Below are 207749 nucleotides of genomic sequence, written 5' to 3'. Positions count from 1 at the left end.
TATAAAGTACCCGGAATATTATCTTACTTTGTGTGATGGTCAGTTTGGAATGATTGCAATATTCTTATAGATTTATGAATTAAGTATATCTTTGGGGTGGGGAGGGGGGGAGTGGTTGAAGTTAATGGAATCACATCAATTTCAACAAGTTTATTTCAAAATCAGAGTTAGCTTCATTTTTTTTGTCAGGTTTTTCTTGACATTGGGCCAGGGACCCAGGTTCGATTCCTGGCTTGGGTCACTGTCTGTGTAGAGTCTGCATGTCCTCCCCGTGTCTGCGTGGGTTTCCTCCAGGTGCTCCGGTTTCCTCCCACAGTCCGAAAGACATGCTGGTTAGGTGCATTGGCCAAGGTAAAAAAAAATTCTCCCTCAGACACCGGAGTGTGGCGACTCGGGAATTTTCACAGTACCTTCATTGCAGTGTTAATGTAAGCCTACTTGTGACACTAATAAATAAACTTCAAACTGAGTTCCAATGTAACTTTCAGATTTACACCACAAATGATCTTTATGTGCAACAGAAAGTGTAACACGAGTGTGCAACTTGTGGATGTTTAAGATATAGGTGGCACAGTAGTTAGCACTGCTGTTTTACAGCGCCCTGAGGAAACCTACGATTCCCGGCTTGGGTCACCATCTGTGTGGAGTCTGCACGTTCTCCTCGTGTCTGCATGGGTTTCCTCCGGATGCTCCGGTTTCCTCTCACAGTCCAAAAGACATGCTGGTTAGATGCATTGACCCGAGCAGGCGCCTGAGTGTGGCGACTTGGGGAATTTCACAGTAACTTCATTGCAGTGTTAACGTAAGCCTTACTTGTGACTACTAAATAAACTTTTTTTTAAAAAGGAGAGGGTGAAAACTGGAGAGCAGGGGGAGCACAAGCTGTGAAAGCTGAGGGATATCTGTCTATGTGTGTGTGTGAGTGAGTGTGTGTGAGTCTGCCTATGCTCCGCCAGCGACCTCCCACTTCCCGGCGCCGCTACAAATGGGAATGAGGTTCTGGCTGCCTTTTTCCGCCTCTGGAAGTCTGCCTACAGCAGCAGCAATAGAGGAAAGCGGCCAGAAGAGGAGGTGAACAGAGAGATTCAGCCAGACACCCCATCAGTCGTGCAGGCGGAGTTCCCATCAGCAGCAGTGGCAGCGAGAAGCAGTTACTGCTGTATCGACAGCGGGACAAGAGGAACATCAGAGCCAAACAAAAATAACCCCCCTCCCTCCTCCTCTCCCTCCCTGCCCCCATCCCCTCTTACCCCCCCACAGCCCACCCACTGCCACTGGCCCGCAGGGAGGACCAACATGTGGCAGCCAGCAAGCGAGAGACTGCAGGTAAGAGAGTCTGGCTGCACAGGGTCAGCCCAAGCTTATTCCACAGCCTGTCTGTAACATCACGTACGCTTCTATGGCAATTATTCTCTCTGAGCAGCACAGGATTCAGACACTTTACTGAAGGGAAAGGGAGATGGAGAGAGACGGACCTGTCTGACCTGTAAAAAAAATAACAAAAAAGAAATGCTACATTTCCAGATACCAGTATCTAAAACAAATTGTTATATATTTTTTCTGCTGGATTCCCTGACTCGTGCGTGAGTAAATCGCAGTTGTATGGAAATTAACCTGATGTGAGCCTCTGTGCAGCGGTAACAATAACGAAATGTGGGAGATCACAGCGTTGGGGTTGTGAAAGGGAGAAAGGGGTTTGGGGAGCTGGAATGTCAACACGATTCCAGTGTTGTTTAGCAAGGAATAGGGAGAGGGGGGAAATCAGTCCCCCTCCTTGTCTGGTTGTGACCAGGGGAAAGTGTCTCTCCTCTCCACGGTGATTGATCAGCAGAGATGGGCAGCTCTGATGTGATGGAATTTGCTCAGTGAACCGAGGGCGATGAAAGGCAGTCCCAGACTCTCGCCGCCTTCCAGCCCCACACCCTCCCATGTTGAGTTGTGATCAATGTGACCCAGATGGTTAGCAAGGGACTTTTATCAGTCACGCTGAGATACAACCCACAGAGACTGGGGAATCACCAAGGTAACCGCGCACAGAGGCTCAATTTTTGCTCCAGTTTCATGGACTAGAAGCCAACAGTCAAAGTGGGTCCCAAATGATCTTCAGAGAAATAAACAGCAGGGTCATTCCATTCGTCTGATTACTGCCGGAATTTGTTGTCAATATATAGATGATTATTTCCTGAATTGGGGAAGGGTGAGGGTTGACTTCACAGGCTTGGGCTAGCGAGGCAAGATGATTAAACACTGTCCTCAGAGGATTCAGTCTGAGGAAAGGACATACTGGTGTCGGGGTGAGCGAGGAGAAAGCAAGTCTGCGAGGAAGGAAACTAGAGTGAGGGGACTTGGATATTTACAGGACATATGCAGATTCATTCTCATGTTCAAATGATGAAGTTAAACTGTCCTCAATGACACATTATTGGAATGTTTAACCATGCTGTACAAAGCAGGATCATCCACCAAGGATTGACTGTGAGCCCCTTCCTCTTTCCTGATTGTCATGGATGTTCCGATTGAGCAAGTGTGACAGGAGGTGCCCTGGTCAATAATGTTTACTGGGGACAGTGAGCTAAGTGGTGGGGCTGACGAGGGCATGACCGAGTATCTCTGGAGAAAAGCACAAGCAGGCTTTTTCCGCTGAGGCTAGGGGAGAAAAAAACCAGACGGCATGGGTTAAGGGTGAAAGGAGAAAAGTTTAAAGGGAATATTAGGGGGGGCTTCTTCACGCAGAGAGTGGTGGGAGTGTGGAATAAGCTGCCGGATAAAGTGGTAAATGCTTTTAACATTTAAGAAAACCTTGGACGGGTTCATGGATGAGAGGGGTGTGGAGGGATATGGTCCAAGTGCAGGTCAGTGGGACTAGGCATAAAATGGTTTGACACAGACAAGAAGGGCCAAAAGGCCTGTTTCTGAGCTGTAATTTTCTATGGTTCTATGGTTCTAAGAGAGGGGTATGAAGATCAGTGAACCAAAGACCCAATTCATGGACCGTCAGTTTGAGCCTAGGGCAGAGGGTCAGAGTTAAGATGTAAAGTTTCTGGGTTTTGATTTGATTTATTATTGTCACGTGTATTAGTATACAGTGAAAAGTATTGTTTTTTGCACGGTATACAGACAAAACATGCCGTTCACAGAGAAGGAAAGTGGAGAGTGCAAAATGTAGTGTTACAGTCATAGCTGGGGTGTAGAGAAAGATCAACTTAATCCAAGATAGGTCCATTCAACAGTCTGATGGCAGCAGGGAAGAAGTTGTTCTTGAATCGGTTGATACGTGACCTCAGAGCTTTGTATCTTTTTCCCGACGGAAAAAGGTGGAAAAGAGAATGTCGAGGGTGGGGTCCTTGATTATGCTGGCTGCTTTGCCGAGGCAGTGGGGAGTGTAGACTGTCAGTGGGTGGGAGGCTGGTTTGCGTGATGGACTGGGCTTCGTTCATGACCCTTTGTAGCTTCTTATTGTCTTGAGCAGAGCAGGAGCCATACCAAGCTGTGATACAACCAGAAAGAATGCTTTCTATGGTGCATCTGTAAAGGTTGGTGTTAGTCGTAGCTGACGTGCCAAATGTTTTTAGTCGTCAGAGGAAGTAGAGAGGTTGGTGGGCTTTTTTAACTATAGTGTCCACATGGGGGGACCAGGACAGGTTGTTGGTGATCTGGACACCTAAAAACTTGAAGCTCTCAGAGAAAGTGAATAGTTTCAGGTACGCTGGTATCAGTGGGGATGGAAGATGGAAATTAAGCAGCGGATTATCTCTGGTTGGAGTATTTGGAAGAAGTGCAGTGAGTTTTATGCTGAAACTGAAAGAAGGATCACATGCTTTGAAATTGTGCTGAGTAAACCAAGGTCTAGGTCGTTAATCTATATCAGCAAATGCAAGGGGCACTGACCCCTGGAAACTTGCTCTTCCTCATGTGTATTAATGACCTAGACCTCAGTCATTACAGGGCATAATTTCAAAGTTTGCGAAAGATACGAAACATGGAAGTACTGTGGACTGTGAGGAAGACAAGTTGGCAGAATGGACTGACTGGTGGCAGATGAAGTTCAATGCAGAGAAATGTGAAGAGATTCACTTTGGCCGGAAGAACATGGAAAGTCAGTATCAAATAAAGGGTACAATTCTGAAGGGGGTGAAGGAGCAGCACTTGTGGAGGGAGAAACAGAGATTCCCGCATCTTGCCCACCATGGGAATCGTAGCGGGCGGGGCAGAAAATTCGACAGACCGTTTAAAGGTCTATTGAGCTGGGGTAGGAATTTCAGTTTTGGGGCCCGGACGGCCGGAGAATCCTGCCCAAGATTTCAGCTCGATGACCTTTCCTTAGGACTGCGAAAAGTTAGAAATGTTACCGGTTTTAAGCAAGTAAAAGGCCTGGGGGATGAGGGGTAGGGGTGGGGTGGGGGGGTTAGGGGGAGGGGGGGGTGGTGTTAATCCACACCAGCAGCTCTTATCAAAGTTACACAAGATGCCCTCTGTGACTGCGACAAAGGTCAACTACCCCGTCTCGCCCTTCCTGATCGTTCTACAACCTTTGACATGGTTGGCACACCAACCTCATCCAATGCTCCTCATTGTTGTCCCATTGAGGTGGGTCTGCTCTCGAATTGGTTCCATTCTTGTCAAGAATGATTAAAGCCAGAGCATCGCTTTCAATGGCTTCTCTTCCTGTTCTGTATGGTTACCCCTGGTGCCTCCAAGGATCTAACCTTGGTTCCCTCCTGTTCCTCATCACTATGCTGTCCCACAGTGCCATCATGTTAAAGTAAAGCTCAGCTCTGCCTCACCACTAACTTCACTCAACTTCCCTCCTGCTGCTAAATGATCAGACTGCTTATCGACACTAGTACCGGATGAGCCAAAATGTCCTCCAATTAAATACTGGTGGGTGAAGCCATTGGTTTTGATCCCTGTTACAAACTCTGTTTTTAGCTACTGACTTCACCCTCCTCCCTGGAACTGGCTGAGATTAAATCAGATTGTCTGTAACCTTGCAGTCATATTTGACCCCAAAGGGAACTGCCAAAGATATTTCTGCACAATTACTAAAGCTGCCTATATTCACCTCCATAACACCACCTGACTTCACCCTTGCCTCAGCTCATCTGCCACTGAAACTCTCTTTCAAGTCTTTGTCACCTTTCAACTTCACAATTCCAAAGCACAATGTGGCTGATATCCCACCTTGTATAAATATGAGGTCATCCAAAACTCTTCTGCCCATATCCTTACCCACACCAAATTCCTTTCATCTATTTCCCCGATGCCCACATTGGCTCTTGGTCAGAGAAAGTCTCAAAGTTTAAAATTCTTGTCCATGTTTTCAAATTCTTCCATGATCTCACTCCTCTATCATCTGTAATGTCCTCCAACTCCACAATTATCTGCACTCAACAAATTCTGGCCTCTTGAGCATCCTCGATTTTAACTGCCCCACCATTGGTAGCTGTGCCTTCAGTTGCGTGGACCCAATCACTGGAATTCCCTCCCTACCGCTTTCCACCTCTCTACCTCACTTTCCTCCTAAAGACACTCCTTAAAACCTTCCTTTTGACCAATCTCAGGGTTTATTTTAATGATTCCTTGAATCACCTTGTGCTGCTTTTTTATGTTAAGCAGACTGCCTAAATATAGTTTACGTTTATTTATTAGTGTCACAAGTAGGCTTACATTAACACTGCAATGAAGTTACTGTAAAAATCCCCTAGTCGCCACACTCCGACGTCGGTTTGGGTACACCGAGGGAGAATTTAGCATGGCCAATGCACCTAACCAGTACATCTTTTGGACTGTGGGTGGAAACCGGAGCACCCAGAGGAAACCCACGCAGACATGGAGAGAATATTTTTGTTCTTTGCCGGGGAAGGTAGTGGAAGCAAATACGATAGTGACTTTTAAGGAGCGTCTTGACAAATACATGAATAGGATGGGAATAGAGTGATATGGTCCCCGGAAGGGTAGGGGATTTTAGTTCAGACGGGCAGCGTGGTCGGTCCAGGCTTGGAGGACCGAAGAGCCTGTTCCCCGTGCTGTAATTTTCTTTGTTCTTTATTCTAACGTGCAGACTCCACACAGACAGTGACCCAAGCTGGGAATCGAACCCGGGTCCCTGGTGCTGTGAGGCAGCATTGCTAACCACTGTGCCGCCATTTATAAGTTGTTGTTGTCAGTGTTCTTAATGATTTGATAAGGTTTTACATCAGTGTAAGTCGTTTTATTCCCTGTGCTGTAGCATTTGTGCAAGATGGAGCTATTTGGCATGAACCAGTTCAGACTTGTTCCTGTGCTGTACATTCTGTGTAATCCTATCTAAAGGAGACTTTAAGGAGACTAAGAGGGTAAGTTAGAGGACAAGATGATCTGAACGTTCGTTGTTCTTCTCTCAGGGAGAAAAATGATCTTTTTTATGAGACCTTTCTTCACTGGCAAGAATTGGGATATGTAAATTCTCCCCATGTAGAGAATCGGCCGATGAATGGTTGACGTGATAAGTGCCATTGATGTAAATCTTGATTTTTATTTAATTGTCAAATTGAGTCCAACACGTGTTTACAATCTGCCTGAACTGCACAATTGAAAAACATGAGCAGTGACCCAGGGAGGGTGGTTCAGAAATTTGCTTTGAATTCTGGCTGTCCTTTGTGTATGCTTTTGGTCATCAGTTAATGATGTTCAAATATTATAGGATTGCATAATAGCAGACGTCACAGGTCAATCTGGTCAGTCATGTTTCAAGTACAAAGGGCTATATTAACAGATGAAGCATGTGAAAAGGAAATAGGCAAATGCAAGAGAAACTCAGTTCTGTCCACTCACACAACTGAATTAAAGTTTAAAGTTGATTTATTACAAGCAGGCTTACATTAACACTGCAATGAAGTTACTGTGAAAATCCTCTAGTCGCCACACTCCGGCGCCTGTTCGGGTACACTGAGGGAGAATTTAGCATGGTCAATGCGTCTAACCAGCATGTGAGTGGCACGGTGGTTAGCACTGCTGCCTCACAGTGTCAGGGACCCGGGTTCAATTCCCGGATTGGATCACTGTCTGTGTGGAGTCTGCATGTTCTCCCCATGTCTGCGTGGGTTTCCTCCAGATGCTCCAGTTCCCTCCGCCAGTCCAAAGATGTGCGAGTTAGGTGCGTTGACCATGCTACATTGACCCTAGTGTCAGGGGATTAGCAGGGTAAATACATGGGGTTACAGGCATAGGGCCTGGGATTGTTGTCGGTGCAGGCTCGATGAACTGAATGGCCTCCTTCTGCAATGTGGTGATTCTATGAATTCTATGATATGCAAATTAAGAAGATCAAAAGAAAACAGGATTGCAGGAGGAATGCAAAGGTTTACTTAAATCACGGTAAGCATTTGGAATAGCATGGCTGGTAGGGAGAATTTTCCCATCCTGCCCGCCATGGGAATTGTAGCAGGCGGGAGACGGACCATGCAAAAATCCGTTGACCTCAGGCGGGATGTTCCAGTTTTGGGGCGAGCATGACTGGAAAATCACACCCAACGTGTTTAAAGAAAGAGTTTTTGAAAGAGAAAGCCAGGTTCTTGTCAATGGCACAGTGGCACGGTGGCACAGTGGTCAGGACTGCTGCCTCACAGCGCCAGGGACCTGGGTTTGATTCCCAGCTTGATTGACTGTGTGGAGTTTGCACATTCTCCCCGTGTCTGCGTGGGTTTCCTCTGCATGTTCTGGTTTCCTCCCACAGTCCAAAGGTGTGCAGGTTAGGTGGATGGGCCATTCTAAAATTGCCCCTTATTGTCAGGGGGACTTGCTAGAGTAAATGCATGGGGTTTCATAGAAACCCTACAGTACAGAAAGAGGCCATTCGGCCCATCGAGTCTGCACCAACCACAATCCCACCCAGGCCCTACCCCCATATCCCTACATATTTTACCCGCTAATCCCTCTAATCTACGCATCCCAGGACACTAAGGGGCAATTTTTTTTTTAGCATGGCCAATCAACCTAACCCGCACATCTTTGGACTGTGGGAGGAAACCGGAGCACCTGGAGGAAACCCACGCAGACACAAGGAGAATGTGCAAACTCCACACAGACAGTGATCGAAGCCAGGAATCGAACCCAGGTCCCTGGAGCTGTGAAGCAGCAGTGCTAACCACTGTGCTACCGTGCCGTGGGTTATGGGGATATGGCTTGGGTGGATTTGTTTTTGGTGCAGATCTGATGGGCCGAATGGCCTCCTTCTGCACTGTAGGATTCTATGAAGTTGATGAAATGGGATTCAGGGTTATTACCAAGGGAATGCCGTAGATGGCTGGGCAGAATGGATTGAAGCGTTGTTCCTATCTGAAACTGACTTGAATTCTCCTTCGTGAGAAATTTGCCCCTTTTGAGGGACGCAGTGACACTACAACTTGCAGCAAGCTCACTCAAGCTGAAATCCAGAAGTTGCAATGTGCCTGTGACAACAATAGAGAACATGACAAGAAAACATTCTGCCGTAAGTCTGGCAACATTCATGTTCCCAAAGTATATCACTAGACTCTGCAACGAGATTGTTTGTAGGGAACATAACAAAAGTATGTTGCAAGAAGCATCATGTTTTGGAAAGGCCAAATCTTAATGAGGAGGGGTCATTTTTATTTTGGTCAGCTGCTTGTCCTAACACTCACAGAAACCTATTATCGTGACAAGACTCTAAATCAAGATACTGAGAAATACCTACTTGTGGAATTTCTGTTTGCCTGATAGGTAGTCACCACACTCACAACAGTACAGGATCTCTGCAGCAAATCTCCTTCTTCCCCCAAACCCACCCGAGATGGATTCACGTCAAATTGAAAATCTAGTCCATGTGTATCTGTTTATAGAAACGTCAAACCAAACATTAAATGACAGGAATGTGTTAGTACTTATTGTTTATCCTGCATACTGGTTAAAAGAAATTAAAGGAACACACATTCCAGACTTCCATGTAATTCCAGTCACTACCAGTCAAGTATACTAATCATGACCTGATGACAAAAAGGCTGGAAGCAATCTCTCCAAAATACTTAAACATTGGAGATGGCAAGCATATTAATAGTTATTTGACCCATGGAGTTCTCCCTGTGCTCTGAGCTACCCTTCAAAATTAATTCTTCCTTTCGTCTTGGGAAGTGTTTTCTTTTCTTTAGGTATTCCCGTACCAAATTTCCTTGTCTTTTCTGGCAATATACATTCAGGACACGAGTCCCATCTTCTCAGGTGGAATTTTCCCGTCCTGCCCACCACGGGAATCGTAGCGGGCAAGGGGGGTGAGCAGACTATAAAAGGTCCATTGATCTCAAGCGGAATTTTCCGGCTTGAGACGAGTACGACGGAAAATCCTAGTGTCAGAGGTTTTTCAAAATAGTTTTATGGTTGTAAAATATTTTGGAATGTCCGGTAAGTGCGAAAGCAACTTCTTTTGATTGTCGTACAAAACATTAGTAAGGCCACACTTGGAATACTGTGTACAGTTCTGGTCACCTTATTATAGAAAGGATATTATTAAGCTAGAAAGAGTGCAGAAAAGATTTATTAGGATGCTATAATGACTTGATGGGTTGAGTTATAAGGAGAGGCTGGATAGACTGGGACTTTTTTTCCCTAGAGCATAGGAGGCTTAGGCGTCATCTTATAGAGGTCTATAAAATAATGAGGGGCATAAGTAAGGTAGATAGTCAATATCTTTTCCCAAAGGTAGGGGAGTCTAAAACTAGAGGGCAAAGGTTCAAGGTGAGAGGGGAGAGATACAAAAGGATCCAGAGGGTCAATTTTTTCACTCAGAGGGTGGTGAGTGTCTGGTACGAGCTGCCAGAGGTAGTAGTAGAGGCGGGTACAATTTTGTCTTTTAAAAAGCACTTAGACGGCTACATGAGTAAGATGGGTATAGAGGGATATGGGCCAAATGCGGGCAATTGGGACTAGCTTAGTGGTAAAAACTGGGCAGCATGGACAAGTTGGACTGACAGGCCTGTTTCCATGCTGTAAACCTCAATGATTTTATGATTATATGAGAGCAAGCTAAGGGGAAAGACTAGTGGTAATGTCACTGGGCTAGTAATCCAGGGGCCCAGGCGAATGTTCTGGGTGAGTAGGTTCAAAACCCACCATGGCAGCTGGTGGAATTTAAATTCAATTAATTCAACTTTAAAAAATGTGGGATTGGAATCTGGTCACAGTAGTGGTGCCAAGAAACTATCATTGATTGTTGTAATAACCCATCTGACTAACAAAGGGAAGGGATCTGCTGTTGTTATCTTGTCTGGCCTACATGTGGCTCTAAACCTACATCAATGTGGTTGACTCCTGTCTGCCCTCTGAAAAGGCCTGGCAAGCTACTTAGAGTTTTATCAAACTGGTACAGAGAAGTCGTAAAGGAATTAAACAATCTGGCATCAATTTAGCACCCGATACAATTGCAGCTCACCCAACCCCATCGACCCTGCACAGTTCTCCTTACTAACATCTGGGGGTTTGTGACAAAATTGGGAGAGCTGTCCGACAGACTAAGCAAGCAACAGCCTGACATAGTCATACTCACAGAATCATGAAAGGACATATCTGCCAGACTATGCCTAGAGCAGGGGGTGAGAGAACCAACAACATGGAAAACCTAATGGACCTTGTCCTCACTAACCTACCTGTTGCAGAGCGGCGCGGTGGCACAGTGGTTAGCACTGCTGCCTCACAGTGCCAAGGACCTGGGTTCGATTCCTGGCTTGGGTCACTGTCTGTGTGGAGTTTGCACAAGTAGCTTGAGTGAGTGGATTGAGTGAGCGGATTGTGCGCTGAGGATGGAATGGGAACCCGAGGCAGGGTGAGTTTGAGAGGTTACTGAAGAGGACGAGTGTGAGTGTCGTCCATTGAAATGGATATTTGAGAAGGTGGAAGAAATGTGAGGAGCTGCAAGGTGTGTCGGTGGAGGAGCGCTGAGCAGGGGGATGCGAGGGAGGTCAGTGAGTGATGGATGCCACCAGAAAGTGGTAAAACATTCATCTTTCTAGACTTAATGTAATCATTACATTTATTCCAGCAGTGAATTCTGGTCCTGGGCTCTCACTCCTGCTGCTACAGCCTTCGCTACTTTTAGCCATGCTTGCTTCTTTTAGTTGCCTGTCCTGTTCCTCTCAGCCACAGGGGATCTCTATCAGGCTGGTCCAGAGTAAGGAGACAGAGGGCTGGCTGGGGGAACGGGGGTGGGCTGCCTTCCCCAGCCTTCCTTCCAATCTCTTGCTTTCTGATTGCTTCAGCAGCAACCTTTCCGGCAATCATTCGGACCCCTGCCGAGATGCCTTCAAATAGAGAGCCTCCATTCACAGAGTGTGGGTTGCACTCTTTAGTTGGCTGGGAAAGCTGCAGACAGCTTGATAATCCTGTGGCTGAGTTAAAAAGCCATGGCAAAGCCTGCTTCAATTAGCAATAGGGTCCTGACCCATTACCAACCTCCCCACTGCGCCCAGCTCAGTTCTAGTAAGATTCCGCCCTAAATTGCCAGCAACAGAAAACCCTTAACGTACAGAAAGCCCTTTTAATGAAAGGTTTTCACCCCACGATATGGCCCCAAGGTGGTTATTTTTTAATCTTCTTTCCTTCAGTGATATTGATAGTCAAAGAAATCCCCATGAAGTCCAGAGAACATCCAACCCTTCTTAAGGAAGTGAAATAGATACACTGGGAGTCCTTTCCTGTTCATAAGAAAGTGAAATCGACATACTGAGAGGGTAAAGAGTGTATATCCTTTTCATTAGGAAGTGAAATAGACATGCCTGGTATGATATCAAATGAAGGGATTCCTCTATAGAATGCTCCCCTGACATGGCAATGAGTGTAATTGATCCGTATCCAGACCATTGCGGAGAGCTGTGCGGATTTATTTTTACAACAAGCTCAAAGACCACTACTGATTGGCCTGGCCTGTACCAATTCATACTCTGATCAAAGAAGGTCATGAATCACCAAAAGACCCTGGTGAGCTCAGCTGCTTCACATCCTTATCAGTGGGAAAAGTGTCTTCACGGAAGAGGCCTCCATCCATTGATGTTCCAGGAAATAACAAGATCATTTCTGGAATAATTACAGGGAGCATGTGGAGAAACCCTAGGCTGCAAATACTTTCATGGAGAATCCCATAGTAAACGATTGCCTTCCTTTAACCTGCGGCAATACGTTTAAATTTATTTATTCGTGTCACAAGTAGGCTTACACTGCAATTAAGTTAATGTGAGAATCCCCTAGTCGCTGCACTCCGGCGCCTGTTTGGCTACACTGAGGGAGAATTTAGTATGGCCAATGCACCTAACCAGAATGCCTCACAGATTGTGGGAGGAAACTGGAGCACCCGGAGGAAACCCACACAGACACGGGGAGAATGTGCAGACTCCGCACAGTGACCCAAGCCGGGAATCGAATCCAGGTCCCTGGCACTGTGAGGCAGCAGTGCTAACCAATGTGCCTCACCTATGAATGGCTTTCAGGTACTGTGATATTCCTCAGAGCAAAGCTGTGAACAGAAAATTGTGAACTTGCTAGGTGATACAATTCCAAACTGTGCACATAATAGGAGTAGTTTCATGAATGCATATTTAATAATAATCTACTCACTGGTTATTCTTTTAACTGGATATTAACTACATTTTAGTAGATAGCAAACTTTTTTCTTTTGTGTAGCACAGCCTTTACATACATTTCTATATGGAAAGTTCCCAATGCACAACATTCTTAACCATGCCTGAATTTTTTACATGATAGACTGTAACAAAATTCATTACAGGGATGCACTCAGAAGAGATGTTGCAACTCACGTTAAAAACAAGAAAAAAAGGGAGCAATCACTATAATGAGAGACGATAAAGTGGTTGAAGGAAATTCAGAAACCTTTTATTTATTATGGGATGTCAGTATTCCTTAATGCAAAATGTTTTTCCAAACTGTGAAACTATCCCAGGGCCATAGAATAACACTTTCTAGGTCTAAAGTTTAAAGATCAGTATCACAAGTAAGCTTACATTCACACTGCAATGAAGTTACTGTGAAAATCCCAAGTCGCCACATTCCAGCGCCTGTTCGGGTACACTGAGGGAGAATTTAGCATGGCCACTGCACCTAACCTGCACATCTTTGGACTATGGGAGGAAACCTGAGCACCCGGAGGAAACCCACACAGACACGGGGAGAACGTGCAAACTCCATACAGACAGTGGCCCAAGCCAGGAATTGAACCCGGGTCCCTGGCGCTGTGAGGCAACAGTGCTAACCACTGTGCCACCATGCCGCCTCCTTCACCTGTTTACAAATGGCCTCTATATTGGGCTCTTCAAAAGGTTCATTGGTGGTTCCAGCACTTTATGAATCTTCCACTCGCCTATCTGAAATATTGGCAAATGAAAGGCAATTAACCCTTGATTTCTGCATACTAGAATCTTAGATAACTGTGACATGTACTTCAGAGATCGCTATCAGAGGTCTGCCATCTTTGTGAGGGGCATGTTCAGCTGGCTGACCTTGTAAGGGATGCACAGCACCATATCTGTGAGAGGCACTCGGTGTGACTTTTGGAAAGCACATGGAAATTGCTTTTACAACAAAAAAAATCTATGCTAAAGTTTATATATTAGTGTCACAAATAGGCTTACATTAACACTGCAATGAAGTTACTGTGAAAATCCCCTAGTTGCCACACTCCAGCACCTGTTCAGGTACACTGAGGGAGAATTTAGCATGGCCAATACACCTAACCAGTACGTCTTTCGGACTGTGGGAGGAAACCGGAGCACCCGGAGGAAACACACGCAGAAATGGGGAAAATGTGCAGACTCCACACAGACAGTGACCCAAGCCAGGAATCGAACCCGGGTCTCTGCATTGTGAGGCAGCAGTCCTAACCACTATGCCATCGTGCCACCCTTATAGTCAGAGACAGCTTAACAAAAGTAAACAAACGAACTGCATTAATCAGGGCTCACCGATCACAATCAATATCATCTTCTATATAAATCCCCCCAGAAGTACAGAATACATTTGCCAGTTTGTATGCATCGGAGGCTCGCATTCCAGCCGATCCCTTGCTATTGGCATTGTGCTTTGATCAATCAATTGTGTAATGACCGCCACTGTATTTGTTTAATGGTAGTCGGACTAAGCAAACAGAAGAGTTTGATGGAAGGCTTTCAAAAGTTTGAAGGTGGTGTTCGTTTTGAGCTATTGGAGGACAAGTAGGGAAAAGGGTGCTTCATTTCCTCCATTAGGATAAGACTTTTAACATCAGTTATTTTTCACATTTTGACTCCCCACTTCTATAAAAATCCCGATGCGGCACTTACTAACCTTTCAAAGTTGTTTAACTGTCCATTACCCAGGAAGGAATGAGATATCACCGATGAAGCAGTCAGCCAAATGTTAAGATAAAATGAACATCTATTACTGAACAGTAATCCACAAAAAAAAGCCTTTGATAGAAAAAACAAATGATTTTTTTGAATGTGCCTCCTTTCAGTAAATTGAAGTACTGTAGTTTGAACTTCACTGAGGTTATACAATCTTTGTCTTCCCTTCATAAACTATGCCTTTTCCATTTAAAAGAAAAAAATATGAACTAATTTTATTTATTAGTGTCACAAGTAGGGTTACATTAACACTGCAATGAAGTTACTGTGGAAATCCCCTAGTCAGCGCTCCAGCACCTGTTCGGGTAGAATCATAGAATCCCTACATTGCAGAAAGAGATCATTTGGCCCATCAAGTCTGCACTGACAACAATCCCATCCAGGCCCTATCCCTGTAATCCCATATATTTACCCTGCTAATCCCCCTAATACTAATGGTCAATTTAACATGACCAATCAACCTAACCCACACATCTTTGGAGTGTGGGAGGAAACCAGAGCACCCAGAGGAAACCCACGCAGACACGGGGAGAACGTGCAAACTCCACACAGACAGTCACCCGAGGCTGGAATTGAACCCGGGTCCCTGGCGCTGTGAGGCAGCAGTGCTAACCACTGTGCCACCATGCTGTCCTGATAAATCTGCTTTACCTGATTAGGAATCAAACCTGGGCCGCAGCGGTGAGAGTGCCGAATCCTAATTCAGTAGACCACCAGGGAAGTAGACCACCAGGGAACTAATATATAGCATCCTAACAGAGCTCATCAAAATGTTGCAACGGATAAAACAGCATGAATTAACTTGAAATGAGTAACTATAGACAAACACAGCAGCCACTTTGCACATAGAACATTCTCAACCAGTAATGAGATGACACAAAAATAGAAAATGCTGGAAAATCTCCGCAGGTCTGACAGCATCTGTGGAGAGAGAATAGAGCCAACATTTCGAGTCAGCCAGTCAGCATCCTGACTCGAACCTTTGGCTCTATTTTCTCTCCACAGATGCTGTCAGATCTGCTGAGAGTTTTCAGTTTTGATGTCAGATTCCAGCATCTGCAGTATTTTGCGTTTATCTCAGTAATGGGGAGAATTGTCAGTTTTATAAAATTTCTTAGTGACAAATGTGAGCCAGGAGACCAGGAGAAATCTCTCCTGAAAGTAGTGAGATCTCCAAGTTGCGCCTTAAGAAACAAACAGAGCCTTGGTTTGACCTCACGTCTTAGAGAAAGCCCCTCCAAAAATGCAGCACTCCTTCAGTACTGTGCTGGACTATCAGTTTTAGATCATGTGCTCAAGTTCCCAAAACAAGCTTTGACTCAGACCAGAGTATTACCAACTCTGCCACACTGACACTCATTTAATTCTGAAATCCTTTGAAGGGATTGAAATTTAAACTGGGCTGCTGCGAAATTGGTCACTCATTATACACTCTTTCAGATCTTTCCATTTAATTTAGCAGACAGCAAAATTATGCAGGTTATATAACAGTTAGTCAGCTCACTGCCACCCATTTAGCACCTTCTTCAACATTGAACTTCATCCCATGGAAGTCTGTTAGATAAATAATCAAATTGTTACAGTCAATAGAATGGAGTTTGGATAGCTAATCAAACCATTGATTAGTTTAAGGTGAACCTACTGCTCATCTGGCCACGTAGTCTCACCTCAGAGCTCTGCCAGCCAATCAAATGGCCAGCAGCTCCCGGTCCCAGCAGCGCCGCCGGGAATGGTGGCCACCACTGGTCCTGCATTCAGTCTCTGACCACAAGGCGACATGGAGACAGTGAAAGGTATGTGTGTGGAGGGATGTCGCTCGGGCCAGGCTAGAAGGTCAGGCAAGGGATGGTGGAATGCTAGGGTAAGCAGGCCAAGGAGTGGGGGAACTAGGAGTGGGGGGTAACCTATGGGGGGGCCCTCCGATGATCCCAGCAGCCTTTGCTTCCCCCCCCCCCTCCCCCACCACCTCGCTGCCTGCAAACCCACAGCCAGGGGGAAAATGTAACCCTTTCAAACAAAAAAGGTAATACTCATTCACATCCCAGGTGCTGGACCGGGATATACACAGTGACCATGTTCAGAGCCCCAGTTTTACAATGACTGGGAAGTCAGGTTCCATTTTCATTTTTGCATTGCATTCTAGATTTTTGTAACTGTTTTGGGGTGTGTGTTGTCCACGATTCCATTCATCTGCAAGATGAGTCACTGATCCACGATGCCCAGATGGATTACAGGCTGTTTCCGTTTGGGGGAAATTGGATTCTGTAATTCCACCCAGTTTTGGAATCACTGATTCAAATTAGAAAAGCCCATAATAAAAATAGAATGTAACTAATTAGACCAACTGAAACCAGAGAGTCTTATTATGAGTGAATAGAATAATGGACTACCAGTCTGTGAGCTTGCACGTGATCAATCCTGTGTTACAATGTTTGTACATTACTAACAGTTAAGCAACTCAAGTAATGGCACCCATCCCATACACATATTGACTAAAACTCTACCTTCCGGGGCAGGCGAGGTTCCAGAACGGAAATCTCCTTTGGCCTCGGGTGGGATTTTACAATCTCGCTCGAGCAAGGCCGTAAAATGCCACCCACATTGTATCCCAGGCTACCAATAGACATCTTATTTTGCCTCATGTGTTAGTCCTGGAGCAATGTAATACGCTTGTTGGGAGGTTGTGAACCAAACTGCCCTACCCTTCATCCTGTGTCTTAGTTTAGTTCTTTGGTTCCTCTCTAACTCATTTTTTTTTTAATGAGATGCATCACCTGATCCACTGACCCAATTCAAACTCGTCACCTGATCACCTGGTTTCCCATCCTGACTCACACGTGAGCTGACATTGTACATTGTTCCCTGACCTCGGGCATTGGCTCCCTCCCCTTCAACCCTGAGCTGATCTTCCCAAATCTCATGTGCCTTCTTCCATTCCTGTAAAGTAACCTGTCCCCACCATTCCCTCAGCACATCTATTAGCAGAACCTTCACCCATACCTTTGTAACCTCCAAACTCAGCTATATCAAGGCTCTTCTGGCCATTCTCCCGTCCTGCATTCTCTGTAAAGATCCAATCTTCCAAACCTCAACCGTCTGCATGCTACCAGCTCGTACTGACTCATCACTCTCCTGCCCTTGCTGACTTACATTGGCCCCCTATCCTCCAACACCACTAATTTTAAATCAAAACTCTTTATTTAAATCTACCTTTGATCTCAGGCTTCCCTATCATCATCACCAATCTTACAACTTCTGTTCTCAGAACATTCTGTTCGACCAAGTCGGGCTTCTTGGGAATCCCACCCTCCAATTTCCCTATCACTGGTGGCAATTTAGCATGGCTAATCCACCTAACCTGCACATCTTTGGACTGTGGGAGTCATATCCTGAGGAGAGCAGTTCATGATGGGCTTTAACTGCCAAATTGGAAGACTTCGTCGTCAACCTTAACCTCTGAAAGGCTGTTATGGCATTTGGTGCTGGAGGACCCATTATTCCCCATAACAGCAAACAGACCAACTCATGAGGTGCGTGTGGACATAGTTTTTTGGGTTTATTAGTGTCGCAACTGGGCTTACATTAACACTGCAGTGAAGTTACTGTGAAAATCCCCTAGTCGCCACATTCCACTGCCTGTTCAGTTACACCGAGGGAGAATTCAGCATGGCCAATGCACCTAACCAGCACGTCTTTCGGACTGTGGGAGGAAACCGGAGCATCCTCACGCGGACACTGGGAGGACGTGCAAACTCCGCATAGACAGTGACCCAAGGCTGGAATTGAACCCGGGTCCCTGGCACTGTGAGGCAGCAGTGCTAACCACTGCGCCACCATGCCGCTCCTCTAAGTACCATGAGACATTTTTCTCTCTGTTAAAGGTGCAGTTTTTAATATTCCGAAAGGTTTCCTTGGATCTGTTATATGCATTTTTTTAATTGATGGAAGGAATTATATCTGAAATCCAATTTTGTGACTAATTACACTTTGCAATGCAAAATTAAATTAGTATTTTACATTAAAGGACATGGTTTACCTAGTTTGCTGATTAGCACAGTTAAATAATGTGAGAACAATCACAATATGTAAAAACTCAAGCAAAACCAAGCGTCACAATGGCACAGTGGTTAGCACTGCTGCCTCACAGTGCCAGGAACCCAGGTTCGATTCCTGGCTTGGGTCAGTGTCTGTGTGGAGTTTGCACTTTCTCCCCGTGTCTGCGTGGGTTTCCTCCAGGTGCTCCGGTTTCCGCCCATAGTCCAAAGATGTGCGGGTTAGGTGCATTGGCCATGATAAATTGTCCATAAGTGTCAGGGGTATTAGCAGGGTAAATATATTGGAGTTACAGGGATAGGGCCTGGGTGGGATTGATGTCAGTGCAGGCTTGATGGGCCGAATAGCCTCCTTCTGCTCTTTAGGGATTCTATGACTTAAAGTAAAATGCAGTTCCGCGAGAGCAACAGTACCATGGATGTTGGGACACCCATTAGCCCAGAGGTGGACAGAAATCAAATTCCAAGTCATGTCAAATCTTCTGCAAGTTTCCACCCATGTCCCAGATGGGACATGCTGAGTACAAAATGATCCAATGGCACTAATTGGCTTTAAATTGGCAGTTAGATCACAAGGTTGGTTGTAAGAGGAAATGGGAAAATGACAACAATTCACCAGGGGCTGTTCTTCAGAGGTTGTCATTAAGCCTCAAACAGAACATATTATTCTATGTTCAATTTGTGCATGACATGTTTTTCAAGCAGTAGAATTTACTTAACCCCGGTTCTGTTTCCAACATCAACATGTTTGGCTTGTATTTGAGAATGTGCAGAGGAGAAAAAAAAAAGTTCTTTTTGTAAAAGCTTTGATACCTCTTGCAACAAAATAAAAACCTGGAGGCACTCACCTTCAAATACTTAAGTGTTTACGTTAATGTTGTGTAATCGGTTGATTGTCAAAAAAGTGGTGGTTCTGGAATGCGGCGAAACTGGCAGGTTAGAGGAAGTGGAACTGCTGGCTCAGGTTTCTTTAAATTGTCCAGCAATATTGCTCAATTAACCAACACTTGATGCGGCAAAACTTTAAATATACCACAACAGCTGATTAGATGAATTGCGGCAAGTAAGATTTTAACAGTGGTAATAAATAGATTTCTGGCATTGATGAATTTGTTAAATCTTTCAGCAGTTGAGTGTAAAGGGATCTTGCATTTGCACTCTCTCTTCTGCTTCAGAGTGTAAATGATCTGAATTCAGACCTCAGAACGCAATGTTATTGTCCTTGGGGGATCTATTCAGTGGGGTCAGGTCCTGGTGCAGTGCGGACGAACCTACCCTAAGACCTCCACACAAACATTGCAACACCAATAAGTGGATAAGGTTCATATTTTGAAATGCAAACTTTTATAGTGCTGCTTTCAAATATTTTTTTCTCGGATTTTACCAAAGCTTTAATCAATGAAGCAATTAGTAGCGTAAGAAGCAATTGTTTTCATGGATTATATTTCAAACACAACAGCAGACAACCACAGCAGCTCTCTGTTTAATTAGAATAGAGATACATAGCTTCAGTATTATCAGACTTCAGGGTGGCACGGTGGCACAGTGGTTAGCACTGCTGCCTCACAGTGCCAGGGACCAATTCCGGCCTCGGATCACTGTCTTGTGGAGTTTGCGTGTTCTCTCTGTGTCTGCATGGATTTCCTCCAGGTGCTCTGGTTTTCTCCCACAGTCCAAAGATGTGTGGGTTAAGTGGATTGACCATACTAAATTGTCCCTTAGTGACTCAAGATGTGTAAGATAGGGAGATTAGTGGGATTAATACATGGGGTTATGGGGATAGAACCTGGGTAAGATTCTCTTTCAGAGTTAGTGCAGACGCAATGGGTCAAATGGCCTCTTTGATTTGATTTATTACTGTCACATGTATTAGTATGCAGTGAAAAGTATCATTCCTTGCACGCTGTACAGACAAAGCATACCGTTCATAGATAAGGAAAGGAGAGAGTGCAGAATGTGGTGTTGCAGTCATAGCTAGGGTGTAGAGAGAGATCAACTTAATGTGAGGTAGGTCCTTTCAAAAGTCTGATTGCAGCAAGGAAGTTCTTCTGCACTGTAGTGATTCTATGAACTGTAAAATTTTGGTAGTACACAAAGCTGTAGTCTGATAGTTTGTGCAGCCAGCTTTCTTTGATGACCAAGGATTGCAAATACGTCACCCCACCCCATGCCTCATTTTGGGCTAATATTAATAAAACTCCATCCGCCTATGAGAGATTGGATAAATACTCACTATAAATTGGCCAGAGATTAGACACAAAGCACTATTAGTGTCTTAAAGCATTATTTACATAATCAATACTGTCCTGCCAGGGAGTGGATACATGGTGCATAGAGTTGCCAAGTGTTGTACATCTCTGAGCTTCCAGCGATTGAGATGCCGCTAGGTGTCAGGCATTAGATGAAGGTTCCAAAGTGTTGTTAAGAGATTGGGTGCGGAGTGTCTCTGTTTCCTGGCATTGGGATGCCATTGCACCAAGAAGGGTGTGATTTGGAAGGTGGTGCCCCAAAGCTGCCAGACATCAGATTCTGGTTCAATACGCACTTCAAGCGCAGGATGATGATGTAACTTTACTAAAAGGAACAATAATGCAAGCTAATTTTTAAAAAAACTCAATGCAGCATCCTTGTTGAATTTGGATAAACTGCAGATTACAATATGTTTATTAAATGCAGCACAACGTATTATACTTTATTCAAATATTTTTCAATGTTTGCTAAAATGTGCCAGGCTTTGAAAAACATTACAGCAGCTGTGTAAATAAACTTTTTGCGAGGAAAAACATCTGGGGAAAGATGGCGTAATGATGTAGGCCATTGCCTGGAGCGTTCACTTGAGGTCCATGGAATGAGGTAAATCAGCTGTCATTGCGGACTATTGGCAGCTCATCAAGACTATTCGGATGGAAATATACTGATGCACGCTGTCAAGTAGAGTTTCTGTATGAGGCGGCACGGTGGCACAGTGGTTAGCACTGCTGCCTCACAGCGCCAGGGATCTTGGGTTAAATTTCCGGCTTGGGTCACTGTCTGTGTGGAGTTTGCACATTCTCCCCGTGTCTGCATGGGTTTCCTCCGGGTGCTCCGGTTTCCTCCCACAGTCCAAAAGATGTGCGTGTTAGGTTGATTGGCCATGCTAAATTGCCCCTTAGGGCAGGATCTTCTGGCTGCGCTCGCCCCGAGACTGGAAAATCCTGCGGGAGGTCAACGGACCTTCCCATGGTCCGCCCTCGCCCGCTCCAATTCCATTGACGGGTGGAATGGGAAAATTTGCCCATTAGTGTCAGGGGTAAGTGAGGTTATGGGGATAGGGCCTGGGTAGGATTGTTGTTGGCGCAAGTCCGAAGGGCCAAATGGCCTCCTTCTGCACTGTGGGAATTCTATGATTCTAGGTAGAAATTGTGGCCAAGATTGTGGTCTAGCTTCAAGAAGCGATTTTCTTTTGCCCAAATTTCTGCTCAAACTCATTTGCACATTGGTTTTATTGGGGCACAGGAGTCGGTTTCTTACTAAGTTTAAACAAAATTCAAAAGATTTCAAAATGCGCCTGAAGTAAAGCTTAATTTTAGGATGTGCTTAGAAGATGGACATAATGAGCAGCCTCTGGCAGCGGTGATTAATTTGATTGGGAGGAGGGTGCAGCGTGGCCAAATCTGTCGACGGGAACAGCTTTTAGCTTGTCATTTTTGCAACTAAGGCAAAAGGGCCGGAATTCTCCCATCCCACCCGCCACTGGAATTCTAGTGGGTGGGTGGGCGGGGGGGCGGACCATGTAAAAGCCCATTGAAGTCGGCCGGGAATCTCCGGTTTTCAGGCGAGCGTGGCCGGAGAATCCCACCCAAGATCTCAGAAAGTGCCCTGGACGTAATTCCTGCTTGAAATTTTGTAAACTTTGACATTGTTTTGCCTGATTTTGGATAAATTGCACTGAGAAAACAAGAGAACCGAGTGATAACTCCAGGCGTGTGGGCTTAGAATTTGAAAGGAGAGTTGGGTGGGGGCGGTGGGGGGAGGACAACTTGAACTTTTAGCAGTGGAATGGAAAATGGATGATAGTGAATTAACTCTCGCCAGATTTTCTTTTCCACATTGAATAAGGAGCTGAGACACTTCAGGGTCGCCTGGGTGTCCCTGGACCCCCCGCGGAGCAGCACTCACCATCATTGCCGCCCTGCTCCTACCTTTCCTTGCTCATCAACGCTGCTCCATATTTCTGATTGGATATTCCCAGTCTGGCTTCTTCAGAAAGGCGGAGTATGCAATCTCACAGAGAACTCCATCGCAGTTAAAGTTTAAAGTTTATTTATTAGAGTCACAAGTAGGCTTACATTAACACTGCAGTGTAGTTACAGTGATAATCCCCTAGTCGCCACACTCTGGTGTGAGAGAGAATTTAGCATGGCCATTGCACCTAACCAGCACGTCTTTCGGACTGTGGGAGGAAACCGGAGCACCCGGAGGAAACCCACGCAGACAAGGGGAGAACGTGCAAACTCCACACCGACCCAAGCCGGGAATCGAACCCAGGTCCCTGGCGCTGTGAGGTAGCAGTGCTAACCATTGTGTCATCGTGCAGTGGAATAGTGACAGGCGAAGATTGGACACACACCCTTTCGACTGGACTAGCTGCTGTATGATAAGTTTAAGTATCCAATGTGAATGTTAGTGAGTAAATGGGCAAAGTGGTAGGATGCTTGTGGTAAGTGACTAAGTGGGTAGAGTGGGTGAGGTAAGTGGATTAGCAGATAGGGTGCTAGGTTGGAAAACAGATAAGGTGGCAGGTGAATAGGATGGTAGATGGGCAGGGTGGGAAGTGGGTAAGGTGATAGGTAGAATGGGAGTTAAGTGGATAGGGAGTTAGGTGAGTAGATAGTTGGGATGACAGGTGTATAGGTTGATAGGTGAGTAGGGAGGCAAGTGGGTAGGGTGGCAGGTGGGATGGGTTCAGGTGTCAGGTTGGTGAGGTGGATAGGTGGATCTAGGAGTAGTCGGATCGGGTCGGGAGACTGTTCAGATTGTGGCGGGGGTGTAGTTGGGTCAGATTGAAGGGTTTATCGGGGTCTTGGGAGGTCAGTGTGAGTGATTGGGGGTCAGCTCTGTGCTTGCACAAGAGTTAGACTAGGATTTCCTTTGTCTAACATTTCCTGGTAGACAGGTAAATACCCAGGTAAGTATGTCAGAGCTGAGTTTGAGTCAGAGACATTTTCGGAGGGTCCGACGAAACGGGATAATTGCCCATCGGAAGTTCCCAGGCAATTCCCACCGAGGTCAGCACATTCCAACTTCTGCAGAGTCCAGCTGTGCATCTCTGATGACAGTAAGGAGTCTAACTACACCAGGTTAAAGTCCAACAGGTTTATTTGGTAGCAAACACCACTAGCTTTCGGAGCGCTGCTCCTTCGTCAGATGGAGTGGAAATAAACCTGTTGGACCTGGTGTTGTTAGACTCCTTACTGTGTTTACCCCAGTCCAACGCCGGCATTTCCACATCATCTCTGATGACCCAGGGATCGGAAGATCTGAATCTGTACGTTTCCAGCTGTGACCAGCTAGAATAAAGGAACTAAAAGTCTTCTTTGTAAGTCACTTCTCCATTAACTCAGTTTTCTGAATAACTGTGATTTTTTTGGTGTGGCTTTTGACAGCTTTACTCCAACGCAAAGACTAGCTCAACATCTGTAACAGTGGCTCATTTCATTCCTTTTTAAGACTTCTGTGCTGAAATTTATTTGTTTTAAAGATTTTTTTTGTTGAAAAAGTAGTTCACTTCAGAGATATCTAAAATAAAACCTCTTCTCCTCCCTGCTGGGCTCCTCCTGGGCTTTATGAATAATACTCTTAGAACATTCCGTTACCAATGGTGACACAGATGTGGAAATATTGATTTACTTCAGGCATTCAAAAGGGAAGTGAACTAATTCCTAATTGAATAAGGAGTGGAAAAATATGGAACTTTTTCGATTGCCAATTTATCCCCCCCCGCCCGCCCAACCCCTTCCTCATCTGCTGAAGGTACCAAAACCTTCCTTGGGTACCATTCAACAGTCGCCAGGCAGCCTCCACGTGGCCATGCTAAATTGACCCTTAGTGTCGCCGGATGCGTAGGTTAGAGAGATTAGCGGGGTAAACGTGTAAGGTTGTGGGGATAGGGCCTGGGGTGGGATTGTTGTTGGTGCAGACTCGATGGACTGAATGGCCTCCTTCTGCACTGTAGGATTCTATGATTTCTATGAATTCTGCTCCTATATCTTATATAGGTTATTCAAACCCAGGGGGCATCACATGCAATGCTATCCTCACTCAACGCCCACAAGCACACACTTAGTTGTGGGATGCTGGTGCAGGGTTAGTAGTCAGAAATAAATTTCATTTTCACTTCCCCAATCCAAATCTTGGGGAATGCTAACTCAGCCTTTCTACACATTGACTATACCAGCTCGTGTGTGGATCAGAATGATGCCAACAGCATGGGGTTTGATTCCGATTCTAGCTGGAACCTTTCTCCTTGCCCTTCCCCGCAGTAAATTCATGGCATAGGTTGTGCTTCTGTGACCTTTAAATCAAGGATGCTCCCTGGAAGAATGGTAGTCATAGAACCATAGAATCCTACAGTGCAGAAGGAGGCCATTCAGCCCATCGAGTCTGCACCAACCACAATCTCACCGAGGCCCTATCCCCATAACCCCTTGCATTTACCCTAGCTAGTCCCCCTGACACTAAGGGGCAATTTAGCATGGCCAATCGACCTAACCCACGCATCTTTAGACTGTGGGAGGAAACCGGAGCACCCGGAGGAAACCACGCAGACACGGGAGAATGTGCAAACTCCACACAGACAGTTACTCAAGCTAGAAAATAGAACATAGAACATTACAGCACAGTACAGGCCCTTCGGCCCTCGATGTTGCGCCGACCAGTGAAACCAATCTAAAGCCCCTCTAATATACACTATTCCAATATCATCCATATGTTTATCCGATAACAATTTGAATGCTCTTAATGTTGACGAGTCCACTACTGCTGCAGGCAGGGCATTCCACGCCATTACTACTCTCTGAGTAAAGAACCTACCTCTAACATCTGTCCTATATCTCTCACCCCTCAATTTAAAGCCATGTCCCCTTGTGTTAGCCATCACCATCCGAGGAAAAAGGCTCTCACTATCCACCCTATCTAATCCTCTGATCATCTTGTATGCCTCTATTAAGTCACCTCTTAACCTTCTTCTCTCTAACGAAAACAACCTCAAGTCCCTCAGCCTTTCCTCATATGATCTTCCCACCATACCAGGCAACATCCTGGTAAATCTCCTCTGCACCCTTTCCAACGCTTCCACATCTTTCCTATAATGCGGCGACCAGAACTGTACGCAGTACTCCAAGTGCGGCCGCAGCAGAGTTTTGTACAGTTGCAGCATGACCTCCTGGCTCCGAAACTCAATCCCTCTACCAATAAAAGCTAACACACCGTATGCCTTCTTAACAACCCTATCAACCTGTGTGCCAACTTTCAGGGATCTATGCACATGGACACCCAGATCCCTCTGTTCATCCACACTACCAAGTATCTTACCATTAGCCCAGTACTCTGTATTCCTGTTACTCCTTCCAAAGTGAATCACCTCACATTTTTCCGCATTAAACTCCATTTGCCACCTCTCAGCCCAGCTCTGCAGCTTATCTATGTCCCTCTGTAACCTGCCAATTCCCTCCGCACTGTCCACAACTCCACCGACTTTAGTGTCATCCGCAAATTTACTAATCCATCCTTCTACACCCTCATCCAGGTCATTTATAAAAATGACAAACAGCAGTGGCCCCAAAGCAGATCGTTGCGGTACCCGGGTACCTGGCGCTGTGAGACAGCTGTCTAGCACTGTGCTAACCAAATCCTTAATTCCCTGCAGGAAATGTTCACTTCCCCAATCTAAATTGTAATTTCCTCAATCTCTTCCCTTCAAGCAGTTTTCACTTCCCTAATTCAGGTTCCAAGGGCTGATTCCAGAGTCACCAAGATTACCCCAGATGATGTCAGGCATCTCAACACAGGTTGGGAAGTGGAAGTGAAACTTCCTCGGTTGTAATGTTATAACCGCAACAGAAAACGCTGGAAAGCCTCAGCAGTTCTGACAGCATCTGTGGAGAGAGAATGGAACTAACGCTTGGAAGACTTGAAACATTGGCTCTATTCTCTCTCCACAGATGCTGTCAGACCTGCCGAGATTTCCCAGCATTTTCTGTTTTCATTTTCAGATTCCAGCGTGCGCAGCAATTTGCTTTTATTCTGCTAAACCGTGAATTGTTTGAACCAAAAGATTGATTGGTGAGGCAGAGGGATTGGACTTTGAGTTCAGAGAGGATTAAGATAATACTTGGATAGATTAAATGTTTCACACATTCTTATGCCTTTAAATGCACGCAAAAAATATCTAAAAATGTCGGTATAATTCTTGAAAATAAATGCCAGCACAATATATGTAAGATGCTGACAGCGAAAAAATTCCATTTAAAATTTAGTGCTCAAAACTCCCAACTTTAATAGCAACTTTTTCAGTGGTTTAGGTCATACTAAATTCACTAAGATGTTCAAGTTGTAAATCACTGATTGGATAACCCAGTGAGAACATTAGGACCTACGGAAATTTGATAATACATTTTTTAAATTCATTTACAAGATGTGGGTGTTGCTGGCTGGCCAGCATTTCATAGAATCATAGAATCCTTACAGTACAGAAGGAGGCTATTCAGCCCATCGAGTCTGTACCAACCACAATCCCACCCAGGCCCTATCACCACAACCCCACGCATTTACTCTGCTAATCCCCCTGACACTAGGGTCAATCTAGAATGGCCAATCAACCTAACCCACACATCTTTGGAGTGTGGGAGAAAACTGGAGCACCCGGAGGAAACCTACGCAGACACGGGGAGAACGTGCAAACTCCGCACAGACAGTGACCCAAGCTGGGAATTGAACCAAGGTTGCTGGCGCTGTGAGGCAGCAGTGCTAACCACTGTGCCACCGGGTCGCCATTTATTGCCCATCCCTAGTTGCCCTTGAAAAGGTGGTATTGAGCTGCCTTCCTGACCACAGAGTGGCTTGCTGGCCATTTCAGAGGGCAGTTGAGAGTCAACCACATTGCTGTGACGCTGGAGTCACATGTAGGCCAGGCCAAGCAAGGATGACAGATTTCCTTCCCTAAAGGACATTAGTGAACCAGATGGGTTTTTCCGGTAATCGACAATGGTTTCATGGTCATCAGTAGATTCTTAATTCCAGATATTTTTTATTGAATTCAAATTCCACCAACTGCCATGGCAGGATTCAAACCCGGGTCCCCATTAGCTGAGTTTCTGGATTAATAATACCATTAGACCATCACCTCACCTGTAACGGAAGCGTTGTAGTCAGAGTATCAAACCTATAAATATTGTAATGTTAATAAGGAATCGATTGCAGATCAGAATGAAATCATTTGAAGGTATACCACGTCCGTCAAAAATGTTTGTTAAACCTCCTGCCTTGTTCTGAAGCAAATGTGATGTTGTTGCATCAAAGTGTATTGTTGCATCATTCACCCAGTACGTTATCGTGGTGAAATTAAGTAGTTACTGATAATTTTGACAAGGTTTTTCTAAATGAGTGGCTGGACCGAATTATTATAAGCTGGTTTATTTTCTAGCAAGTTGGGGGGAAAATCAACAACTTTGGGGTGGCACGGTGGCACATCTGCTGGCACTGCTGCCTCACAGTGCCAGGGACCCAGGTTCGATTCCCGGCTTGGGTCACTGTCTATGTGGAGTTTGCACGTTCTCCCCGTGTCTGCGTGGGTTTCCTCCGGGTGCTCTGGTTTCCTCCCACAGTCCAAAGATGTGCGGGTTAGGTTGATTGGCCATGCTAAATTGCCCCTTAATGTCAGGGGGATTAGGAGGGTAAATATGTGGGGTTATGGAGATAGGACAGGACCTGGGTGCGATTGTTGTCGGTGCAGGCTCAATGGGCCAAATGGCCTCCTTCTGCGCTGTAGATTTTATGATTCTATGATTCTATTTGTAACTATACACATATTGTACTCTACAAACTATTACTTGCCTTATATATATAATTGTAAGATGAAGACTTTTAATGAGTAGACTTCAAACGCCAAAGAATTACTGTAATAGCTGGTCTCTAACAATAGTATCATGACACAGTATAGTTTCTTTGAAAGCTGTCTCAGATTATGTAGCCCTGTGTTCAACTTTAGGACATGCACATCTGGATCCAACATGTTTATCTATGATAAGCAAAATACTGCGGATGCTGGAATCTGAAACATGAGTAAAGGACGCTGGAAAAACTCAGCAGGTCTGCCAGCATCTATTAGGAGAGAAAGCAGACTTCACGTTTTAGTCCTTTGGCCCTTCATCAGAACTGAAGGGAGGGAGAGTGTGTTGGAGCTCGATTCTGCAGCATGCAGTAGCAGAAAAGCTCAGCCAGCGCCATGGGACCTCCTGGGTTTCTTCGGAACATAGAAATATACAAGAGAAGGACTGCAATTCATCTAAGCAGTCCCAGCATTCACAAAAACCATACTCCTTCCTATCTGTTAGGCCTCAATTACTTTCTCTGTCAACTAGCGATTCCATTCCCTCTTGAATTTGCTGACTCTATTCAAATACTTTGCCTCATTGGGCCTGACGCGCCCAGGACAGATTTTTATGGCCTCGCTCGTCCCAAAACCGTAAAATCCCGCCCGAGGTCAACGGGCCTTTCCATGTTCCGCCCCTTGCCCACTCCGATTCCTGTGGTGGGCGGGACGTTAAAATTCCAGCCCCTAAGTGTGAAGTAGTTACTTGTAAGCTATTCACTTTCCCTCTCCTGAGTTTGAATCCGTACCCCCTCATTATACAGGCGTTATCATGTCAAAAATATTATTCAGGTTCAACTTTGTTGATTATTGAATTCCGCAATACTTTCCCAGACTTTCCTTCCTCCGATGCAAACGTTTAATTCAGGCTGTATTTTGGATGAATGTGGAAATGTTTCTGTTTGAAACTGTAATGATGAAAGCTGTTATATTTTTTGAAGTAAATTATCTTTGATTTTCTTACACCATCGCTTTGATCTTGCAGGAGATAACATTGATTCATCTGCTTGGAATAAGATGAAACTAATTTGGGAGGACAGAAGGTGTGGTTGGCCTTGGTAGGCATGAGATGGTTCTGTGGTGGTGTTGCTACTGAACTAGTGGTCAAAAAACTCAGGGTAATTTTCTGGGGATCTAGGTTCAAATCCCGCCAAGACAGATGGTGAAATTTGAATCCAATAGAAATCTGGAATTAGAAGTATATTTCTTAATTCGCTTGTGGGACACGGGCATCGCTGGCTGGCCAGCACTTATTGCCCATCCCTTTTTGCCTTTGGAGACCATAAGACCATAAGACATAGGAGCGGAAGTAAGGCCATTCGGCCCATCGAGTCCACTCCACCATTCAATCATGGTTGATTTCAACTCAACTCAACACTTGAGAGTCAACCACATTGCTGTGGCTCTGGGGTCACACATAGGCCAGTGCAGGCAAGGACAGCAGATTTCCTTTCCTAAAGGACATTAATGAACCAGATGGGTTTTTCCTGACAATCAGCAACGGTTTCACAGTCGTCAGTAGATTCTTAATTCCAGATATTTTTTATTGAATTCAAATTCCACCATCTGCCGTGGCAGCGTTCAAACCCGGATCCCCAGAACATTAGCTGAGTTTCTGGATTAATAGTCTAGCAACAATACCACTAGGCCGTCACCTCTGGGTTAAGAATCCCCAAAGGCAGTTAAGTGTCCACCACATCATCGTGGACTGGAGTCACAGGTAGGCCAGACCAACAGGCATTAGTGAAACAAATGGGTTTTTATGGTTGTCAGCAATGGTTTCATGGTCATTACCTTTCTTCAAAGAAAGCAGGACAGTTTTAGATGGAAGATAATAAAAACATCAGCAATAATAATGCGCATTTATACAACACCTTTATCATAGTGAAATATCCAAAGGCATTTTAATGCTTTCTTGATCTCACGTTAAAGTAAAGTTTATTTATTAGTCACAAGTAGGCTTACATTAACACTGCAATGAAGTTACTGTGAAATTTCCCTCGTCATCACAATTTGGTGCCTGTTCAGCTCAATGCACCGAACCAACACGTCCTTCGGACTGTGGGAGAAAACCAGAGCACCCGGAGGAAACCCACACAGACACAGGGAGAACGTGCAAACTCTGCACAGACAGTGACCCAAGCCAAGAATCGAACTCAGGTCCCTGGAGCTGTGAGGCTGCAGTGCTAACCACTGTGTCACCGTGCCGCCCATCGTTAGATTTCAGTAAAAATCAAACCTCACGCTCCTCTGAGATCACACAAGTACTGAGCACTGCATTTGGGAGTTGGTATCAGTATGTTTTATTTTCCTGGTAAGTTTAATGTTGACAGGCCCACATTTTCTAATCATTGGAGAGCACATTTTGTTTTGTGTGTCGTCTCAAAGAAAAATAATTACGGCGAATTGGCACCATGATTTTTTTTAAAAACCTTACACCCAGGGATAAATTCTTACTGTTCCAAAGCTAGCAAATTGGCCTAAGTTTGAAAAGTTTAAATCATTATCTAATGGTAAATTAATGTTTGCTTCTATTTTACGTATTTCTGGTTTTATTACTTATTCAGTTCAAGAGCTCCTCTTCAGTTTTCAAGATAAATGCTGTGACCACATTCCCTACAGCCAGCAGACTAAAGACTCTCACAGTAAAAGCTGGTATTGTTCATATCATTATTGAAGTCCATGGATTAGTGCCAGAAATGTGAATGTCTGGAAGCCTCCAGCCTCTTTCAACACAATATTTGGAGTGCTCTCCGCAGAACCCTTCTACAGCAGCTACCTCCAGAGAGGTTCATGTTAATTTTTACACGCTTCACTATGGCGTTTCATTAAATTCTGGGCATTGGAGGTGATTGAAGAAAAATATCAGGAGGGATATTAGGAAGTTGCTCCGTCATGCTAGAACAGCCAGTTCAGTTTTGAGACTCCCAGAGAGCGTAGGTTTACACTTTTTCCTATTTGTAGCAAAGCTGTAAACATGAGTATCGGGAAACAGTCTGTGCTGCTAAGGTTACTCTCAATGGCAGAAGGAGGAGGAGATTGTCTGAGTTTCATTCTGCCCCTTTTTTTTAGCCACTAATTTGCATGAATGCAGATGGGGGAGTTTGTGCCCACTTCAGAAGAAATTCCAGGTGTTTGATTTGATTTGATTTATTATTGTCACACGTATTGGGATACAGTGAAAAGTATTGTTGCTTGCGCGCTACACAGACAAAGCAGTCCAAAGATGTGCGGGTTGGATTGATAGACTGTGCTAAATTGCCCCTTAGTGTCAGGGGGACTAGCTAGTGTAAATGCATGGGGTTATGGGGATAGGGCCTGGGTGGGATTGTTGTCGGTGCAGACCCAATGGGCCGATTGGCCTCCTTCTCCACTGGAGGGATTCTATGATTCATAGAGTGCATAGGGGAAAAGGAAAGGAGAGGGGGTGCAGAATGTAGTGTTACAGTCATAGTTCGGGTGTAGAGAAAGATCAAGTTAATGCAAGGTAGGCCCACTCAATTGTCTGATGACAACAGGGAAGGAGCTGTCCTTGAGTTGGTTGGTTCATGTTCTCAGACCTTTGTATCTTTTTCCTGATGGAAGACTTCATTGCAGTGTTAATGTAAGCCCACTTGTGACTGATGGAAGAAGGTGGACGAAGAGATTTAAAGAGAACATTATTGAAAAGTTTAAAGGAGATAGAGTTAAGTTTTAAAAGCACAGAACGAGAGTGAGAGAAAGAATTAGAGGGTACGCTGGGGACAGCTCGCAAGACGTCGCCACGCTCCGGCGCCACCTTTCGTTTGACTCTCCGAGAAATGGTGCCACCATTTCCCAGGAAAGGCACTTTCACAGGTTCACTGAGAGGAGAGAAGAGACATGTGATTGGTGACAAAGTGGAGCAAATGTACCCCACCTGCCTGCTGCAGCAATCACATAGCATTTAGCATAGCACAGACCAACTCGAGCAAGGTTACGGGCAGTATTTTCTGTATGCATAGCTCCACAGTTCAGGAATTAACACCTTTGAACAAATCCAGTGAAGCCATCTCTCTTTCAAGGATTTGTTAGCATATGTACAGTTTACGTTTATTTATTAATGTCACAAGTGGGCTTACATTAACACTGCAATGAAGCCACTGTGAAAATACCCTAGTCGCCACACTCCAGTGGCTGTTCGGGTACACTGAGGGAGAATTTAGCATGGCCAGTGCACCTAACTAGCTGGTCTTTCAAACTGTGGGAGGAAACCCACACAGACACAGGAAGAACATGCAGACTCTGCACAGACAGTGACCCACGTCAGGAATTGAACCTGGGTTCGTGGCACTGTGAGGCAACAGTGCTAACCACTGTGCCACAAGAGAAAATGCTGGAAAATCTCAGCAGGTCTGGCACCATCTGTAAGGAGAGAAAAGAGCTGAGATTTTGAGTCCAGATGACCCTTTGTCAAAGCTGTGCCATCATGTTGCCTTATGGTGAAATTTGAATTCAATAAACAAAAATCTGAAATTAAAAGTCTAATGATTGTTGTACAAACACATTTGCTTCACTAATGTCCTTTAGGGAAAGAAATCTGCCATCCTTACCTGGTCTGGCCTACATGTGACTCTTGATCTACAGCAATGTGGTTGACTTTTAAATGCCCTCTGAAATGGCCTAGCAAGCCACTCAGTTCAAGGCCAGTTATGAATAGGCAATAAATGCTGGCCCAGCCAGCGATGCCCACAGCCCCATGAATGAATAGAAAAAATTCCCTTACAGGACAGGTGTGACATTATTTCCAAACCAACCAATATACATCAGCGGGAATTTTACCATTCTGCCCGCCACGGGAATCGGAGTGGGCAGGAGGCGGACAATGGAAAGGTCCATAGACCTCAGGCGGGATTTTACGGTTTCGGGACGAGCGATGCCGTAAAATCCCGCCCAATGTCTCTAAGTGAGATTCTCAAGCTAAAGATAGTTTTGTGCCTGGATCATCCATAAGGTGGCTTGGCATTTTCTAACTTCATTTCACACAGGATCTGAGTTTACAGGTAGAGATTTTCATCCCATCCACTTGAGAAAGGTTTGAATCCAGCTTTCAGAAATGAAAGAGGATTAAAGTAAAGTTTATTTATTAGTGTCACAAGTAGGCTTACATTAACACTGCAGTGAAGTTACTGTGAAAATCCCCTAGTCGCCATACTCCAGCGCCTGTCCTGAGGGAGAATTTAGCATGGCCAATCCACCCAACCAGCACATTTTTCGGATTCCTTAACATCTACATTACTCAATTCCTTCCATTTGCAATATTTAGCTGGATAAGTTTCCTCACTGATTCTTCTCCGAGTGATGAGAACTCCTCCAATAAGTCTCAGAACCCATGGGGCGGCACGGTAGCACAGTGGTTAGCACTGTTGCTTCACAGCTCCAGGGACCTGGGTTCGATTCCCAGCTTGGGTCACTGTCTGTGTGGAGTTTGCACATTCTCCTCGTGTCTGCGTGGGTTTCCTCCGGGTGCTCCTGTTTCCTCCCACAATCCAAAAATGTGCGGGTTAGGTTGATTGGCCATGCTGAATTGCCCCTTAGTGTCCTGAGATGCATAGGTTAGAGGGATTAGTGGGTAAATATGTAGGGATATGGGGTAGGGCCTGGGTGGGATTGTGGTCGGTGCAGACTCGATGGGCCTAATGGCCTCTTTCTGTGCTGTAGGTTTTCTATGATTTCTTCGATGACCCGGGTTCGATTCCTGGCTTGGGTCACTGTCTGTGTGGAGCTTGCATGTTCTCCCCATGTCTGCATGGGTTTCCTTCATGTGCTCCGGTTTCCTCTCACAGTCCAAAGGATTTGCTGGTTAGGTGCATTGGCCATGCTAAATTTTCCCTCAGTGTACCTGAACAGGCACCGGAGTGTGGCGACTCAGGGATTTTTACAGTAACTTCATTGCTGTGTTAATGTAAGCCTACTTGTGACACTAATAAATAAACTTAAACTGAAAAAAGGAACTGACCCATGGAGACCTGATGACTTGAACGATTGCTAAGTGTGGGACTTGTATTGGATGCTTTGAAAGTTTCTCTGTTGTCCATCAGCATTGGGTTAAATGGATTTCAAGAATCACGTTTCATTAGCTTTTAAAGTAAAAACAAAATGATCAATATTTGAAACAATTCATTGCATTTGGGAAAATGGCTGGGGGAAGTTTTACCTATGGCTGTCATTTATTCAGCCAATGAAAATGAAGGTTGGTAAAGATTTAAAACAAATTGCCAGTTTGCAATCATCTTTTTTACACTGTCATCCAAAATGAAAATGTATTGGAACAAACCCACATCCAGGCAACATGTATTTCTGTGTGAAACGGACCAAGACCTAATTTTTTGCATTATATAACAGCCGCAATACATAGATGGACAGCACTATAAATAAATACACATTTTCCAAGGCTGATAATCCATGGAACTTTTGCTTTGGAAGGTGTGTTTTATATTACCCGATTTGATTTGATTTGATTTATTATTGTCACCTGTACTGGCATACAGAGAAAAGTATTGGCCACGATCTTGTCTTTTCGCCCCGCCGGCTGATGAGTGGGGCGAAGCGGTAAGGCCGAGAGAGCCGAGAAATCTCCTCTCGCGATCTTACCGTCACCGGATGTCCAGCAAGATCAGCCTCATGCCCTTGAGGCTGATTGTAATATTTAAATTATATTTAAAATAGAATGTATTGCATTGCATCCACCGCACGTGCAATGGTGTCCTCTGCTGCTGTCTGCCGGCTCTTGGTGAGCTTAGGCCCTGCCCTCTCCCCCTGCTAGTGGAAAACAGATTTGGCTTCATTTTTTTGACAGAGTGAGGTAAGATTTCATTTTCAAATCGCCCAAAACAAAGTGCGATTCTCTCCCATTTTCACACTTGTTTGGCACTTAGAATTCTTTTGGTTAGATCACCTCCATTGTTTCTTGCGCGCTATACAGGCAAAATATATCATTCATAAAGTACATAGGGGAAAAGGAAAAGGACAGGGTGCAGAATATAGTGTTGCAGTTACAGGTAGGGTGAAGAAGAGAAAGATCAGCTTAGTATATGATAAGGCCATTCAAAAGTCTGATGGCAGCAGGGAAGAAGCTGTTCTTGAGTCGATTGGTACGTGTCCTCAGACTTCTGTATCTTTTTCCCGACTGAAGAAGGTGGAGGAGAGAATGTCTGGGGTGCGAGGAGTCCTTGATTATGCTGGCTGCTTTTCCGAGGCAGCGGGAAGTGTAGACGGAGTTAATGGATGGGAGGCTGGTTTGTGTGATGGGCTGGGCTACGTTCACAACTCTTTGTAGTTTCTTGTGGTCTTGGTCAGAGCAGGAGCCATACCAAGCTGTGATACATCTGGATAGGAAGCTTTCTATGGTGCATCGGTAAAAATTAGTAAGAGTCGTAGTGGACTTGCCAAATTTCCTTCGCCTTCTGAGAAAGTGAGGAGTTGGTGAGTTTTCTTAACTATAGTGTCGGCGTGGATGGCCTTTGTACGTTTGTGTTGATCTCTAAAATCAATGGGTTTTGTAGATGTGGCAACATGTCGTCAGACCATTATCTGAGATTGATTCAAAACTCTGCATCAAGCTCGGGAGTTATCTGCATTATTCTGGACTTGATATTACAGAAAGTTCCGACACTGATAGATTAAACATCTTCCTTGTAAGTTATGAGAATTGTGCCTTGGGAATCTCCAATTTCCTGGAAAAACCCAGCGGTAAAACAGAAACCTGGTTGATCAGCCTTGCTGATCATGGAAACTAATTGACCTCAGTCAGTGGAAACCTATCACATTGCCATTGCAATTTGAGACTCACGATTCTCCTTTCACACTGGGAGATATTGGTAGCATATGAACCGAATACCTTTTGTCTGCTACTGATAGGGCTGCAGTAAATAGGAGCAGGGATTGAAGATTGTCTCTGAATAAGTAGCAGATGTCCATAGAGAAACTACTGTGCACACTGCTCCTCAGTGAAAGCCAGCCTGTGGCCTGTCCTTGGCTTAAAGATCTTTACAACATGATTGATCCAATGCCTAAATATTCCCCCACCCTCACTGAGCGTTATTTCTGACACGTAACAGTTATAAACACTCCACTCGCACCTGATATCTATTAACGCATTCAAACGCAATAGGGAATGTCCAAAGAGTACACTTAATCCTATTTTAGTCAGAACCAAACTTCTCTCCTTTAATCTTCATAGAATCCCTACAGTGCAGAAGGAGACCATTCGGACCATCGAGTCTGCACCAATCACAATTCCACCCAGGCCCTATCCCCGTAACCCCTCATATTTACCCTGCTAATCCCCCTGATACTTGGGTCAATTTAGCATGGCCAATCAACCAAACCCGCACATCTTTGTACTTTTCTTTTGTTAATTTTGATACTTTCTATTCTCCTCATGCTTCAGGTTGTTCATTCTGAACAGTGTTTCAGTGAAGAAAATGCATAGCAGACACTTTGCTGAACTGTACTCTCAAATATTTCCATCTGGTGCAATGATGTGGCAGTGTTTCCATAAAGGTGTCTGACTTTCAAGCTGCATGGTTATATTTGGAAAATCTGAGCTGAAAGCACTTGCCAGAAACAGTCCCATTCTCGTCCATGAATCACTCGTGATTGTGCCATTGTATGAGTCATATCCTGAGGAGAGCAATTCATGATGGGCTTTAACTGCCAAATTGGAAGCCTTTGTTGTCAGCCTTAACCTCTGAAAGGCTGTTATGGCATTTGGTGCTGGAGGACCCATTATTCCCCATAACAGCAAACAGACCAACTCATGAGGTGCATGTGGACATAGTTTTTTAGTTTATTTATTAGTGTTACAAGTAGGCTTACCTTAACACTGCAATGAAGTTACTGTGAAAATCCCCTCATCGCCGCACTCCGGCCCCTGTTTGGGTACACTGAGGGGGAGAATTTGACATGGCCAATGCACCTAACCAGCATGTCTTTCGGTCTGTGCCACCGTGCCGCCCTGTCAGCCCAGTCAGAGAGCAATATTCATTCTCATAGAATCATAGAAATTCTACAGTACAGAAGGAAGCCATTAGGCCCATCAAGTCTGCACTGACAACAATCCCATCCCAGGCCCTATCCCCACAACCCCACACATTTACCCCGCTAATCCCTCTTACCTACATATCCCGGGACACTAGGGGTTAATTTAGCATGGCCGATCAACCTTACCCACACATATTTGGGCTGTGGGAGGGAACTGGAGCACCTGGAGGAAACCCACCAGACACGGGGAGAATGTCCAAACTCCACACTGACTGTGATCTGAAACTGGGGAATTGCCAAACTTGGCAACCGAGTTGACACATCGTCCCAGTTGACAGAGAAGCAAAATAACTCTAATTAATATAACTACTTAATCATCTTTACTCTCCTTACCCAGCTGATTTTGAGATTAAGGTTAAATAAATTGATTCAACCTTAAACCCCCATGGGTGGAATTTGACAGCCCTGTCGTAGCGGGGCCATAAAAAGGGGCGAGCTTTTCAAAAGTCCATTGACTGCGCGGGACCGAAAAATACCCATCTGGTTCACTATGTAATAGATGTGTGTGATTTCAAATGTGGCAATCATCGAATTCCTACAGTGGCCATTCGGCCCATCGGGTCTGTACTGACTCTCTGACAGAGTACCTTCCCCAGGTCCTCTCCCCCACCCCATCCCTGTAACCCTGCACATTAAGGAGTCTAACAACACCAGGTTAAAGTCCAACAGGTTTATTTGGTAGCAAACGCCACTAGCTTTACTGTGTTTACCCCAGTCCAACGCCGGCATCTCCACATCACCCTGCACATTCCCATGGTTAATCCATCAAACCTACACATCTTGGGGCACTGAGGGGCAATTTAGCATGTCCAATCCACCTAACCCACACATCATTGGAGAGTGGGAGGAAACCATGCACCCGGAGGAAACCCAAGCAGACACGGGGAGGATGTGCAAACTCCACACAGACAGTGACCCAAGGCTGGAATTGAACCCAAGTGCTTGGCGCTTGAGGCAGCAGTGCTAACCACTGTGCCACCATGTCATCACAATGCTTTTACCCAGCAACCATGCATCATCCACAAACTGTCTCTACTTTCATGCTGTAAGCAAATTTCAATGTTATGTGCCCAATCCTTAAATCCAGACCATCTATATGAGAGCAAACATCAGCTCAACACTGACCCCTCAATGACACCATTTCCAACCTTTCTCATGTCTCTGCTACACCCATTAACCCCATCTTATTTGTCTGCATAACTCTGATCCAAATCTAACAGGGTGTATTTGAAAACCATTAGGGACCAGCATTCACTGAGTTACTTGCAACAAAGCCAGGTTTTTGAAATGCTCTTGGCTCCCTGAAGCACCTCCCAGTTAGTCAACCTGCATTCTCCATCAGTTATTCACTAAACAATAAATTCCCCTCTACCCTGTCATATCCCTCTTCACTTATTAATGCTCCTAAGTTTGCTCATTTTGCTCTGAATGTTTGTTTTTGCATTCATAGAATCATAGAACCCCTACAGTGCAGAAGGAGGCCATTTGGCCCATCGAGTCTGCACCGACAACATCCCATCCAGATCCTGTCCTATCCCCGTAACCCCACATATTTACCCTCCCAATCCCCCTGACATTAAGGAGCAATTTATCATGGCCAATCAACCTAACCTGTACATATTTGGACTGCAGGAGGAAACTGGAGCACCTGGAGGAAACCCACGCAGACACGGGGGGAACATGCCGACTCTGCACAGACAGTGACTCGATGCAGGAATTGAATCCAGGTCCCTGGCACTGTGAGGCAGCAGTGCTAACCACTGCGCCACCGTGCCACTCTCACTCAATCTTAACCTCATTTTCTGGAATATTTGCCGGAATTTTACCACCCCACCTGCCAGGGAAATCGGAGCGGGTAAGGGGCGGAACACGGAAAGATCTGTTGACCTGGGGCAGGATTTTACGGTTTTGGGGTGAGCGAGGCCATAAAATCCCACCCATTGACTTTCATCCTTTTGTCTTCTTTCCCCATTTTTTGATATTTCTCGCCTATTTTTCTTTCCATTCTTCATAGATTCTAATATAGTCTCCCTTCTAGGAGAAACAGTTCTGCAAATTACATCAGCAAACCCTTTCTAAGGCTCTGTTTAGTGTGTTTTCTATTCCTAATCTCAAACCTAGACACATTCTGTGATTCCCCACAGAAATAACATCCTCTGCCCCATAACCCCTGTGTTTGTTGTCTGACTGAAGTGTGGAGGATGATATTTGGTGTTCTTGTTTATGATGCTCTCTCAGTTTTGTCCCTTGTAGCTCCTGTTTTGCTGAAATGTTGGAACCATGCATAACAGGTCTGCTTGGAACTGTGACTTTACTGTGTTGCCGAATAAGCATCTATTTACAGTTTGGATCTGCAGGAGATTCATTTCAAACATTTTACACAAGCCCCCCTTTCTTCATACCAGCACAGCAAACAGGAAGAGTTGCAGAGCTGAATTTTCCTGGCCCCGTGGAGACGTGGTTGGAGCCGGGGGTGGTTGCAGGAAAATAGCGGGGAGCCACATTGGGACAGCCGCCCAATGCATTCCCGCCTCTGGAGTTCATTACTGGTTTGAGAAACAGGTTGGCTGCCTGCTACATGGTGGCAGGCAATTGATTAGTCCAACGAAGGCTCACTTAGGGGCCATTTATTGAAGGTGCTGGTGTTTTCTCTTCCATCACTTCTCCTCTGGAGAGATTTTCTCACCTCCCCAAAGACCCTACTAGCTTCCAGCCCCTTTATTTGTTGCTCTAGGAGAACCAAAGGTCACTCAACATTGAAGCACTCTTGCACTCACCTGCCCACCTTAGCACTGGCCACTTCTCCCAGTGGTACTGCTGGCTTGACATTGCTACAGGCCCTCTAAATGGCGACCAGCCTTGAATACCCACTCACTGTTCTTAATGTTTATTTATTTAGTAGTGTCTCAAGTAGGCTTACATTAACACTGCAATTAAGTTACTGTGAAAATTCCCTGGTCGCCACACTCTGGCGCCTGTTTAGGTACACGGAGGGAGAATTGAGCATGGCCAATGCACATCTTTCGGACTGTGGGAGGAAACCGGAGCACCCAGAGGAAACCCATGCAGATACTGGGAGAATGTGCAGACTCCTCACAGACAATGACCCAAGCAAAGAATTGAACCCAGGTCCCTGACGCTGTGAGGCAGCAGTGCTAACCACTGTGCCACCATATAGAAGACAAAGAAAAGAAATAAAAAATAGAGTGGTGCGTGTGGGAGCAGTAAATTAGGAGGACCCTCCTGGAAAGTTGGAACAGCGGGCATGCCTACAATATAGGTGGGCATCAGCACCCCAAATTGTGCCAGACATCAGAGTCTCATGCTCCCAGGAAAATCAAGTTGGTAATGTGTAGGTGAGACTGATTTCCTTTACAATCTCAATGGGAGAGAGACCTCCAATCCACCTACATACATGCTGGGTGCAGATCATATATTACCGGAGGAAGGAGTCAGAGGAATAGAAGGAATGTGATACTGGCTTGCCAAACTGTTTACCGTAAGATAACAGTAACTGGTTGAATCTAAATCCAAGAAATTACTGGTACTTTGTGAATCATTTATATCAAATAGAATACAGATGCGGATTTAAATGTCAAGCAAAATCTTACCCGCAGAAATGAATACAAGATGCTCACAATCTTTTCAGAAACAATAGATTTGCCTGATGTCTTATCTGGAAGGATAATTGAAGAAATGTTTGAAAGCACTTCCTATTCGGGTTGACAGTGATAACGTCACTGGATTAGTAATTCAGTGGCCCAGACTCAATTTTGGGATTATGGGTTCAAGTCCCATGATTTTTAAAATAAATTCTGGACTATAAGGCTAGTCTCAGCAATGGTAACCCTGACAATTATTATTAACTGTCTATCTGGCTGCTCATTAAAAAGGGGAAAAAAACCTGCGTTCCTCGCCTGGTCTGGCTTTTGTGAGATTCCAGACTCAAAGCAATTGATTAAGTCTTGAGAATGAAGCCCAGTCTATCACGCAAATCAGCCTTCCATCCATTGACTCCGTCTACACTTCCCGCTGCCCCGGAAAAGCAGCCAGCACAATCAAGGGCTCCGTACACTCCAGACGTACTCTCTTCCACCTTCCATAGAGAAAAAGATACAAATGTCTGAGAACACATACCAACCGACTCAAGAACAGCTTCTTCCCTGCTGCCATCAGATTTCTGAATGGTCCTATCATATATTAAGCTGATCTTTCTTTTCACTCTAACTGCAACTGCAACACTATATTCTGGACCCCCTCCTTTCCTTCTTAGAAACCCTACAGCACAGAAAGAGGCCATTCGGACCATCGAGTCTGCACCGACCACAATCCCACCCAGGCCCTACCCCCATATCCCTACATATTTACCCACTAATCCCTCTAACCTACGCATCCCTGGACACTAAGGGCAATTTTAGCATGGCCAATCAACCTAACCCGCACATCTTTGGAGTGTGGGAGGAAACCGGAGCACCCGGAGGAAACCCACGCAGACACGAGGAGAATGTGCAAACTCCACACAGACAGTGACCCAAGCCAGGAATCGAACCCAGGTCCCTGGAGCTGTGAAGCAGCAGTGCTAACCACTGTGCTACCGTGCCTCCCCTATGTACTCTATGAACAGTATGTTTTGTCTGTATAGTGCACAAGAAACAATACTTTTCACTGTATCCGAATACATGTGACAATAATAAATCAAATCAAGCAAGCCACTCAGTATAAGGGTGATAAGGGATGAACAACAAATGCTGGCCTTGCCAGTAATGAACACATCGCATGATAAAATAAAGAAACAAATTGTCTTGCACATTTCAAGAACATATAAACAGCCAGCACAAAATATTTCGGCTGTTTTTGATGATGTTAACCGGGGATGAATGTTCGCCAGGATTAGTGTTGGCCCAGTGGTATCAGTAACAGGCCAATGAATCCAGATCCTTTCCACAGTAATGCAGCACAAGAATCTGAATGCAGTTTTAATGGACGGACCTCGAGCTTACATGGCATTGAGTGGAGTCAGTTCTGAAGACTGCTACGCTGTGGAGACTGGGCTGTTAAAAAATACAGCCATTGATTAATAGAAAATGTCAAAATGTTGACACACACTTGTTACTGATGCAAAATCTGTTCAGTAATAGTTAATCTTACAAAATGAGTCTAAGTGTAGAAATGAATAAAGGAGAAATGGGCCCAACGCAGCTCATAAATAACTGTTCAAAGATTCATTAATTAGCTCCAGGTGTGCTCTCGCCATCAAAAAGCTTAATCAGAACCATTCCTTCCCTTTGTTACTTGTAAGCTCTTCAGTACGTTCCTATCGCTTCCATCCCATCAGCTTTAAGCTGCATTTCGGACCCTGCTCCTTTGAAGAGCCTGCTGTGAATGAACCCCCTGGGGCGCGACAGGGCTAATGTGGGCTGCTGCCACTGCGGGCTCTGCACCCCCACGCCTGCAATCACACTGCTCCTCTCAGAGCTTCCTTCCCATCAGCAGGGTCAGCCTCCGGGCCACCCGGTGTTGAGCCAGGCCGGAACAGATGACCTTCAATGGGATATCCTTCAGGGCCACATGATCCACTGTTGACGTGGTAATGAGACCCGGCCTTCAGAATGATTTTGGCAGTTGGGATTCTACATGTTTAAGGAACCTAACGCATGTTTCAGGCAGGTGTCCTTGAGTAAAAACCACCTGAGCAAATATTGGCCTCCAGTGCACTTCCTGTATTGATTGGGTACAACAGGTTAAAACACAAAATTTGGAAGCATTATTCCCAGCTTGCTGGTGCTAAACAGACGGCTAGTTCCCTAGATACAGGACTGGTAGCCAGATCATTGGAAAGTGGCAAATGTAACACCCGAGTTGAAGAAAGAGTAACTGCAGGCTGGTCAGTCTAAGATCAGAGGTGGGTAAGTTTTTAAAAAGTAAAGTTTATTTATTAGTCAGAAGTAAGGCTTACAATAACACTGCAACGAAGTTACTATGAAATTCTCCTAGTCGTCACAGTCCGGCGCCTGTTTGGGCCAATGCACCGAACCAGTATGTCTTTCAGAATGTGGGACGAAACCGGAGAACCTGGAGGAAGCCCACGCAGACACAGGGAGAATGTGCAGACTCCATACAGACAGTGACCCAAGCTGGGAATCGAACCCTTAGCATTCATGTTGAGAGGGCTAGAATAGAAGAGCAGGGATGTACTTCTGAGTCTGTATAAGGCTCTGGTCAGACCCCATTTGGAGTATTGTGAGCAGTTTTGGGCCCCATATCTAAGGAAGGATGTGCTGGACTGGGAAAGGGTCCAGAGGAGGTTCACAAGAATGATCCCTGGAATGAAGAGCTTGTCATATGAGGAACGGTTGAGGACTCTAGGTCTGTACTCATTGGAGTTTAGAAGGATGAGGGGGGATCTTATTGAAACTTACAGGATACTACGAGGCCTGGATAGAGTGGACGTGGAGAGCATGTTTCCACTAGTAGGAAAAACTAGAACCAGAGGGCACAAGCTCAGGCTAAAGGGACGATCCTTTAAAACAGAGATGAGGAGGAATTTCTTCAGCCAGAGAGTGGTGAATCTGTGGAACTCTTTGCCGCAGAAGGCTAGGTCATTGAGTGTCTTTAAGACAGAGATAGATTGGTTCTTGATTAATAGGGGGATCAGGGGTTATGAGGAAAAGGCAGGAGAATGGTGATGAGAAAAATATCAACCATGATTGAAAAGGGTGGAGCAGACTCGATGGGCCGAGTGGCCTAATTCTGCTCCTATGTCTTATGGTCTAACCCGGGTCCCTGGTGCTGTGAAGCAGCAGTGCTAACCACTGTGCTACCGTGCCACCCCTATTAACAATATACTTATTATTATTACTATTATTATTACTTATTAATAACAATAATTAGGGAAAAAAATCAACAGGCATTGGAGAGGTTTACGTTAATTAAAGAGAGCCAGCACAATTTAAAAAAGGCCAGATCATTTTGACTAATTTAACTGAATTGTTTGATGAACTAACAGAGAAGGGATTGCAGTGATTTGATGTGATTTATTATTCTCACGTATTCGGGATACAGTGAAAAGTATTGTTTCTTGTGCGGTGTACAAAGCATACTGCTCATAGAGTACATAGGGGAGAAGGGAAGGAGAGAGTGCAGAATGTTGTGTTACAGTCATAGCTAGGGTGCAGAGAAAGATCAACTTAATGCGAGATAGGTCCATTCAAAAGTCTGACAGCGGCAGGGAAGAAGCTGTTCTTGCGTCCTCAGATTTTTGTACCTTTTTCCTGACGGAAGGTGGGAGAGAGTATGTCGTTGTCTATGTGAATTTTAAAAAAGTGTTTTACAGAGTACCAAGTAAAAAGTCTGGTTAACAAAATTGAGGCTCATGGGATAGGAGAGTGAGTATCGGTGGATATCCATCCTTAATCCTCTCTGCCTCTCTACCTTGCTTTCTTCCTTTAGGACGCTCCTTAAGACCAACCTCTGACCAAATGTTCAGACACCTTGCCAAATATCACCGTATGTGATTCCATGTCACGTTTTGTTTTGTGGCACTCCTATTAAACGCCTTGAAATGCTTTATTACCTTAAAGGAGCTGGATAAATGCAAGCTGTGCTTCATAACGTAAAGTGCATTCTGTTTCGATCCATCTATTCTCACAATTTAATCAGCAGCCCATTCATTTCAACCAACTAAAGGCATTGATTTGTCTTATTTATCAGGAAAATTAGGATTGTCGTCAATATTGAAACCTGCCACGTCATTTTTAGCTCCAGTCCGGGGCAGAATAAAGCTCTCCCACTCTCTAATTTTCCAGAAATGTGCCTCAACCATAAAACCTCAGAGTCGCTCCCCTCCCCCAACCTTTACCACTGTGTCATCTCAATTTAACACATCAACCACTGCTGACAGTCTCTAAGTGAGATTGATAGGTTATTGCAATGGTAATGAACAGTGGGAAATTATGAGTTATGGTCATAGCAACAAGGCTAAGAGTGTTTCAGTTTAATTAACAGGGAACCCTTACAACCAGTCAGTCTGGGCTGGTTTCGAACTTACGTCCCAGTAGGTCGGAGGATAATATTCTGAACCGGTTTGGCACTAAGAGCCCCCAGGTTTTATTAGGTGCTTTGTGATGACATTTTTCTGGTTCACACTTGCCGGTACAAGCCGAGTTCATAGCCATGTTTGCATGAAGGAAAATCTGAGTTAGTTTTAGTTATTTTATGTTTTTGGGAAGGGAGGGATTTGTTTATTCTTTTTATCTTGTGAAGACATCTTGAAAGATCTTGAGAAGAACTTGTCAGCAATTAAAATTCCTTGGACAGCTGGTGAACATTTCTAATGCGGACACTGAGGGATTGGTGTGGCGTTAGTCCTCTGCCTTTGTGCTGGGTGGCTGCTTTAAGAATATTTCCACTTGCGAAAGGCACAGGAAATTCATGATATATTAGTCTCCTAACAAGCTTTTTGATTCCACTTAGAGAATGGATTAAGAGTCGGACTGCATCGTGGTCCCATATGTTTTTATAACATTCCGTTTTCAGACTTCACAGATTCAGCATTGTCCGGTACAAATTACTTCAAAGAATACCAAAGAAATGTAATACTCGAGAATTAAAATCCAATGGAGTTTATAGTTATTTGAGATATAGTAGAAACCTGCAGGGCAAGATAAAATCTTTAGAATTTACAAGTGTCCATATATCTCTTCACTGCACACTAATCCAAACTCTCAACAAACGTTTTTAAGGCCTTTCAGGATGTTATGCTTCAGTTATACAAGGCATTGGTGACAGCATACCTTGAAGACTAAGCAGTTTTGATCTCCGTATTTAAGGAAGAATGTAACTGCATTGGAGGCGATTCAGAGGAGGTTTACTAGTTTGATACTTGGAATGAGTGGATTGTCTTTTGAGAAAAAGTTGGGCAGACTGGGCTTGTTTCCACTGGAGTTTAGAAGAGTAAGGGGTGACTTGATTGAAGTCTATAAGATCCTGAACGGTCTTGACAAGGTGGACTTGGAAAGGATGGTTCCTCTTGGTGGATGAGGCCAGAGCTAGGTGGCACTGTTTTAAAATTACAAGTCACCCTTTTAGGACAAAAATTAGGAGATTTTTTTTCTCTCAGAGGGTTGTGCAACTTTGGAACTCTCTGCCTCAGAAGATGGTGGAAGTTGGATCACTGCAGATTTTTAAGGCAGATGTTGATGCATTCTTGTTTAGCAAGGGAATCAAAGGTTATCGGGGGTAGATGGGAATGTGGAACTTGAAACACAAACAGATCAGCCATGATCTTATTGAATGGTAAAGCAGGTTTGATGTTCACCAGATTGGTTCCGGGGATGAAAGGGTTGACATATGAAGAGAGATTAAACAGTTTGGGCTTATAGAAGCATAGAAACATAGATGATAGGAGGAGGAGGAGGCCATTTGGCTCTTTGAGCCTGCTCCACCATTCATCACTCAATAGCCTAATCCTACTTTCTCCCCATAACCTTTGATCCCATTCGCCCCAAGTGCCATATCCAGCCGCTTCTTGGATACATTCGATGTCTTGGCAACAACTACTTCCTGTGGTAATGAATTCCACAGGCTCACCATTCTTTGGGTGAAGAAATGTCTCCTCATCTACGTCCTAAATGGTCTACCCCGAATCCTCAGACTGTGACCCCTGGTCCTGGACACCCCCACCATTGGGAACATCCTCCCTGCATCTACCCTGTCTAGTCCCGTTAGAATTTTATAAGTCTCTATGAGACCTCCCCTCATTCGTCTGAATTCCAGTGAAAACAATCCTAACCTAGTCAATCTCTCCTCATACATCAGTCCCGCCATCCCCGGAATCAGCCTGGTAAACCTTCGCTGCAGTCCCTAGAGATTTGTCAAGCGTGTTTTCCCCTTCATAAATCCATGTTGACTCTGTCTGATCCTGCCTTTCAAAATGCTCTGCTATAAAGTCCTTGATAATGGATTTGAGAATTTTCTCCACTACTGATGTTAGGCTAACTGGTCTATAATTTCCTGTTTTCTCTCTACTTCCCTTTTTGAATATTGGTGTGACATTAGCTACCCTCCAATCTGCAGGGACTGTTCCAGAGTCTATAGAATCCTGGAAGATGACCATCCACTATTTCTCGAGCCACTTCCTTAAGTACTCTGGGATGTAGATTATCAGGCCCTGGGGATTTATCCACTTTCAATCCCATCAATTTTCCCAGCACCATTTCTCTACTGATATTGACCTCCCTCAGTTCTTCCCTCTCACTAAATCTTGCATTCTCCAACATTTCTGGTATCTGATTTATGTCCTTGTTATACTAGTTTAGAAAGATGAGAGGGGATCTGATCGAGGTATATAAAATATTAAAAGGGATTGATAAAGTAAATGTGGACCAAATGTTTCCTCTTATGGGGCAATCTCAAAAAGGAGGTCGCAGGTATAGGTTGAGAGGCGGTAGATTTAAAACGGATGAGGAGGAACTACTTCTCGCAGAGGGTGGTGAATTTGTGGAACTCACTGCCCCACAGCGCGGTGGAGTCTGAATCGTTGAATGGTTTCAAGAAGGAGATAGATATATTTCTAATAAAATAAAAAGGGATAAGGGGATATGGGGAGCAGGGGCGGTGGATTTGAGACCAGGGAGAGATCAGTCATGATCTGATTGAATGGCAGAGCACACTCGAAGGGCTGAAGTTGCTTATTTCTGCTCCTAATTCCGATGTTCCTATGAGGGGCTGAATGGCCTAATTCTGCTCCAATTTCATTTGTCCAAGGTTTTGAAGCTGCTTTGCTTCATAGTGCTAGGATACAACTGGAAGAACTGCACTTCCTCAAGATGTACTTTCTAATGGGTGCCACTGAAGGAGGATTACCTATCACAATCAGATAATTGCCACCTAAGGACTGGGGGGGGAAGCTATCCACACACTCAGTTCATCATTGTGCACACTCACTAAGAAACTGTAGTTGTGGAGCCATTCAAAAGATGGTCCTTCTCAAAGTGGGGTAGGATGAAAGTATAAGTTTTACTCGCACAGCCAGTGCCCACTTCATTCTTATACTTCTATTGTTTGCTGTCCAGATGCTCCATCCAAATGTTCACTGAACAAACCCTTACACAAGACTTTTCCCGTTGCGCAAGGCTTTCAGTGGGATCTCATTCCTTATTGTTAGTAACAAAAACAAGTTTTTTGGAAGTATTTTACTGGCCCTCATTCCATGCGTAGTGAAGCACCATAGGTTCAAGGGCAAAGGTTCAGAGGCTCTCAATTATCTGCCAATTTCCATTATTCTCCGCATTTTGAAGGATCATCTTTTATATGTTGCTTATATTCTGACGTGCAAAGAGACCTGAGGCACTTGATCTGTTCATTGCTTTCCGGTAGTAGTTAAGAAGAATCAATTATAAAGCTGGAGTCATCATGATCTCCTTTGAGAGGGAACCCCGATGTTATTTAAGTGGTTAGCGCAAACTCACTCGTCTCCCACATTTGATTCATTCTTTTGCATTCCAGCACTTTCAGACCATGCTGAAGACAAAACTGAATGTCCTGACACTTCGGAAGGAGCCTCTACCAACCGTCATCTTTCACGAACCAGAGGCGATTGAATTGTCCCCCACAGCTCCTCTGAAGAATGGCCAGCCTTACACAGAACGCAAGGTTTGTTTTGACCGTTGGAAGATAAGACAGCTGCTTGATGAGATTTGGTCTTATTATTTTGTGGATAACAATGTGCTGTGTATTACTGACAACCTTTCATTGGCTGGGGCAAGAGTATGCTTGTTTTTACTTCCTCACCTCAGTGTAACATTTGCTGTCTGGACAGATTGCCAGTATTGATCACAGACAACTAATAGTTTAATAGTTTATTTATTAGTGTCATAAGTAGGCTTTCATTAATACTGCAATGAAGTTACTGGATGGCACGGTAGCACAGTGGTTAGCATTGCTGCCTCACAGCACGAGGGACCTGGGTTCAGTTCCGGCCTCGGTCACTGTGCGGAGCCTGCACATTCTCCCTATGTCTGCATGGGTTTCCTCCAGGTGCCCTGATTTCCTCCCACAGCCTGAAAGGCATGATAATTAGGTGCATTGGCCATGCCAAATTCTCCCTCAGTGTGCACGAAGAGGCACCAGAGTGCAGCAACTAGAGGATTTTCACAGTAACTTAATTGCAGTGTTAATGTAAGCCTACTTGTGACTAATAAATAAACTTTAAAACTCCGGCGTCTGTTCAGGTACACTGAGGGAGAATGCAGCATGACCAATGCACCTAGCTAGCATATCTTTTGGACTGTGGGAGGAAATCAGAGCACCCAGAGGAAACCCACGCAGACACGGGGAGAACCTGCAGACTCCGCACAGACAGTGACCCAAGCTGGGAATCGAACCCGGGTCCCTGGCGCTGTGAGGCAGCAGTGCTATCCACTGTGGAGTGAATGATGTCTTTCACTGAAGAGAGGATTGGACTCTAGGTTCACAGATGTGTCTGGGGATTGTCTCAATCTTGCTCACAAAGGATTAGGATCAATGTCCAAAATTCTGCTAACAACTGCCTCACACGTTGTTTTTATGTGTTTTCAAGCAGCAACCTTTGGTTACGGTGGGCTGAAACTTATGCCAGAGGAGTTCCCTGGTGTAATAGTCAGGGGTCACTTCAACCAATTGAATTGAAGAATCCTCAGCGAGCCAGGCAGAGTCCAAATGAGGAAGTGAAACTGGAATATTTATATTGATATAAGATCATGCATTGTCAGCAAAATAAAGCAAGGGAATTAAAAAAACGGAATTATGAGCGAGATAAAAAAGAAAACATTTTTAAAATGTTTACTTTTTTGAATCTCCAACAATAGGTAGAATTTGAAGGAATGAGGCTCCACACTTGTAAAAGTATTTTTTCAGTGCCAGCAAAACCTGGGAATAATTCAGATTCTCCACGCTGTTAAAAAAAATTGCTTACACCTATATGTTCAAATGCTAATTTTTTTTGATGTGTTTGGTGGGTAAGTAATTACTAAACAAGTTCCACAACTTCACACCCTCCATGTGTGTGAACACTGAGTCCCTGAGTGAAATAAGTGGAGGAGCTGGGGAAATCAGACAGCACTTTGCGGATTTTGGTGTTTAACTGTGCATGCGCGGAAGACAGAACCTTCTGTCTGATTTACACCATAACGATGGGGCACTCAGATTGTCTTGCTATTATCATCGGTACAAACTCTGCAAAAGGGAAAGTTAGAAAGTTGGTGGGATTCAGAAAACATATTGCAAGCCATCTGAACGTTAAGGAAACCAAAACACAGATTGCGCGTAACAAAAACAGAAAATGCTGGGAAATCTCAGCAGGTCTGACAGCATCTGTGGAGAGAGAATAGAGCCAATGTTTCAAGTCTAGAATACCCTTCATCAGAGCTGAGAGCAAAGAGAATCTTCAGAGATTTATACTTTGAGGGTGGGGGTTTGGAATGGGACAAAGGGAATACAGAAGGCTGAGAAGGTACTAACAGTGTCCATTAAGTGATCAGAATGCGAGAATGGCAGAACAGAACTACAGATTGTTGAAGGACTGCCTGAGGAATGTGGCAGTGGCCCTGAAATGGGGGGAGGGGGTGGGGGACAAGAAGGAGAGCTGGAATGGAGAAGTGGAAAAATGGGAGTGAGAAAAAAGGATGATAAAGTGGATGAATGAAATGAAACAAAATGAAATAAAATAAATGGGAATGGGATGAAGGTGGAAGAGAGAGTTCATGCTCTGAAGTTGTTGAACTCAATGTTCAGTCCGGAAGGCTGTAAAGTGCCCAATCGGAAGATGAGGTGCTGTCCCTCCAGTTTGCGTTGGGGTTCACTAGAACATCACGAAAGGCCAAGAACGGACATGTGGACAGGAGAGCAGTGTGGTGTGTTGAAAGGGCAAGCGACTAGAAGGTCTGGGTCCTGCTTGCAGACGGACTGAAGGTGTTCAGCAAAGCGCTCACCCAGTCCGCGTTTAGTCTATCCAATGTAGAGTAGACCGCATTGGGAGCAGCGAATGCAATACACCAGACTGAAGGAGATGCATGTGAAACACTGCTTGATTGCACATGCTTCATACAGAATGCATCACCTTGTGCAAGCTGGATCATTAGTACACATTAGTAAGAACCACAAGGCAAACACTGGGGCATACAGTGAAGCAAGCAGACTCATTTGAATTGACAGATTGTCTTGTAGCTGGTAACTGTGATAAATTTAAGAGCTTTCTGAAGAGTTCAGCATTAATGAGGGTGGTTACTGCAAATAATTCCATGGAGGTTACCGGTCACTTATTTTAAAAATGAAGAGACTTGCATTTATATAGTGCCTTTCACTATCACTTTCAGGCCATCCCATCAGACTTTGGAGTTTTTTTTTTGAGTATACTCATCATGATGTTGGAAAACACCAGCCAATCTGCACACAATCTAATCAGTCAATTTCATGAGCATTCATGAACATAAATAGCATAACTTCTGAGAATAAGATCGACAGGTTAAAAACAAGCATTCACCTGATTTTGTAAGTCATAGAGTCATACAATCAGAAAAGGCCATTTGGCCTATCAAATCTGCACTAATATCACTTTCCAGCTCATAGCCTTGAATATTATGACATTTCAAGTGCTCATCCACCTACCTTTCAAAGGTTGTGAGGTTTCCCGCCTCTACTACCCTCCCAGGCACTACATTCCAAATCCCCAGCACCCTCTGGGTGAAATAATTTTTCCTCAAATCCCCTCTAAACCTTCTGCTCCTCACCTCAAAATTACATCTCCTCCTTATTAACCCTTCAACTAAGGGGAAACAGCTGCTTCCTATCCACCCTGTCCGTACCCCTCAGTCTTATACATCTCAACCCGGTTCCCCCCTCTACTCTAAGGAAAACAACCTGAGCCTATCCAGCCTCTCTTCATAGCTCAAATGCTCCATCCCAGGCAACATCCTGGTGAACCTCCTCTGTACCCCCTCCAGTGCAACCACATCCTTCCTATAGTGAGGCAACCAGAACTACACACAATACTCCAGCAGTGGCCTAACCAAAGTTTTATACAGCTCCAACATGACCTTCCAGCTCTTATAATCTATGCCACGACTGGTAAAGTCAAGTGTCCCGTATGCCTTCTTAACTATCCTATTAACCTGTCCTGACACCTTCAGGGATCTGTGGACAAGCATCCCAAGGTACTTCTGTTCCCATGAACTTCCTTGTGTTCTGCCATTCGTTGAGTACTCCCTTGTCTTGTTATTCCTTCCGAAGTGCATCACCCCACTGATCTGCCCATCTGACCAACCCGTCTAGACCCAGAGTGGTAAACCAGTGGAATTCACCATCACAGAAAGCAGTTGAGGCCAAAACATTGTATGTTTTCAAGAAGGAGTTAGATATAACTCATAGGGCAGAGGGGATCAAAAGATATGGGGGGATGGCATAATCATGCTATTGAGTTGGATGATCAGCCATGATCATTCTGAATGACGGAAGTGGCTCAAAGGGCCAAATGACCTCCTCCTGCTCCTATTTTCTATGTTTCTATGGCTATATCTTCCTGCAACCTAAGACCTTCTTCCTCACTAGTAACCAACCTGCCAATCTTCATGACATCCGCAAACTTATTTATGATCCCTCCTACATTCTGATCTATGGCATTTATATATATCATGAACACTAAGGGATCTAGCATTGATCCTGTGATAGGCTTCTGGAGAACGGCCTCCAGGTACACAGACAGCCTTCTGCCACCACCACCTATCTCCTAACCACTAAGCCAGCTTTGGATACTCAAGATCCCATATGCTTTCACCTTCTTTATCAGTCTCCCATGTGGGACCTTGTCAAAGGCTTTGCTGAAATCCATATAAACTACATCAATTGCACTATCCTCATCTGCACACCCAGTAACCACCTCGAAAAATTCAATCAAATTCATTAGGCATGGCCTCCCTCTGACAAAGCCATGCTGACTATCCCTGATCAAACCTTGCCTGAAGATTAACTCTCTCCTTCAGAATTTTCTCCAATAGTTTCCCTATCACTAATGTGAGGCTCACTGGTCTATAATTCCCTTATTTATCTCTACCACCCTTCTTGAAAAGTGGAACCACATTAGCTGCCCTCCAATCCTCTGGCATCTCCCCTGTAAGAAGTCTCACAACACCAGGTTAAAGTCCAACAGGTTTATTTGGTAGCAAACGCCACTAGCTTTCGGAGCCCTGCGCCTTCGTCACCTGACGAAGGAGCAGCGCTCCGAAAGCTAGTGGCATTTGCTATCAAATAAACCTGTTGGACTTTAACCTGGTGTTGTGAGACTTCTTACTGTGTTTACCCCAGTCCAATGCCAGCATCTCCACATCATGACCTCTCCTGTGGCCAGAGAGGAATTAAAAATTTGGGTCAAAGTTCCTGTAATTTCCTCTCTTGCCTCTCATATCTGGACCTGGGGATTTGTCATTTGCTTTCTGTTAGGTCAGAGCATCACTGGATAATGAAGCAAAGGCAGACAAATGGAGTTGAGATACTGATCAGAATTGTCGGGACAGGGCTTGAGTGTTTGAATGGCTTACCCTCCCCTGGTCCTATCTTTGTATTTTTTTTTGGTATGGTGCTTCCGCTGTCCTCAAAAGGGCTTGTTTAGATTGGACGGCATTTTGTAGTTCATGCAAATATTTTAGGTTGGAACTGTTAACAGAGTTATGCTCCACGTCTGACAAGACAGAGTCAGCAAAATGCCAACCGGGGTCATCCACTGGAGAAGTGAACAAAGGCTTATTTGCAATTGCTTTCTCTGTTGGGTAAGGGTCAAGGGGGTTTACTTTTCACATCAGCAGCAGCCAATACTTTGGGCTGGTCAATAGCACAGTGTGTTTTTTCTGTAGGAAGTTGCCTGTCTGAAATGGTTGCATTGAAACAAAAAAAGGGAAGAATATAAAATACATTAAAAACACGTTTAAAGAATTAATTTTAAAATCCTAGAATTCATCACCTCAGAAAGTACCCATACTTCCAACCATGACCATATTTGAAATGACATTACAAATTTAATGTACTGGAAACATCATCCTGTTATTAATTACAACTTTTCCTTTATCCTTCATATTTCCACCTACCTTACCCCGAAAGTAATTAGTACATCTATTCTCAACTAGATAGGCTATACGGTCCGCAAATGTTAACAATGTCACCTCTTGCTCAACCCACCAGGCAGTTCATTCACATGGTATGAGAAGGGGTTAATCTCAGTTTATTGCTAATGCATCACTGGGCTGCAGGAGTCACTCTTGTTTTCTTTGACAAAGGGTCATCTGGACTCGAAACGTCAGCTCTTTTCTCTCCTTACAGATGCTGCCAGACCTGCTGAGATTTACCAGCGTTTTCTCTTTTGAGCTTTCTTTGGGTTCTTGTTTTCTGTAGTTAGTGGCTATGTTAATGGAATATTTTACGTTCATAAAATTATTGATTTTTGGAGCTTAGACGGCACAATTGTTAGCACTGCTACCCCTCACACCTCCAGGAACCTGGGTTCGATTCCCATCTCAGGTGTCTGTCCGTGTGGACTTTGCACATTCTCCCCGTGTCTGCGTGGGTTTCCTCCGGGTGCTCCAGTTTCCTCCCACACTCCAAAGACGTGCAGACTATGTGGATTGGCCATGTCAAATTCTCCCTCAGTGTGAGTGTGTGCCCTGTGATGGACTGGTATCCTGTCCTGGGTGTATCCTGCCTAGTGCCCAGTGTGTGTCAGGATTGGCTCTTACTCCCCCTGACCCTGAATTGGAGTGAGTGGGAAAGGGAAGTGAAGATATTTAGAGCATGTAACGAATATTTAATGACACAATATGAAACTATAGCTCTGGAAACTGGCTGGAGCTCCTCAGATATGTCTTTCCTTGTCCACAACAAAGGAATCCCACCCAGCGTGGTTGACAGGGCCGTCCTCTGTGCCCGATCCATTTCATGTTCTCACCCATTCCCCTCCCAGGACCATGAAAGAGTTCCCCTTGTCCTCACATTCCACTCCACCAGCCTCCATAGTCAATGGATCATCCTCTGCCATTTTCACCAGCTCCAGCATGATGTTTACCACCAAACACATCTTTCCCTGCCCTCTCCTTTCAGCATCCTTCAGGAACTATTCCCCCTGCGACACCCTAGTTCATGCCTCAGTCACCCCTAACATGCCCACTTTTCCTTATGCCACATTTCCATGCAAGTGCAGGAGATGCAACACTCGTAAGCTGTTCATGTTGTGGTCAGCTCTGGGGAGACCAAACAGAGACAGGGTGACCGCTTTGCAGAACACCTCCAGTCAGTGCACCAGCGTGACCCTGAGCTTCCTGTCACTTGTCATTTCAGTACTCCATCTCACTCCCACTCTGACCTTCCTGTCCTCGCTCTGCTAAGTTGCTCCAGTGAAATGGCACAGTGGCACAGTGGTTAGCACTGCTGCCTCACAGTGCCAGGGACCTGGGTTCGATTCCTGGCTTGGGTCACCGTCCGCGTGGAGTCTGCACATTCTCCACGTGTCTGCGTGGGTTTCCTCCGGGTGTTCTGGTTTCCTCCCACAGTCGGAAAGACGTGCTGGTTAGTTGCGTTGGCCATGCTAAATTCTCTCTCAGTGTACCCGAACAGGCTCCGGAGTGTGGCAACTAGGGGATTTTCACAGTAACTTCATTGCAGTGTTAATGTAAGCCTACTTGTGACACTAATGAATAAATAAAATAAACTCAGTGCAAGCTTGAGGAACCGCACTTCATCTTTCGACTCGGCACTTTGCAGACTTCTAGGTTCAACATTGCGTTCAACAGCTATAGACACAGCTCTCAATAAGTCAGTACATTGGGCCGAATGGCCTGCTTCTGAGCTGTAAGTTGCATCGATATTTCAACAGTGGGATTGGGTTTTAAATCTCCATGAAAGAGCTAGCACAGGTACCTTCAGCTGAATGACCTTCTGCTGTGCTATTTGATTCTGTGATTCACAACAATATCCTCTCACGTGGTTCTGTGTGATTTCCATTCCTGTGGACACCACATTGTTAGTAACGATAAACCAAGTGAAATGTGTGGGGGACAAAATCATGTCTTGTGGCTTGGGGCTTTCTCAACCTTAATAAACGTTACTCATGAAGCCTTACCACAATTATTCCAAGCCTGCACACAACAAGTACATTTCCTTTTGAGAATCCTGGCAATCCTTCACTGAAAATCCGACACGGGATGAACAGCTGCTTCTATTTTGGTCAGAAAGGGGAATTTTCCAATGGCACTCCCTGGTGGCTATTCAGATTCTCATGATACTGCTTCCCGAGCTGCCACTAGCTTCCAATGATTGCTACAATTGATCTCACTGCCAATTAACAAAACAATGCGATTTCCTCCCCCCCCTCCTCCGGGGTGTGTTTTCCAGAGGCAGATGTAGCTCACCCTTGGCTGGTGACAGGATCTTCGGGTTCCACCGATGGCTACGGTGCTTTGCGTTATTCGCTGGGCATGCCGTAGGGAATGTTAGGAATGGGTTAACAGACCTTCCATTGAAGTCCTAATTTGATGTCAATTATTCAGTAGAAGTCACTGATATATAAAGGGGCTACGGATGGTACTGGGTGTTGATGGAAAATTGTATGTGGAGTTGGATCAAATAAATAAAGGTGGTTTATGAAGTCGCAGAACTCGTGTCTCCTTTACTGAACCGCAACCAAGAGGCTCAAACAAGAGAACCTGCAATGGGGGTCACCACCGGCGGCAGGAAGGGCCGGAAAATTCAGCCCTCTCCATGAGCATATAGAAATTAGAAGCAGCAGTGAGCCAATTGGCCCTTCGAGCCTGCTCCGCCATTCATATTGCTCATGGCTGATCAACAAATTCAATATCTTAATATCTTGACCGCTTTGACAAAGGGTCATCCGGACTCGAAACGTCAGCTCTTTTCTCTCCTTATACAGATGTTGTCAGACCTGTTGAGATTTTCCAGCATTTTCTCTTTTGGTTTCAGGTTCCAGCATCCGCAGTAATTTGCTTTTATCTTGATTCCCCTCCCCTTGCCCCCGTATCCCTAGATCCCTTTAGCCCCAAGAGCTATATCTAATTTCCACTTGAAATCAGACACCATTTTGGCCACGACTACATTCTGTGGTACTGAATTCCACACATTCACCACCCTCTGGGTGAAGAAATTTCTCGTTTTGATTTGATTTGATTTGATTTATTATTGTCACGTGTATTGGGATATATTGAAAAGTATTGTTTCTTGCGCGCTATACAAACAAAGCATACCGTTCATAGAGAAGGGAAGGAGAGAGTACAGATTGTAGTGTTACAGTCATAGCTAGGGTGTAGAAAAAGATCAACTTAGCTCAGGGTGAGTCCATTCAAAAGTCTGATGGCAGCAGGGAAGAAGCTGTTCTTGAGTCAGTTAGTACACGACCTCAGACTTTTGTATCTTTTTTCCGACGGAAGAAGGTGGAAGAGAGAATGTCTGGGGTGCGTGGGGTCCTTAATTATGCTGCATGCTTTTCCGAGGCAGCGGGAAGTGTAGACAGAGTCAGTGGATGGGAGGCTGGTTTGCGTGATGGATTGGGCTACATTCACGACCTTTTGTGGTTTCTTGCGATCTTAGACAGAGCAGGAGCCATACCAAGCTGTGATACAACCGGAAAGAATGCTTTTCTATGGTGCATCTGTAAAAGTTGGTGAGAGTCGTAACGGACATGCCAAATTTCCTCACCTCAGTTCAAACTATAACCCCTAGTTCTGGACTCCCCCCACCATTGGAAACATTCTTTCTGAATCCACTCTGTCTAACCCTGTTTGAATTGTATAAGTTTCTATGAAGTCCCCTCTCGCTCTTATAAACTCCAATGAATAGAATCCGAACTGACTTAGTCTGTCCTCATATGACCGAGCTGCCATCCCTGCATGTTGATTGTCTCCATATATCACTGCTAGCTTTCCCACAGGCGCTGGAAACCTCCTCACAAAATGATGATCTGGGCTGTTGGCTAATGACACAGGGCGAGCAAATAGTTCAAGGAGCCGTGCTAAAATGGAAAGGAAGCAAAACCTGAGAAAATGTCAACATCCCCCCCACCCCCCCCCCCCCCCCCCCCCACCCCCACAGTTGCTGAAACAAAGCAGCAGAAACAAACATTTGGGAACATTTTCCTGGTGCTCGTTTTCTGCTGTTGCTCAGGCCAATTTTTACGCTCTGCTGTTCCTGAAGAAAAATATCGAGCCTGTCTCACCGAACAAAATGTTGGCAAATAGTTAAAAGCCCCGCATTGTTTTAAAAACCTCTGCCCATGACAACAGCCATTCATTCTAAGCTTACCTTCCATGTTATAGTTAAGCAGTTTGTCTAATAAATGATGTATGATGTGATTAAAACAGCAGCTTTATGGTTTAATTGATAGCATATTAGAAATGAACCGGGAGCCTGGTGAATAAGAAAATTCCATACTGGAAGCAGTTTAAGCGCTGTAATCCCTCTTGCTTAGCCTTTTGCCGTTCTGGAATTTTAAACCTATTTTAATTAATTATCTTGGTATAAATATTGTGTTTGAGAATTTGTTCTTGGGCCTACAGTCAGTGAGGTTGTCAGTGCCAGAAGAGGTCCTCTGCTATTTGATATAGCCAGGCTACATACAGATCTTTCTTGAGCACTAGTTGCACTGCGTCTGTTTTTTTCCCCCATTGGAGGACAACTTGTTATCGTCCTAGGGTTACCAACCCTCCCGGATCGGTCTGGAGTCTCCAGAATTTGAAGACCTGTCTCCAGGACTCTGCTGCATGCAAGCCTGGAGAAAAGTCAGAGGGACATTAAGAAAGATTATTGCTTTAATTTTCTTTGAACGTTTCTGTTCACAAGGTATAAAAATATTGAGAATGTGATGAAGGGGCTATTTGGCTGCCGGTCAAACATCATCCAGTTGGGTAATGAGTCCTTTTTCTTTCCAATTGGCATAAGAAGGCAGTACACAGGAACAGGAGTAGGCCATTCAGCTCCTCGAGCCCTCTCCGCCATTCAATAAGATCATGGCTGATCTGTGGCCTAATTCCATGTACTTGCCCTAGGTCTATATTCCTTAATACCTCTGCTCGACAGAAATTTGTCTATCTCAGACTTAAACCGAACAATTGAACCAGCCGCCACCGCCATTTGAGGAAGAGAGTTCAAAACCTCCACCACTCTCTGCACGGAAAAGTGTTTTTAGAATCATTAGAATCATAGATTCCCCTCAGTGCAGAAGGAGACCATTCAGCCCACTGAGTCTGCACCCTCTCTCCAACAGAGCATCCCACCCAGGCCCTATCCCCGTAACCCCACGTATTTACCCCACTAATCCCCCTAACCTACACATATCGGAACACTAAGAGGCAATTTAGCCTGACTAAACCACCTAACCTGCACATCTTTGGACTGCGGGAGGAAACCGGAGCACCCGGAGGAAACCCACGCAGACATGGGGAGAATGTGAAAACTCCACGCAGACAGTGACCTGAGGCCGGAATTGAATCCGAGTGTGGCTTGGCCCTAAATTTTAGATTGTGGCCCCCGATTCTAGAGCCTTGGGATGGATGTATTGGCCAATGAATGGCTGGAATGTGGGAGTAAGTCACGTGATGAAACCTTTCAGGACTACATGTAGTCACAGTCAGCAAACATATATCACCCATTTGGTTCTATCAGTCAATACAACTTCAGTTGTCTGATCTGTGAAGATGTTAGGGTAAACATTTATCCGGGTCTGTTTTCAGGTCAAGCTCATTTGTGTTCTGATTCATATTTTTCCAATAAAAAAAACATGTCACTGCTCCCTCCCATCTCCCTATAGCAGCTCCTCAATTAGGATCAGTTAACTGATCAATGTATATTCATGAGCAGAACAGCCAAACACACCAACAGTGATTCCAGGGGTGTTGGAACCATTCGTCCTGATGTTGGTTCCACTTCCCCACACAAAAGTCCAGCACTCCCTCCAAGTCAGTTGCCCCAGTAATATCATCCGCCTTCGTGAACTAAGATGCTGTTTTGTGAAGTTCAGAAATGAGCAGTGAAAGTAAAACCTCACTCTTTGTAATTGGTTTCTCTGTAGCTATCGAATGATGAGATTCAATCTTTATATGTGAAGTCGTGCTGCGTAATTACCTGATTGGATCTGTATAATTAGTGCTAATGAACATAGAGAGCAAAGCATTTAATCGCCAGCATCTCCACACTCCATTTACTCCTTTGAACCTCTCTGAACAGAATTTCCTGCAAATTTGTTGCCGTTTCTCAAATTCCTTTGAGATTTTCAGGTCCTTCATAGAAGGGTTTGCTAAGGTTTGCCTATGAAAGGAACTTAACTTAAAAATATACCACAGCAATGGAGCTTGATTTTAAAGTAAAATAACTCTCTTTATGTTTACATGACATTTATTTTTTTAAATGTAGGCAGTGAATGCTTGCAGACAGTGTGTAACTAATCCAAGTGGTTTCCTTTCAATGTTCGTTGTAGTACATTCATCTGTCAGGGTCCATTTGTTAACATTTCTCATATTGACATGTCTTTCCTCCAGTTCCTTTCCCCTTAATCATAAGGTCATAAGAAGTCGGAGTAGGCCATTCGGCCCATTGAGAAGGCATGGTGGCACAATGGTTAGCACTGCTACCTCACAGCGCTAGGGACCCGGGTTCGATTCCCGGCTTGGGTCACTGTCTGTGTGGAGTTTGCACGTTCTCCCTGTGTCTGCGTGAGTTTCCTTCGGCTGCACTGGTTTCCTCCTACAGTCCAAAAATGTGCAGGTTAGGTGGATTGGCCATGCTAAATTCTCTCTCAGTGTACCTGAACAGGCGCCGGAGTGTGGTGACTAGGGGATTTTCGCAGTAACTTCATTTCAGTGTGAATGTAAGCCTACTTGTGACTAATAAATAAACTTTAAAAAAAAGACTGCCGGGCCATTCAAGAAGACTTTGGGTGGGATTTTCCGGTTTTGTGTTTTAGTGACTACAGCTCCCACAATGCATGTACATTCTGTCTTACACATGCACGTAAAAATATTTTATTTGCAATTGCTTTTAATTAAATAAAAAAAGGGGTGGAATTCTGCTATCTGGCGACTACATCCCATGGTGGGTGCAGGAACGTGGAGTGTTTCCCACTGCGGAGGCCGGTGGGACAACATGCCAAATTTTCTGGCCTCCATCTCAATTATGCAACCAGATGTTTTGCTCCGTATTCCATGGTGGGGCAGTCCTGATGGCGCGTAGTCTGCTGTCCTATCCAGACGCCATTTGAAAAGGTGCCCAACATCACTGACACACTATTGAAGAAAGGAGGTGGACCTCCTGAAGACTAATCTCTGGGAGCACTCTGAGACTGGAAGGTGGACCTCCTGATATAGAAGATGGACCTCCAGGAACATTCTGAGCCTGGAAGACGGACCTCCTTCGGGGCACTGATTCTGAACAGTACACCTGTAGATGCTCCCCCACCCACTGCTGTGGTGTTCTAGGGTCCAGAGTTGCTGACATATCCTGAATTCCAGAGGCAGCCCCAGGTATTGTTCAAGTGAATCCTGACGTCTGCATGTCACATTGTTCCAGACATGTTTCACACCGGTGTGTAGAATCAGGCGTAAGTGGTCAGGCCTTCATCTGTATTCCATTAGCAGGATAACTTTTATGCTGGGCTTCAGTGGGTCTCTTGATCCATCATGGCAGACACCAGTGGAAAATCCCACAAGAAATACACGCTGGAGTGAAACCGGGTTTTTTTTGCCTCCTGCTAAATTCTACCCCCCCCGCCCCCCCACTCCGCTTGCCATCGGAGCTTGGGAAAATGCCGTGAAAGGTTTTAGATGATTTGGAATGCTACGGTTATGTTATTTTAAAGATTACCATTGGATTTTGTGGTTGCATTGCCATTGAGGATGTTGATGACAGCATGAGGGGTTTGTGTGGTTGGAAATATTCCCTGGGGCTAAAAAGAGGTAGCAACTAACTGGAAAATTAATCGAAGAGTTTTGGAATTGGACAGATGGTGCGAGGAGAAGCTATTTAGGACAAATGGTCTTGGCTGCATTATAATTCCGAAGCAGTTATTTCAGCTTTATATCACATTTAATTGTCTCTGCAGAATGGCAGCAAATTAAATGCCAATAGAGCTAAGCATTGCTGTAAATTAATGCTGGTTCTTGTGGTAATAAGGTCACGCTCAGATAAATTCTTAGCTGTATAACCAAAATAAAATCGGTGCACTTATATTAAGTCACTACTTAGATCAGAATTTCTATTAACAGTTGATGAAGACAACCAACTATTAACAACAACCGTAATCCATTAGTCAGCAATTCCACAGAAATGAGTGCGTGCATAATGCAAAAGAGTTATTTTATTCCAAGGATGTTAAGATTTCTAAATTATATAACTGATCAGTTCAGTAAGATAATGAATTGACTATTTCAAAGTGTTGTGTCTAAGCAACAAGGTCGTTTTGAAGCGTTCTATGCTCGTTTCAGAATTCTCTATTTCATGTTTTGACTTTGGAAATGGGAATCAAAGAAAACATTTTGATTTGGTTTATTATTGTCACATGTATTGGGATGTGAGAAATATTGTTTCTTGCACATTGTACAAACAAAGCATACCGTTCATAGAGAAGGAAAGGAGAGTGTACAGAATGTAGTGTTACAGTCATTGCCAGGGTGTAGAGAAACATCAACTTAATGCAAGGTAGGTCCACTCAAAAGTCTGATGGCAGCAGGGAAGAAACTGTTCTTGAGTCTGTTTGAAATGGTTTGATCCAATGGGTATTAGGAAGTCAACTGATGGATTGGAACTTAATAAAATGAAGACAAATGTGGAAGTGGTGAAGATGATGGGAATTGTGAGCACTGGGGCATTACAATTCTATGCAAGAGAGTGACAGATTGAAGAGTCACTCAATCCATTCTGTGCAATGGAAGTGAGTTAATCAATTGGAATTGAGATTAAAAAGACAAGGTAGATTCAGAGAGAATGTTCCCAATGATGGAGGAGTCCAGAACTAGAAGTCATAGTTTGAGGATAAGGGGTAAACCATTTAACACTGAGGTGAGGAGAAATTTCTTCATCAGAGGGTGGTGAATGTGTGGAATTCACTACCACAGAAAGTAGTTGAGGCCAAAACATTGTGTGATTTCAAGAAGAAATTAGATGTAGCTCTGGGGGCTAAAAGATTCAAAGAATATGGGGGGAAGGCAGGATCAGGATATTGAATTTGATGATCAACCATACTTATAATGAATGGCGGAGCAGGCTCGAAGGGCCGAATGGCCTACTCGCACTTTTTTCAATGTTTCTATGAATAGGAAACGAGTTATTCAATATGAATGGGTTGGATGTATGTTTGTTGAAAGTTGACAGAATGAACACTTGTGAACACGTATGGAAATGATAAACATGTAATTTCCCTGGTGTCCTAAAGGGGTATATTTTTTATAATGCATTCAACACATTATCTATCGATTTCAGCAGGTTTAGTCAGGATCATAGCTCCAATACTCGTCATAGGATGCACACAAGTTAACATTTCATTATATTATTGCTGCTCTTAATATTAATGACCCAAGCTGTATTTATTGGACAATAGTTTTTTATATATTCGTTCATAGGATGTAGGTGTTGACTGCTAATCCCCAGTCACTCTTGAGAAGCTGACTGTGAGCTGCCTCTTGAACTGTTGCAGTCCAAGTGGTATAGGTACACCCACAGTGCTGTTATGAAGGGAGTTCCAGTGACAGTGAAGGAATAATGATATAGTTCCAAGTTGGGATGATGTTTGGCTTAGAGGGGATTTGCAGATGGTGGCATTCCCCTGCATTTGCTGCCCTTGTCCTTCTATAAGGTGGAGGTCATGTGCTTGGAAAGTGCTGTCGAAGGAGCCTTGGTGAGTTGCTGCAGTGCATCTTTACATGGTACACACTGCTGCCACTGTGTGCCAATGATGGAGAGAGTGAATGTTGATGGTGGAGGATGGGATGCCACTCAAGTGGGCTGCTTTGTCCTGGGTGGTGTCGAGTTTCTTGAGAGTTGCTGGAGCTTGCACTAATCTGGGCACATGGAGAGTATTCCTTCACACTCCTGACATGTGCTGTGTAAATGGTGGACAGGCTTTGGGGAGTCAAGAGATGAGTCACTCACTGCAGAATTCCCAGCTTCTGACCTACTCTTGTAGTCACAGTATTTATATGTATAGTTCAGTTTAGTTTCTGGCCAATGGTACAAAGAACAAAGAACAGTACAGCACAGGAAACAGGCCCTTCGGCCCTCCAAGCCTGTGCCGCTCCTTGGTCCAACTAGACCAATCGTTTGTATCCCTCCATTCCCAGGCTGCTCATGTGACTATCCAGGTAAGTCTTAAACGATGTCAGCGTGCCTGCCTCCACCACCCTACTTGGCAGCGCATTCCAGGCCCCCACCACCCTCTGTGTAAAAAACGTCCCTCTGATGTCTGAGTTATACTTCGCCCCTCTCAGCTTGAGCCCGTGACCCCTCGTGATCGTCACCTCCGACCTGGGAAAAAGCTTCCCACTGTTCACCCTATCTATACCCTTCATAATCTTGTATACCTCTATTAGATCTCCCCTCATTCTCCGTCTTTCCAAGGAGAACAACCCCAGTCTACCCAATCTCTCCTCATAGCTAAGACCCTCCATACCAGGCAACATCCTGGTAAACCTTCTCTGCACTCTCTCCAATGCCTCCACGTCCTTCTGGTAGTGCGGCGACCAGAACTGGACGCAGTACTCCAAATGTGGCCTAACCAGCGTTCTATACAGCTGCATCATCAGACTCCAGCTTTTATACTCTATACCCCGTCCTATAAAGGCAAGCATACCATATGCCTTCTTCACCACCTTCTCCACCTGTGTTGCCACCTTCAAGGATTTGTGGACTTGCACACCTAGGTCCCTCTGTGTTTCTATACTCCTGATGACTCTGCCATTTATTGTATAACTCCTCCCTACATTATTTCTTCCAAAATGCATCACTTCGCATTTATCCGGATTAAATTCCATCTGCCACCTCTCCGCCCAATTTTCCAGCCTATCTATATCCTGCTGTATTGCCCGACAATGCTCTTCACTATCCGCAATTCCAGCCATCTTCGTGTCATCCGCAAACTTGCTGATTACACCAGTTACACCTTCTTCCAAATCATTTATATATATCACAAATAGCAGAGGTCCTAGTACAGAGCCCTGCGGAACACCACTGGTCACAGACCTCCAGCCGGAAAAAGACCCTTCGACCACTACCCTCTGTCTCCTATGGCCAAGCCAGTTCTCCACCCATCTAGCCACTTCTCCTTGTATCCCATGAGCCTTAACCTTCTTAACCAACCTGCCATGTGGGACTTTGTCAAATGCCTTACTGAAATCCATATAGACGACATCCACGGCCCTTCCTTCATCAACCGTTTTTGTCACTTCCTCAAAAAACTCCACCAAATTTGTAAGGCACGACCTCCCTCTCACAAAACCATGCTGTCTGTCACTATCTGGTAACCCCCAGGATGTTGATAGTGGGAGAATTCAGTGATGGTAATGCCATTGATTGTCATGGGAAGATGGTTAGATTCTCTTTGGTTGGAAATGGTCATTGCCTGGCACTTGTGTAGCATGAATGTTACTTGCCACTTATCCACTCAAGCCTAAATATTGTCCAGGTCTTGGCTATATATGGACTCCTCATTATCTGAGGAGTCGCGAATGGAGTTGAACATTAGGGTGGCACAGTGGTTAGCCCTTCTGCCTCACAGCTCTAAGGACCCAAGTTCAATTTTGGCCTTGGGTGACTGTCTGTGTGGAGTTTGCACGTTCTCCCCATGTCTGCCTGGGTTTCCTCCGGGTGCTCTGGGTAAGATACGCTGTCAGAGGGTCGGTACAGACTCGATGGGCCAAATGGCCTCTTCTGCACTGTAGGGATTCTATGAACATTGTGGCATTGTCAACAAACATCCCCACTTCTGACCTTCTGATGGAAGGAAGGTTATTGATGAAGCAGCTGAAGATGGTTGTGTGTAGGACACTACCCTGCGGAACTGGCAGTGATGTCCTGAAGTTGAGATGATAATTTTAACCGGATGCTAAGAATGGATGTTATCAATTTAATTGTACCTTTCTGTGACTGTTTGGTGAAGTGATTGGTGAATTTTCTAAGGGGGAATAAAATAAAATTCAGTGGGAGGGTCGGGGGGTAGGCAAGAGGTCAGAAACAGGAGGTGCACCAGTGCCCATGATTTCTCTCCCAGGCCCAGGTCATAATTGCTGAAGAAGATAATGTTGCCTCGTTCGCAGGTGAACTACTCAATATTACCAGCAAAACTATCCCATTTACAGACATGGCCCATACTGATACTGAGAATGGGAATATGGATAGGATCTTACTGCTAGTTAGCTAGGCTGTTGTAATTGGTCAGGAGATGTTAACATTCTTGCTGCTGATTGGTTGACTGTAGAATGGCTAGTCATGTTTTTCTTAGGTAAGAATAGCCAGATATTACTGATGAGAATGTCGCTGTCTTGAGGAATAGTGGGTGTTAGTAGATCTCCATAGGCCTCCCTGATGCATCTTGGATACCAGTGTGTAATGTATGAGATAAATTTAGATTTGGACTATATGGTGGTTATTAAGTGGAGCATGTTTGACAATCGTTGGCTTGTCCCATTCACTGTGTTAGGTTTGATGTTCCTTGAGTCTAGTATGTGGGCTAAGGCCTATTTCCCAATGTAGCCCCCTAAATCTTTCTGGCCTTCCGATCCAAAGCTTCTAAATGTTTCAAACTTTATAAGGTCATGATAGCTGGTCATAAATGTTGAGAAACACTTAAAACAAATCACCAGAGAATCAAAGTATTTTTCCTGCGCCATACCATCTGAGCTCCTAAAACCATAATTCACTTTCTATCAGCTACTGCTTGTTAGCTTATCTTAAATACATGCCTCTTCCAACTGTCACAGAGGAGCTTTTCATATGTTTCCGCTCGTCTAGACATATAGATGATATGTTTTTAGGAGATTCACTCCCACTGTAACTGTGAGTTCGCTTGCCCAATGTCTGATAAATTGCCCTTCAACGTCCATTTTCTCGTGACTGCAATGACTTTGAAACCATTCTGTCTCATTCATAATTTGCTGCCACCATACACCTAGTTGCTTTTGAAATTCAATCTATGTAGGTAGCACGAGGGCAGTAAAGTTTATAATATCTCCTGGCTGCTTCAGTTCAGACTATTTCCTGTCTTATGTACACATTTTGGATTGAATTCAGCTGTACTGTGTCTACCCCAATCTCTCAAGTCCCTACGCATGTAGCTACTGACTCCTGCTAATGTCTACATGAATGATTATTATCAACAACCTCAAAAACATCAGCAACCTCTTTGAAAGAGCTACTGATTGCATTTTTATGTTTGTAATGTTGGGGCGCCCTCTTTATCCACTGCACTTCTTGTGGTAATGATGCTTCATAGTAATTGTCTGTGCAAGAGAGTGGCTTGCTATACCACTTCAGGGTGTTACAAGCCAACTATGCGATGAGAGCTAGAGTTACGTGTTGGCCAGCTCAGAACAACTTAACAGATTTATTGAATTTAATTTCATAAACTTGGCAATGGCAAGATTTGAGCTCACAACTCCCTGGTTACTAGTCCAGCACCATAACTCACACTCTGTGATTGCATTTGGCATGGGACTATTTCGACAATCATCAGCAAATTGCAATGTGATTTGCCGTCTATACATATCATTTTGTTGGATGCCATCTACTGAAATCCACATCTGCTTAAGCAGCATGGTTAGTTTTACCTCTGTCGCTGGATTCCAACATCACAACTGCCATTGTTCATCTAGTCATGAACAAGCAAGAACCTTCAACATCAGCATGACTACAGGGTTCCACCAACATTTAATTTCCTTATCCTCTTCATTACACTCCTCTACCTTGCTGCTAGTTCAGACTGAAGCTAAAAGTACATGGTTCCATTTGATTTAAAGCTGAGATTCAAATCCCACAATCAAAACAATAACAAGATTTCTGTTTCTTCATTCTTTCATTGGATGTGTGCAACATAGGCAAGGCCAGCACTTGTTGCTCATTCCTAATTGCCCCTGAACTGGGTGGCTTGCTAGGCCATTTCAGAGGGCAGTTCAGAGTCAACCACATTGCCGTGGCTCTGGAGTCACATGTAGGCCAGACCAGGTAAGGATGGCAGATTTCCTTCCCTAAAGGATATTAGTGAATCAGATTTTCTTTTTAATGCAACATTGATAGATCCATGGTCATCATTATTGAAATTAGTTTTACATTCCAGATTTATTCATTGAATTTAAATTCCACCGGCTGCCATGGTGAGAATCGAGCCTGGAATTCTGAATTACTAGTCCTGTGACATTACCACCACACCTCCATCTCCCCATTGCCTCTGGCTATTTTGGGTCATTTTCCAAACCTCTTCCTCACTATTTTATTTTCATACCTTTGGTGCCTCTAGTCTCAGCTACTTAGATGCTTTTCTTGCCGGCCTTCCAAATCCTACCATATATGATTGCAAATTATCCAAAGCTTCTTCACACTCAGCCTATCCGGACCTAAATCCTGCTTCCCCACCATCACTGTCCTCAGCACTTCCTTTGGCTCCAAGACATTGAATTCATAACATAAATGTTGATCTATGGGCCTTACCTTCTCCTCATTATTCCTGTAAACTACTCCAGCTCTTTGGGTCGGAGCACTCACTGACCTCCAACTTTATCTTCAACTGCAGAACCTTCCTCTGTCTGGGATGTTCTTTCATTACATCTCTCCGTTCATTCAAAAGCATCCTCAGAATCTACCTCTTTGGCCATTCCTCCATAATCGCTGCTCGGAATTTGCTTCACTTCTGTAGAATGTTTTGGACTATTTCATTGTGTTAAATCAATCTATATAAATACAAGTTTTAGTTGCCTGATCGAATTTTGAAACAGCGCAGTCAACTGTTACCATGCCACAAGTACTATTGTGTCAAAGTTCATAGAATGGACTGACATTTAAAAGAAAGACCAGCATTTAAATAGCATCTTTTGTGTCCTCAGGAAACCCAAAGTTCTTCACATCCAAATAATTTCTTTTGATGTCTACTCACTGTTACTTTGTAGACAAACGTGACTGCCAGTTCTATAAACAGTAATGAGATAAACTGCTGTTTTAGCACTTTGGGCCACAAAAGGAGAACTAACTCTCTGCTATGCTTTGAAATTGTGCCGTGGCTTCTTTCACCAGGTAGAAAGAATCTCAGTTTAACCAGTGGTCCCAAAGATAACACCTCCAACAATGGAGCATTTTCTTATTATTACACTGAAGTGTCAGCCTAGATTCAGTGTTCAGGTCCAGAAGTGAGGCTTGAATCTCTCTGGCATGGAAATAAGAAGGTGCCTGCTGTTGTTACTTTCATTTTGTGGATAATTTCATTGGTATTAGTCTCAAAGAAAACGTCATCATGTTTAGTTCTTTACATTAAGGGAAGAAACAGGAAAAAAAGTCTTGCATTTATATAGCACCTTTCACAGCTTCAGACACCCAATGGCACTGTACAACCAAGGAGGTATTTTGAAATGTAGCCACTGGTGTATCATAAGGTACAAACAACAAAGCATCCCAGAAGTGATTAGCACTGCTGCCTCACAGCACCAGGGACCCGGGTTCAATTCTGGCCTTGGGTCACTGCCTGTGTGGAGTTTGCACATTCTCCCCGTGTCTTTTGATTTTTTTATTCGTTTGTGGGCCATGGGCGTCACTGGCTGGCCAGCATCTATTGTCCATCCCTCGTTGCCCTTGAAGGGCAGTTGAGAGTAAACCACATTGCTGTGGCTCTGAAGTCACATATAGGCCAGACCACGTAAGGATGGCAGATTTCCTTCCCTAAAGGACATTAGTGAACCAGATGAGTTTTTCCGACAATCGATGGTGGTTTCATGGTCATCAGTAGATTCTTAATTCCAGATTTTTTAAAATTGAATTCAAATTCCACTATCTGCCATGATGGAATTTGAACCCAAGTTCCCAGAACATTAGTCGAGTTTCTGGATTAATAGTCTGGCGATAATACCACTAGACCATCACCTACCCTTATGCATGGGTTTCCTCTGGGTGCTCCAGTTTCCTCCCATACTCCAAAGATGTGTGGGTTAGGTGGATTGGCCATGCTAAATTGTCACTTAGAGTCAAGGGATTAGTGGGATAAATATATGGAGTTAGGGGGATAGGACCTGGGTGGGACTGTTGTCAGTGCAGACTCGATAGGCCAAATGGCCTTCTGCACTGTAGATTCTATGATAAAATAAGTCAACAAGGAAATTTAATGATAAGGACACTTAATACCTAACAAATTGCAGGTTATCGGAACCCTTCCTATAAGCAACAGAAGAATCTGAAGTCTTTATTCATCACCATTCCCCACTACTCCTTCCCCACAGCCTTTAATGCAAAATACTTCAGGGGAAATGAGCACAATTTGGATTTGGTTTGTTTGAGTGTAAGTCAAGCTTTAGTGTGGTCTTGGCAGCCATCTCCCTAATATACTGCCAACACACAGATGAACCATTAATGTTAAGACTCAGCTCATCAAGTCAACCTTGAAGTTCTTCCAGTGTTTAATTAACAGTTTACCATATCTAAATATCAGCCCAAATGTTGTTGTTATGCTCCACCAAACTCAGTTGCGGGCTTGATAAGATCGGAATAAGTCACTGACCTCAGGCTGATCAAAGCCGCAGTTATTCCATTTAAACTGCGAGCGCCCTGTTTTTGCAGCAGGGTGACTGGGGCACGGCAGAGTTGTGAATCGCAGCATGCTGTGGTATTGGAGTAATGTCACCACCACTCTGCAAGCTGCTCTGGGAAAGACTCCAAGTGGTTATTAAAACAGAATCCTCACATCCTGCAACAGAGGTCCAGTATGTTCAAATATTTCTAGAACAGTTACGAATTTGAAAATAAAAATGATCTCATTCAAGAGATGACTCCAGACTGTCCTTTAACAGTTTGGTAAATAGCGTGAATTTAATTAACTTTAAACAGACAGATTTCTCTCTGTCAGGTCTCACTGCCGCATGAAAACTTCTGTTATTTCTGGCATGTTTTGATACTTGAGGTCTTTGGTACGATTGAAGTACACCCCACATCCAGACAGCCCAGAGACAGGAATGTCAAGCATTTAAATTAACCTTCCAAAATTATTAATGAAAAGGTTTTCAATTCAACAAGCATTCTTTTATTAAACTTGTAATATTCTTGTCTGAACCACAAAGACCAGAAAGTTTCTGGCTTTGAACCCCAATCCGTGGTTGGTGAGTTCATCTCAGCTGGGGCAGTATTAGGGTTGCTACAATTGTAGTCAGGATTCAAATATTCTCTCACTTTTCCTTTCCTGGTCATTAGCCAGTGGCCCTTCCTGACCATGGCACGCGCATGAGCATCAGGTCTAAACAACAACAAGTTTGGTTGTGATGCCTCTCCCTCTGGCTTCCTGCAGGAAGTGGCCGTCACTCAGGAGTCACTACACCCCTGAGAAGAAAGAGTTCAGCCCAAATTTGAAGTAAATTAAAGGTTTTGCGATGCAACACACTGAGGAGCTTTTTTGCCAGGATACTGAAGAGACTTTCATCCAATCAGCTTGGGCTGAATTTAAGTCTCTGGCTAAATTAATCCATATTTCACCCTCCAAGGTGGTGCCGGAGTGTGGCAAGCTGTGCCCAGCATACCCTCTAATTCTATCTTTTACTCTCGTTCTATGCTTTTAAAACTCTATTCTAACTTTTAAAACTCTGTAACTGACTATAACACTATGATGCGCGATTAATTCACTCGGGAGGCTGGATCGAACCCGGGAAATAAAGGCTTTTATTAGTAACAAGAATGGAGCATACTGCTTAACAATACAATCCCAGACTAAAGGGTCACCAGGCAGTGCAGTGACCTTTATACTCCTACAGGTAGGCGGAGCCAACCGGAGTGTACCACAGAACAATACCAGCAGGTGAAACACCCCAACCCTAACCCCAACAGTAACAAGAGTAACATATGTACAAGTACCCATAGTGAAAACCATCTATGGTTCAGTACCCATAGTGGTAACCATCTGTGGTTCACCACACACTACATTCTGCACCCTCTCCTTTCCTTCTCTATGTACGGTATGCTTTGTCTGTAAAGCACGCTAAAAACAATACTTTTCACTGTATACTAATAAACGTGACAATAATAAATCAAATCAACTCAAATCAAAAAATGTGGGCGTCAAATCTGCTCAGTTATTCCAGTTGATTTCCATTGTCACTTCAATGGGACTCTGGAATATCGGCTGCAAAATGTAGCAGATCCCGGATTTACATCGGAGCTCCTCTGGCTTCCTAAGGAGCAGAACCTCTCACCATCTCAAACAAAATTGTTGATGTGCAGGGTGGTTAGGCAGACTGGGGCTTTGCACATCCTACATCAGGAGTTCCCGTATCCAAGGCCTTCCAGGGACCTTACATGAGTATGGAGTTCAGTAAACCAAACGAGAAGAGATTTGCTAGCTTCCTCAACAAAAACACAAAATCGCAGCAGGTCTGACAGCATCTGCGGAGAGAAAATAGTGCCAATGTTTCGAGTCTGGATGATCCTTCGTCAGAGACACAGCTGTCAATGGATCATCCAGGCTTGAGACATTAGCTCTGTTCTTTCTCCACAGATGCTGTCAGACCTGCTGAGATTTTCCAGCATTTTCTGTTTTTGTTTCAAGATCCCAGCATCTGCAGTATTTTGCTTTCAACATGCTAGCTTCCTGGTGTGGGGTCCACAATACAAAAGGATCACCTTCCATTTAGCCTGTGCATTAAGTCCATGGCTAAATTAATCCATATTTCACCCTTTAGAAATGTGGGTGTCAAAATTGCTCCGTCGTTCCAGTTGCCTTCCATTCTCACTTCAGTGGGACTTTGGAATATCGGCTGAAAAACGTAGCAGATCCCAGATTTACGATGGAGTTTCTTGCAGCTTTCCAAGGATTATCCTCTCACCCGCACCCACATTCGCCTCATTCCCCGATCATAAGAATATCTTGAGATACGCCAACATCCTTCTCCTTTAGGGCCTTGTCAGGCCCTTCCTTAACAGAGGGTAACATACTCAACAAAGTGAGCTAGAGGTCCAGATTAACAAATCATTAAAAGTAACAACACTGGTTAACAGGGCTATGAAAATGCAAATATAGCACTGGCGTTAATTTTTAACAAGCATAGAATTGAAAAACGGAAAAGCTAGTTTAAACTTATAAAACTTTGGCTAGACTGCAGTTGGAGTACCTGCGCTCAGTTCTGGTCTCCATGTCCACCAAAGGATGTAGAGGCACGACAGCGAGTGCGCAGAGGAGATTTACCAGGATGTTGCCTGGTATGGTGGGAAAATCGTATGAGGAAAGGCTGAGGGGCTTGAGGTTGTTTTCGTTAGAGAGAAGAAGGTTAAGAGGTGACTTAATAGAGGCATACAAGATGATCAGAGGATTAGATAGGGTGGATAGTGAGAGCCTTTTTCCTCGGATGGTGTTGGATAGCACGAGGGGACATAGCTTTAAATTGAGGGGTGAGAGATATAGGACAGATGTTAGAGGTAGGTTCTTTACTCAGAGAGTAGTAAGGGCGTGGAATGCCCTGCCTGCAGCAGTAGTGGACTCGTCAACATTAAGAGCATTCAAATGGTTATTGGATAAACATATGGATGATATTGGAATAGTGGAGATTAGAGGGGCTTTAGATTGGTTCCACTGGTCGGCGCAACATCGAGGGCCGAAGGGCCTGTACTGCGCTGTAATGTTCTATGTTCTGACGGAATTTTACCGTCATGCCTGGGGCAGGTGCGGCTCGCAGAACAGAATTCTCCGTTGGCCTCAGGCGCGATTTTACGAGTCTCGCCCAAGCGAGGTCGTAAAATACTGGTCGTAAAATACTATCAGGAAATTAACAGGCTGAGGAGGATGGGGCTCTTTTTACAAGAAAAGGGAAGATTGAGGGATGATTGGGGGCTTTAACATGATGAAGAGGTTTGATAGGGTAGACATTAGTGAAGATGTTTCCTGTTTGTGGTGTATCTAGGAGTAATAAATCCAAAAAGGAATTCAGGAGAAACCTCTTTACAGAGGGTAACTTGTTACCTGATGGAGTAATTGAGATGACTGGGGCAGTTGCATTTAAGGGAAAGCGAAGTATAAGAAACAGAAGGAGATGCTGATAAGGTTAGATTTGATTTGATTTATTATTGTCACACGTATTGGGATACAGTGAAAAGTATTGTTTCTCGCGTGCTATACAGACAAAATATACCATTCATAGAGTACATAGGGGAGAAGGAAAGGAGAGGGTGCAGAATATAGTATTACAGTTACAGATAAGGTGAAGGGAAAGGTCAGCTCAATATAGGTAGGCCCATTCAAAAGTCTGATGGCAACAGGAAAGAAGCTGTTCTTGAGTCAGTTGGTACGTGTTTTCAGACTTCTGTATCTTTTTCCCAACGAACAAAGGTGGAAGAGAGTATGGCCAGGGTGCATGGGGTCCTATATGGGTGACACAGTGGCACAGTGGTTAGCGCTGCTGCCTCAACACCAGGGACCCGGGTTTGATTCCCGGCTTGGGTCACTGTCTGTGCAGAGTCTGCACGCTCTCCCCATGTTTCCTCCAGATGCTCTGGTTTCTTCCCACAGTCCGAAAGACGTGTTGGTTGGGTGAATTGGCCATGCTAAATTCTCTCTCAATGTACCCGAACAAGCGCCGGAGTGTGGTGACTAGGGGATTTTCACTGTAACTTCATTGTAGTGTTAATGTAGGCCTACTTGTGACTAATAAATAAACTTTACTTTTACTTGATTATGCTGTCTGCCTTCCCAAGGCAGTGGGAACTTAGACGGAATCAATGGATGGGAGACTGGTTTGTGTGATGGACTGGACTTCGTTCGCAACCCTTTGTACTTTCTTGCGGTCTCGATCAGAGCAGGAGCCAAGCTGAAGCAAAGTGGGAGGAGGCTTGTATGGAGCATGAACATAGCTATAGACCAATACGGCTGAATGGCTTGCACTGTGTTGTAAATTCTATGTTTATGTAACTGAGAGAGAGAGAGAAGGCAGGCAGTTATCGATTGCTTTGTAAGCTGGTCGCTTAATGCACAGTAAGAAGTTTAACAACACCAGGTTACAACAGCATCCCAGGATACACTGGAACAACAACATAAGCATGACATGGATCTTACTACTTACAGAACCCTCATAGAACTGAGGAATCAAAGTATTCAGCCAACAAGGTTTGACTGTGTTCTCGCCTTCCAATATCATTGTCACCCCCAGGTTAATGTGTCTGTTGATGGTAGCCTATTCCCTGCAATAGTGTCAGTTAAATATTCCGTGTTCGTCACATCTGTTTAAATTATAACATAATTTAGTGGAAAGAGAGGAAAGAATTTGGCAACATTGTACATAACTCAAGATTTTGTGGTTTTCTAAACCAAATTTAGCAAAGGTTCAGTTATTTTTTTGTGTGTGTGTTGGCGGGGGAGGGGGGGTAGAGTTTTATACCTATCCAGGGGAGCAGGGTGTGGGGGGTAGGGGGCGAGAGATTTATATCTATCCAGACAATGGACAGTGGGGGGGGCGGGGGGGAGAAGATTTTTCTTGCTTTTTGCATTCAGCACAATGTACTCCAAAGTCAGGTTCGGTCCAGAGTTAGATTTTCCCTATTTTTCCCCAGAGATCTGTGTTAACTAAAGGGAGTATTTTTACTTTCCACACAGTAAGCTTTATGAATGAGTCGCCAAATTAGAAGTAAATTGAAGGCTCAGTGATGCAACACACTGGGCAGCTTTTCCACTAGGATACCAAAGAGACTTTCAATCAGTCAGCTGGGGCTGAATTTAATCCATGGCTAAATTAATCCATTATTCCACCCTTTAAAAATGCGGGTGTCAAAACTGCTCCGTCATTCCAGTTGACTTCCATTGTCGCTTCATTGGGACTCTGGAATATCGGCTGCAAAACATAGCAGATCCCAGATTTCCGCTGGGGTTCCTGTGGTTTTCTAAGGAGTTGTTGCTGAGCAGGGTGGTTAGGCAGGCTGGGGCTTCAGACACCCTAAATCAAGAGTTCCCATATCTAAGGCCTTGCAGGGACCTTATATATGACAATCAGTAAGCTTAGTGAGAAGAAACATGTTCGCTTCCTGATGTGGGATCCACAGTACAAAAGGAGCACCTTCCATTTAGTCCTGTGCCATTCCTTTCTGATTCTTTCATGGGGTGCGCACATCGCTGTCAAGGCCAACATTTAAATCATAGAATCATAGAATCTCCACAGTGCAGAAGGAGGCCATTCAGCCCATCAAGTCTGCACCAACCACAATCCCACCCAGGCCCTATGCCCGTAACCCCACATATTTACCCTGCTAATCTCCCTGACACTAGGGTCAGGTTAGCACGGCCAATCAACCTAACCCATCTTTGGACTGTGGGAGGAAGCCCACGCAGACACGGGGAGAATGTGCAAACTCCACACAGACAGTGACCCAAGGCCAGAATTGAACTCAGGTCCCTTTTACTATGAGGAAGCAGTGCTAACCACTGTGCCACCATGCTGCCCAATTTGTTGCTTACTCCTAATTGTGCTTGAGAAGGCAGTGAGCCACTACCTTGAACCGTTGCAGTCTGTGTGGTGTAGTTACACTTACTGTGCTGTTAGGAAGGAAGTTCCAGAGGTTTGACCCAGCAACAAAAAATGAATGGTAATATAGCCCCAAGTCAGGATAGTGTGTGTCTTGGAGACAAACTTGCAGCTGGTGGTGTTCCCAAGTGTCTATTGCCCTTCTGGAGATAGAGATTGTGCGTTCAAAAGATGCTGTTGAAGGAGCTTTGACGAGTTGCTGTGGTGCGTCTTGTATAAGGTGCATGCACATTCTTGCAAGTGTGTGTTGGTGGAAGGGGTGAATGTTTAATTTAATGGAGTGGATGCCACACAAATGGCCTCGAGCTCCTTGAATGTTGGTAGAGCCACATTTATCTCTTCAAATAGGGATTATTCCATCACACTCCTAACATGTGCCTATAGATGGTGGACAGGCTTTGGGAGTCAGGAGGTGAGTTACTCAGCGCAGAATCCCCAGCCTATGGCCTGCTCTTGTAGCCACACTAATTATATAGCTGGTCCAGTTCAGTTTCTGGTCAATGGTAACCTCCAGAAAGTTGGTGGTGGAGGACTCAATGAGGGCAATGCCATTGAATGTCAAGGGGCGATGTCGAGACTCTCTCTTGTTGGAGAAGGTCATTGCCTGACACTTGTTTGGTGTGAATGTTACCCTGTCACATATCAGACCAAACCTTATATTATTCAGGACTTGCTGCATATGGACACCCCTACTCAGTATCTGAGGAGTTGCAAATGGCAGCACACACCGTGCAATCATCAGCAAACATCTTGATCTTATGAAGGTCATTAATGAAGCAGCTGAAGACGGTTACAGCGAGAACAATAACCTGAGGGATTCCTGAAACAATGCCTTGGGACTAAGGCCTCCAACAACCAGATTCCTTTGTGTCAGGTATGACTCCAACTCATGGAGACTTTCCCCCGATTCCTGTTGACTTTGATTTTGCTGGGGTTCCTTGATGCCACACTCGGTCAGGTGCTGCCTTGGGCAGTCACTCCCATCTTACTTCTGGAGTTTAGCCCTTTTACCCCTGTTTGGATGAGGTTCGTCACACTGCAATCAGTGGCAGAGCTCAGTGACAGATGCAATCCTTGCCTAACTTCTGGGATTGTGCAATACTTCCTTAAGCAATTCAGGCCTTGTCAGGAAATATGGGAGGGACTGTCTGGCTCCGTCGACCGCTGGGATCATTCCACAGAAAGTAAATGGGCTTTTGGTCTATGGAGAAACTTGATGTCTGTGTCAATATGCATGATCTTCTTGGAAATCCTCTCCACTTTGAGCTGGCGGTTTGCGGTGTCGATGGTAGTCATGATGTGGAGATGCCGGCATTGGACTGGGGTGCCACCCCAGTTCAACGCCGGCATCTGCACCTTTTGGTCTATAACCTCTACAAAAGGCAATAATTCAGTGAGGTTTGCACTTTTCTTATCTTTGCTTGCATTTGCTTCAAGCTTCACATTAATTATGTGAATCTGCACCTTCGATATTTATGCCACTTAACTAAAATCCCCAAGCTGAGGTAGATTTCTGCAGTAGCTCTCCAGGCTGGTGAATACGAACATATGAATTATTTACATCAGTCCTTTTTCTTTAATGCTCTTCCTTCTCCCCAACCACCTAAATAAACCATCGTCAACCTACAGATGGGGGTCCCTTGCTGATGTACAATGTTCATCGGTTAGTATCATTAATATGTGAGTGTTGAAACTGTTATCAGTATTGGTCAAGTGTACCATAGACAGAAAATCTTACACCTTAAACAAAACAACTGCACTGGGAACAACTCTAGAAAATGATTTCTGAAATTTGACAGAAGTCTACATTTAAATCATTTTAATCAACTTCCCCCACCTGGAGTGTCCTATAAACAAAGAACAAAAGGAAATAACTCTCAAAGGAATAGATTATATCCTTTTAGCATGGGCAAAGACCTCATCATAGAACCATAGAATCCCTACAATGCCGAAGGAGGCCATTTGGGCCATCGAGCCTGCAATCTCGCTGCTACCTCACAATGCCAGGGACCCGGGTTCGATTCTGGCCTCAGGTGATTGTTTGTGCGGAATCTGCATGTTGTCCCTGTGTCTGTGTGGGTTTCCTCCGGGTGCTCCGGTTTCCTCCCACAGTCCAAAGATGTGTGGGTTAGGTTGATTGACCACACTAAATTGACCCTAGTGTCAGGGGGAATAAGCAGGGTAAATGTGTGGGGTTACAGGAGTAGGGTCTGGGTGGGATTGTGATCAGTGCAGACTCGATGGGCAGAATGGCCTCCTTCTGTACTGTAGGGATTTTATGATTCTATGATCCTACCCAGGCTCTATCCCTGCAAACCCACGCATTTACCCTCCTAATCTCCCTGACACTAAGGGGCAATTCAGCATGACCAATCAATCTAGCCCGCACATCTTTGGACTGTGGGAGGAAACCGGAGCACCCGGAGGAAACCCACGCAGACACAGGGACAACATGCCGACTCCACACAGACAGTCACCCAAGGCCGGAATTGAACCCGGGTCCCTGGCGCTGTGAGGCTGCAGTGCTAACCACTGTGCCACCGTGCCGCATCAGTTCGAGAAAAGCCACTGAATATCAAAGGTAAAACAAGAAGGCAATGGAAGAAATGAAGCTTGAATAACCAGAGGGCAGAGAATAAGTAAAGAATAATACAAGATTAACAGCAAATAAGAATAGACAGTGAGGAAATAAGCGCTTGTCTGTAGGGTAGCGCCCCCATTCTACCTAGATTAATCAAAAAGTGGAGTTTTCCAATGCAAATCAACACCTTCACATTACATTCCACATCTACAGTCATCTCCCTCACAGCCTGTAAAACAGCCACATAATGGATGCTGTCAGATGGCGATGAGGTCATGTAGCAGGAATTCTAGGGTAAATTCTAACCATGTGTTATAGATGGCTACAGATCATTGATTGCAGTAAGGGATCACTCCATATTTCCCCCGTGAAAGATTACATGCGTGTTACACATCAATAGTCATGTTTGGCGATCATGGAGACAGAAAGTCTTATTTTGTTCAGTCACAGTATTGTATGTTATTTTACTGTGTCTGTGATCACCACATCTGCGCTGAAAAATTTACAAATGACACTAAAATACTGCAGCGCACTAACCTCTGAATGAAATGGCCAAGGCATCCACAGAGACTAATGCTTATTCTATTTTGAGTCCAGAGTCACATTGTATTAGATTTGAATCAATTGTGTTTTACTAAGTTTGCTGCATGTGCAGAAGTTTAGCAATTGCAAGTTAATAGCAGATGCACGAGCTTTGTCAGCATGTAGTGCACATGTGCAAGATTTAGACACATGAATCATACAGTACCAGAAATTAAGTGTATTGTCAGCTGGCACTGATGCAGAAATGTACCATTCTATAAATACTTTTTTAGCCATAATTGTTCAGTATCAGGATAAGCAAATGGGAAGGATTACTATGTTCTTGCTGAGTAAGCCACATCTGCAGGAGTTGAAGTGGAAACACATAACTAGAGCAAGTGATGTATTAGAGTGGGCCACTCCATTACAAATCTGTAAATTGGTAATGAGATTTACTGCCTGAGCATCACAATTTTGCATCAGATTCCCTAAGGCAGTGAAATTTCTCGGCAGATATGAGTGATAGCGAATTACCTGCCTCTCCCAAACCACTTGTATCAGGCCTGTTCCAGGCAGTCTTAAGTGCAAGTGAACACCCTACATGAGTCAACGTGTAAGGGTTAGAACATGATAGACATGTTTATTGTATGCAATATTTAATCAGTAGTCACTATATATGATGATGGATTGAAATATGTAGTTATCTCACCACACTGCCAATTGTAGAAATCATAGAATCATAGAATCCCTACAGCGCAGAAGGACGCCATTCGGCCCATCGAATCTGCACCAACACTCCGACAGAACATTCCTCCCAGGGATTACCATTTCCCCTAACCCCACATATTTACCCTGCTAATCCCCCTAATTTACACACCTTGGGACACTAAGGGACAATTTAGTATGGCCAATCCACCTAATCTGCACATCTTTGGACTGTGGGAGGAAACCGGAGCACCCGGAGGAAACCGATACAGACACGGGGAGAATGTGCAAACTCCACACAGGTAGTGACCCAAGGCTGGAATCGAACCTGGGTCCCTGGCGCTGTGAGGCAGCAGTGATAACCACTGTGCCACCATGCCGCCATAATCTTAAAACAAAATTAAATTTAGCTGTATCTTTTGTATTTTTCCATCTGTTGGAGAGAGTTCTGAATCATCTATATAATGCGAACTTCATAATTGAAACTTGTACTTTTCTGAAGTCTGTCCAACATCCACCAACCAGCATGAACTGCTGTAAGGAAATTAACTGTTCCCCAGTGGTTATAGTGGAGAGATTTATAAACAGGATATTAATGACTATATTAGAAACTAAGACTAATGCTTCCCACAAGCCTTCTTCCCTTTCTTCCTCGTCTAAACCTCTCTATTCCCTCTTCCCTTACATGTCAAACCCAACAGGATAATATGAAGTTGTCATGCTCGATACACTGCTGAAATTTCCATCTGTGCTTCCTGGGTGAGGTTTGCTTCTTGAAGGGCTCATCAGAAAATGTATCTGGAAAAGAATCATAGCATCCCTACAGTGCAGAAGGAGGCCATTCGGCCCATTGCATCTGCACTGACTCTCTGCCAGAGCATCCCACCCAGGCTCCATTCCCATAACCCCATGTCTGTACCCCACTAATGCCCCTAAACTACACATCTTGGGACACTAAGGGGCAATTTAGCATGGCCAAACCACCTAAATCACACATTTTTGGACTGTGAGAGGAAACCAGAGCACCCAGAGGAAGCCCACGCTGACATGGGGGAAATGACAGTCACCCAAGGCCAGAATTGAACCCGCGTCCCTGGCGCGGTGAGGCAGCAGTGCTAACCACTGTGCCAATGTGCCAGCCCAAATAGGTAAACAGCGTTGTTCCAGTAGATTAAGTTTACATCTTAACGATCTGGTCACACTATTGGTGTGTGGGAATTACTCTATTATCCATATATGGGAGTTACTCCAAGGCCAGAATTCTCCGGCCTCGCACACCCCGCTACCACTACCAGTGAGAACGGAGAATTTGGCACTCAGCCAAATCTCTGTTCACAGCAGCGGGATCGGAGAATCCCAGTCATGGGCTAGGTCGGAGAATTCTGGCCCGTATATAAATTCCTGGTCCTGGGAGGGCCTGCCACTTCCCAGTGAAGTGCCTGCCCAAAAAGGGGCAATGTGGGGCTCTCGCCAACTCTCCAGCCAGTGGGAGAGACATTGGTTGCCTCTATTAAATACTGCCCAGTGTGTGAGTGCTAGTCCCAACAGAACCATGTGGGAATGGTTCCATATGTAACCATGTAGGAGATTCTCTATATTCAACAGCCGGGAATTACTTATATGTTCCTGTGTAAGAGCAGCTTTATGCTCGAGGTGTAGAAGTTACAGATAGAGCTACGTGGGAGTTATTCCACCTGTAATCAGGTGGACTTTGCTGTATATTTAACAGTTGGAGTTGCTCCATACTCAGTACATGGCAGATATTCCATGTGTAACTGTGATATGTTTGATTATTCAGCAAAGCAAGGAGAATGGTTTGCAAGTGCATTTCCTGTTTATTCTGCAAATCGAAGGGAGCGTATTGTGTAACTTTGTGGGCTTTTTGTTTGTTTATCAGAGCAGGAGACATACCACATTTAAATGGGTGAGTTTGTATATGCAGTTGAGAATAGGTTACTCATGGAACCATTTGCAATTCCTGTATACTCAACCAAGCGAATGTTTTTAAAGATATGTGATTCATATTGGAGGCGTTTTTTCCCTGGAGTTGCACCGTGCCAAATGGCAGAATTAATCTTTGAGGTCTCTTTGTACATGCAGATACGGTAGTTACTTGTAGCAATCCACCCTGTTCAGTTTTCCAGAAAGCTCCCTTAGTGACTATTGGTAAAAATTCCATCAGGAAGCTCAAGCTGGGAAAGAAATCTACATCTATTGAGAAAGATTGACATTTGTTTCATGTCCCGCTGTTAGTTATCAAGCTGTAAAATTAAGGATCATTATGAACACTGAAGACTTCCACAGAAGATTTATGTTGTCCACGCAGCCAGGGACCCAGGTTCAATTCCCAGCTTGGGTCATTGTCTGTGTGGAGTCTGCATGTTCCCCCTATGTCTGTGTGGGTTTCCTCTGGATGCTCCGGTTTCCTCCCACAGTCCAAATATGTGTGGGTTAGGTGTTCGGCCGTGCTAAGTTGCCACTTAGTGTCGGGGGATTAGTTAGGGTAAAAATGCATGGGGTTACGGGGATAGGTCCTGGATGGGATTGTGGTAGGTGCAGACTCGATGGCCCAAATGGCCTCCTTCTGCACTGTAGGGATTCTATGATTCAGTGGATAGTTGAATTGAAATAACCACCAAGTTTTTGTCACACTTTTGTTTTATGAAAACTCTCAGAAAACCACCTGCCACAAGATTTGTTGCACCCTGTGGCAACCAATCACCATTGGCCAGAAAAGGTAAAATTAAATTTGAAGATTCTTTACCTTCATGGGCAGCATGGTGGCACAGTGGTTGGCACTGCTGCCTCACAGCGCCAGGGACCCGGGTTCAATTCCAGCCTCGGGTCACTGTCTATGTGGAGTCTGCACGATCTCCCCATGTAACGAGTGGGGTGCCACAGGGATCGGTGCTGGGACCCCAGCTATTCACAATATGTATTAATGATTTGGATGAGGGAACAAAATGTAACATCTCAAAGTTTGCAGATGATACCAAGTTGGGTGGGAGGGTGAATTGTGACAAGGATTCAGCGATCCTTCAGCATGATCTGGACAGGTTGGGTAAATGGGCAAATCAATGGCTGATGCAGTATAATTTGGATAAATGCGAGGTTATTCACTTTGGAAGCAAAAACAAGAGGGCAGATTACTACCTGAATGGCTGTAAATTGGGAGAGAGGAGTGTGCAGCGGGACCTGGGAGCGAGACAGGTGTCCTGTGCATCAGTCACTGAAGGTAAGCATGCAGGTGCAGCAGGCGGTAAAGAAGGCAAATGGCATGTTGGCCTTCATTGCGAGAGGTTTTGAATACAGGAACAGGGATGTGTTGTTGCAATAATGATGTGGAGATGCCGGCGTTGGACTGGGGTAAACACAGTAAGAAGTTTAACAACACCAGGTTAAAGTCCAACAGGTTTATTTGGTAGCAAAAGCCACACAAGCTTTCGAGGCTCTAAGCCCCTTCTTCAGGTGAGTGGGAATTCTGTTCACAAACAGAATTTATAAAGACACAGACTCAATTTACATGAATAATGGTTGGAATGCGAATACTTACAACTAATCCAGTCTTTAAGAAACAAAACAATAGGAGTGGAGAGAGCATCAAGACAGGCTAAAAAGATGTGTATTGTCTCCAGACAAGACAGCCAGTGAAACTCTGCAGGTCCACGCAACTGTGGGAGTTACAAATATTGTGACATGAACCCAATATTCCGGTTGAGGCCGTCCTTGTGTGTGCGGAACTTGGCTATCAGTTTCTGCTCAGCGACTCTGCGCTGTCGTGTGTCGCGAAGGCCGCCTTGGAGAACGCTTACCCGAATATCGACAATCACCAGGCAAGACTGTTCTCTTCCTGTTGGGGAGCACTTCAGCGGTCACGGGCATTCGGCCTCTGATATTCGGGTAAGCGTTCTCCAAGGCGGCCTTCGCGACACACGACAGCGCAGAGTCGCTGAGCAGAAACTGATAGCCAAGTTCCGCACACACAAGGACGCCCTCAACCGGAATATTGGGTTCATGTCACAATATTTGTAACTCCCACAGTTGCGTGGACCTGCAGAGTTTCACTGGCTGTCTTGTCTGGAGACAATACACATCTTTTTAGCCTGTCTTGATGCTCTCTCCACTCCCATTGTTTTGTTTCTTAAAGACTGGATTAGTTGTAAGTATTCGCATTCCAACCATTATTCATGTAAATTGAGTCTGTGTCTTTATAAATTCTGTTTGTGAACAGAATTCCCACTCACCTGAAGAAGGGGCTTAGAGCCTCGAAAGCTTGTGTGGCTTTTGCTACCAAATAAACCTGTTGGACTTTAACCTGGTGTTGTTAAACTTCTTACTGTTGTTGCAATAATACAGTGCCTTGGTGAGGCCACACCGAGAATATTGTGTGCAATTTTGGTCTCCTTTTCTGAGGAAGGATGTTCTTGCTCTCGAGGGGGTGCAGCGAAGGCTTACCAGGCTGATTCCGGGGATGACGGGACTGATGTATGAGGAGAGATTGACTAGGTTAGGATTGTTTTCGCTGGAGTTCAGATGAATGAGGGGGGATCTCATAGAGACTTATAAACTTCTAACAGGACTGGACAGGGTAGATGCAGGGAGGATGTTCCCAATGGTGGGGGAGTCAAGGAGCAGAGGTCACAGTCTGAGGATTCGGGATAGACCATTTAGGACAGAGTTGAGGAGACATTTCTTCACCCAAAGAGTGGTGAGCCTGTGGAATTCATTACCACAGGAAGTAGTTGATGCCAAAACACTTAATGTATTCAAGAGGCAGCTAGATGAAGCACTTGGGGCGAATGGGATCAAAGGTTATGGGGAGAAAGCTGGGTTAGGCTATTGAGTTGAACGATCAGCCATGATTGTGATGAATGGTGGAGCAGGCTGGAAGGGCCAAATTGCCTCCTCCTACTCCTATGTTCAATGTTTCTATGTGACTGCATTGGTTTCCTCCGGGTGCTCCGGTTTCCTCCCATGGTCCAAAAATGTACTAGCTAGGTGGATTGGCCATGCTAAATTGTTCCTTAGTGTCAAGGAGACTAGCTAGAGTAAATGCATGGGGTTATGGAAAGGCCCTGGGTGGGATTGTGGTCAGTACAGACTTGATGGGGCAAATGGCTTCCTTCTGCACTGCATGATTCTATGATTCCTTCGGGTGCTCCTGTTTTTTCCCACACTCCAAAGATGTGCTTTGGTTGATTGGTCATGCTAAATTGTTCCCTAGTGTCAGAGAGAGTAGCAGGGTAAATATGTGGGCCTGGGTGGGATTCTACGATTCTATGGTAGAAAGTTAAATAGAAAAACACCGACCACAGCCTGTTCAAGAACTCACGGGTTCAGAAATGAATTCTGATTTATGTACACTAGGTTTCTCTATCACTTAGCACTCAGAAAAATTGGGTTTTTATTATTTGACCTGCACAGGAAAGATGAGTTTTGTGGTGATATTTTTTCATTTATTATTGCCATGGATAATAAGCAGAATCAGACAGCAATTTTTGGTAAAGAAGAGATACCTCGTGAATTGCAAATCACCAAGTATTCCTGGCCATTCTGTATTACTCTGTTGTTAGCTTTGCGAACATGGCATCTTACACTTAACCTCCATTTGTCTCCAGGAAGGTGCTACATTTGTACGTTAGTTGTCAATTAAACTTGCCACAGAAAGTTAAGAGTTAAGCCTTTAGCAATTAAGCATTTAAGAATGTAACACATTTTTATGATGCGATAATTAAAAGTAAGGTAAAAGTTAAGTTTATTTATTAGTGTCACAAGTAGGCTTACATTAACACTGCAATGAAGTTACTGTGAAAATCCCCGAGTCGCCACACTCCGGTGCTTGTTCGGGTACACTGAGGGAGAATTTAGCATGGCCAATGCACCTAACCAGCATGTCTTTCCGACTGTGGGAGGAAACCGGAGCACCCAGAGGAAACCCATGCAGACATGGGGAGAACATGCAAACTCCACACAGACAGTCACCCAAGCCAGGAATCGAACCCGGGTCCCTGGCACTCTGAGGTAGCAGTGCTAACCACTTTCCTAATGACTGCCAATAAACTCTTGTCCAATCCCCAGCATTGAATCTATCCCTTTCCAAACTTCTATAACAAGCATGGTGCCTCACTAACAATGCCTGATGGTACTATGGATCTTCCTGGCTCCGGTATCAGCTGCCAGTGCAGAGTTGACCTGATTCTAGTCTTCATTGCATTCTGTCAACTTGGAGTTAATTCAACACTGAGGCTCATAGCTGCATCAAACTGATCTTCACAATGAAAGAAACTAATTATTTTAGCTCACTTGTGCTAATTAAATCAATGTGCCAAGAGACAATTGAATATTTATGAAGCAGGCAACTCTGCTATAGCAGCCTCATATTAAACACAATTACCCTCAAAGTAAGCTCTTCAAAAATTGGCATATGTGTAAAATTCACTTGGCAATATTTTAACATAGGTGCCATCTTTGTTTAAAATAGCAAATGTATTTCATACAACGACATTAACTGTCTACTTATATACAAAGAGTTAAATTGCAAAGCAAACAGGATTCCCCACTTATGAAGGTACGCAAATTTCTTTTTTCATTTGACCTTTCCCTGTCCTTTTCTCTCCATCCCTTTCACGTCTGCGGCACGGTGACACAGTGGTTAGCACTGCTGCCTCACAGTGCCAGGGATCAATACCTTGCTTGGGTCACTGTCTGTGTCGAGTCTGTACATTCTCCCCATGTCTGTGTGGGGCTACTCCGGTTTCCTCCCCCAGTCCAAAGGACGTGCTGGTTTGGTGGCCGTGCTAAATTCTCCCTCAGTGTACCCGAACAGGGCACCGGAGTGTGGCGACTGGGGGATTTTCACAGTAACTTCATTGCAGTGTTAATGTAAGCCTACCTATGACACTAATAAATAAACTTTAAACATCTTCTGATTCCAAGTTGGCAGGGCAAGTGAATGCAACTTTCAGTCAGCCCTGAGGAGACAAATGAGAACAGCCAAATGCAGGGTCTCTATCTGATTTTGCCTGAGGGCCTGGTCTTTACTTAGCATCTCCGTCACCACCTCCTGCCCACACCCCCGCCACCTGCAATGGCAGAGGTTCCAACTGTTTGGGATTTGAGCGTACATCCCACCTCGTGCTGACCTGTGTCACCACATCGCCATGATTTGATATTAAAGCTAACGGAAAAGGTTTTAGAAATTTCCTAATTCCAGCTGGAGAATGTGGAGCCATTAAAACTAGGCACAGGTGAAACTATAATGGGCAAAAAGAAAATGGCAGACTCATTCAATTAAGGCTTTGGACCCATTTACACAGTGGAGAAAAAATGCCAGCGGGGAAAGGAAACCTTCAAAATAAATCAAGGGGAGAAACTTGCCAGATTTAATAATCAAAAGGTTAATGCAACATTGGCCTGGATCTCAAGGATGTTGAAATACAAAAGTCTGGAAAAGGTGCTTTCTGCTGCACAGAGTCTTGGTCAAATCCCATCTGGAATATCGCATTCAGTTTTGGACACCGAACCTCAGGAAAGATGTATCGGTCTTGGAAGAGTTGCAACCCAAATTCCCCGGAATTATACCAGAGCCTAAAGGATTAACTTATGAGGACAGGTTGCATACTTTACAGGTGCACAGTGGTTCGCACTGCTGCCTCACAGCGCCAGGGATTCAGGTTCGATTCCCGGCATGGGTCATTGTCTGTGAGGAGTCTGCCCGTGTCTGCGTGGGTTTCCTGCGGGTGCTCTGGTTTCCTCTCACAGTCCAAAAGACATGCTAGTTGGGTATGTTGGCCGTGCTAAATTCTCCCTCAGTGTACCCGAACAGGCACCAGAGTGTGGCATCTCGGGGATTTTCGCTGTAACCTTATTGCAGTGTTAATGCAGTGTTAACAAGCCTACTTGTGACAATAATAGATAAATAAACTTTACATTCAATTTGTAATCCCAAGGGCCCAGAAGGTTGAGGGCTGATGTAAGTCAGGTGATTAAATGAGAAAGGAATTCAACGGGGTGGACGCAAAGGGCAGGATTTCCCCAACCCACCCACTGTAGACACTGAAATTCCCGTCCAAAGCCAACGGACCCTTTTGCTGGTCCATCAATTTTTCTGTGTTGCCCGTGATGATTCCCACAATAGGCGGGACTGGAACGTTTCGACCAAAGAAACTATCTCCTATCGTGAGCAGAATCCAGGACAAGGGATCAATCTTAAAGTTACAGCCAGGTCATTTAGGGGTGAGATCAGGAAGTGCAAAAGGGAGTGAAATCTAAAACTCACTTGGCCGTGGTTGTGAACATTGGACCCATTAAAAGTTTCAACCCTGAGGTCCATACAGTTTTGTTAGGCAGGGATATGAGGCACGGGAGAGTAATTGGGAATTGTAGTACAGATCAGCCATGGTAGAACTGCCTCAGGGGGGAGCCCTCAATGGTTTGCTCCTGTTTCAAAAATGTATCATTTATTTTAGTTGTAATGTGAGACCACACGGATTGGATGTTGGATGTCAAGTGGAGGCTGGGTCATAGAATTTATTCAAGGCAGAGTTAGATTTTTGGGAATTTATTCAAGGCAGAGTTAGATTTTTGGGAATTTATTCAAGGCAGAGTTAGATTTTTGGGAATTTATTCAAGGCAGAGTTAGATTTTTGGCAGACAAGGTAGTTGTGCGTCATGGAGGGGGGAGGGTGGGCAGACATGAAAGTGGAATTGAGACTACAACTAGATCAGCCATGAATGGCAGAACGGGCTTGAAGGGCTAAATGGCCAACTCCTGCTCCTAGGTCCTATGTGCCTATGGTGTATGACAGAGCTAAGGATGGTACCCGGAGTTACATCGAGATTAAAAGGTAGGTACCACCATCGTCAGGGAGCAGAGGTGTGTCCTGAAAGCTGAACCTGATGAATAGGAAGGTGCTGTAATGGGAATATGATACGACTGGTGCTCTTGAAGGATGAGATCAGCCGGCTGAAGGGTCTTCTTCATCAATACCTCATAACCTGGAGAAGCCAAAGCTGGGAGGTGTTAAATATTTCGGGATAGAATGTGTGAAATATTTTGATTAAATTAACTGAGAGAGTTTGAAATTCCCTTCGGGATAATTGACTCACATGCAGCTTATGCTTGGGGAAACCATGCCAGTTCACTGGAGCTTATTTAAGAGCCGCTTTGCTCAATGTGAATGAAGTATTTTCCATGTAGAAAGCACTGTCAGTCCAGTGACTACACTTTAGAATATTCAAACTCTCTGCACACAGAGGCTCTCCTGTTTCCGTGGAGTTATCCCTCAATGTTACTGCTGGTTGTTTTACTTTAATTTGGCTAAAATTCTTGCTGAATTGTATTGGTATTTAAACAAAGTGCTGAAAGGTTGTGAAATATTAAGTAAACACAAAAATTAAGATAATGGAGCTGGCCACTACTCCGCTTATCTGGTAAGAGTTTGCCAATCTTTGTATAAACATTGCTTGTGCTGAATGGAATATGAACACTAAAGGCAATAAAGTGGCCAGTGTTACAATTCCGGTTGATGTTGTAACTAGATGGGAAAATCCCAGAATGGAACCCTGGCTCAAAAGACTAACCTTTTACTTTTTGATATAAAACATGGAGGAACAGAGCCACAGGACCACTAAGTAGTTTTAACAAAAGTAAAACCATTTATTAAACATGAAAAATTGAATTAGTATACACTACTCCTTTACTCTCTTATCTTAACAAATATACAGATTTTAAGGTTAACACGGATTATAATGCACATCTTTAGTTGCAATGGTCTCAGTAACATAAGGTCCCTTTGAGCACACAGATTGGCTGTGGTCAAATACACACTGATCCTAAGTTAGCCTCTGTGGATGGATTTCTCTTCAGAATCCCCCCAGTTGATTGTCACATGGGAGTTTCCAAACTCCACTCCCAAAAACACACTTTAAAATCCTCTCGCATAATAATTATTTTCCTTTGTGGTTTGCATTCCAAAATCCAGTCCAGGTTTTTCAACTGATAATTTAAAACAAAGCTTTCACTCCATTTTAATAGCGAATCCAGTTCAGGATTTTATATCACCCCCTTTAGGATATCTTGGTCTTGACTGTGGTACAAACTTTTCACAATCATTATAACCCTCAATTCCCAGACTGTATTAAAACGGCATCGAATTTTTGATTTACCTCTGAAGTCTGTTTCCCCACTCTAAATCTGGTTACTGCAATTGTCTCAGTTCTTTTCAGAACTGAGACAATTGGTTAGACCCCACTTGGAGTACTGCGCGCAGTTCTGGTCACCTCATTACAGGAAAGATGTTGAAGCCATTGAAAGGGTGCAGAGGAGATTTACAAGGATGTTGCCTGGATTGGGGGGCATGCCTTATGAGGATAGGTTGAGGGAGCTTGGTCTCTTCTCCCTGGAGAGACGAAGGATGAGAGGTGACCTGATAGAGGTTTACAAGATGTTGAGAGGTCTGGATAGGGTAGACTCTCAGAGGCTATTTCCAAGGGCTGAAATGGTTGCTACGAGAGGACACAGGTTTAAGGTGCTGGGGGGTAGGTACAGAGGAGATGTCAGGGGTAAGTTTTTCACTCAGAGGGTGGTGGGTGAGTGGAATCGGCTGACGTCGGTGGTGGTGGAGGCAAACTCGTTGGGGTCTTTTAAGAGACTTCTGGATGAGTACATGGGATTTAATGGGATTGAGGGCTATAGATAGGCCTAGAGGTGGGGATGTGATCGGCGCAACTTGTGGGCCGAAGGGCCTGTTTGTGCTGTGGCGTTCTATGTTCTATGTAACTCTGAGTCTTCCTTGATTTCTTCTGAACAATACCTTGGTCTCTGTTCCCTTAACTTCAGTCGTCTTAAGACATTCTTTCTGTCTCAATTTCCTGGTAATTGGTTGTTTAGGAACCCTGCCTCTTTGCAGTTCCCACCCTGTCCAGTCTTTCTTCTGGTTGTAAGTAACCTTTCTGTTCAGGATGGATGTAAATCTCCCCCTCACCCAGCTCCCCATAAAGTCTCACAATTCTTAGTGCTAGTGAAAAATAGCAACTGATTAAATTAGGTACAAAGAAGGAAGTAAGCTATGGTTGAGATTCTGTGCCCACGTTTACCACTTACACCAATGGTGGCGTAGGCGCAAAATCCCATGAGTCAGAAAACGAGAATCTTGCTGACAGGAATCTCATTTTTTTAAATGTCATCATATTGAAGGACTTCCCTGCTGTGCGTATACTATTCCCCACACTGGGGTCTCCGTCCTTGCCAGTGCAACATCATGTCAATGGGGATTACAACAGGTTTTTAAAAACAGGAGCCAGAGGCCTACAGGTAAGTAGAGCCCCCCATCTCCCCTCAGGGGGAGAGGGACATTCCTGGGCAGTACCCTGGCAATGGCCCCTGGGACTTCACTCTGGTACTGAAAGAGCCGCAGAGCTTCATTGGAGGGTTTTCCCTTTATCCATGGGAGCTTCCGATGTCTGTGCGGAGGTTGCCCTTGTGCGTGTTGAGGGGGTCAATTTCTCTGTGCATGTGTGGGGGTTATCTTTGTTTTTTATGGGAAAACCCTGGATTCGCAATGTTGCCCCGCCCTGCTAGCATGATTCTTTTTGCATCGAATGCCGGATGTGCAACCGGCAAGCTGAGCACAGCTTTCTCATCTCAGCCAGAATTTGGTGAAAAAATGGGAAGATTCCACCTTTAGTTTATTCTTTCACAAGATTTGAGCATCACTGAAGGGCCAGCACCTATTGCCCATATCTAATTTCCCTTCAGAAGGCAGTAATGAGCTGCTTTCTTGAACTGTTGCATCCCATGTATTGTAGGTACACCCACAGTGCTGTTAGGAAGGAAATTCCAGGATTTGCACTCTGCAGCAGTGAAGGAATGGCAATATAATTCCTAGTCAGGGTGGTGTGTGGCTTGGAAGGGAACTTTCAAGTGGTGATGTTCCCATTCATCTGCTGCCCTTGTCTTTCCAGTTGATGGAGGTCGTGAGTTAGGAAGGTGCGGTCGAAGGAGCATTGGTGAGTTGCTGCAGTGCATCTTGTAGAGGTTACACACTGTTGCCACTGTGTGTCAGTGATAGAGGGAGTGAATGAATGTTGAAGGTGTTGGATATGGTGCCAGTCAAATGGGCTGCGTTGTCTTGGATGATGCTGAGCTTCTTGAGTGTTGTTGGAGTTGCGCTCCAAATAAAAATATTTTTTATTTAATTACAGATTATATTATATATATATACATATATATACACACACTAATCATAACTCACATCAAGAAAATGATATGTTGCTTGAATAGGTCAGACAGTCTTTTCTCTGGGGCTTTTGGAGTTGTTCTGCATCCATGTGATGTAATTAGCATTGGAGTTGTCATTGTCCACCAGAACTGCTAATAAAAACTTAAAACCCTGTTTGTTCCAGAAAGTGGGTTTGGCTGAAAGTTGCCTGTAGGTTGGAGAGACGGGAGCCAGGAGGAATCCCCATTTGGATTATCTCTCTCAGCTTCTCCACTCTTTGTCCTCAATTCTGCTTAAAACATGCAAAGTTAAAGTTAACGTTTATTTATTAGTCACAAGCAGGCTTACATTAACACTGCAATGAAGTTACTGTGAAAATCCCCTAGTCGCCACACTCCAGCACCTGTCCAAGTACACTGAGGGAGAATTTAGCATGGCCAATCCACCTAACCAGCACGTCTTTCGGACTGTGGGAGGAAACCGGAGGAAACCCACACAGACTTGGGGAGAACGTGCAGACTCTGCCCAGATGGTCACCCAAGGCCAGGAATCGAATTTGGATCCCTGATGCTGTGAGGCAGCAGTGCTAACCACAGTGCAAAGGGTTGGCTTGTCAATATGGCCTTCCTTCACTAAGGAGCAGGGATGTGTTGTTGCAATTACACAGTGCCTTGGTGAGGCCACACCTAGAATATTGTGCACAGTCTTGGTCTCCTTTTCTGAGGAAGGATGTTCTTGCTCTCGAGGGAGTGCAGCGAAGGTTTACCAGGCTGATTCCGGGGATGGCAGGACTGATGCGTGAGGAGAAATTGGCTAGGTTAGGATTGTTTTCACTGGAGTTCAGACAAATGAGGGGTGATCTCATAGTGACTTATACAATTCTAACAGGACTAGACAGGGTAGATGCAGGGAGGATATTCCCGATGGTGGGGAAGTCCAGAACCAGGGGTCACAGTCTGAGGATTCAGGGTAGGCCATTTAGGACAGAGATGAGGAGACATTTCTTTACCCAAAGAGTGGTGAGCCTGTGGAATTCATTACCATAGGAAGTAGATTGATGCCAAAACATTGAATGTATTCAAGAAGCAGCTAGATATAGCATTTGGGATGAATGGGATCAAAGGTTATGGGGAGAAAGCTGGATTAAGCTACTGAGTTGGACAATCAGCCATGATCGTGATGAATGGCGGAGCAGGCTCGAAGGGCCGAATGACCTCCTCCTGTTCCCATCTTCTATGTAACTGTCAGAGGGGATCCCAAATAAGGTCATTATCACAATATTCTAAGGGTAACTTGATTAGCTCATGTCGGGAAAGCTATATTAGCCAAGGTCCTGTCATCCAAGTGTTTAGTCTTAATGGTCCATCTCCAACCATTGAACACCTCAGGAGATTGTCTTAATGTTTTCTTAATGGAACAGGAGATGTGAGTCCTTCACATTCCCCAGGAGGTAATTGTCTTTGATAGGTTTTGCAGACAATCTATCGCTATTCCAATTGGATTCAAATGTGCAATGTATGGTAATGCAAATTGGGGTGGCCATCTGGGGTTGTAATCTCAAATCACTTCTAGCCTGTATTTTAAAAAAGTCTGTTTTTAAAAGTTCAATTCAGATTTCCAGCTAGTGAATTAAAAATCATTATTTGTCATAAAGAATGCCTTCATGACACTCGTCAGGCACAAAGCAGAGTCCATCCTTTATTAACATCAATTTTTAAATTTAAATGTATTTATTAGTCACAAGTAGACTTACATTAACACTGCAGTGATGTTACTGTGAAAATCCCCCTAGTCGCCACACTCCGGCGCCTGTTCGGGTACACTGAGGGAGAATTTAGCATGGACAATGCACCTAACCAGCATGTCTTTCGGCCTGTGGGAGGAAACCGGAGCACCCGGAGGTAACCCACACAGACACGGGGAGAACGTGAAGACTCCACACAGACAGTGACCCAAGCCGGGAATCGAACCCGTGTCCCTGACACTGTGAGGCAGCAGTGCTAACCACTGTGCCACTGTGCTGCCCATGTACCACCGCACAGGGAAGACATCAATGCTGCTGAAAACCTGAAGTAAAGATTCAAAGTGCTAAAAATGCGCAATAGGATAGTTAGTGAGGAAAAGATAGGTTCGTGTTCAGGTAGGTTCTTTCAGCAGAGCTTCACTTGAAATATTCCATCCAGAATCTTAAACCAACCTCCTGTTGTAAATACTGAATAAACTGCTACGCAGTTCCATCATTTTCTGTTTTCCTTTTTGCATTGCTCTGACAATATGCCTTATTTCAACTCTCAGAAGAGACTGTGCGTCCAATCTCCAAAATTATCACTTCTAATCTATCATGACTTCAGTCTCTGCAGCCAAAATGAGACTCCAAAAAATGTAATATCTGCAAAGCAGTTTGGTCTCGTTGTCTGCTGTCTGTTGGGAACAGAGTGCTTGACACTGACCAGCTGTTAAAGAGAGTTATCATTTCGCAACTTTTTCCTTCCCAGTCTAGGTTCAAGTCTTAAGGACTGAAAGAACAGCATTGCAATACATTGCATAATCCAACTCCCTCAAGAATTTCGAAATGAACACTGGCCTTTTAAGAATGGAGACTGGTCAGCCTTTTTCTGTCTAGTTGTAAACTTCACGAGGCGCACTGAACTGTGGGAGTATTGGCTGTTTTTGATAAAAAAATATGAATTTTCTTTTGACCAATTTCATATTCATTGAAGTGAGGAATGTCAGCCGCCCTCAGGAGAACAGTGCCTACCAAACCAGCGTGACCTTCTCCATTTCCACTGGGAGACATCCTTTGGGACCTTGAGTGGATCTGACAATTTAATTCCAATTTGCCCTGAACAATGCTCACTATGCCATGTGGATTCATGCCTACTTGGAACTGGAGAGTGTCAGTCCAAACACATTTTGAGATCATTACAGTTAGTACAGAACAAAAAGTTTTGTTACATCAGCTGAGGCTAACTTTGAACACAAGTCGCGTTCTGCAGGTTAAAAGGTGGCACTGTATGCCTGGCGATGTAATCCACCACCACAAATTATCCACACCGACCTTCCCCCTCTCTTTCTCCGCAAAATTGAGCATTTGGTGCCATTTGTAGTCAAAACGATGCCTAATTTTGTGCGGACTGTAAACTAAGAGGAACCGGAGTAAACATGACGTCATTTAGATCTGGATTTAGACCTATGAGCCAGATGAGACGCAGGTTTCAATCTTAATTCTGACAAACAGCTAACAAATTATCCTTGTTTAAAGAGAAAGGGTGGATTTTCTCAGGGAAGATTCACTTTTGGGATGTGACTTCCAACTGCCGCCTTGAACCTGTTGTGAACGTGATTCATTGTCCAAACTGAGCTCAAATTCTTCACGCAGTGTGAGCTGCCTGTGGGGTCTGCCCCACATAGCGAGAACCTTTGGCTGCAGGAGAGACATTTGTTGACACAGTTGTTGACGTTTCAACAGCTCACCAAGTCTCAGGCAAAGCAAACCTCCAGCTCTTTATCAGAAAATCATGATAACTACAAAGACATGAGGGAGGAGCTGGCCAAGAGTCTTTGAGAGTTATTCGGGAAGCACAACAGAAATCCATCCCAAGGAGGAGGAAACATGCTAAGGGGAGGACGAGGCATCCATGGCTGACGAGGGAAGTCAAGGACAGCATAAAAGCAAAAGAAAAAGCATACAAAGTGGCAAGGATTAGTGGGAAGCCAGAGGATTGGGAAGCCTTTAAAAGCAAGCAGAGGACAACTAAAAAAGCGATAAAGGGGAGAAGATGAAATATGAGTGTAAGCTAGCGAGTAATATAAAAGAAGATAGGAAGAGTTAGAAACATAGAAAAACTACAGCACAATACAGGCACTTCAGCCCACAAAGTTGTGCCGAACATGTCCCTACCTTAGCGATTACTAGGCTTACCTATAACCCTCTATCTTACTAAGTTCCATGTACTTATCTAAAAGTCTCTTAAAAGACCCTATCGAATCCGCCTCCACCACCGTTGCTGGCAGCCCATTCCACGCACCCACCACCCACCTGAGTGAAAAACTTACCCCTGACATCTCCTCTGTACCTACTCCCCAGCACCTTAAACCTGTGTCCTCTTGTGGCAACCATTTCAGCCCTAGAAAAAAGCCTCTGACTGTCCACTCGATCAATACCTCTCAACATCTTATACACCTCTATCAGGTCACCCCTCATCCTTCGTCTCTCCAAGGAGAAAAGGCCGAGCTCACTCAACCTATCCTCATAATGCATGCTCCTCAACCCAGGCAACATCCTTGTAAATCTCCTCTGCACCCTTTCTAGTGCTTCCACGTCCTTCCTGTAATGAGGCGACCAGAACTGAGCACAGTACTCCCAAGTGGGGTCTGACCAGGGTCCCATATAGCTGCAACATTATCTCACGACTCCTAAACTCAATTCCTCGATTGATGAAGGCCAGTACACCATACGCCTTCTTAACCACAGCCTCAACCTACACAGCTGCTTTGAGCGTCCTATGAACTCGGATCCCAAGATCCTTCTGATCTTCCACACTGCCAAGAGTCCTACCATTAATATTATATTCCGCCATCCTATTTGACCTGCCAAAATGAACCACCTCACACTTATCTGGGTTGAACTCCATCTGCCACTTCTCCGCCCAGTCTTGCATCCTATCAATGTCTCGTTGCAACTTCTGACATCCCTCCACACTATCCACAACACCTCCAACCTTTGTGTCATCAGCAAACTTACCAACCCATCCCTCCACTTTTCATCCAGGTCATTTATAAAAATCACAAAGAGTAAGGGTCCCAGAACAGATCTCTGGGGCACTCCACTGGTGACCGACCTCCATGCAGAATATAACCCATCTATAACCACTCTTTGCCTTCTGTGGGCAAGCCAGTTCTGGATCCACAAAGCAATGTCCCCTTGGATCCCATGCTCCCTCACTTTCTCAATAAGCCTTGCATGGGGCACCTTATCAAATGCCTTGCTGAAGCCCATATATACTACATCTACTGCTCTTCCTTCATCAATGTGTTTAGTCACATCCTCAAAAAATTCAATCAGGCTCGTAAAGCATGATCTGCCTTTGACAAAGCCATGCTGACCATTCTTAATCATATTATACCTCTCCAAATGTTCATAAATCCTGCCTCTCAGGATCTTCTCCATCAACTTACCAACCACTGAGGTTAGACTCACTGGTCTATAATTTCCAGGGCTATCTCTACTCCCTTTCTTGAATAAAGGAACAACATCCGCAATCCTCTGGAACCTCTCCCGTCTCCATTGATGATGCAAAGATCATCACCAGAGGCTCAGCAATCTCCTCCATCGCCTCCCACAGTAGCCTGGGGTACATCTCATCCGGTCCCGGCGACTTATCTAACTTGATGCTTTTCAAAAGCTCCAACACACCCTCTTTCTTAATATCTACATGTTCAAGCTTTTCAGTCCGCTGCAAGTCTGCACTACAACCACCAAGATCCTTTTCCATAGTGAATACTGAAGTAAAGTATTCATTAAATACCCCTGCTATTTCTTCCGGTTCCATACAAACTTTCCCACCGTCACACTTGATAGGTCCTATTCTTTCACGTCTTATCCTCTTGCTCTTCACATACTTGTAGAATGCCTTGGGGTTTTCCTTAATCCTGCCTGCCAAGGCCTTCTCATGACCCCTTCTGGCTCTCCTAATTTCCTTCTTAAGATCTTTCCTATTAGCCGTATACTCTTCTAGATCTTTAACATTACCTAGCGCCCTGAACCTTTTGTAAGCTTTTCTTCTTGACTAGATTCATTACAGCCTTTGTATACCACGGTTCCTGTAACCTACCATAACTTCCCTGTCTCATTGGAACGTTGCTATGCAGAACTCCAGACAAATATTCCCTGAAAATTTGCCACATTTCTTCCGTACATTTCCCTGAGACAACCTCTTTCCAATTTAAGCCTCCAATTTTCTGCCTGATAGCCTCATAATTCCCCTTACACCAATTACACTTTTCTAACTTGTCTGATCCTATCTCTCTCCACTGCTATTGTAAAGGAGATTGAATTATGATCACCATCTCCAAAATGCTCTCCCACTGAGAGATCTGACACCTGACCAGGTTCATTTCCCAATACCAAATCAAGTACAGCCTCTCCTCTTGTAGGCTTATCTACATACTGTGTCAAGAAACCCTCCTGAACACACCTAACAAACTCCTCCCCATCTACACCCCTTACTCTAGGGAGATTCCAATCAATATTTGGGAAATTTGGGAAAGTTTTTTTCAATATATAGAAGGTAAGAAAGTGGACCATTGGAAAATGAGGCTGGAGAAGTAATAATAGGAAACAAAGAAATGGCAGAGGAACTGAATAGTTACTTTGCATCAGTCTTCATTGTGGAAGACAGCAGTGGGATGCCAAAGCTCCAGGAGAGTCAGGGGGCACAGGTGAATAATGGCCATCACTAAGGAGAAGGTTCTGGGAAAACTGAAAGGTCTGAAGGTGGATAAATCACCTGGACCAGATAAACTACACCCCAGGGTTCTAAAAGAGATAGCTGAGGAAATTGTGGAGGCATTGGTGGTGATCTTTCAGGAATCACTGAAGGCAGGAAGGGTACCAGAGGACTGGAAAGTAGTTAATGTAACACCGCTGTTTAAGAAGGGAGGGAGGCAGCAGACGGGAAATTATAGGCCGGTTAGCCTGACTTCGGTCATTGGCAAGATTTTAGAGTCCATTACTAAAGATGAGATTACAGAGTTCTTGGAAGTGCATGATAAAGTAGGACTGAGTCAGCACGGCTTCGTCAAGGGGAGGTGATGTCTGACAAATCTGTTAGAATTCTTTAAGGAGGTACCAAGGAAATTAGATTAGGAGAACCTGTGGACATGATTTATTTAGATTTCCAAAAGACCTTTGACAAGGTGCCACATAGGAGACTTAAATAAGTTAAGAGCCCATGGTGTTAAGGGTAAGATCCTGGCATGGATAGAGGATTGGCTGACTGGCAGAAGGCAGAGAATGGGGATAAAGGGGTCTTTTTCAGGGTGGCAGCCGGTGACTAGTGGTGTGTCTCGGGGTCAGTGCTGGGACCACAACTTTTCACAATATATATTAACGATTTGGAGGAAGGAACTGAAGGCACTGTTGCTAAGTTTGCAGATGACACAAAGATATGTAAAGGGACAGGTAGTATTGAGGAAGCAGGGGGGCTGCAGAAGGACTTGGACAGGTTAGGAGAGTGGGCAAAGAAGTGGCAGATGGAATACAATGTGGAAAAGTGTGAGGTTATGCACTTTGGAAACTGGAATGGAGGCATAGACTATTTTCTAAATGGGAAAATACTTAGGAAATCAGAAACACAAAGGGACTTGGGAGTCATTGTTCAAGATTCTCTTAAGGTTAACAAGCAGGTTCAGTCAGCAGTTAGGAAGGCAAATGCAATGTTAGCATTCATGTCAAGAGGACTAGAATACAAGAACAGGAATGTACTTCTGAGGCTGTATAAGGCTCTGGTCAGACCCCATTTGGAGTATTGTGAGCAGTTTTGGGCCCCATATCTAAGGAAGGATGTGCTGTCTTGAAAAGGGTCCAGAGGAGGCTCACAAGAATGATCCCTGGAATGAAGAGCTTGTCGTAAGAGGAACGGTTGCAGACTCTGGATCTGTACTCGTTGGAGTTTAGAAGGATGAGTGGGGATCTTATTGAAACTTACAGGATACTGCGAGGCCTGGACGGAATGGATGTGGAGAGGATGTTTCCACTAGTCGGAAAACCTAGAACCAGAGGGCACAACCTCAGGCTAAAGGGACGATCCTTTAAAACAGAGATGAGGAGGAATTTCTTCAGCCAGAGAGTGGTGAATCTGTGGAACTCTTTGCCGCAGAAGGCTGTGGAGGCCGGGTCATTGAGTGTCTTTAAGACAGAGATAGATAGGTTCTTGATTAATAAGGGGATCAGGGGTTATGGGGAAAAGGCAGGAGAATGGGGATGAGAAAAATATCAGCCGTGATTGAATGGTGGAGCAGACTCGATGGGCCGAGTGGCCTAATTCTGCTCCGATGTCTTATGGTCTTATAGCATTCCCTGAGACATCAGTGATTCTCAATATGGCCATGCGATGCTAACCTGCTGCCCTCACCTCACTTTAGGAGATAAACCCGCTCTCTCTTCTAGCAGATTTCCTGCTGCACCCCCTCGGGTGATATGCTGTCATCCCCCCACCCCCGACAGCTCCTGGTGGTGGCAGCACTTGAAGCAGAATACTGGCAACTGGCAAACCCGTCCGTTTTCCCGGCTTCACACCCAAACCATCATTTATGAAGAGTGAGGCAGTCAGACATGGTGCAGCTGAGTCCGCTGCTGTCGGTGGGAGAATGAAAACTTGCCGTAGGTTTACCAGATCTCTGAGAGGGGAGAGACGGCCATTTTCTGTCATTGGACGGCCCGAAGCTGAGTGGAAAACCAGTCCAGACCTCACCACTAGGCTGCCCTTTAATCTCCTTCCTTATTTCCAATTGTTGCCTTCCTTTCCTGAGCCTATTCACATTGATGCACTTCTGATAGTTTGCCCACGTGCCCATTCCTAAAGTGTGGGAGTGGGCTGTGAGTTTCCACAGGCTTTTTAACTCTGGAGGCCATCACAGTTAAGCCAAATCCTGCTCCCCAACGCCCCACCAACTCTACCCACCACCACTCTCCCCCTCCCCCATCCCTAACAGAGCAGCACGGTGGCACAGTGGTTTGCACTGCTGCCTCACAGCACCAGGGACCTGGGTTCGATTCCCGGCTTGGGTCACTGTCTGTGTGGAGTTTGCATGTTCTCCCCATGTCTGCGTGAGTTTCCTCCAGGTACTCCGATTTCCTCCCACAGTTAAAGGAGTGCGGATTAAGTTGATTGGCCATGCTAAATTGACCCCAGTGTCAGGGGATTAGCAGGGTAAATATGTGGGGTTACGAGAATAGGGCCTGGGTGGGATTGTGGTCGGTGCAGACTCAATGGGCCAAATGGCCTCCCTCTGCACTGTAGGGTTTCTATGATTCTAACCTCAACACCCATGGACGCTCGTCCTAGTAAGAGTTACAGGGTAGCAACCAGGAGTGATTGCTGTCTAGACCAGTGACAACTGTAAACGGTCTCAACATCTGGCATCTTTTTGAGGGCTGGGACATGATTGAAGAAGCAAGAGTTGGAAGCTGGGTTAAAAGTTGAGCTCAGCTCAATGGGATGAGAGTCCCTAATGACTGTCAGCGTCAACTTGAGATGGGTTCTTGATCAGCCTCAATCTATTCCTTATTGATTGTCAACAACATCAAACTGGGCAGACGTTAGGTTGTCGCTTTCAGTTCAGGTTGAACAGTCCGTCAGTTGGATTGCTTTGAACTGAGCCTAAGGCCCAGAATTTTGCTCCTAGACAGATGTGTACAGATGAGAAAATTCCCGGCTCTGCAAAGCCAACCATTAAAAACGGCCGCCCACATTTGGGATTTTCATTCCGGGCGCAGGCTGGATCAGACATCGAGTTCGCCAATCCTGAGAATGAGTGTGGAGGCTGACGGGTGCAGAGGTGAGGCTGGACAGAAGGTCTGCCTCTGTGCTCCAGCACTTTGTTTAAGTCATGTTAAAAAATATTAAAACAAAAAATAGCCCTCACCCCCCCCCCCCAATACACTCCCCATGCCGCAGTCATACCAACCTGAGCCACCTCATGCCCCCACCCATGTGCCATGGCACCTCATAGCCCTTATGTCGCCCATATCCCCAATGCCTTTTAGAGTTCCAACCCTTGCCCCACCTATCCTATTTGCTTTTACCCCTCTGTGCCAGCTCAGCAGGAACTTTCCGATGGCGGGATCTTATGGTTCCCACTGATGATCCACCCCTGCCGCAGGTTTCCTCGCGATGTAGGGTGGAGTCAATGGGGGCTTCCATTGACAGTGGTGGGATCAGACGATACTGCTGCCAGCCAACAGTGCACCGCCTCCTACCATGAGAAACATGCTGTGGGGAAGCCAAAGAATCTCGCCCAGTATCTTTTGAAAGTTCTTTAGCAACTCCTTGAAAGATTGATAGCTTTTTGACTGCTTGACAGTTGGCTGGCAGCTTGACATTTCCTTGACAGCTTGACAATCCTTTGACAGCTCCTTGACAGCTGTGACAGTTCCAATCCTGGCCAACCAAAATCCCACTCCAGAGGAAGCAGCTGGTGATGTAAGCAGCCAGCTGACTTCCTAAACCGCGTAAGCACCAACCTTGACCTGATTCCAGTCCCACTCCCACTGAAATGGGAAATGTTCAGGAATGGGACTCAGAACTTCTGGCCATTTTGGGATTTTTGCCACAACAGAGAGTCTTTCCGTTCTGGTGAAAATCCAGGCAAAGTGTCCAAAGTGGAAACATGTTCCGTTCCCCAGAACCACGTCCATTACTAAAACGCAACAAAAAATATTAGTCTGAAAGTCAGAGCCTTATCATCATTGCCCCTTTCAAAAAAATAATCCAAAGAAGTTGATGAGTTCACAGAACATTGTTTCAACAAATTCTCCTGATATCTGCATGTTTCAAAGGGGCAATGTCTGATGCTGCTTTTTATTTGTTTTCACTGTTCCCTGAGCCACTGGACAATTATTACCTGCTGATAAAATACCAGATCATTCTGACTGCAAAATAACCTTTTTTTTTCTGTTAAACCGGTAACATTGGGGAAAATTGTCCTTCAAATTTCCCGATTTCCCGATCGGGGGCCCCATTTTACCATTTTGATTCTAAGTGCTGAGTCTGGGTGTAATTCAGATCCGACTTGGAAACCTGTTCCCAGGCGCCCCCATACGCACTCAGCTTGAAAACGAAATCACGGGTGTGAATCACGCTGTGGGCGGGGCTTAGCGTGCCCAAGCGCTGCAACTCCGATCGGAGCTTTGAACTGCGCATGCGCAGTGAAAATAAAATTGAAAAACGGGCCCCTGTCACATCACTGCCGGGCTTCAAAAAGCAGATAAAGCGGACCGGGAGCAAAAAGCAGGAGCGATGGTCCCCACCCCCAACAACATTTTCAGGCCTTGGTAAAGTGGGCATCTGCGCAGACGTGGGCGCGGATCACGCTAATCACCTCATGCCAAACTTTACCAAGTTTTCACGCCCGAAAACATGCGTGACACAATGGTAAAATCGGGCCCATTGGCTCGCAAATATTTTCACTTTTCTCAATTGCTTGGTATTTTTTCATGTGCAGTGTGTGTGTGTTATCTGTGGTGCACGTCCAATTATGTGTTTGTGTGGTATGTATGTGGTCTGTGTTATGTGTGATGAGTCTGTGTCTGTGTGTATGTGGTGTGAGTGTGTGTGCGCGTGCTGTGTGTGTGCGTGTACTGTGTGGATGTGGCGTGAGTGTGTGTGCTATGTGTATGTGGTGTGAGTCTGTGTGTCTGCACGCGTGTGCTGTATGCGTGTGCACGTGGTGTGAGTGCTCTGTGTGTGTGTGTGTGTGCGTGTCTCTGTGTGTGTGTATGTGGTGTGAGTGTGCTGTGTGTGCTGTGTGTGTGGTGCCAACTGTAAGTGCACCAACTCCAGGTAATCACCTTTCCACCTTTTAAACAAACATTTTACAGAAATCATCAGATACGAAACGAAACCAAATGGTTGTGACTGGGAAGGAAACCCCAGTGAGCAGCAGGACGCACCGTGAAATGCAAATCCATGATCATGGCTGATCATCCGGGGGTGTTTCTTTTTAATCAGAATTTTTTTTATTTTTTCATGGGGGCTTTGCTGGCTAGGCCACCATTTATTACCCATCCCTAATTGCCCTTGACGGTGCTGAGACTCCATGTTCTTTCAGTTTTGATTTCAACAGAATCTACAATACAGCAATAGAGCATTCAACCCAACTGGCTTCAGCCAGTGTTTATTCTCCACCTGTGATCCTCTACTGTCCTTCATCTAACCCAATCACCATAACCTTCTTTTCTTCCTCATGGACTGACCTAGCTTCCCTTTGATGCAATGTACTCTCCATCTTAATTATTGCATCTGGTAGCAAATTCTACGTTCTAACCACATTGGAGTAAAAATGTTTTTCCTGAATCCTTTATTGGATTTTCTCAAGACTGTTCACCGCCTCTCGTTTCAGACTCCACATGAAGGGGAAACATCTTTTCTATCTTTACCCTGTCAAACCCTTCCATAATTTTAAAAAGCTCTATTAAATCATCCCTCAGCCTTCTCTGGTCTGGAGAGAACTGCACCAGCCCATTCCTGATTATTATTATAAAAGCATTTAATTATGCTTCATACATCAATTCCATCAATTCTAATTTTACAGATGTTGGTGCCAGGCTGGCTCCAAGTTGGTCCGAGTGTGCTCTGCCAGACCATAAACTACAACCACAACTCAGTCCTTGACTGCACTTGCGTGCCATTGGTAATCCTTTCACATGCCATTTTTTTTTTAATTCATTGGATGTGGGCGTCACTGGCTGGACCAGCATTTCTTGCCCATCCCTAATCGCCCTTGAACTGAGTGACTTGCTCGGCCATTTCAAAGGGCAGTTCAGAGTCAACCACATTTCTGTGGGTCTGGAGTCATATGCAGGGATGGCAGATTTCCTTCCCTGAAGGGCATTGGTGAACCAGATGGGTTTTTACCACAATCGACAATAGTTTCATGGTTATCATTAATTCCAGATTTTTTTTTTATTGAATTCCAATTTCACTATTTGCCGTGGTGAGATTCAGAGCATTGCCCTCGGTCTCTGGATTACTAGTCCAGTGACAATACCACTACGCCACCACCTCCCCTTATGCATGCGGGTAGTGTACTCCAGGCGGCTTGGGTAAAATGACAAAGAAAGGAACAGAGTCTATGGAAGTGTAGCCAGCGGTGATATTAAAAAGCAGTGATATGTGTTCTAATGCTATTGAAGAATAATGCTCATCTTTGGGCAATCTGTCAGACCAACAACATTGTAAAAATCACTCTTTGCAATTTTGACTGGGGCTGGCTTTATTTAAGTGCAAGTTTTGCTTCTGATGGACCAAGTTTCACATTCCAATCTGACATGATCTATATGTTATGTCTCACTCGCTTGTTTTTAGACCCAAGTATTCATAAAGGCGTGTGATATTAAAGCTAAACCCCCGGATGAATTCCGGAGATTACAGTCCTGTCAATAGTTCACGTAGCTTTGTCCCTGCATCGTCTCCGTGCACTTTCTGAGGCAGCAAGGAAATGAGCACAATTGCCTCAAATGTGTTTAGCCACACACTGATTCCAAACATATGTCCATGTTTATTCAGTTAGCAATCCAGTTTTTCAGCACATGCTCATGATTCCTTTGGTTGACTAGTGTACAGCTGTAGCTTGTCCCTAAATGTCTATAAATGGGTTGAAACCATTCATTCATTGATAGCATCTCCAGCTACTAATTCCATCCTGCGATTTAGATAATGGCATATTACAATGTCTGGATATTTCGCTTGAAGGCCCTGAGCTACTTTCCTATGAAAGGTTATATGAGCATTGTCACTGGCAATCCAGCTAAATTACTCTGCAAAGTGCAGCAGAAAAACCCATGACTATCAAGACTATATCAGAATCAGGGCAGGCGCGGCTTGCAGAACAGTATTCTCCGTTGGCCTCGGGCGGGATTTTACGAGCCTCGCCCGAGTGAGGTCATAAAATCATTAGAAGATAGGAGGAGGCCATTTGACCCTTTGAGCCTGCTCCACCATTCATCATATACATGGCTGATCATCCAACTCAATAGCCTAATCCTCCTTTCTCCCCATAAGCTTTGATCCCATTCGCCCCAAGTGCTATATCTAGCCGCCTCTTGAATTCAATAGAAGATTGCCATTCTATCAAATGCTGGCCTATGTTGTTTCTGATTTCTGATTGGGATTTTCCAATAGATCCACCAACATATGATGAACTGTATTTGCTTTCTCAGTATTATATCCAGCCGCTAGGTTTGTGCGTTAAAATGCTTACCAGTATTCGGTGAGTCTGTTACTGCGCTGCGAATTCCAGGATTTGTTTCTCGTCCTCACCCATAAGTGACCAAATTTATGGATTTCAGTTTTACAATTCTGAATTCACGATTGTACTCTGAAACTCATCTCTAATCCAGGACAATTAGTGGAGACTTGGCTTCACCTTTCACTAGTCTCCAGCTGACACCAGTGGTGGGATTTTCCGGCCACGCTCACCCCAAGGCTGGAATTATTATTCGTTCATAGGATGTGGGGCTCACTGGCTGGGTTAGCGTTTATTGCCCATCCAGAAGGCAATTAAGAGTCAACCACATTGCTGAGAATCTGGAGTCACATGTAGGCCAGACCAGGTAAGGATGGCAGATTTCCTTCCCTAAAGGACATTAGTGAACCAGATGGGTTTTTATGACAATCGACAACGGTTCTATGGTTATCAGTAGACTTTTAATTCCAGATTTGTATTGAATTCAAATTTCACCATCTGCTATGGTGAGATTTGAACCGGGGTCCCCTGAGCATTATCCTGGTTCTCTAGATTAATAATACGACAAAACCACTACTCCACTGCCTCCCCTCCTTTTGATTTATCTATGATATTTTTTGGCACTTTCATGTACGTGTGATGATAAAGTACTCCTTTAATATTAATAATTATTATTAATAATTAATAGTAATATATATTAATATTTATTTAAAATTAATGGCTTTATTCATTTCCAAACCAGGGAGTTTATTTGGAGTTGGATCACTTGTCTATAATCCAGTGATCCAGGCACTATCTTCCTAGATGTTCCAGTGTTCCTGCACTTTTCACACTGCTGCTGCCCTGCGAAATGTAATGGATTCTTCTAGAATGGATTCCAATACAAGAGGTTTCCAAAACGTAACTTTACTTACACAACATGTTTTTTTGCCAGCTTTCTGACTTCCAGCCTCCCATCCTGTGACACTGTCTACACTTCCCGCTGCCTCGGAGAAGCAGCCAGCATAATTAAGGACCCCACGCACCCCGGACATTCTCTCTTCCACCTTCTTCAGTCGGGAAAAAGATACAAAAGTCTGAGGTCACGTACCAACCGACTCAAGAACAGCTTCTACCCTGCTGCCATCAGACTTTTGAATGGACCTACCTTGCATTAAGTTGATGTTTCTCTACACCCTAGCTATGACTGTCACACTACATTCTGCACTCTCATTTCCTTCTCTATGAACTGTCTGTATAGCGCACAAGAAACAATACTTTTCACTGTATGCTAATACATGTGACGATAATAAATCAAATTGAATCAAAATCTTGAAAACTTTGCACCCACAACCACCCAAACCAAGTTCAGCAAATGTAAAGTGGATCAGCGCTCCCCCTTTAGGTTTTTATTTGCATTATACACACACAGCATAGTAACCAACCCTGCAAACTGTAGCCAAGTGATCCTGGACCACTAATACACCATCATATAAAATACACTCATATCAATTTAGTGTTATGTCACACTTTTATATTTATCAAGTCCATTTGTTTTCTAGCGTTAATATCACCAACTAAATTTTGACTAATTTGTACAAGTCTTAATTTTATCCTTTCATCAACCAAGAAGGTATCTGGTGAATTGAAATTCTTCATCTTTCACACATGTAGATTTTAAACTTTATTTCAAAATCTCCAGATCTGTTTTTTATTCATTTGTGGGACACGGGCATACTGGCTGGCCAGCACTTATTCCTCCTCCCTAGTTACCCTTGAACTTAGTGGCTTGCTAGGCCATTTCAGAGGACAGTTGAAAGTCAACCATATTGCTATAGCCCTGGAGTCACAGGTAGGCCAGATCGGGTAAGGACGGCAGATTTCCTTCCCTAAAGGGCATTAGTGAACCAGATGGGTTTTTCCGACAATGGTTTCATGGTCATCAGTAGATTCTTAATTCCAGATATTCCATCTGCCATGGCAGGATTTGAACCCGGGTCCCCAGAACATTAGCTGAGTTTCTGGATTAATAGTCTAGCGATAATACCACTAGGCTATTGCCTCCCCCCTTAATCATCTCGGTCCTTCAGAAAGACAGGTTGATAAATCTTCACCCAGCAGAACTTAATCATTGTCCGGGAAATCACATTGCATTTTGTACTTGAATTGAGTGGTTTGGTTGTCATCTTTCTTATTGTATTGAGTTAAGCTGGGAAACGGGAGATTTTTTCCAAGCAAGGGAGGGGAAATGCAAGTCGTTGTGTCAAATCCCTAAAAGTAATGTCAGGTCAGTGTCATCCCACCTCCTCTGGGCTTCACCCAGCCGTGTTCAGAGGCAACTGAGGGACATCCAGCTCTTTGAATTTAAACAATTAAACTAAATTAGATAAACTGAGGGACAAAGCACGAAGGGCAACCCCCTTGAAATAACTCCTCAGAGGCCGGTGTCCCTTCACCAGATTCCCTTTATTTACAAACTCAATTCCACTCCTATGAGTGCTTCTGGTACAAAGTCAGAATCCAGAGTGCCAATAGTCTTGACACTCCTCAATATATACACAAGTGAGACTCCATGATTGGGCAGTCAATCATTACCAATCTTTTTATTGGCAGTCAATCATTACCTCAATAGGGAGCTCATACTCCAAGAGGCCAACCTCATGGGCCTCGTTGAGGTCAAAACAGCCTTAAATGGAACTTCCCAAAACAAAAACAAATCATAAATGAGACTAAAACAGTAAACCAAATGAGGCACCTCCATGCTGCTCTCAGGTAAGTAATTTACTGATAGGTAATTAAGTTGTGCTTGGACAAGTATTCTGGCTTTACCAGCTAGCACACCTATTTTCATCAGGGTCAGACAAGTGAGTGTACAGTCGGTGGAGCATCTTCAGTGAAGCTAACAGGCAAGGAAACCTTCGAACAATGAAACTGAAGTGTTCCGGCCATGGCTAATTGAGAGGCTGTTGCTCACTGCACTCTTTCTTAGGGAGTGCTTGGCAAGGTCATTGACAACTTCTCAGAAGTGATTTAACTTGTCTTGCAGTTCACTCACCTTCAGCTGCACTCCTCTGCTGTCAGGCTTCACCCTGGCAGAGGGTGCAGCTTTTGCACCTCGATCCTGCACCTTTGATAAGAAACAAGAGGAGTAGCAACAACATATAAAGGTACACTGGCGTTAGAGACAGCCCAGAGGAAGTTCACTAGATTGATCTGGGTATGGAGGGCTATTCTTATTAGGAGAGGTTGAGTAGATTGGGCTGATACTCATTGGAGTTTAGAAGAATGAGGCAACCTTACTGAGACAGGTCAGATTCTCAGGGGGTTTGATAGGGTAGATGCTGAGAGGTTGTTTCCCCATGTGGGAGAGTCTAGAACCAGAGGGCATAATCTCAGAGTGAGTGATCGCCCATTTGATTTGATTTGATTTGATTTATTATTGTCACATATATTATCATACAGTGAAAAGTATTGTTTCTTGCGCGCTATACAGACAAAACATACCGTTCATAGAGAAGGAAATGAGAGAGTGCAGAATGTTGTGAGAAAGATCAACTTAATACAAGTTAAGTCCATTCAAAAGTCTGACAGCAGCAGGGAAGAAGCTGTTCTTAAGTTGGTTGGTATGTGACCTCAGACTTTTGTATCTTTTTCCCGAAAGAAGAAGGTGGAAGAGAGAATGTCCGGGGTGCGTAGGGTCCTTAATTATGCTGGCTGCTTTGCCGAGGCAGCGGGAAGTGTAGACAGAGTCAATGGATGGGAGGCTGGTTTGCGTGATGGATTGACGGAGATGAGGAGGAATTTCTTCTCTCAGAGGATAGTGAATCTGTGGAACTCTTTACTGCACAGAACTGTAAAGGCTGGGTCGTTAAGTATGTTCAAGGCTGAAATAGACATTTGAATTTAAAAAATCTGCCCATGGGCTGCCCATGCCAAACTTTTCATGGCAAAGGAAGTGTATTATCAGGTCAATGGGCTTGAAAATAAGCCTAATTGACTAACCCTTGATTTAACATTTAAATACTATGCCCGCATAATATGGAGGTGAGCTTGGGGGTGGGTGGGATGGTGGTGGAATTGGCACCTGCTCTATTCTCCATGCCTCCTGCACCCTTACATGGGCATGCAAGATTCAACCCTATGTGTTGAAAATACTTCCCCTTGCTTTCAGAAAATTGTGGACATTTCAGCAGAATTAAAGGAACCAAAAAAAGGTAGAGACAAAAATGGAAAATGCTGGAAAATCTCAGCAAGTCTGACAGCATCTGTGGAGAGGGAATAGAGCCAATGTTTCGAGTCTGGATGACCCTCTGTCAGAGCTTGTTTCAGCTTCCAGCATCCGCAGTATTGTGCTTTTGTTTTAAAGGTGGTCACAGAGTTCATGATTCCCTCATGAATGGAGAATCCATATGTGTTACCTTCACACTGGAACACATACGTTTACATTTTCCTTGTATGACTTCGTGAAACATTGCCGTAAAGGAGGGCTTTAATGGTCTAGACTGGTATGGAATGTGAATGAGTATGGAATGTACTATTAAAATATGTAATAATCACATGGCCAATTTTTGTTGCAGCAATAAATCTAAAACAACAAAATTGCCTTCATAGTAAAGCACAATTTAAGATATTCTATTAAAAAAGGAATGTGCCAAAGTATTTTTATAGGGAAATCATGGGATCAATGGCAGTGAGCACAGCAAGAAACGATGAATACAATCAGGGCTCAAAAATCCCATATTTTTCCCACATTTACTTCATAGCCAGAAAACAAAATGTATTCCAGAAGTAGGTTTTACACAGCTAGTAATTCTCAGCACATGTACAGAAACATATGGAAGCGTTTAGAGGATGAAACATGGGAGAGCCAGAGACAAGGCCAGAAACTGCTGAAATGTCACAAGAGTCAAGGCTCCACTCTCTATTGTTTATTGTCAGGGGACAAAATGAAAATGTGGAGTGTCATTATCAGCATCTTTTTAAAGATAGCATGAGGATCAGTCTTTTCTTAAAAAGTCAGGCCATTGTAGAAAATTATGAATTGCTGCATAATTTTGGATATTGTGCTTATTGGTTGTTTTAAATACTTTTGTTGAGACAATGGGATGTCCAAGATACAACCTGAGGAAGTAGCTTTGAAATTTCTGTACTCAACGGTTGTCAGGAGAAAAAAAACTTGCATTAGATTAAAGCTGGAACACATTAGCACTGCTGCCTCGCAGTGCCAGGGACCCGGGTTCGACTCTAGCCTTGGGTGACTGTGTGGAGTTTGCACCTGCGTGGGTTTCCTCTGTATAAGTATTAGTGGGTCCATTGCTGGGACTGCACCCAGTCCCAACACTGATGGTTAATGGAGCTGATGTGAAGGTTAAGTCGAGGGAGAGTCTTGTCGGGGCCAGGCTGGAGAGGGCCCGGGGTGGGGGGAGGGGGTGTTTCCTCCCACCAAGGGTAAATTCCCGGTGGTGTGGGAGGAGGCCCTTACATTGCCATTAATTGGTCACTCAAGGGCCTCAATTGGCCGAGGGCGGGCAGGCCACACGGTGCCTCAAGGGAGGGTGGGTAGTTGTCAGGAATGACACTGTGGTATGGCTCACAATTATACGGCCACTCCACCCCTCGCTCCTCCCTCCAGAGGGGACATTAAATCCCCACCTCTGTTGCTGTCATGACTTTAATCATTTAAACAGCGGGGCTCTAAAAGCAAATAGACAAAAATACACATTTCTAATATTTTATCTTGTGCAGCATTTTATCAAGCGCAGTTATATTATTTCTGACATTAATAGCCCTGTACTGCTGATTCTCAATGAGTAAAATCAATAACATCCATTCTGCTTAACGACAAACAGCAAAGTGCCCTGCTGAATGTGACCACACGGACCAGCAAGTATTGATGGATATTAAAATTGCACAGACGCCTGTCCAAATCAATTTCACAGTGCTTGACACCCTGATATTGTCACCCAGAGATAGATTTCTGTAAAGTCCGGGAGACTCCATAGACCTTTAAAGTTGGTGGCTGGCACCCGATTCTGGGATTCCCGGCAAACTCAGTTCTCACAGGGAGGGATTAGGGAGCAGCTGGCACAGGCTGGTCGCCCAGATTCTGCACTCCCAATCTGGCCAACTCCATGGTGGCACAGTGGTTACCACAGTTTTGATTCTGGCCTCGGGTGACTGTCTGCCTGGAGTTTGCACATTCTCCCCGTATCTGTGTGGGTTTCCTCCGGGTGCTCCCGTTTCCTCCCGCAGTCATAGTGTCCCATGATGTGCAGGCTAGGCAGATTAGCCATGGGAAATGTGCGGAGTTACAGGGATGGGGGGTGGGGGGGAAGGGGGAGTGGGAGGTGTGGTTAGTCCTGGGTAAGGTGTTCTTTCGGAGAAAGAAACTATGCTCCTTCATCCAACCCTCAGGGCTGCTCATACTCTCCATGCCAACCTATGTTTCTGCACCTACCTCACATTGCCCTCCATACCCCCAATCCAGACTATGCCCTTTCACTGACCCCTCATATTCTCCATGCCAACTTATGTTTCTGCACCCAAGCCCCCATTGCCTTTGATACCCCCAATCCAGGCTATGCCCTTTCACCTACCCCTCATACTGGCCATGCCAACATATGCTCCTCAAACCATCCATGGCCAACAATGTCTTTCTACCCACCCCTCCATGGCCACTGATACACTCTATGTCAATCTATGTCTCTTCAGGGTCCCTCATACTTTCCATGCTAACCGATGCCCCTCCACCCACATCTCATGGCCCCTCATAGCCTCCATTTCAACCAATGGCACTTACATGGTTTTGGGGGGTTGGGGGCATCTCATTATACATTCTTGGCTGAGAGGTCAGACATCCATTAGCCAGATAAAACAGCTGTGCCTCTGGGAAAACATTGCTCAATTGACAGCTGTCTCCGTGATCTATTCTGTCAATTGCACAGTGATTATTTACACAAAATAAAGAGATGTAAGGAGCTTGTAGTTTCTGATAATGACACGTTAAATGTCTGGATGATTGACACTTTTCTAGGACTCCAGAAAAAGCAGCCTTTTAATTCAAAAGTTGTGAATTAATTACTCATTTTAAAGTTTTTCCAAGTACACTGTTGTTACCATAGGGTTTATTAGTTCTGTACAGAGTGCATACTGGGTGAATGGGCATGGACATACCGTAAGTAAGTATGAGGGGTCATGGGGGGTGTGTGGAGGGCATTGGTTGGCATGGAATGGATATGGGGAATATGGGGGTGGGGGGGGGTGAAGATTTGAGGGTTGCCTTTTGTTTTGTTATTACAACTGGGACAAAGCTCCAGAGCACCAAGGCAGCCAGGCTCAGCATCCAACAGCCCCTGTGACTGGCTCCAAACTCTTTCCAGGCACAGAGTTCAATTCCAGTTTTCATCTGTCCACAGTATTGACATGGCTAGTCCAGTTCAGTTGCTGGTCAACAGTATCCCCCAAGGATGTTGATAGTGGGAGATGCAGTGACAGTTATCCCATTGTGTGCCAAGGTTCTCTCTTGTTAGAGATGGGCATTGCCCAGCAGGAATGCTACTTTGCCACTTGTCAGACCAAGCCTAGGCATTGCCCAGGTCTTGTTGCATTTGGACATGGACTGCTTCAGTATCTGAGGAGCCACAACTGGTGCTTGACATTGTGCAGTCAACAGCAAACTTCCCCACTTCTGAACTAATCATGGAAAGGAGGTCATGGATGAAGCAGCTGAGGATGGTTGGGCCTAGGACACTGCTGACGAGCTCCTGCAGTGATCTCCTGGAGCTGAAAACTGACCTCTAACCACCACAGCAATCTTCCTTTGTGTTAGAATCATAGAATCCTATAGTGCAGAAGGAGACCATTCTGCCCATCGAGTCTGCACCGACCGCAATCCCACCCAGCCCCTATCCCCACAACCCCATGTATTTACCCTAGCTAATCCCCCTGACACTAACGGGCAATTTTGCATGGTCAATCCACCTAACCCACACATCTTTGGACTGTGGGAGGAAACCGGAGCACCCGGAGGAAACCCATGCAGACATGGGGAGAATGTGCATACTCCACACAGACAATGACCCAAGCCGGGAATCGAACCCAGGCCCCTGCCACTGTGAGGCAGCAGTGGTAACCAGTGATAACCACTGTGTTACCGTGCCGGCCTGTCAGTATGACTCCAACCAGCAGAGAGTTTTTTCCTGATTCCCATTGACTCCAATTTTAGCCCAGCTCCTTGGTGTCACACTCAGTCAGATGTAGCCTTGCTTTCAAAGGTAGTCACTGTCACCTCACCTCTGAAGTTTAGTTCTTTTGTCCATGTTTGAACCAAGACTGTAATAGGGTCAGGAGCTGAGTGACCCTGGCGGAACCCAAACTGTGCATCAGTGAACAGCTTATTGCTGAGCAAGTGCTGCTTGATTGTATTGCTGGTAGCCCCTTCCATCATCTTACTGATGATCGAGGATAGACTAATGGTACGATAATTTGCTGGGTTGAATTTTCTGTACAGTTCATACCTGGGCAATTTTCCACATTTCCGGGTAGACGCCAATGCTGTAGCTGTACTGGAATAGCTTGGCTACGGGCACATCAGGTTCTGGAGCACAAGTCTTCAGTACTGTTGCTGGAATATTGTCAGGGCCCATAGCCTTTGCAGATATGCAGATCTATAAAAAGCTGCAGCAGTTGGAGATGATGCAGAACATTGAAGGGTGGCATGTCATAAAAAGGTGCAATCTTAGAGTCATGGCTGCAGTTCAAATAAGCGTTATGCCAGATTTTGAGTATACCTTTCTCCATTAAGACTAGATCAAGTGGATGCAGCTTGTTTATAATTAAATGGTAATGGCACAGTAAAGTTCTCATTACCTCAGAGTGGAAGGTTATTTTGCTGGTACTATCATAATGCATACATGGGGAGACAGTGGCGTGATGGTATTCTCACTGGGCTGGTAATCCAGATACCCAGACTAATGTTCAGGGCACCCAGGTTCAAATCCCACCATGGCATTTGAATTCAATAAAAATACCTGGATTTAAGAATCTAATGATGACCATGAAAACATTGCCAGATATTCACTAATGTCGTTAGGGAAGGAAATCTGCCGTCCTTACCCTGTCTGGCCGACATGTGATTCCAGAGCCACAGCAATGTGGTTGACTCCTAACTGCCCTCTGAAATGGCTGAGTGAGCCACTGAGTTCAAGGGCAATTTGAGATGGGCAATAAATGCCGGCCCAGCCAGCGACGTCCACATCCCATGAATTAATTTTTTTAAATAAAGCACAATGCAATTTTGGCCCCTGTTACAACATTAAAGGAGGAATAAAAAGAAAATTCTCTTTTTTTTAAAAAAATGAATTAGAATTATTTAGTTGACAGAATTGTTGGAATATTGGATAAGATTGATGTCCTATCACGATAGATTATTTCTATACACTAAAGATTAGCAGATTATGTTAAATTCTTAGACTAAAATGATAAACCTACATTTTGCATGCTCTATAAAAGTGAATTGGAATTTAATGATTTTTCTCCTGACTTGGCCTGATTTATTGACATCTACAAGCCCTAGCAATGATTATATCTGAAACTTGTTCAGAGAAGGAAGTATTTGAAGTGCAAAAATACAGGAGCTGCTGTTAATGGCTGGTTGGTTTCATGGAGGTTGCAAATGTTTCTGATGCACATGTTTGAACCACTCCTGTGATCCTAAAATTGCAAAAATGTCAAACATGTACATTTTGAAGAAAAAAAATAACATGTTTGGATCTCCAGTGTCTGAACGTAATGAAAGACCTGGAAGATTAATCTATTTGGTCTGGTGTGTTGACTTAAAGTTCAGAAAAAAGACAACAGGCATCTATGTATGTCAGAACTGTCCTTAAGGACCGAGTGCAGTTGAATGCAAGTACAGCAACCAGAGATATTTGTATTTGCTGGCCAAGTGTTTTTCATTTTGAGACAAATAGCTCTACCATCTGTAAGACATTACTAAAATTGCAATTTTATTCTTTATGCTTTTAAAAATGCAGTGTTGATTCCTCCTGCGATGGCTCTGTGGGTATGTGTGCCATGTGATGTGGCACTAGAACCTCTTGAGCTATAAATGTTCTCACAAATTTGAGTCTTTGGTGTGTGCTGAGTTTGTTGATTTTACCCAAGCACCATTGGGAGCATTACGGTTGACCTCAATTCTCCCAGGAGAGAGAGGAAAATCAGCCGGATTGATGACTCTTTAGTGTCAACTCCTGCAAGTGCATGTGTGTAAGTCCAAAAGCATCTAATTTAAGTTGGAAAGGCTGCAAAGGAGTTTCAGGGTTTGATCCTGCCACATTAGACCATGATTATTAATAAAGTTAGATCCATTACAGGAAGACTAATAGATCATTGAATCCCTACAGTGCCGAAGAAGGCCATTCGGCCCATCAAGTCTGCACCGATCACAATCCCACCCAGGTCCTATCCTCATAACCCCATACATTTACCCCAGCCAGTCCCCCTGACACTAAGGGGCAATTCAGCATGTCCAATTCACCTAACCTGCACATCTTTGGATGGTGGGAGGAAACTGGAGCACCCGGAGGAAACCCATGCAGACACAGGAGAATGCGCAAACTCCTCACAGACAATGACCCAAGCTGGGAATTGAACCTGGGTCCCTGGCGCTGTGAGCAGTGCCACCCACCAATGTCCTTAGACATTCTGAGCATCCCCTGGCACACAGCCAAAATTCCCTTGTCGTTTTACAGACGCCCATATTTATGGCTTCCTGTTAGAGGACCATAAGAAATAGGAGCAGGAGTAGGCCAGTCGGCCTACTCCCCCATTCCTAGCATGTAGGTGTATCCCGGTTACACAAAATACCAAGCATCTTTGTCCTCCACCTGATGCCAGATCCTATGCAAGGTTGGCTAATCTGAGGTGATTATGCACTTTATTTGGTCGCATCTGGTTAGTTTGATGGGATCAGCGGGCAAGGTTTCTCACCGACAGCTCACCACGACAAAAACTGGCCCTCATGAAGATTCTGTAAAAAGCATAATGCACGGTCTGCAAGACCAAAATCTGTCTGTAACAAATGTCAGGGCTTGCAAAGCTATGAAAAACAGAATTGCTCCTGCATTTTAAATGGAAATCTCCTCTTTCGATTTAAATCCTCGTATCGAAGACTAGAAAGCAACAGTGAGAGAAAGAGAGAGAAAATAAATAGGGAAAATGTAAATATTGAGAAAGGCAAAGAAAAAGCTGGGAAGAATAACAAGCAAACGGTATTTCTTTTCTTGAATTGCGAGGGTTGCTTTCCAGTAAAGCAAGTTGACTTCGATCTCTGTATCTTGCACTTATATAGTGTTTTAATGCACTTAAATGTCCCAAGGTGCTTCACGGAGTATTATCAGCCAGAATCTGACTCTTGTTTCAGTGGAACATGGGGACATATTTACTCTTCAGGACACCATCATTCTGACCCCCAATGTTCAGGTAAGTTAAGGGCGGCATGGTGGCACAGTGGTTAGCACTGTTGCCTCACAGCGCCAGTGATCCGGGTTCGATTCCCTGCTTGGGTCGCTGTCTGTGTGGAGTTTGCACATTCTCCCCGTGTCTGCATGTGTTTACTCCAATTTCCTCCCACAGTCCAAAAGACGTGCTGGTTAGGTGCATTGGCCATGCTAAATTCACCATTAGTGTACCCGAACAGGCGCCAGAGTGTGGCGACTAGGGGATTAACTTCACTGATTGATTTGATTTATTATTGTCACATGTATTAACATACAGTGAAAAGTATTGTTTCTTGCACGCTATGCAGACAAAACATACTGTTCATAGAGAAGGAAATGAGAGAGTGCAGGATGTAGTGTTACAGTCATAGCTGGAGTGTAGAGAAAGATCAACTTAATGGTCTTTTCACTGCACTGTTAATGTAAGGCTACTTGTGACACTAATAAATAAATTTTAAGATTGGCGCACTCAGAGATTACAGGGCAGATTTTTACCTTTAATGGGAGTTAGACGGGTGGCGAGGCACATCATCGCAACATGATCGCCACTATTTTGATTGTTGGCCTTCATTTGCATCCAGCTTGCGAGCTGGCAATATGCTTCGAGTGCTGATAAACAACTCTGCACTTAAAGATGACTCAGGAAATCCACACAGCCATCCACAGAAAACAGGCTTGAACCAAGGGCCTAAAGTGAAGAGTTGGAGCTTGGAGGAGATGGTGACAGATTATTGAAGGAAGGAAGAGGAAAATCTGGAGCAGAGAAAGGAATTATACTCTGCTGCTCAAAAAGTGCCATTTAAAAAATTATTCTCAGAGCTCTTTCCACCAATCTTTTTAAGGGATGCTGGTTCTTGCCATTTCCAGCTGTGTATAATGGGTTTTTCTAGCAGTCTGCATGTGTCGTGTTTAACTGCGTCAGAATGGAAATAAGATCATAACAGCCCAATTTGCATTCAAAATCATGAGAATCCCATGTTTCCGACAGGTTTGGCTGGCAAGGCAGCGGCACGGTGGCACAGTGGTTGGCACTGCTGCCTCATAACACCAGGGACCCAGGTTCAATTCCGGCCTTGGGTGCCTGTCTGTGTGGAGTTTGCACGTTCACCCCATATCTGCGTGGGTTTCCTTCGGGTGCTCCGGTTTCCTCCCACAGTCCAAAGATGTGCAGGTTAGGTGCATTGACCATGCTAAATTCTCCCTCAGCGTCAGGGGGATTAGCAGGGTAAATACGTGGGGTTACGAGGATAGGGCTTGGGTGGGATTGTGGTCGATGCAGGCTCGGTGGGCCCTAATGGCCTCCTTCTGCACTGTAGGGATTCTATAAATAAATTCTATAAAATTAAGGCTTGCTGGAAAATGACAATGGGTAAGCCTCAAACGGGATGTCAGTCGTCCTTTTATTTTGGTCTCATTGCCACCCCATTCCTGCTTCAAAAACAGAGTGGTAAAGTGATCAAAAATTGCAGCCCACATTTTAACAGTAATAATGCGTTGATTGTACCTTGCTGACTTCTGGTAAATCGTTTTCCCCAAGGTCGCATTTGACGTTGCTGTAAGTCGTGAACATTTTGTGGTTGGTTTAGGGTAATTGCTGTGGAACAGCTCAATATATGAATTACTGTCGCTGAGAATGTTATGTCCATGTTCCCATTGAGCCGATCCTCACTGCACTGTACCTGGTCATTCTAGTGATTGCATTCTATTCTTCTCTCATTCACAGGTGAGGTACTTGGGAAAAGTGGTCATGAGGGGAACACAGTTCACATCAGGTTGCACAGAAAAGTCCGTTATTGAGCTGTGGGAGAAGCAGACACTGGATTATGAGGATATATCATCAGCCAATGCCATTTTAGAGATACGCCCTTTCCAAGTCCGTCTGCACCATTTGGATGCAAAAGGAGAGGCAACAATCCAAATGGATACATTCCAGGTGGCGCGCATTGCCTACTGCACCGCGGATCACAATGTCAGCACTGACATCTTTGCGTGGCTATACAGGGAGATCAATGACGATTTGTCCTACCAGATCGATTGCCATGCGGTGGAATGCGGGAGCAAGCTTGAAGCCAAAAAACTAGCACACGCCATGATGGAGGCCTTCAAGAAGACCTTCAGCAGCATGAAGAGTGACGGGAGAATCCACAACAGCAGCTCCTCCGAGGAAGCGGAGTCGGCAGCGTCAGACGATGGTTGAAAGGGGGCATTGGATTAGTTAAGAATCAACATTGAAGTCTGGCCTATTGATGAGATTGTCTGGCCAATGGAGAGAAACGAATTAAGGGAACTAATTGAGGATGAAATGCCAATGAACCCTTGGTTGGTTAGCTTGCCAAATTAGCCAAGTGACACCATATATTAAGTTTTTTTTTAAAAAAGATTACACATTATTAAAATAGTTGCATTAAGATCTAAAACGACTGCTATGCTGTCACTGTGAGTGCAAAGCTCTCTGACCCCCAAAAGGGGGTTAGTAAGGTCCACTGACGGCAACTCTTCATAATTCACCTGATGAAATTCATGAAACTAATGGAACAGTTAACTTCCTCACCGCAGCCAAGAATTAAACTGATGTTTAACTTCAAAAGGAACATCACACAAACAAAACAGTTAAGGAAAAGGGAATGGAAAAAATTGCAATCAGATTGAATAAAAAACCAAACTGGCAAGATTTGTACATCAAAATAATTAAAAAAAGAAATGCATGGATCTATCTTCATAGATTTCTACCAACATATAAGCTACAATATATGTAAAGATATATTCCATTTTTATAAAATATATTTCAAAATGTAAGTATTAAAAATGTAATGTTTAAATCTTTAAAACAAATCGGTACGTGTGTATTATCAACTGTGAAAACCATATGGAAGTATTTGATTGTAAATGTGGAGGCTTGCCACATGTTCACTTCTAATCAGAAGTTGTTGTTTTTTTAAAAGCAGTGGAATAAATGTGATGATGAAAATCCACAGCCAGCTCAAACAAGGAAGTCTGTTTACAAGCATTCCAAAATTGTATTGTTAATTTTATATATTTTTTAAGGAAAATACAGACTGTTCCCAAATGTTTCAGTGCAGCTGTTTTGTTATACTCTTGCTTCTCATTGCTCACTGCAGGCCGCTCACTTCAGTTTAGTTCAGCAGGAAAGGTTGTACAGATCAGACGTTGTTTATACCACAAATGGAAAGTTAGCAGAAGGTTGCTGTTCTCAAGCTCCAACACTTCCTTAGTTTTAAACATTTTTACCTAAATACTGGCTTTCAGATCTTTGTATGTACACAAAAACCCTTTAAAGAAGATGTCAGCTCAGGAGCTAAGTTAGAAACATAGAAAATATGAGCAGGAGGAGGCCATTCAGCCCTACGAGCCTGCTCCGCCATTCATTATGATCATGGCTGATCATCCAACCGGTTCCTGCCTTCCCCCCACATTCTTTGTCACCCCTCATTCCCACCTTCTTGTGTTCTTACACAGAGCACCCCATTATTTTATTCTTCCGTCAATAAGTATGACGATTTAATTCCTGAGAGAGTTGTGATTAGGAGTAAAATCCAGTTGATGTAGAAAGTTGCTTCGCGTTCGATTATTCCACCCTTACCTTCCCGCCAACTGTTGGCGAAAACAAAACTGACCTCCAAAGCGAGCTAGAAATTCCCATTCTCCACGGAATGGATGCGACAAGGCTAGGTATTGGATGCATGGAAGAAATGGAGAGTTAGCGACAGAAAGTTAAGACTGCACTGGGATAATGAGCCATCACCTTAATGAGTGCAAAATGGACAACCAGCAGAATGGCTTCCAACCAACTGAACATTTGTGTACATGTCAATTGTCCTTTTAGAAAAATAATGTTAATAGCATCACTCTGCCATCAAAGCATGTTAACCAAGATTATTTTAGTGTGTGATTGTTTTTAAAAGTATGTTACCTGCACTTGTAAAGTTACACAATAAATTGTTACATGGTGCGGATTGGGTAGAAGGTCATTATTTTTATAGCTAGTAATGTAAGCCATCCTGTCAATAAACTTGTAACAGGCCATAATCTGCAACCCGGTGCGGGGGCAGCAGCCATGTTTTCCTCACCACAGGTTACATTTATTCCATCACCCTCACTGAGCAAATCGGAAACGTGGGAGAAATTTCAATTTGTTTTTGTATAAATATTTGGACTGACCGTGAAACCCTGGGGTCGGTTTCAACCTGGGGTGAGATTCTAAGGGCCGTGGAAGGTTATCCAGTTCTCCGCAGCGTGAGGCCTGGGAAATTTCCCAAACTGAATTTAAATCTCCCAGCATTGGTTCCTGCTTGGCGTGAGAGAATGGCATGCAGGCAAAGCGTGGGGTATGTGGGTGATGATACAGAATTTCGCCACTATCCGGCAAACATGTACTTCGCACCCTTGATAAGCCAGACGAAGCTTGTGGAATTTTAAACCGGCCTTTTATTCAAGCTGTGGCAAGGAGGCCTGCCTTCCACAAAGTGGCATACAGACTTAATGAATGGTACATGGCATGCACAATTATACCTTTGCTTATCTTACAAGTAATTTGCATATACCAATCACAAGTACACATTTGTCCTGAAGTCATTGATATCCAATTACAACTAATAGTTCTGATTACTTCATTTATATCAGGTGAATATAGTTAACCAGTTACAGCCTCTTTGTGCTTGTCTAATTATAATGATTAATTACTAATAAGGTACACCTACATGGCTACACCATTCAAACATCCACACCTACTGTTCTGGCTATCACCTTGTGGCTATCAGAGTTCTCACTCTCCTGTCCCTTGGTCAGCTTGTTTGTGCTAGCCACCTGTAAGTGTGGGACAGTGATTACCACTGCTGCCTCACAGCACTAGGGACTTGGGTTCAATTCTGTCCTCGAGTGACTGTCTGTGTGGAGTTTGCACATTCTCCCCGTGTCTGCATGGGTTTCCTCCGGTTTCCTCCAACACTCCAAAGATGTGCGGGTTAGGTAGATTGGCCATGCTAAATTACCCCTTAATGTCAGGGTAAATGCATGGCGGGATGGGGATAGGGCTTGGGTGGGATTGTTGTCAGTGCAGGCTCGATGGGCCGAATGGCCTGCTTCTGCAGGGATTCTGTAGGGATTCTATGATCCAAAAGAGTAACAGATACTGCAGGAACCAAAATTGAGTTGTCAATGAATTGACACTAAATTTAATACATAATGTGATTATCTATATAATCATACCTACATTATTATTATCTATATAATGGGGTGGCATGGCGGCACAGTGGTTAGCACTGCTGCCTCACTGCACCAGGGAGCCAGGTTCGATTCCTGGCTTGGGTCACTTTCTGTGTGGAGTCTGAATGTTCTCTCCGTATCTGCGTGGGTTTCCTTCGGGTGCTCCAGTTTCTCCCACAGTCCGGTTGGTTGGCCATGATAAATTGCCACTTGGTGTTGGGCCACCAGCAGGGTAAATACTTGGGGCTACAGGGATAGGGACTGGGTGGGATTGCAGACTCGATGGGATGAATGGCCTCCTTCTGCATTATAGGGATTCTATGATTCTATATTAGTACTGAAGAGGAAACTTAGTTACTATTGAAGAGAATATTACTAATGATAGTGATTCTACCCCTTAAGTAAGGCTGGAGCAGACACAGATAGTAAAACACAAAATCTTTACTTCAGATTGGAGCAGGAGGCGGTTTGCAAATGAGAGTGTCACTGACTTCAATAACATGGTGAAGACATCCAGATTGATGTTGGGGGATAGTTCTGTAGATGAAAGTCTGCAGAAGAGTTTGGACCAGGCATCCATAATCACAATGACCACCTTCACATTTATGAGTTCAATGCAGGTTCCTCAATCACAGTGCGGCAAGAGTGAATTAGGGACTCTGCATTAATAAGGGTTGAGGTTTCAGTAATCACACATTATTTTAATGAAGCAATACTCAATTGAAATAGTGCACACAAGAATCTCAAGCCCCTTGCTCCTTATGGGTTGTCTGCAATGTCAGGAAGAAACTCATCACTGCGGGAAAAGAGACCTAAAACTGCCCAGATAATTCTCAAAATGGTGGCTTGGAACTTTTCCTAATCTCCCACAACAACTTGAGCGCAGGAGGATTGGCAAAAGTCTCTGAGAAAGGATGAAGGATTGGGAGATCCCACACAGAAATTCTACCCTGATGTTTGCACCAATTCTGCTGAAATCTCCGGTAACAAGAGAGATCAGCCATGGCTGCCATCAGGAAAAGATATCTCACAGTTAGTATCTGCTTCCAATTAGTGGGTGCAGCGAGGTAAACCCAGGCCTGTCAAGGTTAAATGGAGGGTTATGTCAAGATAAGAAGTGCTCAGAGTAACCGATAACAAAACGATCCTAATCTTGTACTGTTTCATGTCATGGTTTAAACCTGTGTGTGACCTCATTCTTATTCGACTTGTTTTACCACATGTATTTAAAGCTAAGCAAAATAAAGTGTTTGCAGCAAGCAGGTCTGGATGAGGTGATGGCCTAGTGGTATTATCACTAGGCTATTAATCCAGAAGCTCAGCTAACATTCTGGGGACACGGGTTCAAATCCTGCCACGGTGGGTGATGGAATTTGAATTTAATTTAAAAATATCTGGAATTAAGAGTCGACTGATGACCATGAAACTATTGTTGATTGTCGGAAAAACCCATCTGGTTCACTAATGTCCTTTAGGGAAGGAAATCTGCTGTCCCTATGTGGTCTGGCCTACATGTGACTCCAGAGCCACAGCAATGGACTCTTAACTGCCCTGTGAACAAGGGCAACTAAGGAGTCACTTTAGAACAGAGATGAGGAGAAATTTCTTCAGCCAGAGAGTGGTGGGTCTGTGGAATTCATTGCCACAGAGGGCTGTGGAGGCCGAGACGTTGAGCGTCTTCAAGACAGAAATTGATAAATTCTTGATTTCTCGAGGAATTAAGGGCTATGGGGAGAGAGCGGGTAAATGGAGTTGAAATCAACCATGATTGAATGGTGGAGTGGACTCGATGGGCCGAATGGCCTTACTTCCGCTCCTATGTCTTATGGTCTTATGGTCTTATGGACCATTGTGACCATTCCCACTGTTGCTCAGCATCCTTCTACACTCTCTCATTTCCTTCTCTACGAACGGTATGCTTTGTATAGCGCACAAGGAACAATACTTTTCACTGTATACTAATACATGCGACAATAATAAATCAAATCAAATCAAATCATCCTCCGTTCAAACCCCAGGAGTGTGGAGTTTGCACATTCTCCCCGTGTCTGCGTGGGTTTTCTCCGGGTGATCCGGTTTCCTCCCACACTCCAAAGATGCGGGTTAGGTTGATTGACCATGCTAAATTGACCCTAATGTGAGGGAGATTAGCAGGGTAAATTTGTGGGGTGCGGGAATAGGACCTGGTTGGGATTGTGGTCGGTGCAGACCCAATGGGCCGAATGGGCTCCTTCTGCACTGTAGGGATTCTATGATTCCATGACCGCACTGTCGGCAGACTGACCCCACCCTCCAGCACCACCGCTCTCCTATTGTCTGTGCCTAGAAAGCCCCCTCCTCGAGCCAACCGCAGGGCTCCCAGACCCAACAGGAAAGGCCCTTCCCACTATCCCACATCTCTGCACCCTCGCTGCCTTCTTTCCTGCCCCAGCAGCTTCTTCCTTCCCCAGACAGCCGCACCACCTGCCTCCCCTCTTCTCTACCCTTCCACCCTACCCTCTTCTATCCTCCACCTGCCTCCCATGTCCAGCCTTCACGCCACCCATCTACCCACCATCCACCATTTCATGGCCCAACCCCCCTGCACCCTTGCCTCCCCATGTCCAGCCTCTGTGCAGTTTGCCCTACCAACACGTGGTATGAGTCAAGTTGGAAGCAATCCCAAGAAGGCCAAAGCATTGCCAAAGCCATGGAAGAGATGAAGCTCACCAGATGCAAGCCACTTACATACAGTGGTAAAAGTGAGCATTATAGACTTTAACCTTTAGTGTCCCAAGAACAGAATTCCTAAAGTTCATCCTACCAGCGGGAAACAGGTTTTTGGCCTCACGTGAGATTAAGTCCCCTCCCCCCCCCTCCCTCCTTCCCCTCCCTGCACCCCACTGCCAAGCGTCCCACTGCCGGAGGAACTGGAAGATTCCACGCATCATTATCCTCCACACAAACCTCCTCTCACTGTGTTTACTTCGCCTCTGCGAGAATATTGGCAAATGGAAGGTTTTTGACAAAGAGCCGACAGGTTTTCAGCGAATCTCTTAGCCCAAGGTAGATAAATAACTCAGTGGGCTATGTGTACGTAGAAGTTCCATTCCTGAGGAAACAAGGAAAGTTCATATTCTCAAGAAACCTGAAGTGCTGAATATGACGCTGGCAGGTGGAGATTCACCATCCAGATATCCCAAAGGTGAATCTGAACGTTCAAGAGGAGTACAATCACCATCTTTCTGCACTGTAGATGAAGCAGTACAAATAGAAATATTTGCTACATATTTGCTAAAACAGCAAGTTTATCAGCAATAGTCTGATCTAATCTGCTTTGTAATGTTTAAGAACGTAAGAAATAGGAGCAGGAGTTGGCCATTCAGCCCCTCGAGCCTACTCCACCAATAAGATCGTGCCTGGTCTGATCTGGCCTTAATTCCACCCTCCTGCCTGTCCCCCGTAACTCTTGACTCCCTTGTAAATCAAATATATGTCGAACTCAATAACTTCGCCTTCACTGCTCGCTGTGGAAGAGAATTCCAAATATTAAAAAGCTCTGAGAGAAGAAATTCCCTCTCTTCTTTGTCTAAAATGAGAGACTCCTTATTTTGAAACCATGCTCCCTAGTTCTGGATTCCCCCATGAGGGGGGACATCCTTTCAGCATTCACCCCGTCAAGACCCTCAGAATCTTATGGCCGGGCATTTGCTGTCCCGCCCACCACGGAAATCGGAGCAGGCGAGGGATGGACCATGGAAAGGTCCATGGACCTCAGGTGGGATTTTCCGGTTTCGGCGCAAGCGAGGCAAGGAAAACCCGCCCTACATGTATCAATAAGATCACCTTTCATTCTTCTAAACTCCAATGACTCTAGGTGCAACCTGCCTTTTCCTCCTCACCTCATGAATCAGCCTAGTGAACCTGCTCTGAACTGTCTCCATTGCAAGTATGTCCCTCTTTTAAATGAGGTGGGAATGAACGGGCTCCCCTTTTCTCAACCTCGTGTGTTGGTTGTGACAAAAGATTCTTTAAAATTCTCTCTCCAATGGGTATATTTTTCCAGTCCAAATGTATTTATTTTTTATAAGGAGCTGATTTCAACAGACAGCAGGCTTTCTTGCGTCAATTAAAGAATAAGTTTATTAGTCACTAAAACCCCCAAGGAAAAATAATAAAGATGTGACAACACACACATTCCAGTAGACTTTGGAGCTGTCCTTGTTGCTCTTACAGTCTAGCAGAGACACTTGTTGGTTTGTCCCCAGCGGGAGAGATGACCTGGTTTCTCTCCAAGTTTAGCCAAAGAGGTTGTCCTGTTTCTTCCAGTTTGCTGTCTGTCTCTGCTAAAACGCTCTTGCCTCCAGCAGGAGACATAGGGAGCAAGGGAGGTCCTTCTTACTTCTTCGTTCTTCTGCTTTTCCAGCTTTTGAAGCACTGGTCTTCAGGCAGTTTTAACCCATTTTACCAGCGTATACCCGGGCGGGGGGGAGGGGGTAGGCATGTCCCGCATTAACAATCATTCTGCTTTCATCTCAGAAACACTTTTGATACATTCTGATATATAAATCAACAGGAAATGTTAATTTCCGATTGTATCACAGCTTGGTATGGCTCCTGCTCTGTCCAAGACCATAAGAAAGTACAAAGGGTTGTGAATGTAGCCCAGTCCATCACACAAACCAGCCTCCCATCCATTGACTCCGTCTACACTTCCCGCTGCTTTGGAAAAACATAATTAAGGACCCCATGCACCCCGGACATTCTCTCTCTCACCTCCTTCTGTCAGGAAAAAGATACAAATGTCTGAGGACACGCACCAACCGACTCAAGAACAGCTTCTTCCCTGCCGCCATCAGACTTTTGAATGGACCTACTTCGCATTAAGTTGATCTTTCTCTACACTCTAGCTATGATTGTAACACTGCATTCTGCACTCTCTCCTTCCCTTCTCTATGTACTGTATGCTTTGTCTGTATAGCGCGCAAGAAACAATACTTTTCACTGTATACCAATACATGTGACAATAATAAATCAACTCAAGTCTTTATACTACAAGAGGGTGCAGGTTAGAAGTGAGAGGTGATAAATTTAGGGGAGACATTGCGGTGAATGTTTTTCACACAGAGGGTGGTGGGTGCCTGGAACGCACTGCCAGTGAAGGTGGTGGAAGCAGGCACATTAGCAACATTCAGGGTGTATCTTGATAGGCACATGAGCAGAAGGCGAATAGAAGGATAGAAACCACATATCAGCACAGGCTTGGTGGGCCAAAGGGCCTGTTCCTGTTCCTTGTTCCTTGTTCAAGACAGAGACATTGGGCAGAATCTATTGTCCAGTCTATAGTCTATAGTCTCCCCAAATATAGGAGATTAAAGCCCAATGATTTGCATTTTCCATATCTTTCTTTCAAGTGTCTCTGTTTGAAGTGGCCCTTGACACCTCTTCAGGTGTGAAAGTCCTTGTCCTCCCAGGAAGGTCTGCCAATACAATTCACATTGGAATTTTCCAGAAGGCATCCTTTAAAGTAACAGCTATCGCGTCTTCTTAAAAAAAACACAGGTCCTCTCTAATCAGTTCAACATGTCCAAAGTTAATTTTAGGTTTCGGGTCATCCTCACTGTGGTATTGTGTCAGCTGTCATGACAAAGATGACCAAAGCAGTACACAGTACTCCAGATGTGTTCTTACCAATGTGCTGTATGATTCTAGTAAGATTTCCCTACTTTCATACTTTATCCCCCTTGCAATAAAAGTCAGCATTCTGTTTGCCTTAGTTACTTGTACCTGTGTGCTGACTTGTTTTCAGATTCGTGTGTAAGGACACCAAGGTTCACTCTGTACTGCAGCATTCTGCAATCTCTCTCCATTTAATTACTATTGCAACGTTCTATTCTTCCTGCCAAAGTGGACAACCTCACATTTTCCCATGCATTTATTAGTGTCACAAGTAGGCTTACATTAACACTGCAATGAAGTTACCGTGAAAATCCCTAGTCACCACACTCCGGCGCTTGTTCAGGTACACTGAGGGAGAATTTAGCACGGCCAATGCACCATATTATACTTCATCTGCCAAATATTTGTACACTCTGTCTAAACATTAATATTATTTGACTCAGTTGGTGTGGGACAATCAAGGAAGCTAAATTCAGACATCTAATACTTCCGTACAAAGAGACAAAAAGCTTCCAAATGGGACTTTGATGAGGAGTTAAGGTGAAGGGTTTAAGCATCATCCGGTATGCTTTAGTTAATGTTATTTACGAGGCTTAGTTTCCCCATTCCAACAGCTTATCTCCTACATGCAACATTAGCTTAATGAGATCCAAAGTGAACATTTTATTTCACTGCGTTTTAAGCTCAATGTCTCAGTGTTCCCTTTCTGGGATGATGATTTTGTAAGTACCTCTTTCTTTGTTTCCCAGTTTGCAAGAGAAAGGAAGGAACCATTCTGATTATTAAATCCCCTGTTGCTGGTTCAAGAACAGGTTGATGTACTGCCAATGATTTTATCAGCACTCTGAAGACATTTTGCAACTCAATCTTCAAAGGAAAGATTTTTCTCGCAGCTGTTGTCCTGCTCAATGGGTTAACATTGGAAAACCCTAAGCACGCACACAGCCGCAGATTTGTATGTAGAGAATTTCTTGTTTGCAAAAAGCCCCTCTACAAAAATGTACTATTTTTTTGTAGCAAAATTGTTTTCTTTATTTCCAAATAAACACTTCCTCAGATTGCACTCTGTGGGTCCTATTTTACCATTTTGATTCTAAGTGCTGGGCGGACTTGAAACTGGGAGTGTTTCAAATCCAACTTTTAGATCCGTTCTGAGGCACCCCCATACGCACTCTGCCTGAAAAAATAGCAGCGCTTCCGAATCACTCTGCAGAAAGCTGTGGGCGGGGCTTAACGCGTCCGAAACCCTGCAGCTCCGATCGGAGTCTCCAACTGCGCATGCGCAGGAAAAAAAATAGAAAATGCTCCCCCGCCACTTTACTCCTGAGCCGTATAATGCCTCCCCCTAGCCCCACAGACATTTCCCCACCCCACAACATAATTGACCCCCTTATTCCCCCATCACCCCCCATACCCAGACCGATCGCTGCCCCCTGCCCCCCTTACCCCCCTCCAATCACACGCAGAGTGGCAGTGGACCCCCTCTTCCCCCTTTCCCACTGATCGCACGCAGAGTGGCAGCAGACCCCCTTACCCTCCACCGATCAAACACAGAGTGGCAGCGGACCCACCCTCCCCCCCACCGATTACACGCAGAGTGGCAGCGGACCCCCCATTCCCCCCACCGATCACACGCAGAGTGGCAGCGGACCCCCCCCTTCCTCCCATTGATTACACGCAGAGTGGCAGCGGACCCCCCTTTTCTCCACCGATCACATGCAGAGTGGCAGCAGACCCCCCCCTCCACCCCCACCAATCACACATAGAGTGGCAGCGGATTCCCCCCTTTCTCCCCCCCACCAATTACACGCAGAATGGCAGCGGACTCCCCCTCCACCCACACCGATCACATGCATGCAAATGCATTTAAATTGACGTCGCGCCGGTTTCAGGCGCGCTCCCAACGGTGGCCATTTTCAGCCCTTGGTAAAGGGGGAACAAGGGCGGAGGCAGACGCGGATTGCACTCCTCGCCTCAAGCCCGACTTTACCAAGTTTTCGCACCCAAAAACAGGCGCAATTTGATTGTAAAATCGGGCCCCGTGTTTCTAAAATATGGTTTGCAGCAAAAGTCTAGTGAAGAGCACAGATGGAATTAATTAACTTTCCGCAGGTCTGGCGTTCGTCTTTTCTGCTTTATCCACAGTAAGTTTGATTTCAGCTGAGAGGTGACTGATTGCTAGTTTGGAGTACCTGCTACTTGCAGAGGTTGCTAGTACTACAAGTTCCAGGAAAAGCACTAGAACAAAATGAAAAAACAAATACTCCTCTTGTTTTTGTCTGAACCATGTGTTTTCTCTCTTTGTGTACGTGCTAACTCTAATGTGTAACGCTGTTAAATGTAACTTCAGCAAGTCAATGAGTTTAATGCCTTTTCCATGGGCTTGCATAAAATAAAAAGGCATTAGTATCAAACTCCTACTGCTGATCATTAAGTGTGCAGGTTAAAATTATTCATGGAATAACATGAATATTAATGTTCATATTCAACACACTGCTTCAAGCAACATGAATCTTAACTTTACAGTTCCAGGTAATATTGATCAGAATACCTAAATAAAAATGTATGCCTATTTCAAACTCTTCAATAATCATAATATCTTGGATCTGAAGCAACCTTTAGTGTTAGTATGATTTGAAGTCAAATGTAGGATGTTTTTATTAATAGACAGGCTTAACATGCTTTTCAATATTGATGCAGGTGACTCTTCTAAGAATCGCTTGTCATTCTCTGGTGCAGAACCTTAACAGCAGCCTCAGTGAGAAAGTTGAAGTACATTGTCGAATATTTTTGCCGTCAGTCATCTTCATTCTCTTCTGCAAATCCCTACCTGCTTTATTTCCCAAGATAGGGCACTAATTCAGCTGCCATTTTCTCCAGGATGCCTTGCAATGAAGTATAACAATGGATGTTAGCCGCATCGGGCCCGTAGATGACACTGCTATCCTGGCCATTTTTTATTATTCATTTGTGGGACATGGGCGCCACTGGCTGGCCAGCATTTATTGCCCATCCCTAGTTCCCTTTGAGAAGGTGGTGGTGAGCTGCCTTCTTGAATTATTGCAGTCCATGTGCTGTGGGTTGACCCACAATGCCGTTAGGGAGGGAATTCCAGGATTTTGACCCAGTGACTGCGAAGGAACGGCGATATATTTCCAAGTCAGGATGGTGAGTGGCTTGGAGGGGCACCTGCAGGTGGTGGCGTTCCCATGTATCTGCTGCCCTTGTCTTTCTAGATGGAAGTGGTCGTGGGTTTGGAAGTTGCTGTCTAAGGATCTTTAGTGAATTGCTGCAATGCATCTTGTGGACAGTACACACTGCTGCTATTCAGTGTCAGTGGTGGAAGGATTGAATGTTTGTAGATGTGGTGCCAATCAAGTGAACTGCTTTGTCCTGGATGGTGTCAAGCTTCTTGAGTGTTGTTGGAGCTGCACCCATCCAGGCAAGTGGGGAGTATTCCATCACACTCCCGACTTGTGTCTTGCAGCTGGTGGATAGGCTCTGGGGAGTCAGGAGGTGAGTTAGTCGCCGCAGTATTCCTAGCTTCTGACTTGCTCTTATATGTATTTATGTGGTGAGTCCAGTACATGCATTTAGCCATGCAGTTTAACATGACTAAATTAGGATAACAATTTTTTGCTAAAATAAAATGTCCTTACCTTTCTTTACCTTTTATTACCCTTTCCTTACCTTTTCTCCCTGTTTTCTTCCCCTTTCCCCCCTTTTCTCAATTTTACCACTCTCACCTCCCCCCCCCATCTTCCCCCCTCCCCCCACATTTTCATCTGTCACAGTTTATCCTCTGATTTCAGCTTCTCTACCGTCTGGCCATCACACCTTCTATTCTCTCTGTGGACTGCCATTAGCGGCCTTTCCCCTTGTTTCTGTGGCTAAGACTCATCTTTCATTCTTTCACCCTCGAGTATAAATATCTCCCACTTTCTATGCCTTTTAGCTTTGACAAAGGGTCGTCTGGGCTCGAAACGTCAGCTTATTTCTCTCCTTACAGATGCTGCCAGACCTGCTGAGATTTTCCAGCATTTTCTCTTTCGGTAACAATTTCTTGCCCAGTGTTTCAGCTGGTGGATCAGTTTTCGTCCATTGACAGTTATGATGCATCGCAGTCAATCGATCTGGAGTGAGTGACACCATCACATCTCGAAGGTTACTCATCACTGTAGCCAAAGTCCAACTTTAAATATCAGTAATATGGTGGCATGAAGTTTCAACTGCCACAGGAGCTGATGAAATCCAGATATCATGATAGGTTCTTCTGTCCACTTCGACGGTAGCATATTTGCAAATTAAGATCAGGAAGAAATTGGGCCAGAACCTATTCCAGTGCTCATATGTGTAACTGCTCTGTTTATCACAGATTATCTGTACACTCAAAGCCAACCCTTCAAAGACCCATCCAGCTACGTTTGCCAATTGCATGGCACATCTCAGAATTACTCAGTTATAACGACCTACGGGTCCTTCCCAATCTTTGGAACTGATGTAGATCTTGTTGCAGGAAATCGCTGTAAAGAAAAATGCCAGAGGATTTTTTTTTTGAAACCTAAAGGATTATTTAATGGTTGTGGTATTATGGATACAGAATCATATTGTTTTCAGCTGTTTTTCAATGAAGACGCAAGAGATTGAAAGTTAGGTTAATTTCCCATAAATGTTGCTTCATTTGGTCCTTATGTTATTTAATAGAAGTAGGACCATTTTAACACTTAACCCTGCCTGAAGATATTAAAAACTGAACAAGACTGTTTGATTTATAACTGTAATGGACACATTATTATGTTGTTTCTACGTGATCAATGATAAAAAGGATTTAAGGGGAAGAGCCCTGCAATAACTTCTGCAAGCAATTAGCAATGGGCAGAAAAATACAATTGTTAATCATCATAAGGGGAGTGATACTTAGCTTCGGAATTGCAGCATTAAGCATGACCAGCTTATCATGAGCATAACTCAGCTCAGAATTAATATTACTGCAGATGTTGGACATTTGAAACACAAACAGACCACTCAGCAGGTCAGGCAGTAAGGGGAGACAGTTCAGGCTTGCACCCATCACCAGAACAGGTCAGACAAAGGGAGCAAGCCTGCAATTTTAACTTGTCTGTTCTTCCTAAGAATACTGCCTGGCCTGTTGAGTGTTTTGAGCATCTTTGGTTTTGCCTCAAAAAGCTGTGCCACAACTTAATAAACCACGCCAGTGATCCATGCGTTCGCAGGATTACAGTATATGTTTGGCTAAGTCTCCCCTTTTCAGCTTAGACAGTGAACAAGAGTTAGCTCTTCCTCCTTAAACTTATATCTTGAATTATGTTAATTGAAAATATTGGGGAGGCGATGGCCTAGTGGTATTATCGCTAGACTATTAATCCAGAAACTCAGCTAATGTTCTGGGGATCCGGGTTCAAATCCCACCCATGGCAGATGGTGGAATTTGAATTCAATTAAAAAAATCTGGAATTAAGAATCTACTGACGACCATTTGTTGATTGTCGGAGAAACACATCTGGTTCACTAATGTCGTTAGGGAAGGAAATCTGCCATCCTTGCCTGGCCTACATGTGACTCCAGAGTCACAGCAATGTGGTTAATTCGCAATTACAACAAGGGGGCAAGTTTTAAAAGAGATGTACGAGGCAGATTTTTTACACAGAGAGTGGTGGGTGCCTGGAACTCGTTGCCGGGGGAGGTAGTGCAAGCGGATACAGTAGTGACTTTTAAGGGGCGTCTTGACAAGTACATGAATGAGATGGGAATAGAGGGATATGGTCCCCGGAAGTGTAGGGGGTTTTAGTTAAGTCGGGTAGCATGGTTGATGCAGGCTTGGAGGGCCAAAGGGCCTGTTCCTGTGCTGTAATTTTCTTTGTTCTTTGTTCTAGGGATGGGCAATAAATGCTGGCCAGTCAGTGGCGTCCATGACCCATGAATGAATTTTAAAAATATAGGGCTAGAAATTTGTTTACCCCAATTTCCAGGCATTGGTGGAGGGGGGGGGGGGACATACCTGCATCTCGTCGGATCGTGATGGAAAAAATGCAAACTTGTGTACTCACAGCATCAGGATGACGGTGTTCGGTGGTGCTCTCTGCTTCTTAGCATTGTCTGGTAGCGCTGCATACTGCAGGAGATCCCAGCAATGCAGTTTGACAATCATGGGGCACAGGCTCTTCTCAAAAGTAGCTAGGCAGCCTCTTAATAGGAAGGTACACAAAAAGATTGTTGGAATGGAACAAAGGAATTGCGGAGAGGTATTCAAGATTCTAAGGAGTGCAGATACGGCGGCGGGGGGGTGGGGGGGGTGGAGATCAAAGGAGGGAATCAAAGGCCTTGTGGAGGGGGCCAATGGCATGGGGGAGGAGGGAATCAAAGTTGTGGGAAGGAAATTGTGGTGGCAGTGAATGGGGTGGAGGGGGGGATGGGTGGGGGCAATGGGGGGAGTGGAATAGAAGACCTGGCAGGAGAATCAGAAACCAGGAAGGGTGGGAGTTTGAGGCTTGGCGAGGGGATGGAGGTATGACGGAATGAGGGACACAGGGAGGTCAAAGGTCTGATGGAGAAAGCTGGGCTTTCCCAGTTGTGGGGCTTGCCCAGGCAGGAACACTGTCTCCTGCAGGTAGTTGTAAAAACTCATACCTTCTGGATCCGTCATCTCCTGGATCCCTCACCTGGTTTTGTTAGCAGGATTTCCAGGCGTCCATTATTATGGTTAAATAAGACAATCAATAGACTCAAAACCTCATTATAATATTTAAAGGGCGAACCCATCTCCTTTTAGTGAGTTTCTGCTTGCTCATCATGTCATCTCTGCGAAGCCAGAAGTAGGTGGGTTAAAGGCAACTTAGTGTCAGGATTGATATTTTTAAGACTTTAACCACTTACCCTGAGGGCAGCATGATGGCACAGTGGTTAGCACTATTGCCTCACAGCACCAGGGAACCAAGCTCGAATCCCGGCTTGGGTCACTGCCTGTGCGGAGTCTGCACATTCTCCCTGTGTCTGCGTGGGTTTCCTCCAGGTGCTCCGATTTCCTCCCACAGTCCGAAAGTGCTGGTCAGGTGCATTGGCCATCCTTAATACTCCCTCAGTGTACCCAAACAGGCGCCAGAGTGTGGCGACTGGGGGATTTTCACAGTAAGTTCATTGGAGTGTTAATGTAAGCCTACTTGTGACTAATAATAAATAAACTTTAAACTGCAAATTCGTTTGTAGTTAAGATTCTCTGTACAACATAAAAATGTACAGACAAAACAAAAAGCTATTATAACCAATTTTCAACGTCTCAAAATGGCCATCGATCTTAATATTTTCCTTCCCCTTGTTTTTATTGCCCATGCTGTAGGGCCATATTAACAATTACCCAAAATGACTTTCAAGCTACAATTATGCCACAACATTATTGTCCCTGTGCCAAAATTCAGAATCAGGGCTCAAACTAATTCCAGAAGCAAACAAAATGACTCAGTATTTCTCATCCATTTGAGTGTATGGATTTATTGACAACACCTTAACTCTTCCCGGAGTGGGAATGGAGGGATACAAAAGAATGGTCTAGTTTGGACCAGGGAGCGGCGCGGGCTTGGAGGGCCGAAGGGCCTGTTCCTGTGCTGTATTGTTCTTTGTTCTTTGTTCTTCTTCATAGGCAATCTTTTGGGATCGCGGATAATTGATTCTGTTCCAGATCGTTGGGTTCTGAGGTGGCTGATAAATTCCATTGCAAAGTGCAGACTCTGCCGCATGTGAGGCAGGTGGTGCTTGAAGAGTTGGATTGAGGGTTGTTTGGAGATTTGTGCACTCTCTCCAACACCCTGACTTCACCCATTGTGTGCTCCTGATGAAGTTCATTGTGTTCACTGGCTTTCTGAAAGAACCTTCCCCATTTTGGTCGGTCACAAGCTGGGACCTCCCTGGAGTTAGTGGGGATGTTTGACTGCTTGAGGGAGGCTTTGAGGACATCCCAAGAGTAATTCCGCTGTGCCCTTGGAAGTCTCCTGCTGAGACTGAGTTCCAAGTAGAGCAACTGCTTCAATTGGAAGTCTCATGTCAGGTATACAAACGACATAGATATCGATATAGCTCTTTCTATAGATATAACTCTTAGGGCTAAAGGGATCAAGGGATTTGAGGGGAAGGCGGGATATTGAATTTGATGCTCAGCCATGATCAAAGTGAATGATGGAGCAGGCTCAAAGGGCCGAATGGCCTACTCCTGCTTCTATTTTCTATGTTTCTATGTTTTCTATGACATGTTCCGCCCAGCGGAGCCATTTTTGATTGATTAATACCTCAATTAGTGGGGAGGTGATGGCCTAGTGGTATTATCGCTAGACGATTAATCCAGAAACTCAGCTAATGTTCTGGGGACATGGGTTTGAATCCTGCCATGGCAGATGATGGAATTTGAATTCAATAAAAAATATCTGGAATTAAGAATCTACTGATGCCTATGAAACCATTGTCGATTGTCAGAAAAAAATCCATCTGGTTCACAAATGTCCTTTAGGGAAGGAAATCTGCCATCCTCACTTGGTCTGGCCTACATGTGACTCCAGACCCACAACAATGTGGTTGACTCTCAACTGCCCTCGGGCAACTAGGGATGGGCAACAAATGCTGGCCAGCCAGCGGCGCCCATATCCCACGAATGAATTAAAAACGAATGCTGGGAATGTTGGCTTGGACGCTGCTGTTGGACAGTCTTTATTGCCACAAGATTTGGAGGATTTTGCAAAGGCCTCGTTGCTGGTATTTCTCAAATGCTTAAGGTGTCTGCTGTAGGTTGTCCAAGTTTCCATAGCATATAGGGGTGCGGGAATCGCTGCTGCCTAGTAAACCATGACGTTAGTTTCAGATTTGAGGCCCTGATCCTCAAATACTCTTTTCCTCAGCTGGTTGAAGGCTAGCTGGAACACTGGTGGTGATGATGAATTTGGTCATCCATGTCGTGCCTTTGTTGAGAAGAAGCTCCAAAGATACCGAAAATGGTCCACATTTTTCAGGATCTCATCATTGTCCTTTATCAGTAGGGGAGATGTTATGCTGTGCTGAGCCTTAACCACAGGTAAGGCATCAGACAATGTCTCAGACAAGAGTCCTTAGAACTGGATTGGAGTCACTCTGTGAGATGGAATTTGTAAGCTGTCGCAGGAGCTGGTGTGTGGAGTTATTTTAACTTTAGTGCATCTATTCTTTATCACACAACACTGGATTTCAATACACATTTAACACATTTTATTTTTTGTGAATGTTGGTTCCAAAGATGTTCAGGTCTGTACTTACATTAACAAATCAGTCAATAGTTCATAAAAATGCTTCTCTAAACTAAATCAGAAAACCAACAGCTCATGAAAAAGGTCACATCAATACAACTGAATGTCAAGATGAAGTGAAGTGTTTGTAAAGCGTCTTTGATAAAATCAGAATGAAGGGTGGAGAAGGCTGAACTACTCCACAATACAAATTCAGTCAAATGTTCGACAAGGATAAAGTTTATCTAAAAATGGTATTAGTTGTGTACTGCATCTTCTCAAAGCAAATCTCTTGGCCAAATACTAGCCCACATATTACATTCTAATTCCGAGTAATTGTGCAACATCCCAAATATCTCCATCACATCAACTGCCAAAGCAATCTTTGCACAACATATCCTCAAGGGGATCGACACCATTCCGGAGAAGACAGCCCACTTGATCGGCACCCAATCCGCCATCTTAAACATTCACCCCCTCCACACTGATAGGAAGTGGGAGCAGTGTGTACTGTATAGAAGATGCACTGCAACAACCCACCAAGGCTCCTTATACAGCACTTTCCAAACCCACCACCTAGAAGGATAAGGACAGCAGATGCATGGCAACACCACTACCTGCAAGTTCCCCTCCAAGCCACTCACCATCCTGGAGTTATTCACCATTCCTTCACTGTCACTGGGTCAAAATCTAGGAACTCCCTCCCTAACAGCCCTGTGGGTGTACCTATGCTACACAGAACGTAGCAGTTCAAGAAGGTGGCTCACCACCAATTTCTCAATGTCAATTAAGGATGGGCAATAAATGCTGGTCTTACCAATGACACTCACACCCAATTAAAGAATTAAAAAGAAATTTAATAATCTTACTCCAGCTGAGGAGGAATAGGAGGGGAACCCCGGCGGTCCTGCAGAATCTGGTTGAAGTTCGTGAATGATGTCCAGTCCATCGCGCAAACCAGCCTCCCATCCATTGACTCTGTCTACACTTCCCACTGCCTCGGAAAAGCAGCCAGCATAATCAAGGACCCCATGCACCCACACATATTCTCTTCCACCTTCTTCCATCAGGTAAAAGATATAAAAGTCTAAGATCATGTGCCAACCAATTCAAGAACAGCTTCTTCCCTGCTGCCATCAGACTTTTGAATGGACTTACCATATATTACGCTGATGTTTCTCTACATCCCAGCTATGACTGTAACATTATATCTTGCACCCTCTCCTTTCCTAATAAGAACATAAGAACATAAGAAATAGGAGCAGGAGTAGGCCATCTAGCCCCACCATTCAATAAGATCATGGCTGATCTCATAGTGGTTTAGCTCCACTTACCCGCCCGCTCACCATAATCCTTAATTCCCTTATTGATCAGAAATCTATCTACCTGTGACTGAAACATATTTAACGAGGTAGCCTCCACTGCTTCAATGGGCAGAGAATTCCAGAGATTCACTACCCTCTGAGAGAAGAAGTTCCTCCTCAACTCTGTCCTAAACTGACTCCACCTTATTTTGAGGCTGTGTCCTCTAGTTCTTGTTTCCTTTCTAAGTTGAAAGAATCTCTCTGCCTCTACCCTGTCTAGCCCCTTCATTATCTTATATGTCTCTATAAGATCTCCCTTCAGCCTTCTAAACTCCAACGAGTACAGGCCCAATCTACTCAATCTCTCCTCATAAGCTAACCCCCTCATCTCCGGTATCAACCTGGTGAACCTTCTCTGTACTCCCTCCAAGGCCAATACATCCTTCCACAAAGAAGGGGACCAAAATTGCACACCTCCCCTATGTAATTTATGAACAGTATGCTTCGTCTCTAAAGCGTGCAAGAAACGATACTTTTCACTGTATCCCAATATATGTGACAACAATAAATCAAACCAAATCAAAATGATGGGTCGGTGTATCAAACTCGTGGAAGAGTAGTGATTTGAAGGGGTATGAACTGGTGCTGCTTAACAGTCTCAGTAAAAAGAATCATGTTGGCGTTTGTTCAAAACATTCGAAGTATATGGAGAGAGGAGGAGTGTTGAGAAGCCAGTTCAAAAACAACATTCATAATCTAATAAAATACAGACACAACTTTCAGAAGGAGAGTGCTGCTCTTTCAAACATTAACCACAACTGATCTCAATTAAATTTTGTTCCCCCCCTTTATAAATGTTGGCGATTTATTGAAAATATTTGACTTTTTTGGACTTGCATTTTAATCAGCAAACAGGTTTGGGTCACATTTGGCCCAGTTCAGTTTTCTGTGGCCAAGTCACTGTCTTGGTGATGAACTAGTCCTTGCGGAAGTCAGCTTTCCCATTTGGTCAACATCTGGATCTCATCGGGAACACATGATAGATATTTTCCGAGCAAAACGCAACAATGAAATATTTAAAATACTTCAACAATCTGGCGGCCAGGTTGTATTTTCTAATGGTAGCACAATTGAAAGTGAAAGATTCCTTTCCCCATTATACACACATGTGCATTCTTGCATACATGCACATACACACGCACACACACATATACATAGACACACACATATATACATGCATACACATATATACATAGACACATGCACATATACACACACACAGACACACGCACACATACACAGACACACACATAGATACATACACATATACAAACACACATGCACAGACACACACATATACACAGACACACACACACACAGACACACACATATACACAGACACACACATATACACAGACACACACACACACAGACACACACATATACACAGACACACACAAATATACATGCACACACACAGGCACATACATATACACAGACAAACACACAGACACATGGACATATACACACACAGACACACACATGCTCATATACACACACTCATACACAGACGCACACACATATACAGACACACACACACAGCCACATACTCATATAGACACACTCATACACAGACGCACACACATACACAGCACATACATGTGCATACACGTATATACATGCACACAGACACACACACATATACACAGATACATGCACATACATGCACACATACAGACACATACACAGAGACACAGACACACACATATATACACGAACAGACGCATACACACAGACACACACACACATATACACACACATGCACACACACAGACATATATCTATCAAGGTTCTCGATGTTTAAGATACATTTTTCTTTATTCGTGTTTTAACTGCTGTCACAATTATGACATGTTAAAAAGTAAAATACTGAAGCTGCCGAAAATCTGAAACAAAAACAGAAAATGCTGGAAAAACTCAGCAGGTCTGGCAGCATCTGTGGAGAGAGAAACAGAGTTAACGTTTCAGGCCATGATCTTTCATTAGAACGACGACATGTTAATCCTTGGTGTTGAATAAAGTTGAGCATCCATCCAGTCTTACTTGTTTAAAACTTCATGACCTAGAAATCAGGGCCGGAATTCTTTCATCCCACCCCCCACTGGAATTCTAGCAGGCGGGATGTGGAAAACGTGAAACGCCATTGACGGTCGGGCGGGAATTTCCGGTTTTTAGACCAGCATGGCCGGAGAATTCCGCCCAGATCGCCATTCACCATTTTGAAGTGTTGAGCTGTCTGCCAAGTATGCAACACGGTGGGTCGGAAGCAAAGGCATTTCCAATTGCAAGTACGCTGCCCGCCAGATTGAATGGATGATGACAGTAGAAGGAATTAAAGCAATAAATACCCTAATTAGGTTATAGCCCTCGCTTCTCTTAGGATCCCGTTCCAATCTAGATTGCCTGGATCACCGTGTTCTCCACCCACCTAAAAACCGTGACACTAAGTGGATTCTGTTTGAAATGATGGGGCAGGAATTGAGGTTAAGTTGTTGCTTTGTCACTTTAGGCTCGGGGTTGATGTCCTGGCTGATTTTTGCTGTGCTCTATCATTTGGGCAAGTTTACTTTGTCTGCTGACGAGCAGGATTTGCTGATGCTGCTGTGTTCCGGGATGCCTCATGAATAGTCTGACTGCACTCATGGATGGTCTCATGGGGGTTCTCTCCGAGCTGAAGCAGAACAAGAGAGCAGAGAGCTGTCATCGCAGCAGCTGGAGGGGAAGGGCACTGACAGGAGGCCGGCTGATATTCAGGGAATGGACCTTCTACGTGAACTTAGGAACCACATGTCTCAGATGCCTCTGCTTCCCAAAGGAGGCCATGCCACATGCTGAACACACAACTGGATCTTCACACCACACTCTGGGATGGCACAGTGGTTAGCACTGCTGCCTCACAGCGCCAGGGACCTGGGTTCAATTCCAGCCTTGGGTCACTATCTGTGTGGAGTTTGCACATTCTCCCCGTGTCTACGTGGGTTTCCTCCGGGTGCTCTGGTTTCCTCCCAAAGATGTGCATTGGAATGGCCATGCTCAACTGCCCCTTAATATTCAAAGACGCATAAGTTAGGTGGATTGGGCATAGTCGATGCAGGATTATGGGGATAGGGCAGAGGGGAGTTTGGAGAGTTGGCGCAGACTCAATGGGCTGAATGGCCTCATTCTACACTGGAGGGATTCTATTCTATGGTGTCAGGCTCACTGTAGCCCTTATATTTAATGCTGCAGGCTTTTCACAGGAAGCAGCGGGTGACATCAGTAATATCTCGCAGACAGACTGTACTGGTGCTGAGGCCACACTGTCAGGGGGATAGTAAAGAGGCAGTCCTGGGCTATATGGGCCATGTTAGAGGGCTCTGCATGTCATGCATGTCTTGGTCCGGGTCTTTGGCAGGGGGAGGCATCTCTGGGCAGTGACGGTTGTGCACAGTATGGAGTTTTATCTTGGAGTTTAGAGTCCTAGTATAGTGAAGCGGATAGGCAGCCACAGTCAGGGGAGGTGTCTGCGTCCTGCGAGTTGGTAGCTGAAAAGTCATGGGGTAGGAAGTGGAGGGCTGGGCAATGGATGGTCTCATGAGGACAGTCCCAGAAAGTCAGGGTGCTTGCAGCCTCGAGACGGAGAGCGGTCAGGTTGACATATGGCACGGAAACATCAACAATTAAAAGGTTCAAGGGAGAAGAGGAACATCCAGGTGGATAATGATGAATTCAAGAGTAACAGGAGGAAGCTTGATATTGATAGGAGGGAGGGAAATTCAGAGACAATGAGTATGGAGGGGGATGGAAGGATTAGTGGGTGACAGGGGAATTTAGAAGCTTCTAAATGGAGACCAGCAGCACCATTTTAAAGAGTTCGAACTTCTCAACGAGTGCATCAAGATGTGGGTGCTCAGCGCTGGGGGACGGGACAGTTGAATTTCACACAGCGTTCCAACCCCACCTCATCTCCAGCAGAGAGAGGCTGGGTATACCTTTAAATGTAAGTTCCAGCTGATTAGATTCTAACCCACTTTGCCGCTCAGCCCTCATGCAGGTCAGTTTTAAGTTGACAAACGATTGTGAGGAAATGCAGTGCCGCGAGTTATAAAAATAAACAATCCTTAAAACTGTCTGGAATATAAAATAAGAATGAGTCTTTCTCAATAGGTGAACCGAAGTATTTATTTGACTTCACTGGCAGCAGAACACAGATCTATAATGACCGTACCATATGGAGATATTTAGTTTTCAAATGAGGCCCTGCGCTTAAGTCTCTTGCCAATTGCTGGACCTGTGCGTTGTTTTTTAATGATTTATTTGTTGTGTGTGCCTTGGTCATTCCATTGCAGCTGCATATATGCTGCTGACACATGCATTTTCATTATTTGGAGTGAAGATTTCCACTGAAGAACGCTGTTTATAAGTGTAGCATACCGTGCAGTCTGGTGTTTTGCCATCCTTACGCGGTGAATTTCCAGTTATCGTCGTTCCGTTGGAAGCCCAATGGGGATCAAGGGGAAAAAACAGAATGTCAATCACTCACCAGCTGCACTCACTCCTCCAACGAATGACTGCTTACAGACAGAGGCTTCAGCACAGACTGCTGGCCCAGCATCCCCGCCACACGCCTCTCAACCAACAGCAATCAGGTATTACCAGGAGAGGCAATGGCCTAGTGGTATTATCACTAATAATCCAGAAACTCGGCTAACGTTCTGGGGACCCAGGTTCGAATCCCCCCACGGCAACTGGTGGAATTTGAATTCAATAAAAAATATCTGGAATTAAGACTGCTGATGACCATTGTCGGAAAAATCCTTCTGGTTCCTTTAGGGAAAGAAATCTGCCGCCATTACCTGGTCTGGCCTACATGTTGACTCTTAACCACCCTCAGGCAACTAGGGATGGGCAATAAATGCTGGCCAGGCAGCGATGTCCACAAATTGATATTTTTTTTAAAAGACGTGGATGCAGTGCAGAGGCATTATCACCAGGCTATTAATCCAGAAACTCAGCTAATGTTCTGGGGACCTGGATTTGAATCCCGCCACGGCAGCTGGTGGAATTTGACTTCAATAAAAAATATCTGGAATTAGATATCACACAAGGGGTCAAGGTCCGTGAATGAGTTTTCAAATGTTATATCCTTAAAAATAACGTCACCCAGAGTCTGTTCAAATTCACCATACCCCAATCACTCACTTCCCGACAGACTCTATCAGCCATGACTCATACCTAACATTCCTAGCCCATGTCCCATTAATTAATTTTTAAAAATATCGTCCACCACAAACGCGACCACTCACTTGGCTGAGAGATGTTTGGGGGAAGAATCATTTAAGACTCATTTATAAAAAAATATTCTTATTTTATTCCCTCATTTTTAACTCTGTTATCAAGGTTTACACATGATCGTGAGGAAAAATCCAAAGAGGAACATCTCCTTTGCTACTGGTTAATAATTAGGATAATAACTAATTCAAAGCAATGATGATGTAATTGAATGTATTGATATAAATCAAGGTGATACCAGTCAGAGTGACATGCTGGAGTGGAACTTTGTGCATTTTAACACAAGGTTCTAGATCAACAGTTCATGTAGTTTCAAATAATGCTCTAGATCAGTGGGATAACATGCAATCATTTTTATTTACTCAACAGAGTGGTTATGCTTTGGGTGAATCACATAGCAAACAATACTGAATACTGTTCTAGAGCATCAAGGGAAAGGAATAAGACCTGATAATGGGCACAGGGATAGCAATGTGGATTTATCCCACACCCTTTCCTTACAATACTGGTTGCCTGCCCACTTACATAATAGCTGCATACAGTCAAGCAATAAACATGCCGCTGACTGGCTGCACAGCTCAAGCAGGAGACCAACATTTGAGCAAAGCCAGCACCATTTAAAGCAAGACTTCACCTCTTAAAGGGGAGTTGTATTCTAGCTGTAGTAGCTGCTGCAAGTGGCTGGGGAAGAGTGCCTGAACTGCAAGAAGACTGGATATGTCTCGACCGCAAGCTCCAAAGCTCTTGGAGGCCTTGGCTCCTGTGCTAGACAGGAGAGAGGTCCTCTCCCCTAAGGTGGGGGGTGTTGGTGGTGGTGGTTGTTGTGGGTTGGGGAGGGTGGGATGGCAGGGGGTGGGGGGGGAAGATGGCAGGGGGTGGGGGGGGATGTTGGTGCAGGAGTCCCTTCAGTCAGACACTGAAATGGCAGTGGGGGTAGATAGCCATATTCACTGTCACTGCATGTAGTCTAGCCCTCAGGGGAGGCGATGGCCTTGTGGTATTATCGCCAGATTATTAATCCAGGAACTCAGCTAATGTTCTGGGGGCCCGGGTTCGAATCCCGCCACGGCAGATGGTAGAGTTTGAATTCAATAAAAATATCTGGAATTAAGAATTGACTTGAAGACCATGAAGCCATTGTCGATTGTCGGAAAACCCATTTGATTCACTAATGGGGCGGCACGGTGGCATAGTGGTTAGCACTGCTACCTCACAGCACCAGGGACCCGGGTTCGATTCCAGCCTCAGGTCACTACCAGTGTGGAGTCTGCACGTTCTCCCCATGTCTGCATGGGTTTCTTCCGGGTACTCCGGTTTCCTCCCACAATCTGAAAGACGTGCTGGTTAGGTGCCATGCTAAATTCTTCCTCAGTGTACTTGGACAGGTGCTGGAGTGTGGCGACCAGGGGATTTTCATAGTAACTTCATTGCAGTGTTAATGTAAGCCTACTTGTGACAATAATAAATACATTTAGAATATAGAAATGTAGAAATCAATGTCCTTCAAGCAGGGAAATCTGCCATCCTCACCTATCTGGCCTACATGTGCCTGGCCTCCAGAGCTACAGCAATGCCGTTGACTCCCAACTGTCCTCTGGAATGGCCTAGCAAGCCATTCATTTTAAGGGCAACTAGAGATGGGCAATAAATGCTGGCCAGCCAGCGACGCCCATGTGCCACAAAATGCATATTCTTTTTAAAAAGACGTGGATGCAGTGCAGTAAAATGTTTGATGACCTCACACAAGGGGTCACGCTCCATGAACGAGTCTTCAAAAGTTACATCCTTAAAAATGAACCACTAGCATCACTGTACCCCAATCATTCACTTCCCAACAGGCTGTATCAACCATGACTCATACCTAACATTCCTAGCTCCACTTCACCCTCACAGCACTACTGTCATACTCACACCCTCATCTCACAGCTTGCACATACTGCCAGTTACTAAACCATGACAGTCACATTACCGAAACACCTTGCGCTCGCAATTACTAACACACTTCCCTCTCTCCTACAGGACAAGGTGGGTGCATAACAGCCAAGATCAACACATAACCAATGGGGGACAAGCATGGCTACATGCACTCATTCAGTGGAGGAGACAGAGCTGTGAATCATTGGAGCAGCAGTCACTGACACCATTAACTCAATAGAAGATGACTGTATATTCCTATAGAGGCCTACAGTGCAGAAGGAGGCCATTCGGCCCATCAAGTCTGCACTGACCACAATCCCACCCAGGCCCTATCCCCATAACCCCATGCATTTACCCTAGCTAGTCCACTTGACACTAAGGGGCAATTTAGCATGGCCAATCCACCTAACCCTTTGGACTGTGGGAGGAAACCGGAGCACCCGGAGGAAACCCACACAGACATGGGGAGAATGTGCAAACTCCACACAGACAGTGACCAAAGCCAGGAATCGAACCTGGGTCCCTGGCACTGTGAGGCATCAGTGCTAACCACTGTGCCAGCATGGTGCCCCTATTTAATCCATCTTCCCACATTCCATTTCTCCCTTCAACCCACAAACTCTCCGATATTGCTGTTCACCATTCTGCTACACACACTTTTTCTTTCTTTACTTGTCCCATTACCTCTCCCTTTGGTTCTGCACTACCAACTCTCCTGGTCTTTAATCCTTGCTGACGTCTGCCTCTTTTTTCCACTCTCCCCTTTCCATGTGTGTAAAACCCTGTTGCATTTCTAACTTTTCCCAGTTCCAATGAAAGATTGTTGATCGGAAACCTTGACTGGAAATTTCCCATTCTTCCAGCCGTGGAAATCGTAGAGGGCGGGACAGAAAATTCGGCAGACCATTGACCTCGGGAGAGAATGGCGGGGGGTGGGGCTGGGGTGGGGGGGTGGGGTGGGGGGGTGCGGAATTTCCAGTCTTCGGGCACGCGGGGCCGGAAAATCCCACCTTTCGAATCAGATTCTCTCTCCGCAGATGCTGCCTGGCCTGCTGAATATTTCCAGCCATTTCTGTTTTTATCTCTTGATGTCCAGCAGCTGCAGGGTTTTCCGAGTGTTTTATGAGGCCAGGTTCAGGGAGCTGCACAATATCACATCGATCAAGAACACAACGTCAAGTTCCAGCAGAATTTTGTTCCAAAGCAGTGTGTTGAGCTGCCTGGAACACAATGTGTCTGGAACATTGTGTTGTATGATGGATGACACTTCGAGAACATACAGTGATGAAAGAATGTACAAAGAAAGAGATTAAAAAGGAGGAACTAAGGAGCGAATGTTCAGCCATTGTGGTTGAACTGGAAAAAATCCATAAAGGGTTATGATGTTCAGTCCCTCTTCTTCACAGCAACACTGAGGAGTGAATTTATGTCAATTTGTATCTGTTCCAAAGAACAACGAAGGAATCATTTCTCTCTGAGAGTCAGTATTTTGAATACAAATTTTCTGTCAGATTACAAAAAACACATTTTACATTAATTCATAGAATCCTACAGTACAGAAGGAGGCCATTCAGCCCATCAAGCCTGCGCTGACCACAATCCCACCCAGACCCTATCCCCATAACCCCATTTATTTACCCTGCTAGTCCCCCTGACGCTAAGGAGCAATTTAGCATGGCCAGTCCACCCAACCCGTATTTATCTTTGAGGACTATTTGTCACTATTCGTTTATACACTGGGCAGGATTTTCTGGTCGCTCCTGCCCTGGGACTGGAAATTTCTGCTCAGGGTCAATGGGCCATCGTGTTGTCCATCCTGCATCGATTCCCGCATAGATTCCTCTTGCGTCTCCTGCCAACACACAAGATGGCCACAGACACTCGCCTGAGCACATTTCTTTTATTCATTTGTGGGACATGGGCGTCGCTGGCCGACCAACATTTGTTGCCCATCCCTCGCTGCCCGAGGGCAGTTGAGAGTCAACCACATTGCTGTGGCTCTGGAGTCACATGTAGGCCAGATTAGGTAAGGACGGCAGATTTCCTTCCCTAAAGGACATTAGTGAACCAGATGGGTTCACTAATGTTCGACAATGGTTTCATGGTCATCAGTAGATTCTTAATTCCCGATACTTTTTGTTGAACACAAATTCAAATTGCACCATCTGCCGTGGCAGGATTCGAACCTGGCCCCCCAGAACATTAGCTGAGATTCTGGATTAATACTCCAGCGATAATACCACTAGGCCATTGCCTCCCCTCAGTACTTGTCCTCTCATGTACAGAAAACCATTGATGTTATTAGCCGGACACTTTGGCTAAAAACATTGGAAAATAAAACCACACATTTCCTTGGTTATTGTTAACAAAACTATCCACGTTACAGATTGTGAACGAGAAAATAGTGGATTTGACTTTACATTAAAAAGAACAGAGACAGTGCAGATAATAGCAAAATGTTTCAAGTCTTGATGAGTGGGCTGCCAGGGCTTGTTTGTGATAGAACTGAAAACATGCCTTTGGTAATGCTATAGGAAATTACCAAGGTGAAAATATGTATTTTGTGCTGAATAAAATATCCCGTTCTGATTCCAAAATCCATTCCCTAGGATTGTTAATTGAGTTTTGCTCTTCAGTTGCAGGTCCCTCTTAGGGTTGCCAAAACTTTGAAGTTTGCTTTAAAAAAATGAAAGACCAAACGGAAAAGATGAATGTCACATTGAGACCGGAGGAATAAGTAGAGTTCTGATCTCCACCACTCACAGTAAGGTCACAGAGTGAAGAGTGACAACTCCAGACACACACACAAACCACCTTGACAGAAAACGCAGCCTTGTTATTAACATTAATACAGCCAAAAGATCTTTTCCAATGCTTATCTCCTGCAGGAAGCCATTCTTTTCAAATGTTTTTTATGACTTTGCTTGAACTAGTGATTATAGGATGTCTTCCATTTGATTTGATTTGATTTGATTTATTATTGTCACATGTATTGAGATAGAGTGTAACGTATTGTTTCTTGTGTGCTATACAGACAAAGCATACCGTTCAGAGTACATAGGGGAGAAGGAAAGGAGAGAGTGCAGAATATAGGGTTACAGTCACAGCTAGGGTCTATAGATCAACTTAATACAAGGTAGGTCCATTCAAAAGTCTGAAGGCAGCAGGAAGGGGTTGTTCTTGAGTCTGTAGGTACGTGATCTCAGAGTTTCGTATCTTTTTCCTGATGAAAGATTTCCTGATTTCCTGAAGAGAGTGGGTGGGATTTTCCGGCCTCCCTCGTCCTGAAACCATAAAATCCGAGGTTAACGGATCTTTCCATGGTCCGCCCCTCACCCGCTCCGATTCCTGTGGCGGGCAGGACGGTAAAATTCCAGCCAGTATGTCCAGGGTGCGTGGGGTCTCTGATTATGCTGACTGCTTTCCCAAAACAGCGGGAAGTGTAGACAGAGTCAATGGACGAGAGGCGGGTTTGAGTGATGGACTGGGCTTCGTTCACAACCCTTTGTAGTTTCTTCCATTCTTGGTCAGAGCAGGAGCCATACCAAGCTGTGATACATCCAGAAAGGATGCTTTCTATGGTGCATCTGTAGAAGTTGGGTGAGAGTTGTAGTGGACATGCTGAATTTCCTTAGCCTTCTGAGAAAGTAAAGGCATTGGTGAGCTTTCTTAACTATAGCTTCGACATGGAGGGACCAGGACAGGTTGTTGGTGATCTGAACACCTAGAAACTTGAAGCTCTTGATATAATTATGATGTCAGTAACACATGGCAACCGAAGAAACATTTGTCATTGTTGCATATCTCAATAAGTCCCTGATAGACACTCACTTCAAGTGGAGCCAGTACTCCAATTTTCCCCATTATCCTGAGCCAGATCCCATCAATTTAATAAGTGTAACATTGCCAATATTGTGAAGTTCCTATTCCATCAATACCAGAAATCACATTCAGATTAATCTTTATTAGCGTCAGCAGTGAACAAGTTTGCTATCATTTTTTTTAATTACGTATTTCTCCTCAACTCCCTGGAATGTGCTGACTAAGGATGAATTGAATGGAACTGGGTGAAACTAGCCTCGAACTTATGAAAGCTTGGAATAAATACCAGTCCAGATTGATAGAATGGGATATTGCCTACCTGATGTAAAGTTTCTTTGTGAAAGGAGTTCCCAGTGGTCACGGGTCTATGGCATAAAACTGTCTCTAGTGTAGCACAAATTGGCAACCCCGCTCAGAGTGAAGGCAGGATGGCTGCTGCAGGAAATGACATTCTGCTACATTCTGGTACTCATCTGGGTATGGGACTGGGGTACATTGTTGGAGCAAAGTACAGAGAACCTTCCTCTGCAACTGGCTGTATTATACCGGACCTGGGAGCTCTTAGCACTGACTGAGGTACAGAAAACGGAAATGATTCCATTCCGCTAGCATTCACACCCTTCGCCTTTTTAGATTTAGTTCCTGTGGGGGAAGCATTGGCGTGGCGGTATTATCGCTGCATTGATAAACCAGAGACCCAGAGTAATGCTCTGGGGACCCAGGTTCAAATCCCATCATGGTAGATGGTTGAATTCAATAAAAGCTTATAAAATTAAAGGCCAGTATTCTCCCAAAAGAATTTTAAGTCCCCAATTTGTGTGAAAATGGGACTAACTCCTGTCAGTTTTTTTTTAGTGGGAATTCTAAATGATTCTCTGACGCTCTGTGCACCACAGAGTGCTCTGGCGTGATTCACTCTGGAAATTAGTGGGTGGGGCCTATTCCCGTCCGAGTGGCCGGCAGCATAGTGCTGAGTGGGCCATTGCACATGGGCCAATCTGTCAGCACCGAGATCAGCGCATGCGCAGTGGCCTTGCATTGTCAGCCTCCAGATCGCTGGGCAGCCCCACAACCCCCCATCGCTGGCCTTGTAAACCCCCAATGATTGCCCTCCTCAAATAGGCCCTGCCCCCCCCCCCCAAACAGGCCCCCCTCTGGCCCCACCCAATGTCCAGTGGGCAGTGTCAAGGTGCCCCTTGGGCAGTGCAGTTTGCCCCTTGGGCAGTGCCAGGGTGCCAGGATGACACTGCCAGGTTGCCACTGCCCAAGAGGCACTCCCACCTTACCCCTGACCTCTTGGGGGGGACTCAATGGCCTTTGTTCCCTCCAGAAGGGTCAGCCACCTGTCCTGGTGGGGGTGGAGAAGATGTTAGCAGGCCCAGAGACGTCAGTCCCGATAATGATATGGAAAGGAAGATTTCCGTATTGTAATCAGCTCCGTGCTGATTTCCAGTGCAGGGTTGATGACACTGGAAATCTCCAGCTGGGAGACGCACGCAGGCTGTGGCGCCCAGTGGGAAGCTCACGAAACGACTCCTGCTGATGTTTGCCACGGGCCTACCGCTAGGGCAGCGCAGCCGACTGGGAGAATCACCCCCAAAATGTCATTCCTGATGTAAATGAAGCACTCTGGAACACTCCCCCATCACCCCCACCCCCCCAGTGCTCACCCATTGTGGGAAATCCCAAGCATATTATTGGATACTGTGCGCGCTCTTTCCTGGGGCACCAGGGAACAGACATAACCATGGAAGAGAGACAGGTAGTCAGGCCAAATGACCACCTGTCCATCTGCTGCCTAGACCTGTTCATGGAAGTTTCCCCCTCTACCTTTTCTTAAAACCCAATAATGATTAACCTATTACCAGTTAAATGTTCCATTTGAAAGGGCCCTTTTAACAAAAAAAAACTTTAAAGAAAACCTATCAAACTAAAATGACATTTCTGGAGGTGATGATGAACTCTACTGGCTCCCCTTCCCCTCCAACACCCCACCTGGTGCCCACCAATTGCTGAAAGCATTAAGTATCCCTGTGAATACCTTGTAGGTCTCTCTTTATACTCTTTCTAATAGAACAAAAATTTCAGTAAGTTAAGGGCGGCATGGTGGCACAGTGTTAGCACTGCCACCTCACAGCGCCAGGGACGCAGGTTCAATTCCGGCTTTAGGTCGCTGCCTGTGTGGAGTTTGTACATTCTCCCTGTGTCTGCGTGGGTTTCCTCCGGGTGCTCCGGTTTCCTCCCACAGTCCAGGTTAGGTGGATTGGCCGTGCTAAATTAACCTTTAATGCCCAAAAGGTGTGTACATTAGATGGATTGGCCATGGTAAATGTGTGGGATTACAGGGAAAGGGGAGGACCTGGGTGGGGTGCTCTTTCGGAGTCGGTGCAGATGCGATTGCCCGGATGGCATCATTCTGCACTGTAAGGATTCAGTGATAAGGATTCTGTGGTTTAAAACAAAAATGACAGGGGCGACACTCCTGGTGGAACAAAGTCTTTCTTTATACATGCTCAAGGTACTTAATCAGAAGTCCATGCCTGCATATCCTTAATAATACAGTTAACTTACAATTAACATCATGTTTAATCTCCATGTCTATGTTTCCCACCTCAGCTGAGAATACCCAAGTGAAAGTTGAAGTTTTCTCAGACAAGAGGAGTGACAGGGTTGATTTGATTTATTATTGTCATATGTATTGGGATACAGTGAGAAATATTGTTTTTTGCGCACTATACAGACAAAACATACTGTTCATAGAGTACATAAGGCAGAAGGAAAGAAGAAGGTGCAAAATATAGTGTTAGGGCCTGATTTTACCATTGCGTTGCGCCCGTTTTCGGGCACGTAAACGTGGTAAAGTCGGGCGTGAGGTGAATAGCGCGATCCGCGCCCGCGTCCACGCAGATTCCCACTTTACCAAGGCCCGAAAATGGCCGCGATCAGAACCGCGCCCAAAACAGGCGTGACATCAATTTAAATGCATTTTTGTGTATTTAAATTGACTTAATGAGCTGGACGCCCAATCTTACCGGCACCTCCCCCTCTACCATCACGTTCGCCCGTCCAGGTTCGGCACGAAACAGGCATGCTCGGCAAAGGTCTGTTTTGGGCGCTCCAGCTTCTGAAGAGGTAAGTTCAGAGCTTCCAACGGCTCTCTGACTCAGATCGGCGGTGGGAGAGGAGGGAGGGAGGTGGGTCAGATCATTCTCTGGTGGGGGGGGGGAGGAGATGGGCCAGATGGTTCTCTGGTGGGGGCAGGGGGGGTGGAGGAAGAGGTGGGCCAGATGGTTCTCTGGTGGGGTGGGGGGAGACCAGATGGTTCTCTGGTGGGGGAGGGCTGGAGGGGGGGGGAGGGGGGGAGGGCCCGATCATTCTGTGGTGGGGAGAGGGGGGTGGGGAGGAGGAGGGCCAGATCGTTCTCTGGTGGGAGGGGGAGGGAGGCCAGGTGGTTGTCTGGTGGGGGAGGAGGAGGCCAGATGGAGTTTTTCACTGCACATGCGCAGATGAAGGCTCCGATCGGAGCAGCAGGGTTTCGGGCGCGATAAGCCCCGCCCACAGCGCGATTCAGACTCGCGATTTATTTTCTGGTTAAGTGCGTATGGGGGTGCCTGGGAACAGGTTTACAAGTCAGATCTGAATTACACCCAGATTCGGCACTTAGAATCAAAATAGTAAAGTCGCCCCATTAGAGTCACAGGTAGGATGTAGAGAAAGATCAACTTAATATATGGTAGGTACATTCAAAAGTCTGATGGCAGCAGGAAAGAAGCTGTTCTTGAGTCGGTTAGTACATGATCTCAGACTTTTGTATTGTTTTCCCCACAAAAGAAGATGAAAGAGAGAATGTCCGGGGTGCGTGGGGTCTCTTGATGATGCTGGCTGCTTTTCTGAGGCAGCGGGAAATGTAGACAGAGTCAGTGGATGGGAAACTGGTTTCAATGATGGACTGAGATTCGTTCACGAACCTTAGTAGTTTCTTGCGGTCTTGGGCAGAGCAGGAGCCATACCGAGCTGTGATACATCCGGAAAGAATGCTTTCTCTGGGGGTGCATCTGTAAAAGTTGGTTAATGGATGAGGGTGGGTGTTGGAGTGGAGGGGGGGGGGTGGAGAAACGGGAGGTGTGGAGAGTAATCCCAGGGCTATTCTCACATACCTACTGGTGTGCAGTTCAGAGCAGCATGACCGGAGGTCTGGGATCAGGCTGTCTATCCAGCCTTTTCAATGCAGTTGGTCGAGTGCCTGGGAAATCAAGCAAAAAAAGTGAAGGAATTTACCTTCAAGTTTGAAATACGTTTAAGGAGTTGGACACATCCTGACCAAGATATGCACAAAATAAAAATCTTCTCCCTCATCCCCCAAACACCCGCTCCAACTATTTGTACTGTTTATGGTTATGCAAAGATAAAAATGTTTTTTTCAAAACAGTATTAATTAATTTCTACTGCAACATTCTCGATGTATTCAATTCAGTTTCCTTCAATCCTGCAAGCCCCTCTCAGCCTCTCTTTTTACAGCCCATATGGAAACAGTTGAGTTCTGGCAACATCCCTTTTAACGAAAACATCCAAAGTTACATTGAACTGCATCCAAAACTCGAGGCATGTGAAAAGGCAATATTATGTACATTGGATTTCTCATACTCCTGACATGGCACCAATTACAATATTTTTTTTAAATGGCACCAATTAGAAGCAATCTTTTCTTGCCAACTTCACAAGAAATGGTGCCGCAAAGAGAATAACAAGCGGTTCCAACAAACATTGCACATTTCTCCTCCAGCTCAACAACTCTGCCAAGACAGAGAGGGAGTCAATTTGGACAGCAACATGTAGAGAGCTGAAGCCTGCATCATATGGGTTAACCTGAAGAGTAAGGCAGAGAACTGAAGGAAAGGCATAAACTGTTGTGGCTCGGTTGAATGAGAGTCTGGTATTGTACCGTGTGACCACACTGTGACACATTCCAGAATGATCACTTTATTAGCATGTTGTACAATCTTCTCTTTATAGACAGTGCCATCTCTTTGGACACTAATACAAAAGTGAGCTTTTATCAAAGAGGAACCCATGCCACTGTGCATACACCGGATGATGCCAGGTGCCAGAAAGATGTGAATGGAAGAAAGATATAACTATAAACCCACTTTAAAAAACCTTATTGATGATAGGCAGCGTAATTGGCTTTGCACATTGACAGGAAGCCCATTTGCTAACTAAAACAGACCATTTTATTCCAATTCTCTTCCCGCACCTAGTGGTGCACTAAGGCAGACTTTGGTCTGCTTCCATCGCAAGTAATTCCTGGAACAGGTCGCTGATCTGTCACCAGGGACTTATAGCTTGAGGGACGCCATTCCACATCAAGCGTGGCTGATCAGGAGTCTCGTACTGCCAGCCATTGGCGTGTTTGGAAGGATTTGCAGGTTGACACTCAATCTGTTTGACAGCGTGATGAACGCACCTTCCTTGGCCATCAAATCCTGGGGTGGGACTTGAACCCTGTGTTTCTGGCTTGTGGCATTTGCTACCAAATAAACCTGTTGGACTTTAACCTGGTGTTGTGAGACTTCTTACTGTGCTTACCCCAGTCCAACGCCGGCATCTCCACATCATTTCTGGCTCAGAGGCAGGGACACTACCCACTGCGCCACTAGACCGCTTGCAAACTATTTTATGGCTTGGTGTTAATTCAGTGGCCATCTATTTTGATAAATGCTCCAAGCCTCGGTCCAGGGAATAAACATTTTAAACACACGTTAACAAGTGATAATGCTTTATTAACTGTTTGCCAATCTGTATTTAATGCTGACTAAGCAAGCACACTTGGTATTTATATTAATCTTCTCTCATTTGCAGGCCATGTTAAAGCAATGCAGGCAGATGGCAGCATTCCAGTGATGAGCAGAGCAGGAGGTCTTGACCGGAGGAAGAGCCTTTTAATGAGGTCTCTGACTGCTATCATGCCAAGTCTGTGAATGGAGGAAGTGGAACTGGACCAGTGCCACGGCACTGGAGGTTTGCGACTCTAAGAGATTAACTTTCTGGTCCAGTTACCACCAAATAGCACGGTGGCACAGTGGTTAGCACTGCTGCCTCACAGCGCCAGGGACCGGGGTTCGATTCCCGGCTGGGGTCACTGTCCATGCGGGGTTTGCACATTCTCCCCGTGTCTGCATGGGTTTCCTCCGGGTGCTCCGGTTTCCTCCCACAGTCCGAAAGACCTTAACTGGTTAAGTGCATTGGCCATGCTAAATTCTCCCTCAGTGTACCCGAACGGGCGCCAGAGTGTGGCAACCGGGGAATTTCACAGTAACTTCATTGCAGTGTTAATGTAAGTCTTATTTGTGACTAATAAGTACTTCAACTTAAAAATACATAGTGTGGGCTGTGAACCTTGCATCATTCTGGACCTCAGCAAGAAACATTGGGGGTGACTTTCCAGCCTCACCGCACCTGGCACTGATCCCGAAAAATAGTGCGCAGGTTCCGCACCCGACGCCAAACGGTTTGCAATCGTTCCCGCCCCTTTCTACTGGCACAAATCGGGCTGCACCCAGAAAGGGCGGGAGGTCACACGGCGTGAATCACTACTGGTCTCCACTCGCAGAGACCTGGCGGGGTGGCAACGCCAGGGGGCTTGGAGGCCATTGAAGCCCCCCCGGGGTGGCTGGGGACATGGCCGGGCAGTGCCCATTGGGGAGTGCCCACCTGGCACACCGACAGTGCCCACCTCATCACTCTCCCAAAAGGTGACTGAGTGTGAGACGATCGAGAGCGCGTCTGATTGACCGGCGCTGATCATTCTTCTATTCCTGCCGTTATGACACTTAAAGAACAAAGAACAAAGAACAGTACAGCACAGGAAACAGGCCCTTCGGCCCTCCAAGCCTGTGCCGCTCCTTGGTCCAACTAGACCAATCGTTTGTATCCCTCCATTCCCAGGCTGCTCATGTGACTATCCAGGTAAGTCTTAAACGATGTCAGCGTGCCTGCCTCCACCACCCTACTTGGCAGCGCATTCCAGGCCCCCACCACCCTCTGTGTAAAAAACGTCCCTCTGATATCTGAGTTATACTTCGCCCCTCTCAGCTTGAGCCCGTGACCCCTCGTGATCGTCACCTCCGACCTGGGAAAAAGCTTCCCACTGTTCACCCTATCTATACCCTTCATAATCTTGTACACCTCTTTTAGATCTCCCCTCATTCTCCGTCTTTCCAAGGAGAACAACCCCAGTCTACCCAATCTCTCCTCATAGCTAAGACCCTCCATACCAGGCAACATCCTGGTAAACCTTCTCTGCACTCTCTCTAACGCCTCCACGTCCTTCTGGTAGTGCGGCGACCAGAACTGGACGCAGTACTCCAAATGTGGCCTAACCAGCGTTCTATACAGCTGCATCATCAGACTCCAGCTTTTATACTCTATACCCCGTCCTATAAAGGCAAGCATACCATATGCCTTCTTCACCACCTTCTCCACCTGTGTTGCCACCTTCAAGGATTTGTGGACTTGCACACCTAGGTCCCTCTGTGTTTCTATACTTCTGATGACTCTGCCATTTATTGTATAACTCCCCCCTACATTATTTCTTCCAAAATGCATCACTTCGCATTTATCCGGATTAAACTCCATCTGCCACCTCTCCGCCCAATTTTCCAGCCGATCGATATCCTGCTGTATTGCCCGACAATGCCCTTAGGCCGGGATTATCTGCCTTTTCATGTCCTGCTGCCGCTGCAAGCGAATTTGGCACTCCGCAGACCAGAGAATCCCGCCGGCATGAACGGACGGAAAATTCCGGCCTTACTTTTTTGGGCGGGGGGGGGGGGAATTCCGCCCAGGGTGTCATGAGGCCCCATCTCAACAGAGCAGCAGAACTGGTGACTGCCTGAGGGGAATGGCCAATGTATTCACCACAGTCCATTTCCACAATACTGGTTATTTCCAGCTGACAGAAAAATCACTCCAATTATCAACATTGTCGTGTACTGCTACCGTGCCTGAACAGCAGATTCCCTCTCCTGCCATAACTCCTCGTACATCAACCGGAGCACACAGCAGCAGCCAGAGAAATCATGTGGCAGCATCTGAGGACAAACTGCACGTTTGGAGGCAGGATCCGTTTGAGAGAGGGCAAGAGAATGCATCATCTCCTAGGTAAAATTCACTTCAAAAGCAGGAGAATTAGTGAGCCTGCCATGGCCTGTCAGAAACCTCGCTCCACCCCCTAAATCATCGCTAGAAGCTGCTTTGCGTTGTAAATTTCAAACAAGAAAATGTAATCTCCATAAAAAATGGATATGGCCGTGAGTATGATATTTTAGATATATCGATTGTGGTGTATGTGGTGAACTACATGTATGTGCCTGGACACGCCCACGCTGCACCTGGCCCGAGACTCCTCCCTTTCCACCTGAGACCCCTCCCTTTCCACCCAGAGTGGGGTATAAAGGTGATGGTCCCTCCTCCTCACCTCAGTCTAGACCAGGTCAGTTACAAGGGTGTGCTCCTGTTCTCTGTGAATAAAAGCCTATTAGTTTCCCTCACTCACTGGAGTCTTCGTGTTGTAATTGATAGTGCATCAGTGTATATTACTGTTCTATACAGGTTCGATATTAGGTGTATTTGTGAGTATAATATTTTAGATATATCGATTGTGGTGTATATTACTGTTCTATACGGGGTCGATATTAGATGTATTTGTGTGTATAATATTTTAGACATTAATTTTAAGTTTATTAGTGCATTTAATCACTGAGAGAAAGTGGGGATCCATCTATCAATCCACAAAGAATTCTCAGTCTGCTCTTTAGAGCCAGTTACAAAATGCAGCACTACTATCTTCTGATAGTAAAACACTACTACACCTTCAAAGATCAATGATTAATGGCATCTGTTAACAATACATTAACATACAAACATATCAATATACAAATTAGGAGCAGGAGTAGGCCACTCGGCCCCTCGAACCTGTTGCACCATTCAATAAGATCATGGCTGATCTGACTGTAACCTCACATACCCGCCCACCCCCAGTAACCTTTCACCCTCTTGTTAATCAAGAATCTATCTCGCTCAGCCTTTGAAACATTCAAAGTCTCTGTTTCCACCGCCTTTTGAGGAAGAGAGTTCCAAAGACTCATGACACTCTCATAAAATCATAGAATCCTTGCAGTGCAGAAGGAAGCCATTCGGCCCATCGAGCCTGCACCGACAACAATCCCACCCAAACCCTATCCCTGTAACCCCATGTATTTACCCTGCTAAAAAATCCCCCTGACACTAAGGGGCAATTTATCATGACCAAGCTACTTAACTCACACATCTTTGGACTGTGGGAGGAAACCGGAGCACCCGGAAGAAACCCACGCAGACACGGGGAGAATGTGCCTTCCTTCCTTCGGGAAAAAGATACAAAATCTGAGGTCACGTACCAACCGACTCAAGAATAGCTTCTTCCCTGCTGCTGTCAGGCTTTTGAATGGACTTAACTTGCATTAGGTTGATCTTTCTCTACATTCTAGCTATGACTGTAACACTACATTCTGCACTCTCTCGTTTCCTTCTCTATGAACAGTATGTTTTGTCTGTATAGCGCGCAAGAAACAATACTTTCCACTGTATGTTAATACATGTGACAATAATTAATCAAATATCATCAAATTCCACATAGAATCAAACTCAGGTCCCTGGCACTATGGGGCAACAGTGCTAACCTCTGTGCTACCCCCCTAGAGGGCATTAGTGAACCAGATGGGTTTTTCTGACTTACGGCAATGGTTTCATGGTCATCAGTAGATTCTTAATTCCAGATTTTTTTAAAGATTGAATTCAAACTCCACCATCTGCCATGGCAGGATTCGAATCCGGGTCCCCAGAACACCAGCTGAGTTTCTGGATTAATAGTCTAGCAATAATACCACTCGACCATCGCCTCCTGCAATTTCTCTGAGAGAAAACATTTCTCCTCATCTCTGTCTTAAACGAGCGACCTCTTATTTTTAAACAGTGACCCCTAGTTCTAGATTGTCCGACAAGAGAAAACATCCTCTCCACATCCACCCTGTCAATACCACTCAGGATCTTAAAGAATGTCCCCAATGAGTGCATGCAGCACTTCTGGATAAGGAATGTAACCAGTATCGTGGAAGTGGACTGTGGTGAATACGTTGGCCATTTTTACGTCCCCTCAGGCAGCCTCACAATGTTCTGCTGCTCTGTTGAGATGGGGCCTCACGACACCCTGAGCGGAATTTTCCCCCAAAAGAAATTAGAGGGAAATTGCACGTTAGGCGATGATACCACTGGGCCATCGCCTCCTACATTCCTTATCGTTAGACTATTAATCCAGAAACTCACCTGATGTTCTGGGGACCCAGGTTCGAATCCCGCCACGGCAGATGGTGGAATTTGAATTCAATTTTAAAAATCTGAAATTAAGAATCTACTGATGACCATGAAACCATTGTTGATTGTCGTAAAAACCCATCTGGTTCACTAATGTCCTTTAGGGAAGGAAATCTGCCATCCTTACCCGTTCTGGCCGACATGTTTAAGAGAGCCGTAGATAGATTCATGGACGATAAGAAATTGGTTTAGGTTGGAGGGTCACTTTTTTTTTTGTTTGTAACTGGTCGGTGCAACATCGTGGGCCGAAGGGCCTGTTCTGCGCTGTAATGTTCTATGTTCTATGTTCTATGTGACTCCAGTGTCACAGCAATGTGGCTGACTCTCAACTGCAAAGAGGAATGGGCAATAAATGGTGGCCAGCCAGCGACGCCCATGTCCCATGAATGAATAAAAATAATCAAACTGCATTGCAATTAAATCTGCCCTCACCTCCTGTCAGAATAAAACTCTAAGATTGAAGTTATGCCTCACAAGTACTTTTGAATATGATGCAGTCATGTAAATCCAACCTGTGCGTAAACCCCCAGCAAAAACATCGAATAATTTTAACAAATTATCCTTTCCTATTACAGACAGCATTATTCGATATCAGGTCTTCACGGGGTTAAAAAAACCTTTTTAAAAATTGTGGTCACAGTAAAAATTGTAACACTAAATATCTGCTCTGTTCTGCCAGCTTAACGCCTTCATAAGAGCCACATAATCCAATGGGTTAGTCAAGTCTGTGTTAAAAGAAGCAGTGATACTCCCTCTAACAAGGCAAGTGACCCAAAGATGGATGGAACCTGGATGAGGACCTCATGTGGTTGGGGGTTCCAGTTTCCCTGACTCCACTTTCTGTATCATACTGGAAAATGAGATGAGAGTGCCGACCCTTCAAGGCTGGAAGCATGTGCAACTGGGGTAGTCTAGGTTAAGCATGCATTCAGGTTACCCTCAGGATTTGTGAGGTTAAGCATGCATTCAGGTTACCCTCAGGGTTTGTGAGGTTAAGCATGCATTCAGGTTACCCTCAGGATTTGTGAGGTTAAGCATGCATTCAGGTTACCCTCAGGGTTTGTGAGTTTTAAAACAATATTTGTGAATGGGTCTTCTAATTAGGATATATCTGAGGTCTGGCACTGGGCAATGCCCACAGCATTGGTAGACAGATGTCAGGCTTCCCAGTGGTGTGGGATAGGTAGACATTAGGAAGGTGCCCACAGGTGGCACTTGTACCCACCTTCCGATCCGCATTGGGGATGTGGCTCGCACTGCTGCCTCACAGTGCAATGAAGTTACTGTGAAAATCCCCTAGTCGCCACACTCCGGAGCCTGTTCCCATTACACTGAGGGAGAATTTAGTATGGCCAATGCACCTAACCAGCCTTTCAGACTGTGGGAGGAAACCGGAGCACCCGGAGACAGTGACCCAAGCTGGGAATGGAACCCGGGTCCCTGGTGCTGTGAGGCAGCAGCTGTGCCACTGTGCCAACATGCATAGTTTATTTGCATGTCCCAGTCCTCCCCAATGTCAAACTGTCATAATCTGTCAGTAGGCACACAAATCCAACCTTTCATTATTTTATACACCTATTACAGTAACCATGTCAACATTGTCCCTTCAATTGTTGTATGCTGTCTGTTCAGTGGGTCACACAAAGAGGTTCTGAGTCTTGTTTGGTTCAATGTGAACTGTTTATTGATATTACATAACTTGGTTCATATATACACAGGGTATGGTCCACGCTCTGAGCTAACTTCATGCTTGCTTCTACACAGGTCTCTGGGTTTCGCCGGATCTTCATCCCCCGCCGCCATTCCCGTGGGCGGAGAGAGTGGGTTCAAGATCCCGCCCAAGGGGTTTGCAGAGGGATACAGACAGATTAAGTGAGTGGCAAAAACTTGGCAGATGGAATATAATGTAGGAAAACGTGAAGTTATGCACTTTGGTAAGTAGTTATTTAAATGGAGAGAGACTGCAGAAAGCTGCAGCACGGAGGGATTTGGGGGTCCTCGTGCATCAATCACAAAAAGCTAGCTTGCAAGTTCAGCCGGTAATTGGACAGGCAAATGGAATGTTCACCTTTATTTCAAAGGGAATGGAGTAAAAAATAGGAAAATCTTGTCAAAACTATACAAGAAACTAATCAGACCACACCTGGAATACTGTGAAGTTTTGGTCCCCTTATCTAAGAAAAAATATTCTGGCATTTCAGGCAGTCTAGTTATGACTGATTAATTGTGATCTAATTTGAGAAACTACAAGTAGAATCATAGAATCCCATTCGGCCCATCAAACCTGCACCGACAACACTCCCACCCAGACCCTATCCCCATAACCCCACATATTTACCCTGCGAATTCCCCTGACACTAAGGGGCAATTTAGTATCGTCAATCAACCTGAGAATATTCACTAGGTTGATCTTGGGTGTGGAGAGGTTTTCTTATGAGGAAAGTTTAAGTAGGTTGTGCTGTACTCACTGGAGCCTTCTTGACACATATAGGATTCGAGGGGGGTGGGGGGGGGGGGGGGAGGCTTTACAGAGTTGATGTTGAGAGGTTGTTTCCCTATGTGGGAGAGTCCAGGACCACAGGGCATAATCTCAGAGGAAGGGGTGGCCCATTTAAGACAGAGATGATGAGGACTTTTTTTTCTGAGACAGTAGTGAATCTGTGGAATTCTTTACCACAGAGGGTTGTAGAGGCTGGGCCATTAGTTATATTCAAGGCTGAGATAGATAAATGTTTAATCAGTAAAGGAATGAAGGGTTATGTGGATAGGGCGGAAAAGTGGAATTCAGGATTATATCAGATCGGTCATGATCTCATTGAATGGTGGAGCAGACTCGATGGGCCGAATGGCCTACTTCTGTTCCTACTTATGGTCTTATGTGACTACTTTGTATATAATGTCCTTTTGAATGAATGACTTTGGGACGTTTTATTATGAAGTTACTAGACAAGTATAAACTGTTGCCTCTACACTTGTTTAAATCATTACTTGTAGTAAATCATTAATTATTTGTTTCCAGTTTAGTAGAAAGATGAATATTCCACTGTCCTCCGCTTGGTGTCGCGGTGCCCCCTGCCGGCCAGGAGGTGGAATTGCGGTGTCGCTGCACCCCCTGCCGGCTGGGAAGTAGAGTTGCAGTGTCGCTGCGCCCTCTACCGGCCAGGAGGTGGAGTTGCAGTGTCGTTGAGCCCTCTACCGGCCAGGAGGTGGAGTTGCCGTGTCGCTGCGCCCTCTGCCGGCCAGGAGGTGGCGTTGCAGTGTCGCTGCGCCCTCTGCCGACCAGGAGGAGGGGTTGCAGTGTCGCTGCGCCCGGTGCCGGCTGAGAGGTGGAATTGCGATGTCGCGCCCTCCCCCTGCCGGCCGGGAGGTGAAGTTGCAGTGACGCTGTCGGCCTGGAAGTGGAATTGTGGTGTCGCTACGCCCTCTGCCGGCCGGGAGGAGGAGTTGCAGTGTCGCTGTTCCCACTGCCGGCTGGGTGCTAGGATTTTGAGTTAGCGGCCGGGACGAGGAGTTACAGTGTCGCTCCGCCCTCTGCCAGCCTGGAGGTCTCGCTGCGCCCTCTGGCGGCCAGGAGGTGGAGTTGCAGAGTCGCTGTGCCCCCCCCCCCGCCAACCCAGCAGGAGGAGTTGCGGTGTCGCTGCACCCCCTGCCGGCTGGGAGATGGAGTTGCAGAGTCGTTACGCCCGCTGCCGGCCGAGGTGAAATTGCGATGTCGCGCCCTCCCCCTGCCGGCCGGGAGGTGAAGTTGCAGTGACGCTACCGCCCCGCCTGCCAGGAGGTGGAATTGTGGTGTCGTTGCGCATCTGCCGGCCGGGAGATGGGGTTGCAATCTTGCTGCGCCCCCTGCCGGCCGGGAGGAGAGGTTGTGGTGTCGCGGTGCCCTCTGCTGGCCGGGAGGAGGAGTTGCGGCGTCGCTGCGCTCCCGGCCGGGAGGAGGAGTTGCAGCGTTGCTGCGCTCCCTGCCGGCCGGGAGGTGGGGTTGCAGTGTCGCTGCGCCCTCTGCCGGCCAGGAGGAGGAGTTGCAGTATCGCTGCGCCCTCTGCCGGACGGGAGGTGGAGTTGCCGTGTCGCTGCGCCCTCTGCCGGCCGGGAGGAGGAGTTTCAGAGTCGCTGCGCCCTCTGCCGGCCGGGAGGAGGAGTTGCCGTGTCGCTGCGCCCTCTGCCGGCCGGGAGGAAGAGTTGCGGTGTCGCTGCGCCCTCTGCCGGCCGGGAGGATGAGTTGCAGTGTCGCTGCGCCCTCTGCCGGCCGGGAGGTGGAGCTGCCGTGTCGCTGCGCCCTCTGCCGGCCGGGAGGAGAAGTTGCAGCGTCGCTGCGCCCTCTGCCGGCCGGGAGGAGGAGTTGCAGAGTCGCTGATGGCGGACGAGGAGTTGGAAGATTCGGCTTGTGTTCACAATGTGGTGGGAGCGGGCGGCCGATCCGGAGACAAGATGTTCACCCTGAAGAAGTGGAACGCCGTGGCCATGTGGAGCTGGGATGTGGAGTGCGATACCTGCGCCATCTGCCGGGTGCAGGTGATGGGTGAGCGGAGCGGGGCCTCGATGCTCGTGTAGTGCGGCAGCCGCCTGGGAGGGAGGGGAAGCCGGGGCTCGCTCGGAGCCGCCCCCCGGTGTGCGGGAGAAATGGGGCCGGCGGCCGGGAGTCAAACCCGAACCAGGAGAAAATGCTGCATAAAAACAGAGGGGATGTCGGAAATATTAACTCCGCTTCACAGCTCCAGGGACCCGGGTTCGATTCCTGGCTTGGGTGGAGTTTGCACATTCTCCCCGTGTCTGCGTGGGTTTCCTCCGGGTGCTCCGGTTTCCTCCCACAGTCCAAAGATGTGCGGGTTAGGTTGATTGGCCAGGTTAAAAATTGCCCCTTAGAGTCCTGAGATGTGTAGGTTAGAGGGATTAGTGGGTAAATATATGGGGGTAGGGCCTGGGTGGGATTGTGGTCGGTGCAGACTCGATGGGCCGAATGGCCTCCTGCACTGTAGGGTTTCTATGATTTCTCCACGGACTCTGCTTCAACTGCTCAGATCTTGCAGCACTTTCTGTTTTTATTTCAGATTTCCCCAGGAATTTCCCTTTGATCACAGGAGGGAAATATCTTGTGGTAAATATCCCCCCGGACAACACCCAAACCAGCCGGGCACAGCCCGGGGTGGAGGGCAAGGCGGTGGCGAGATCCAGCAAAGGCGGTACTGAGCTCCGGCAAAGGCAGCGCCCAGCCCCGGCAAAGGCGGTGCTGATCTCTGGCAAAGGTGGCACCGAGCTCCGGCAAAGGTGGTGCTGATCTCTGGCAAAGGCGGTGCCCAGCCCCGGCAAAGGCGGCACCCAGCCCCGGCAAAGGTGGCACCGAGCTCCAGTAAAGGTGGTGCCCAGATCATAGAATCATTATAGAAACCCTACAGTGCAGAAGGAGGCCACTCGACCCATCGAGTCTGCACCGACCACAATCCCACCCAGGCCCCACCCCCACACATCTACCCACTAATCCCTCTAACCTACGCATCCCAGGACTCTAAGGGGCAATTTTAAACCTGGCCAATCAACCTAACCCGCACATCTTTGGACTGTGGGAGGAAACCGGAGCACCCGGAGGAAACCCACGCAGACACGAGGAGAATGTGCAAACTCCACACAGACAGTGACCCGAGCCGGGAATCGAACCCGGGATCCTGGAGCTGTGAAGCAGCAGTGCTAACCACTGTGCTACCGTGCCGCCTCCGGCACAACACCCAGGACATCACCTAGCCAGACGTTTGCCGCCTGCATCGCTGCGCAGTGTCCAGCGGATCTCCAGCCGGATCCACGAGGAGATCCACAGAGACCCGAATGCGTCTGGAAAACCTCATCAAGGACTCGGTGACTGACACCGGACACACCAAGCCTAAAACGCCGACAGCTGTGGGTGTGGTACACACCCTGGAGCCCCCAGGTCGGAGCCTGTATGGCTTCAGTGGTTCAGGACTGTTTCAAGAAAGATTGCGACACAACTACGAACATTTGAGTCAGGAGCAGGAGTAGGCCATCTGGCCCCTCGAGCCTGCTCCGCCATTCAATAATATCATGGTTGATCTTTTCACGGACTCAGCTCCACTTACCCGCCCGCTCACCATAACCCTTAATTCCTTTACTGTTCAAAAATCTATCTTTGCCTTAACAACATTCAACGAGGTAGCTTCAACTGCTTTCAAAAGAGGAAATGCTGGAAAATCTCAGCAGGTCTGGCAGCATCTCTAAGGAGAGAAAAGAGCCGATGTTTTGAGTCCAGATGTTCCTTTGTCAAAGCTAAAAGGCATAGAAAGTGGGAGATATTTATTCTGTGGGGTGAGGAAATGAAAGATGAATCATAGCCACAGAAACCAAGGGGAAAGGCTGCTAATGGCAGTCCATAGAGAGAATAGAAGGTGTGAATGGCCAAACGGTAGAGAAGCTGAAATCAGAGGGTAAAGTGTGACAGATGAAGATGTGGGGGAGGGGAGAATGGGTGGGAAAGAGATAAAATTTAGAAAAGGTAAGGAAAGGGGGGGTGAAATAGGGGGAAAGAGTGGGGGGGAATGTAGAAAGATGATAACGAAATAAAAGGTAGAGAACAGTAAAAAATTAAGTAAAATGAAATCAAAGGGGTCAAGATGGTTCTCTTTTGGTTTCAGATTCCAGCATCCGCAGTAATTTGCTTTTATTTTAGCCTCAACTGCTTCACTGGGCAGGAAATTCCACAGATTCACACCTTTGAGTGAAGAAGTTCCTCCTCAACTCAGTCCTAAATCTGCTCCGCCTTATTTTGAGGCCATGCCCCCTAGTTCTAGTTTCACCCGCCAGTGGAAACAACCTCTCTGCTTCTATCTTCTCTATTCCCTTCATAACCTTGTATATTTCTATAAGACCTCCCCTCTCTCTCCTAAATTCCAATGAGTATAGCCCCAGTCTACTCAGTCTTTCCTCATAAACCAACCCTCTCAACTCCGGAATCAATCTAGTGAATCTCCTCTGCACCCCCCTCCAGTCATGATGTGGAGATGCTGGCGTTGGACTGGGGTAAACACAGTAAGAAGTTTAACAACACCAGGTTAAAGTCCAACAGGTTTATTTGGTAGCAAAAGCCACACAAGCTTTCGGAGCCTTAAGCTCCTCCTTCAGGTGAGTGGGAATTCTGTTCACAAACAGGGCATATAAAGACACAAACTCAATTTACAGAATAATGGTTGGAATGCGAATCCTTACAGCTAATCAAGTCTTAAAGGTACAAACAATGTGAGTGAGAGAGCATTAAGACAGGTTAAAGAGATCTGTATTGTCTCCAGACAGGACAGCCAGTGAGATTCTGCAGGTCCAGGCAGGCTGTGGGAGTTACAGATAGTGTGACATGAACCCAATATCCCGGTTGAGGCCGTCCTCATGTGTGCGGAACTTGGCTATCAGTTTCTGCTCAGCGACTCTGCGCCATCGTGTGTCGTGAAGGCCGCCTTGGAGAACGCTTACCCGAATATCAGAGGCCCCCTTCCAGTGCCAGTATACCCTTTCTCAAGTAAGGAAATAATAATTCAATCATCATGGGGATTTGGATATCAGTTGCTGCCTCTGCCCTGCGATACCAACTGGCCACAGCAGGCACCATGCCCGTAAGCGTACACCAAGGCCGCTCAACGTACACCAAGCCCTTCGGTGTACACCAAGGCCGTCAGTGTACATGAAGCCCTTCGGTGCACACCAAGCCTGTAAGCATACAACAAGCCCATCAGTGTACAATAAGCCTTTCAGTGTACACCAAACTCAGTGGACACTGTCTGCTTGTTCTCCAAGACCATCCTACCATGGACAGTTCACGATGGAGCGAGCAGCAATTTGAGGGAGGTTAGGCCTGGGGACTGAGGGGGTGGTGGGGGTGATGATTGCAAGAAAGGAAGCTGGAGGTTGCACCACAGTTGAAGAAACCTCTGGTCAGAGTTCAGCTGAAGCAGTTGTGTCCTAGTTTTTGACACCACAGTCAGGATAGATATCATTAGTCTTGGAATGAGTGCCAATTGGATTTAGGAGAAGACACCCAGGGATTAGCCAAGGATACCCTTTCTCTTTGTGTGGCCTGATGTTAAATGTCAGACAGCACGGAGCCAATCAAAAGAAGAACATGGAGCCGTAAGATGACAGGTTGGACGGGTTGGGTGAATGGGCTAATCAATGGCTGATGCAGTATAATTTGGATAAGTGTGAGGTTATTCACTTTGGAAGCAAAAACAAGAAGGCAGATTACTACCTGAATAGCTGTAAATTGGGAGAGGGGAGTGTGCAGCGGAACCTGGGTGTCCTTGTGCACCAGTCGCTGAAGGTAAGCATGCAGGTGCAGCAGGCAGTAAAGAAGGCAGATGGTATGTTGGCCTTCATTGCGAGAGGTTTTGAATACAGGAGCAGGGATGTGTTGTTGCAATTATACAGGGCCTCGGTGAGGCCACACCTAGAGTATTGTGTGCAGTTTTGGTCTCCTTTTCTGAGGAAGGATGTTCTTGCTTTCGAGGGAGTGCAGCGAAGGTTTACCAGGCTGATTCTGGGGATGACTGGTATCTGAGGAGAGATTGACTAGGTTAGGATTGTCGCTGGAGTTCAGACAAATGAGGGGGGGGGGATCTCATGGAGACTTATAAAATTCTAACAGGCCGAGACAGGGTAGATGCAGGGAGGATGTTCCCGATGGTGGGGGAGTCCAGAACCAGGGGTCACAGTCTGAGGATTCAGGGTAGACCATTTAGGACAGGGATGAGGAGACATTTCTTCACCCAAAGAGTGGTGAGCCTGTGGAATTCATTACCACAGGAAGTAGTTGATGCCAAAACATTGAATGTATTCAAGAGGCGGCTAGATATAGCACTTGGGGTGAATGGGATCAAAGTTTATGGGGAGAAAGCTGGATTAGGCTATTGAGTTGGACGATCAGCCATGATTTGTGATGAATGGTGGAGCAGGTTCAAAGAACCAAATGACCTATTCCTATCTTCTATGACAAAATGTTAGATAGGAGCTGAAATCTTCATACAGCCTCACTTGGAGTACTGGGCACTACACCACAGGAAACTGTTGAGACAATAGAGAGGATGTGGTGTATATTATCTGATGCTGCCCTATTAAAACTAAATACACAAAGCACAGTCTAGAACATGGCCTAATCTCTACCATCCCCCGCCCAGCCACCCACCCACCAAGTGTTACCGTCCACTGAAACCGAGCCCTGGGTCTCTTCCACCCAATCTCATCCCTACTCCTCTGGTCACAATGGCATAAGTGTGAGGTTATTCCCCAGTCACTCCCCAGTCACAATGGCACAAACGTCCTCACTTTGTCCCTCTGGCAGAACGATTCAGCGTGGGAGACAAAGAAAGAACAACCCCATTGCATCAAAGATGCACCACAGATTCTCCTCCGCAAAAGCATTCTTTCTTGCTGTATCACAGCTTGGTACCGCTCCTGCTCTGCCCAAGACCGCAAGGAACTACAAAAGATCGTGAATGTAGCCCAATCCATCACGCAAACCAGCCTCCCATCCATTGACTCTGTCTACACTTCCCGTGAGCGGTATGCTTTGTATAGCACGCAAGAAACAATACTTTTCACTGTATGTTAATACATGTGACAATAAATCATTTCAAAAGGAGAATATCTAGGTTTCTATAGAGTTTCACGGTGAAATGTTGATCGAACTCCTACAGCATTGTCAGAATGATTGTTTTGCTCTTTGTTTAGACGCCTGTCTCCGGTGCCAAGCTGAAAATAAACAAGAGGATTGTGTTGGTGAGTTTTCGTGACAAGCTGTCCCGTCGTATTCTGTCCATTTTGCAATCTTGTCAGGTGTTCCTCATTTTGCAAATCTCTGACTTCAGTTTTGTTAATCGAGAGAAACCTCCAAAGTCCCACAGAACACGAGAAATCCTTGCTTTCTTGAACGCACAATCCACAAAAAGAAAGGTTTGGGACCTTAGCACAGTCTCATTTCAAATTCAAAATGATGCAAAACCCAAATCTACAAAGAGCCGACCTGAAAAATCTAAACAGCTGCTCTGCCAGCGGAGTATGAATCATACAAACGGATGGCACTGCTTGCTGTCCCCACAGGTTCACAGCAAGCCCGCTCCCAGCCGGAATCCGCTATCACACTGGTTCTTTATCAGGCAGGGATAAGCCAATGCATCTGAAAGATCCAGCAGCACGCTCCCTCATTTCCCACCAGCAGATTAGTCATTCCCTGCCAGTGGGTCTTTTTACAGAGGTGAGCGCTTCCCATCAAATCAACACTCGCCTCGTCCATATCTGACTGTGCCAGAGCGGATTTAAACATAGAGCAATTGTTTTCCAAGGCCCGATGAAGCCGGGAGTAGCAACTTGCATTTATGAAGCACGGTGGCACAGTGGTTAGCACTGCTGCCTCACAGCGCCAGGGCCCCGGGTTCGATTCCTGACTTGGGTCACTGTCTGTGTGAAGTTTGTACGTTCTCCCCATCTCTGAGTGGGGTTCCTTCGGGTGCTCCATTTTCCTCCCACGGTCCAAAAATGTGCGGGTTAGGTGGATTGGCCATGCTAAATTGCCCCTTAGTGTCAGGGGAATTAGCAGGGTAAATATGTGGGGTCACGGGAATAGGGCCTGGCTGGGATTGTGGTCAGTGCATACTCGATGGGCCGAATGGCCTCAAAGAACAATACAGCACAGGAACAGGCCCTTCGGTCCTCCAAGCCTGTGCCGCTCATGTGCCCAACTAGACCATTCGTTTGTACCCCTCTATTCCCAGTCTGTTCATGTGGCTATCTAGATAAGTCTTAAACGATCCCAGCGTGTCCGCCTCAATCACCTTGCTTGGGAGTGCATTCCAGGCCCCCACCACCCTCTGTGTAAAATACGTTCCCCTGACATATGTGTTGAACCTTGCCCCCCTCACCTTGAACCTGTGACCCTTGTGTTCGTCACCTCCGACCTGGGAAAAAGCTTCCCACTGTTCACCCTATCTATGCCCTTCATAATTTTATACACCTCTATTAGATTGCCCCTCCTCCGTCTTTCCAGGGAGAACATCCCCAGTTTACCCAATCTCACCTCATAGCTAAGACCCTCCATACCAGGCAACATCCTGGTAAGCCTTTTCTGTACTCTCCACTACCTTCTGGTAGTGTGGCGACCAGAACTGGATGCAGTATTCCAAATGTGGCCTAACCAAAGTTCTATACAGCTGCAACATCATATGCCAACTTTTATATTCTAAGCCCCGTCCAATACAGGCAAGCATGCCATATGCCTTCTTCACCACCCTCTGTGGTGCCACCTTTAAGGATCTGTGGACTTGTACACCCAGGTCCCTCTGTGTGTCTATACTCCTGATGGTTCTGCCATTTATTGTATAGCTGCCCCTTACATTAGATCTACCGAAATGCATCACTTCGCATTTATCTGGATTAAATTCCATCTGCCATTTCTCCGCCCAATGTTCCAGCCTATCTATATCCTGCTGTATTCTCTAACAATGTTCATCACTATCCGCAACTCCAGCAATCTTCCTGTCGTCCGCAAACTTACTGATCACACCAGCTACATCTTCCTCCAAATCATTTATATATATCACAAACAGCAGAGGTCCCAGTACAGAGCCCTGCAGAACTCCACTAGTCACAGACCTCCAACCGGAAAAAGACTCCTCCGCTGCTACCCTCTGTCTTCTATGGCTAAGCCAGTTCTCTACCCATCTAGCTAGCTCACCTTTTATCCCGTGAGATTTAACCTTTTGCACCAGCCTGCCATGAGGGACCTTGTCAAACGCTTTACAAAAATCCATATAGACGACATCCACGGTCCTTCCCTCGTCAATCGTTTTTGTCACCTCCTCAAAAAACTCAACCAAATTTGTGAGGCATGACCTCCCTCGTACAAAACCATGTTGTCTATCACTAATGAGATTATTCAGTTCTAAATGCGCATATATCCTATCTAAGAATCTTCTCCAACAATTTCCCTACCACGGACATCAAGCTCACCGGCCTATAATTACCCGGGTTATCCTTGCTACCCTTCTTAAATAACGGGACCACATTTGCTATCCTCCAATCCTCTGAGACCTCACCTGTGTCCAGTGAAGAGACAAAGATTTCTGTTAGAGGCCCAGCAATTTCATCTCTTGCCTCCCTGAGGAGTCTAGGATAGATGCCATCCGGCCCTGGGGATTTGCCTGTCTTACATTTGTCAACACATCTCTCTGAGACACTACCAATCAACGTGTCCCTCTCCTTTGTGAATACTGATGCAAAGTATTCGTTTAAGATCTCACCTACTTCCTTTGGTTCTAAGCATAATTCCCCTCCTTTGTCCCTGAGAGGTCCGATTCTTTCCCTAACAACCCTCTTGTTCCTAACGTATGTATAAAATGCCTTAGGATTCTCCTTAATCCTGTCTGTCAAGGACATTTCATGACCCCTTTTTGCCTTTCTAACTCCCTGTTTGAGTTCTTTTCTACTTTCTCTGTATTCCTCCAGTGCTCCATCTGTTTTTAGCTGCCTGGACCTCATGTATGCCTCTTTTTTCTTTTTGATTAGACCCACAATTTCACAGGTTATCCACGGCTCTCGAATCCTACCTTTCCTATCCGTCCTCTTTACAGGCACATGCCTGTCCTGCAGTCCTATCAACTGCTCCTTAAAAGACTCCCACATGCCAGATGTGGATTTACCCTCGAACAGCCTCTCCCAATCAACAGCCACCAAATCCTGCCTAATCCGGCTGTAGTTAGCCTTCCCCCAATTCAGCACCTTACCCATAGGACAACACTCATCTTTTTCCATTACTATCCTAAAGTTTACAGAATTGTGGTCACTATTTGCCACATGTTCCCCCACTGAAACTTTGATGACCTGACCAGTACTAGGTCCAGTATAGCCCCCTCTCTAGTTGGACTGTCAACATATTGTTCCAAAGAACATTCCTGTATGCATTTTATAAATTCTTCCCCGTCCAGGCCCCCAGCCCTAAGCGATTTCCAGTCTATGTGAGGGAAATTAAAGTCTCCCACGACAACAACCCTATTTTTTCTGCACCTGTCCAGAATCTCCTTACATATCCGTTCCTCAACTTCCCGTGGGCTGTTGGGGGGCCTGTAGTATACCCCCAGCATAGTGACTGCGCCCTTCCTGTTTCTGAGCTCCACACACAGTGACTCGTTACCTGACCCTTCCAAATTGTCCACCCTCTGTACCGCTGTAATATGCTCCCTAACCAGCATTGCTACTCCCCCACCTCTCCTAGCCCCTCCTCTGTCTCGCCTAAAACACTTATACCCCGGAATATTCAGCTGCCAGTCCTGTCCTTCTTTTAACCAAGTCTCCGTCACTGCAACTACATCCAAGTTCCGTGCAAGCATTAAGGCTCGAAGCTCGTCTGTCTTGCCCGTGACGCTCCTTGCATTGAGGCAGATGCACTCCAGACCTCTAGGCCCACTGAGGTCATCCTCCCCCAGAATGCTCTTCCTCTTAGATAGCACTGTAGGGATTCTCCTTCTGCACTGTAGGGATTCTATGGAGTGTATGATTAAAAGCATGAGATGAGTTGCATCAGGGGATATTAGAGCAGCTATCCAAAAGGTTGGTTAAAGAGGTAAGTTCGAAGGAGCATCTTAAACGCTGAGAAGTTTGGGATAAAAGAAAAGCTGAAGGGGAAATGGAACTGTTGGGATCCAGGGAGACAACTAAAGCAGCCACACTCCCGGACACACGGAATCTGGGTTACATGGGCATGGCAGGATTTCAACAGAAGCCAGATTTAGCCTGTGAGTGAACATCTACTTAAAAGATGCAGATCACTTAGTTTCGGCTGATGGGGAACTTTCATTGGCTCGTTTGCCATCTGAATTCTTATCCTGGGGCTCTAACATTTTAAAGTTTATTGATTAGCGTCACAAATAGGCTTACATTAATACTGCAATGAAGTTACTGTGAAAATCCCCTAGTTGCCACACTCCGGCGCCTGTTCGGGTACACGGAGGGAAAATTTAGCATGGCCAATGCACCTAACTAGCACATCTTTCGGACTGTGGGAGGAAACTGGAGCACACAGAGGAAACCCATGCAGACACGGGGAGAACGTGCAGAATCCGCACAGACAGTGACCCAAGCCGGGAATCAAACCCGAGTCCCTGGCGCTGTGAGGCAGCAGTGCTGTGCCACCATGCCACCACTATTCTCTTATTCTTATGAAAATTCATGGGGAAAGAGCAAAATATTTACCAGGATATGTCTGCAAAGCAATATGCAGAAAGCAATAGTTTGCATAACTGGAAGTCTTAACAGAGCAGCAAATGGTCACCATAGATGGTCTGAGGAAAAGGATTTGCTGAAAGACAGTGTTATGATCCCTACAGAGACTGATAACTGGAAATTATATATTTTTAAAGTTAATAATTGAACAGCTGACACAAGATTTCATGTTTTAAGACATTTTCCGGTCTTGGGGCGAGCGTGACCGGAAAATCCCGCCCTGAAGATTTTATTTCTGGCATTTGCTGGTTTCGTGTAAATGGGTTCCAGTTTATGCCACTATTTAACAAGTTTTTGTATGGCAGTAGCTCAGTGAGAACTCTCCCTACAATTTTTCTTTTGCCTTTATCCTTACAACTGCTCACCAAGAATTTGGATGATGTGCTAAAGGATTAAGAACGTGGACAAAATTATTGCAAACTGACCAGGTGAAAATAAGGTCGGAGAATCGCCCAAGACATATGAGGGTAGAACAGTCGTGAATGGAGACATTCACAGGAGAATCTTCCATCTGCTCGTATGACAGAGGTATTAGCTGATCACCATCCACAGTATGTTTTACAGTGTGGTCAGTAGCTAGTGCAGAACAGTGGTTTTCAAACTGGGGGCAGCAGAGATCTAAGAAAGGATCTCTTAACGCAGGGCCAGCTCTCAGGTGGGCAACCGCCCAGTCACCCTAGTCGGGAGTAGCAGTGGCTGGAGACGTGATTCCCCCTCTTCCTCTGCTAGTGCACATTCCATGCGCCTGGACATTGAGCTCCTGCCCTCCCCGTACTCTTCTCTGTGTCACCGTGATATGCTTCTCCATTGCTCCTGTGCTCCCCGAGTGCTTTCTCTGTGTTTTGTTCTCCCTGAACTGCTGCCAGTAGACTGGCTGCAGTAAGAAGCAGGCGTGGACATCTTACTGCTATCAGTTATCACATACTTGTCTTCTTAAAACCATTATTAAAATATGTTTTACGTGCTTTTTCAATTCTGAGTATTATACAGTATCAGTTAGTTGGGCGGATGTGATTGCTAACCCATTTGAAAAGGGGATTTTGACCAAAAACATTTGAAAGCCACAGCTGTAGAGAATATTACCCACCAATCTTTTAGTGTGCAGATTCAAAGGTCATTATTTATTTGTGTATATTTGTCTGTATATTAAGGGGAGGTGATGACCTGGTGGTATTATCGCCAGACTATTAATCCAGAAACTCAGCTCATGTTCTGGGGACCCGGGTTCAAATTCCAGCAGATGGTGGAATTTGAATTCAATAAAAATATCTGGAATTCAGAATCTACTGATGACCATGAACCCATTGTCGATTGTTGTAAAAACCCATCTGGTTCACTAATGTCGTTTAGGGAAGGAAACCTGCCGTCCTTACCTGGTGTGGCCTACATGTGACTCCAGAACCACAGCAATGTGGCTGACTCAGCTGCCCTCCAAGGGCAGCTCGGGAATATGGAAAATAAATGCTGGCCTAGCCAGCGACGCCCATGTCCCACAAATGACTGAAAAAAAAGACAAGGGAATCATTTTGAGTAATAATTTTTTGTTTCACGTTTGGAAGCACTGACTTTTTTTGTTATTACTTTCCAGTGGTTTGGGGAGAATGCAACCACTCCTTCCACAACTGCTGCATGTCGCTGTGGGTAAAACAGAACAACCGCTGCCCACTTTGCCAGCAGGACTGGGTAGTGCAGAGAATAGGCAAATGAAAACTGTGGAGTGTCCTTTCCCTCCCACCTTTATGGATGTCGATGTGTTTGACTCGGTGGAATCTTGTTCGCTGCCTTTGTGGAGTGAACGCCATGAGAATGGCCTCGGTCTTTTAATACAAAGGTGATCAATTTGTGCTAAATTAACTGAATCACATGCCATTGTTGACCTGTATTTATTTATTAAAAAGCTGGACAGAAATGAATGGTTTCTTACCCTTTTTTCCTTCTTTATCCTGATGCAACTCTGATTGTGAGAGTTACTGCCAAATTGTAATTAAATGAAATAGAGAGGGAAGGTCAGGTGATGTGTTGTTCCTGCTTGATGTGGTTGCTGGTAGACCCCATTGTGGTTCCCAGTGAGCATGTCTGTAGTAAGTGTTGGTTGCTTGAGAAACTCCGGCTCAGAGTGGATGAGCTGGATTCTGAGCTTCGGACGCTGCGACACATTAAGAAGGGGGAGAGATACCTGGACACTGTGTTCCAGGAGGCAGTCACACCCCTTAGATTAAATACCTTGAATTCGGCCAGTGGACAGGGACAGGACGGTGTGGTTGCGAGTGAGGAAGGTAGAGGGATCCAGGAGGTAGGGTTGCAGGAGCCTCAGTCCCTGAACTTGTCCCAACAGGTTCGAGATTCTTGCTCCCTGTGTGGACAGGAACGGGTACTGCAGGGAGGATGAGCAAACTGATCACAGCATCGTGGTACAGGGAGTCGTTCAAGTGGGGGGAGAAAAAAGAAATGTAGTCGTAATTGGGGATAGTATAGTTAGGGGCTTTAACACTGTTCTTTGTGACCAGGATCGAGAATCCCGAAGGTTGTGTTGCCTGCCTGGTGCTCGGGTTCGGGATATCTCATCTGGAGTGGGAGGGTAAAGACCCAGTTGACATGGTCCACGTAGGTACCAAAGACATAGGTCGAACAGGAACAAAGATTCTGCTAAAGGAGTCTGAACAGCTAGGAGCTAAATTAAAAAGCAGAACCAAAAAAGTAATAATCTCTGGATTACTACCTGAGCCACGAGCTAATTGACACAGGGTCAATAAGATTAAGGAGGTAAATGCGTGGCTCAAAGATTGGTGTGGGAGGAATGGGTTTGAATTCATGGGACATTGGCACCAGTATTGGGGAAGAGGGGACCTGTTCTGATGGGACGGTCTTCATCTGAATCGTGCTGGGACCAGGAATCGTATAGGGCTGTAGATAGGGCTTTAAACTAAATAGTGGGGGGGAAGGGTTCAGTTGTATGGAGAATTAGAAAATCAAAGTTAAAGGAGAGGGTAGAAGTGCAGGTTAATGGAGCTGGGGGTTCAGGAGAGGTTTGTAAAGTTTCCAGACCACGTAATAGAACAGAGTATAGAAGGTGGCAGGAATCTAACCTCAGACAGAGCAAAAGTGACAAGTATGAGAAGGGAGGTGGTCAATGCAGGATTGAGGGTGTTGTACCTAAATGTGTGCAGTATACAGAACAAGGTAAATGAGCTTGTTGCACAGATTGAAATTGCCCGGTATGATGTGGGCATCGCAGAGACGTGGCTGCAAAGGGATCAGGACTGGGATCTAAATATCCAAGGATATGTGTCCTATCGGAAGGAGAGGCAGATGGACAAAGGGGGCGGGTTGCATTGGTAGTAAGGAATGAAGTTAAGTCGATAGCAAGAAGTGATATAGGGTCAGAAGCCATAGAATCTCTGTGGGTAGAGTTGAGGAATCGCAAAGGGAAAAAGACCCTGATGGGAGTTATGTACAGGTCCCCTAGCAGTAGTCAGGATGTGGGGCAGAAAATAAATCAGGAGACAGAAAAGGCAATATTACAATAATCATGGGGGACTTCAATATGCAGGTGGACTGAGAAAATCAGGTAGGTACTGGATCCCAAGGAAAGGAATTTGTAGAATGTCTCTGAGATGGTTTTTTTAGAGCAGCTTGTGACAGCCTATTAGGGAACAGGCAATTCTGGATTTGGTGATGTGTAATGAAACAGACTTGATTAGAGAACTTAAGGTGAAGGAATCTTTAGGGAGCAGTGACCACAATATGATAGAATTTACTCTGCATTTGAGAGGGAGAAGCTGGAATTAGATGTAATGGTATTACAATTAAAGGTAACTACAAAGACATGAGGGAGGAGCTGGCCAGAGTTGATTGGAAAGGGAAGACAGTGGAACAGCATTGGCAGGAGTTTTTGGGAGTTATTCGGGAGGTACAACAGAAATTCGTCCCAAGGAGGAGGAAACGTGCAAAGGGGAGGATGAGAGAAGTCAAGGACAGCATAAAAGAAAAAGCAGATAAAGTGGCAAGGATTAGTGGGAAGCCAGAGGATTGGGAAGCCTTTAAAAGCAAGCAGAGGACAACGAAAAAAGCAATTAGGGGGGAGAAGTTGAAATATGAGTGTAAGCTAGCTGGTAATATAAAAGAAGATAGGAAGAGTTTTTTTCAATATATAAAAGGCAAGAGAGAGGCAAAAATAGCCATTGGACCACTGGAAAATGAGATTGGAGAAATAATAGGAAACAAAGCAATGGCAGAGGAACTGAATAGTTACTTTACATCAGTCTTCACAGTGGAAGACACCAGTGGGATGCCAGAGCTCCTGGAGAATCAGGGGGCACAGGTGAGTATAGTGGCCATCACTAAGGAGAAGGTTCTGGGAAAACTGAAAGGTCTAAAGGTGGATAAATCACCTGGATTGGATTGACTACACCCCAGCATTCTAAAAGAGATAGCTGAGGAAATTGTGGAGGCATTGGTGGTGATCTTTCAGGAATCACTGGAGGAAGAGAGGGTGAACACAGTAAGAAGTCTCACAACACCAGGTTAAAGTCCAACAGGTTTATTTGGTAGCAAATACCATAAGCTTTCGGAGCACTGCCCCTTCGTCAGATGGAGTGGAAAGAGAGGGTACCAGAGGACTGGAAAGTAGTTAATGTAACACCGCTGTTTAAGAAGGGAGGGAGGCAGCAGATGGGAAATTATAGGCCGGTTAGCCTGACTTCGGTCATTGGCAAGATTTTAGAGTCCATTATTAATGATTAGATCGTAGAGTACTTGGAAGTGCATGATAAAGTAGGACTGAGTCAGCATGGATTTGTCAAGGGGACGTCATGTCTAACAAATCTATTAGAGTTCTTTGAGGAGGTAACAAGGAATTTAGATAAAGGAGAACCAGTGGACATGATTTATTTAGATTTCCAGAAGGCCTTTGACAAGGTGCCGCATAGGAGACTGTTAAATAAGTTAAGAGCCCATGGTGTTAAGGGTAAGATCCTGGCATGGATAGAGGATTGGCTGACTGGCAGAAGGCAGAAAGTGGGGATAAAGGGGTCTTTTTCAGGATGTCAGCCGGTGACTAGTGGTGTGTCTCAGGGGTCAGTGCTGGGACCACAACCTTTCACAATATATATTAACAATTTGGAGGAAGGAACTGAAGGCATTGTTGCTAAGTTCGTAGATGATACAAAGATATGTAGAGGGACAGGCAATATTGAGGAAGCGGTGGGCTGCAGAAGGACTTGGACAGGTTAGGAGAGTGGGCAAAGAAGTGGCAGATGGAATACAATGTGGAAAAGTGTGAGGTTATGCACTTTGGAAGGAATGGAGGCATAGACTATTTTCTAAATGGGAAAATGCTTAGGAAATCAGAAATACAAAGGACCTTGGCAGTCATTGTTCAAGATTCTCTTAAGGTTAACGTGGAGGTTCAGTCGGCAGTTAGGAAGACAAATGCAATGTTAGCATTCATGTAGAGAGGGCTAGAATACAAGAACAGGGATGTACCTCTGAGGGAGGCTGTATAAAGCTCTAGTCAGACCCCATTTGGAGTATTGTGAGCAGTTTTTGGCCTCATATCTAAGGAAGGATGTGCTGGCCTTGGAAAGGGCATTCGGCCTCTGATATTCGGGTAAGCGTTCTCCAAGGCGGCCTTCGCGACACACGACAGCGCAGTCGCTGAGCAGAAACTGATAGCCAAGTTCCGCACACACGAGGACGACCTCAACCGGGATATTGGGTTCATGTCACACTATTTGTAACTCCCACAGTTGCGTGGACCTGCAGAGTTTCACTGGCTGTCTTGTCTGGAGACAATACACATCTTTTTAGCCTGTCTTGATGCTCTCTCCACTCACATTGTTTCGTTTCTTAAAGACTTGATTAGTTGTAAGTATTCGCATTCCAACCATTATTCATGTAAATTGAGTCTGTGTCTTTATAAGCTCTATTTGTGAACAGAATTCCCACTCACCTGAAGAAGGGGCTTAGAGCTCCGAAAGCTTGTGTGGCTTTTGCTACCAAATAAACCTGTTGGACTTTAACCTGGTGTTGTAAACCTCCTTCCTTGGAAAGGGTCCAGAGGAGGTTCACAAGAATGATCCCTGGAATGAAGAGCTTGTCGTATGGGGAACGGTTGAGGACTCTGGGTCTGTACTTGTTGGAATTTAGAAGGATGAGGGGGGATCTTATTGAAACTTACAGGATACTGCGAGGCCTGGATAGAGTGGACGTGGAGAGCATGTTTCCACTGGTAGGAAAAATTAGAACCAGAGGGCACAAGCTCAGGCTAAAGGGACGATCCTTTAAAACAGAGATGAGGAGGAATTTCTTCAGCCAGAGTGGTGAATCTGTGAAACTCTTTGCCGCAGAAGGCTGTGGAAGCCAGGTCATTGAGTGTCTTTAAGACAGAGATGGATAGGTTCTTGATTAATATGGGTCAAGGATTATGGGGAAAAGACAGGAGAATGAGGATGAGAAAAATATCAGCCATGATTGAATGGCGGAGCAGACTCGATGGGCTGAGTGGCCTAATTCTGCTCCTATGTCTTATGGTCTTACTGTGCAATTCCCCCCCACCCCCCAAAAGATCTGTAACATTTGAGTATTTGGTTCAAAATTAAAATACATGCATTACTTGTGTAGGAAATAGTGAGTGTCTCACCTCTTGCAATTGTATTTAAATTGAGCCCCAGTTTAATTGACTAAAAGATGTGGAGCTGCTGTGTATTTCCGGCATTACCACATTAAAGTTTATTTATTAGTGTCGGAAGTAGGCTTACATTAACACTGCAATGAAGTTGCTGTTAAAATCCCCCAGTCGCCACACTCAGGCGCCCGTTCGGGTACACTGAGGGAGAATTTAGCATGGCCAACGCACCTAACCAGCAGATTTTTCGGACTGTGGGAGGAAACCGGAACACCCCGAGAAATCCCACAGAGACATGGGGAGAATGTGCAAATGAATATAGTAGTATTTCTTTCACCCTTTCAAACTTGAATACAAGTCCCAGTTTGCTATCGATATTTATATCGTGTGCTCTGCAATGGATGATTCCAACTTTCCAGCTGTGTAGTTAGTTCATTAATAATAAAGAGAGAACAGAGTTTGTTTGAAAGGCGGCTGTTTCCTTCGATTGTTACCAGCTCTGAATTTTTGTTAATACTTACCTTGTATTGAACATAGACATAGAACATAGAACAGTACAGCACAGAACAGGCCCTTCGGCCCACGATGTTGTGCCGAGCTTTATCTGAAACCAAGATCAAGCTATCCCACTCCCTATCATCCTGGTGTGCTCCACGTGCCTATCCAATAACTGCTTAAATGTTCCTAAAGTGTCTGACTCCACTATCACTGCAGGCAGTCCATTCCACACCCCAACCACTCTCTGCGTAAAGAACCTACCTCTGATATCCTTCCTATATCTCCCACCACGAACCCTATAGTTATGCCCCCTTGTAATAGCTCCATCCACCCGAGGAAATAGTCTTTGAACATTCACTCGATCTATCCCCTTCATCATTTTATAAACCTCCATTAAGTCTCCCCTCAGCCTCCTCCGCTCCAGAGAGAACAGCCCTAGCTCCCTCAACCTTTCCTCATAAGACCTACTCTGCAAACCAGGCAGCATCCTGGTAAATCTCCTCTGCACTCTTTCCAGCGCTTCCACATCCTTCTTATAGTGAGGTGACCAGAACTGCACACAATATTCCAAATGTGGTCTCACCAAGGTCCTGTACAGTTGCAGCATAACCCCACGGCTCTTAAACTCCAACCCCCTGTTAATAAAAGCTAACACACTATAGGCCTTCTTCACAGCTCTATCCACTTGAGTGGCAACCTTTAGAGATCTGTGGATATGGACCCCAAGATCTCTCTGTTCCTCCACAGTCTTCAGAACCCTACCTTTGACCCTGTAATCTGCATTTAAATTAGTCCTACCAAAATGAATCCACCACTGTAGCATAACTTTCGCACAGTTTCCCCATCATTGGCTTTAACAACAATAAATGGCATTTTGCCCATAAATGTTGCAAAGGTTTCTCACTCCTCCTTTACAGGGTTGGAATGTTCTTGGAAAATAATAAACCTGGACAGGTGACCTGGTAATTTTCTACTTCCCAGATGGCATCACGCTTTACAAATGTGCTTCAGGAGACCTAAGAATCTTGCCTTTACAGGTCACTTAGGCTGATATTATTGAGTCTTACAGGCCATATATTTTACCTTTCATAACATGAGAAGCATAGGAACAGCAGTAGGCCATTCAGTCCATCAAGTCTGCTCTGCTACTCAATACGATCATAGCTGATCAGATGCTTCAATGCCTTTTAAACCCACGATCCTCATAACCCGATCAATCTCTACCACAAACCTACCCAATGGCTGAGCTTCCACCGCCCTCTGGGTTAGTGAATTCCAAATATTCACAACCCCTCTGTGTAAAATAAATTTCTCCTCATCTTGGTCCAAAGTGGCATCCACTTTATTTTGAAGTTATGTCCCCTGGTTCTACACTCTCCAACCAAGGGAAACAACCCGCATCTACCCTGTCTATTCACAACACTGGAAGATATAAACAACTGCCGAATGAAAATAAGATTTTTTTATATTTTGCTTAGGGAGAACCAGGCACCATGGCAAGAGTGACAATTCTTTCTCACAACAGTTTAATTTGTGCTCACTAGAAAAAGCTGAATTAGAGTTGAATTATCCTGGGCAGTAGCTAAAATGTCAGAGATGGACATTGCGATAGGGAGGTATTTCACATTCTTCCAGGACTGCATGGTGTTTTCATAGAAACCCTACAGGGCAGGAAGAGGCTATTCGGCCCATCAAGTCTGCACCAACAATCCCACCCAGGCCCTATCCCTATAATCCCACATATTTACCCCACTAACCTATGCATCCCAGGACACTAACCCACACATTTTTGGACTGTGGGAGGAAACCGGAGCACCTGGAGGAAACCCATACAGACAAGGGGAGAATGTGCAAACTCTGCACAGACAGGACCCAAGCTTGGAATCGAACCCAGGTCCCTGGAGCTGTGAGGCTATAGTGCTAACCACTATGCCACCCTAGAAAATAGAATATATTGGCCTGCACTTAAATAATGAGGAAAGGTTAACTAACACAGTGTTAATTAACATGGTTCCTGCTACTTATTAACCCCTCAGTCATGGAACATGGGCCATTTCAAATTGAAAGGGTCAATTTATCTAATGCAATCAATCCCTTGAAGAGGCCTAAGCTGGAAAATTTGCCAACACCATTTCTGGTGTCTTCTAGGTTAAGACAACAGTTTGAAGGCCCCAGTGAATCCCACTTTTGATCTTCCAGTGGCCAAATCACACCAAGAATTGGAAGCTGCAACCAGTGAAATTCATTGAAATAGCACTTTCTAGTATCATTTGAAGTAGTCTTCAATCAATAAATATTGAATAATTTATTCATCTTTCATTGAGTTGGTTAAATGGATACTTTGGAGTATAAAACTTCCTCTATGTATAGGCTGTATTTCCAATAAACATTTTCCTCATTAGTTCACAGCACTACGTAGTGAGCAGCTGGTGAATGATAATAGGATTCAAGTTGTGTTTACACTAAAGGAACATGAGGTATTACTACGCATCTGATTTGTGTCTCCCAGGTAATCAGCTTGTGTAAGTGAATAATCAGCTAAGTAATAGTCACGTAAGCGTCAGCTCTTGCAAAGCAAATTTGGGAGCTTCTAGAATCTACAACTAAGAATGCAACGGACTCAATACTTTTTGGCAGCATCTCGAGAGAGAGAAACAGGATTAACATTTCAGATAGATGACCTTTCGTCAGGACTTTTGACAAATTCTGATAATTTCTTAAGAAAGGACGTCAACCTGAAAGGTTAATTTTCTGTCTCCATAGTAGCTGCCAGACCTGAGTATTTCCAGGATCTTCCAGAGATGAGGGGTTTGTCATAATAAGATAGAATGAACAGTTTAGGCCTATACTCTCGGAATTTACAAGAATGAGGGGAGATCAAATTGAGGTATACAAGATGATAAAAGGTATGGATAAAGTAGACGTGGAGCGGATGCTTCCTCCTGTGGGGCATTCTAGGACGGGAGATCATAGTCTTAGGATAAGGGAGTAGCAAATTTAAAACAGAGTTGAGGAGAAACTGCTTCTCGCAAAGGGTTGTGAATCTGTGGAAATCGCTACCCCAAAGTGCGGTGGATGCTGGGACAGTGAGTAAATTTAAGGAGGAGTTAGACAGATTTTTCATTGGTAATGGGTTGAAGGGTTATGGGGGGAAGGCAGGAAAATGGGGATGAGGAGCATATCAGCCATGATCGAATGGCGGAGTGGACTCGATGGGCCGAATGGCCTAATTCTGCTCCTATATCTTATGAACCTTCTGTTTTTGTTTCCGATTTCCAGGAATTTGCTTTTGTATTTTACTATTTGCTGGTTTCGTTGCACAATGTTGAATTGTGTAAGTATTGTTTTACTTAAGATTAATAGTTGTATCAAAATCAATACTGCCATGAATCCCCCTAGCACTCTCTACCATTGATGTATTTTATTAGTTATGTCAAGACAATTTCATAGAGTACCACAAAGTATAACATGTTGTGATTAGAACTGCAACATGAGACCATGGAGCAAGCGGCCTGTATAGTAGATTGGTAATTGAGCTGCAGGCAGTGCAATATTTTACAGCAGATGTTTAATTGAGTAAAGACCAGAAACTACAGCACAATCCCATCTGTTTTCTGCAAACTATTGTGAATAAATATGCTTGAGTCAACATTCCCCATTTATCAATCTTCTTAATGTATATTTCTGATAGAACATGTACCATTGGCTTTGATTGTCCACACCTCCTTTCACCATGTCCAAGATTCACAAACATTTGGCCGGATTCTCTGACCTCACTTGCAGCCGGGATTATCCCGTCCCGTTGCAGTGAACGGAGATTTGGCTGAGCGCCAAATTCTCCATCCTGGTTGGCAGTGGCGACGGAGCGTGAACGGCCGGAGAATTACGGCAATTACTTTTTCATTGTAAATTTGCTAAGTAAACAAACATCCGTTTCTATTCCTGCCCTTTGAAACCTTGCACGGGCCATCATATAAACGTTGAAAAAGTTACATTCCAAATGGAAGAGGTATATAAGTACAGCAATGCATGCATGGGTGTATTATATACAGTTACAGTTAAAAGGGATAAGTGGTTTCAAGATGCAATAGCAAGTTGTTTGTTTCCTAATACGCTGCAGAGGACATTCCAAGGAAATCCTTGCTTTACATTGCAGTGGGATAGCTTGATCTTGGTTTCAGATAAAGCTCAGCACAACATCGTGGGCCAAACGGCCTGTTCTGTGCTGTACTCTTCTATGTTCTATGTTCTACATTAAGCGTGCAACATTCTATTTCTTTCTCAGAGTTTCTGCTCCAACATTCACGTTCACCAATACTGTTAATGTCTTTTCTATTTTCCATCAGTGTGACAATTTGTTATGTACAATTCATCTGTTTTGTGACACTGATCCTATTTTGCAGTACGGGTTATCATTCACCATTACGTTCAAGGTTTTGATTTGATTTGATTTATTATTGTCGCATGTATTAGCATACAGTGAAAAGTATTGTTTCTTGCGCGCTATACAGCCAAACATACCGTTCATAGAGAAGGAAACGAGAGAGTGCAGGATGTAGTGTTACAGTCATAGTAAGAGATTGAATTGTTTAGAGAGTTTAAAAGAGTTAGAATGAAGTTTTAGAAGCATAGAACAAGAGTAAAAGATAGAATTAGAGGATATGCTGGACACAGCTTGCAAGAAGACACTTTGCTCCGGCGCGCCATCTTGTATTAAAGGTTTTGTTACTCCTGTGGTAACTTGGCCACAAAAGTAGTTGAACACGTTGTTATTTTCAATCTTCCTTACTTAATATTGAAAATATCAAAATACAGCACAGCATGACTCAGAACTAGAGGTAGCTAGTTACACAAGTCCCTCGTGGTAAAACCTAACCCAGTGAAAGCCCGCGCTACCGATGAGTCACTCGCGCATGCTCATACCTGCTAAAGACATCAGTATATACAATCAAATAGAAAGATGCTTACTATAACACTCCATAAAAATTCCACTTGTCTTCTGTTGGTGCTTCTGAGTTATGGTGACAGGGGAACTCCAGTAGCTTATTTAATGACAGAAGTTGTTTACTTTTCTCTCCTCTTTGCAATAGGGTGGGCAAAGTGGAATCCTACTGTGCATGGTTGTCCAACAAATTAATCTTAATTAATATGGATGGATTGTATGGCACAACTGTCCAGTTTAATAATTGGTAAGCCTGGGTGATTCCAATTACAGAATTATTTCTTCAGCACACTAATTACCCATTGACTGCAGCACAACTGCGCAGAGGTTTGTCATTTTAAAAATATTTACCCGATAGGTCAGTTTGTATTGCAGACTAATGCTGCTATCAATTTTTTATTCGTTCATGGGATGTGGGTGCGTCGGATGGGCCAGCATTTACTGGCCATCGCTAATTGCCCTTGAACTGAGTGGGCATTTCAGAGGGCACTTAAAAGTCAACCATATTGTTATGGGTCTGGAGTCACAAGTAGGCCAAAACAAGTAGGCGCAGCAGGTTTCCTTCCCTAAAGGACATTAGTGAACTGGATGGGTTTAATGACAATTGACAATGGATTCATGGTCATCTTTTAATTTTAATTAAAAGTTATTTTAGTAAAATGAAAGTTATAAAAGTTTAATTAAAAAATCACCATCTGCCATGGTAGGACTCAAATCCGGCTCCCCAAAGGATTACCCAGAGATTACTAGGGTAGGCTCATGCACAAGATTAAGATTCATGGATTTGGCCACTTGGATTCAGAATTGGCTTGCCCATAGAAGTCAGAGAGTAGTGGTGGAAGGGTGTTTTTCTGGCTGACAGTCCGTGGCTAGTGGTGTTCCGCAGGGATCCGTACTGGGATCTTTGCTGTTTGTGATATATATATAAATGACTTGGATGAAAACGTAGATGGGTGGGTTAGTAAGTTCGCAGCTAACACAAAGATAGGTGGAATTGTGGATAGTGTAAAAGATTGTCAAAGGAGACAGTGGGACATACATCAGTTGCAGTTATTGGGGGAGAAATGGCAGATGGAGTTTAATCCGTGCAAGTGTGAGGTGCTGCACTTTGGGAGATTAAATGTTCAGGGTAAATACGCAGTTAATGGCAGGACCCTGAACAGCATTGATGTACAGAGGTAATCTTGGAGTTCAAGTCCATAGCCCCCTGAAAGTGGCAAACAAGGTGGTAAACAAGGCATATGGCATGCTTTCCTGTCATGTTGCAGCTTTATAAAACTTTGGTTAGGCTGCAGTTAGAGTATTGCATTCAATTCTGGTCACCACATTACAGGAAGGATGTGGAGGCTTTGGAGAGGGTGCAGTAAAGGTTTACCAGGATGCTGCCTGGACTAGATGGTGTGAGCTATAAGGAGAGGCTGGACAAATGAGGGTTGTTTTCTCTGGAGCGGCGGAGGCTGAGAGGAGACCTGAGAGAAGTCTATAAAATAAGGTTGACAGAATCTTTTTCCTAGAGTCAAAATGTCTAGTACTAGGGAGCATGCACTTAAGGTGAGAGAGGACAGTTCAAAAGAGATGTGAGAGGCAAGTGTTTTTACACAGAGAGTGGTAGGTGTCTAGAAGGTGCTGCCAGGGGTGGTGGAGGCAGATACAATAGGGACATTCAAAGGGCTTTTAGATAAGCAAAGAACAAAGAACAGTACAGCACAGGAAACAGGCCCTTCGGCCCTCCAAGCCTGTGCCGCTCATTGGTCCAACTAAACCATTCGTTTGTATCCCTCCATTCCCAGACTGCTCATGTGACTATCCAGGCAAGTCTTAAACGATGCCAGCGAAGCACATGAATATGCAAGAAATAGAGGTATATCGACCAAGGGCAGGCAGAAGGGATTCGTTTAATTTGGCATCGTTTATGGCACAACATCGTGGGCCGAAGGGTCTGTTCCTGTGCTGCACTATTTTATGTTCTATGTACTAGTTCAGCAACAATACCATTATTCCACTGCATCCCCTTACTTGCATTTATGTAATCCACTTAACATAAAATATCCCAAAGTTCTCCATAGAAGTGTTATCAGACAAAGCTTGGTCAAAGAGGTAGGTTTCAAAGAACATCTTAACAGAGGAGAGCGAGTCAGGAAGTTTAAGAACAGAATTCCAGAGCTTAAAACGCAGGTAGCTGAAGGTATAGCAACTGGTAATGGAGCAATGAAAATCAGAGATCTCTGAGTGTATAGAGATGGGGAGGTTACAGGGATAGGGAGCATTGATGCCATGTGGGAGGATTGGAAACGTACAAAGAAATGTTTAATTGAGTTGTTGGACTGGGGAACAATGTGGATCAGTGAACACAAAGCTGATAGGTAAGTAGGACATGGAGCAAGATGGGATATGGCTACAGAGTTTTGGATGAGCTCAAGTTTAATAAAGGTGCAATGTGGGGAGCCAGCCATGAGAGTATCAGAATAAACATATCTGGAGGTAACAATGGTTTCCGCAGCAGGTGATCTGAGGCAGGGACTGAGAAAGGAATGTTACGGAGGTACAGATAGATGGTTGTGCTGAAAGAAAAGATAGGAGGTTGGAATCTCTGGTCAGGATCAGATGAAATGCCACAGTTGCAAACAGAGGGAAGAGAATGTTTTTCTCTGAGGGTTTTCCTGTTTTGGAACTCTGCCTCAGAAGGTGGGGGTCATTGAATATTTTAAAGATGGAGGTAGATGGACTCTTGTTAGGGAATCAAAGGTTATTGGAGGTAGATGGCAATATAGACTTAGAAACACAAACAGATCAGCTATGATCTTGAAAAATGGCAAAGCAGGCATGAGAGACTCAATGGCTTTATTCTGCTCCTATTTCACATGTTCATATAAACAATCTGGTTCTGTCTCAGACGTGGCCAGAGAGAAGACAAATGTCCTTTGTGAATTAATATTGGTTTAGATAAAGGCCAGTATCTAAACAGATACAGAATTTCAGGCTGTGGATGTCCAGTGGAATATACCAGCATATTGAAAGATAAAATTCTACATTAAAGTGAAGGAATTTGAAAACGTACACTTGTTTTATTTAATACTTAATGTCCAAACAGCACAATGCTCCTTGGAAGCCAATTCCTGCCCTACATATTAATGTATTTTTATTATTATTATCATCATACATTAATAAATGTATTAATCAGTCTAATACATTTTAGACTGGATACATCTGAATTTGAGAAAAAAAACATTCAACCAGTGGCTCAGTTGATATTTTCTCAAAGGCTTTGCCAGATTTTGTGATCTTTTGATCACTTTTCCATTGAAAGGAATTGGAGAAGAAAATATCACGTTGCGCTTTAATGAAAAGGAAGTTAGGGTGTTAATATGTTAATAGTGTTAAATTTGATCATTGATAATATCTCACACTTATTGTATATGGAACTTACCGTTTGATAAAATAGCAATATCTCATCAGTCTTCATTTTTGCTCCTGAACTGCAGGAATAACAGTAACTGAGACGCAGGCAGTAAAGTCCTGCAAATGTTGGGAGGCCAGTCAGTCTTCTATGTCAAAGCCACAGTTGTAACTAAATGGTCTGAAATGTTGCAGGGCAGTTAGAGATCTTTAAATTAAAGAAAATACATGCATGACTGGGGGTGATGTAGCCTGGTCCATTCCTTAGTGTCATTACGTAAAGATAAATTGTACTGATAGCGTGAAGTGAGTTCAATCGAAGCTCACTGTGAGATAAAGCTGTTATTACTTTGTATCAGGCTTTGAGCTGTTGAGCGTTTTCTGGTTTCAGGAAGATTAGAGAAGCATGCGAAGACATGTGCAACAGATTCAAATATCCAGTTCAGGTCAAAAGGTGGAACTATTATTACAGGGTTACATCATCATGCAACTGGATACAGGGTAGCACAAATCAACTCTGATTAAAATGAAGACGCTTACACCACCTGTTAGATTGACTGATGCTACTGAAGCTGAGAAGGTATCAGCAGCAGATCTAAATTTGCAACAGACGCAGTCTCAATTCATCAGCAGTTTACCTTTCTGTACTTGGCCCACCAGTTGCCTTCCAATGGTAATAACCTCATTTTCAACCCTTGATGTCCTTCAGCTTGATTAATTACATATGAAAGAACACCACAATGCCAATTAGAACTCCTCTTGACAGGATTGCACCCATGTATCACATTAATTAGATGTTTCTTTGATGTAAATAGACAGCACATTATTTCTGAAGTATTTTTCAATTTTAAATTGAAGTTAAAGATGCCATCCAAGAGTTGTGGATCTAAGGTTTTAGAGGATTATCCTTTCAGAGTAACCTAGTTTCGTCTCAAGTGCCATGCACTGTTTCTGACTATTTCACACACTAATATTCCTCATAGCAAAATATACTTTGAAAAAGAGACAACATCGCAAACGTTTTTAGTTGTCAACTCATATTAGTGAACAGTTAAGGATTTGTAATGCAGGCAGTGTTTTTGTCTTTTCACTAGGGATAGTTTTTCGAAGGGCATAAGCATCTTATGGGATTGTTTTTCAACATAAGCTTAACTGCAATTTTTACTTATTGATAGGACGAACTAAGACTGATAGCATCATACTTATTATAAGATAGGAGTAAGCATACGTAGCTTGAATCATCAGTTTTATGTAAATTCAGTCGATACCTCGGAGGGAGTCTTGTTATAAGAAAACGCTATCGATGCCCATGTCCCACAAATGAATTTTAAAAATATGCTATTTAATCTTGATAAGTGCGAAGTGATGCACTCTGGAAGAAGTAACAAGACAAAGAAATAATTAATGAATGGAAGGACACGAGGATATTGCGGGTTAGGTGGATTGGCCATGCTAAATTGCCCCTTGTCCAAAGATGTGTAGGTTGGGTGGATTAACCATGGTAAATGTGCAGGGTTATGGGGATAGGGTGGACGGGAGGGCCTGGGTGGGATGCTATTTCAGAGAGTCGGTGCAGTCTCAATGGGCCAAATGGCCTCTTTCTGTACTGTAGGGATTCTATGGTTCTATCATTCACCTTCTCCCTCTGACCCAACCACCTTCTAAACTCTCCTTCTCCCTGAACACCCCCTGTACAAATGCAACCATTTAAAAATTTGTTTTACAGAAATGAAATTCCCTGATGTGTTTCTTCTTGAAGAACAATCTGAAAAAGGCAATTCCCATGTTATCCCATATCGGCATCAGGGCTCCCATTTAGACTGATCATTGAGTTAAATTGTAGTTGTTCCAGCAGTGACAAAGGAATTGTACCGTTAATGGCAGCATCAATTGGCTTTGCTGCTCATAATTTGCCATCATACTCACTGCGCCTCATCTAATTAGAAATGAAGAAAATATGTTGTGACTCCTGTCTGGCAGTCCCTGAAGTACAAGAGGAATCTTGACATAGTTTCCATTTTCAGAGAGGACTAAGGACAACAGCGACCATCCCAAATACTTCAGCCCTAACTTCTGAGTGCTGATGCGAACCATCCCAAATGTGCCACACTAACAAGCACCCTCTCCATCTTCTGGAGTCTGCCTGCAAACCCTTCGAGTAAATGATGTAGCCTCCCCCCCTCCCTTGTTTGTCAGTGTTTCACGCAGTTTTATAGGGGTCCAACTTCCCAGCCCTCTGTCTTCCCTCTGCGTTTCACTGCTCATCATCCTCATCTGCCTCCTTGATCTTCTGCCTGCCATCATGCCCCCTCATCCCCCTGCTGCCCTTGTACAGTCCTTCTTCTACTTTGTCCCTTCCCTTGTGTTTGCCCTTACACCTGACACCCACATCACTCTGCCCTCCTTCTACATTGTCTCCCTTATCCTCGTCAGCCAGCAACCCCCCACCCGCTCACACCCGACACCTCTCACCTCACCCCCTGTCAAACTTTGGTCCATTGGAGTGGAGACAGCATGAATCCTGAGCAGAGTGCTGTCCAGACAGACAATGGTGTGGGGCACTGAAGACCTCTGCACTCCTCAACCCTGGGTGCAGTGGGTGAAACGGGAAGGTCCATGATCCAGCAGCACAGTGCTGCCCATCAAGACCAGGTCAGTGTGGAGTTGGAGGGCAGGAACTGGTCTGCACCAACAGAGTGGCACTGTGTATGTTGCACTCACCACGACGTCTCAAGCGAACTGAGATCCACCTTGTGCATTACACGGGTTTCAGACTGATGTAATTTCCTGTTGGCATGACACAAGATTGGAAGGCTTGAGGAGATTCTGGCGAGCTGCTGCCTTAATGAGCATTCATGAGATGCAAATGAATGCAAATGGTATGCATGCCGCCAGGCAGCGGGGTAACTGATTCGCCATTGGGAGAATTGCAAACTGTTTTTCTGTTGGCGGGATCCAGCTTTTCAGCTTCCGCTGAATTCTCTGCTCCAGCCTGCCACCAAAGCCGAGGTGGGAGAATCCGTTCTATTAATCACCTTGAAGAATCCTTAATGAGCAGCGGAGAGTCTGAACCAGGAAGAATATAAAATTCATTGTCAAATCAGATACAGGCAGTCAATAAAGAAAAGGCAAGGAAAGGTTGGATCAAGAGTAAGAGGGACAAAGTGAGAAGTTAACATAATTGTTTCATTTTTAAATATTTCCTACATTAATTAAAATCCGAGGACCACAGTCGTTAAAAAAATTTCTCAGTCCCGGAGAGGTTGTTTGGCTATAATTAAAGCTTAACATACTGTTAAATGGGTACTTACACTCAAATGGACAAACCCTAACCTTTTCTGAAAAATTTAGTGTGTATGTTTCGGCCTGTTTTATATATTTCAGTGGTGAATGCCAAGATACCAATATCACGCAGTTCTTAAAAAATCCAATTCAATCAAATCAAGTCCAATTCAGAGTCTCAACAAGTTGAGACATTCCCGATCCAAGCTGACAGGATAGGCTCACCACTTCTGTCTTGGGCTTGATCTACATGATCCAAGCCGATTGGAGCATTGCGCCTCCTCCAAGGTTTGACCTCATTTGCATTTTAGCCAAAAGGCCGAGATGCCGCTTTAAAATATTGCTTCAAGTGAAGCCTCAGTGTAACCCCATGACGGCAACCAAGTGCAGGACAACAAAACTACACTTGATATTAGCCAAAAGTCTAGCCTCACCGTTACTGTAAAATTCTGGTCGCTACACTACCAGAAGGATGTGGTGGCTTTGGAGGGAGTACAGAAAGGGTTTACTAGGATGTTGCCTGGTATGGAGGGTATTAGTTATGAGGAGAGATTGAATAAACTGGGATTGTTCTCGCTTCTTGGCCTTTTAGCTAAGATCAAGTGTAGTATGGATTGGATGTTGCGCTTAGTCGAGGTCATTGGGTTGCATTTAAGCTTCATTTTAATATGAAGCAATTTTTTAAAGCGGCATCTCGGCCTTTTGGCTAAGATGCAAATGAGATCAAGCCTTGGAGGAGGAAACCTCCCCCTCCTCCAATCAGCTTGGCTCATGTAGATCAGGCCCAAGACAGGTGTGAAGGCCCTATCTTGTCAGTTTGGATCGGAAATGTCTCAACTTGTTGAGACTCTGAATTGGACTTGATTTGATTGAATTGGAAAAGTATTAAAAAAAACTGGGATTGTTCTCCCTGGAAAGACGAAGCTGAGGGGTGACCTGATAGAAGTTTATAAGATTATGAGGGGCATAGATAAGGTGAACAGTTGGAAGCATTTTCCCAGGGTAGAAATGATAATCACAAGAGGGCACAAGTTTAAGGTAAGGAGGGAAAGGTTCAGTAGAGATGTGTGGGGGAGGTTTTTTACACAGAGGGTGGTGGAGGCCTGGAATACACTGTCAAGTGAGGTTGTTGATGCAGACATGTTAGCGACATTTAAGGCTTATCTGGATAGGCACATGAACAGGTCGGGTATAGAGGGATACAGGCGGTTGGTTTAGTTAGGACAACTGTAATCGGCACAGGCTTGGTGGGCCGAAGGGCCTGTTCCTGTGTTGTACTGTTCTTTGTTCTTTTACTGCAAAATGTTCCCCATTGTGTTACATCATTTCAGTAAATTTACTGCATTAGTGAGTGATGAAAGACTGTTGGGTTTAGGCTGCAGAAGGACTGGTAAATATGTTCCAGGTGAGTGTAGGAGCTCTATTATTTTTAATGAATTATCAGCAGTTTTATGTTGCACAATGGTCAAACTATTTTTCTGAGGACCAAGAACCTTTTGAAACAATTAGGCTCCTTGCTTTTTGTGAGTTGCGAAACCAGCTCCAGCAGGTTCAAAGAAAGCTGGAATCATGGCTTGAGTTTTAATGCTTGCCTTGCTAGTGTTAAGAAAGGGACACATTTAGTAACCAACAACTTCACATCGTATGACACAGATGTAACTAGAAAATGGATTTCCACTTTAACTGCAGACACTTGTTGCCTGATTTACATTTTACATGGGGCGGCATGGTGGCACAGTGGTTAGCACTGCTGCCTCACAGCGCCAGGGACCCGGTTCAATTCCCAGCTTGGGTCACTGTCTGTGCGGAGTCTGCACGTTCTCCCCGTGGCTGCATGGGTTTCCTCCGGGTGCTCCGGTTTCCTCCCACAGTCCAAAGACGTGCTGGTTAAGTGCAATGGCCATGCTCAAGTCTCCCTCAGTGTACCCAAACAGACGCCGGAGTGTGGCAACTAGGGAATTTTCCCAGTAACTTCATTACAGTGTGAATGTAAGTCTACTTGTGACTAATAAATAAACTTTACTTTTTAGACATTTCCAAATGACCAACTGGAAAACTGGGCACTCAAGTCCAGCTGGTCGACAGCCTTAGAAGAGGGACATTTCCATCCCATCAGTTTCAGCTGAATTGAAGCCTGGATTCAGAATCAGTTATTCAGTTTCTTTTGCCTGATGCATTACGTATGTAAAACACGCTTCGATATTGTTGTTTCAATATGCTATGCACGAGTGGCTGGTGATGGCTTAGTGCCAGTGATTGAGAATTCTGGTCACGCAGTCAGCAAGAGGTGCCAGTCAGTGAGTAGGTAATTCCTCAAAGGAAAGGAGAGGAAATTGTAGTGTGAGTCACCATGGGACTCTTCTGGGCATACCCAAACAGCCATTCAAATGTAGGACTGGCAGAAGACCAAGGGCAGATTGCCTGCCACAGCTGTGAGACTCTGCAATGCGTGCGACAGAGAAAGTGGGAATAAATTTTCAAAAGGGTGGCTGAGCGGGTAAGTGTTTAAAGGCATTGAGGACAGAGTCTGACAGCATTAACAATTTTCAAGGTTAGAAAATCATAGAGCATTTAGCACTTGTTCCAAAATCACTGGTGAGTAGGGGGATGGGGCAGGGTGATACAATTGCAATAAATGAATTAATGCCACTGTTAGAATGCCAGGAAATCTCATATGAATATCAGACAGGTAGCAGTAATATGAGATCATAAATGTTTTTAAATTGATTTCAATTCCTCTGTGCTTTTGCTTCCTTTAGCCAATTGTCATATAGTAATGTCAAAATCTATCATGGTTCTTGATTACAGTTCTACTTTTTCGAAGGCAGCTTCACATCTCTTTGGAACAAGCACAAGTTCTCAAGTAATATGGTTGGTGCATTTAGACTGTAACTACTTTGAAGTAGTTTTTCTTTATTTAGAGTTCCAGTATAGCTTCAGAAGGATGGGGACACCCTTTCATGCAACTTGAGCTTTACGTTGCATGCAATGCCAAGTGCTCGAAGGATCTGTTTGTCCCACTGATCTTTAGCCAGAAGTTATTTGTAATGCTTAAAATTACTACCCAAACTGTGTGTACTTAAAAGTCAACTATTGAAATTGCTAGCTACAGTACAACAAAATTCATATACTTTACTATTTTAAAATATTAGTTTTAAAATATTTTGTAGCCACTCATTTTTATAACAAAATCAATTTCAGTCATACTAGTTTCTTAGAATTATTCACAAACTAATAACAATAAGGAGTCTTGCATTAGAGTTGCAATTTGCTTTAAATTAATATATCATTGTAGATTGCTGATGTTTCTATCAACCTTATTCAACAGCTCCCACAGAACATTAGCATGGGATTTAGATACAGTTGCAATAACCTTGTATTAGAATGATCCTTTTCTAAGCCACGTCCATGTGACGAAACAAATTTTGGCATAAGCTTCCAAAATTTATACTCAGATCTTGTTTTCATTTGTTACTTAAAATTTAAATTTCATTGCATACAATGAAAAATTAGTTTTCAAAAATATGTGCTGAACTTCAAAGTTTTCAAAGATATTTTTTGGGTGAAGGGACAAGTTTTGAAAGCTGCTAAACTCAACTAATTCACAGCTAATCAACTCTTTTAAACATGTTATCAAACACATCTCATAAATGCCACTGACAACTTAGCATAGAAAAGTAAAATCTACTTAGATGGAAATATCTTATGCGTCATAATCCCCTGAATAGACACCTAAAGATACTTAGGGAAATCTCTGAGGGATTTAATGGTACAAACACTTGTTCATAGCTACACGAGGCGCAGGCAAACTCTCAGGCATTTTCACAAAGTGAGGATCTACCAAAGAGAGCCAACATGTGTGACATGGGAGCACTCGATAACCTAATTGCCAATACGGTTTACCTGCAAGCCAGGAAAAGCGTGGATGGAGATGTCAAGGAAATGCGAAAGAGGCGACAAAGTTTGGCTTTACCGAGCCATCGACAAAGTGCCTCAGTGAGGGACAAAATGAATATTGTCTTTGAGAATCTGTGTGAAAAGCAACCAATTGGCAAGAAGTTGTTTCATCAGTTTACGGCAACAGTCCCAGAATATCAAGTTGCTGTTGATTTTGTAAATGCAGTTACGGACTTTCATCTGGCTGAAAATGGGGTAAAGGACAAGTTGCAGCAGAACATTGTGACTAACTTCTTGAAAGCCGATTCCAAAAACTACCTCTCCTTCCTCAGTCAGGAGCTGGCTGATAAATGTAAAGATGCAGCAGAAAAGGATGTTGAGGAACTTCTGGCTCTGGCTCAATCAGAAACTAAGACATTCCTTCTGGGACGACCTTTCCAAGACTTTCAAAACAGTCCATTCTTTTCTAAGTTCTTGCAGTGGAAAACCTTTGAACGGCAGCCTATAACTGAAAAGTACTTTTATCAGTTCAGAGTTTTGGGTAAAGGGGGATTTGGGGAGGTAAGATCTCTATTTTTTTTAACAACTTAAAGGGCAGAGGTTTTGATTCTCACTGGAGGTGGGAAATCCCAGCAATTGGCATTGGAAAGCAGCGTGCTGGAATGCCAGCACATTCCAACATCAGACCATTTTCATTCCAGGACAATGGGCAGGTGGGGGGAGGGGGGGGGGGGGGGGGGAGACCCACCTCCCAGTGAGCCCAAACATGACCAGGCGATAGTGGCGGCAGGCCAGGTTGGGGGGGCCCATCACTCCATTCTGCAAGGCAACCCCACCCTTGCTACATGGCCATCGGGCCACAACTGCGGACCCTGCCAGTTCAGTGTACAGATTGTCCCTCCACCATAACAACCTAGCAGCTGTGCCCTTTTGTAACTGATTATTTTTCATAGAATTAAAGAATCCCTACAGTGCAGGAGGAGGCCATTCAGCCCATTGACCCTGCACCGACAGCAATCCCATCCAGACCTATCCCCATAACCCCACATGTTTACCTTGCTAGTTCCCCTGACACTAAGGGGCAATTTAGCATGGCCAATCAACCCAACCTGCACATCTTTGGACTGTGGGAGGAAACTGGAGCACCTGGAGGAAACCCACACAGACACAGGGAGAATGTGCAAACTCCACACAGTTAGTGACCCAAGGCTGGAATTGAACCTGGGTTCCTGGCACTGTGAGGCAGCAGTCTTGAAAAAAGAATTTAAAATTTTTTCTAATGATTAATTAGATTTGATTTAATTTATTATTGTCACATATATTAATATACAGTGAAAAGTATTGTTTCCTGCGGGCTCTACAGACAAAGTATACCGTACCTAAAGAAGGAAAGGAGAGCATGCAGAATGTAGTGTTACAGCCATAGCTAAGGTGTAGAGAAAGATCAACTTAATACAATGTTGGTCTATTCAAAAGTCTGATGGCAGCATGGAAGAATCTGTTCTTGAGTCGGTTGGTACATCTCCTCAGACTTTTGCATCTTTTTCCCGACATAAGAAGAGAGTATGTCCGGGGTGTGTGGGGTCCTTAATCCTGCTGGCTGCTTTTTCGAGGCAGAGGAAGTGTAGACAGTGTCTGTGAGTGGGAAGCTGGTTTGCGTGATGGACTGGGCTTCGTTCACAACCCTTTATAGTTTCTTGCGGTCTTGGGCAGAGCAGGAGCCATACCAAGCTGTGATACAACCAGAAAGAATGCTTTCTATGGTGCATCTGTAAACGTTGGTGGAGGTCATAGCAGACATGCCTAATTTCCTTAGTCTTCTGAGAAAGTAGAAGCGTTGGTGGGCTTTCTTAACTATAGTGTCAGCATGGGGAGACCAGGACAAGTTGTTAGTGATCCGGACACCTAAAAACGTGAAGCTTTCGACCATTTCTACTTCGTCCCCATTGATGTAGACAGGGGCATATCCTCCACAATGCTTCCTGAAGTCGATGACTATCTCCTTCATTTTGTTGACATTGAGGAAGAGATTATTGTTGTCGCACCAGTTCACCAGATTCTCTATCTCATTCCTGTACTCTGTCTTGTCATTGTTTGAGGTCTGACCCATTCCGGTGGTGTCATCAGCAAATTTGAAAATCGAGTTGGAGGGAAATTTGGCCACACAGTCATGGCTGTATAAGGACTATAGTAGGAGGCTGAGAACACAGCCTTGTCGGGCACCGGTGTTGAGGATGATCGTGGAGGAGGTGTTGTTGCCTATCCTTACTAGGATAGTAAGGATCTAGTAATCCTAGATCCTTAGGATCTAGGTTTGTGGGTTAGGAAATTCAGGATCCAGTCGCAGAGGGAGGAGCTGCGCAGAGCTCCTGCGCAGTCGCAGAAGGGGGATCTTACAGAGATCTATGAGATAATGAAGGGGCTGGAAAGGGTAGAGGTGGAGAGATTCTTTCCACTTAGAAAGGAAGCTAGAACTAGAGGGCACAGCCTCAAAATAAAGGGGACAGAGTTGAGGAGGAACTTCTTCTCTCAGAGGGTGGTGAATCTCTGGAATTCTCTGCCCACTGAAGTGGTGGAGGCTACCTCGTTGAATATGTTTAAATCACAGATAGATGGATTCCTGATCGGTAAGGGAATTAGGGGTTATAGGGATCAGGCGGGTAAGTGGAACTGATCCACTTCAGATCAGCCATTATCTTACTGAATGGCGGGGCAGGCTCGAGGGGCTAGATGGCCTACTCCTGCTCCTATTTCTTATGTTCTTATGAACTCCTCATCATCATGGCATTTAGATATGCCCAATCAAATTTTTAAAAATGTATAAAAAGCAATATTTTTTATTTGTTGGTTCAAATATTGTTTAATCTTTTGGTATTTGCACAAGAATTGTCTACGGTGTAAAAAAATGAAATAAGGCATATTATTGTTTGATTTACAAGTGTCAAACTTTGCATTATTCAGGTGTGTGCAATACAGGTCAAAACAAGCGGCAAAATGTATGCCTGTAAACAGTTAGACAAGAAACGACTGAAAAAGAAACAGGGAGATGCAATGGCCCTCCTTGAGAAGGAAATCTTGGAAAAGACAAACAGCCGATTTATTGTCAACCTGGCCTACGCTTATCAAACCCCGGACCGTCTGTGCTTGGTCATGACCTTGATGAATGGAGGAGATCTGAAATTTCATATTTACAACATTGGAGAGAAGGGAATCGAAATGAAGCGTACAATATTTTACACAGCCCAGATTACCTGTGGAATCCTGCACCTTCACTCTTTGAGTATTGTGTACCGCGACATGAAACCTGAGAATGTCCTACTGGATGACAATGGCAACTGCAGGATTTCAGATTTGGGACTTGCAGCCACAATAAAAGAGGGCAAAGGCATCACCCACAAAGTAAGTACAAAGAGGCCTAGTAGACACAGAAAATAGTTGTGATCCAGGAAGTTGTAATTCTCATAAAGGGGCAGCACGGTAGCGCAGTGGTTAGCACTGCTGCCTCACTGCGCCAGGGACCCGGGTTCAATTTCAGCCTTGAGTGACTGTCTGTGTGGAGTTTGCATGTTCTCCCTGTGTCTACGTGGGTTTCCTCCAGATGTTCCGATTTTCTCCTACAGTCCGAAGATGTGCAGGTTAGGTAGATTGATCGTGGTAAAATTGCCGCTTACTGTCCCAAGATGTGTAGGTTAGGGGGATTAGCAGGGTAAATACGTGGGGTTATAGGGACAGGACCTGGGTAAGTTATAAAAAAGGTGGGTCGGTGCAGACTTGATGGGCCAAACGGCCTCCCTCTGCACTGTAGGGATTCTATGGTTTTATGACGTAAAATCCAGTGGCGCAAATGCCAGTAAAACACTTCATTTATTGTAACGTCAACCGAGAGGAGAGATTCGCTAATTACATTACTGGAATTAATTTGAGTGTAAGTCTGCTATAAAACTTACATTGTCCAGATTTTGTAGGAGGAATAGGAAAAAGCTGGAATGTAATTTCTACTGACTGCACACTTGCAGTGCAATGCGGAAATCAGGAAGTTGCCCTGCCCCTTCAAGGGGACCTGATCAAGGTACATAAAATTTGAAAAGGGATTGATAAATGTAGACCAAATATTTCCTCTGATGGTGCAATCTTGAACAAGAGGTCACAGGTATAGGCTGAGAGGTGGTAGATTTAAAGCTGAGATGAGGAGGAATTGCTTCTCGCAGAGGGTGGTGAATTTGTGGAACTCGCTGCCCCATAGCGCGGTGGAGTCTAAATCGTTGAATGATTTCAAGAGGGAGATAGACATATTTTTAATTAAATAAAGGAAAGGTGGATATAGGAAATAGGTGGGGAGGTGGATTTAAGAGCAGGGAGAGATCAGCCATGGTCTAATTGAATGGCAGAGCAGACTTGAAAGGCTGAACTTGCTTATTTCTGCTCCTAATTCCTACATTCCTATGTTCCTGTGAACAATGCTATACCGGTACCTCGCCAATAGATTCAGTATTACAACAGATGAAGGGCTGATGCTGCAGCACTTATCCACTAGATACTAACCAAACAAACCAAAAAATGCAGATTCACAAGTTTTAATTATTACCATTGAAAATTTACTTTACAGTCTCATTCATTCAGATTTTAATTGTTGTTGGAGATTTTTAATCTTTTAACAGTTTGTTTATGGCATGTGGGCATCGGTGGCTAGGCCAGCATTTGTTGCCCATCTTTAATTGCCCTTAAGAAGGTGGTGGTGTACTGCCTTCTTAAACCATTGATGTCCATTTGTTTTAGGAATGCCCACAGTGCTTTTGGAAAGGGAGTTCTGTAATTTTATCCCAGCAAATGTGAAAGAAGGGCAAAATATTTCCAAGTCCAGATGGTGTATGACTTGGACTGGAACTTGTGTTACCATGCATCAGCTGCCCTTGCCCTTCTCGGTGATAATGTTGTGGGTTTAGCAACTGCTGTCAAATGAGCCTTGGTGAATTGCTGCAATGCATCTTGCAAATGGTGCACACTGCTGCCATGGTTGGTGTTGGAAGTGAAGGTTGAAGATGGTGGATGGGATGCCAATCAAATGGGTTGCTTTGTCCTAGATGGTATCAAACTTCTTGAGTGTTGTTAGCATTGCACTCATCCAGGCAAGTGGAGAAAGAGTATTCCATTGCACTTCTAACTTGTGCCTTGTAGATGGTGATCAGGCTTTGGAGAGTCAGAAGGTGAGTTACTCGCTGCAGAAATACCAGCCTTTGACCTGCTCTTGTAGCCACAGTATTTATATAGAACATAGAACATAGAACATTACAGCGCAGAACAGGCCCTTCGGCCCACGATGTTGCACCGACCAGTTAAAAAAAAAAAAAAACTGTGACCCTCCAACCTAAACCAATTTCTTTTCGTCCATGAACCTATCTACGGATCTCTTAAACGCCCCCAAACTAGGCGCATTTACTACTGATGCTGGCAGGGCATTCCAATCCCTCACCACCCTCTGGGTAAAGAACCTACCCCTGACATCGGTTCTATAACTACCCCCCCTCAATTTAAAGCCATGCCCCCTCGTGCTGGATTTCTCCATCAGAGGAAAAAGGCTATCACTATCCACCCTATCTAAACCTCTAATCATCTTATATGTTTCAATAAGATCCCCTCTTAGCCGCCGCCTTTCCAGCGAAAACAATCCCAAATCCCTCAGCCTCTCCTCATAGGATCTCCCCTCCATACCAGGCAACATCCTGGTAAACCTCCTCTGCACCCTCTCCAAAGCCTCCACATCCTTCCTGTAATGTGGGGACCAGAACTGCACACAGTACTCCAAGTGCGGCCGCACCAGAGTTGTGTACAGTTGCAACATAACGCTACGACTCCTAAATTCAATCCCCCTACCAATAAACGCCAAGACACCATATGCCTTCTTAACAACCTTATCTACTTGATTTCCAACTTTCAGGGATCTATGCACACATACACCTAGATCCCTCTGCTCCTCCACACTATTCAAAGTCCTCCCGTTAGCCCTATACTCAACACATCTGTTATTCCTACCAAAGTGAATTACCTCACACTTCTCCGCATTAAACTCCATCCGCCACCTCTCGGCCCAACTTTGCAACCTGTCTAAGTCTTCCTGCAAACTACGACACCCTTCCTCACTGTCTACCACACCACCGACTTTGGTGTCATCAGCAAATTTGCTAATCCACCCAACTATACCCTCATCCAGATCATTAATAAATATTACAAACAGCAGTGGCCCCAAAACAGATCCCTGAGGTACACCACTTGTAACCGCACTCCATGATGAATATTTACTATCAACCACCACCCTCTGTTTCCTATCCGCTAGCCAATTCCTGATCCAATTTCCTAGATCACCCCCAATCCCATACATCTGCATTTTCTGCAGAAGCCTACCATGGTGAACCTTATCAAACGCCTTACTAAAATCCATATATACCACGTCCACTGCCTTGCCCCCATCCACCTCCTTGGTCACTTTCTCAAAAAACTCAATAAGGTTAGTAAGGCACGACCTACCTGCCACAAAACCATGCTGACTATCACCTATCAATTCATTACTCTCCAAATAACTATAAATCCTATCCCTTATAATTTTTTCCAACATCTTGCCGACAACAGAAGTGAGACTCACCGGTCTATAATTCCCGGGGAAGTCTCTGTTCCCCTTCTTAAACAATGGGACAACATTCGCTAACCTCCAATCTTCTGGTACTATACCAGAGGCCAACGACGACCTGAAGATCAGAGCCAGAGGCTCTGCAATCACTTCTCTTGCCTCCCAGAGAATCCTTGGATAAATCCCATCCGGACCAGGGGATTTATCTATTTTCAGACCCTCCAGAATATCCTGCACATCCTCCTTATCAACTGTAATACTGTCTATTCTACTCCCTTGCAACCCAGTGTCCTCCTCAGCTATATTCATGTCCCCTTGCGTGAACACCGAAGAGAAATATTGGTTCAATGCTTCACCAATCTCCTCCGGTTCCACACATAACTTCCCTCTGCCATCTATAACTGGCCCTAAACTTGCCCTAACCAACCTTCTGTTCTTGACATACCTATAGAACGCCTTAGGATTCTCTTTAACCCTATCCGCCAAAGTCTTCTCATGTCCCCTTTTAGCCCTTCTAAGCTCGCTCTTCAACTCCCTCTTAGCCAATCTAAAGCTTTCTAGTGCACTACCCGAGTGCTCACGTCTCATCCGAACATAAGCCTCCTTTTTCTTTTTAACCAACAAAGAAACTTTTTTGGTGCACCACGGTTCCCTAGCCCTACCAATTCCTCCTTGCCTGACAGGGACATACCTATCACAGACTCGCAGTAGCTGCTCCTTGAAAAAACTCCACATGTCGGACGTTCCCAGTCCCTGTAATCTCCTAGTCCAACCTATGTTTCCTAATTCTCTCCTAATAGCCTCATAATTACCCTTCCCCCAGCTAAAACCACTGGCCCGAGGTTCATGCCTATCCCTTTCCATCACTAAGGTGAACGTAACCGAATTGTGGTCACTATCACCAAAATGCACACCAACTTCCAAGTCTAGCACCTGGTCTGGCTCATTTCCCAGCACCAGATCCAATATAGCCTCACCTCTAGTTGGCCTGTCTACATACTGAGTCAAAAAACCTTCCTGCACGCTTTGAACAAAAACTGACCCCTCTAACGAGCTAGAGCTATAACAATTCCAGTCAATATTAGTCAAGTTAAAATCCCCCATAACAATTGCCCTATTACTTTCACTCCTAAGCAGGATTGACTCCGCAATCCTTTCCTCAACCTCTCTAGAACTTTTAGGAGGTCTATAAAAGACTCCCAACAGGGTGACCTCTCCTCTCCTATTTCTAATCTCCGCCCATACTACCTCAACAGATAAGTCCTCATCAAACCTCCTCTCTGACACTGTGATACAATCTCTGACCAATAATGCTACCCCACCCCCTCTTCTACCTCCTTCCCTACTTCGACTAAAACATTTGAACCCCGGGACCTGCAGCATCCATTCCTGCCCCTGCTCTATCCATGTCTCTGAAATAGCCACAACATCGAAGTCCCAGGTACTGATCCACGCTGCAAGTTCACCCACTTTATTGCGAATACTCCTGGCATTGAAGTATACACATTTCAAACCCTGCTCCACCCCACCTCTGCAATGCCGTGCATTGCAGTCCCCATCCATGCATCCCTCACTTTCAGCCCCACTACTCAGGATCCCTCCCCCCCCCCGAATCAGTTTAAACCTCCCTGCATGGCCTTAGCAAATTTATGGCTAATCTCGTTCAACTTCTGTTCATTGGTAAATCCCAGAATGTTGGTAGTGGGGAACTACAATGATGGTAATGCCATTGAAAGTCAAGGGAAGATAGTCAGATTCTCTCTTATTGGAGATGGCCATTGTCAGGCATTTATGTGGCACAAATGTTACTTGCCACTTATCAGCCAAGCCTGAATATTGTCCAGGTCTTGCTGCATTTGGACAAGGACTGCTTCAGTATCTAAGAGTCATGAATGGTGCACAAGTCTTCAGTACTATTGTCGGAATATTGTCAGGTTCCATAGCCTTTGCAATATCCCGTGCCTTCAGCTGTTTCTTGCTTATCACGTGGAGCGAATCAAATTTGCTGAAGACTGGCATCTGTGAGGCCAGGGACCTCAGGAGGTCTGAGATGAATCATCCACTTGGCACTTCTGATTGAAGATGGCTGCAAATGCTTCATTCTTGTATTTGGAGTGATGCGCTGGGCTCCCCCACCACTGGGGACGGGGATGTTTGTGGAGCCTCCTCCTCCAGTGAGTTGCTAAACCATCCACCACCATTCACGATTGGATGTGGCAGGACTGCACAGCTTAGGTCTGATCTGCTGTTGTGGGCTGCTTTTTTTCTGGCTCCATTATCTCTCCTTTAAGCTCAATACTTTGCTGTCTTTTTTATGCGGCAGTGTTGGTGGCAGAAATGGGAGTCAAATCTGAAGATTTTGTGTTGGATTCGCTTCCCAAAGCCGTCCCACCTCTGAGCTCCTTGACTGGCAGTAGGGTCAACACAGCAGCAGCAGGTAGCCAATTAGACTACTTTATGCACT

At 44.9% G+C, this 207749-nt stretch overlaps 3 protein-coding genes across 4 annotated transcripts in view; all 3 read left to right on the top strand.

The window, feature by feature from the left end:
- Nucleotides 1-1041: 1041 nt before the first annotated feature.
- Nucleotides 1042-122809, top strand: pid1 (phosphotyrosine interaction domain containing 1). The gene is made up of 3 exons (XM_078205817.1): nucleotides 1042-1326; nucleotides 49128-49274; nucleotides 120563-122809. Exons 1-3 carry the CDS (start codon nucleotides 1297-1299, stop codon nucleotides 121034-121036), a joined length of 651 nt encoding a protein of 216 aa, XP_078061943.1. The 5' UTR covers nucleotides 1042-1296; the 3' UTR covers nucleotides 121037-122809.
- Nucleotides 122810-166069: 43260 nt separating this feature from the next.
- rnf7 (ring finger protein 7) lies at nucleotides 166070-177930 on the top strand. Its single transcript, XM_078205829.1, has 3 exons — nucleotides 166070-166283; nucleotides 171482-171529; nucleotides 177612-177930. The coding sequence occupies exons 1-3, from the start codon at nucleotides 166118-166120 to the stop codon at nucleotides 177728-177730; spliced, it is 333 nt and encodes a 110-aa protein (XP_078061955.1). The 5' UTR covers nucleotides 166070-166117; the 3' UTR covers nucleotides 177731-177930.
- Nucleotides 177931-198621: 20691 nt separating this feature from the next.
- grk7a (G protein-coupled receptor kinase 7a) overlaps nucleotides 198622-207749 on the top strand; it is a 24977-nt gene continuing 15849 nt past the window's right edge. The window contains exons 1-2 of one of the 2 annotated variants that reach the window (XM_078205715.1): nucleotides 198622-199224; nucleotides 201625-202062. In XM_078205715.1, coding sequence (XP_078061841.1) covers nucleotides 198622-199224; nucleotides 201625-202062 — 1041 coding nt within the window. The remainder of the gene's footprint in view (nucleotides 199225-201624; nucleotides 202063-207749) is intronic. The other variant, XM_078205722.1, reaches the window with a different exon arrangement.

This window comes from Mustelus asterias, chromosome 3, assembly GCF_964213995.1.
Source record: "Mustelus asterias chromosome 3, sMusAst1.hap1.1, whole genome shotgun sequence".
NCBI classification, from domain to species: domain Eukaryota; kingdom Metazoa; phylum Chordata; class Chondrichthyes; order Carcharhiniformes; family Triakidae; genus Mustelus; species Mustelus asterias.
Note: the sequence above shows the minus strand (reverse complement) of the source record. Positions and strands in the feature narration are given on the sequence as shown.

Excerpts from the sequence above, each read along its gene's own strand:
- rnf7 (XM_078205829.1), top strand. The coding sequence starts at position 166,118 with ATGGCGGACGAGGAGTTGGAAGATTCGGCTTGTGTTCACAATGTGGTG. Across the intron at positions 166,284-171,481 it reads CTGCCGGGTGCAGGTGATGG|ACGCCTGTCTCCGGTGCCAA; the intron begins GTGAGCGGAGCG and ends CTCTTTGTTTAG. Across the intron at positions 171,530-177,611 it reads TAAACAAGAGGATTGTGTTG|TGGTTTGGGGAGAATGCAAC; the intron begins GTGAGTTTTCGT and ends ATTACTTTCCAG.
- pid1 (XM_078205817.1), top strand. The coding sequence starts at position 1,297 with ATGTGGCAGCCAGCAAGCGAGAGACTGCAG. Across the intron at positions 1,327-49,127 it reads CAGCAAGCGAGAGACTGCAG|CACTTTCAGACCATGCTGAA; the intron begins GTAAGAGAGTCT and ends TTTGCATTCCAG. Across the intron at positions 49,275-120,562 it reads AGCCTTACACAGAACGCAAG|GTGAGGTACTTGGGAAAAGT; the intron begins GTTTGTTTTGAC and ends TCTCATTCACAG.